Source organism: Lolium perenne, chromosome 6 (genome assembly GCF_019359855.2).
Source record: "Lolium perenne isolate Kyuss_39 chromosome 6, Kyuss_2.0, whole genome shotgun sequence".
NCBI classification, from domain to species: Eukaryota; Viridiplantae; Streptophyta; class Magnoliopsida; order Poales; family Poaceae; genus Lolium; species Lolium perenne.
The window spans coordinates 89,479,148-89,767,505 of record NC_067249.2 but is presented as its reverse complement, the minus strand read 5'-3'; positions in this window follow the sequence as shown (position 1 = coordinate 89,767,505).

Genomic DNA, 288,358 nt, shown 5'->3' with positions numbered 1-288,358 from the left:
GTACACATTATCAACGGGATCTGTGAAGCATGTACCATTTGATTATTATTCTTATATACCCAAAATATGACTCCGCGGAAAGTTTTGGTCTCCTCGCAATATTTGTCCCTACTGCTACATCCTCGATAATGGTGATTCTTACTCTCGGCTCCCAGCGACGTTGATCATCTTGTGGTTAATTTTTCATGGTATCATGGTGTTAGTACTCTTACCGATATTGATCAACTATTTTAATGGTAGCGCTCGTGCACCTAGCTTTGACATTGCGGCTGAAATTAAAATTATGGGAGAACCTCCGTTGGTATTCATAGCTAGGTCTACAGTTTGGTATCTATCTTTTGCTGCTTTTGGTATGTACAAGAATGTGTCATGAAGGAAGGAAGAATTTGAAAACCTCGAAGATTTAAGTTTTCTTTAGATTTTATTTTGTAATTATTGGATACACCTTGTGTATCTCTACCATGTACTCCTATTTATTGATATGAATATATGTTTTATTGATTGTTAAAAAAACAGCGGAAAATTGCTGAAACCCTGTACCAGATCTCGAACCAAAAGTGGCCCTACAGGAGATAAATAATCGGTCCAATTTCCCGTTTTGATGGAACCATGTAACAGATCTCGATCCAAAATTAGCCCTAAAGGAAATCAATAATTGATCAAAAAATCATTTTCTGGTAATACCATGTAACCCGATGAGAGCTCGACCCAAAATTAGCCCGACAGGAAATCAATAATGGATGGGGCCTTCCAGGCCAGGACCACTACGCTGTTGACGGGACCTCTCTTTCAACATGACAAGCCCATGCTCATCCATGATGGCGCGCAACTTGATCTTCCCGGCTCTCGCCTCGTGATCCCCGTTGGGATGGGGGGCGCTCCCGGACAAGCGACAATGTCAATGAGAGGGGGCAGCAGAGCATGCCGCGCCCAGCTCGGCCATGTGCGCTCTGCATGGATAGGGTTCCGACGCGTCATGCGTGTGAGTCTCGAGGGCAAATCGAGATCGACCGAGCATTGAGCAGTGCATGTGCGCATCCTGAGAGGATGGCTGGATAGCTAGTGGCCGCCGCGCTCATTGCATGTTTCTGGCTCGACGAAGGCGAGATGATTCTTTCCACCTCTTGGGAGCTCAAGCTGCTCAACGCAGGACTTTTTCACGAGAAACACGCATCACATTTAGTAATCTTAGAGTATCTTCACTAGCAACGCCGGCATCAGTGCCGGCACGCTGGTATGGGAGGCATCCGCGAGAAATCGGCGGTACCTCCTTTGATGGAGGGGAGGGGTTCTCCACACCAGCGGTCTCAGTAGACTATCCCAGTAAACGAATTGATTTAAAATAAAATAAAACTTAAAAATATGGAAAAAAAAGTCAAGTCTAGTTTTCAAACAGAAATTCAAAAGCATAGTACGGCCAACATTACTGGCCACTAAATCTCCATGATAGTCTAGTTACCAAAAAACAAATTGTGCTTCAAGGCCAAATAGCTCAAATGAAGGGTGTGAATGGTGCATGCACCTCCATCACATCCGGCTCGTCGATCATCGGTGGCTCCTCCATCACCCTTGGTGTTGTCTTCGCCATGTCTACTGATGCTGGTGCCGACACTAGTGGAAAACAGGACTTTCCTGGGAGCCTTTTGTCGCGGGCGCGACTGCACCCGCGACAAATGGCATGGCCACATCGCCCCGAAACCATTTGGAGCGAGCCGCGCCTTTTGTCGCGCCCTTTTATCGCGGGCGTATCACAACCCGCGACAAAAGGGGTCTGAGCTATGGCGCCTCTGATGGGATTCGTAGCATAGAAAACAAAAAATTTCCTACCGCGAGAACGCAATCCAAGCCAAGATGCAATCTAGAAGATGGTAGCAACGAGGGGATGAACGAGACTAACCCTTGAAGATTTCCAAATCCTACGAGATTAGATCTCGTTGTTGCAGAAGATGATCACTTGCCGCTTTCAAAAGCGCGTAGAAGATCTTGACAGTGCCACAATCAGGCAGCACCTCCGTACTCGGTCACACGTTCGGTGTTGATGAAGACGACGTCCTTCTCCCCGTTCCAGTGGGCAGCGGAAGTAGTAGATCCTCCTCGGAATCCCGGCAGCACGACGGCGTGGTGGCGGTGGTGGTGGAGAACTCCGGCAGGGCTTCGCCTATGCGCTGCGGGTGTGGAGGAGGGGCGCTAGGGTTTGGGGAGAGAGAGAGGGGTAGGGCGCCGGCCATTGGGGGCCCTAGGTGGTGCGGCCAAGAGTGGGCTGCCCCCTCCCTCTCCTCCTCATTATATAGGTGGAAATCCCCAAGAGTTGTAGTCCAAGTCTTCGAATAAGACCCCAACAACAAAACCTCCCATAGGTGGGAAACCTACTCAAGGGGGGAATCCCACTCAAGGTGGGACTCCCACCCCTTCCTTGGGGGGTTGGCCGGCCACCTATGGTGGAGCCCACCTAGGACTCCTCCCCTTAGGGTTTGGCCGGTCATGCAAGGTGGAGTCCCTCCGGGACTCCTCTTTCCATGGTGATTTCTTCCGGACTTTTCTAGAACTTTCTAGAACCTGCCATAAATGCACCGGATCATTTCCAAACTTGGAATATGACTTCTATATATGAATCTTTATTCTCCGGACCATTCCGGAACTCCTCGTGATGTCCTGGATCCCATCCGAGACTCCGAATAAAACTTTGAACTCCATTCCATATTCCATATCTACTTAAACGACATCAAACCTTAAGTGTGTCACCCTACGGTTCGCGAACTAAGCAGACATGGTTGAGACTTCTCTCCGACCAATAACCAATAGCGGGATCTGGAGATCCATAATGGTTCCCACATATTCAACGATGACTTAGTGATCGATTGAACCATTCACATACGATACCGATTCCCTTTGTCACGCGATATTTTACTTGTCCGAGGTTTGATCATCGGTATCTCTATACCTCGTTCAACCTCGTCTCCTGACAAGTACTCTTTACTCGTACCGTGGTATGTAGTCTCTTATGAACCATTCATATGCTTGCAAGCTAATTAGACGACATTCCACCGAGAGGGCCCAAAGTATATCTATCCGTCATCGGGATGGACAAATCCCACTGTTGATCCATATGCCTCAACTCATACTTTCCGGATACCTAATCCCACCTTTATAACCACCCATTTACGCAGTGGCGTTTGATGTAGTCAAAGTACCCTTCCGGCATAAGTGATTTACATGATCTCATGGTTGAAAGGACTAGGTAACTATGTATCGAAAGCTTATAGCAAATAGAACTAAATGACGTGATCATATGCTACGCTTAATTGGGTGTGTCCATTACATCATTCATATAATGGCATAACCTTGTTATTAATAACATCCAATGTTCATGATCATGAAACTATGATCATCTATTAATCAACAAGCTAGTTATACAAAAGGCTTACTAGGGACTCCTTGTTGTTTACATAACACACATGTATCAATGTTTCGGTTAATACAATTATAGCATGGTATGCAAACATTATCATAAACACAAAGATATATTATAATAACCATTTTATTATTGCCTCTTGGGCATATCTCCAACAGTCTCCCACTTGCAATAGAGTCAATAATCTAGTTTACATTTGTAAAGATATAACACCTTGGCCTTCCGGTGCTTTATCATGTTTTGTTTACGGGAGAGGTTTTAGTCAACGGATTTGACACACTCAGAAACGTATGTATTTTGCAATTCATTTGCGTCTGAACGCATCACTCATTTTCCAAATGAGTCGGCATAATCATATATGTTCAGTCCTCTGGTGGAACCTTGATTCCGCGGTCTGAAATATGTCACTAATATTGTCATACACAATATAGCTTCAAAGTTTTGAAACTATCGGAACTACACCAAGTTCTCAAAGAACTCTTTGAATTAAACATCCTCAGTCATTGTTTTGCCTTCGTTTGTAGAATCCATCACAATATTTAGAACTCTTCTAAATCTAGCATTGTGCTACCTTTTAAAAAACACTTAGCCTAATTGAGATTTGAAATTCATTTTTATATGTGACCAAACTAATATCGGTGCAACAGTTTACAGCGATTTGTTTGTCATTACACCATACAAAACTATATATATATATCCTTGGTTCTTCTAAAGCACTCAAGGATATTCTTACTGTCGTCCTGTGATCATCACATGAATCATTCTGGTACATGCCCATAACACTTTAGAGCACAGGTCATCTAATTTTGTACATATTATTCGTGATCTATAATCACTCATGTGTTTTTACTCATTGAGTGTCAGATACACTCAAGTCTGTCAAACCTTCACATGACAATAACATCTTCTTAATATTTCAATATTGAACTACTTCAATATCCATTCTATGTACTTTGACTTAAACTTATTATGTGTTTCAATCTATCTTCATAGATCTTGACACTAAATATGTTTCAGTCCATATCTTTTCATTGAAGTTAATTCTCAATGAAACTTTTTAATCAAGTATATAATTACATCATTTATAATCAACTATATGTCATCTACATAAAGTATTATAAATATGTCTCAGCGCTCCCACTTAATTTCTTGCAAATGCAAGCATCTTCATCATTTCTGATGAAATCAAAAACTCTTTGACTATTTCATCCGGTGAAGATTTCAACTCCGTGATACTTCCTTCATCCAATTGAAGTTCTATACCTATCTAGTATTCCATGGACTAGCAAAACTCTTGGTTTGTATCTTGTATACACCTTTAATACATACTTCTGTTAAGTAATATATTTTGCCATCCTACTAACATATCTCATAAAAGAAATATGTAGTGATTACTAGAATAATCCACATAGACTATAAGCATTGCTACGGAAGATCTAATCTTATCGTAGTCAACTCTTTGAACTTTGTCGTAAACAACTTTTCGATAAGTCAAGCTTCATCAAGGATATTGCATCCAAGTCCATCAATTTTATAGATCCATTTACTTTCAATAAGTATTCATCTATCTTGGATTTCAAGGCGTATAGCCATTTTAACGGACTCAGGGCCCATCATAACTTCTTTGTATGTAGTTGGTTTATCATTGTTCAAAATCAATCCTTTGTCCACAAATCATTTATTTGATCAGAAAGTAAACCATACCTACAAGGTTCAATATGTACTTCGATCTCCATGGCTAAAACAATTTGTAGTTATGGGAGCCATGATCGTCGTGACCGCTTCCTGAACCAATTCCGATGCTGCGCTACTCTGATCATTATGCTTAGGTTCATAAACCTTATCAAGTTCTATTGTCCTCCCACTCAAATACTTCGCTAAGAAACAATTTCTTGGAAATAAGTAAGAAACATCGACAAACACTTTTGTCTTTGTCTCCATAGTGGAAAGAATTCCCAATCAATTCTTTGGGGTAACCAACAAAGACATTCATCCGATTTTGGTTGTAAACTCTTAGAACAAAATTTAAAAAAATGACTATTAGGGTTTATACCCATGCCATAATTTGTATGGTGTCATTTCAACGGATCATGATGATGCTCTATTTAGTGTAAAAGCGATAGTCTCTAAAGCATAATCCACAAAAATATAATGGCTTCATTTTATCTCATCATTAATCCAACAAGGTTTGGATATGTCTTTCGGATACTTCATCATCACTATGATACTCCAAGAAACGTGAGTTGTAGAACAATTTCATATCTCTCTTAGATGTTCGCTAAAACTCGTAATTCAAATATTTCCACCATGATCCAATCATAGATATTTGACTTTTCTATTATGATGATTTCCACTTCATGCTAAAATTTATTTGAATCTATTCAAATGTTTCAAACTTCTTTCTTATTGAATATATCCACATATATATACTCAATTCATTGTTGGAAGTTTTCGAGAGGTGGAAGAATCTCCCGCACACAACTATGCCCTGTGAACCACATATATCATCGTGCATGTTTCCACTAAGTTAGTTGCCCGTTCAATTTTTGGCCTATGAACGGTATTTCAGTCATTCTCTTTTAGAAAAGATTTGCAAGCGTCAAATGATTCAAAAATCAAATGACTCCAAAAATCCATTTGCATCGAGTTCCTTCACGCGTTCCTCTCTAACATGACCTAAATGGCGGTTCCACAAATAAGTGGAATTCAAATCATTTTCCTTATGGCATTTTAGCGTCAGTGTTTATGTATGTGTGTTTCACCATTAAGATTTATAATAACTTATCCATCGTACATGGAGTAATGTCATAATTTGAACAACTCATTGTTTTCATTTGACCAGAGAAAAATAACAATTATTAAGTTCTTTATTATAAATTCTAAGGGCTAGGTAGAATGCCAATGACAAACATAATAACACTTTATTATGTTCCAGACGTGCATTATTACCATATTCCTTATCAGCCACTTAGGCCATTGTATTCTTGTATTGCGTTGTACTGTATGACATCTCATACCAACCAATCTGGTACGAATACCCAAGAATTTTATTATGTGACCAAAACAAAGAATATATCCAGAACATGTATATCATTTATATACACCTGAGCTAGACCTTCTAGTCTTTTCTTTCTTTCTGCTAAAATATCTTTTGTAGTTTCTCTTTTAGCTTTCCTCATTCTCAGAAAATACTTCACCTTCAATAAATTCTAGGTTTGTTGGTCAAATACCAATAATCTTGAGGTTCTTACTTTGAAGTTGATCATTGATGACCCACAAGTATAGGGGGTGTATCGTAGTATCTTCGATAAATAAGAGTGTCGAACCCAACGAGGAGCAGAAGGTGTTGACAAGTAGTTTCGATGAAGGATTCACTGTAAATGCTCACAGACAAGTATTCAGGGGGTTTTGATGTAACAGATGAATAAAGTACGAGTAAGTAAAGTGCGAGAGTAACAATTGCAGCGAGTGGCCCAATCCTTTTTAGCAAAAAGGACAAGCCGGTTTGTTTACTTATAATGACCAAACGTTCTCGAGGACACACGGGATTTTAGTCTAGTGCTTTCGCTACATACGGCTAATTAATCTTCATTGTTTTGATAAGTGTTGTGTGGGTGAACCTGTGCTAATGTACCGCCCTTCCTAGGACTAATACATACTTGTGATTATACCCCTTGCAAGCATCCGCAACTACAAGAAAGTAATTAAGATAAATCTAACCACAGCCTTAAACTCTGAGATCCTGCTATCCCTCCTGCATCGATATACCAACGGGGGCTTAGGTTTCTGTCACTCCGGCAACCCCGCAATTGGCAAATGAGTACAAGATGCATTCCCCTAGGCCCATAAAGGTGAAGTGTCGTGTAGTCGACGTTCACAAGACACCACTAGAAGAATAACACCACAACTTAAATATCATAACATTGAATATTACTCAACCATACTTCACTACTAACATTTAGACTTCACCCATGTCCTCAAGAACTAAACGAACTACTCACGAGACATCATATGGAACATGATCAGAGGTGATATGATGACAAATAACAATCTGAACATAAACCTTGGTTCAACGGTTTCACTCAATAGCATCAATAACAAGTAGAAATCAATACCGGGAGAGTTTTCCCTATCAAACAATCAAGATCAAACCCAAATTGCTACGGCGGTGACGATGTCCAGCGGTGGAGACGGCGGTGATGATGGTGGAGATGATGATGATGGTGATGGAGATGATGTCCAGCTCGATGACGGTGGCGATGGCGTCGATTTCCCCCTCCCGGAGGGAATTTCCCCGGCGGATGTCAGCCCGCCGGAGAGCTCTTTTCTCTCTGGTGTTCTCCGCCCCGTAGAGGCGGCTGTAACTCTTCGCGAGGTACCCTCTGTGGCTTAGGTCTTAGGGACGAAGGATTTCGCGAAGAAAAGGAGGCGAGAGGGGCTGTGGGCCCCCCTCCTCACTGGGCGGCGCGGCCAGGCCATGGGCCGCGCCGGCCTATGGTCTGGGCCCACCTCGGGTCCCCTCGGCTCCCCCTTCTTGCTTCCTTCGTCATCTGGAAAAATAGGATTTTTGGTATAATTTCCATCAGCTGTTGATCTTCCGAAATATTGCATTCTGACGGTGCTTTTTCCAGCAGAATCCTGGCTCCGGTGCTCGATCCTCCAATAATCATGAAACATGCAAAATAGATGAAATAACATAAGTATTATGTCCAAATATGAAATATATCAATGAATAACAGCAAATTATGATATAAAATAGTGATGCAAATTGGACGTATCAACCCCCCCAAGCTTAGACTTCGCTTGTCCCCAAGCGATACTGAACTCGGTAAACAGGACCACATGTTTATGGAGTGAAGAGTCGATCAATAAAATACGGACAAGAAGCATCATATTCATTCACACAAGACATTCTAGTAAACAACTACTTCATATAATTCAACTTGAAACAAGTATAAGGTAATCACAAATAAAGGTGCATAAGAAATCATAGTTGGTGATGGCAAACTTCGTTCTTGGTCCGAGAACAATTAACAGGTTATTCTTATCTATTGAGCAGCGCTCTCATGTTAAAGTTTATATTGCACAACTTGCATACTCAATCATAATAGTCTCCTCATGATCATTGATAACTTGCAAAGCTATATTCATTCAGATAAAACTTGTACTAAACAAGGAAGAATAAAGGACATGATGAAGCAAATCACAATATAATGGTTCGATCACAACCACTCAAATGCTTGCTTGAGATGGAGGGAAATAGGTTTACTGACTCAACATAAAGTAAAAGACAGGCCCTTCGCAGAGGGAAGCAGGGATTAAATCATGTGCTAGAGCTTTTTCAGTTTTGAAATCATATAAAGAGAATAAAAGTAATATTTTGAGAGGTGTTTGTTGTTGTCAACGACTGGTAGCGGGTACTCTAACCCCCTTGCCGGACAAACCTTCAAAGAGCGGCTCCCATTTTATTTTTATTTTGTATGGCACTCCTTCCAACCTTTCTTTCACAAACCATGGCTAACCGAATCCTCGGGTGCCTACCAACAATCTCATACCATGAAGGAGTGCCTTTTTATTTTAGTTTTATTATGATGACACTCCCCCCAACCTTTGCTTACACAAGCCATGGCTAACCGAATCCTTCGGGTGCCGTCCATCAATCACATACCATGGAGGAGTGTCTATTTAGGTTAATTAATTTGGGACTGGGAATCCCATTGCCAGCTCTTTTTGCAAAATTATTGGATAAGCGGATGAAGCCACTAGTCCATTGGTGAAAGTTGCCCAACAAGATTGAAAGATAAAACACCACATACTTCCTCATGAGCTATAAAACATTGACACAAATAAGAGATAGTAAATTTTGAATTGTTTAAAGGTAGCACACGAAGTATTTACTTGGAATGGCAGGAAATACCATGTAGTAGGTAGATATGGTGGACACAAATGACATAGGTTTGGGTTAAGGTTTGGATGCACGAGAAGTATTCCTTCTCAGTACAGGTCTTTGGCTAGCAAGGTTAATTAGCAAGCATAAGAGTTGAAGGAAACAAACAAATATACATGTGATAGAAACAATCATGCATCTTCCTTGTAAGCACAAACAATTTTAACTTCAGAATAATAAGCTATGAGCTAACAAGAAAGAAAGACAATGAAACAACTACATGTATTTCTCTTTTCTACTTAAACCTCAAAGTGTTGTTGCTATTGACCAATGCTAAGTGTGCCAAAACCAAATTGATTTATTCAATGCTCCCAAAGTGATACCAATACTAACAACAAGGTAAATCATATAGTAGAGATTGCAAACTCAAATAAGATGTGCAATATGTAAATGATAAGACTTCTCATTAATATTCCATAACGATAACTCACACCAAGGGATACATAGACAACCAACTAAAGGAGAGATACTTCCAAACTGCAACCCATCTTATATGATAACTTCCCTACTCATGATATGACACTACTTGACAGTAAAAAGTAAAAGGTAGTGATAATGTGATACCGCGGCACTCCCCCAAGCTTGGAACAAACCAAGGGGATGCCAATACCGATGACGAATTACTCCTTCGGCGATGGTGGTGATGAGCTCCTCCCGCGCTTCTTACAGATCTCCTTCAGCTTCAGTTTCTCAGCTTGGCAATTCTGCACTAAGACTCGAAGAGATTCATTGTTATCTGAAGTTGGCGATGATGACCTTGTGATGGGAATCGAGTAGTATTCCAGCATTCTACGGAGACGGTAATTCTCCTCCTGGAGTATCTCCACTTCTCTTCTTAGAGCCCGATATTGATCACAAAACTCATCGGTAGTCCGTAGAGCTTCTTCCAACACGGGGAAAGAATCGAGGCTAAGAGCAGGTGGTAAGGGTCCCTGCAAGTTATGAGAAAAGGAACGTCGAGTGTCAACAGATCCCACCAAGATTTGCTTGCTCCCAACGTCTTGCTGCTCTTGTTTTGATGGCACCCTCTTCATTTCTTCCTCCGAAAGCCCCTTGCCCTTGTTGTTGGAGGCCATGGTGCTTCTAGACCGAAAACAGATCCTGGCAGAAACAGCTCAAAACAAAACACGTCGAGAAAACGATATACGGACCTCCAGGGGTCCGGGGGATTATATAGCAAAAAATTTCACGACAAAAGGAAAGTACCAGGTCGAACCAGAGTCGGAAAGGGGCGACGAGGCGGCCAGCTCATAGGGCGGCGTGGGCCAAGGCCAGGCCGCGCCGGCCTATGGGGGCACGCCCTCGTGCGTCTCCTCCACTCCGTTTCGATCTCGTAATTTTTCATATTTTCCAAAAACAGCAAAAATATTGTTCGGAAAGTAAATTGCGAACTTTTCATTACCAGTATTGTTACCTATTCAAAGTCGAGTTCTGGCGGACTGTCAATTTGTTCTTTGATGAAAGCCTCCAGTGTTTCCACTCGAATAATATCAACATCAACATTATAAGAATCACCTGAGATATAATGCTTGAGTCTTTGTCCATTCACCACTTGTGTGGCATTGCCTTGGAGAGAGCTAATTTTAATTGCTCCTGAACGATACACCTCCTCAACAACATATGGTCCTTCCCATTTTGAGAGTAATTTCCCTGCAAAGAATCTTCTGAAGAGGGAAAAGGTCCCATGAAGTCAAATCCCCAACAATCGAACGGTTCAATAACAAGAGTATAATTCATAGGCATTTCATTGCGTCTAGAGATATTACCAACCCTTTGGCATTCATCACAAGATAAAATAAACTTTCTTGCATCTTTGAAGAGAGTTGGCCAATAAAAACCTGATTGTAGAACCTTTTGCGCGGTTCTTTCTCCGGCGTGATGTCCTCCATAAGCACTACCATGACATTTACTCAATATCTCTTGTTGTTCATATTCGGGAACACATCTTCGCAGAATACCATCCACTCCTTCTTTATATAAGTGTGGGTCATCCCAGAAATAATGCCTCAAGTCATAAAAGAATTTCCTCCTTTGCTGAGCTGAAAAGGTTGGAGGCAAGTACTTGGAAACAATAAAGTTAGCATAATCAGCATACCAAGGACTGTCTCGCGAGCTCACCTTTATTGCAGCCAATTGTTCATTTGGAAAACTATCATTAACAGGAACAGGATCATAAGCAATGTTTTCCAATCTAGACAAATTATCAGCAACAGGATTATCAGCACCTTTCCTATCTACAATATGTAAATCGAATTCTTGCAACAGAAGTACCCATCTAATAAGCCTTGGCTTAGCATCTTTCTTTTGCATAAGGTATCTGATTGCAGCATGATCAGTATGTATAGTAACTTTTGAATCAACAATATAAGATCTAAACTTATCACAAGCAAAGACTACAGCTAACAATTCTTTTTCAGTAGTAGCATAATTTCTTTGAGCAGCATCAAGAGTTTTACTAGCATAATGAATAACATTCAATTTTTTGTTTACCCGCTGTCCAAGAAAAGCGCCTACAGCAAAATCACTAGCATCACACATAATTTCAAATGGTAAATTCCAATCAGGGGGTTCAACTATAGGAGCAGTTGTTAAGGCTTTCTTTAGAGTTTCAAAAGCTGCCTTACAATCATCATCAAAAACAAAAGGTACATCTTTTTGAAGAAGATTAGTAAGAGGCTTTGAAATCTTGGAGAAGTCTTTAATAAACCTCCTATAAAACCCAGCATGACCAAGAACACTACGAATACCTTTAACATCCCTAGGATAGGGCATCTTCTCAATTGCTTCAACTTTAGCTCTATCAACTTCAATACCTCTCTCGGAAATTTTATGTCCCAATACAATTCCTTCATTAACCATAAAGTGGCATTTCTCCCAATTAAGAACAAGGTTAGTTTCTTCACATCTCTGCAAAACTTTATAAAGGTTCCACAAGCAATTATCAAAAGAATTCCCATAGACAGAAAAATCATCCATGAATACCTCTACAATACTCTCGCAAAAGCCATGAAAAATAGCAGACATGCATCTTTGAAAAGTAGCAGGAGCATTACATAAACCAAAAGGCATACGTCTATAAGCATAAGTTCCATAGGGACAAGTGAAAGTGGTTTTCTCTTGATCCTTAGTTTTAACAGCAATTTGTGAAAACCCAGAATAACCATCAAGAAAGCAAAAATGAGTATTTTTAGATAACCTTTCTAACATTTGATCAATAAAAGGCAAAGGGTAGTGATATTTCTTAGTAACCTTATTAACTTTTTGATAATCAATGCACATTCTATACCCTACAACTACTCTTTGAGGTATGAGCTCATCATTATCATTAGGCACAACAGTCATTCCTCCTTTCTTAGGAACACAATGCACAGGACTAACCCATCTACTATCAGCAATAGGATATATAATACCAGCTTCAAGAAGTCGTAATACCTCATTTCTTACCACATCCTTCATCTTAGGAATTAGACGACGCCGAGGTTCAACAACAGGCTTCGCATCATCTTCCATATTAATGGCGTGTTGGCAAATAGAGGGAGAAATCCCCTTCAAGTCATCAAGAGTGTAGCCAATAGCTCCTCGGTGCTTCTTCAATATTTCCAATAACCTTTCTTCTTCAAACTCTGTAAGCTTAGAACTAATAATAACAGGATATATTTTCTTATCATCAATATGAGCATATTTAAGATTATCAGGCAAAGGTTTTAAATCAAAGACAGGATCTTCCTTTGGTGGCGGTGTTGTACCCAGATCTTCCACCGGTAAATCATGCTTAAGAATAGGTTGGCGAAGAAAAATTTCATCAAGCTCATCTCTTTCTTTCCTAAAAACTTCACTCTCGCTATTCTCCAAATGTTGCTGCAAAGGATTATTAGGAACAAGAACAATAGATGCACACTGTTCCATTTTAAAATCATCATTAGGCAAATCAGTTTTATAAGGAGTTTTGGTAAATTTAGAGAAGTTAAACTCATAAGATTCACCAGCAAATTTAGTCAAAATTTTCTCTTTCTTGCAATCTATAATAGCTCCACAAGTATTTAGAAAAGGTCTGCCAAAAATGATAGGACAATATTCACTAGCAGCAGAACCAAGTACCAAAAAGTCGGCAGGATATTTAATCTTACCGCATAGAACTTCCACATCTCGAACAATACCAATTGGAGAAATAGTTTCTCTATTAGCCATCTGAATAACCACATCAATATCTTCAAGTTCACAAGAACCAATTTCGTGCATAATCTCCGTGTAAAGCTCATAAGGAATAGCACTAATACTTGCACCAATATCACATAAACCATAATAACAATGATCACCAATTCTAACAGATAGCATAGGAACACTAGCTTGTTTGGGTTTATTAGGATGTGAAACAATATTAGAAGCATCTTCACAGAAAATAATATGACCATCCTCCAAATTTTCAGTCACAAGATCTTTAACTATTGCAACAGCAGGTTCAACTTTTATTTGTTCTTCAGGTTCTATAGGTTTCTTTTCACTTTTATGAACCACACTATTTATAACAGAGTACTCCTTCATTTTATCAGGGAAGGGAGTTTTTTCAATATAAGCTTCAGGAATAACATGATCAACAGTTTCAACTACAACGCATTTATTAATAGATGAATCAATTTTATCTTTATACGGTTCATGATACTTATCAAAATTCTTATTAGGCAATTCATAATGAGAGGCAAAAGCTTTATAAATATTTGCAGCAACTTGAGAATCAAGACCATAAGTAGCACTCATATTACGAAATTTATCAGTATCCATAAAAGCTTCAATGCATTTATAATCATAATTTATACCTGATTCTCTATCTTTGTCGTTCTCCCATCCTTCAGTATTTTCCTGGATCCGATTAAGAAGGTCCCTTTTAAACTCTTCTTTGTTGCGAGTGAATGATCCAGAACAAGAAGTATCCAGCAAGGTCTTGTCTTCAAAAGAAAGTCTTGCATATAAATTATCAATAATAACATTACCAGGAAACTCATGAATGGGGCATTTGAGCATTAAAGACTTCAATCTCCCCCATGCTTGGGCAATACTCTCTCCATCATGAGGCCAAAAATTATATATGCGATTTCGATCCTTGTGAATTTCACTTGGAGGATAGAACTTAGAATAAAACCGGGGCACAATATCATTCCATTCAAGAGAATCCCCATTATCCAGTAATTTATACCAATGCGCCGCTTTACCAGACAGCGATATAGAGAATAGTTTCTTCCTTACTTCATCCATAGCAATACCTGCACACTTGAATAAACCGCATAATTCATGCAAGAACAAGAATGATCTCCAGGGTGGACAGTTCCATCCCCTGTATAACGGTTACCCACTACGCGTTCAATAATTTTCATAGGTATTTTGTATGGTATCTCTTCCTTACCTGGCGCCTCATCCACTACCTTTGCAGTAGTAGCAGATTTCCCAAATAAACATTCAAAAGGAGATCTCTCCATAATGAATTATGGCAGCAAAGTGTAAATAAAATCAGCACAAACAGTAGAAGTTTCCCTTACCAATTCCACTTACCAATAGCGCTTCACTCCCCGGCAACGGCGCCAGAAAATAGTCTTGATGACCCACAAGTATAGGGGGTGTATCGTAGTATCTTCGATAAATAAGAGTGTCGAACCCAACGAGGAGCAGAAGGTGTTGACAAGAAGTTTCGATGAAGGGTTCACTGTAAATGCTCACAGACAAGTATTCAGGGGGTTTTGATGTAACAGATGAATAAAGTACGAGTAAGTAAAGTGCGAGAGTAACAATTGCAGCGAGTGGCCCAATCCTTTTTAGCACAAAGGACAAGCCGGTTTGTTTACTTATAATGACCAAACGTTCTCGAGGACACACGGGATTTTAGTCTAGTGCTTTCGCTACATACGGCTAATTAATCTTCATTGTTTTGATAAGTGTTGTGTGGGTGAACCTGTGCTAATGTACCACCCTTCCTAGGACTAATACATACTTGTGATTATACCCCTTGCAAGCATCCGCAACTACAAGAAAGTAATTAAGATAAATCTAGCCACAGCCTTAAACTCTGAGATCCTGCTATCCCTCCTGCATCGATATACCAACGGGGGCTTAGGTTTCTGTCACTCCGGCAACCCCGCAATTGGCAAATGAGTACAAGATGCATTCCCCTAGGCCCATAGAGGTGAAGTGTCGTGTAGTCGACGTTCACACGACACCACTAGAAGAATAACACCACAACTTAAATATCATAACATTGAATATTACTCAACCATACTTCACTACTAACATTTAGACTTCACCCATGTCCTCAAGAACTAAACGAACTACTCACGAGACATCATATGGAACATGATCAGAGGTGATATGATGATAAATAACAATCTGAACATAAACCTTGGTTCAACGGTTTCACTCAATAGCATCAATAACAAGTAGAAATCAATACCGGGAGAGTTTCCCCTATCAAACAATCAAGATCAAACCCAAATTGCTACGGCGGTGACGATGTCCAGCGGTGGAGACGGCGGTGATGATGGTGGAGATGATGATGATGGTGATGGAGATGATGTCCAGCTCGATGACGGTGGCGATGGCGTCGATTTCCCCCTCCCGGAGGGAATTTCCCCGACGGATCTCAGCCCGCCGGAGAGCTCTTTTCTCTCTGGTGTTCTCCGCCCCGCAGAGGCGGCTGTAACTCTTCGCGAGGTACCCTCTGTGGCTTAGGTCTTTGGAATGAAGGATTTCGCGAAGAAAAGGAGGCGAGAGGGGCTGTGGGCCCCCCTCCTCACTGGGCGGCGCGGCCAGGCCATGGGCCGCGCCGGCCTATGGTCTGGGCCCACCTCGGGTCCCCTCGGCTCCCCCTTCTGGCTTCCTTCGTCATCTGGAAAAATAGGATTTTTGGTATAATTTCCATCAGCTGTTGATCTTCCGAAATATTGCATTCTGACGGTGCTTTTTCCAGCAGAATCCTGGCTCCGGTGCTCGATCCTCCAATAATCATGAAACATGCAAAATAGATGAAATAACATAAGTATTATGTCCAAATATGAAACATATCAATGAATAACAACAAATTATGATATAAAATAGTGATGCAAATTGGAAGTATCAATCATCATATGACAAGTTTTTCAGATTTCACTATTAGTAACTTTGTAATATGATGAACAATTTCACTCATAATTTTATCCATCATATCATGACGACTTTTCCGAGACCATGTCTGTACATGCTAGGCTAGTAAAGTTTAACCTCAGTATTCGCATGTGCAAATCTGGCTTGCACCCGTTGTATGCACACGTAGAATCTATACCTTAGTATTCGAAACGACGAGTCTTAGCAACGGTGCATACTAAGGACGATCACTTCATGGATATGCGAATATCGTTAGTGCCCCAATAGTCAGAGGATTGGGACGCGATGCGTCTTCAACCTTCGTACATTCCCATAAAACTTATGAGTTTATGTAGTCTCACCAAGTTATATTCTATCATCTTGCAATAATGTCTTAGATATCACATATATCTCATACCTTGATTATTTCTAAAAACTAAATTTTCAGCTCCTTACTTTTCAAACAGATTTGAACTTCAAGTTTCATGGAGACAAGATAACTTTAGGTACTAATTGAAACCATACTTCTTTGAATCAACAATGTGAGATTGTGAGGTTTACTAAAAGTTTGCAATAGGACTTAATCATTTCTTGATTCTTTAACAATACGGTACCAGTCCATAAAGTTTATTGTCAGACTTAACAATATTTCTATCTCAATAACAAGACTAGCGCTTGGTAGAAAACGGATGCCAATACTACAAATTAATTCAAAATACTACTCAGACTATGTTTATGATAATTAGTTCATGTTTTAATCTAATTACTAATGAACTCCCACTTAATACAACATCCCCCATAGTTGTTAAGTGGTACACGATCCACATCCACTACACCAAAACCGATCATCGCGTGAGATGATGTAGTTTCAATGGTGAACATAAACATGTTGATCATATCATCCATATGACTCGTGTTCAACCTTTCGGTTTCCGTTGTCCCGAGGCCATGTCTGTACATGCTAGGCTCGTCAAGCAAACCCAAGTATTCCGCGTGTGCAACATGGCTTACACCTGTTGTATGTGAATGTTGAGTCTATCACATCCGATCATCACGAGATGCTTCAAAACGACGAACTATATCAACGGTGCATACGAGGGAAGAACACTTTATTATCTTGATATTAATGTAGGGATCATCTTATAATGCTACCGTCGCGTTCTAAGCAAAATAAGATGCATAAAGGATTAACATCACATGCAATTCATATGTGATAGGATATGGCCCTTTAGTCTTTGCGCCTTCGATCTTCATCTCCAAAGCACGGACATGATCTCCATCATCAACGGGCATGATCTCCATCATCGTCGACGTAGCGTCAAGGTCCATGCCGCCGTCTTCATGGTTGTTCACTTCATGTAGCAACTATTACAACTACTTTGAAATACTACTCAACATGAAATTTAAAGACAACCATAAGGCTCCTGCCGGTTGCCACAATACAATAATGATCATATCATACATATTCATCATCACATCATGGCCATATCACATCACCAACCCTGCAAAAACAAGTTAGACGTCTCTAATTTGGTTTGCATATTTTACGTGGTTTAGGGTTTTCGAGTAAGATCCAATCTACATATGAACATGAACCACAACGGTGATACTAGTGTTGTCAATAGAAAGAGTAAATTGAATCTTCACTATGGTGGGAGAGACAAACACCTGCAAAGCCACTTATGCAATACAAGTTGCATGTCGAACGTGGAGCAAGTCTCATGAACGCGGTCATGTAAAGTTAGCCCGAGTTGCTTCATCCCACCATGCCACAAAGATGCAAAGTACTCTAACTAAAGACAACAAAGCATCAACACCCACAAAACAATTGTGTTCTACTCGTGCAACCAATCTATGCATAGACACGGCTCTGATACCACTGATGGGATTCGTAGCATAGAAAACAAAAATGTTCCTACCGCGAGAACGCAATCCAAGCCAAGATGCAATCTATAAGATGGTAGCAACGAGGGGATGAACGAGACTAACCCTTGAAGATTTCCAAAGCCTACGAGATTAGATCTCGTTGTTGCAGAAGATGATCACTTGCCGCTTTCAAAAGCGCGTAGAAGATCTTGACGGTGCCACAATCGGGCAGCACCTCCGTACTCGGTCACACGTTCGGTGTTGATGAAGACGACGTCCTTCTCCCCGTTCCAGCGGGCAGCGGAAGTAGTAGATCCTCCTCGGAATCCCGGTAGCACGACGGCGTGGCGGCGGTGGTGGTGGAGAACTCCGGCAGGGCTTCGCCTATGCGCTGCGGGAGTATTATGTGGAGGAGGGGCTTTAGGGTTTGGGGAGAGAGAGAGAGAGGGGTAGGGCACCGGCCATTGGGGGCCCTAGGTGGTGCGGCCAAGAGTGGGCTGCCCCCTCCCTCTCCTCCTCATTATATAGGTGGAAATCCCCAAGAGTTGTAGTCCAAGTCTTCGAATAAGACCCCAACAACAAAACCTCCCAAAGGTGGGAAACCTACTCAAGGGGGGAATCCCACTCAAGGTGGGACTTCCACCCCTTCCTTGGGGGGGGGGGGGTTGGCCGGCCACCTATGGTGGAGCCCACCTAGGACTCCTCCCCTTAGGGTTTGGCCGGCCATGCAAGGCGGAGTCCCTCCGGGACTCCTCTTTCCATGGTGATTTCTTCCGGACTTTTCTAGAACTTTCTAGAACCTGCCATAAATGTATCGGATCATTTCCAAACTTGGAATATGACTTCCTATATATGAATCTTATTCTCCGGACCATTCCGGAACTCCTCGTGATGTCCTGGATCCCATCCGAGACTCCGAACAAAATTTCGAACTCCATTCCATATTCCATATCTACTTAAACGACATCAAACCTTAAGTGTGTCACCCTACAGTTCGCGAACTATGCAGACATGGTTGAGACTTCTCTCCGACCAATAACCAATAGCGGGATCTGGAGATCCATAATGGTTCCCACATATTCAACGATGACTTAGTGATCGATTGAACCATTCACATACGATACCGATTCCCTTTGTCACGTGATATTTTACTTGTCCGAGGTTTGATCATCGGTATCTCTATACCTCGTTCAACCTCGTCTCCTGACAAGTACTCTTTACTCGTACCGTGGTATGTAGCCTCTTATGAACCATTCATATTCTTGTAAGCTAATTAGACGACATTCCACCGAGAGGGCCCAGAGTATATCTATCCGTCATCGGGATGGACAAATCCCACTGTTGATCCATATGCCTCAACTCATACTTTCCGGATACCTAATCCCACCTTTATAACCACCGATTTACGCAGTGGCGTTTGATGTAATCAAAGTACCCTTCCAGCATAAGTGATTTACATGATCTCATTGTTGAAAGGACTAGGTAACTATGTATCAAAAGCTTATAGCAAATAGAACTAAATGACGTGATCATATGCTACGCTTAATTGGGTGTGTCCATTACATTATTCATATAATGACATAACCTTGTTATTAATAACATCCAATGTCATGATCATGAAACTATGATCATCTATTAATCAACAAGCTAGTTATACAAAAGGCTTACTAGGGACTCCTTGTTGTTTACATAACACACATGTATCAATGTTTCGGTTAATACAATTATAGCATGGTATGCAAACATTATCATAAACACAAAGATATATTATAATAACCATTTTATTACTGCCTCTTGGGCATATCTCCAACAGACTCCTGCCGGCACCCCTTTTGTTGCGGGTCGTAATTACGGCCCGCGACAAAAGGGCCGTGCCTATATATACACGCAGCCAGCCCCCCCACCTCCCTACATTTTTTTCCTTGGTGGTGAAAGGTTGAGGTGTATCTAGCTCATTTTTTCTACATGTGCACAAGAGGTGTTTGATGGAATGCTTGTGAGGGATGCCACTTGATTTTATTTGATAAGATTTCTCCTCTTTTTGATCCTAAAAGGTTAGCAACTATTTTCTCGTATATACGTAGTCCGTACAATACTAATTTTAGCAAGGTGATTGCATCTGATACATAATTGTACTTATGATGCAGATGAGTGATGTCTACGCACGCTTCTATTCCTGTAGACAGTGTTGGGCCTCCAAGAGCAGAGGTTTGTAGAACAGCAGCAAGTTTTCCCTTAAGTGGATCACCCAAGGTTTATCGAACTCAGGGAGGAAGAGGTCAAAGATATCCCTCTCAAGCAACCCTGCAATCACGATACAAGAAGTCTCTTGTGTCCCCAACACACCTAATACACTTGTCAGATGTATAGGTGCACTAGTTCGGCGAAGAGATAGTGAAATACAAGTGGTATGGATAGATATGAGTGGTAATAGCAATCTGAAATAAATATGGCAACGAGTAAACATGCAGTAGAACAGTAAATAAACGGAGATTCGATGTTCGGAAACAAGGCCTAGGGATCATACTTTCACTAGTGGACACTCTCAACATTGCAATCATAAAGGAATATAAATAAGCACTTCACTATGCTATTTTGAATTACTCTCTGGCAAGATAACGAACTCTAATTCATCATGTAGGCAAACCTTAAAGATGTATTCCCAAGTACTAATAAACACCCCACGCTGTCACTGTGAGCATTCATAGGAGGTACTAACACACCACAATTTCATAGAGACATCCAACTCAAATCATAACTCAGTGCATAAGTATTCTGTGAAATATAGCCTAAGAGACCCACACGGTGCACACACTGTCACCTTTACACACGTGGGACAAGGAGTCTCCGGAGATCACATAAGTAAAATCCACTTGAATAGCATAACTACATCTAGATTACAAAGCTCATCATATGGATCTCAATCATGTAAAGCAGCTCATGAGATCATTGTATTGAAGTACATGGGAGAGAGAGATTAACCACATAGCTACCGGTACAGCCCTTAGCCTAGAGGGAGAACTACTCCCTCCTCATGGGAGACAGCAGCGGTGATGGAGATGGCGGTGATGTCGATGGAGATGCCTTCCGGGAAAAATAAGGTTCTGGGCGTTGATTTCATCCAATTCCGAGAATATTTCCTTACTAGGATTTCTGAAACCAAAAACAGCAGAAAACATCAACTGGCTCTTCGGCATCTTGTTAATAGGTTAGTGCCGGAAAATTCATAAATATGACATAAAGTATGTATAAAACATGTGAGTATCGTCAATAAAGTAGCATGGAACATAAGAAATTATAGATACGTTTGAGACGTATCAATGAGTCATGGTCAAGAATTCCTTAAGGAAAAAAGGCAAGCATTTCGATGGCGAGGTAGACCACCATCCGAAGCCTATCCCCCGTAGTGGTGATGATATATTTGACATGGTCAAGGATTTAAATGTTATCTTTGGAAAGGGTCCAGGTAGTCGACCTGTTCCGAAAGACGCTGACGGACACGCGCCCATGTGGAAGAAGAAATCTATTTTTTGGGAGCTAGAATATTGGAAAGTCCTGGAAGTCCGCTCTGCAATCGACGTGATGCACCTGACCAAGAACCTTCGTGTGAATATTCTAGGTTTCCTGGGCGTGTATGGGAAGAAAAAAGATACAACAGAAGCACGGGAGGACCAGGAACGTCATAAAGGACGAAACGGCAATCATCCAGGGAAGTTTGAAGGGCCTCCCAGCTATGCTCTTACCAAACAAGAGAAGGAGATCTTTTTTGAAGCCCTATTCAGTATCAAGGTTCCGTCTGGTTTCTCGTCGAATATAAAGGGAATAGTAAATATGAAGGAGAAAAAAATTCCAGAACCTAAAGTCCCATGACTACCACGTGCTTATGACACAATTTCTTCCGGTTGCATTGATGGGACTTCTACCAGAAAATGTTCGACTATCCATTGTGAAGATATGTGCATTCCTCAACGCAATTTCTCAGAAGGTAATGGATCTAGAAACTTTGTCAGGATTACAGGAAGATGTGGTCGAATGTCTTGTCAGCTTCGAGTTGTTGTTCCCACCATCCTTCTTCAATATTATGACGCACCTCCTCGTTCACCTAGTTGAAGAGATTAGAATTCTCGGTCCTGTATTTCTACACAATATGTTCCCCTTCGAGAGGTTCATGGGAGTTTTAAAGAATTATGTTCATAACCGAGCTAGGCCGGAAGGAACTGAGGAGGTCATTGAGTTTTGTGTTGACTTTATTCCTGACCTTAAGCTGATTGGTGTTCGTGAATCTCGGTATGAGGGGAGGCTGACTGGAAAATGCACACTAGGAAGGAAAGCAACGGTGTGCAGGGACAAGATTTCTTTTAATCAAGCACACTACACAGTTCTATACAATTCCAGCTTGGTGGCTCCGTACATCGAGAAACATAACAATGTTTTACGAGAAATAAACCCGGGCAAGCCTGATTCATTGATTACACGTGAACACATGAATACCTTCTGAAAGTGCATGGAGCCCCCATGTGTGGTTTTGGTAATTAATGACAATCCCTATGGACTAATGTTTGCATTGAGTTATATTTGTAGGTGTTGTCCATAGGCAATGCTTGAACCATATGTTGGCTTCAAGGTTGCAAGAAGAATAAATTGATGAAGGATATCAATTGTCAAGTATGTCTTGAAGATGAAGATGAAGTGAGCCCTCAAGTTACTTCAAGACATCAACATGATGAAGAATGAAGAAATGAAGTGCAAGTTCTAGATGAGCCATCTCGAAGAGATCCTTTGCTTGAGTCTTGCCATCCAAATGAAGAAGATCAAGTCTCAAGTATGTCCTGAAGATGAAGATGAAGTGAGCCCTCAAGTTACTTCAAGACATCAACATGATGAAGAATGAAGAAATGAAGTGCAAGTTCAAGATGAGCCATCTCGAAGAGATCCTTTGCTTGAGTCTTGCCATCCATATGGTGATCATGGATATGTGAAGATGCACCGAAGAAGAAGCTCTCCCATGGTGGATTATGGGGGAGTGATACGTCTCAAACGTATCTATAATTTCTGATGTTCCATGCTAGTTTTATGACAATACCTACATGTTTTGTTCACACTTTATATCGTTTTTGCGTTTTCCGGAACTAACTTATTGACGAGATGCCGAAGAGCCAGTTGCTGTTTTCTGCTGTTTTTGGTTTCAGAAATCCTACAAAGGAAATATTCTCGGAATTGGACGAAATCAACGCCCAGGGTCCTATTTTCCACGGAAGGTTCCAGAGCACCGAAGAGGGACCAGAGGGGAGCCAAGGGGGCCCCACCCCACATGGCGGCGCGGCCAAGGGGGGGGGGGGTGCCCCCTAGTGTGTGGGTCCCCCAGGACTCTTCCGACTCCGCCTCTTCGCCTATAAGTTCCCTCGTGACCTAAAACTTCGATACCGATTGACAAAACTCCAAGAAGACTCCAGGAACGCCGCCGCCATCGCGAAACTCCGTTTCGGGGGACAGAAGTCTCTGTTCCGGCACCCTGCCATGACGGGGAATTGCCCCTGGAGTCATCTCCATCGACACCACCGCCATCTTCATCGCCATCGCTGTCTCCCATGATGAGGAGGGAGTAGTTCTCCCCCGAGGCTGAGGGCTCTACCGGTAGCTATGTGGTTCATCCCTCTCCCATGTACTTCAATACAATGATCTCATGAGCTGCCTTACATGATTGAGATCCATATGATGAGCGTTGTATCACTATTAATATGTGTGCTACTCTAGTGATGTTATTAAAGTACTCTATTCCTCCTCCATGATGTCATGTTGACAGTGTGTGCATCATGTAGTACTTGGCATAGTTTATGATTGTAATCTCTTGTAGATTATGAAGTTAACTATTACTATGATAGTATTGATGCGATCTATTCCCCCTTTCATAGCTATTGTTGACAGTGTGTTTGCTATGTTAGTACTCGGTCTAAATTGCAACGGTCTATTATGCACTCTAGAGGTTACTTAAATATGAACTCCGGATATTGTGGAGCTTGTTTACTCCGGCTTGAGGTGTGCTTTTATAGCCCTACACAATGAATGGTGTTTGTTATCCAACAAGAGAGTGTAGAAAGTAGCATTTATTTATTCAGTTATGTGAGAGTGTCCACTAGTGAAAGTATGATCCCTAGGCCTTGTTTCTAAGCATTGAAACACCGTTTCCAACAAGTTCTGTTACATGTTTGCTTGCTGCCATCTTTATTTCAGATTGTTATTACCACTCATATTCATCCATATTACTTGTATTTCACTATCTCTTCGCCGAACTAGTGCACCTATACATCTGACAAGTGTATTAGGTGTGTTGGGGACACAAGAGACTTCTTGTATCTTAATTGCAGGGTTGCTTGAGAGGGATATCTTTGACCTCTACCTCCCTGAGTTCGATAAACCTTGGGTGATTCACTTAAGGGAAACTTGCTGCTGTTCTACAAACCTCTGCTCTTGGAGGCCCAACACTGTCCATAGGAATAGAAGCGTGCGTAGACATCAAGCTATTTTCTGGCGCCGTTGCCGGGGAGGTAAGGTAAAAGGTATTCACATCCTCCGACTACTAAGCTATTTCCTAGCACTGTTGCCGGTGTGTGAGTGCTCGAAGCTATTTCCTTTAGATCATGCAATTGCATCTTTTTGTTTCTTGTTTTTATTTCACTAGTTTGGCATAATGGAAAATAACAGTGAGCTTTTTAATCTATTTCTTGAGTTAAGACATAAATTGTGTGATGCAAAAATTAAAAAACCTATGGAACCTTATTTGCATGCTAGTAGCAATGTTATTAGTATGAACACCATTGTTGATAATGCTATGGAAGAATTTAAGCTTGGGGAAGCTGGTTTTGTTGAGCATGATATTTTTAGTCCCCCAAGCATGGAGGAGAAATTTTTCTTTGATAATACTTTACCTCCTATATATGATGATTACAATGATGACTATGATATTTTCAGTCCACCTACTATTGAGGAGAAAATTAATTATGATTACAATATGCCTCCTATATTTGATGATTATGGAGATTAGAATAATAATGATAGCTACTTCGTTGAATTTGCTCCCACTACAATTAATAAGAATGACTATGCTTATGTTGGGAGTAGTAATTATTTTATGCATGAGACTCATGATAATAATGCTTTATGTGATAGTTATATTGTTGAGTTTGTTCATGATGCTATTGGAAATTATTATGAGAGAGGGAAACATGGTTATATGCATCTTAATAATATTAAGTTTCCCCTTTTTATGTTGAGAATTTGAAGTTACTCGTGTTTTATCTTCCTATGCTCGTCACTTTGTTCTTCATGAATTTGTTTATTTACAAGATTCCTTTTCATAGGAAGTGGGTTAGGCTTAAATTTGTTTTGAATTTTCTTTTTGATGCTCTCTTTTGCTTCAACTTTTATTTCTTGCGAGTGCATCATTAAATTTATTGAGCCCATCTTAATGGCTATAAAGAAAGCACTTCTTGGGAGATAACCCATGTTTTTTTTTTACTACAACAATTTTGTTTTATATTTGAGTCTTGGAAGTTGTTACTACTGTATCAACCTCTCATTATCTTTTATTGCATTGTTGTGCCAAGTAAAGTCTTTGATAGTAAAGATGATACTAGATTTGGATTACTGCGCAGAAACATATTTCTTGCTGTCACGAATTTGAGTAGGATTCTCTGTAGGTAACTCAGAAAAATCTGCCAATTTACGTGCGTGATCCTCAGATATGTACGCAACTTTCATTCAATTTGAGAATTTTCATCTGAGCAAGTTAAGTGCCCCAGAAAAATTCGTCTTTATGGATTGTTCTGTTTCGACAGATTCTACCTTTTATTTCGCATTGCCTCTTTTGCTATGTTGGATGGATTTCTTTGTTCCATTAACTTTCAGTAGCTTTGTGCAATGTCCAGAAGTGTTAAGAATGATTGTGTCACCTCTGAATATGTGAATTTTTGATTATGCACTAACCCTCTAATGAGTTTGTTTTGAGTTTGGTGTGGAGGAAGTTTTCAAGGGTCAAGAGAGGAGGATGATACAATAGGATCAATAAGAGTGAAAACTCTAAGCTTGGGGATGCCCCCGTGGTTCATCCCTGCATATTTCAAGAAGACTCAAGCATCTAAGCTTGGGGATGCCCAAGGCATCCCCTTCTTCATCGACAACTTATCAGGTCACCTCTAGTGAAACTATATTTTTATTCCGTCACATCTTATGTGCTTTACTTGGAGCGTCTGTGTGCTTTTATTTTGTTATTTTCATTCTCTGAATAAATTCATGCTTATGTGGGAGAGAGACACGCTCCGCTTGTTGCATATGAACACATGTGTTCTTAGCTTTACTCTTAATGTTCATGGCGAAGGTTGAAACTGCTTCGTTCATTATTATTTGGTTGGAAACAGAAAATGCTTCATGTGGTAATTGGTATATGGTCTTGAATAATTTGATACTTGGCAATTGTTTTGCTCAATAGATCATGTTTAAGCTCTTGCATCATGTACTTTGCACCTATTAGTGGAGAACTACTATAGAGCTTGTTGAAATTTGGTTTGCACGATTGGTCTCTCTAAAGTCTAGATATTTTCTGGTGAGGTGTTTGAACAACAAGGAAGACAATGTAGAGTCTTATAATGCTTGCAATATGTTCTTATGTGAGTTTTGCTGTACCGGTTCATACTTGTGTTTGATTCAAACAACCTTGCTAGCCAAAGCCTTGTACTGAGAGGGAATGCTTCTCGTGCATCCAAAACCTTGAGCCAAAACCTATGCCATGTGTGTCCATGATACGTCTCCGACGTATCGATAATTTCTTATGTTCCATGCCACATTATTGATGTTATCTACATGTTTTATGCACACTTTATGTCATATTTGTGCATTTTCTGGAACTAACCTATTAACAAGATGCCGAAGTGCCAGTTCCTATTTTCTGCTGTTTTTGGTTTCAGAAATCCTAGTAACGAAATATTCTCGGAATTGGATGAAATCAACGCCCAGGTTCCTATTTTGCCCGGAAGCATCCAGAACACCCGAGAGCCACCAGGGAGGGGGCACAGGCCCACCAAACCCTAGGCCGGCGCGGCCAGGGGGGGGCCCGCGCCACCCTATGGTGTGGGCACCCCTTCGACCCTCTAGCGCCGCCTCTTCGCCTATTTAAAGCCTCCGTCGCGAAAACCCTGATACGTTCGACGAAACCCACAGAAACCTTCCAGAGCCGCCGCCATCGCGAGGCCAAGATCTGGGGGACAGGAGTCTCTGTTCCGGCACGCCGCCGGAACGGGGAAGTGCCCCCGGAAGGCTTCTCCATTGACACCGCTGCCATCTCCACCGCCATCTTCATCACCGCTGCTGCTCCCATGAGGAGGGAGTAGTTCTCCATCGAGGCTCGGGGCTGTACCGGTAGCTATGTGGTTCATCTCTCTCCTATGTACTTCAATACAATAATCTCATGAGCTGCCTTACATGATTGAGATTCATATGATGATGCTTGTAATCTAGATGTCGTTATGCTAGTCAAGTGAATTTTACTTATGTGATCTCCGGAGACTCCTTGTCCCACGTGTGTAAAGGTGACAGTGTGTGCACCGTGTGGGTCTCTTAGGCTATATTTCACAGAATACTTATTCACTGATGAATGGCATAGTGAGGTGCTTATTTATATCTCTTTATGATTGCAATGTATTTGTATCACAATTTATCTATGTGCTACTCTAGCAAAGTTATTAAAGTAGTTCTATTCCTCCTGCACGATGTAATGGTGACAGTGTGTGCATCCGTGTTAGAACTTGGTTTATGCTATGATCATGATCTCTTGTAGATTGCGAAGTTAACTATTGCTATGATAGTATTGATGTGATCTATTCCTCCTACATATGCATGAAGGTGACAGTGTGCATGCTATGTTAGTACTTGGTTTAGTCTTTTGATCTATCTTACACTCTAAGGTTACTTAAATATGAATATTGAATTGTGGAGCTTGTTAACTCCGGCATTGAGGGTTCGTGTAATCCTACGCAATGTGTTCATCATCCAACAAGAGTGTAGAGTATGCATTTATCTATTCTGTTATGTGATCAATGTTGAGAGTGTCCACTAGTGAAAGTCTAATCCCTAGGCCTTGTTCCTAAATACTGCTGCGTTACTATACCGCTTGTTTTTGTTTCACTGTGTTACTACTGCTGCAATACTACCACCATCAACTACACGCCAGCAAGCTATTTTCTGGCACCGTTGCTACTGCTCATATATATTCATACCACCTGTATTTCACTATCTCTTCGCCGAACTAGTACACCTATTAGGTGTGTTGGGGACACAAGAGAATTCTTGCTTTGTGGTTGCAGGGTTGCATGAGAGGGATATCTTTGACCTCTTCCTCCCTGAGTTCGATAAACCTTGGGTGATCCACTTAAGGGAAAACTTGCTGCTGTTCTACAAACCTCTGCTCTTGGAGGCCCAACACTGTCTACAGGAAAAGGAGGGGGAAGTAGACATCAAGCTATTTTCTGGCGCCGTTGCCGGGGAGGAAAGGTAAAAGGTACTCACACTCCGGACCTCGGCTACTAAGCTATTTTCCGGCGCCGTAAGTACTCGAAGCTATTTCCTTTAGATCCTGCAATTGCATCTTTTTGTTTCTTGTTTACACTAGTTTGGCATAATGGACAAGAATGAGCTTCTTATGCTATTTCCTGATTTAAAACATGGATTGTTTGATGCGAAAATTAAAAAACCTATGGAATCTTATTTGCATGCTGGTAGTAATATTAGTATGAACACTTTGAACACCATTGTTGATAATGATATAGAAAGTTCTAAGCTTGAGGAAGCTGGTTTTCATGATCTTTTTAGTCCCCCAAGCATTGAGGAGAAAATTTTCTTTGATGATACTTTACCTCCTATTTATGATGATTATAATGATAGTGGTCTTTTGGTGCCACCTACTATGGAGAGTAAATTTTGTTGTGATTATACTATGCCTCCTACACTTGATGAGAATAATAATGATAGCTACTTTGTTGAATTTGCTCCCACTACAACTAATAAAATTGATTATGCTTATGTGGAGAGTAATAATTTTATGCCTGAGACTCATGATAAGAATGCTTTATGTGATAGTTATATTGTTGAGTTTGCTCATGATGCTACTGAAAGTTATTATGAGAGAGGAAAATATGGTTGTAGAAATTTTCATGTTACTAAAATGCCTCTCTATGTGCTTAAATTTTTGAAGCTACACTTGTTTTATCTTCCTATGCTTGTTACTTTGCTCTTCATAAACTTGTTTATTTACAAGATTCCTATGCATAGGAAGCATGTTAGACTTAAATGTGTTTTGAATTTGCCTCTTGATGCTCTCTTTTGCTTCAAATATTATTTCTTGCGAGTGCATCATTAAAACTGCTGAGCCCATCTTAATGGCTATAAAGAAAGAACTTCTTGGGAGATAACCCATGTGTTATTTTGCTACAGTACTTTGTTTTATATTTGTGTCTTGGAAGTTGTTTACTACTGTAGCAACCTCTCCTTATCTTAGTTTTGTGTTTTGTTGTGCCAAGTGAAGCCTCTAATCGAAGGTTGATACTAGATTTGGATTTCTGCGCAGAAACAGATTTCTATCTGTCACGAATCTGGGCTGTTTTCTCTGCAGAAATATCATAAAAATATGCCAATTTACGTGCGTGTTCCTCAGATATGTACGCAACTTTCATTAGTTTTGAGTTTTCTGTTCTCAGCAACGGAAGTATTTATTAAAAATTCGTCTTTACGGACTGTTCTGTTTTGACAGATTCTGCCTTTTATTTCGCATTGCTTCTTTCGCTGTGTTGGGTGGATTTCTTTGTTCCATTACCTTCCAGTAGCTTTGAGCAATGTCCAGAAGTGTTAAGAATGATTGTGTCACCTCTGAACATGTGAGTTTTTGATTATGTACTAACCCCTCTAATGAAGTTTATGAGAAGTTTGGTGTGAAGGAAGTTTTCAAGGGTCAAGAGAGGAAGATGATATACTATGATCAAGAAGAGTGAAAGCTCTAAGCTTGGGGATGCCCCGGTGGTTCACCCCTGCATATATCAAGAAGACTCAAGCGTCTAAGCTTGGGGATGCCCAAGGCATCCCCTTCTTCATCGACAAATTATCAGGTTCCTTCTCTTGAAACTATATTTTTATTCGGTCACATCTTATGTGCTTTGCTTGGAGCGTCTGTATGTTTTTTATTTTTGTTTGTGTTTGAATAAATTGGATTACATCATGCTTGTGTGGGAGAGAGACACGCTCCGCTGGTTCGTATGAACACATGTGTTCTTAGCTTTTAATGTTCATGGCGAAGGTTGAAACTGCTTCGTTAATTGTTATATGGCTGGAATCGGGAAATGCTACATGTAGTAATTGCTATAATGTCTTGGATAATGTGATACTTGGCAATTGTTGTGCTCATGTTTAAGCTCTTGCATCATATGCTTTGCACCCATTAATGAAGAAATACATAGAGCATGCTAAAATTTGGTTTGCATATTTGGTCTCTCTAAGGTCTAGATAATTTCTAGTATTGAATTTGAACAACAAGGAAGACGGTGTAGAGTCTTATAATGTTTTCAATATGTCTTTTATGTGAGTTTTGCTGCACCGGTTCATCCTTGTGTTTGCTTCAAACAACCTTGCTAGCCTAAGCCTTGTATCGAGAGGGAATACTTCTCATGCATCCAAAATACTTGAGCCAACCACTATGTCATTTGTGTCCACCATACCTACCTACTACATGGTATTTTCCTGCCATTCCAAAGTAAATTGCTTGAGTGCTACCTTTAAACAAATTCAAAATTTATCACCTCTGATTTGTGTCAATGTTTTATAGCTCACGAGGAAGTATGTGGTGTTTATCTTTCAATCTTGTTGGGCAACTTTCACCAATGGACTAGTGGCTTCATCCACTTATCCAATAATTTTGCAAAAAGAGCTGGCAATGGGATTCCCAGTCCCAAATTAATTAACAAAAATAGACACTCCTCCATGGTATGTGATTGTTGGACGGCACCCGAAGGATTCGGTTAGCCATGGCTTGTGTAAGCAAAGGTTGGGGGGAGTGTCATCATCATAATAAAACTAAAATAAAAAGGCACTCCTTCATGGTATGAGATTGTTGGCAGGCACCCGAGGATTCGGTTAGCCATGGTTTGTGAAAGAAAGGTTGGAAGGAGTGCCATCCAAAAATAAAATAAAATGGGAGCCGCTCTTTGAAGGTTTGTCTGGCAAGGGGGTTAGAGTACCCGCTACCATTCGTTGACAACAACATACACCTCTCAAAACTTTATTTTTATGCTCTCTTTATGTTTTCAAAATAGAAGCTCTAGCACAAATATAGCAATCGATGCTTTCCTCTTTGAAGGACCATTCTTTTACTTTTTATGTTGAGTCAGTTCACCTATTTCTCTCCACCTCAAGAAGCAAACACTTGTGTTAACTGTGCATTGATTCCTACATATTTGCATATTGCATTTGTTATATTGCTTTGCATTGACAACTATCCATGAGATATACATGTTACAAGTTGAAAGCAACCGCTGAAACTTAATCTTCCTTTGTGTTGCTTCAATGCTTTTACTATGAATTATTGCTTTATGAGTTAACTCTTATGCAAGACTTATTGATGCTTGTCTTGAAGTGCTATTCATGAAAAGTCTTTGCTATATGATTCACTTGTTTACTCATGTCATATACATTGTTTTGATCGCTGCATTCACTACATATGCTTTACAAATAGTATGATCAAGGTTATGATGACATGTCACTCCAGAAATTATCTGTGTTATCGTTTTACCTGCTCGGGACGAGCAGAACTAAGCTTGGGGATGCTAATACGTCTCCGACGTATCGATAATTTCTTATGTTCCATGCCACATTATTGATGTTATCTACATGTTTTATGCACACTTTATGTCATATTTGTGCATTTTCTGGAACTAACCTATTAACAAGATGCCGAAGTGCCAGTTCCTGTTTTCTGCTGTTTTTGGTTTCAGAAATCCTAGTAACGAAATATTCTCGGAATTGGACGAAATCAACGCCCAGGTTCCTATTTTGCCCGGAAGCATCCAGAACACCCGAGAGCCACCAGGGAGGGGGCACAGGCCCACCAAACCCTAGGCCGGTGCGGCCAGGGGGCCCGCGCCACCCTATGGTGTGGGCACCCCTTCGACCCTCGGGCGCCGCCTCTTCGCCTATTTAAAGCCTCCATCGCGAAAACCCTGATACGTTCGACGAAACCCACAGAAACCTTCCAGAGCCGCCGCCATCGCGAGTGACAAGGTATCAACTTGTCAATGCCTATGGATTGTAGGCTAGGGTTTAGTTAGAAGTAGAGGGCAAGTAGATCTCGAAGGTTTCAGCCGAAAAGTACTCGACGATTATGAAAACTAGGGTTTGTAACAATGATTCGATTGCCTCTTCGTCCCTCGACTCCCCCTTTATATAGGAGGCGGAGCCGAGGGTTTCGTTTTGTACAAGTTACAGAGTCCGGGACGGTATCTAACTCATCCCGCCAGATTTACAAATAACACTTCCTATTACAACTCTAACTTTCCTTAACATATCTTGGGTTCCCGAATCTTCTTTATTCTTCGGGTATTGGGCCTTCAGTAAACCCCGGGTACTATCTTCGGCAGGCCCATTTGGGATGCCTATGTCAGTAGCCCCCGAGATTTTGCTTGAATCGTAGAGTCAGGGAAAATCTCCACTGTTTATTTTTACTCGAGAGCTTTAACTTTTTTTATATTTCTTCACATAAAATTCTATATTGTACAGGGATACTGGTAGTTGGGGCTAGTTCATCTGACGGATCAGGTACTAGTTAACTGCTCTAGTGGCAATCCGCAAAAACCTACTTCGAGATCACGTCCCTGGACATGATTCCGGGATACTGGTGTAAACTTCGACAGGTGCCGCTTAAGGTCTTACCATTCTGTCGAGTCCCAGTCAAATTTATCGAGTACCTAACGCGTCCGTTAGGATTTTTCTTCATATCTGTTGATACGGATAAAAGTAGCAGAGCGCAGTCTTCGGCGATGCCACGCCCAGCAGAACGGATCTGGGGTCTTACCTTCGCAAATTTGCGGCATTCAGAAATTGATCGCAACTTTGGCGTTCTGAGAATATATTGTCGAGTGCTTTTCCGGCTGTTGGAATGGCACATTTTATCGAGTCAAATATGACTTATATTGCTCTCCCGATGGGAGTATATGTAGAGTTAATTATAACTCGAAATATACTCTCTTGCTTTTCTATCTTTTCTTTGTTAATTTCATCGGGCACGCGAACAGCGTTCCCGATGGGAGTAGCCCCCGAGGCTACAACCAAAAACTTGTGCTTGGTTGTAGGCTCAACATTTTAATCCACCTTGTCGCTATATTGTCATTATTTCCCAATATGATCTCTCTTCTTCTTTTTTTTTATCTCTCGGGTGCGCGAACAGCGCTCCCGATGGGAGTAGCCCCCGAGGCTACAGCCAAGGACTTGTGCTTGGTTGTAGGCTCCCGCAATTTCTATATTGCCATACTCGAAATTTTACTTTTTATCGAAGTAGCCCCCGAGCATTTGGGCAAAAACTTGTATTTGATCAAAGGCTCCCGAAGTATTTAATAACTTCTCCTGTCGCCAATCTTCTTTTATTTTTCTTGTCGGCATGCTTCCCTTAACCAAATTTACTTCATCTCTGTTAATAGTCGTGATTTTTCTGCCTTGTGGGTCCATTGTTTCCACCACGTTGACACGTCGTGCAAGTGGGGGACACACGTCCTCCGCTTTTTCTGGCGCACGTACAGTAACGCCTATCTCAGTAGAAATACCTTTTAACCCTTTTAATTAGAAGATCTTTTTTCACCACACGATTTCTTCATCCAACGGTGCATTGATTCGCCTGATTCTTATATAAACCTTTCTTCAACCTCCGTTCACTCCTTTGCTTGCGCCGCACATCTGTTCCCCTTTGCAAAAACTTCCCCTGCGCCCAACTCTCTCTGATCTTCCGCACTCACGAACATTGCTTTTTCCATTGCCGTTGATGCCACCGCGCACGCGACTCACTCGCCACAGCACTCCAGAGTCCAAGATGGCCGCCGAAGATCTTGAGTGGGAGAGATCTAAAATCTCCAACCAGGACGTCAACACGCTGAAGAGGCTTGGCCCGATGAAGAAAGAAGACGCCATCCGCTTTCCCAGCGAAGAAAGCTACCCCAACCCTCCAATGGAGTACCGGGTTAGTTTCGTTGATCACCTCATCCGCGGCCTTTCGACCCCAATTCACGATTTCCTCCGCGGCCTTCTTTTTGTTTACGGGATTCAACTGCACCAGTTGACCCCTAATTCCATCCTCCACATTTCCATTTTTATCACACTGTGCGAATGCTTCCTTGGAATCCCTCCTACTTGGGCTCTGTGGAAACGCATTTTCTGCCTCCGCTGCAATGGCTCCCACAACGCCACCTATAACATAGGCGGCGTTGTTATCTGTGTCCGAACTGACGTTGATTATTTCGACGTCAAGTTTCCTGATTCTGTCCAAGGATGGCGCAAAAGATGGCTCTACATTCATGAAGAAAGTGCCAACTCTGTGGAACACAACATAATCCCTTTCGACGGAAGTGCCAAAATTCAGCGCCGCCGTTCCTGGGACACTGAAGCTTCCGAAGAAGAGAAAAAGGCGACAGAAGCACTTATGTCTCGTATTCATCAGCTTCAAAATACTCGAGGCAAAGAACTATCTGGTGTTCAAATCACTGCCTACTTCCTTAGGATTAGAGTGCAGCCTCTTCAGGCTCGCAAAAATCCCCTTTGGACGTATTCCGGAGAAAACGACGCCAATAGAGTCTCCAGTGATCTTTCTGCAAAGGACTTGGAGAAGTTGATTCGAAGAGTTTCCCGCTTGGCCAAGAAGGATCCTATTCCCTCCTCTTGTCGCGTGGAACCATACAGCTCCGCCAATCCTCTCCCCGAGGTATTTTGTCTTCTCGAGTTTCTGTCTTGTTCCGAACTTTCCTTGCATCTCATTGTATTGATATCTCTCTAATTTTTTCTTTTGTCGCTATTTTCTGGCAGAACCATCCTACTATGGCTTCCCTTCCTCCTCTTCCTGAGGATGGAGAAGTCGAAGAATAGGCTATCGTTGCCGAAGACACCCAAGGTTCTTCTATTCCTGAAAGTGAAGTCGCGGGTTCTCACAAATCTGCGGCTTCCCATGAAAAAGAAGTTGAATCTGAAGCCAGCGAGTCGACGCAATCCCTTCCTCCTGCTGTTTCCCCAAGGAACAAAAGGAAAAGGAATGATGCCGATGATTCTGGCACTTCTAAGGCTGAAAAAGTTGTTCCTTCTCATCCGAAGGCAGCTTATGATCCTTATATTGAATCCCTCGTCAGCTCGTAAGTCACCTTTATTTCTCCCTTTTTCTGTACTCGAGGTGTTTATCTTGTCTTACTTTTTATGCTGCCGATTTTTGATCAACAGTGATGACGAGGAAGAAGTACCAACTGTTGACGTGGCTCCTCGGACAAGCACGTCACATACTGTACTTGCCTCAGACACGCTAGTTGAAGGAGAAGAATCCTCGCCTCCTCAACAAAACGTCGTCACCACAACTCCGCCGTCAAGCCCCCTTGCTCCTTCACCAAAAAGGACAAGGATTGAAACAATTGTTGAACCTGCCCCTCAATTGGGCAGCTCGTCGACTCTGCTCTTAGATGATGTAAGTTTGTCGATATCTATATTTTTCCTATTTTGCTTTTTTACGGCTTCACTCTCTTTTTCATGCCGATGTTTCTCTTGCTTTGTTCTTCTTTAACAGCCCATGATCAAAGAGCTTCTCCGAATCGGATCCCTATTTATTGGGTACCGTGAGTATGCTAGCAGAGCCGAAGGTAACAACTTTTATACTTGCCGTTTTTTCTTGACTTTTTGCTCCTGTTGCTTGTCGCGATTTTTGATCTTTCTTCTCCCCTTTTTTTTATATCTCGATAGAGAAACTTGCAGAGGCCAACAAACGTGCCGACGCACTTGCTCAAAAACTTGAGCAAAGTGAGGCGGCTCGCAAGAAGGCCGAACTTGTTGCTAGCGAAGCCAAAGCCGAGGCTGATGAAGCCAAAGCAAAAGCTGCTAGTGTCGAGGAACTGCAGAAAAGACTTGAGGATGCTGAATCTGCCTTAAACGAGCATAAAGCTGCACAAGCTTCTCGTGAGCAGGGGATCCTCAAGCGCCTGAAATCACAAAGTCGACGCACTCACAGTAATATTATTGATCCCTTCTATTTTTTATGAGAACCGCTGTTTCTTGTTGTTGACCAACGTTTTGTTTCCTTGGCAGACCAAACAAACCAAGATTTTGATCTGGAGAATCCTGTCAATGACCCTCTCCTTGACGCACTTACTTATCTGGAGCTTCATGGGTCCAAAATTCGTGAAGGCGTGGCCAATGCGAATGCAGGATTGTCGGCGCTGTTCCCCTACTTCTTCCCGAAGAAAGAGGAGCCCCCGACTTTCCTTACCCTTGCCAAGACTTTCAATTCACCAGAAGATCTTGGACTAAAGATGCGTCAGGAGAACATGAAGATTGCTGTCGAAAGCACTGTTGCTCTAGTTGCTGACAGCCAACAGACTGTTGATTGGACGAAAGTTGGCGACACCGAGCAAATAGAGCAATCCAGATGGAGGTCCCTGATTAAGGCAGCCAAGCCCAACACGAAGAAAATCTTGGCTTATCTCGGGATCAGACCAGCTTCGACTCCTAGCTCATCAAGGCCGGAGGTCTAGTTGCATGCCTCTTTGTTTTTCTTTCTCTGTTTCTTTTGCTCTTGTCGCCAAAGTAGTTATTTGGCGACACGTACTTCGTTAGCTCCACTGTAAGGCCTTTGTAATTATTCCGAAAGATTAATGAAAACTCTATCTTTTGCTTGTTGATTGATGTTGTCTTTTAAATTTCAGTTGGTATTTGATAACTACACTCCATCTTCCACTCCTTCCAATGTTTCGCCTTCTTCTTCTCGCTCAAAGAGAACTCTTGCTGATGCTACACCTGTCGAAGATTCCTTGCCGCGAGAATTGGATGAACTTCGGCAGCAACTTCAGTATGCAAAGAAGCAAACACTTGTGATGATGGAAAAATCTCGCAAGTCATCTGAAGCCGAAAAAATTGCACTTCAGCAAGCTCGTGAGGCCGTGGCTGCCAAGGAAATCGCTGCTTCCGAGGCTGAAAAGGCGACTACTCGAGAAAATTTCATGCTCGAGTTGATGAATGAAGCTAGTGCGGATATGTCGGGTATGCTTGTTTCAACCTCAATATCTTCCGTCTTCATGCTACGTCTCTTAAAATTTTCTGCTCCGTTGTTTTAATAGGTTCCTTTACTGATGCTGTTGCCGAAGAAGAGAGGGTAAATACTAGGACGAACCTCCTCGTTAATCTTTCCCTTGATCATGGTTCTTTGTTTTGGGCTACCCCAGAGAGGACCCGCCAAATTGTCAGATTTCAGGATCGCGCTTCTCAAACTCGCGACTTCCTTGACTTCTGTACCAAGACCCTGTCCATGGTTTATAATTCCATGTTTCCTCGGAACGTTCAACCAAAGACTCTTCCCGAGTTAATGGAGAAATTCAAGGATGCCCACAGGATCCATGATTTTGTCAAAGCTCAACTGGTAGCTGGCGCCATATTTGCTCTTATCATGCTTCAGATCTGCCACTCAAATCTTGACCTGACCCAAGTTGTTGCGAAAGTTCATCAGAAAGTAAAGCGCCGAAGAGTTGGTGTCGACCGAATTAACACGAAGGTTTCGCCTGTAGCCGAAGAAATGATTGAAGACCTTCTTCGGATGGATGCCGACTTTTTTGCCGATGGTCATTATGCTGATTTTCTTGGCGCTGCTCCTGAAGAAAACAGAATTACCCTTGATGACATACTGAATCAAGACTAATTATCTTCCTTTGTAGATAACTCTTCTTTGTAACCCATGATTGTGATTATATTGTGAAGCAATCATTATATTTCTATATTTGTCTAGCTCCCGAGTGTTTCGGTGGCTATTTACTGTATTTGTATATTGCGAGGTTTTGAACCAAGGCATTTATTTAATATGTATTGATGGCGAATATCAGCCCCCGAGCTTCTTTATTGAGTACTATTTTGTATTTTCGTTGACTCACGAGGTATTTTAGTACCAAGGCAAGGCTTTTCTTTGTCGATGAACTATATTGAAATTCGTCGGGTCAAAGACTTTGAGCATGTCGATAAAGAAAAGTTATATCGACACTATCTTTATTATATTGCAGCGCCGCGAGCCCGCCTCATTAAAAACCTTTCTCGGCCCCACTCGGTGCCCCGAAAAAGGAAAAGAGTGCGTCTGAAAACTCGCGGGCGTTTCAGTATATTGAAGTTTTACAAGGACTATATTTCGACTCTAGGCGTAGAACCGCCTGAGTTGCGCCACGTTCCAGGGGTTTTGCTCCTCCACCCCTGTCTTCTTATCCTTTATCCTGTATGCTCCTCCTCCTATTACTTCCGTGACAATGTAAGGGCCAAGCCATGGTGACTCGAGTTTTTCATGACTTTTTTGCGTGAGCCGAAGAACTAGGTCTCCCACCTGAAAAGATCTTGGCCGCAAACGTCGACTGTGGTAATTCTTCAAGTCCTGTTGGTATTTGGTTACCCTTGATAGTACCTCGTCTCGAGCTTCGTCGAGTGCGTCGACGTCGTCTTCCAATGCTATCTTGGAAGTTTCTTCATTATACTCTGTGACTCTGGGGGAGTCGTGCTCTATTTCTATTGGTAGTACTGCCTCTGCTCCATGGACCAGGAAAAACGGTGTCTCCTGTGTCGCTGTATTTGGTGTTGTTCGGATGCTCCACAACACACTTGGTAGTTCTTCTGGCCAGGTATGTCGAGCTTTTTCCAGTGGTCCTAACAGGCGTTTCTTGATGCCATTGCAGATGATGCCATTGGCTTTCTCGACTTGCCCATTGGTTTGAGGATGTGCAACTGACGCGAAGTGCAACTTGATACCCACTTCTTCGCAATAATCTTTGAATTCGTCGGATGTGAAGTTACTGCCATTGTCTGTGACGATGCTGTGGGGCACTCCAAATCTGAAGACGAGTCCTTTTATGAATTTTACTGCGGATGCTCCATCTGGTGAATTTATCGGCTTCGCTTCTATCCACTTTGTAAATTTGTCGACAGCTACTAGCATGTACTCCTTTCCTCCTGGCCAGGATTTGTGTAACTTGCCCACCATATCAAGTCCCCATTGGGCAAAGGGCCATGACAATGGTATTGGTGTTAGTTCTGCTGCTGGAGAGTGGGGTTTTGCGGCAAACCTTTGACATGCGTCGCAAGTTCTTACTATTTCCTTAGCGTCCTCGATTGCTGTCAACCAGTAGAATCCTGCCCGAAAAACCTTGGCTGCAATAGCTCGACTACTTGCGTGGTGGCCACATATTCCTTCGTGTACATCCTTCAAAATTATTCTTCCTTCTTCGGGTGTGACACATCTCTGCAGGACGCCTGAAATACTTCGCTTGTACAATTCTCCTTTGACCACCGTGAAAGCTTTGGAGCGTCGAATTACTCGTCTTGCCTCAACTGGATCATCGGGTATTTCTTTCCTGAGGATGTACGATATGTACGTCTGCATCCATGGTATCTGTATCACCATGACCAGGTCCTGATCTTCTTCTTCTTCTTCCTCTTGCTTTTCCTTGGTAGCCCCCGAGGGTTTCTTCTCCTTCTTTTTTGATTTTGTCGATTTTGTAGATCTCTCTGTTATCTCTTCCCAAAATACACCTGGCGGAACTGCAAGGCATTGCGACCCGATGTTTGCAAGAACGTCGGCTTCGTCGTTGCTCAATCTGCTAATATGATTTACTTCGCATCCATCAAACAACTTTTCGAGCTCGTTGTACACCTCCTTGTATGCCATCATGCTATCATTGACTGCGTCACATTGGTTCATGACTTGCTGAGCCACCAATTGTGAGTCGCCAAATATTTTTAATCGAGTTGCACCGCAAGCTTTCGCCATCTTCATCCCGTGTATGAGGGCTTCATATTCTGCTTCATTGTTAGATGCGTTAGGGAACGTCATCCGAAGGATGTACTTCAACTTGTCGCCTTCAGGTGATATGAGTACTACTCCTGCGCCAGCTCCTTCTAGTCTTTTGGACCCATCAAAGTTCATGGTCCAGGTTCTCGACAAATCTGGAGGTCCTGTGTTTTGCAACTCCATCCATTCTGCGATGAAGTCCGGCAGAACTTGCGACTTGATTGCTTTTCTTTTTTCATACGTGATGTCCCGAGGGGAAAGTTCTATTCCCCAAAGGGAGACACGACCCGTAGCTTCTGGATTGTTTAGTATATTTGACAAGGGAGCTTCATTGACCACTATGATCGGGTGTGCCGAAAAATAGTGGCGCAATTTTCGTGCTGTTGTGAGCACTCCATATGCTAGCTTTTGGTACTGAGGGTACCTTTGTTTTGATGGCGATAAAACTTCGCCGATGAAGTATACGGCCTCTCGTACTCGTGGAGTTTTCCTTCTTCTTCTCTTTCGACAACTAGCACCGTGCTCACCACTTGGGGCGTGGCTGCAATATACAGCAGGAGAGGTTCCTTTTCCTTCGGCGCCACCAGAATTGGTGGTGTCGAGATTGTGCGCTTCAAATCCTCGAAGGCTCTATCGGCCTCTTCGTTCCACTGGAATTTATCTCCTTGCTTTATTAGAGCGTAAAATGGTAACGCTTTTTCTCCCAACCTGGCGACGAATCTGCTCAAAGCTGCGACTCGCCCAGTTAGCTGCTGTATTTCTTTCAACTTTGTTGGCTTCCTCATTGTTATGATAGCTTGTATTTTGTCGGGATTTGCTTCAATCCCTCTTGCTGAGACTAGAAATCCCGGAAGTTCTCCTGCTGGGACGCCAAAGGAACACTTCGTCGGGTTCAGCTTGAGGCAGAATTTGTTGAGGTTGTCGAAGGTTTCCTTGAGATCCTCGATCAGTGTTGCCCCCTCTTTTGACGTTATGACGACATCGTCGATGTACACTTGCACGTTTTTCCCGATCTGTGTCGCCAGACACTTCTGCATCATCCTCTGGTATGTTGCTCCCGCGTTTTTTAAACCGAAAGGCATTGTTCTGTAACAAAACACGCCGTAAGGTGTTATGAACGCTGTTTTGGCCTTGTCTTCTTCTTTCAATCTGATCTGGTTATAACCAGAGTATGCGTCCAGGAAGGAAAGACGTTCACATCCAGCCGTGGAGTCGATAATTTGATCGATCCTCGGGAGGGGAAAGTGATCCTTTGGACAATGTTTATTGAGACACGTAAAGTCGACGCACATGCGAAGGACTGTCGTGTGTTTCTTTGGTACCATCACTGGGTTAGCTACCCATGTGGCTTCTGTAGATATCTCTTTGATAAAACCAGCTTCCTCCAGTCGATTTACTTCTGATAACATAGCTTTGCGGTTTGGTTCCGAAAAACGCCGCAAAGGTTGTTTGATTGGTCTCGCTAATGGATCCAAGTTTAGGTGGTGCTCGGCAAGTTCCCTGGGTACTCCTGGCATGTCAGCTGGACACCATGCGAAGATTTTCTAGTGCTCATGGAGGAACTCGACGAGCGCGCTTTCCTATGCGATATCCATGTCGTTTGCGATAGATGTCGTCTTTTTCGGGTCTGTCGGGTGAATCTGCACCTCCTTAGAATTTTTCTTGGTATTGAAAGTTGATTCTTTATTTGGCCTTCCAACGTCTAGCAGTACGTCGTAATCGGTCATGCTTTTTGACGCCAAATACTCAGCTTGTATCCCGAAAGTTTCTGATAGCCGATGAAAATCCTTGTCGCATTTATCGGCTAAGGCAAAGCTTCCTTTAACTGTGATTGGTCCCTTTGGTCCAGGCAATCTCCACAACAGGTATGTATAGTGTGGCACCGCCATAAATCTAGCATATGCTGGTCGTCCCAACAAAGCGTGGTACTGCGACGGAAAATCCACGACTTCAAATTCCAGCCTCTCGATTCTGTAATTTTCTCGGGTCCCAAACTGAACGTCGAGATTGATCTTCCCCAATGGATAACTTGGTTTCTCCGGTGTGATGCCGTGGAACCTTGTGTCTGTTGGTTTCAAGTTTGCTAAGGATATGTTCATCTTCCTCAATGTATCTGCATACATAAGGTTTAGGCTGCTGCCGCCGTCTATGAACACTCGGGAGACATCAAATCCTGCGATAATCGGCAGAATAAGTGCCGATCTGCCCTGGTCGAGGGACTTGCTGCGGGTGATCTGCTATTGTGAAGCCAATATCTTGTCCCGACCAATTAAGGTACTCAACTGTTGGTGGAGGCATTTTTTCTGCCATAAACACCGTCGTGAGATTACTTTCTCGAGCTCTATTGGACGGCCTTCCCTTCTCGAATCATTGACACCGCTCCGTTGGAGTTAGGATCAACATAAGGTGGTGGTGGAGGTGCTGCCGCTATTCTGAGCTGATGCCGATTGTCGTCTGTAATCGCGGGAGGAGGCGGCAAGTGAATCTCGCTTCTGGGTTCTCGAGGATTTCTCTATGTTGCCCGCGCGTTAGCGTTCTCTGCATATCTTAGCATTGCCTGAAAATTTCGACGCCTTCTGCAGGTGTCCCGACTGTCTTTTACCGTTGTCGTCGAGGAAAAAGTGCATTTGACACGGCCCATTCATCATCTCTTCGGGGGACACGAAAGGCCTTGGGAACCTAGGCCCGCTATTTTGCCTCGTTGTTGCGAGAATCATCCCTGTTATCGCCTCGCTGTTCACCGCTTCTCCGATAATCATCTCTCGTTGCTTCCTCCTGTGTTTGCCCGAAAACCTGCCGAAATTTGCCCTGGAGCGTCATAGTTCTGCACGCCGAGGAAATCGTCGCCTCGGTTGATAATTTCGACCACGGTCCTCCTCTGGCGACCTGTGCCGTTTGTTGTGGACAGCGTCTTCTCCATCTGCCCATCTGTTTGCTATCTCCATTAACGCAGATACTGTCTTTGGATTGGTCCTTCCTAAGTCCTCGACAAAATCTCCACGCCTGATTCCTGCGACAAACGCATCTATTGCTCTCTCGTCAGATATATTTTCTGCCGAGTTTTTGATGATATTCCACCTTTGAATGTACTTTCTCATTGGCTCATCTGGCTTTTGTCGACACGCTCTCAACTCCTCTAACGACGCAGGTTTTTTGCACGTGGATCTGAAGTTCTTGATGAACACATCCTCGAAACTTTCCCAGCTGTCGATAGATCCTGGAGTGAGTTTCTTTATCCAAGATCGTGCGGCTCCACTCAAATGCACCTGGATGCTTTGCATAGCTGTTGCCCTGGTTCCTCCTGTGAGCTTCACTGTCTCGAGATAATCAACTAGCCAATCCTCTGGATCTTGAAGGCCGTCGAACTTCTTGAAGTTGTCGGGTAACTTGAATCCTGAGGGGACTCGAGTTTTTCGGACTCTCCTCGTGAAGCATGGCAGGCCGCACATATCTTCGTCATTAAGCTCCGGAGATTGCCGATGATCCCTTCTGCTTTGCCGCGCTCTATCGACCCTTGCTTGTGCTGCTGTGTCTCTTGCTCCACTTGGTCCTTCAAAGTCTTTGCCGCCGTTGCCGCTGCGGCAGTCGTGGACTATTTTGCCGTGCCGCTCCTTCGGGAGGCGTTGATACAAACGCTGTCCCCATAGCTCCAACTCCTGCTACCGCCATATTGTATAGTGTTTCCCTTGGATCACCTGGAGGTGGTTTAGATGCAAGGATAAAAGCATGTGTCGCCATATACCCAGCCTCTGGTGTCTTAGGGATGATATTTCCTCTTGTATCTATCGACATGAAGGACATGTCGAGGTTTTGGACCAAGTGCTCTCTTTCTGCCTTGGGTATATGTTGCAACCTTGATCTTGCTCTGTTCCGAGCCTCCCTGTGGCTATCACCCGAAGTTCTAGATTGTCGACTTAGATCTGCCCTTCTCCTGCTGGATGCAGAAGCTACCTCCTTTCTCCTGTTTAACTCGGCTGTCTGTTTTTCCAATTCTTCCGGCAGCTCGTGCGAGCCTATATTGATATGCTTGTAATTCCTCCGGTGTGGCCGTGGTAGCCATTGGTTCTGTACCGTTCATAGCTCTCGCGGCTCTGTCCCACGCTACTTGTGAAAGTTGAACTCTATCTCGCGGCTCGGCCCGACGTATTTGTTGCCCGTGCCTTGTCGCAGTTGGAGGGATCGACGTATGGATTTCCCAGATCGTCGAAAGCCTCAGATGTTTCCTCTTGATCCTCAATGGCATAAACCTGATGATATTTTGTATTCAGATCTATGTTGGGTTTGGTGACATCATCGTTGAGATTGATGAAGACCTTGCCCACTGTGATAGATTTGTCGATGAAGTCGTAACTGTCGACATCGCTTGAGCCATCGCTTATATATGAGTCCGCAGATGACTCAAACGATATGTCATTGAAGATCTTGGCGAGTTTCTCTCTTGCTCTGGTGCTGACGTAGCGTGTCGACGAAGTTTCTTCTTCTCCTGACTCGGTTGACGATGCATAGCTTGAAAAATCGGAATCGACCGCCGACGATCCCGACGAAATCGGAATCTCGACACGATACGATCCTTCCTTCTCGACGCGAAAGTGAAACCTTCCGAACGTCATCTCCATGGGCTCCGCCAGATACGCATATGCATCCAAACGGGAGGGTGGGTGAGGAACAAAATCGACAGGACCATCAGCGATCTGTTTACCTTGATCCATAGCGTTGCTTGCGGTTGATGATGTCGAAGATCTTGAACGTGCCATCGAGATCAGATCCTTACGCCTCTAGTCCCCACAGACGGCGCCAATTGACAAGGTATCAACTTGTCAATGCCTATGGATTGTAGGCTAGGGTTTAGTTAGAAGTAGAGGGCAAGTAGATCTCGAAGGTTTCAGCCAAAAAGTACTCGACGATTATGAAAACTAGGGTTTGTAACAATGATTCGATTGCCTCTTCGTCCCTCGACTCCCCCTTTATATAGGAGGCGGAGCCGAGGGTTTCGTTTTGTACAAGTTACAGAGTCCGGGACGGTATCTAACTCATCCCGCCAGATTTACAAATAACACTTCCTATTACAACTCTAACTTTCCTTAACATATCTTGGGCTCCCGAATCTTCTTTATTCTTCGGGTATTGGGCCTTCAGTAAACCCCGGGTACTATCTTCGGCAGGCCCATTTGGGATGCCTATGTCAGCGAGGCCAAGATCTGGGGGACAGGAGTCTCTGTTCCGGCACGCCGCCGAAACGGGGAAGTGCCCCCGGAAGGCTTCTCCATCGACACCGCTGCCATCTCCACCGCCATCTTCATCACCGCTGCTGCTCCCATGAGGAGGGAGTAGCTCTCCATCGAGGCTCGGGGCTGTACCGGTAGCTATGTGGTTCATCTCTCTCCTATGTACTTCAATACAATAATCTCATGAGCTGCCTTACATGATTGAGATTCATATGATGATGCTTGTAATCTAGATGTCGTTATGCTAGTCAAGTGAATTTTACTTATGTGATCTCCGGAGACTCCTTGTCCCACGTGTGTAAAGGTGACAGTGTGTGCACCGTGTGGGTCTCTTAGGCTATATTTCACAGAATACTTATTCACTGATGAATGGCATAGTGAGGTGCTTATTTATATCTCTTTATGATTGCAATGTATTTGTATCACAATTTATCTATGTGCTACTCTAGCAAAGTTATTAAAGTAGTTCTATTCCTCCTGCACGATGTAATGGTGACAGTGTGTGCATCCGTGTTAGTACTTGGTTTATGCTATGATCATGATCTCTTGTAGATTGCGAAGTTAACTATTGCTATGATAGTATTGATGTGATCTATTCCTCCTACATATGCATGAAGGTGACAGTGTGCATGCTATGTTAGTACTTGGTTTAGTCTTTTGATCTATCTTACACTCTAAGGTTACTTAAATATGAACATTGAATTGTGGAGCTTGTTAACTCCGGCATTGAGGGTTCGTGTAATCCTACGCAATGTGTTCATCATCCAACAAGAGTGTAGAGTATGCATTTATCTATTCTGTTATGTGATCAATGTTGAGAGTGTCCACTAGTGAAAGTCTAATCCCTAGGCCTTGTTCCTAAATACTGCTGCGTTACTACTGCTTGTTTACTGTTTCACTGTGCTACTACTGCTGCAATACTACCACCATCAACTACACGCCAGCAAGCTATTTTCTGGCACCGTTGCTACTGCTCATATATATTCATACCACCTGTATTTCACTATCTCTTCGCCGAACTAGTACACCTATTAGGTGTGTTGGGGACACAAGAGACTTCTTGCTTTGTGGTTGCAGGGTTGCATGAGAGGGATATCTTTGACCTCTTCCTCCCTGAGTTCGATAAACCTTGGGTGATCAACTTAAGGGAAAACTTGCTGCTGTTCTACAAACCTCTGCTCTTGGAGGCCCAACACTGTCTACAGGAAAAGGAGGGGGAAGTAGACATGAGTCCACCATACCTACCTACTATGTGGTATTTCTCTACCATTCCAAGTAAACACTTCATGTGCTACCTTTAAACAATTCAAAACTTTATTACTCCTTATTTGTGTCAATGTTTTATAGCTCATGAGGAAGTATGTGGTGTTTTATCTTTCAATCTTGTTGGGCAGATTTTCACCAATGGACTAGTGGCTTCATCCGCTTATCCAATAATTTTGCAAAAAGAGCTGGCAACGGGGTTCCCAGCCCCAATTAATTAACTTTCATTAATAATTCTCTTCACATGTTTTGCTCTGATTCATCAGTAAGCAACTTAATTTTGCAAATAGACACTCCTCCATGGTATGTGAAATGTTGGAAGGCACCCGAGGATTCGGTTAGCCATGGCTTGAGAAAGCAAAGGTTGGGAGGAGTGTCATCTCTAAATAAAACTAAAATAAATAGACACTCCTTCATGGTATGTGAATGTTGGAAGGCACCCGAGGATTCGGTTAGCCATGGCTTGTGAAAGCAAAAGGTTGGAAGGAGTGTCATCCATAAATAAATAAAACTAAACTAAAGTACATGTGGAAACAAAAGAGAAGAGGGATGATCTACCTTGCTGGTAGAGATAACGTCCTTCATGGGAGCCGCTCTTTGAAAGTCTGTTTGGCAAGGGGGTTAGAGTGCCCACTACCATTCGTTGACAACAACAAACACCTCTCAAAACTTTACTTTTATGCTCTCTATATGATTTCAAAACTTGAAAAGCTCTAGCACATGATTTTATCCCTGCTTCCCTCTGCGAAGGGCCTTTCTTTTACTTTTATGTTGAGTCAGTTTACCTACTTCTTTCTGTCTTAGAAGCAAACACTTGTGTCAACTGTGTGCATTGATTCCTACATACTTGCTTATTTGCATTCATCATACTACTTTGTGTTGACAATTATCCATGAGATAAACATGTTGAAGTTGAAAGCAACTGCTGAAACTTATATCTTTTTTTGTGTTGCTTCAATGCCTTTACTTTGAATTTATTGCTTTATGAGTTAACTCTTATGCAAGACTTTTGATGCTTGTCTTGAAAGTGCTATCCATGAAAAGTTTTGCTATATGTTATCTATTTGTTAGCAAATATAGATCGTTGCCTCGAGTCACTTCATTCATCTCATATGCTTTACAATAGTATGATCAAGATTATGTAAGTAGCATGTCACTTCAGAAATTACCCTTGTTATCGTTTACCTACTCGAGGGCGAGTAGGAACTAAGCTTGGGGATGCTTGATACGTCTCAAACGTATCTATAATTTCTGATGTTCCATGCTAGTTTTATGACAATATCTACATGTTTTGTTCACACTTTATATCGTTTTGATGCGTTTTCCGGAACTAACTTATTGACGAGATGCCGAAGAGCCAGTTGCTGTTTTCTGCTGTTTTTGGTTTCAAAAATCCTACAAAGGAAATATTCTCGGAATTGGACGAAATCAACGCCCAGGGTCCTATTTTCCACGGAAGGTTCCAGAGCACCGAAGAGGGACCAGAGGGGAGCCAAGGGGGCCCCACCCCACATGGCGGCGCGGCCAAGGCCCCCCCCCCTAGTGTGTGGGTCCCCCAGGACTCTTCCGACTCCGCCTCTTCGCATGTAAGATCCGTCGTGACCTAAAACTTCGATACCGTTTGACGAAACTCCAGAAAGACTCCAGGAACGCCGCCGCCATCGCGAAACTCCGTTTTGGGGGACATAAGTCTCTATTCCGGCACCCTGCCAGGACGGGGAATTGCCCCCGAAGTCATCTCCATCGACAGCACCGCCATCTTCATCGCCATCGATGTCTCCCATGATGAGGAGGGAGTAGTTCTCCCCCCGAGGCTGAGGGCTCTACCGGTAGCTATGTGGTTCATCTCTCTCCCATGTACTTCAATACAACGATCTCATGAGCTGCCTTACATGATTGAGATCCATATGATGAGCTTTGTATCACTATTAATCTATGTGCTACTCTAGTGATGTTATTAAAGTACTCTATTCCTCCTCCATGATGTAATGTTGACAGTGTGTGCATCATGTAGTACTTGGCATAGGTTATGATTGTAATCTCTTGTAGATTGTGAAGTTAACTATTACTATGATAGTATTGATGCGATCTATTCCCCCTTTCATAGCTACTGTTGACAGTGTGTATGCTATGTTAGTACTCGGTCTAAATTGCAACGGTCTATTATGCACTCTAGAGGTTACTTAAATATGAACTCCGGATGTTGTGGAGCTTGTTTACTCCGGCTTGAGGTGTGCATTTATAGCCCTACACAATGAATGGTGTTTGTTATCCAACAAGAGAGTGTAGAAAGTAGCATTTATTTATTCAGTTATGTGATCAATGTTGAGAGTGTCCACTAGTGAAAGTATGATCCCTAGGCCTTGTTTCTAAGCATTGAAACACCGTTTCCAACAAGGTGTGTTACTGTTGACTGCCAAAACCCACCGGCGGGCAGCGGCCTGTCAACACTAGTAGAGCCGGGAAGAGCCTAGAGCTGCGGCTGGCTGAGACCCCTCCGAGCGATGGCCCGCAATGCTCTTCTGGTCACACGCGGCGATGCGAAGTGCAAGGGCGTGCCACCTGACCTATACCTGGTCAGGAAGGTGATGGGGATGCCTCGCTTAGTTCCTGCATGGCATACACGTAAACATTAAATACGAGCCTCGATCGGCTCTCAGGTTATCCTGTGAATCGGCTCAAAGAGCCGATCCACCCATGATTCGTACGGGGTGCACGAATACTTGGTGATCCTGCTTGATCAAGATATAGCTAATGAGATCTACGACGATTTAGGGTTTTCACCGCATAATCGGATCATCCTACTCCAGGTTGGGCCTCGCGGCCACGCACGGTGCTCATAAGCCGATCCTAAACAAGGCCTAAAAACCAACATGACGTTGATCCTCGGAACATCCTGTTTAGGACTTGTGAACGCCACCCTACGTGCCGCTGGATCCTCCCCCCCTTTGTAAGGCCTAACTATTGCAGATATTAAACTAATCCTTGCAGAACAAGGAGCAATCGTAACGGATCAGATCTACTAGATGATGAACAAGCAGGGTGCCGCCCCCACACCTGAGACAGGCGTGAGGGCGGCTAGACATGCAAGGGTTGCACTACGTAAGCATGTTATACGAAGAACTATGCTAACCCTAACACATCTATGATAACTACGTTGTTCGCCATCAAAGACGCTTCAGTACGAGCAACGCGTGAACAACGTGGAGCTTGTGCTGCCTAGATCGCAAGATGCGATCTAGGCAGCATGTCGCTTACCTGATTGAAACCCTCGAGATGAAGGAGTTGGCGATGCGCCGAGATTGGTTTGTTTTGGGTTGAACGTGAGTTGTTGTTTATTCCATAAACCCTAGATACATATTTATAGTCCAGGGGACTTTCTAATTCGGACGTGCACCTAACCGTGCACGAGTAAAACTCTAACTTTCAATCTAAGATGCGATCTACTATATTACAGATACATGGGCAATTCAGCCCAACTTCGTGTATAAGGCCAATTCTTGTTCTTCCTTCCATGTATATCTTCAAGTCTATCTCAATCGTGGCCCACCTCTGACTCAGTCAAATTCTGGTGATAACACATGCCCCCCTGGTTTTGGAATTGGTAATTCCAAAATCATTACGCTTCTCTCTCGTCGGGTCATGTCGTGGCAGAGCAAAACCGTCGCAGCAGTTTTCATCATGACAATTTACCTTCCCAACTTCCCTGCACGATTTGACAGTTTTGGCACCACCTCCTCGAAAATCACCACAGCATTAAACTTCCCCGTCCCCTTTATTTTTAACCGCGTCGAGCGGTTTGCTTCTTCATCCTCCTGTTCCGCAGTAGCCTTCGGCAAACAAAAAACCCTTCTCGGCCCGCCATGGATTCCTCTTCCTCCTCCAGCCTGTCCTTCCAGTCCTCCTCCTCCAGCGAGCCCGAGCAGGAGGTCAATCTGATGGCCATCTACGAGGCCCGCGCCCGCAGTATTGGGACGCGCGGGATCGGGACTTCTTCCTCGAATCGGAAGACGACGAACTCCTCACCGAGGGGAGGAGGACCTCCGATTCCTCGTCGACGGGAGCTGGTACCGGCGGGCGACGACGACCTCTTCCCATGGGAGGCAGTCCTCTCCTCCGACGAGGAGGAAGAAGAGGCGGAGGAGTCGGAAGACGACTCCTCCTCCGCGGGATACCCGCCGGCCAAGCGCTTCCGTGGCTGGGCCTGGTCGGATGACGACGACGATGACGAGGAAGATGAAGCCCCTACCGGTGGCTTCATCAGCAGCGACGAGGAGCCCGCCGGCAGCCGCGCCGACGGCAGCCACGATGGCGACGACGAGGGCGACGACGGCCCTTAGATCGGGGAGTAGCATGGGGTTAGTAGTAGTAGTGCATTAGGCATCGGATGATCTTTTGAGAGCCATCGGCTCTTCCTTGTAAAAATCCCTCTTCAAATCAATGAAAATTGTTCTTTCAATGTGATTCTCCATTTGTTCAATATCAAATCCTCCGACTGCCAAAACAGGTCAATGCACCAAGAACCGATAGCAACGTATCGGCTTTTCACCCTCACACGCCCATAAGGCCGAACTTAAATCCCAAATCGGACAGATATCCAAGCAAACACTCCTCGATTCAGACTGCAACTCGATATCTGACCACAACATTCGCAACTCTAAAGTCGATGTCTGTGCAGCGGCTGTTTCAAAAACTTTTTTACTGGCCGATTTCGTGTACCGGCCTCCACATTTTACTATCCATCGATTCTTCACTGATGATCTTGAGATCTGGTGGGCAAAATAGAGTCTTCTGGACCGCCTTTGAATTCTTCCCACCAGACCAACTATTCTTCCTTGAACGCTCATCATTCTGTGAAGAAGGTCGCCACGAAGGTCTAGCCGATGGTATCCCCATCAGCTCCTGAATAGAGCATCCACCAAGCCTGCTGCCCCCCGAGCCTCACCTCTTCTGACTTCGTCGGCTGTCAACTCAAACAAAGCTTAATGACTGTTGGCAACGCATTGGTCCCTGATAAGCTTCAAAAGGACCCTGGGACTGTCGCTGAATCAGCTTGGACGGTGAGACTGGCACTCCTATAACAAAAGCACCATTCTTCAGGGTAACTGTGATGTAGAACCAACCGATCCCAACCAAATTGGGTCCCCAGGGCCAAGAACTTTCGGGGCGAGCTGCCACTGGCTTCTCAGTTAGAACATAGAATCAGCCGATTCTGACCAGATCGGCTTTTCAGGGCAAAGATCTTTCTAGGGTGAGCCGCCCCCCGGGCTTCTTCAGTCTACTTCGCGCCTTGCAGGTCAGATCGGCTCCTTCCCTGTAGTGGATCTGATGCATCCCATCCTTAACCTGATCTGCACATTACTCGTAAAAAAGAACCCAGAGGTTCTTGAAGAGAAAACCGAAGTCATCAAGCCACTCAACTGAGGAGCTCTTCCATTAGAATCTCTCTTCGTGACTCACTTCCTGCTCCATTGACCCTTTCTGCTCATAACAGCTGTTCCTCTTGAGTCGATGGCCACGTATCTGCATCGGCTAAACCTTTTTTTTTTTATTTGGCCGATTTTTTAGAATGAATCGGCCCCCAATATTCCACTGCACGCATGTCTGCACATGTTTATCTGACTATATGCCCCCCGAGCCGAATCTGCCAAATGACTGCAGATATCGGCTTTCATGGTTAGTCAGGGCACTGCACTTGCACATCGGCTTCGCAAAGATTCATGCTGACTTTCATCTGCCGACGTGGCCGCTGCCCAGTAGATCGTTGCTGACCACAAACAGAATATGTGCAGAAGATAACTTTGGCCGATTGCTGAAATCGGCCTCCACATTTCTTGTTCGATGAAGGTTTTGTAATGTCCCTCCATAAATTTTTTGGGGCCGATCACAAGGATCAGCCTCGCACGGTTCGCTCATTGGTTTAATCTTGCTACTCGGTTAGGCTGGATAAAACCAACCCAACCTCTGACTTGATGCGCCTGCTGTCGTCCACCTTGAGTGCATCGTATAATCGTGGAGCACTAAGCTCTGTCGGCAAGACGAGCACCATGTTTGTGCCAGCCGATGTTTCATCATCGGCTTTCTTTTGCTTGGGACGCCACTCCATTCTCCGTGGACGACCCTCTTCATCCAGGGCTCGCTGAACCTTTGCAGCCAGATCAGGTCGTGCCTTCCTTAGCGTGTGCAAGTATAACCTTTCGGCTTCCTCCAGGCCGCGCAACCGCTGAACCCTGCGTTTTTGTGAACGGCTGAGTCCGTCAGGGCACCACCTTGGACGGTGGTACCTGTCTTCTTCTTCTGGTTCCTCGTCTTCGGAATCCTCAAGATCTGCCCAACGAGTTGACTCAGCGCGTTTGCTCTGTGGCGGGAGAGGCCCTAAGCGCTCAAACACAGACACGTTGACTGCCTCCTTCTTCTTCTTGTTGCATTCTGGGCAATTGCCGATTGTGGGCAATTGGCTCATTCCTGAATCCCTGCAGTGTCTGGAGAAAGGGCAGTCCCAGTGTCTGGCGTTGTCATCTTGCTCCCTTGATTTTTCCGTGGCACGGCGCTCGTGCTCCTCCTCATCGCGATCCTGCCGACGATGTCTTCTGGCTTCTCTAGCCAGACGATCTCCTTCATCATCATAGTTGGACCGTCGGCGTTGGTCATACTGACTCACATATTTGTTGAGGAGGTGATCAGAGAGAGGTCGTTGATATCTTATGTTCTTCACTTCTCCCTCTGTGACGTAGCGCTTGCCATCATGATGGAGCCGATCGCGTGGAGCGGCCTCCTCTGTATCCTTGCTATGAGAGCAGCTGCCCTCATCTCCATCTTTGCCAGAGTGGTTCCCAGGTCCTACCATGTTGATGCTGAACGTGGGACCTGGCTGGCAGCCCTTGGGGTAGATGACTTCTACCATGTTAACGGCGGGGAAGGGTTGGGTGTCGACCTTCATGGCGTACTGGTTGAAAATTAGACGCCCCTTCTCTATCGCCGCTTGGATGTGCTGACGCCACACCCTGCAGTCGTTGGTGGCATGGGAAAGCGAGTTGTGGAATTTGCAGTACGGCTTTCCGTTTAGCTCTTGCGCCGTGGGGAACTTGAGACCTTCAGGAATCGTCAACTGTTTCTCCTTGAGCAGGAGGTCGAAGATTTGTTCAGTCTTGGTCACGTCAAAATCAAATCCCCTGGGCGGCCCTGGTGGCTTTACCCATTTGCAGGACACGGGGGTTCCTCCCCGAGTCCATTCCGCCACTGCCACTTCTTGGTCTCCCGCAGGCACTTCACCTTCCTCTGTATCGACCATGACTACTGCACGCTTGAACTTGTCTTGGTACAGGTCTGGGTGGCGCTGTTCATATGCTGATAGTTTCTGAACCATGTGCGCCAGCGAGGGATAATCTGCTTGGGAGGCCATGTCCTTGAGCTGTGTTGCAAGGCCAGCTACTGCCAACTCGACTGCTTCCTTTTCAGTTATACGAACCGAATAACATCGGTTCCTAAGATTCCTGAAGCGCTGGATGTACTCTGTCACCGTTTCTCCGCGCTTCTGACGTAGTTGTGCTAGATCGGCAATGCTAGACTCGGAAGCTTCTGAATGGTATTGCGTATGGAATTGTTCTTCCAATTGCTTCCAAGACTGGATGGAGTTTGCTGGCAAAGAGGTGTACCATCCAAAAGCCGATCCCGTGAGGGACTGTGAAAAGAGCCTCACGCGTAGCTGATCCGACACTGAAGCCAGTCCTAGTTGCGCCAAATATCGGCCGATGTGCTCGATGGAGCTGGAGCCATCTGATCCACTGAATTTGGAGAAGTCAGGGAGCCGATATTTAGGTGGTAGCGGGATCATCTCGTACTCGTCGGGGTACGGCTTGGAATAGCCGATTGCCCTTCTTTTCGGCACCATGCCGAACTGGTCTCTCAGTATGGTACTGATCTGATCCGTGTCTTTGGCTGCAGAAGTTGCACTCTGAAGATTCACCGGGGTGGCGTACTTAGCCAGCCATGCTTGCTTTTCCAGCTCTGAGCCAACTGCAGGAGCTGGGCTCGGGAGTTTCGTCGGGGTGGCGTACTTAGTTAGCCACGTCTGCTTTTCAAGCTCTGTCGCTGACGTCTCTCCTGTTTTCGCCGGAGTCCCTGATGTTGTGGCCTGGTTTGAGAGTGCCCAGTTGCCACAATCTGGCACATACGTGCACGCGTATCCTTGAGGGATCTCCTTAGGCGCCTCGGTCAAGAACTGGTAGTCACTAGGATCACCACCAATCTTGTAGACGACGAATGCCGGTGTAGCCGGCACTTCAGCTGGTGCTGCCAACGCATATGGCAGCGGTGGACGGGACTGGAGTGGCAACTCTCCTTGGTGCGTCCCGAGAGCTGGTCCTGACGGCGAGTACTGGTGGCTCATGATCTCCTGGATCACGCGCAGAGCGAGACGCTCCAACACGTTGACCAAGTTTTCAGAGTGGCGGTGTAGCGAGTGAGCCACCAAGTAGTTGATCTCCTGCCGCAGGCCCCTGGTGCGTTCCTCCGACGGGGCAGAGAGGTCTATCCCATCGAGTGCACCTTGTGGTGAGAATCCCTTCCATCTGATGCCATGGGAACGGGTTCTCTGAAAAGAGCCGATGAGGTCGGCTTCGAGGGTGACCTTGATCTCGTCATACCTCTTCTTGAGCTCGTCAGGCAGCTCCTCGTAGGTGACTGGCGTGCCGTCCGCCATCTCAGATGTAGATGGCGATGCGGTTGATGTAGACGATGGTCCCACCGGGCGTGCCAGAATGTGTTGACTGCCAAAACCCACCGGCGGGCAGCGGCCTGTCAACACTAGTAGAGCCGGGAAGAGCCTAGAGCTGCGGCTGGCTGAGACCCCTCCGAGCGACGGCCCGCAATGCTCTTCTGGTCACACGCGGCGATGCGAAGTGCAAGGGCGTGCCACCTGACCTATACCTGGTCAGGAAGGTGATGGGGATGCCTCGCTTAGTTCCTGCATGGCATACACGTAAACATTAAATACGAGCCTCGATCGGCTCTCAGGTTATCCTGTGAATCGGCTCAAAGAGCCGATCCACCCATGATTCGTACGGGGTGCACGAATACTTGGTGATCCTGCTTGATCAAGATATAGCTAATGAGATCTACGACGATTTAGGGTTTTCACCGCATAATCGGATCATCCTACTCCAGGTTGGGCCTCGCGGCCACGCACGGTGCTCATAAGCCGATCCTAAACAAGGCCTAAAAACCAACATGACGTTGATCCTCGGAACATCCTGTTTAGGACTTGCGAACGCCACCCTACGTGCCGCTGGATCCTCCCCCCCTTTGTAAGGCCTAACTATTGCAGATATTAAACTAATCCTTGCACAACAAGGAGCAATCGTAACGGATCAGATCTACTAGATGATGAACAAGCAGGGTGCCGCCCCCACACCTGAGACAGGCGTGAGGGCGGCTAGACATGCAAGGGTTGCACTACGTAAGCATGTTATACGAAGAACTATGCTAACCCTAACACATCTATGATAACTACGTTGCTCGCCATCAAAGACGCTTCAGTACGAGCAACGCGTGAACAACGTGGAGCTTGTGCTGCCTAGATCGCAAGATGCGATCTAGGCAGCATGTCGCTTACCTGATTGAAACCCTCGAGATGAAGGAGTTGGCGATGCGCCGAGATTGGTTTGTTTTGGGTTGAACGTGAGTTGTTGTTTATTCCATAAACCCTAGATACATATTTATAGTCCAGGGGACTTTCTAATTCGGACGTGCACCTAACCGTGCACGAGTAAAACTCTAACTTTCAATCTAAGATGCGATCTACTATATTACAGATACATGGGCAATTCAGCCCAACTTCGTGTATAAGGCCAATTCTTGTTCTTCCTTCCATGTATATCTTCAAGTCTATCTCAATCGTGGCCCACCTCTGACTCGGTCAAATTCTGGTGATAACAGTTACATGTTTGCTTGCTGCCATCTTTATTTCAGATTGATATTACCACTCATATTCATCCATATTACTTGTATTTCACTATCTCTTCGCCGAACTAGTGCACCTATACATCTGACAAGTGTATTAGGTGTGTTGGGGACACAAGAGACTTTTTGTATCTTAATTGCAGGGTTGCTTGAGAGGGATATCTTTGACCTCTACCTCCCTGAGTTCGATAAACCTTGGGTGATTCACTTAAGGGAAACTTGCTGCTGTTCTACAAACCTATGCTCTTGGAGGCCCAACACTGTCTACAGGAATAGAAGCGTGCGTAGACATCAGGGAGAAATCCACATGGTGGTCATGGATATGCGAAGATGCGCCGAAGAAGAAGCTCTCCCATGGTGGATTATGGGGGAGCAATCCTCAAGACTTCGTCAAGTAGGCACAATCAAGAAAGGCGTTCCATCTTATTGAGGTCAAGATCATCATCATCGAGCTCAAGTGTAATGCGCAAGTATAAGGTTTTCTCTTGATAGGGTTTCTTTCTCACCGGTCTCATAGTGTAGTTGGAGACCGGTTTATAGTTTAGTTGCTGTACTATCAAGAGGTCTCTGGAGTGAGTAACTCGATCGTATCATTCGGAGAGAGCTCAAACCTTTGCATCCTTGCATCATCTTTCTTGGTTGTTATTTGGACCTTATCCATGTGATGTTTTAGAGCTTGTCATGAGCTTATTCTCATGACAAGCTCTAGTTCATCGAAAACGGATTTTGCATAGATCACTTGTTGCGTTTTCGAGTTTGGTTCATCATCTTTCTTGGTTTTATTTGGATCTTATCCATGTGATGTGTTAGAGCTTGTGCTTATTCTCATGACAAGCTCTAGTTCATCGAGAATGGTTTTTGCATGGGCAACTTGTTGCATTTTCGAGATTGGAGGTTTTACCGGTATGTCTTTTTTAGATAGGTCAAACCTTTTATCATTTGTTTCTATCCTCCCTTGTTGGACTATGATGGTTTCCTGCATGATCTTGTAGAGCTTGTTCCTAGCTTCAAAACAAGCCCAAGATCATCAAAATCGGAGTCCGGATGCTAAAGTTATGCCCGTTTTAGTTTTGGTGTTTCTGCAGTTTTCTGGGGGGGGGGGGGGGGCGGATAATCCGGCCCGAATGGAAATTCCGGACAAATATCCGGCCAAATATCCGGCCCGAGTCCAGGGGCGATTTTTGGGGGCGGACAATCCGGCCCGGGGGCGGATTTTCCGGCCTGGGAGGTCCCAAACGGTCATATTTTGTTGAGAGGGGGTATATAAGACCCCCTTCTTCCTCCTTGGGCTGGTTGGTTCACTCTCTCTCCCCTCCATTGTTGTCCTTCAAAGCTTGCCCTAGTTCTTGATTCCTCCCATGATTCTTGCATATTCTTGAGGGAAAAGAGAGAGGAGATCTAGATCTACATCTTCACCAATCAAATCCCTCTCTTTGTGAGGGGAACCCACTAGATCATGATCTTGGAGGATTTTGTGTTCTCCTCTTTGTTCTTCCTCTCTTATTCCCCCAATAGCTTTTGTAGCTTTGTTGGATTTTGAGAGAGAAGGACTTGAGCATCTTTGTGGTGTTCTTGCCATTGCATTATTTGGTGCATCGGTTTGAGTTATCCACGGTGATTCGTGGAAGTGAAAGCAAGAAGCTTAGTGGCCTTTGTGGCATCTTTGTGGTGTTCTTGGGGATTCCAATTAAGTTGTGGAGAATCTTCAAGGGCAAGGCCTTTGTGGCATCTTTGTGGTGTTCTTGGGGACTCCAATTAAGTTGTGGAGAATCTTCAAGGGCAAGGCCTTTGTGGCATCTTAGTGGTGTTCTTGGGGACTCCAATTAAGTTATGGAGATTCTTCAAGGGCAAGGCCTTTGTGGCAATTTGTTGGGAGCCTCCAATTAAGTTATGGAGATAGCCCCAAGCTTTGTGCGGGTTCGGTAACCTCCCTAAGGTTACATAGTGGTTCGAGGACATCCCTTTTGGTGGGAATTCTCGAGGAGAATACGGTGGCCCTCGTGCATTTGGAGTGACTTGTCCTCCACACCGCTCCAACGGAGAGTAGCACTCGCAAAAGTGTGAACTTCGGGATACATTGTTGTCTCCGCGCCACTTCGGTTATTCCTATACCCGAGCTCTTTACTTATGCACTTTACTTTGTGATAGTCATTGTGCTTGAAGTTATATATCTTGCTATCACACAAGTTACTTGTATTGCTTAGCATAAGTTGTTGGTGCACATAGGTGAACCATAGTATATAGGCTTTGGGCTTGACAAAGTAAACGCTAGTTTTATTCCGCATTTGTTAAGCCCATCTCGTAAAAGTTTTAAATCGCCTATTCACCCCCCTCTAGGAGACATCCGTGTCCTTTCAATTGGTATCAGAGCAAGGTCTCTCATTCTTAGGCTTCACCGCCTTGAGAGTAAAGATGTCGGTTAGGGGATTAGTGCACAATAACTTGTTTATATTTGATGGCACAAATTATGATCTATGGAAAATTTATGTGCTTAATATTTTGCGGGGTAGTTCCCCGGACATGGAGCGATTTCTTGACATGGATTTTTCCTCTCCTAAGGATCCTCAAAATTTATCTCTTGAGGAGGAGAAAAACTCTTGCCTCCATGCTCTTGCTTCTCATGTGTTTTCCATTTTTGTGAGCAATGTAGTTACTTCTTCAATCATGCCTTTCGGGAGCTCTCATGAATTATGGACAAAGCTTCAAGATAAATATGATGTGTCCAATATTATTGAGGATGATTGTATTGCTTCCACTTCCGGCCGTGATGAGTTCTCATCTTCATCCACTTCACCAAAGTGTGTCAAGACACAAGGTAATGATATGGTTGTAAGGGCAAGATCCATATCCCGTGTTTTGTGTGTTTGATAACAACACTCGAACAATTCTAACCGTGCACAAAGTTTGTAATTGATAGGTTTGCAAGATGCACGGTACCCTCGCCGAACACATTATGATCAGAAGACCGAAGCATAGTTCTTAGGGTTTCTGGTTTTGTGTGTGTGTCGCGAGGTAACATGGTAGGAGAGGAAAAGAGGAAAAAGGTGTTTTAGCCATAGCGGTACTACCGGTACCAGGAGCGGTAGTACCGCTACCCCTACTGTTACCGCTCGAGATACCGCTCTGAGGTTTGCACGCGAAAATGTCCCACATAACACGTTACTGTACCTTTACGGTACCTTGAGCGGTAGTACCGCTTGAGAGCTGTAGTACCGCCCACGGTACCGCGCAAAGTACCGTAACGCGTTACGGTAGTACCGCTCTGGTACCGCTTTGGATCTAGTAAGGTCTGGACCCTAGTGCGGTACCTTAAGCGGTACCGCGAGCGGTAGTACAGCAATGTGTCCACGTGGACAAGTTCAGTGGGGATTCAAACTCAGAGCGGTAGTACCGCTTCCCGGAAGCGGTAGTACCGTTTAGGCAAAAACAGCAGGTAACGGTTGGATTTGGAGGGACCTATATAAAGGGCCCTTCTTCTCCAGCTCGCCCCAGCTCTTCTCTCTCTCCTCCATTGTTGCTGAGCTCAAAATTGAGGGGATCTCCTCATCCACCCAACCAATCTTGTTCATACTTTGAGAGGTGGTGGAGGAGACCCCGATCTATCATTCTACCGAGAGAAAGTTCATCAATTGGTGGTAGTCCTTAGTGGATCTTGGTGTTAAGGTTCCTTGGTGGAAGAGCTTCTTGGTGGAGCACTGGAAGAGCTTCTTGGTGGAGCACTAGAAGAGCTTCTTGGTGGAGCATTGGAAGGTTTCCTTTGGTGGAGCATTGGAGATGGGTTCCTATGGTGGAGCATTGGAGATGTGCAGCTATGGAGTCTAGCTTGGTGATGTACTAGCTCCATAGGGTGTTGGGAGCATCCTTGTGTGTGGAGCTCCCCCCAACCTTGTGAAGGAATCACCGCCTCGACCGGTGCCTTAGTGGAAGAGGGAGAGCACCTCCGTGGAGCTCTCTCGAGGAAGAAGGTGAGGCCTTCCTTTGTGGTGTGACCGTCTAGTCTCTTGTGTGAGACTAGCACCTCCTCAACGCAGACGTACTTCCTGTTGTGAAAGGAACTGCGGTAAACAAACCTCGCCTCGCCTCCGCGCCCTCCAGTTGTCTCGCTCCTCTTACTATCTTGTTGATTCCTTTACTTGTTGCACATGTCCTAGCATTATTGTAAGAACATCGCTATTGCTAAAGTTATCACCTTTACCTTCCGTTGCGCTAAAATTTAAAAAGGTTAAAACTTGCCGTAGCACCATTCACCCCCCCTCTTGTTCGCTACGATCCATTCAAGTGGTATCAGAGCAAGGTTTTCTTGCTCGGGCTTTACCGCCTAAGAAATGGCCGAACAAGAGGTGGTTGTGAATGGAGTCCTTCCCCGTGAGCAATCATCTCCATCATCAAGTGCCGATAATACTCCAGCTACTTTGCATGACCTCAAGAAATTGGAGTCATCCATTGTATCTCAATTGAAGGCTATGATGATGGAGTTGATTACTCCAAAATCTAACCCCATCATAGATACCAATAGAGGTGTCAATGTTTCTCCATCACAAGTCGACACTTTTCCTTGTGTTGAGATTGTTGAGCAATCAACAAATTCACATCGGGAAAAGGATCTTGAGGATGTTGACACCTCATCAAAGGCGAAGGATGCATCTCCATCAAGTGATTATGACTTAAATGTTCCAATGCCCATGCCTTGCATCTCGACTCATGGTCCACCAACATTACTTGAATCTAATAGCTTTTGTGATTGGAAACTCTTAATGTGTTCTCATGTGCGCAACACCTCTACCGAGCTTTGGCGTATCATCGAAGAAGGATATTCACCACAAGATCCAATGAACTTGACAAGAAGGGAAGTGGTGGACCACCAACTCAACGCCATCGCATTCGACATGATTCACTTGGCCATTACTCCCAAGGACCATGCTCATATCCACTCGCTCAAGACCGCCAAGGAAGCTTGGAACAAACTTGACAAGCTCTACTTCCTTGGAAATGGGAGTATCCAATGCTCTCATTTTAGTGAAGCGATGGCCAACGACTTTGTCATGATAGAGGGAGAATCGCCCGAAGAGATGTACCGACGCCTTATTGCTTTCGCCATCCAAATGCAAGACCTTGGAGCGACTTTTGTGGATGACCGTTGGATCGAGAAAAAGTTCTACAATGATCTACTTCCTTGGAGTGGAAACAAGAAACCAAACTCAAAATCAAGGGACTCTTGCTTCAATTGTCGCGACAAAAGTCACTTTGTTGCGGATTGTCTCTACAAGCCAAGGGACTTATATGGTGGATACCTCATTCGTAAGAGCAAGTTTAGACCCCTTCCCAAACGGCTCTCCAAGCTACTCCCCAACAACCACGTCACCAAGATTTCCTCCACCGAGAAGCCTAGAACTAACATGCTTGGAGATGAAGACCATATGGTGGAAAATGAAGGACTTGAAAAGAAGAAGGAATTGGAGCTTATCTCTCTCACCCAAGCTTATGAGGAAGAAGTGTGCATGCGTATGACTCTTGAAGCTAGTGCTCTTATTCTTGAAGACTTCAACAATTCTCTCATCCCCCAACTCATCAAGGAACGAGATTATGCTCTTGGTTGGTTGGACAAGCTCAAGAAGAAAGAAGATGAAGGTCCTAACTCATGTTGTGACGAGCTCCTTGACGAAGTATGCTTCTTGAGAAAACACAATGAAAAGCTCTTGGATGTCATCTCAACTCAAGAGGAGGCCTTAGATGAATACTATCGCTTGAGTAAATAGAAGGTGCAATGTTGTGATCATGAAGAAGAGATTGCCACTCTAAAGAAACACAAGGCCAAGCTAGTCGAAGTGAATGAGAGGCAAAATGAGTCCTTGTTGGAGTGGATCCGTTTGAGCAAAGAAAAGGTCACTTGTTGTAACCATGAGGATGAAATTGCTTATCTTAAGAGAAGCAACGACAAACTTATGGTGATCAAGCTTATGCAAGATGAAGCCATAGAAGAATACAAACGCTCAAGCAAGGAATACATTTGTCGTAATCATGAGGACGACATTGCCACTTTGGAGAGACACAAGCATTCACTCTTGAGAAGGAATTCTCTTCTTGAGGAAGCTCTATTGGATCGAGAAGATGAAGCTAACAACTTGAGGTCCGAGATTGAGAGTCTCCAAATTCAAATCCAATTCTTGGAAGGAGTCATTGAAGCCCACGAGGACTTATGCAATGAAGGAGAAGTGGCAATTATGCCAAAGAAGATTGAGAGAGGAAGAAGGATCAATGAAGCAAAGGATATGAAGATAGGGCCCATTGAAAAATGGGCTCCTATTTCCAACTCTTGATCCATGAAGGGCCTTGCTTTCGGAGATGCTTATTGGGTGGTTATCTTGAAGCCACAAGTCTTATGTCCGGAAGCAAGGAATTCGTTGTCGCCATCAAGTCCTTATATCCATCTTTCTCATGACGACGACACAAGCAAGCTTAAAGGTATTGGAGCCTTGACAAGGTGGTGATCAAGTCCTACCTTGTCAAGACTCTTACATATATACTCTTTGTTCATTGCTCTACACTCTTGGGTCTTTGTACCTACTATTATGAACTTGTGGTGGTCCTCTTGTGGAGCTAGTCTCTTCAAGAGGCCACGGCCTAGGACTAATGGAACTTGCTTCTTTGTGTAGAGATTGTGTTTTGTAGGAATTGTGTTGAAAGAAATGAACCATGATGAAGTCTCTCAAACAATTTCAATACAAATTCTATGACATAATCCTTGCAAGAAGAAGCAACAATGGAACGGAGTTTGTTCTCAAGATCTTGGATACCTTCATTGGCAAAGAAGGAATCCACCTTTTGCTCCTAGCCATACTCTTACCCTAACCTCATAGGGTTGCCGGAAGTGAGAGACAAACCTAAGAAGACACTCAAGCATGATGATAGAGTATGAGTCTATTCTGAAGTTTGTGGTATTGAGTGATGAGACATTTCGATGGATATAATAGTTCTTTGGAGGAGGCGAAGTGCTTCTTGTGAGAAAGGAGATGCAATTCCCCCGATTACCATACGAAGGATGACTGTTGGCACACGCCAATCTCAAAAGCTACCTTCTATGAGTACCGGGGAAGGACGAAGTTCCACCTATGTGGAGCCATCTACACCACAAGGCCAAGTCTTTTTCATTGTACAACCAAGTGCTAGGTCACCTATTCCACAACCTAAAGTTCGGCATCAACAATAATGAGGTCAAGGTGAGGACCCAAATCATGATGAAGATCAAGGAACTTCACAAGGACCTATCCTCTTGATCGATTCTCGCCGGGGTGCTAAAGCGTCAAGACTCTCTCATAATTCAAGCAAAGAACAAGACATACTCAAGAGCAAGATATGATGGGATTCAACGGTATAGCAATCCCAAGTATCAATTCTTCCCGAATGTGCCCAACAAGACAATGGACTCACTCTCTATCAATTATCGTCAAGGTTTGCCTCTCTACCTTTGTGCTTCTCATTCAGACATTGTGTCATAAGTGGATACCTATACCACTCTTGTGCCATATGTCTAGATGTAAAGCACGCATGAACAAAGGGGGAGTGCGGTTTAAATTATTGAGCTATCCCTCCCCCATTATGCACAAAGGAACCCAAAAGCATATGCCCTTCGTCAATCAAGTGACTATGAGCTTCATGTTGAGTTGTAGTTGTGAGTCCTAGGTCTCTACGCGACCTCACACTACCAAACTCTTACACGGTGGCTTCGGCCACCAAACCTCCTCCTCAAGGAGTTTTTGTTCTTTTTGTTTTCTTTTTTTTTCTCTTCTTGTTTTTGTTTGTCGGTTCTTTTTTTCTCTTTGTTTCTTCACGGGAGATTCACCCAAGCTTGGCTTTTCTTGCTTTGATTCTTGCAAGCTTGGTTGGGTAGTACCTTAACAGTTCCGTAATCCAATCCTAAGCCATCATCTATCTCTTGAGCCAACTCACTCTAAAAGCACAAGTCTACACCAAAATCTGAGTTTTTTTTTAATTTGGAGGATGGTACTACCGCTTCTTGGGGCGGTACTACCGCTCTGGGGCAGTTCTCTGACGAAACTGAACAATTATCCCCAGAACGGTACTACCGCTCTAAGTACCGGGCCAGTACCGGTAAGCGGTACTACCGCTTTTAGGAGCGGTACTACCGCTTGCATCTTTTGACAAGAGGTACCGGTTGGGGTCGGGTTTACCCCAAATCACCACAACTCCTCTTCCACCTCAAGTCAAAAGCTCCTCCAAGCTCAAGAACTCGAGGACATCGGCCCGATCTCCTTTTCCAGCTGCCGCCGGCCAAATCTCCTCCGTGGAGAGGCTTCCCCAACCCCTTCTCCGCCATGTCCTCCGGTATGAACCCTAATTTCTCTCTCTAGGGTGTGTTGAACTCCCTAGATGCATATGCTAGGGTTTGTTGGAGTTTTGTGGTGGAGAAGCATTCTTGGAAGCTATTCATGTGCAGGGATACTAGCTAGCAACAATGTGTGACTCTAGATCGATTTTTACCATTAACCCGATCTCGATTTGGCTGTGCAGAGCTTAAGCAGTAGTACCGCTCATCCTCGGGTGGTACTACCGGTCAAAGCGGCACTATCGGATTGGAATTGCGGTACTACCGCTCTGTCTAAGAGTCACCAATGTTGCTTGTTAGTGTCCACTTTGATCCTTAATTTCTCGGCTTGTGCACTTATCCCCTATTCCCTCCCAAACCTTTGCTATTCACAGGAGCACCTAAGACCCGTGGTGGCAAGGTCAAGCCATCCTCTCGTCGTCATCGCGATGAAGAGCAAGAGGAGATCATGACAACAAGGACCACCAAGCGACAGAGAGAAGCAGCAGCAGGGGCAAGGGGACCTCAAAGATCTATGCTTGATGTCAAGAAAGGCCAATTCTTGGAAGTGCGGGGGGCCAATCCTTATTTGCTCCCAAGAAATGCTCGTCAATGCCCCAATCCTTATTTTCATCATGTAAATCAAGAGAGGATCTACATTGAGGTCTATGGGGCCAAAGAGTTCAAGTGTTGCCCCCAATACTCCATAAGCATGGACAAGCTCAACTCCGACCCCGACTACTTTGGAGAAGCACTTGAGATATGTGATGAACAAGGACTTATTCCTATAATGACCTTTTCTCACGATTTCTCCCGGGAGGTGATTTTCCAGTTCTATGCCACGGTTGTCTTTCTTGAGGATGAAGGAGGCTATCACACCTTAAAGTGGATGACAAAGGAGCATGTGATGGAGGCCTCATGGCAAGACTTTGCTAGAAGCATTGGTTATGAGCTCCCCGAAGACGACTCCAACACCTTCCGCATTCATCTCCAAGCCAAGCCCATGGCCAAGGAGAAAATGGCCGATCTCTATATTCGAGGGAGGATGTTGTGTGGAAGCACCAAGGGCCTTCTACCTGTCTATGACATCATGAACCGCAGCACCATCAACCCCAAGCATACAAACCACGATGAGGTGCATGGGTTCCTTGTGAATCTCCTTGTGCGCACACATGAGTTGAGGGGCAGCGGCAAGCAACTGGACGTCATGGATTACATTTGGCATGAGATGCGTGATTGTGCTTTCCTCCGCAAGCTTCCTCAATACGCTCCCTATCTCATGAGGCTCATTTGTCTCAAGTGGGATCAAGAGGGCCGTGGAGATCTTCTTCAACAATGCCATCCCAACGTCACCATCCACAAGGAGAAGAGCCCGCTTGTTAAGGACCATGACCTTCCAAGGTTTGGCAAGGGAGCCCCCAAGGACAAGGATGAAGACGAGGCCGATAGCGAGGACTCCGACTATGTGCCCAACTCCGTCAAGACCAAGGGCCTCTTCGCCAAGCTCACCGCTCGCCTCAAGAAGTCCTTTTTCTTCAAGAGGGATCTCGAGGATAGGATGTATCAAGCTCATCATGACAACAAGAAGATCCGCCAACGCCAAAAGGCAATGATGAGGCACATGCAACTCCCGGTCTCCGAGGGTTCCGAGGACAACATCACTCCTCCCGGTGAGTGGAAGTCAAAGCTCGTTTGGTCAAGCTCCGAGGAATCCATCCCCGAGCCACCTCATGGCAAGGGCCTTGCTCAAGATGATGATGAAGATGATGACGAGGAGGAAGATGTTGAGGATGAGGGCAATGAGGATGAAGATGACGATGACGAGGAGGAGGAAGATGACGAGTGATCCCCTTGGGGCGCTAGTATGCTCCTTCTCCCTTTTTGGTGTCTCGATGCCAAAGGGGGAGAAGTTGATCTATTAGGACGGGAATTTGCATGGGGATGCCAAGGGCTTGGTGGCTTCGTTTTGGTTCTTTCGGCCTTGGCATCAAACCTTTACCCTAGTTATTCGGAACTTTATTCGTATGTGTGTTTGCTACTCTATTTGTGGATCTCCCGATCCCCCCGTTTGTATTAAGACTTAATCGTTCGTAGCTAAATGGTCTCCATTATTTATCCTTTGATTGGCTACATCATTCCTATGGAGGATCTTATTATTATGAGTTTGGGTTTTCTCAAGGCAAAGGTATGAAAAGGTTCACCCAAACTCCCCTATATGCTAATATGCTTGCCTCCATAGTGTACTTGTGCTACATGATCTTGACATATATTCTTCTTTAGCACTTGTGCTTGGTTTGTAGAATCTAGGGGGAGTTTCTCTCTAGGATGTGTGCATTTGTATACAAATGCATATTTTTAATATGCACACATCTAGGGGGAGCTTCGCCTATACTTGCAAACCATATACCTTATCATAATATCCTTTGTATTATCGCAAATTCGTGTGTTGTCATCAAACACCAAAAAGGGGGAGATTGTAAGAGCAAGATCCATATCCCATGTTTTGTGTGTTTGATAACTACACTCGAACAATTCTAACCGTGCACAAAGTTTGTCATTGATAGGTTTGCAAGATGCACGGTACCCTCGCCGAACACATTATGATCAGAAGACCGAAGCGTAGTTCTTAGGGTTTCTGGTTTTGTGTGTGTGTGTCGCGAGGTAACATGGTAGGAGAGGAAAAGAGGAAAAGCTATTTTAGCCATAGCGGTACTACCGGTACCAGGAGCGGTAGTACCGCTACCCCTACTGGTACCGCCCGAGATACCGCTCTGAGGTTTGCACGCGAAAATGTTCCACAGAACATGTTACGGTACCTTTACGGTACGTTGAGCGGTAGTACCGCTTGAGAGCGGTAGTACCGCCCACGGTACCGCGCAAAGTACCGTAACGCGTTACGGTAGTACCGCTCTGGTACCGCTCTGGTACCGCTTTGGATCCAGTAAGGTCTGGACCCTAGTGCAGTACCTCAAGCGGTACCGCGAGCGGTAGTACCGCAATGTGTCCACGTGGACAAGTTCAGTGGGGATTCGAACTCAGAGCGGTAGTACCGCTTCCCAGAAGCGGTAGTACCGCTTAGGCAAAAACAGCAGGTAACGGTTGGATTTGGAGGGACCTATATAAAGGGCCCTTCTTCTCCAGCTCGCCCCAGCTCTTCTCTCTCTCTCCTCCATTGTTGTTGAGCTCAAAATTGAGGGGATCTTCTCATCCACCCAACCAATCTTGTTCATACTTTGAGAGGTGGTGGAGGAGACCCCGATCTATCATTCTACCGAGAGAAAGTTCATCAATTGGTGGTAGTCCTTAGTGGATCTTGGTGTTATGGTTCCTTGGTGGAAGAGCTTCTTGGTGGAGCACTGGAAGAGCTTCTTCGTGGAGCATTGGAAGGGTTCCTTTGGTGGAGCATTGGAGATGGGTTCCTATGGTGGAGCATTGGAGATGTGCAGCTATGGAGTCTAGCTTGGTGATGTACTAGCTCCATAGGGTGTTGGGAGCATCCTTGTGTGTGGAGCTCGCCCCAACCTTGTGAAGGAATCACCGCCTCGACCGATGCCTTAGTGGAAGAGGGAGAGCACCTTCGTGGAGCTCTCTCGAGGAAGAAGGTGAGGCCTTCCTTCGTGGTGTGGCCGTCTAGTCTCTTGTGTGAGACTAGCACCTCCTCAACGCAGACGTACTTCCTGTTGTCGAAGGAACTGCGGTAAACAAACCTCGCCTCGCCTCCGCGCCCTCCGGTTGTATCGCTCCTTACTCTTACTATCTTGTTGATTCCTTTACTTGTTGCACATGTCCTAGCATCATTGTAGGAACATCGCTATTGCTAAAGTTATCACATTTACCTTCCGTTGCGCTAAAATTGAAAAAGGTTAAAACTTGCCGTAGCGCCATTCACCCCCCTCTTGTTCGCTACGATCCATTCAATGGTGAGTGGTGATGAAAATTGCAATGTTGATATTGAGCTTACTATTGATGATTCTTCATCTCTATCTCATTGCAATACTTCATCTACGGACTCAAACACATCTAGCACTAGAAATGATTTACATGCTTGTGTTGATAGTCATTGCATATCATGTGTAAGTTGCTTGAAAAAATCTAATGATGATATGCTTGCATTGTCTTGTGTCCATGATTAAATGCTTCTATTTTCTCTAGTTTTGTGTGTCTAACAATGTAGAGGAAACCAAAGATTCTATTGGTCAAGACAAGATCTTGAAAGGAGCCTCAAGTAACTCCTCATCTTTATCTCACGGTCCTCATATATGCCTTATGGCCAAGGGTTCCATGGTACCTCCTACCATGGAACCTAATATGTCTCGTGGTGATAAGGATGAGGATGAATATGAAGAAGAGGATTGGGTTGTCTCTCTACGCGATAAGGGTAAGAGTGTATTCAAGGTTCTTTGCCAAAAGTAAGAACACGCCTCGTTGGTTTTTGTTAGATTAGTACTAGGTAGCGTAGCTTGCCAAAAGGCTTCTTCTGCACTCTGCATGTTCCTCTCTCCGGCACGTACCCTTGAAGCATGCGACACTTCATTGCGATTCCATAGCGAGTTCATCGAGGATTAGGACTCCAGCGCTATGAGGTGTGTTTAAATTTGAACTATGTTATTATATATACACACACACATATATATATATATATATATATATGTATATATATATTTGTGTGTGTGTGTTTGTTGCTAAGATTTTTCATTTAGAACTTTTTCTTTGGATATACAAATAAAGTATAATTTTTCCTAGCACATACAAACCGTTATCACTACATAATTCAATAAATCATACTTTGCTATGAATTAATAAACATACACACATCACCTAAATTCTTTAAACCACACTCTCTAACACTTGACGATGTTGATAACGTCGAGGCAGATGCAGTCATCGCTCATTTCCAACTTGAAAAGTATGATAGTCCAAACAGTAATCTCGAGCTTTTTGCTGAAGTCTCCAAACCCCCACGAGATCCTGATTTAGGAAGAGTTGGTTATGTAGTAAGTGCCTAGATTCTTTTTTCGAGGAAGCCACCATTCTATCGCCTCTCGAGGTATGTACTAAGAGTACATATACAAAGATATATGTCATGAAACAGTAGACATGAAGGAAAACAAGGGAAGTAAAAAATAAAACTATGCGATGATTAAAGGGAAATGGGAGAACAATATGTCGAACTAGGGTTTATAATTCCATTTCCTCGCTAGTCTCTATGGGCATAGAAATGAACATCTGCGATAAGGGGTTTTCCGATCTTCTCAGTAAGCGATGGTGGATGTGATGAACACAGGATGAACACAACGGAGAAAACACGATGATGGAGTGGACGATAATTTCTATGACGCAACGAGTCTCTTGATTGGTCCCTGTCGCCAATGCACCAGCTCTCAACCCTGCAAGATATTCGCAACTCCACACACTTGCGCACGTAGCCGCTGACCACGAAGCGGTAAGTTGCAACTGTCTAATTTCCAATGGAATAGCAGATCACACAAGACTTTCAGTAGCAAAACACCAAATCGATGCAGATTAGTGTAGAGATTCAATAGAGTTGCAAAGCAATCAACTATGAACTAGGGTTTATCTTAAACATGGTCTAAACCTAATTTGGGGGCATCCTGGGCACTTATATAAGGGTTCAGGATGACCAGGGATCGCGAAAATACATTAAAAACCGACCCAGATCGGGATCTGGTTGAGACTGACTCGAACTCGGCCGGTCAGGGGGCTGGTCGACCGGGCCGGGAACCGGGTGGTCCGGTTTCAACCGGGTGGTCACCGGGAGTGGGACGGGTGGCTCAGTACACCCACCCGGTTGGCACCAGTGCTGGATCCGGCGGGCGCCGGGCCGTCCCGGCGTGGGAGCCGGTTGGACCGGGCGTGGCGCCGGGCTGGCCGGCGTGCCATCCGGTCTGACCAGGCTGTGCACCTACCTGGACTTGTTCTTCCTTCCTCGCGCATGCCTCCCTATCCCCACTCACGCGTCCATGGGATATCTTCATGTCCAACTCCATGTCCAGCTTCACGTCCAGCTGCTCCTCTTCTCCTCGTGCGATGCTTGCTCCCCCTTCGTACCTGATCATACATAAGTAAATGGACTTAGGTAGTATAAAGTTCTCATCGATCAAAGTATCATTTAGGAAAAAGTTCACCTATTGTCTGAGTAGCTTCGCACGAGCTCTTGTCATGGGTCCAATCCTAATTTCATTGGACTTGAAATTTACAGCAGCATCATCTTCATCTTGTAATGGCGGAGGTAATGGTTCGGTAGGGATGTCCTCATCATCTCCCCCCCTTCAAAAGGCGTCGACCTTGACACTCCAAGGTCTTCTCCGTCATATGGTGTCAAATCAGCCACATTGAAAGAATTACTGACATCAAACTCATGAGTTGGAAGATCTATAGAGTATGCATTATCATTGATCTTGGCAAACACTTTGTAAGGACCAGCACCACGAGGAAGCAACTTGGACTTCCTGAGCTTCGGGAACCTGTCCTTGCGAAAATGTACCCAAACCATATCACCAGGCTTGAACAACATCTCCTTGCGCTTTTTGTTTGCCCTTGCAGCATTGTTTTTGCCTTTCTTCTCTATCAACTCTTTAGTCTTCACATGTATCTTCCGTACTAAATCTGCCCTCTTTGGTGCCTCCATATTGACTCTCTCATGTATGGATAGAAGCAAAAAATCAAGTGGAGTAGTGGGTTTGAAACCATACACCACCTTGAAGGGACACAACTCTGTGGTAGAATGTACCGCCCTACGGCAAACAGTCTTCCCAATCCTTCAAGTTCTTCTTGATCATGGATCTCAACAGTTGTGACAATGTTCTATTCACCACCTCAGTTTGACCATCAGTTTGGGGATGACAAGTAGTGCTGAAAAGTAGATTCGTCCCCAGCTTTCCCCAAAGTGTCTTCTAGAAGTAGCTCATAAACTTCATGTCACGATCAGAAACAATAGTCTTCGGGCTCCATGTAGACGTACAATTTCCCCGAAAACAGGTTAGCAATATGCGACGCATCGTCGCTTTTGTGGGAGGCAATAAAGTGTGACATATTAGAGAATCTATCCACTACCACAAACATAGAATCATGGCCTCTCTTAGTACACGGAAAACCCAACACAAAATCCATATTAATATCTTCCCATGGTGTAGTAGGTGCCGGTAAAGGAGTATACAAACCGTGAGGCTTCAGCCTGGACTTGGATTTGTTGCAAGTAATGCACCTCTTCACATAACTGTCCACATCCCTCCTCATCTTTGGCCAATAAAAGTGATCAGCGAGCATGAGTGACGTCTTCTCACGCAAAAATGACCCATCAAACCTCCAGCGTGTGATTCCTGCAATAAGAGCAAACGCATAGACGATTCTGGAACACATAGTTTGTTAGCTCTAAACAAGTACCCATCATGTATGTGATATTTCTCTCATGCCGTACCAATAGCACACAAGCGATATGGTTAAGCAAAATCATGATCAGTATCATACAAATCACATAGTAGCTTGATACGTCTCAAACGTATCTATAATTTCTTATGTTCCATGCTACTTTTATGATGATACTCACATGTTTTATACACATTTTATGTCATATTTATGCATTTTCCGGCACTAAACTATTGACAAGATGCCGAAGAGCCAGTTGCTGTTTTCTGCTGTTTTTGGTATCAGAAATCCTACAAAGGAAATATTCTCGGAATTGGACGAAATCAACGCCCAGGGTCTTATTTTTCCACGAAGCTTCCAGAAGACCGAAAGGATTACGAAGTGGGGCGACGAGGCGCTGCCACGCCAGGGCCGCACGGCCAAGGGTGGGGCCGCGCCACCCTGTTATGTGGGGACCTCGTGCCGCCTCCAACCCTACCCTTCCGCCTACTTAAAGCCTTCGTCGCGAAAACCCCAGTACCGAGAGCCACGATACGGAAAACCTTCCAGAGACGCCGCCGCCGCCAATCCCATCTCGGGGGATTCAGGAGACCGCCTCCGGCACCCTGCCGGAGAGGGGAATCATCTCCCGGAGGACTCTTCATCACCGTGATCGCCTCCGGATTGATGTGTGAGTAGTTCACCCTTGGACTATTGGTCCATAGCAGTAGATAGATGGTTGTCTTCTCCTCATGTGCTATCATTGTTCGATCTTGTGAGCTGCCTAACATGATCAAGATCATCTATTTGTAATGCTACATGTTGTGTTTGTTGGGATCCGATGAATATGGAATACTATGTTATGGTGACTATCAATCTATCATATATGTGTTGTTTATGATCTTGCATGCTCTCCGTTGCTAGTAGAGGCTCTGGCCAAGTTGATACTTGTAACTCCAAGAGGGAGGATTTATGCTCGATAGTGGGTTCATGCCTCCATTTAATCTGGGACAGTGACATAAAGTTCTAAGATTGTGGATGTGCTGTTGCCACTAGGGATAAAACATCAATGCTTTGTCTAAGGATACTTGTGTTGATTACATTACGCACCATACTTAATGCAATTGTCTGTTGTTTGCAACTTAATACTGGAAGGGGTGCGGATGCTAACCTGAAGGTGGACTTTTTAGGCATAGATGCATGCTGGATAGCGGTCTATGTACTTTGTCGTAATGCCCAATTGAATTTCACACTACTCATCATGATATGTATGTGCATTGTTATGCCCTCTTTATTTGTCAATTGCCCAACTGTAATTTGTTCACCCAACATGCTATTTCTTATTGGAGAGACACCACTAGTGAACTGTGGACCCCGGTCCATTCTTTTACATCGAATACAATCTACTGCAAATATTGTTCTTTACTGTTCTTCGCATACAAACATCATTTTCCACACCATACATTTAATCCTTTGTTACAGCAAGCCGGTGAGATTGACAACCTCACTGTTAAGTTGGGGCAAAGTATTTGGATTGTGTTGTGCAGGTTCCACGTTGGCGCCGGAATCCCTGGTGTTGCGCCGCACTACACTCCGTCACCAACAACCTTCACGTGCTCCTTGACTCCTACTGATTCGATAAACCTTGGTTTCTTACTGAGGGAAACTTGCAGCTGTACGCATCACACCTTCCACTTGGGGTTCCCAACGGGCGTGTGCTTTACGCGTCAACATAGCTCTAATCCAAGAATTTTAACATCAAGTTGAGTTAATAGTATATTTTTCCTAGATAGAGCATCAGCAATTATATTATCTTTTCCCTTCTTATGCTTAATAATGTATGGGAAAGACTCAATGAACGCAACCCACTTAGCAAGACGCCTATGCAATGTAGATTGAGCTTTCAAATATTTCAAAGCTTCATGATCAGAATGTATGATAAATTCCTTTGGCCACAAATAATGTTGCCAAACCTCAAGAAATCTAATGAAAGCACACAATTCTTTATCATGGATAGGATAGTTCAACTTAGCACCCGCAAGTTTCTCAGAAAAATATGCAATTGGATGACCCTCTTTCATCAACACACCACAAATTCCAATACCACTGGCATCACATTCAATCTCAAATTGCTTATTGAAATAAGGAAGTGCAAGCAACGGTAGTGAAGTTAAAAATCTTTTTAGTTCATCAAAAGCATGAACTTGGGTGACGCCCCACTCAAATGCAAAACCCTTTTTACTCAAATCATTCAAAGGTGCAACAATAGCACTAAAATTGGGCACAAAACATCGATAAAATCCAGCAAGACCATGAAAACTTCTTACTTGACTCACATTCATGGGAGTAGGCCAATTTTGAATTGCTTCAATTTTAGACACATCTACTTCTAATCCATGCTTATAGATAACATAACCCAGAAATATGACTTTATCTTTGCAAAATGTGCACTTCTCAAGATTAACATAGAGTTTATTATCACGCAACACTTGAAAAACATGTCGAATATGTATGGTATGATCAGATTCATTGCGGCTGTAGATTAATATATCATCAAAGTACACAACCACAAACTTGCCAATAAAATCACGCAAAACATGGTTCATGAGTCTCATGAAAATTCTAGGTGCATTAGTCAAACCAAAAGGCATTACTAACCACTCATATAAACCAAATTTTGTTTTAAAGGCTGTTTTCCATTCATCCCCCTCTTTCATCCTAATTTGATGATAACCACTACGCAAATCAATTTTTGAGAAAACAGCAGCACCACTCAATTAATCTAGCATATCCTCTGAGCGGGGAATAGGATGACGATATCAAATAGTAATGTTGTTTATCGCTCTACAATCTACACACATGCGCCAAGAAACAACATCCTTGTATATAATAAGAATCTATTGACCATATGGCGGCTTTTGCATCACCCTATCAAAATCATGTGCCTTCAAACACGAGAGCAGAATGTCGACACATGCTTCAACATGTTCCAAGATCCTCTTGATGATCTCATGGACATCTGCATCAGCTGAATTGGAATCAAAGTTGTCATCCACTAGCTTCTGCTGAAAAAGAAACATCAGTGTTGAAGGTGTCGATCTTAGGAGTCCCCACATTTCATTACTTGCAAGAGCAAGATGATCAAATTCCCTTTACTTCATAAGAATGTCTGGATCGCTGGCACGATCGAAATCTTTGCTAGTGCCCTCCTTTAGCCGAATTCAAATTTGCATCAGATCTTGGTGCCCATGCCTTTGGTACATGCGGGTAATTTTTGCCAATATGTCATGCATTGTACATAGCGTCCTACTGTGCAGGGGTAGTTCTACATATTCTCTTCCAAATATAATTTAATTTATTTTGGTTTGGATTCAATTTATTTCAAAATTGTCTGATATTCCATTCGTATTGGTAGGAGATGCAGCTTTGAATTTTAATCATTGTTTCTAGGTGCCACACTTGCAGGTACAGTCAATGATTTTATCCAATGTTTCATGTCTTGACACATCCTTTTCGTAATGGAGGTTGAGACCCCCAGCCTCTGCATCAAAATGATGCACATGGATTTTTTTAGTATGGTATTCAACAAAATCTGATAAGATGCAAAAATCAAACCTTGGACAAATATGACACGTGCTCACTTGGGTAGAAAGCCCATCAAACTGATACAAATTACATTGCAGAGTCCTTGTATGTTAAATTATATATTGCCAAACACCATATATATTAAGGGATACATATTAATTTCGATACTACAACTTTTATGATACAAGATTTGTAACTATAAACGTTGTGGGCTGTGGCTGCCTTCCTCAATCTACTCACTTGTCTCATCGGCAACCGTCTCCACCTCTCTACATGCACATATGGCTACACCTTCTTCACACCCGAAGAAGATTACTGGAGTTTCATGTCATGCTCCGCCACTTGTAGTAGGCGTGCTCCTTTTTCAGAGATGAATTCTCTTTTAGGATGGAGATGTTCTCCTTTTTCAGGGATCAGTTCTCTTTTAGGATGGAGATGTTCTCCTTCGTTAGAGACCCGTTCTGATTTACCATGGAGAGGTTCTCCTTCGATAGAGATGAGTTCTCCTTTCATAGAGATGAGTGCCCATTCAAGAGTATGGCATACTCATTCCATAGCTTTACAGCATGGTTTACCAGATGTGCATTCACATCTCGGAGCTTGGACGCATGGTCAATCAACTCGCGCGACTCATCCAGGAGCGACCGCCGGATTACTTGCAGAGACGCTTCATGTTGTCGTCCTTCATTAGATGGTAGATTCACAGAGCGACCCTGTGTGACACATGATATTATACTAATAAAGTGCAAGAGTGTAACTTCAATAGTAATATAGTACTCCGAAAGTTTGCAGGACTTAAACTTCAATACTCATAGTAATATGTACAAGACTAACTTCAATAATAATAGTAATATGCATAAATTTCAATTGCAATACTGTAGTAATATGAGTACTCCGGAGCTTGGAGTAATAAAGTTTCAAACTAAGAACGAAACAAGAACTAATAAAGTTTGACCTATGCATCAATCGATGGAGAGGCTGGATCTCCAGTTCGAAAGGGGGGAAAAGACTGCGGTGAAGTTTGAAGTTTGCATTGAAGTTCGAAAGTGGTAATGCAGCTAGTATTAGTGCAGTAGAAATCCTTTGGGCCTTGTTTGGTTCACGTGTTTTCACATGGTTCAGTGAGTAATATATGGGTCTTTCTTAATAAGAACACATTTTATCTCTTTGGCTGGAGAGTATTGGACAGGATCAGAGTCGCGGGGATCCTCAGGAAACACTTCCGCGCACGTCGGGTGGACGTGGAACCGCAACACCTCTCTGCTCTCGTGTTTCTGGTCGTTGCACATACGTGCTCTGATTGCTGCTTCTCCTTCCAGGCCTCCACCCCGTTCTAGCATGGGTCAGGCTGAGGGATTGATTCCAATGCAAAATTACAAGTCCTGAGGCCTGCTAGCATGGATTACGTGAATAGAAATTGGACGCTTCACTAATAAGGCCCGAGGAACCCCTAAAAAAACTAATAATGTCCCATGCCAGGCTATCTCTCAGGTTATCCCGATCTGCCGCATATACTCACGCCAAAACACAGTGAATGAAGTATTTTGCACCAAATCCCCTCTGAATAATACTCAGTAGGGGGCAAACTAGTTTTAAACCAATGATTAAACTACATGAACCACTGACCTTGAAGCTCTCCTCCTTGGAGAGGATCGACTCCCCGGCGACGGCGAGGTTGTCTTGCAGCTGCAGCAGGACTGTCACGTCTGAGCCCACGGAGAGGTCGTTGATCCGCTGCTTCTTGGTGGGCATGTCAAACTCAATGGCGAGGCCGCCATGCGCCTTTTGCAGCTGCTGTGGGGGGGGGGGCGTGCGAGTTGGCGGCGAGGTCCTGTAGTTGATGCTGGGGGATTACGACGGTGGGCAGCACACCTAGCAGCCCCCCTAGTCCACTCGTGAGATTCATCGCCGGAAGATGGAGGTGCGGGGAGGCGCTAATACAGCGGTTGTGGATGGTACAGCCGCCGACGAGCACTGTACATGTTGGGGCTATAGGATTTTTAAGATGAATGGGGAAAGACGGCATGGGCCTATAAATCGAGAGGAGTTAGGTAGCGAGAACTCCCACCACGGGATTCTAATTTACCCCATCTGCAATTCATACAAGGGGTTGAAATTTTCAAGTTATTTTAACTAGGGATCACACCGAAGGAGACGAAGGGAGAGCAGTCACGGAGCCCCTCTTATTTATGGTGTCTTCCCTTTTTAGGGTGATGTTGACTGTTGTGCAGGGTTTGTTAATGCGCAGGAGGTGCGAGCGAGCGAGGCCGACAATGAGAGAGAGATTTTTTTTCGAGAGAGGGACAACCGAAGGATCCTGAAGGACGTAGAATTCCAATACGCATCAGAGCACAGTTTATAACAGGACACAAAATAAATAGGAAATTACATCTAACTCCCTAACTTGGAGAGAGAGTGTGTGTTTTTTTTGCGAAAGAGAGAGAGAAAGTATTGAGGCATCTTCTCTTGACAAAGAAGATGGCTGGCATTTTGCCTACCTACCGCAGGTGACTTGTGCTCACTGAAGTGTGGGACCTCACGCATGGGAACCACACGTAAGTGACAGACCTGTTGGTGTCATAACTCGGGTGCTTATTATACTGTATTAGTACAAAGTTTCCTCTGGTTCCAAAGGTAGGAAAGCCAAGTTAACTCATTTACATGATAGTATTTTTTCCATGAAGCCAAGTTAACTCATCTATCAATTGGTACATTTTGGTTATATTCAAAATTTTACTTGAAACTTGTTGGTCATCCCATCCTACTACTTGGCTAGCACAATTTTTCAGCTCGGGAAGGGAGGGGAGGGGAGGGGGGCATGATGCATCCAAAACATTGCAAATACGAGCGATGCATCCAAAAGAAACACTTGTCCCCTCCCCGCATGATTTTGCCCTACCTAAATTTGAAGTCAAGCCAAAGGTGGTTCAAAAAAGGCAATCAAAAGGCATGGATTGCTGCCATACCAGTGTTTTAGAAAATAGCCCTTCAAATAGTTTGGCAACATGTTGGACTTCGTCCAGCTTAATTTCTTCCGACATGTGAGCTTGGTACTACTACACAAGAACCATGTAAAACTTTTGAATTATGGCCCAAGTTCATGTATATATTTGCAACTTTTTAGTCACGCATCATAACTTGGCAAAACATGTGCATTTTGGGTTGTCGCACATATAAATGTGCCTTGACTTGTCTACCACCAATCCAATTTTCATTTGTGGGGAAACATGTGACAGGATACATCATGTCGTAGTTTTGTACTAGGACATGGACATGCTCAAACTAAACACGGTAATAGGCGAAACAACATCGCACACATCATGTATAGAATCATACATTTTTTGAACAAAGAAAAGTCCCAAAGGACCTGGCGGCACCGCTTTTATATTATACGGTGGGATTATAGATTGCAAGGAGAACTCTCTAAGTAAAAGGAAACTACAGAAAAGACATCCAAAATTACAAAAAGAACCCTAGATCTAGAAAAGGAAACTCCATCTGGTCCTTCTCCAACGAGCTCAGATCTTAGCCTCGAAGTGCGATCATCTTCTCCATCGAGACCGGCAAGACCAACCACCTACCATCTCGTTGGCGCATGCTGGCACGTCCGCTCGTGTTGCAAGTATTCGAGCAAGTCGCCGCTCAAGTCGCAACCATCGTTGCTACAATCTACCTTAAACATGGAGGGATATCTATTAATCGAACTGCTTCCTCCTACGTCTTCGAGGATGTCGTCGCATCTCGGGCACGCGAGACTAGGTATGTTCCTTACGCAGCTTCCGCATGCAAGGAAACCTCGCGCATACCTGCGAACGCACTGCTTAATACAAGAAAATTAACATGACTGTTGGCCCAAAGAAAAATACAGCTGGGTGGAACCTAGTGAAGAAAGTACTAACCTGGTATAGTGGACGTTGTGATATTTGAAAGTACAAACCACATGTGAACGATATTATCGCCCCATTCGGTTGGAGAAAACATTCACTGGTAAACTCAATGACTTCAGACGAGAGACTTTTACCTTGCAAGACGCCCTGGCATCCCGGGCACGCGCGACCGAACATGATCCTAAAGCAGCTGGCGCATACCAACTTCTTGCACCCACGACACTGCTTAATACAAGGAAATTAACAAGACTGTTGGCCCAAATTAAAATACATCTGGATGAACCTAGTGAAGAATGTACTAACCGACGATACTGGAGGTTGTATGGGCTGAGAGAACAATCTGTAGCTGAGCAGTCTTCTCAATTTAGCATAGTCGACAGAAACTCTAATGCTACCACGGGGCACCTCCATGCCCAACGATTCTAAATAGAATATGAATTTAGAGAATGGTAAGGAGATAGGGATAGAGGGTTGTAGTCTTCAACTTGTATATTATATATAGGCGGGGGAATTGCAGATTCCACCACCTCCTACTTCGTACTTACCTCATTGGAGGTGAAAAGAATTAAAGAGGAGATATGCATGTTCCCAATGCATTTTTACTCCACTTCATAATTTATCTTGGAAAACCCGCATGTACACTTATTTGTGGACGGAGGGAGTATGTTGCACAAAAAACCATTTGGACGGATATTTTGTTGTTTCCACCATGTACTGCTCCAATCTGTTGTCATTCCACCACTTAATCATCTAATAAACCAATTATACTAGTAAATATTCTCTTACTTTGCCTCTCTAACATTTCCCAGACATTGAGTCCCTGAAATGCGGGGCCCACAAGTTGGGGGATCTGGCTGTCAATGACCCAAAGTCATGAAAGGCCAAGCCAGAGAATCCCCTTCGGGTAAAGCAGATTGCGGCTCTTCTCGTTGACCGTGAACCTTTGATAGAGTGCAGTATGAACGCGTGCTAGTACACTCAATAAAGAGAGAGAGATGCTGAAGAGGACATGGCTAGCACGACGCCTGCACGCATCCTTGTCTTCCCGATGAAATTGTCAGTCCAAAAAATTTGTTTTGTTTTCTACATGTCAGTATAGCCGCAGCTAGCACCATCGAGCATGCCCCAATGTGTGCTGTCCCTGAGTCTACAACACATTTATGTGCGAGACAATCCAAAATGCACATATTTTGCAAAGTTTTCATGTGATGCATGAAAAGTTGCAAATATCTACATAAAATGGGGCCATGATTCAAAAGTTTGAAATGGTTCTTGTGTAAGTGGTAGTACCAAACTATTTGAAGGGCGCTTCTATAAAACAATGTTATGTCATGTCCCGTATTTTCCGTGGCTACTCTCTCCGTCCTCAAATAAGTGGACATCTAGCCTCAAAGTTTGTCCATGAAAGAGTGTACTTCTATGTTTCCAATTTACTTTAAATTAGCAAAAGGTGTTTCTATCTCACTGCACAGAAATCAAACCCAATTATATTCAGCACATGTTATCTTAATTTTGTACATGCACATAGCCTATTGGAGGTGAAATAATTAAAGAGGAGAGAGATGTTGGTTGCATCTTCCAATGCAATTTTCTCTCCTTTTACTAATGTACCTTGAAAATCCCGCATGTCCAATTATTTGTGGACGGAGGGAGTAGGTAGAAAATGATGAACAATCCATGTTTCTCGATTGCCTTGTTTTTTAACCACCTTTGGCCTGATTCAAATTTAGGTCAAAATTACGTGGGAGGGGGAGGGGGCGTTTGTCTGTGTTTTGGATGCATCACTCGTATTCTTTTTTACGTTCCACAAATTCAGGGTATAGCATCATACATGTGAAACATTCAGCGTCTCAGCCAAACTGGTGGGACGGTGAGGCCTGACTTAATAAAGCCACCACCCCTATGCTTTTTCTCCCCTCCCCATTCATATCATTCAAAGCATATCAAGAGGATGGAGTGCCCCCACGATTGTTGCGGGAGCGTGGCCGTCTACAATGAGCTCCACGACCACGCGACCGCGTGCCCGCATGGCCCGTGCGACTGCACAGAGGCCGGCTGCGACTTCGCCGCATCGCCAGCAGCGCTCGTCGCCCACCTCAGAGAAATCCATTCGATTCGTGTGGACATGATCCCGTACAGCACCGTGATGGCGTTCATTATCCCGGTGCTGGCGCCAGCAGAGCCAAGACAACCGGTCATCTTCTACGGGAATGATGGTACCATGTTCGTCTCGCACACATATGCGTATGCCTCTCCGGAGAGGGGAAGGGTGGTGGGCATTATATCCGTTGAGTGCGTTAGGTCGGCGGCGTGCGTCACTACTAGGAAAAGGCCTATAGATGGAAATAGCACTACCGGCGCACCAGCAAATCCATGCGCCGGTGGCAAATAGTGTCGGCGCATTTACATGTCGCCGCGTCGGCGATGGTGTCTTACTGCCGGCGCACAAGCAAAAAATATGGACCGGCGATAAAGTTCGAAGGGGACCAGACCAGATCAAAATAAATCGAGCCCTTACCACCAGCGCACAACCATGTTGGTGCGCCGGTGGTAAGTTTCTTACCACCGGCGCTGCAGCATGATGGTGCGCCGGCGGTAAGGGCTGCCATGATTTTCCCTCCCCACACGTGGACCGCCTTTTCTGTTTAAAAATAAAAATAAAAGAAAATGATAGAAAATTCAAAAAATAAAATCCTTTGAACTGCCCATGTATTATGTAATCTAGCTTTATTGAAAATTCAAAAAAAATGAATTTCGATATATTATGCAAAATGGCGTCATCTTTCGGTAAAACTGGATTTCTTGTTGCATACGACCTCCGATGAAAAACTTTTTTATATCAAAATCTATCTACGCGAAATTTTCTATCCGAATTCAACAGCCTACGACCATTTGGAGAAAAAATGGATTCGTCAATTGGAAAACAGAAACAGGAGTTTTTTCAAATTTTCCCCGGTGCACCACCATACTAGGTGCGCCAGCGGTAAGCTGTACTATATATTCAAGCCGACCCTCCTCCCTCTTCTCCTTCCTCACTTCTCCCCCTTCTTATCTTTCCGTCCTGCTCTTCTCCTTGCAATACTCACCAATGGCCTCCTCGTCCTACTACTCCGGTGACCTCCTCCTACTCCACCAATCCAATTTTTTCACGTGGTTTATATGGTTGGATGGACATTTCCAAGATTTCATGAATTATTTCGGTTTGTGACCATATATTAAATTAGTTTTGGGCTAAGTTCCTTTCAATTAGAAATTTCAATGCGAAGTACATAAATTACAATTTAAAAAGGGGAAATTATATATACGTGATGTGCCCTAAAGGTGTGGTACCCCAAAACAATGACCAAACAAATGCGTTGCATCCAAGTACACGTAGCACCCATATGGCGGGTGCCAATAATCTGACCTAAATTTAAAATTAACCTAAAGGTGGTTGAAAAATCATAATATGGCAAAGAAAAGCATTGAGTAGTTGTTTGTGATGTAAGTAATACTTACTTTATGACATAATTAAGAAGCCTATGTGCATTGGTTTTTCATTTTTATAATTTTCTTTTGAAATTTTATGCCCATTTGAATCTTGGTCAAATCCTAGGTTGACCAAGTTTTAAAGAAGTTAAAAACATGAAATTGAAAAGGTAAGCCTAGATTTTTCTTAGTCACTCTAAAATGAAGCTTTTGGGAGGTTTTTCAAATTTCCATGTTTGAAACCCAAAACCACTTCTTCTCTTCGTGCTTGCCTTCATAAGAAAGAGTTTAGGGTTCGGGGGTAGAGATACATGATTTTTCTGGTTTGAATATGTCTAGATGTTGTTTATCAACTTGAATGCTTACTATATGACATCAGAAGGCTATGTGCTTTGGTTTTTCATTTTTTTTGAATTTCTATGCCCATTTGAATCTTGGTAAAATCCTAGGTTGACCAAGTTTTAAACAAGTTAAAAACATGAAATAGAAAATGTAATCTTGGATCCTTCTTAGTCACTATAAAATGAAGGTCTTGGGAGGTTTTTAAAATTTCCATGTTTGAAACCCAAAACCACTCCTCTTCATGCTTGACTTCATAAGACAGAGTTTAGGGTTAGGGGTAGATACATGCTTTTCTGGTTTGATTATATGTCTAGACCTTGTTTATCAACATTAATGCTTATATTGCATTAGAAGACTATGTTCTTTGTTTTTTCATTTTTTTTAAAATTTATGCCCATTTGAATCTTTGTCAAATCCTAGGTTGACCAAGTTTTAAACAAGTTTAAAACATGAAAATGAAAAAGTAAGCATGGATCCTTCTTAGTCCCTCAAAAATGAAGCTTTTGGGAGGTTTTTGAAATTTCCATGTTTGAATCCCAAAAACACTTCTCTTCATGTTTGACTTCATACGATAGAGTTTTGGGTTATGGGGGTATATACATGATTTGTCTGGTATGAATATGTCTATACCTTGTTTATCAACTTGAATGCTTACTATATGACATAAGAATACCATGTGCTTTGGTATTTCATTTTTCTGATTTTTTTTGAATTGTTATACCCATTTGAATCTTGGTCAAATCCTAGGTTTGAGCAAGATTTAACCAAGTTTAAATCATGAAAATGAAAAGGTAAGCATGGATCCTTCTTAGTCACTCTAAAATGAAGCTTTTAGGAGGTTCATGAAATTTTTATGTTTGAAACACAAAACCACTTCTCCTTCATGCTTGACTTCATAAGACATAGTTTAGTGTTAGGGATAGATACATAATTTTTCTGGTTTGAATATGTCTAGACCTTGTTTATCAACTTGAATGCTTACTATATGACATAAGAAGGCTATGTGCTTTGGTTTTTCATTTTTTTGATTTTCTTCTGAATTTTATGCCCGTTTGAATCTTGGTCAAATCCTAGGTTTGACCGAGATTTAAACAAGTTAAAAACATGAAAACGAAAAGGTAAGCATGGATCCTTCTTAGTCACTCTAAAATTAAGCTTTTGGGAGGTTTTTAAAATTTCCATGTTTGAAACCCAAAACCAGTTCTCTTCATGCTTGACTTCATAAGAAAGAGTTTAGGGTTAAGGGGTAGAGATACATGATTTTCCTAGTTTGAATATGTCTAGACCTTGTTTATCAACTTTAATGCTTACTATATGAAATAAGAAGACTAGGTGCTGTGGTTTTTCATTTTTTTTATTTTCTTCTGAATTTTTATGCCCATTTGAATCTTGTTCAAATCCTAGGTGGTTTGACCAAGATTTAAACAAGTTAAAAACATGAAAATGAAAAGTTAAGCATGGATCCGGCTTAGTCACTCTAAAATGAAGCTTTTGGGAGGTTTTTACAATTTCCATGTTTGAAACCCAAAACCACTTCTCTTCATGCTTGACTTCATAAGAAAGGGTTTAGGGTTAGGGGGTAGAGATACATGATTTTTCTGGTTTGAATATGTCTAGACCTTGTTTATCGACTTGGATGCTTACTATATGACATAAGAAGACTATGTGCTTTGGTTTTTCATTTTTTTATTTTCTTCTGAATTTTTATGCCCATTTGAATCTTGGTCAAATCCAAGGTTTGGACAAGATTTAAACAAGTTTAAAACATGAAAATGAAAAGGTAAGCATGGATCCTTCTTAGTCAATCTAAAATGAAGCTTTTGGGAGGTTTTTAAAATTTCCTTGTTTGAAACCAAAAACCACTTCTCCTCAAGCTTGACTTCATCAGAAAGAGTTTAGGGTTAGGGGGTAGAGAGACATGATTTTTCTGGTTTGAATATGTCTAGACCTTGTTTATCAACTTAAATTCTTACTATATAACATAAGAAGACTATGTGCTTTGGTTTTTTCATTTATTTTGTTTTTCTTCTGAATTTTTATGCCCATTTGAATCTTGGTCAAATCCTAGGTTTGACCAAGATTTAAACAAGTTTAAAACATGAAAATGAAAAGGTAAGCATGGATCCTTCTTAGTCACTCTAAAATGAAGCTTTTGGGAGGTTTTTGAAATTTCCATGTTTGAAACCCAAAACCACTTCTCTTTATGGTTGACTTCATAAGAAAGAGTTTAGGGTTAGGGGTAGAGATACATGATTTTTTTGTTTGAATATGTCTAGACCTTGTTTATCAACTTGAATGCTTACTATATGACATAACAAGACTATGTGCTTTGGTTTTTCACTTTTCTGATTTTTTGAATTGTTATACCCATTGGAATCTTGGTCAAATCCTATGTTTGAGCAAGATTTAACCAAGTTTAAATCATGAAAATGAAAAGGTAAGCATGGATCCTTCTTATTCACTCTAAAATGAAGTTTTTAGGAGGTTCTTGAAATTTTGATGTTTGAAACCCAAAACCACTTCTCTTCATGCTTGACTTCATAAGACAGAGTTTAGGGTTAGGGATAGATACATGATTTTTCTTGTTTGAATATGTCTAGGCCCTGTTTATCAACTTGAATGCTTACTATATGACATAAGAAGACTATGTGCTTTGGTTTTTCATTTTTTTGATTTTTTTGAATTATTATACCCATTTGAATCTTGGTCAAATCCTAGGTTTGAGCAAGATTTAAACAAGTTTAAATCATGAAAATGAAAAGTTAAGCATGGATGCTTCTTAGTCACTCTAAAATGAAGCTTTTGGGAGGTACTGGAAATTTTTATGTTTGACACCCAAAACCACTTCTCTTCATGCTTGACTTCATAAGACAAAGATTAGCGTTAGGGATAGATACATGATTTTCTTGTTTGAATATGTCTAGACCTTGTTTATCGACTTAAATGCTTACTATATGACATAAGAAGACTATGTGCTTTTTTTATTTTTTTATTTTTCTTCTGAATTTTTATGCCCATTTGATTCTGGGTCAAATCCTAAGGTTTGACTAAGATTTAAACAAGTTAAAAACATGAAAATGAAAAGGTAAGCATGGATCCTTCTTAGTCACTCTAAAATGATGATTTTGGGAGGTTTTTGAAATTTCCATGTTTCAAACTCAAAACCACTTCTCCTCATGCTTGACTTCATAAGAAAGAGTTTAGGGTTAGGGGGTAGATCAGATACATGATTTTTCTGGTTTGAATATATGTCTAGACCTTGTTTATCAACTTGAATGCTTACTATACGACATAAGAAGGCTATGTGCTTTGGTTTTTAATTTTTTTGATTTTTATGAATTTTTATGCCCATTTGAATCTTTGTCAAATCCTAGGTTGACCAAGTTTTAAACAATTTAAAAACATAAAATTGAAAAGGTAAGCCTGGATCCTTCTTAGTCACTCTAAAATGAAGCTTTTGGGAGGTTTTTGAAATTTTCATGTTTGAAACCCTAAAACAATCCTTTTCATGCATGGTTGACTTCATAAGAAAGAGTTTAGGGTTAGGGGTAGAGATACATGATTTTTCTGGTTTGAATATGTCTGGACCTTGTTTATCAACTTGAATGCTTACTATATGACATAAGAAGACTATGTGCTTTGGTTTTTCATTTTTTTATTTTCTTTTGAATTTTTATGCCCATTTGAATCTTGGTCAAATCATAGGTTTGACCAAGATTTTAAAAAATTTAAAACTTGAAAATGAAAAGGTAAGCATGGATCCTTCTTAGTCACTCTAAAATGAAGCTTTTGGGTGGTTTTTAAAATTTCCATGTTTGAAACCCAAAACCACTTCTCTTCATGCTTGACATCATAAGAAAGAGTTTAGGGTTAGGGGTAGAGATACATGATTTTTCTTGTTTGAATATGTCTATACCTTGTTTATCAACTTCAGTGCTTACTATATGACATAAGAAGACTAAGTGCTTTGGTTTTTCATTTTTTTGATTTTCTTTTGAATTTTTATGCCCATTTGAATCTTGGTCAAATCCTAGGTTTGACCAAGATTTAAACAAGTTTAAAACATGAAAATGAAAAGGTATTTATGGATCCTTCTTAGTCACTCCAAATTGAAGCTTTTGGGAGGTTTTTAAAATTTCCATGTTTGAAACCCAAAACCACTTCTCTTCATGCTTGACTTCATAAGAAAGAGTTTAGGGTTTGGGGTAGAGATACATGATTTTTCTGGTTTGAATATGTCTAGACCTTTTTTATCAACTTGAATGCTTACTATATGACATAAGAAACCTATGTGCTTTGGTTTTTAATTTTTTTGATTTTCTTCTGAATTTTTATGCCCATTTGAATCTTGGTAAAATCCTAGGTTTGGCCAAGATTTAAACAAGTTTAAAACATGAGAATGAAAAGGTATGCATGGATCCTTCTTAGTCTCTCCAAAATAAAGCTTTTGGGAGGTTTTTAAAATTTCCATGTTTGAAACCCAAAACCACTTCTGTTAATGCTTGACTTCATAAGTAAGAGTTTAGGGTTAGGGGTAGATATACATGATTTTTCTGGTTTGAATATGTCTATACCTTGTTTATCAACTTGAATGCTTACTATATGTCATAAGAAGGCTATGTGCTTTGGTGTTTGATTTTTTTTTGAAATTTTACGCCCAATTGAATCTTTGTCAAATCCTAGGTTGACCAAGTTATAAAAAATTTAAAAACATGAAATTCAAAAGGTAAGCCTGGATCCTTCTTAGTCACTCTAAAATGTAGCTTTTGGGAGGTTTTTGAAATTTCCATGTTGAAACCCCAAACCACTTCTGCTAATGCTTGACTTCATTAGAAAGAGTTTAGGGTTAGGGGGTAGAGATACATGATTTTTCCGGTTTGAATATATATATGTCTAGATCTTGTTTATCAACTTTAATGCTTAATATATGGCATTAGAGGACTATGTGCTATGGTTTTTCATTTTTTTGTTGTTTTGAATTTTATGCCCATTTGAATCTCGGTCAAATCCTAGGTGGTCTGACCAAGATTTAAACAAGTTAAAAACATGAAAATGAAAAGGTATGCCCGGATCCTTCTTAGTCACTCTAAAATGAAGTTTTTGGGAGGGTTTTGGAAATTTCCATGTTTGAAACCCAAAACCACTTATGTTAATGCTTGACTTCATAAGAAAGAGTTTAGGGTTAGGGGTAGATATACATGATTTTTCTGGTTTGAATATGTCTAGACCTTGTTTATCAACTTGAATGCTTACTATATGACATAAGAAGGCTATGTGCTTTGGTTTTTGGTTTTTTTTTGAAATTTTATGCCCATTTTAATCTTTGTCAAATCCTAGGTTGACCAAATTTTAAAAAATTTAAAAACATGAAATTGAAACGGTAAGCTTGGATCCTTCTTAGTCACTCTAAAATGAACTTTTTGGAAGGTTTTTGAAATTTCCATGTTTGAAACCCAAAACCACTTCTCTCTTCATGCTTGACTTCATAAGACGTGTTTAGGGTTAGGGGTAGATACATGATTTGTCTGGTTTGAATATATGTCTAGACCTTGTTTATCAACTTGAATGCTTACTATATGACATAACAAGACTATGTGCTTTGGTTTTTCATTCTTTTGATTTTCTTCTGAATTTTTATGCCCATTTGAATCTTGGTCAAATCCTAGGTTTAACCAAGATTTAAAAAAGTTTAAAACATGAAAATGAAAAAGGTAAGCATGGATCCTTCTTAGTCACTCTAAAATGAAAAAGGTAAGCATGGAAATTTCCATGTTTGAAACCCAAAACCACTTCTGTTAATGCTTGACGTCATAAGAAAGAGTTTAGGGTTAGGGGTAGATATACATGAGTTTTCTGGTTTGAATATGCGTAGACCTTGTTTATCAATTAACTTGAATGCTTACTATATGACATAAGAAGCCTATGTGCTTTGGTTTTTTTTTCGAATTTTTATGCCCATTTGAATCTTCGTCAAATCCTAGGTTTCAGCAAGATTTTAAAAAGATTAAAACACGAAAGTGAAAAGGTAAGCATGGATCCTTCTTCGTCACTCTAAATGAAACGTTTGGGAGGTTTTTGAAATTTCCATGTTTGAAACCCAAAACCACTTCTCTTCATGCTTTACTTCATAAGAAAGAGTTTAGGGTTCGGGGTAGAGATACATGAGTTTTCTGGTTTGAATATGCGTAGACTTATTATCAATTAACTTGAATGCTTACTATCTGACATAAGAAGGCTATGTGCTTTGTTTTTTCAAATTTTTGCTTTTTCAAATTTTTATGCCCATTTGAATCTTGGTCAAATCCTAGGTGGTTTGACCAAGATTTAAACAAGTTTAAAACATGAAAATAAAAATTAACATGGATCCTTCTTAGTCACTCCAAATCCTAGGTTGACCAAATTTTAAACAAGTTAAAAACATGAAACTGAAAAGTTAAGCCTAGATCCTTCTTAGTCACTAAAAAGTAAATCTTTTGGGAGGTTTTTGAAATTTCCATGTTTGAAACCCAAAACCACTTCTCTTCATGCTTGACTTCATAAGACAAAGTTTAGGGTTAGGGGGTAGATACATGATTTTTCTGGTTTGACTATATGTCTAGAAATTGTTTATCAACTTGAATGCTTACTATATGACATAAGAAGACTATGTGCTTTGGTTTTTCATATTTTTTTATTTTGTTTTGAATTTCTATGCCCATCTGAATCTTGGTCAAATCCAAGGTTTGACCAAGATTTTAAGAAGTTAAAAACAAGAAAATGAAAAGGTAAGCTTGGTACCTTCTTAGTTACTCTAAATTAACTAAATCTTTTGGGACGTTTTTGAAATTTCCATGTTTGAAACCCGAAACCACTTTTCTCCATGCGTGACTTCATAAGACAGATTTTAGGGTTAGGGGGGTAGCTAGATACCTTATTTTTCTGGTTTGAATATGTCCAAACCTTGTTTATCAACTTGAATGCTTACTAAATGACATAACAAGACTACGTGTTTTGGTTTTTCACTTTTTTAAATTTTTTTGAAGTTTTATGCCCATTTGAATCTTGGTCAAATCCTAGGTTTGAGCAAGATTTAAACAAGTTTAACACATGAAAATGTAAAGGTAAGCCTGAATCCTTCTTAAGTCACTCCAAAATGAAGCTTTTGTTAGGGTATTTGAAATATCCTTGTTTGAAACCCAAAACCAGTTCTCTTCGTGCTTGACTGCATAAGACATAGTTTAGGTTTAGGGGGTAGATACATGATTTTTCTTGTTTGAATGTGTTTAGACATTGTTTATCAACTTGAATACTTACTGTATTACATAAGAAGACTATGTGCTTTGGTTTTTCATTTTTTTGAATTTTGTATGCCCATTTAAATTTGGTCAAATCCTAGGTTTGACCAAGATTTAAACAAGTTTAAAACATGAAAATGAAAAGGTAAGCATGGATCCTTCTTAGTTTTAAAGGCCGGTTTACCACTCATAAATATGTTTTTTTCTTTTGGTTATTGCTCAATGGAGCAAAATTAAATTAAATGTGTGTTTTCTATCAAGGGGCTACCGCATGGAGTGCATGTGGACACTACCACCAATCCAATTTTCACATGTTGACATAGGATATATTGTAGCTACGATGTGAATTTCCAATGATGCATGAATTATCTTTGTGTGCAACCATATACAGAATTATTTTTGGGCTATCAGTTTTATTATTCCAAATCTAATTGTCAGGAAGGGTGCATGACTTACAATTCAAAAAAGGTAAATACGTGGACATGCCCCTATCGAAGATGCGTGGAAGCCCAAAACAATTAATGGACAAACATGTGTGTGTTGCATCCAAGTAGAATAAATAACAGACGCCAATAGTTTGACCTAAAATTGAAATCAAGCCAAAGGTAGGTACAATTCATAATAAATCTTCATACAATGTAATTTTCGATGTTGTCTAGCTTGACTAGATTCTCATATATGCCGATATAGTGGCGATTAACGATAAATTAAGTTGCAATGGACTTTGCAAACAACCTAGTCAACTAGGTAGAAAAGCCTATCTAAACTCAACATACATGATATCACTTTCGTGTGATGCTTTCATTACCCTTCAAATTCAGAACGAGGGTTTGAGCTGCAAAGTACTAGTTGTGAGGTGTTTTGCAACTCAATGTTCATGCATGGTGCTGATTCAGTCGGCCATAACATCGACGTGATCATCTTCATTTCATTTGAGAGAGGGACTCATTTGTATTTTCTTATTTGTATTTAGGGCCCTTAGAGGAAATTGCACAAACCACCACACATAGATGTCATTGTTGGGTAAAACACTTACTTTACCTGTTTTTTGCACAAAAGTAATATGTTGCGTGGAGGTTCAAACATAGGACTAAACTATGTAAGAGAAAATCAGATGATCGGGGATCACCAACTACTAGTTTTTAGGGATTTCTATTTTCGTGCCCTCGGTTCCTTAGTTGTGCTCAGTTTTCCCCAGCTCCTTAGTTTTTCCTCAATTTTCCCCAAGTGCTTGTTTGAAACCCGCAGAAGCAGCTCAGACGGCAGGATTCCCGTTAAGTTGACCGTTCTGTGCTGACGTGTGGGGCCGCGTCGTGTGGGCCCGCGTCACATGGGGCTGGTAGAAAGGGACCGCGTGGGACAGGACGAGATAGCGTTTGGTTGCACGTGAGCAGGAGCTGGGTTTTGTCTCTCTCGGCCATTGGCATTTCCCTTTTAAGAGTACCTTTTCTGCCTCCTTCTATCTGCCTTTTTTCACCTAATTAGTATCAAATCTAGAGAAGCTTGCATTTCTGTCTTTCTTCAATTATTATTTGTGCCTTTTGGCCCTCGTTGTTTGCCCAATATGGCAGCAAATCTAGTAGGGAGCCCAATCTAGTACTCCATCTGGTCCATATGTATGTAGTTAAATCTAGAAGCAAATCTACAGGGAATGTACGGTAAATTCACAAGGTCATATAGTAGAATAGGGATAGATAATAGGGATCCCTCCCTAGATAATAAGCTGCATTCAGCAGCCAAACATAGTAGGGTTCGAGGTTCTTCACATCACCATCATACTAACAACATAACAACGAGGGATCCCTAGCTAACAACAAAGGGATCCCAACAACAAAATCGAGGAGGCAGCATCAGCACACGTCCAGGACTCCGCCTACCCCATCTGCCTCTGCCTCCACTTGCTGCTCCCCTTGGGAGCCTTGGGCTTGAGCGGAGGCATGCGCCCGGAGGAGATCTCCACCCGCTGGATGCTGCGGAGGTGCATGCCGAGCGCCAAGTGCTTGGCGCGGAAGGAGTGGGGGTTCACCGACGCGCCGACCTTGGGGTTGGTGTTGCCGATGTTCTCGGCATGCGTGAGGAGGCAGTTGAAGTCAGTGCCGCCGAGCCTCCTAGTGCAGAAGGGGCACCTGTAGACACCCTTGGCGATGGCGAGGTAGGAGACATACTGGCCGACCTGCAGCCTCCGCAGCACCTGGCGAGTCTTGATGTCATGGTGCTCGTCGACGCTGCCGACGTCGCTGCCAGACAGCTGATCCATATCAAACGGGAACTATTAGTGAATGAGTTGCAACGATGACTAACGTGCATGATAACAAAGTTAGGAAAAACAGAGGCAGCCTCAGTTAGAGTGGACACGATTATATGTCTACAGGGACGGTGTAAGCGAACCAAAGCTCATGCACAACAGATTTGTACACAGAAATGGTTCGCTGAACCCTCCCTGTAAAAATCTGTGCCCACCGATTCATCATAGGCAAAGAAACAGATTCCAGATCTGAACTTGAACACATTCCAGATTATTTGCAAAATTAAACGGTTGATATCTTTTGATTCGTGCATAAAATAACTGATTGAGATCCTATGATTACTTGCATAAATTAACTGATTGAGATCCCATTATTACTTGCATAAATTAACCGAACGGCCGAACCCCAAATCTTAAATGAAATCAAGGAGGGATCAAAGCAAAATGGAATAAAATCGGCGCAAATATTAGCCCAATACTCATCCATCCACATATCCATCTACACCAGCAAAAATAGGGTTCAAAAAGGAATGGGGAACAAAAAAGGAAGCAAACCGTAGTTACCTCGTTCCATGGGTCCTCCATGGAGGTGTCGTAGGGGTTCGGGGGCGGGACGTATGGCACCTCCTCGTAGGGGTCCCATCCCGGCGGGATCTGAGCGCCACCGGCGGCAGCAGCCTCCGATGCACCGGCGGAGGAGGCGGCGACGTCCGTTGAGGGGACGACGGTGACGTCCGTTGAGGGGACGGCGTCGAAGTGGGAGGCGTCGCGCTTGGAGCCGACGGCGCCGTGGACGATGGGATTGGCATTCTCCTTGTCAATCTCGTCGACAGAGGAGAGGGAGAGGGAGAGGGTTTTTTGCTTTGGAGAAGATGATGGGACGTGAGAGAGGCGGCGTTGCGTAGGCGAGTGAGAGTGACAGAGATAGTGGGAGGAGGCGTCTATAAAGGCAAGAGGTGGTTAATGCGACCCGCGTCCTACGCGTCCACCGCTGCACGTCTTGGACTTCTGCAATGCGACACGCGTCCACGATTGCACGTCTTCGACTTCTGCACCGCGACCGGCATCTACGCGTCAACAATTGCACGTCTTCCATTTCTGCACCACAACACGCGTCCTCGAGTCTAACCCTGGAAATTTAGATATACTCAGGTATAACCTCGAGTATTATACTAGCATTTTTGTGTGCTCAGTTTTCCCCTTGAGTGCTAATACTGGCTAGTGCAATATGCTCAGTTTTACCCTCAAGTAGCTGGTCAACAGACAGTCAACAAATGGGATTAACTAGTTAAATGAGTCATTTAATGTGCAAAAAATTCCGAAAAATAGTGGCACATACTCATGGAGTCTTTACCACAAATTGCAAGTTCTCAAAACATAGATAAGTCATAGATAAATCAAGTTTTACCACAAATTGCCACTTCTCAAAGGCCTTCTCAAATCACCTAGTAGCTATGAAGGTGCATGGTTTTCCACAATAAGCCCTTCCCAAAACAGCTTTCCCCAAAACATACTTTGTCTAAATGAGGCCACAATTCTCACACTCATGTATATTTGTATTGCAAACAATTTGAGATAGGCCAAGATGGGTTTTATTGTACAAAACACGCATTTTCCATTTTTTAAATCTCATATTTGAATCCCATAGTCTGTTTATTACATAGGTGCCCTTGGTTTCATGATACTACTCAGTTTTGCCCTCTCCCTCCACAAATTGTCTCACACGTGCAACATTGCCCTGATTGGTCTAGCCCATGTCACGCGGATCGTGCCCACCGACCGTTGATCATATGATGTAACGGGCAGGATAACCCCTCTCTCTCTATCGGCGGTTACCTTCCACTCTCTAAGTATGCTAAATGGCGGTTTTCTGTATTCATTTTCACGCGCTAAAAATTATAAACTCTTTTAGGCATTACTTTTCACACAAAAAATGATAAACCATCACCGATTTGTTGTGGCCATTAATTTTCACGCAAAAAATGATAAACCATCACCGATTTGTTGTAGCCATTAATTTTCACGAAAAAATGATAAACCATCACCGATTTGTTGTAGCCATTAATTTTCACGCAAAAAATGATAAACCATCACCGATTTGTTGTAGCCATTAATTTTCACGAAAAAAATGATAAACCATCACCGATTTGTTGTATCCATTACTTTTCACGCAAAAAATGATAAACCATCACCGATTTCTTGTAGCCATTACTATTCACGGTAAAAATGATAAACGAACCAATCTATCTATCTCTGTATTTGAAGTTTGGAAGGGTTCACCATCTAGTTATGTTAACTTTCGAGGTTTTGACCTGAAAACAAATGGGTATTATAAAGGGAAATAAAAGTTCAAAAAATGTAAAAACGAAACAATCTACCTATCTTTGTATAGAAGATCGTCTGTATGATTTTTGAGGTCATTTAGAGAAGGTAGAAAAAAATCCCTTTTGAGAAGGTCGAAAAAACCTAACTTGTTACAAAAGCTGGTTTCAGTGAGACCTAACCAAATTTGGCATAAATTATGCCATATCTATAACAACAAGGAATATCTAAAAGGGAAAGTTTCACAAAATTTGAAATTTATGGCGAAAATGATGCCATACATGATGTTGTTTCTCGAGGTTTTGACATGAAAATCAATTGGTTATTATAAAGGGAAATAAAAAGTTCGAAAAATATAAAAACGAAACAATCTATCTATCTATGTATAGAAGATCAGCTGTATGAAATTTGAGGTCATTTAGAGAAGGTAGAATAAATCACCTTGTTAGAAAAGCTGGTTTCAGTGAGACGAAACGGCATGCGTTTAAGCAAAGTGATTTTTTCGAACATCTCCAAATGACCCCAAATTTGCCATACATGATGCCATACGTGTAACAACAAGGAACCCTATCTAAGAAGTGTCAAAAAAGTTTGCCCAACCGTATAGCTCTATCAAAAAGAACCTCACCATGGCGCTAGTATAATTTTGGGCTTAGTTACGAACTTTCGTTACCTAACCTTCAACACGAAACTTGTTGCAAATCACTTTTGGCGTACAAGAAACAAATCCCTCCTTGATTCGAGCACCACAACCTCCAAACTTTGCCGATGCCGATATCGGCATGGTCAGAACGGCTATGCTCGCCGCCACTGCTAGGTCACCGTCGGGATGCACCCTCAATCCCGTCCCCTCATTCGATCACTGACACACCAGAGATACCGCCGAGGCCAATGCCGAACGTACATGCTGATGCCAATGCCGAACATGCATCCACGCCGATGTGGGCACGGCCACGCCGCCCCGCTATGCTGGACGCCACAGACCACCGCGAGGTCTTTCCCTTCACCACCACACTCTTCTAGCACCCATCTATACACGCCAGAAAGGAGAGACACTAGTTTTCTCTACATTGCTCGCGTTCGTGTCGGACACGGTCAGTCAAAGTTTTGAGGTAGTCGTCGATGTCGTCGACCATTTCTTCTCTTCTTTGCATGGTTAAACGCGTCTAGTTCATATCTATCTAATGCATCTGGTCTCGCCTCATGCAGTTCTTTGTGGACATCGATCTCATCTCGGCACCCCGCAGGCCACCTCCTCCGTGCCATCGCTGTAGAGCTCCGTTTAAAAATCTATTCCTACCCGTGTATTGCCCCTTGTATCAGCGCCATGGCCCACTTGTCATTCGATATACCGAAGCCCCACTCATGCGCGTTTTGGTCAGGGATACAGCGATGCTTACGGTCAAACAAAGATGGATGTTCTGACGTGTCTTTGCGGGCTCTACGTGGCCCCGCTAGTCAGAAGATAACGGTCAACCGTCGGGCAACCGGCAGTTACAGCATCTGTGATGGTTTCAGACAAGGTCTTGGGGAAAACTGAGGAAAAACTAAGGAGCTGGGGAAAACTGAGCACAACTAAGGAACCGAGGGCACGGAAATAGAAATCCCTAGTTTTTATTCCAAATTGTATCCATAGTTAGTGATGTATATGTACAAAAAAAAAATTAAAGTGTGAGTTTTGTGCAACAATCATTGCAATAAGTGGTGTGTCGTGCAATTTCCTCGGGCCCTTACTGATGGCCTGGTTTGCTTTTTATGTTTTTATATCTTGAGATACTCTGAGCACTCCCTCCATCCCAAAATTACTATTCAGTACATAGTACTCCCTCTATAGGAATCTGATTCCACGGAACTTTTTCAGTACATAAGTCTCCTCCTTAATTCCCATGCTGACTTAACTCCCCCAGCGAGAAAAATCTCCTCTTCGCTCTCTACCAAGCCGGCCGCCTTGCTACTTCCCTAGCTTCCTCCCTACAGCACACCTCGCCCCCATACGCGAGCTAGGTCCAGCCGGAGATGGGGCACAGCCGCCCCCGCTGGAAGAATTCTAAGAGGAAGTACGGGCAGGAGGAAAAGGGTGACGCCATCCCGGATGAACTTCTCGGGCTGGTGTTCCTGCGCCTCACCTCGCCTCTGGATCTCGTCTGCACCGCATTCACCTGAAGGACCTGGCGCAAGGTCATCGCGGCGGAGGACTTCCGTGTCGTCTCCGCTCGCCACGGCGCGCCATCCTCCATAGTCGTTGGCCACTACCACATTAGCTTCTCCCATTGTCACTATCGTCTGTCTGGCTTGCTGCCCCACTTCGTTCCATCTTCCTCGTCATGTTGGGCCGGGGTCGCCGCAAATAATCTCGCGCTCGACTTCCTCCCACGGGCGCCAAACGGCGACCTCAACTTGGAGGTCGCCGACTCTCGGGGCGGCCTCCTACTCCTTGCGGACTTCGACCACACCGAACACGGAAAGCCTTTCGAGCAGCCTTCACGTATCGTCGTATGCTATCCCCTGGTAGGTCATTACGTGACGGTCCCTCCACCCCCTGCTGTTTCACACACAACATTCGTAAGCTTGTTCTTGGGCGCCGCCCTCCCTGGTGAGGACGCTGCGGCGCGCATCAGTCTGTCAAATTATAGGGTGACGTGCCTGATCTATCATGACGACATCTGCAAGACATGTGTGTTCTCGCCTGGCCCTGGTGGCCACGCTTGGACCTCCTCCGGCGCCACCGTGCCTCTCGACGCCACGCACAAAGGCCTATCGGATATCCTCTTTGAGGGGTGCAACGCCCGTTTATCCCAGTGGTTCGTGTTCGGTGCGTTCAGAAACTTCATTCTTGATCCGGCGAGCTCTCACGCTTCGAGAGAGGAAGAGACGAGGACGGCTTCACACCGTGCCAATTGAGATGCTGGGCGGGCCCTTGCGCGTGCTGAATTGGTACATGCTAGAGCTGTCGTGGCCACCTACCTTTTGAGCTTGCTTATCCTAGGATTCTGGCTTCCTGGGTTGGATTAGTGTCAGCCATGGTGCTGTCGACACAGTCTGGAGGTTGAAGACGAAGGGCATCTCAAAGATTTTGTTGTAATTTCGTTTTTGTTGAGGTGTTTTGTACTATTTGATGTTTCTCTTAATGCCAGAGGGTTTATTTGCACTAGTCAAACTTGACATAGCTATATGTTTTGAAGATTACATTTAACTTGTTCATCATGATCCGAACTTTTAACATAATATGGTCCCTACGGTCCTATTTAATTGACTCAGATTTAGTACAAAGTTGTACTCAATCCGAGTCAATTAAAAGAGACCAGAGAGAGTACTAGAATAGGAGGAATAACACTTTTTGCATTTGGGCCAAATATAAAGTAAAGGCGTATCTTTTGGTTAGATTACCATGACCATTGAATTGACAAGACAATACACACAACATTGGGGCGTGCTCGATGGTGCTAGCTGTGGCTATACAGACATGTGATAGGCATCGTGGAAGCATCGCAAATAGAAAACAAATCATATTTTTTGGGGGGGGGGGAGTGATGTTTTGGCTTCTGGGTGCGTATGCTCCCCCTAGTTTTAACTGCAACATCCATATATTTTGAAATGTCAAAAAATTCGAAACAAAAAATGAATATTTTCATCTTCACATGCTAAGAACGCATAAAGTATTTCCATAAAAAATTAAATGTTCGTTTGGGCTGTGTAAAAAAGATAAATTTATTGCTAAAAATAAAGCTTTTTGTAATACTTGCTTTTGTCTTTTTACATCATCCACAAAACATATCGGCTTTTCACGAAACTACACGAACACACATAGCTTATCGAGAAGTACATGCGAAATTTTTTGCTAGAATTTTTTGAAAATGAAAAATATGTTTTTTGGGTCGAGGTGGCATATGTGCCCAAGAGCCGAATTAAATTTCCAATTTTTTTGGACTGACAAATTCATCGGGAAGACATGGATGCGCGCAGGCGGCATGCAAGGCAAGGCATAGATTTGACCGGACGTACCTAGGGCAGGTCAGGATGTCAGCGTACTTATTTCTGGCAGGTGAGGTACAAGAACTCAAAGTCCTCTTCAGCGTCTCTCTCTCTCTCTGCCCGCTCTACCCGAAGGGGATTCTCTGGCTTGGCCTTTCCTGACTTTGGGTCATTAACAGCCAGGTCCCCCAACTTGTGGGACCTGCATTTCAGGGACTCAAAGTCAGAGAAATGTTTGAGATGCAAAGTAATAGAATATTTACCAGTATAATTGAGAAGACTGGAGTAGTACATGGTGGAAACCGCAAAGTATCCGTCCAAATGGTTTTTTGTGCAACATACAAAGTATGAGGTGGTGGAACTTGAGGCCAGTGACTTTACTTACTCCAAAATGCAACTTTACGTACATGAGCCATTGGATCAAGATCCAACGGGCACAGTTGATCCAGAATTTAAAGTCACAATTTAAGTTGCTCAGAAAAAACCAAAAACATTACAGTAAGATATATATCCTTCCTTAAGTATTATGGTAATGTTTTACTTCATTTGAAAATTGAGTTTAATTTTAAGTTCAAAATTTGGATCAACCATGTGCGTTGGATCTTGATCGAATGACTCACGTACAAGTCGCATGGTGACTTCTCTTTATAAGTCATTTTGAAGCCACGCTTTTATTTTATTTGTAGAATTTTGAAATGAATACATTTACATTGTAATTCCAGAAATAGATACTTGTTTGGTTGCCACAGGAATTGCAAATGACAGTAGAATTCAATATTGAATTTGTAAATGGCTTCCATAGAAAAATGCTAATGACATGTCTCAGCTCGGAATCGTGTTTACCCATGGCATCATTTTGGTGGATTTAATAAATGAAATGACGGTCCAATTCTGTGGCAACCAAACATCCCACCTATGGAATTTCAAAATGAATACCAGGATTCCAAGCCCAAATGATGGATACCAAATGACTTCTTAAGTGAAGTCACTAGATCTCAGTCCGTGGTGGAATCTGCAATTCCCTCGCCTATATATATATATATATACAAGCCAAAGACTAGAACCTCTATCCCTATCTCCTTCCCATCCTCTAAATTCATATTCCCATTTAGAAACGTTGGGCATGGAGGTTCCCCCTGGTAGTTTTAGAACTTTTGTCGATGATGCTAAATTGAGAAGGCTGCTCACCTGCGGTTTGTGCTCTCAATCCGCACAACCTCCATTTTGGTGGGTTAGTACTTTCTTCACCAGGTTCATCCAGATGTATTTTAATTTGGGCTAACAGTCGTGTTAATTTCCTTGTATTAAGCAGTGTTGTTCGTGCAAGAAGGTTGGATGCCACAGCTGCGCTAGGAACCTGCCCGGTGGCGCATGCCCGGGATGCCAGGGCGTCTTCCAAGGTGAAAGTCCTCCATCTGAAAGCATGGACTTTTCCCGTGAATGTGTTATGTAAAAGAATGTGGTGAGAAGAACGTTCATCTGCGGTTTGAGCTCTCCAATCGCACGACTTCCACTATACCGGGTTAGTAGTTCCTTCACTAGGTTGCACCCAGCTATATTTTTCTTTGTGCCAACCGTCATGTTAATTTCCTTATATTAAGCAGTGCATTCGCATGGGGAGGGAGGGAACATTGCACGCGGAAGCTGCTTAAGAAACCTGCCCAGTCTCGTGTGCCCAAACTGCGACGACACCTACGAAGAGGAAGAGGATTTAAGTAGATTTGCCTCCTTGTTTAAGGTGGATTGCAGCAACGATGGTTGCGCCATGAGCGGCGACTTGGTCGAATACTTTCAACATGAGGACGTGCCCGCATGCGCCAACGAGACGGTAGGTGGTTGATCTTGCCGGTCTCGATGGTGAAGATGATCGCGCTTTGATGCTAATCTGAGCTCGGTGGAGAAGGACCGGATGGAGTTTCCTTTTCTAGAACTAGGGTTCTTTTTGTACTTTTGGATGTCTTGTCTGTATTTTCCTTTTACTTGGAGGGTCCTCCTTGCAGTTTGTAATCCCACCGTCATCATAATATAAAAACAGTGTCGCCAGGTCCTTCGGGACTTTTCTGTGTTAAAAAATGTATGATTTTAGACATATCGTCTAGTTATGTGTGCGATGTTGTATCGTCTATTACCGTGATTAGTTTGAGCGTGTCCATGTCCTAGAACAAAACTTTGGCATGATGTACTTGTATGTTTAATTGAATTCGACCAACTATAATGTGGAACCGGTAATTGCGAGCATATGGATATTGTGAACCGGTAATTGACAGGTGGTACATGCTCCTATCTTAATCTTGTTTATCTAATGGTAATTACGATTTATTTGTACTGAATTAATTAGTTTTAGTTATAAACAGGGACTCTTCGGGCAGGGGCTCCTTTTCGAACTAGATCGGGGAGATTTATGAAGTGCTAGAAGGGAACAAATAACTACATGAGTGTTTTCCGTGAAATGGTTAAAAATTGGAGTGGCAGATTTCCGCCAATGCAATTTTTCACATGGTTGATATGGTAGGATGGACATTTCCAAGATTTCACGAATTATTTCGGTTTGTGACCATATATTAAAATAGTTTTGGGCTCATTTCCATTTAATTTGAAATTTCAACGAGAAGTACACGAAGTACAATTAAAAAAGGTGAAACTATATATACGTGATGTGCACTAAAGGTGTGGTACCCCAAAAAATGACCAAACATATGTGTTGCATCCAAGTACGTAACACCCATATGGCGGGTGCCAATAATTTGACCTAAATTTGAAATTAACCTAAAGGTGGTTGAAAAATCATAATATGGCAAACAAAAGCATTGAGTAGTTGTTTGTGATGTAATTAATCTACATATATATAAAAAATACAAAACATGGCACACCAAACTAATTTTTAAAAGAACTTACCAGATTTTGGCACCATGCATGTTTGAGTTTTTTTTTGATACAATCCATCTTGGAGTTCGCGTGGCTCTCTTCCGAAGTGAGAGGTGAGTTGGTTAATGCTAGAACCATGGAAAACTTCCAAATGTTAGTAATTTAGCATGGACTCATCATTTGTGATGAACTACCTAGGAACAATGCCAACATGACATACCTATGTTCTTGAGAAGATTCCATTTCACCGATTTTGGCATCATGTGTGTTTTTAAGTACGTTTGCATGCCTTCTTGCTTGGTTATTGAAATACCATGTCAAACTGTCGATACATGGAAAATTCCTTTGCTACAATCAAATAAACTTTGGGCTCCTTTGATTCAAAGGAATATGGAGGGTGTAGGAATATGAAAGGTGCATGATTGGAATGTTATGCCAAGTTGAATCCTATAGGAACATGATGTGTCTTTGATTGTGGAAAATGAACTTTTCCATGAGGTATGAGCTAATGTTTTTTTCCTATAAGATTTTCACTACAAGATTCCTATAGGAATAGTTCCTATGAATAAAATGACTTGTATAGGAAATTTTCCCATGAGAACCAAATCCAACATAATTCCTATGTCAATCCTATGAATCAAAGGAGCCCGATTCCCATAGGATTCAAGTAGACATGACATCCCAATTCTATGATTTTCCTTTTCCTATACTTTTCCATTTACTATGAACCAAAGGAGGCCTAACTACTTGGCCATACTGAAACAATTGCCAAATAAATGCCCTGAATCCTATGGCCCCCGTGAGTTTGACCTAAATTTGAAATCATGTTAAAAGGTGCTTAAAATAGGCAAATAAAAGCATGGAGTCAACTTTTTCTTGATGTACTACCTAGGGAAAGTACCAAACATGCCATAATGCAAACTGTGTTTTAGAGAGAAGCCCTTCAAAAAAGTTGGAATCCACTTGTTGATTTTGCTATCGATGTGACAAAATAACTGATTAGATGATCAAGTGGTCAAATTTGCAACATATTAGACCACCACATGGTGGAAACTGCTAAAAATCATGAAAACTGCAAAGAAAAAGTTAAAGTGGTGGTTTGTGCAGCATATGGAGGATTGAGTAGTACAAGTTGGATGTGCACATCCGTGGGCCCATGGTATTGTTCGCCTATTATGATGATGGCAAGAAAAAATGATATTTTCTCTGCTGAAACGGTCCCGAGCTGATTTGACGAGACAAAATAGAGCTACACGGCGTGCAAGGGACAGCTATACAGTACATTAGCTTCTTCTCGGGTCACACGCCTGCACCATAGGTGCAGTAAGTGCAACAGAGACCAGAGAGAGAAGGAACGCCCGTAGTATATTTGATTTCAATTCACCTTGTTTTTTTCCTTGCCTCTCCGTCTTCTTCACCTCTATCTTCTCGGTGTTTTCAAGAGTGATTATCAAGTGGAGAGACAATTGCATTGGAAAAGTCTTTCCACTTGATAATCTCTATTGAAAAACTCGCACGTCTTGTGAAGACTGCACGTGTGGGGAAGGGAGACGGAAACGCTGCACCGCATCATTAGTAGTAGTATACCTTTCTCTCCTCACCACGGCTGGCCGCCCGCCGCAAACGTTCCTTCCATAGCGCTTGCCGTCTCCTCCAAAACCCCCTAGTGCACTTGCATCCGCCATCCACCTAAATCCACTGTCGAGTACCTTTCTGTCCTCACCACCGCTGCTGCGCCTATTCCCGTGTCCAGCAGATCCGCTACCTACTACACACTTCGAGCAGACGACTGTGGTGTTGCGTGTATCGCCGCCGTGTCAGATGGAGGCGGAGCCGCTCAACTCCCGGAGGCGGGTCGAGCCAAATTGGGAAGAGCTTCCGTCGAGCCTCGACCTCATCAGCCGCCTCCCCGACGAGATGATGCACATCATCATCTCCCTCCTGCCCATGATATCCGCTGTAAGGACAACCTTGCTCTCCAAATGGTTGCGCCACCTCTGGCGCTCCATCCCACTTAACCTCCTTGTCGATGACAATGACCTCATCAGCCGCCTCCCCAGCCAGATTCTCCACATCATCATCTCCCACCTGCCCACTATATCCGCTGTAAGCACAACCTTGGTCTCCAAATGGTGGCGCCACCTATGGCACTCCGTCCCACTTAACCTCGAGATCGACAACCAACTCGCCAAGCAAAACCACAAATGCATCGCCGCGGTCTCCAGTATCCTCGCTGCTCACCCTGGCCCCGCCAGAAGCGTATCCATCAACCGCTTCCGAAGCCCTTGCAAGGTCGACACCACGCTCGACAGATGGTTCCATTCCAGCACCCTATCTTGCGTCGAGAACCTCAGATTCGAAGGTGGAACAGTGATGCGCTCGTTCCCGCTGTTCGCGCTCCGCTGCGCGCTCACGCTGCGCATTGTCAGCATTTTTACTTGCTATTTTCCCGAGATTTATGCCAACTCCATGCTTCTTTTCCCCCAACTCAAGAAGCTCATGCTCTATGACGTCTACATCTATAAGGCGGCGAACATCGACCGCCTGTTCACCCGCTGTATTGTGCTCAAGGCACTTCACCTTGAGGGGGTCCACGGGTTCACCCACCTCAACATTCACATGCCAAATCTTTGTACAATTAGTGTGGCTAGCTATTGGAAAGGCAACACCACCGAACATTCAGTTAGACACGCTGCAAATTATGGATGCATCTTGCCTCGAGAGATTGGTCATATGTGTTCATGATGTTCCACTACTAATCTAGGTCGGCAACGCACCAAAGTTGACGGTGTTGGGCTTTGCGTCGTACCCTGGCTGCCAACTTCTTATTGGACGCATAACCTTTTTGTAGAACAACCTTCTTCTTGTTGAATTAACTCACATTTTTGTTATTTTTTTGACATATGTACCATTGTCCTGTAGAGGATGATGCCCATAAGCTTGGAACATTCTCTGTGCACAGTGAAGAAATTGGTTCTAAAATCTGACGGCCCTCGTCTGGATCAACTACTTGCATTTCTTATATGCTTGCCCTGCACGGAGAAGCTATATATCGAGGTAAATTCATTGTTGTTAACTGTTTGCCACTATGAGCAAAAAGTGTAGAGTTACATGGAGTTAACCTATTATTAGCCTAGATCAGTTGAACAATATTTTGTACTAGAAGAACATCCACAATGGAGTTATATTACGTTGGTTCAAAACTAAAATTCTTGTCATACAATGTGTTGTATCTTGTGCATCTGTGAAGTTTCATATAAACACATGATAATATGTGATCTGTGTAAAAAAGAGAAGACATATGTAAATAGTGTGACTTACTATTTACACATCATTTGTTCTTTTTTTGTGTAGATCACATATTATCATATTTTTGGATGAAACTTCACAGACGCACATGATAGAAGAAAATGTATGTCCAGACTTATAGTTTACATTTTTTTGGAAAATTGGAAGTGTCAAAAGAAAATGGGGTGAACCCGCAACTAGTTGCGGATTGGAGTTTCCCATGTTGGTAACCTTTTCCCAACTTTACAATGACAATAACAGATGTAAAAAAGTGCATCTATCAAATTGGAACGTGTTAGGGGATTCTGTTGTTCCACGGTCCTTAATTAACACATGATTCAACTCACCTGAGATATTCATTAGTTCACAGCTATGAAGTACTTTGTTATTGTAGTGACTACTTAATTTGACTTCTTTGCAGTTTTATAGAACCGGCGATAAGGTTCATGTGCTACATAATGTGCCAGCCTCTCCCATTGAATGTCTTGATCTCCACATCAAAGAAATTTCGATTTCTGACTACCGAAGAAGGAGAAATGATGTTATTGTCTCCATGTTCTTTATGCAGAACACTAGAATACTCAAAGTAATGAATTTTGGTGTAACAAATTATCACAACATGATCTGGTGGGATACCCAGTTTAAGAGCCTAGACCTGAAGAACACCGCTTCTAGAGATGTTGTTTTCAGTTTGGATATTTACCAATCTTAGATAAGTTCAGCCCGGACGATGTTCGTAGTTGGTTGATTCATAACTTGTCAGTGGCTGATCCCTTTGCTAGAGAGATATATGCAAGAGATGATATGCCAATTTCTGCATAGTGTTACGTTAACTCCGTATATTTTGTATTGTTCTGAACAATATACTTTATCACTCGGTTAATGTACTTCAGACTTGATGTTATTCTTGTGAACATGGTCTAATATTCTAATGCTTTCGGGATGTAATTAGTATCATTGGATTCGTATTGAAAAGCACTTTCTAATGATGTTAATTTTATATAAACAATCTTTATATATTTGAAGTAATACTTAGTCAAACGAAAAGCACGTAAAACGAGGGCGCCTTATTCCTTGAATCGGAGGTAGTATATAGAAGCTAGCGATTGGTTGACAGAATCTACTAAAAAAGCCAATAACGGATGTTCACATTCAGTTTATCAATGCTATATCATGTATGCTGGATGAAGGCAATAATAGAACCACTGCAGAACACCGAGTGAACAAAACCAACGATGAACAATGCTTCTGTTTAAATATGTTTGCTAGTAACACCCTATTTGTCCATTTCTAATGTTGCAGCAAACCTGAAGCTGCTGTTTGTAATCCCGCCACCGGTGGTGGATTATCAGCCTTACGAGTGGTTCCTCACTCGATCTGCTGACGGAAAGCGCTTGATGATCATCCTTACAGTAAATCACATTGTGATTGCCCATGGTGAAGTACCTCCTGACATTCCCTATGCTGCTAATGGCAGGGCTTCAGCTACGGCAGTATCCTCCTATTACCACCTACGTCTTTGAGCGGGATGCCATATATACTGTACCTCCAGGGGACTTAGTTTCACGCAGCTTAACAGCCTTGGTGACCACTCTCTGTTCCTCGGTCTCAATTACCCTATCATGGACAACCTGAAGAAACGTGAAGTCAATGCTCCTAATGGCACATTGGTTCCATTCACGAGGACAAACTGCGCATACACAACATACAAGAGGTTTCTTTGTAATCAATGATGTCTACTCACACTTCTTTTCCTGTAAACAGTGTTGGGCCTCCAAGAGCAGAGGTTTGTAGAACAGCAGCAAGTTTTCCCTTAAGTGGATCACCCAAGGTTTATCGAACTCAGGGAGGAAGAGGTCAAAGCTATCCCTCTCAAGCAACCCTGCGATCACAATGCAAGAAGTCTCTTGTGTCCCCAACACACCTAATACACTTGTCAGATGTATAGGTCCACTAGTTCGGCGAAGAGATAATGAGATGCAAGTAATATGGATGTATATGAGTGGTAATAGCAATCTGAATAAAATATGGCAGCAAGTAAACATGCAACAAAACAGTAAACAAACGAAGATTCGATGTGTGGAAACAAGGCCTAGGGATCCTGCTTTCACTAGTGGACACTCTCAACATTGATCACATAATAGAACTACTCTACACTCTCTTGTTGGATGATGAACACCATTAATTGTGTAGGGCTACAAGAGCACCTCGATGCCGGAGTTAACAAGCTCCACAACATTCGATGTTCATATTTAAATAACCTTAGAGTGCATGATAGACCAACGCAATTATACCGAGTACTAACATAGCATGCACACTGTCACCGACAAGCTATGAAAGGGGGAATAGATCACATCAATACCATCATAGTAATAGTTAACTTCATAATATACAAGAGATCACAATCATAGCATATACCAAGTACTTCATGATGCACACACTGTCACAATTACATCATGGAGGAGGAATAGACTAGTTTAATAACATCACTAGAGTAGCACATAGATGATATTCAACTAGATCACAAAGAGAGAGAGATGAACCACATAGCTACAGCGGAGCCCTCAGCCCCGGGGGTGAATTACTCCCTCCTCATCATGGAGACAACGATGGCGGTGGAGATGACTCCGGGGGCAATTCCCCGTCCCGGCAGGGTGCCGGAACAGAGACTTCTGTCCCCCGAATTGGAGTTTCGCGATGGCGGCGGCTCTGGAAGGTTTTCTCGGGTTTCGTCAATCGGTGTCGAAGATTTAGGTCAGGAGGCAACTTATAGGCGAAGAGGCGGAGTCGGAGGGGCCACGGGGCCTCCTCACACTAGGGGGGCGCGCCCCCCTGGGCCGCGCCGCCCACACGTGTGGGGCCCCCAGGGCTCGCCTCTGGTCCCCCTTTGACTTTCTGGAAGGTTCCGGGAAAAATAAGATGTTGGGCATTGATTTCGTCCGATTCCGAGAATATTTCCTTTGTAGGATTTCTGAAACCAAAAACAGCAGAAAACAGCAACTGGCACTTCGGCATCTCGTCAATAGGTTAGTTCCGGGAAACGCATCAAAACGATATAAAGTGTGAATAAAACATGTAGGTATTGTCATAAAACAAGCATGGAACATCAGAAATTATAGATACGTTGGAGACATATCAGCATCCCCAAGCTTAGTTCCTACTCGTCCTCGAGTAGGTAAACGATAACAAAGATAATTTCTGAAGTGACATGCTACTTACATAATCTTGATCATACTATTGTAAAGCATATGAGATGAATGCAGCGATTCAGAGAAATGGTAAGATAATGACTAGACAACTGAATCATATAGCAAAGACTTTTCATGAATAGTAATTTCAAGACAAGCATCAATAAGTCTTTCATAAGAATTAACTCATAAAGCAATAAATTCAAAGTAAAGGTATTGAAACAACACAAAGGAAGATTTAAGTTTCAGCGGTTGCTTTCAACTTTCAACATGTATATCTCATGGATAGTTGTCAATGCAAAGTAATATGATGAATGCAAATTTGCAAGTATGTAAGAATCAATGCACAGTTAACACAAGTGTTTGCTTATAAGGTGGAAGGAAGTGGGTAAACTGACTCAACATAAAAGTAGAAGAATGGCCCTTCGAAGAGGGAAGCATGGATTGCTATATTTGTGCTAGAGCTTTTATTTTGAAAACAAGAAACGATTTTGTCAACGGTAGTAATAAAGCATATGTATTATGTAAATTATATCCTACAAGTTGCAAGCCTCATGCATAGATTATCAATAGTGCCCGCACCTTGTCCTAATTAGCTCGGATTACCTAGATTATCACTACAATACATATGTTTTAACAAAGTATCACAAAGGGGTACCTCTATGCCGCCTGTACAAAGGTCTAAGGAGAAAGCTCGCATTGGATTTCTCGCTTTTGATTATTCTCAACTTAGACATCCATACCGGGACAACATAGACAACAGATAATGGACTCCTCTTTAATGCATAAGCATTCAACAACAAATAATATTCTCATAAGAGATTGAGGATTGTTGTCCAAAACTGAAACTTCCACCATGGATCATGGCTTTAGTTAGCGGCCCAATGTTCTTCTCTAACAATATGCATGCTCAAACCATTCAACTCATGGTAAATCGCCCTTACTTCAGATAAGACGAACATGCATAGCAACTCACATGATATTCAACAAAGGGTAGTTGATGGCGTCCCCAAGAACATGGTTATCACACAACAAGCAACTTAATAAGAAATAAGATACATAAGTACATATTCAATACCACAATAGTTTTTAGGCTATTTGTCCCATGAGCTATATATTGCAAAGACAAAGGATAGAAATTTTAAAGGTAGCACTCAAGCAATACTTTGGAATGGCAGAAAATACCATGTAGTAGGTAGGTATGGTGGACACAAATGGCATAGTTATAGGCTCAAGGATTTTGGATGCATGAGAAGTAATCCCTCTCAATACAAGGCTTAAGCTAGCAAGGTTGTTTGAAGCAAACACAAGTATGAACCGGTACAGCAAAACTCCCATAAGAACATATTGCAAGCATTATAAAACTCTACACTGTCTTCCTTGTTGCTCAAACCCTTACTAGAAAATATCTATACCTTAGAGAGACCAATACTGCAAACCAAATTTTAGCAAGCTCTATGTATTTCTTCACTAATAGGTGCAAAGTATATGATGCAAGAGCTTAATCATGAGCACAACAATTGCCAAGTATCAAATTATTCAAGACATTATACCATTTACCACATGTAGCATTTTCTGTTTCCAACCATATAACAATTAACGAAGCAGTTTCAACCTTCGCCATGAACATTAAAAGCTAAGAACTCATTTGTTCATATGAACCAGCGGAGCGTGTCTCTCTCCCACACAAGCATTTATTCAGAGAATGAAAATAACAAAAACGAAAATAAAAGCACACAGACGCTCCAAGTAAAGTACATAAGATGTGACCGAATAAAAATATAGTTTCAAGAGAAATGACCTGATAAGTTGTCGATGAAGAAGGGGATGCCTTGGGCATCCCCAAGCTTAGACTTTTCACTCTTCTTAATCATATATCATCCTCCTCTCTTGACCCTTGAAAACTTCCTCCACACCAAACTCAAAACAAACTCATTAGAGGGATAGTGCATAATAAAAAATTCACATGTTCAGAGGTGACACAATCATTCTTAACACTTTTGGACATTGCACAAAGCTACTGAAAGTTAGTGGAACAAAGAAATCCATCCAACACAGCAAAAGAGGCAATGCGAAATAAAAGGCAGAATCTGTCAAAACAGAATAGGCCGTAAAGACGAATTTTTTAGAGGCACTGTACTTGCTCAGATGAAAATGCTCAAATTGAATGAAAGTTGCGTACATATCTGAGGATCACGCACGTAAATTGGAAGATTTTTCTGAGTTACCTACAGAGAACACTGCCCAAATTCGTGACAGACAGAAATCTGTTTCTGCGCAGTAATCCAAATCTAGTATCAACCTTTCTATCAAAGACTTTACTTGGCACAACAATGCAATAAAGTAAGATAAGGAGAGGTTGCTACAGTAGTAAAAACTTCCAAGACACAAATATAAAACAAAAGTACTGTAGCAAAATAAATACATGGGTTATCTCTCAAGAAGTGCTTTCTTTATAGCCATTAAGATGGGCTCAGTAATTTTAATGATGCACTCGCAAGAAATAAGAGTTGAAGCAAAAGAGAGCATCAAGAAGCAAATTCAAAACACATTTAAGTCTAACCCACTTCCTATGCAAAGGAATCTTGTACACAAATGAATTCATGAAGAACAAAGTGACAAGCATAGGAAGATAAAACACAAGTAACTTCAAGATTCTCAACATAAAGAGGGGAAACTTAATATTATTAAGATTCATATAACCATGTTTCCCTCTCTCATAATAACTTTCAGTAGCATCATTGATGAAATCCACAATATACCCATCACTTAAATCATTCTTATCATGGTTCATATGCATAGAAGTATCATTAATTTTGGCATAAGAAGAGTTCTTCTCATTAATAGTGATTGGAGCAAGATTATTATCAAGAATTTGAACATGGTAAACAAGTTGCATATTAAGGGAATTGTTTTTGGCAATCCAATCATAACTATGACAAGTTTCATAAGGATAGTTATAACCTATATCATAGCATTGTTTATAATAATAAGCAAAGGTCGGAGGCATAGTGTCATCATAAGAAATAGAATAGTTATCTTTCACAGTAGGTTCATCTGCGACCATACCATCATTGTTACTAGAAGGAGATGTATCAAACATATAATGATCAGTAGCAAAAGGATTTTCAAACACCTCATCCCCAAGCTTAGAGCTTTCTATATCATTATGGGAGGAAGCATGGATAGTACTGATACTATGGCAATTATTAACATCATCATTTTCAGAATTAGTTTCCCAAAGATTTGCAATATCAAAAGTAGTGTGCTCTTCCAAATCATGATCACTAATGTATGTAAAGGGCATAGGAAGATCATTGTATTCAGATTCATTATCATAATAATCATTAGGAGCAACATACTTACGGTTACCTATCGTTATCTCTTTCTCCTTATTCTCCTTCTACTTCTTCTTCTTCTTCTTCGTTCCCTTCTTCTTCTTCTTCTCTTCCTTCTCCTTGTTCCCTTATTTAGGAGGAAGAGGCTTGAAGGGAGGCTTCTCCACATAACCTGATTTATTTCCAGAAGCAATAGAAGAAACTTGGGAGGATTCCTCCTTTTCATTAATAAGTTCAAAACACACAGCGGTCCTATCATATTTCGGCAAAATGTCATCTTCTAAAATATTTTGTATGTAAGTATTTGTATGTCAATTATCAATGCAATAAGAAAAACACCCATGCAGGACATCATCAATATCAAGATCACTCATATGTAACAAAGATATTTTTCTTGATAACTCTTCACACCACAAAAATAAAGTAAGTTCATCATGCTGATTAGGAGTAATTTCATCATCACAATACAAATTTGCAGCACTCATGGGGTTCAAATTATCATTGGAGGAGCATTGAAAATTAAAATGACCCACTCTATGGCAAAGTTCACAAATAAAAGGATAGAGGGCACAAACTTTTTTACCAAGATCATCTAGAGCCCTAAACCACTTTCTAGTTTTTTCATTAATATAATGGATACAATATTCATCTTTGATTTGATTAATTCCACAAGGTCTATGCATTCCACAAAAATTAACATGCTTATAAGAAATAGCATTCTTAGGAGTTTGAGCATGTTTATTGCAATCATTAATAACAATTTCATCCTTCATGCAAGCATCTTTAAAAGGGTCATGATACTTATCAAAATTCTTCTTAGGCAATTCAAAATGAGAGGCAAAAGCTTTATAAAGGTTTGCAACAACTTGAGAGTCAAGACCATAGGTAGCACTCATATTTCGAAATTTACAAGTATCCATAAAAGTTTCAATGCATTCATAATCATAATTTATACCTGACTCTCTATCTTTGTCGTTCTCCCAATCTTCAGCGTTCTCCTCAATCCGATCAAGAAAGTCCCACCTAGCTTCAACCTCCTTGCTTGTGAAGGATCCCTCCAAACAGGCATCTAGATAGTCCTTGTGATGTCCTGAAAGCCTTGCATAAAAATTATTAAGAATAACATTACGGGGGAGCTCATGAATGGGACATTTGAGCATTAGTGACTTCAATCTCCCCCATGCTTGAGAAATACTCTCTCCATCACGAGGATAAAAGTTATAAATGTAATTCCTATCAATATGCACTTCATGAAAAGGATAAAATTTAGAATAAAAGAGAGATACAATTTCCTCCCAACCAAGAGAATGACTATTCTTCAGCAATTTATACCAATGCGCCGCTTGACCAGACAGCGAAATAGAGAATAGTTTCTTCCTCACTTCATCCATAGAGATACCTGCACACTTGAATAACCCGCATAATTCATGCAAAAACAGTAAATGATCTCCAGGATGGACAGTTCCATCCCCTTCGTAACGGTTATCCATAACACGTTCAATAATTTTCATGGGTATCTCGAAAGCAGTACTTGCAGTAGGTGGATTTAAAATACCACAAGCATCATTAGAGTTATCGCATATGGGAGATAAAGTATTATCAGAGCAAATTTTCTCCCCTAAAGATGGGAAGCTAAAAATACCATAAAAACTAGCTTCCCCAAGCTTAGACTTCTCCATAGCATTAGCAGTGATTGCGTTCATACTAATAACATTGCTACTAGCATGCAAATAAGGCTCCATAGGTTTTTTAATTTTCGCATCACACAATTCATGTCTTAACTTAGGAAATAAATTAAAAAGCTCTACAGTTGTTTTCCATTATGCCTTACTAGTGTAAAACAAGAAACAAAAAGATGCAATTGCAGGATCTAAAGGAAATAGCTTCGAACACTTAAAACGGCACCAGAAAATAACTTAGTTACCTGGGACCAGCGTGTGAGTGCCTTTTACCTTTCCTCCCCGGCAACGGCGCCAGAAAATACTTGACTGTCTACAACTGGCGCGTGGTTGACATGGGAGGAAATCTCTGTGGTGTAGCTTTTCGTTCCCCGGCAACGGCGCCAAAAAAATAGCTTGATGTCTACTCACACTTCTTTTCCTGTAAACAGTATTGGGCCTCCAAGAGCAGAGGTTTGTAGAACAGCAGCAAGTTTTCCCTTAAGTGGATCACCCAAGGTTTATCGAACTCAGGGAGGAAGAGGTCAAAGATATCCCTCTCAAGCAACCCTGCGATCACAATGCAACAAGTCTCTTGTGTCCCCAACACATCTAATACACTTGTCAGATGTATAGGTGCACTAGTTCGGCGAAGAGATAATGAGATGCAAGTAATATGGATGTATATGAGTGGTAATAGCAATCTGAATAAAATATGGCAGCGAGTAAACATGCAACAAAACAGTAAACAAACGGTGATTCGATGTGTGGAAACAAGGCCTAGGGATCCTGCTTTCACTAGTGGACACTCTCAACATTGATCACATAATAGAACTACTCTACACTCTCTTGTTGGATGATGAACACCATTAATTGTGTAGGGCTACAAGAGCACCTCGATGCCGGAGTTAACAAGCTCCACAACATTCGATGTTCATATTTTAATAACCTTAGAGTGCATGATAGACCAATGCAATTATACCAAGTACTAACATAGCATGCACACTGTCACCGACAAGCTATGAAAGGGGGAATAGATCACATCAATACCATCATAGTAATAGTTAACTTCATAATCTACAAGAGATCACAATCATAGCATATACCAAGTACTTCATGATGCACACACTGTCACAATTACATCATGGAGGAGGAATAGACTACTTTAATAACATCACTAGAGTAGCACATAGATGATATTCAACTAGATCACAAAGAGAGAGAGATGAACCACATAGCTACAGCGGAGCCCTCATCCCCGGGGGTGAATTACTCCCTCCTCATCATGGAGACAGCGATGGCGGTGAAGATGGGGGTTGAGACGGCGGTGGAGATGACTCCGGGGGCAATTCCCCGTCCTGGCAGGGTGCCGGAACAGAGACTTCTGTCCCCCGAATTGGAGTTTCGCGATGGCGGCGGCTCTGGAAGGTTTTCTCGGGTTTCGTCAATCGGTGTCGAAGATTTAGGTCAGGAGGCAACTTATAGGCGAAGAGGCGGAGTCGGAGGGGGCACGGGGCCTCCTCACACTAGGGGGGCGCGCCCCCCCCCTGGGCCGCACCGCCCACACGTGTGGGGCCCCCATGGCTCCCCTCTGGTCCCCCTTTGACTTTCTGGAAGGTTTCGGGAAAAATAAGATGTTGGGCATTGATTTCGTCCGATTCCGAGAATATTTCCTTTGTAGGATTTCTGAAACCAAAAACAGCAGAAAACAGCAACTTTCACATCAGCATCTCGTCAATAGGTTAGTTCCGGAAAATGCATCAAAACGATATAAAGTGTGAACAAAACATGTAGGTATTGTCATAAAACAAGCATGGAACATCAGAAATTATAGATACGTTGGAGACGTATCAATCAATACCCTAACATTTTGCGCTGCAACCGGTAGCCAGATGGAGGTGAAACTGTGGGAGTCATCAGCCTTCCCGGAGATGGTTGGGCTTGTGTCCCACAAGCGTCTATGTGGTTTAAGCCTGGTTTAGACTTTGTCCATTCTGTGTTACCTTGAAAAAAGACTGATACACATTTTTCTTGTGCTTCTTGAAGTGTTGAGAAGTAGTACACAGTTTTTAGTATGTACTATATTGAATCAGTTTATTTGAACACTGCCCTGCTTTTGTATTTCATGTTGCCTTTAGATTATAACCCATGTATGGTTGTTTAATGTTTGACTTTATTTCAGCACTATAATTACAATGTGTGTGCATCCTTTATAATATAGCCATCTCCTGTTGATCATACTGTGAGAGGACCATTCCTATTCTTTGCTTAGATAAGAGAACGTACATCACTTCGGGCAGCTGTTCTTGTTGCACGCCAAGAAATGTGCGTCAACTGGTCCTGATTGATCGAGGTCTGTACCCCAAACCGGGCCGAGTCGGGGCAAGGAAGTAGATGTGCAACCTAGGTGACTGTGCGGACCCCACATGTGAACCATACACTACAAGAAAAGTTCTGATAGACAACGTCCCAAAATCGTCCGCTAAGGGGTATTTTTCGTCGCCTATGGGCCTAACCCGACGATATGGGTTCTGTTGTCGAAACTGCGTCAGGCAAAGTCCTACGACGATTTTTTCGGTCCATCGCGCTTGGGCGCCCTTCCGCCACGGAAAATGGGACCGTTGCAGAAGTGTTTCCGGGAGCCCGTTGACTGCTGACGTCATGCAAACTGACACATGGTAGACACCGTTAACTGGCAGTTAACTGCGTTAACCGGCTGAAACCCCGTGGTAGATGGAAGGCCCACACGAGGCCTGCCACGTTTTAAGCGGGCCGGCCCATTAACTTTGCGGGCCGGGCCAGCTGACTTAGTTTGACCGGTCAACTATATAGCTGGGCTGGACCATTAGTTACATGGGCCGGGCCTAACCTCTAAGGTTGACTGGTCAAAACTTTAATTGGTCGGCACACTAAGCATGTAGGCCGGACCGAATGCACTCGTTTGACCGGTCAACAGGCAAAAAGGCCGGCCACAAGACATGTGGGACCCACTTTCCTGTTATCGGGCCGGCCCATTTACCAAGTGGGGTCCACCTAAAAGCAAGTGGGCCGGCCCAATTAGCATGTGGGTCCCACTTTCCTGCTATCGGGCCGGCCCATTTAGTACGTGGGATCCACAATAGATCGAATGGGCTAGTCCAACCAGCCAGTGGGCCGGGCCAAAAACACATGTGGGTCCCACTTTCCTGTTAAAGGGCTGGCCCATTTAGTATGTGGGGTCCACCATATAGCAAGTGGGCCGGCCCAACAAGGTAGTGGGCCGGGCCAAAAACAAAGGTGGGTCCCACATTCCTGTTAAAGGGCCGGCCCATTTAGTATGTGGGGTCCACCATATAGCAAGTGGGCTGGCCCAACAACAAAGTGGGCCGGGCCAAAAAAACACAGGTGGGTCCCACATTCCTGTTAAAAGGCCGGCCCATTTAGTATGTGGGGTCCACCATTTAGCAAGTGGGCCGGCCCACCAAGATAGTGGGCCGGCCCAAAAACACAGGTGGGTCCCACTTTCCTATTAAATGGCTAGCCCATTTAGTACGTGGGGTCCACCATATATCAAGTGGGCCGGCCCAACAAGATAGTGGGCCGGGCCAAAAACACAGGTGGGTCCCACTTTCCTGTTAAAGGGCCGGCCCATTTAGTATGTGGGGTCCACCACAAAAGCAATTGGGCTGGCCCAACAAGTTAGTGGGCCGGCCCAATAAGCTTGTGGGGCCACTATCATGCTAACGGGCCGGCCCAATAAGCTTGTGGGGCCCACTTTTCTGTTACTGGGCCGGCCCAGTAGTGGGTGGGGTCCACCTTAATGCAAGTGGGCTGGCCCAATAAGTAAGTGGGCCAGCCCGTTTAGTTGGTGTTTATATGCCGGCATAATAGGCGCTTTAGGATTTTGCGGGCCGGCACATATGTGATTTCGCTTAATTGGGCCGTTTAAGGGATGGGAATTTGTGATTTAGATACTGAGAATATTTACGCAACACATGATTTCTGTCGGATAGCCTTACTTACCACAAGCACCATAGAAAAAATGCGCGAAAGAACTATAAAACTAACTAAATATTACATCAGCTGCAAGGCTTTGAAAAAATATTACAGAACCCAGAGAAATTGAATGGTAATTAAACCTAGCAATACAATGAAGCGATTCGACAATCTTTTAAGTTGTCCATGTAGCACCTATATCTGAAACAAAGACATTACAAGTTAAGACAACAACAATGGAAAGGCAAAGACACTACAATATTGTTTGCCAAAGAATTTGGAACTCTTCATTTCTTCATTATAACAAGATCATTGTAATGCGCACAATAAGCAAACAAAGTGTGCATGCCGCATACCAACAGCCAATATAACAGAGCACGTTAGAATGAAACAACAGACTTACTACTGTCGAGTCCCATGCAAACCAACATGTTCAGGGAGCACAAAATTGGCATGAACAACATAGTAGCAGGCTATAAATTTTGTAACAACGACTGAGCAAGATGAAGTTATGATGGCTACATCTACAGAGCAGGGAATGTAAACCAAAAATAGAAGTTACGATGGCAAAAGCTAAAGAGGAGGGAATGTGACCCAACAAGTGCCAAGTGCAATTACTTCAAATTGACCGTGAACTAAATAATACTCCTGAACTTATAGTGAAGGGGATGCAAATCAAGATGTTTCGGGATATAAACTTGTAATGAGCAACACATAGAGGATAGTTAATGCTGGAGCTTAGGATGGACCAGATACAGAATATAGTGGGATCACCTGTGAACTTGTATAAGAGGGAATGCAAACCAATAAGTTCAGCATTCCATTGGTGAGTGTCATGCCAAGTCAGAGAAACAAGTCAATAATGCAGCTTTTGAAGAACAAGATGGCTCACAAAATTATTATCTAGTAGTATGACAAGTATATTTGTACTACAGGCTAGATAGCAGAGTGATAGCATGCCAAACTAAATACTTACTTTGTTAGCTTACAATGAACTAGATACAAAACAATGGCATCACCTGTAGTACAGGGAATGCAAGCCAACATGTTCATGGAGTAAAAAATTGGCACAAACAACATAGTAGCAGTCCATAATTTTTGTAACAACGACTGAGCAAGATAAAGTTATGATGGCTAGATCTACACAGCAGGGAATGTAAACAAAATATAAAAGTTACGATGCCAAAAGCTATAGAGCAGGGAATGCGAACCAACATGTGCAATTACTTAAAATTGGCCATGAAATAAATAATAGCAGGATGTTACTATAATATCTAGGAATAAAACAGATAGGAGTTATAATGGCATCACTCATAAACTTGTAGATGAGGGAAACAAATTAGTTTGTTTCGGGATATAAAGTTGTAATGAGCAACACATAGAGGATAGTTAATGCTACTGCTTAGGATGGACCAGAAACGGAATATAGTGGGATCACCTGTGAACTTGTAGAAGAGGGAATGCACACCAATATGTTCACCATTCTATATGTGAGCGCCATGCCAATTAAGAGAAACAAGTTAATATTGCGGCTTTTGAAGAATCAGATGGCAAACAAAATTATGATGGAAGTAGCTGCTGTGACGAGTTCAAATAAATTTGTACTGCAGGATGGCAGAGCGATAGCATGCAGGAACTAATAGTAGGCAGTTACTTTGTTAGCTTACGACGAAGTAGATAGAAATAACAATGGCATCATCTGTAGTACAGAGAATGCAAACCAACATGTTCAGGGAGAACAAGATTGGCATGAACAAAATAGTACTAGCAGCATATAATTTTTTTAACAACGACTGAGCAAGATAGAAGTTATGATGACTACATCTAATGAGCAGGGAATGCAAACCAAAATGTTCAATCGCTTAAAGTTAGAAATGAACTAGAAAACAGAAAGGTGTTACGGTCATAGCTAGGAATGAACGAAAAGAGCTTCAGACAAAGAAGCATCTGAACCCAGAACATGGCGCTAAAACAAGGGACTTACATTAGGAGAAGCACTCTGTGGGAGTCACAACAGATCTTCCTGGGGTTGATAGATCCGGTGATGAAGTACGCTACATGTGCTACTTGGGGTTGGAGAGACGGCCATTACACTCATGGTTACTCATCTCATCTGCAAAAACGTAACGGCGCGTCGTTAGCACAAACAGGTTCCCCCAAGATTAAACAAGAACTTGCAGGCAAGCAATAGAAAAGCGACAGTAGAAGAGTTTAGATCATGCACGGCGCTGGTGAAGCAGATCGGGTTCATGCACAGCGGTGTCGGTCAGCAAGATCCGATGCGGTGGGCGACGGATCCGGCAAAGCGGCTCCGGTGGGGTGGACGATACCACAGCTGAAGCGACTGCGGTAGACTGCTGGACGAGCATATGGTTTCGAGGTTCGGCGGGGATGATCCGGTCCGGTTGATGACAGCGTCGATGAAGCGGCTCCGGCAGATAGCCAAATGACGAGGATCGCGAGGCCTCAGGTAGGCCAGGGAAGTCCGGCGGGGATGTTCCGGTGCGGTGGTCGTGGAGGTGGGAGAGAGAGGGACTTGGGAAGTTCCGGTGGGTGTGGTCTCAGAGGAGAGACTGAGGGAAATGAATTTTTTTTCGGTTAGTTCCCGGGGATAGGGAGGTGGTGATCGAAAAAATGACGAGTAGACCCCCCACCAACCGACTTATACATGGACATTGTTGTCATCTTTACGAGGGTAGAATGGGAAGTTAGAAGCGTGTGAAATATTTGTATTTTTCAGGCTGGAAGTTTTGCCGCTGGAATGAGATTTCGAATTTGGCTACAGTCCAAGTAATACAAACATATGAGACCGTACTAGTACGGCCAAGTGTCACATCAAGTCATCATCACGTTGAAAATCGGTTACCACGATCATAATCATGATGTATCTTGAAAATCAATTTCGAAAAGCCCTTCCGAAATATTTCGGGATTTGTAGGAGATTTTGCAGCTTGACTGAGAATTGATTTTGAATAAGGCTATGGTCTAAGTAATTTTTTTTTCTTCCAAAAGGGGATATGACCCCAGCCTCTGCATCGTGGTGATGCACACGGCCTTTATTAGTAATACAGTCGCAACAAAAGTATATTGTACAGATGGTCTAAGTAATATACTCGTGATTGTAATATAGAGATGACAAGTCAGGTAAGCACAATGCTTAAGTAGTGCAAAACGTAGAAGAAAATTCAGGAAATTGTAACAAATACTGTACGTGTTTACTGTAGCAATCACTGTATATTTTTACTGTACAAAAATAGTATAAATATTAAAAAAAGATAGTCATAATTTTGATTGTTACTAATTATTGTAAATGCATATGGCTTACATATATTATGGAAGTTAATTTAGATCAAATTAGACTTAATCATGTAGATGTGGAGAAGGAAAATTAGAGAGGTGTAGCTTACCTAACTTGTCTGTTGCACGTTAGAGGATCTGCTTCCGGGGTAGACCATGCTACTTAGACTACTCATAATGGGAGTAACTAAGGAGTATTAACATAGAGCTACATGCATTGCCAACCTACGCAGCACTGATACGGATACGTGTATCCGTATCGGACCGATACGGATACGTAAATATGACATTTTGAAAATGTGCAGATACGAGGATACGTTTTAATAGCTTTCTAAATTAGAAATAAATTTACACCAATACATTGATACAACGACATTTGGTATTGCTCCACAACCCTTGATTTATCTAAAATTGTAACATAAATAACTTCACAGTAGAATGTTAGGATTTGTAGCTTGCTCAAGGCTTACTGGTTGCTGCCTGGCATCGGCTGCTTGCTGCAGCCGCCAGTCAAACTTCTTGGCTCCTGCGCTGAGACGGAAAAGTTGTCGGGTCTCCGCCAGCTAGGTCGCCACCTACTACTGGGTGCATATCTAGTAGTGCCACCACAAGAGGAATGAGGCAGCTGTGTCGGGGTCTCGGGGGAGGGTGGGAATTGGCAAGGGAGGGTTAAAAAAGAGGTTAGGATTTTTCATCTGGGCTGGACCGTATCGTATCTGTGTCCAAACCGTATCGGAATAGGCATCTGAATTATTATCAGTTATTTTTAATTCATTAATTTAGCGATACGTCAAAAACCGTAGGGATACGGTATCCGAGCCGTATCCATATCGGATACCGTATCCGACACGGACACGACCTCTCTGCCCCGTATCCGTGCAGCGAAGTTGCCAACTAGGAAAATTGATGACATGGCATGATATTAAATGAAGAAAGAGATGGTTGTGGTAAGTGGTAACTAGCTATGTTACCATAACACTTTTCAAGATAGAATGAGTCTACATGCTAACTAATACACTCATGCATGATAGTACTGCATCTAAGTTACTATGCATTATGAAGGTAGTAACATAGAGTAGTGTCATATGCATGCGGAAATTCAATTTGGCTCCCGGGTGCATATGCTCCCTCTACCAAAAAAATCATATTTTAAAATGTCGAAAAAATTAGCAAAAAAATTTACATGTACATATTCATAATATATGTTCTTTCGTCAAGTTTCACGGAAAACCAATATTTTTTGTGGTCTATGTAAAAAAGAGAAAACTTATCTTGTGAAAAGCATTATTTTTTAGTACTGAGTTTTATCTTTTTACACACGACACATGACTAGTCGATTTTTTATGAAACAACTTTGTAAGCGCGTAGCACGAGAAGATGTACATGCGAATTTTTTGTTTCAATTTTTGAAATTCAAAATATGTGTAAGATGCATTTCAAAATAGAGGGAGCATATGCACCCATGTTTCAAAACACCACTCCCGCATGCGCATGACACTACTATATGTTACTCCCCACTATGACCAGAAAGAAAGTCTTAGTAGCTATGTTCAGCAATTTAAGGCCAGGGGTCCCATCAAGTCATCATTATAAAATCATTTACACCCAAGTTCTCCAAAGTCCAATTCAAAAACGCGTCTGATATATTTCAGATTCATTTTGTAGGGGGGTGCCTCTTGACTGACATTTTGAACTTTGCTACAGTAGACGCAATATAAGTACTAGAAAAATTGTAGACCGGCGTAGTGCCTCTGTTCAAGAATCCAAGGCGTACGGTCACATTTAGTCATAATCACAAAATCAGTTCCCATGTACTATCTCCTAAAAAATCTTAAATTTAAAAACGCGTAGCGAATATTTTGGATTTTATTGGCAGGAGATTGTAGCGCTTGATAGATATTTTCAATTTAGCTGGCGCTAAAAAAATATTGTACTAGAAAATTTGGTAGCTTACTGTAGTAGTACCTCCTTTCAGGGATACAAGGACAAGGACCCATCAACTAAAATAATGTATGAAAATGGTCACCAATGGGCCAACTAATACTTATGCTTTTCCCATGCAGCGCAATATAAAAATACTACAAATAAATTAAACCTTGATTAAATATTGGTGCATCCAATCCATTCAGTTTTCATTAAATCTACATCACCAAGGAAACAACCACCAGGTACATAACAAGTGCAGAAAGAAGCACCAACAAAATAGTTCGGCATCACAAACCCTTTCACACAACCAAGGGACACCTTTGACTGTCAGTGTTCACTGTGGTATTCAGCATCTCCCACACTTTCTCGGGATGTTGCCCAGGTGGGCTTGACTTGGTTCTAATCCTGCAGTTATATGGTGGATGACTACTCTTTGTGCAGCCACTATTGCTCGTTCCTCTTTGAGTTGTTCCTCGAGAACATAAAAAGACAATGACTTGGACCTCAACCTGCGCTTGGGCTTTGACTTGGACTTGGACCTCGACAAATTAGTTGTGAACCCAACATTACGCAGGAATGTGTTGTTGGCTATACCATGACATTGTAGTACCTTGGAAAATGAATTCAGACATTCTTCATGGGTTTTTTCTATACCATCTTTCTTTGGTTTTGCCAGCTCCACTAATAATCCTACAAACTGGCATGGCTGATTACCGCATATACATTTTAGTAAGAGCATGTTACATCATATTGACATGTCTTCTATTGCTAACACGTAATAGCAGGACTATAAAATTATGCATGGAACCATGTGTAGAATTCGTAATGTGCATGATATTGCCGAGAAGTATATAAGTGAATTGTACTAGCCCTTTCCACCAGTTCGGACATTTGGTTGTGTTGGCTAGTGCATGAAGCTTGATATTTCTGCATACAATAGAAAACCATAACTGACATTAGTAGAGAATACTTACAATAACACTCTGTGCAAAATGTCCAGTCAAACCATTTTTGCTCATCTAGCACACCTTGAATTGCTCAAGTAGACTCATCTCTCTATCTGTACTCTCACAGTATTCTTGCCTTGCATTCTGATATTTTCATAAGAGAAAATATAAATTAGTTTCACAACCACGTCACATGCTGACATGCGACAACTAAAAGTTTTCAAAAAAAATATTATAAATAAAACAGAGACATCAATTTACGATGTATATTGTGCATCTATAAATTCTAAATAATTTACTAATTTAAATATAGCTGTACAGATAACATTCCTTACCATACAGTAGAGGTGTCCAATAAAGCTACGAGATCCTGTACGCTGATGTAAACGTACATTATTACGAGCACGCATGTTACTTCGAGCGATGAACTACAAATGAAGACTTGTGAGACACATGCTTAAAAAGGAATCAGTAATGTGATCTTGTCTCACTGTCTTCACAGAACATACCAAATTCTTTTGAGCAGACCAATACTCAACAAGATCACACCATTGATCATCAGTCATCTGTAGTATAGGAGAGGTTGTTGGAATGTCGCTAGGAGTCATCCCAGCAAAGTATCTCATCTTTAGCCTATGGCGCTCCTGGCGCAACGCTGAAGAGAATATGCTCCTGATAACAGTGATTACATTCTTCATGTCATCATCAAACTCAAGACATGTCTGTTTACAACAATGGGAACCGTTCATGTGTTAGATAGCTAGCCAACATCAAGCTAGAGGGCATGTGAACGAGCAACATGGTATTGTTTACGAAAATGACTTACATGTAACATGTGAAGTAAACCTTCAAAATGGGAAGGGGTGTTTACGTGTTGTTTCCATGATGGAAAGATAGGAATTTGAGTCCTGACAAAAACACCTGTGATCGACGCTATATTAGATGATTCTTGTGGATCCAGTGGCCTTCTGATACCTGCTATAACTGATGTGATGGGAAATCTTGTTCCCATTTGGGCAATCTTAGTTTTAAGTGATTTCAAAGTCGTTGGCCCCCTTCGTTTTCTTGGTCGTGGTGGAACTGCAAATTTAAGCATTACATCAAGCTATCAAGGTATTTATGTAAAGGAGCATGTAAGGGAATATGTACCTAATTTGGCCCCACCATCATCTTTAAGGAAGAAGTTGTCTCTGGCAGGACCAAAGATCGGCGGGCGATCGTGATTAGTTAGGTGTTGAGAACCTGTTGTTGAAACTGGGTCTGCTGTGAATTGTTGTTGAAACTGGGTCTGCTGTGAATTGTTCTTGGTTAACTGGATTGGCAACAGGTGCCTAGGGAACATGTGGTTTGGTATTTGCTCCGTCTACAGCTTTTGGACTAACCGATGTGGGGTTAGGTCGAAGCTTTTTATGTTGGTGTTTCGCATTATAATATTTTTTTGCCTGGTCATCATTTTCAACTAGATTAGAGTTACTCTGAGTCTGAGACCTTGTTTTTACTCTGTTCACTGCATTTGTTTGTGATCTGACATGACCAGCTTGAACCCTTTTTATTTTTAGGTGGGCTGTCAGCCATTGAGCTTCCTGTTGAACTATGTTCTTCACCTTGTTGTTATTTGAAATGTCCTTACGTGAAGTCCCTGATGCCTGCCAGAGATAAACGGTACAATCAACAAAATCATATACATGGTTGATACGAATATGAAACATAAGAACAGCAAGCCAAGACATGATGAAACATATGTTATTATTATGTGTTAACTGAGCAGATGATAATGCTATAACTTGGGCTGGGTTGGACGGATACATCACAGTCATTGAAGATGCAACAATAATACCAATGAAAAGAGCGAGCAATCACCTTGGGGGTGGAGTAGGGTGCTTGACAAGGGCATCCTCTTTACTCAGGTCTCCCTCAGACTCTTGTTCAGTAGGATCAAGTTCTGAATAAGAAAATATATTGTTATCAATGGAGACAGGAGAGGGGTTTGATTGTTCACTGGTGATGCCTATATTTTCTCTACGGCCCTCTTTGTACTCTAGTACAATATCTTTAGCATGCATTAGAAAAAAATACTAACGAGATTTATCATGGAACTTTGAGTAGAGCAATAGAAGGGCAAATTAGTAGTAGCAAGTAGATGATAGCTCAAAAAGGAATAAAGCGTAGATCAAAAATAAATGATTTCCCTATGCATGCCAATTGGTAAGCAGATGGCACACATTTATTTACAAGATTTATAAACATGCAGTTTAATAATGTCGACTAATCACTCTGCAGGCTTGACTTCTACTACAGTCATACCAGATAGCACCAAACAGATTGTAGGAAAAGTAAACTTGGAACCCCTAAAACAGATCGCACCAAACTGATGTTCAGAAATGAAATGCATAACGGAAGCGGCTACACACCAACCTTCGCATGGGGAGTGGACGGGTTTACGCTTTGGTTTCGCGCGGTGGACCGGTTGGGCGCGGGGTCTACCCATTTCACCGTGTGGTAGACCAGGGATTCGGGAAGCAGATCCGACGCAGCGGCGGAGGTGGACGGCATCCCTGAGCAGGATCCGGCGCGGTGGGCGTCGGCTACGGTGGAGCACAAATGGTGCGGTGTGCGCCTTCGTCGGGGGAGCGGCTCCGGGTTGCTTGACAACGTCTTCTCGGACACTACAGCGGCTGGTCAGGAGGCTGTGGTGGCGAGCGGTGGTGCACTACCGTCGTCGGGTGAGATGCTCCGATTCGGTGGGTGACGCGTGAGAGATGTGGGATTCAGCGCCTGTGCCGGTGGTATGTTTTAATGGCTGGGGTGAGATTGGCCTTGGCCCGAATAAGAGAAGAACCGCTGGGGACGTTTTTGATGAAAGGATAAGATGGGAAATTCGAACATTTGAAAATTGGAGGCGGCAACCCGAGCTATTTTCACCGGTGTTTTGGGGCTTCGACGAAAATGGTTTGGTGGATGCGCGAAAAAAAAAATGGACGCGGTCCGACCCCATCAAGGTCTCATTTGTAAGCATGGGCGGTACGGCAGCCATCCTACCTTGATTTTTAGTGAATATCCATTCATATATATGTGTTTTTAGTGAACACTACGTGGAGCCAATTTCGAAAAGAAAACATGGACTAGGTAAAAAAAAACATATATAGACTCGTTCTCCGCATTAAAAAGGTTGATGTATCATGGATCTTAGTATATGTAAAATAACCTTGAGCTATTCATTATCATACACGGAGAATTGAAGACTTCAGATATTTCTTTATATTTGAAAGAAATGCCATGTTTCATCCGACAACATTTATCATCTCATTGAGTTGGCGTTGATTTTATATGTGGTGATGAAAACAACTGAGGCTCCTTTGATTTATAGGATTTAGATCCTACGGGAATTATTCTACACTATTGGTTATATTCATAGGGAACATATCCTATATGAATCTTGTACTGTACTACAAATCCTATATGAACAAAACATTAGGTCATCCCTCATGGAAAAATCCCTTTGGTACAATCAAAGAAACTCATATTCCCATAGGATTCAAATAGACAAGATGTACATATGTTTTTCCTATCCTATGACTTAAAGGACTCCTGAAATGGCTCGACAACAAAAGATCATAAATTCCGAGTTGTGCATCGTGCAAAAGATATTGAAAATTCTTGATCGATCGAATTACAAAATGATTTTCAAAAGAACTAAAGTTTTACCATTGATCACATAATTGCTAGGTATATAGGCTGTACTTATAATAAAATATGTTTTTGTTTATTGGGATTGCGTTAGAATTATATGCACCACAATGTCTCGGGACTATTTCAGTTTTTACCTCTTCTTTTATAGTTCGCCCTATCTAAGATTATTTTCGACATTCACCAATGTTTGCAAGGAATGGCATGCAGATGTTTCCCACCCTGTTTCGGAAAAAAATGAAGAAAAAAACTGAACTTGTGGCTATAAAATGATAAAGTTGAATTTTGATAAGTTTTTTTTTTTAAATCTAGCTTCAAAATATGGCCTACCATTTTATATAAACAACCATGGGTCTTAATGAAAATGCCCAAGGTAAAATGTGCATTACCATTTTGGGGAAAGGTGCAATAAGATTTCATTTTTTGTGGGAAACAAATTGTTGTTGTTTTTTTGCCTTTTCTGAATAGCTAAAAAGGTGTCATCTTTTTTCCATATAGCAACAATTCAGTATAAGACAATACTAACATAGTTTCCATAATGTACTGCTATCACATAAGAAAACAAAAGATCTAGATGATGACCCAAGAAACAACTTCCATGTATAAAATAACAATCTATTGACCATATGGCGGCTTTTGCATCACCCTATCAAAATCATCTGCCTTCAAACATGAGATCAGAATGTCGACACGTGCTTCAACATGTTCCAAGATCTTCTTGATGATCTCATGGACATTTGCATCAGCCGAATTGGAATCAAAGTTGTCAGCCACTAGCTTCTGCTGAAAAAGAAACATCAGTGTTCAAGGCGTCGATCTTAGGAGTCCCCACATTTCATTACTTGCAAGACCAAGATGATCAAATTCCCTTTACTTCACAAGAATGTCTGGATCGCTGGCACGATCGAAATCATTGCTAGTACCCTCCTTTGGCCGAATTCAAATTTGCATCAGATCTTGGTGCCCATACCTTTGGTATATGCAGGTAATTTTTTGCCAATATGTCGTGCATTGCACATTGCGTCCTACTGTACATGGGTACTTGCAGGGTACAGTCGATTTTATCCAATGTTTCATGTCTTGACATATCCTTTTCGTAATGGAGGTTGAGACCCCCATCCCTTGCATCAAAATGATGCACATGGATTTTTTTAGTATGGTATTCAACAAAATCTGATAAGATGCAAAAATCAAACCTTGGACAAATATGACACATGCTCATTTGGGTAGAAAGCCAATCAAACTGATACAAATTAGATTGCAGAGTCCTTGCATGTTAAGCTATATATTGCCAAACACCACATATATTAAGGGATACATATTAATTTCGATACTACAACTTTTATGATAGAAGATTTGTAACAACAAACGTTGTGGGCTGTGGCTGCCCTCCTCAATCTACTCACTTGTCTCATCGGCAACAGTCTCCACCTCTCTACATGCACATATGGGTACAACTTCTTCACACCCGAAGAAGATTACTGGAGTTTCATGTCATGCTCCGCCACTTGTAGTAGGTGTGCTCCTTTTTCAGAGATGAATTCTCTTTTAGGATGGAGATGTTCTCCTTTTTCAGAGATGAGTTCTCTTTTAGGATAGAGATGTTCTCCTTCGATAGAGATGAGTTCTCCTTTGATAGAGATGAGTGCTCATTCAAGAGTACGGCATACTCATTCCATAGCTTCACAACACGGTTTACCAGATGTGCGTTCACATCTCGGAGCTTGGACACATGGTCAATCAACTCGCGCGACTCATCCAGGAGCGACCGCCGGATTACTTGCATAGACGCTTCATGTTGTCTTCCTTCATTAGATGGTAGATTCACAGAGCGACCCTGTGTGACACATGATATTATACTAATAAAGTGCAAGAGTGTAACTTCAATAGTAATATAGTACTCCGAATGTTTGCAGGACTTAAACTTCAATACTCATAGTAATATGTACAAGACTAACTTCAATAGTAATTGTAATATGTATAAATTTCAATTGCAATACTATAGTAATATGAGTACTCCGGAGCTTGGAGCAATAAAGTTTCAAACTAAGAACGAAACATGAACTTATAAAGTTTGCCCTATGCATAAATCGATGGAGAGGCTGGATCTCCAGTTCGAAAGGGGGGAAAAAGACTGCAGTGAAGTTTGAAGTTTGCATTGAAGTTCGAAAGTGGTAATGCAGCTAGTATTAGTGCAGTAGAAATCCTTTGTGCCTTGTTTGGTTGACGTGTTTTCACATGGTTCATTGAGTAATATCTGGGTCTTTCTTAATAAGAACACATTTTACCTGTTTGGCAGGAGAGTATTGGACAGGATCAGAGTCGCGGGGATCCTCAGGAAAAACTTCCACGCACATCGGGTGGACGTGGAACCGCAACACCTCTCTGCTCTCGCATTTCTGGTCATTGCACATACGTGCTCCGATTGCTGCTTCTCCTTCCAGGCCTCCAACCCTTTCTAGCATGAATCAGGCTGAGGGATTGATTCCAGTGCAAAATTACAAGTCCTGAGGCCTGCTGGCATGGATTACGTGAATAGAATTTGGACACTTCACTAATAAGGCCGGAGGAACCCCTCAAAAAGTAAAACTAATAATGCCCCAGGCCAGGCTATCTCTCAGGTTGTCCTGATCTGCCGCAAATACTCACGCCAAAACATGGTGAATGAAGTATTTTGCACCAAATCCCCTCCAAATAATACTCAGTAGGGGGCTAAATAGTTTTAAACCAATGATTAAACTACATGAACCACTGACCTCGAAGCTCTTATCCTTGGAGAGGACCGACTCCCCGGTGACGGCGAGGTTGTCTTGCAGCTGCAGCAGGACTGTCACGTCTGAGCCCACGAAGAGTCCGTTGATCCGCTGCCGCATGGTGGGCACATCAGACTCAACGGCGAGGCCGCCATGCGCCTGCTGCAGCTGCTGTGGGGGGGCGTGCGAGTTGGCGGCGAGGTCCTGTAATTGCTGCTGGGGGATTACGATGGTGGGCCGCACACCTTACAGGCCCCCTAGTCCACTCGTGGGATTCATCGCCAAAAGATGGGGGTGCAGAGGGGAGGCGCTAATACAGAGGTTGTGGATGGTACAGCCACCGACGAGCACTGTACAGGTTGGGGATATAGGATTTTGAAGATGAATGGGGAGAGGCGGAAGGGGCCTATAAATCGAGAGGAGTGAGGTAGCGAGAATTCCCACCACGGGATTCAAATTTACCCCAACTGCAATTCATACAAGGGGTTGAAATTTTCAAGTTATTTTAACTAGGGAGTAGGGATCACACCGAAGGAGACGAAGCGAGAGCAGTCACGGGGCCCCTCTTATTTATGGTGTCTTACCTTTTTAGGGTGATGTTGACTGTTGTGCAGGGTTTGCCAATGCGCAGGAGGTGCGAGCGAGCGAGGCCGACAATGAGAGAGAGATTTTTTTTTCAAGAGAGAGGGACAACCGAAGGATCCTGAAGGACCTAGAATTCCACTATGCATCAGAGCATGGTTTATAACAGGACAAAAAATAAACAGGAAATTACATCTACCTCCCTAACTTGGTGAGAGAGTGTGTTTTTTTTGCGAAAGAGAGAGAGAGAGTCTTGAGGCGTCTTCTCTTGACAAAGAAGATGGCTAGCATTTTGCCTACCTACCGCAGGTGACTTGTGCTCACTGAAGTGTGGGACCTCACGCATGGGAACCACACGTAAGTGACAGACCTGTCGGTGTCATAACTCAGGTGCTTATTATACTGCATTAGTACAAAGTTTCCTATGGTTCAAAAAAGGCAAACAAAAGGCATGGATTGTTCATCATTTTCTACATAGCTAGGGAAAATACCATACTGCCATACCAGTGTTTTAGAAAATAGCCTTTAAAATAGTTTGGCAACATGTTGGACTTCGTCCAGCTTAATTTCTACCCACATGTGAGCTTGGTACTACTACACAAGAACCAGGTCAAACTTTTGAATTAGGGCCCAAGTTTATGTATATATTTGCAACTTTTCACTCACGCATCAAAACTTTGCAAAATATGTGCATTTTGGGTTGTCGCACATATAAATGTGCCTTGACTTGTCTACCACCAATCCAATTTTCATTTGTGGGGAAACATGTGACAAGATACATCATGCCGAAGTTTTGTACTAGGACATTGACACGCTCAAACTAAACACGGTAATAGGCGATACAACATCGCACTCATTTTTTGAACACAGAAAAGTCCCAAAGGACCTGGCGGCACTGCTTTTATATTATGACGGTGGGATTACAGATTGCAAGGAGAAATCTCTAAGTAAAAGGAAACTACAGAAAAGACATCCAAAAGTACAAAAAGAACCCTAGATCTAGAAAAGGAAACTCCATCTGATCCTTCTCCAATGAGCTCAGATTTTAGCCTCGAAGCGCGATCATCTTCTCCATCGAGACCGGCAAGACCATCCAACTGCCGTCTTGTTGGCTTATGCTTGCACGTCCGCTCGTGTTGCAAGTATTCGAGCAAGTCGCCGCTCATGTCGCAACCATCGTTGCTACAATCTACCTTAAACAGGGAGGGATATCTATTAATCAAACTGCTTCCTCCTATGTCTTCGAGGATGCCGTCGCATCTCGGGCACGCGAGACTGGGCAGGTTTCTTACGCAGCTTCCGCATGTAAGGTGCCCTCGCCCATCCCTGCGAACGCACTGCTTAATACAAGGAAATTAACATGACTGTTGGCCAAAAGAAAAATACAGTTGGGTGGAACCTAATGAAGAAAGTACTAACCTGGTATAGTGGACGCCGTGCTATTTGAAAGAACAAACCGCAGGTGAATGATATTCTCGCCCCATTCGGTTGGAGAAAACATCCACTGGTAAACTCCATGACTTCAGACGAGAGACTTTCTCCTTGCAAGACGCTCTGGCATCCCGGGCACGCGCGACCGGACAGTATCCTAGAGCAGCTGCCGCATACCAACTTCTGGCACCCACGGCACTGCTTAATACAAGGAAATTAACACGAATGTTGGGCCAAATTAAAATACATCTGGACGAACCTAGTGAAGAAAGTACTAACCGACGATATTGCGGGAGGTTGTATGGGTTGAGAGCACACTCTGCAGCTGAACAGTTTTCTCAATTTAGCAAAGTCGACAGAAACTCTAATGCTACCAGGGGGAACCTCCATGCCCAACGATTCTAAATGGAATATGAATTTAGAGGATAGGAAGGAGATAGGGATGGAGGGTTGTAGTCTTCGACTTGTATATAATATATAGGCGAGGGAATTGCAGATTCCACCACCTCCTACTTCGTACTTAGCTCATAGGAGGTGAAAAAATTAAAGAGGAGATATGCATGTTCCCAATGCGTTTTTTACTCCACTTCATTATTTATCTTGGAAAACCCGCATGTACACTTATTTGTGGACGGAGGGAGTATGTTGCACAAAAAACATTGTTTATCAACTTGAATATGCTTACTATATGACATAAGAAGACTATGTACTTTGGTTTTTCATTTTTCTGATTTTTTTTAGTTTTCTGCCCATTTGAATCTTGGTCAAATCCTAGGTTTGACCATTATTTAAATAGGTTTATAACATGAAATGAAAAGGTAAGCATGGATCCTTCTTAGTCACTCTAAAATGAAGCTTTTGGGATGTTCTTGAAATTTCCATGTTTGAAACCCAAAACGACTTCTCTTCATGCTAGACTTCATAAGATCGATCGAGTTTAGGGTTAGGGGTAGATACATGATTTGTATGGTTTGAATACGTCCAAACCTTGTTAATTTATCAACTTTAATGCTTACTATATGACATAAGAAGACTATATGCTTTTGTTTTTCATTTTTCTGATTTTTTATGAATTTTATACCATTTGAATCTTTTGGTCAAATCCTAGGTTTGACAAAGATTTAAACAAGTTTAAAATATGAAAATGAAAAGGTAAGCATGGATCCTTCTTAGTCACTCTAAAATAAAGCTTTTGGGAGGTTCTTGAAATTTTCATGTTTGAAACCCAAAACCACTTCTCTTCATGATTGACTTCATAAGACAAAGTTTAGGGTTAGGGGTAGATATATACATGAGTTGTCTGGTTTTAATATGTCTAGACCTTGTTTATCAACTTTAATGCTTACTATATATATGACATAAGAATGCTATGTGCTTTGGTTTTTCATTCTTTTGATTTTTTTTCTGAATTTGTATGCCCATTTGAATCTTGGTCAAATCCTAGGCGGTTTGACCAAGATTTAAACAAGTTTAAAACATGAAAATTCAAAGGGAAGTCTGTATCCTTCTTAGTCACCCTAAAATGAAGCTTTTGGGATGTTCTTGAAATTTCCAAGTTTGAAACCCAAAACGACTTCTCTTCATGCTAGACTTCATAAGATCGACCGAGTTTAGGGTTAGGGGTAGATACATGATTTGTATAGTTTTAATATGTCCAAACCTTGTTTATCAACTTGAATATGCTTACTATATGACATAAGAAGACTATCTACTTTGGTTTTTCATTTTTCTGATTTTTTTAATTTTCTGCCCATTTGAATCTTGGTCAAATCCTAGGGTTGAACATGATTTAAACAAGTTTATAACATGAAATGAAAAGTTAAGGATGGATCCTTCTTAGTCACTCTAAAATGAAGCTGTTGGGATGTATTCTTGAAATTTCCATGTTTGAAACCCAAAACGACTTCTCTTCATGCTAGACTTCATAAGATCGACCGAGTTTAGGGTTAGGGGTAGATACATGATTTGTATGGTTTGAATATGTCCAAACCTTGTTAATTTATCAACTTGAATGCTTATTATATATGACATAAGAAGACTATATGCTTTTGTTTTCATTTTTCAGATTTTTTATGAATTTATGCCCATTTGAATCTTTTGGTCAAATCCTAGGTTTGACAAAGATTTAAACAAGTTTAAAATATGAAAATGAAAAGGTAAGCATGGATCCTTCTTAGTCACTCTAAAATAAAGCTTTTGGGAGGTTCTTAAAATTTCCATGTTTGAAACCCAAAACCACTTCTCTTCATGATTGACTTCATAAGACAGAGTTTAGGGTTAGGGGTAGATATATAGATGAGTTGTATGGTTTTAATATGTCTAGACCTTGTGTATCAACTTTAATGCTTACTATATATATGACATAAGAATGCTATGTGCTTTGGTTTTTCATTCTTTTGATTTTCTTTCTGAATTTGTATGCCCATTTGAATCTTGGTCAAATCCTAGGCGGTTTGACCAAGATTTAAACAAGTTTAAAACATGAAAATGAAAAGGGAAGTTTGTATCCTTCTTAGTCACTCTAAAATGAAGCTTTTGGGATGTTCTTGAAATTTCCATGTTTGAAACCCAACACGACTTCTCTTCATGCTAGACTTCATAAGATCGACCGAGTTTAGGGTTAGGGGGTAGATAAATGATTTGTATGGTTTTAATATGTCCAAACCTTGTTTATCAACTTGAATATGCTTACTATATGACATAAGAAGAATATGTACTATGGTTTTTCATTTTTCTGATTTTTTTAATTTTCTGCCCATTTAAATCTTGGTCAACAAATCCTATGATTGAACATGATTTAAATAAGTTTATAACATGAAATGAAAAGGTAAGGATGGATCCTTCTTAGTCACTCTAAAATGAAGCTTTTGGGATGTGTTCTTGAAATTTCCATGTTTGAAACCCAAAACGACTTCTCTTCATGCTAGACTTCATAAGATCGACCAAGTTTAGGGTGAGGGGTAGATACATGATTTGTATGGTTTGAATATGTCCAAACCTTGTTAATTTATCAACTTGAATGCTTACTATATATGACATAAGAAGACTATATGCTTTTGTTTTTCATTTTTCTGATTTTTTATGAATTTTATGCCCACTTGAATCTTTTGGTCAAATCCTAGGTTTGACAAAGATTTAAACAAGTTTAAAATATGAAAATGAAACGGTAAGCAGGGATCCTTCTTAGTCACTCTAAAATAAAGCTTTTGGGAGGTTCTTGAAATTTCCATGTTTGAAACCCAAAACCACTTCTCTTCATGATTGACTTCATAAGACAGAGTTTAGGGTTAGGGGTAGATATATACATGAGTTGTCTGGTTTTAATATATCTAGACCTTGTTTATCAACTTTAATGCTTACTATATATATGACATAAGAATGCTATGTGCTTTGGTTTTTCATTCTTTTGATTTTTTTTCTGAATATGTATGCCCATCTGAATCTTGGTCAAATCCTAGGCGGTTTGACCAAGATTTAAACAAGTTTAAAACATGAAAATGAAAAGGGAAGTCTGTATCCTTCTTAGTCACTCTAAAATGAAGCTTTTGGGATGTTCTTGAAATTTCCATGTATGAAACCCAAAACGACTTCTCTTCATGCTAGACTTCATAAGATCGACAGGGGTAGATACATGATTTGTCTGGTTTGGATATATCTAGACCTTGTTTATCAACTTTAATGCTTACGATATGACATAAGGAGACTATGTGATTTGGTCTTTCATTTTTTCTGATTTTTTTGAATTTTGTGCCCACCCATTTGTATCTTTGTCAAATCCTAGGTTTGATAATGATTTAAACAAGTTTAAAATATGAAATGCAAAGGTAAGCATGGATCCTTCTTAGTCACTCTAAAATGAAGCTTTTGGGAGGTTTTTGAAATTTCCATGTTTGAAACCCAAAACCACTTCTCTTCACATGCTTGACTTCATAAGATAGAGTTTAGGGGTTAGGGGGTATAGATACATGATTTGTCTGGTTTGAATATGTCTAGACCTTGTTTATCAACTTTAATGCTTAGTATATGACATAAGAAAACTATTTTCTATGTTTTTTATTTTTTTTATTTTTTTTATTTTGGTAACCATTTGAATCTTGTCAAATCCTAGGTTTGACCAAGATAATTTAAACAAGTTTAAAACATGAAAATGAAAAGGGAAGCATGTATCGTTCTTAGTCACTCTAAAATGAAGCTTTTGGGAGGTTTTTGAAATTTCCATGTTGGAAACCCAAAACCACTTCTCTTCACATGCTTGAGTTCATAAGACGGAGTTTAGGGGTTAGGGGGTATAGATACATGATTTGTATGGTTTCATATGTCTAGACCTTGTTTATCAACTTTAATGCTTACTATATGACATAAGAAGACTATGTGATTTGGTTTTTCATTTTTCTATTTTATTTTTATTTTTCTGCCCATTTGAATCTTGTTAGTCAAATTCTAGGTTTGACCAAGATTTAGACAAGTTTAACACGTGAAAACGAATAAATAAGCCTGGATCCTTCTTAGTCACTCCAAAATGTACCAATTGATAGATGTGTTAACTTTGCTTCATGGAAAAAATAATGTCATGTAAATGAGTTAACTTGGATTTCCTACCCTTGAATCCATAGGAAACTTTGTTCTAATGCACTATAATAATCAACCGAGTTTTTACACCAACAGGTCTGTCACTTACGTGTGGTGCCCACGCGTGAGGTCCCACACTTCAGTGAGCACAAGTCACGTGCAATAGGTACGCAAACTCCCAGCCATCTTCTTTGTCAAGAGAAGACGCATCAGGATGCGTATTGGAAGTCTCTGGGTCCTTCAGGATCCTTCGGTTGTCCCTCTCACACAAAAAAACAAATCTCTCTCATTCTCGTCCTCGCTCGACTCGCTCGCTCGCACCTCCTGCTCACTAACAAACCCTGCACAATAGTCAACATCGTCACCCGAAAAAGGGGAGACACCATAATGCTCTCCCTTCTTATGTCCTTCCAAGTGATCCCTCTTCCTCCGAGTTTCACTAGCTAGACGGGCAAACACACGTGTGCTGCATAGTAATAATAAAAAGGTAGAAAAATCGATATACGAATCTATAATTAAATAGGTTAAACTAGGGTTTTGCCCAGTACTACAGATCACGGTTCAAAAAAATCCAACTACGGGGTTCGAACAACACGATTCTAATCCAAGAATTTTTTCTACCTCATCCAAATGGCCTCAAACTATAGGGTTAGCATATATCTAGTGCAGTATGTGTGAAAATGTATGCACTATGTGTGCTATAACTTGTATGTCTTTCAAATTTGAACCAAATTTGAATAAGTTTTAAATATTTGAAAAAGGGGTTTTGGCTTAAACGTTCGAAACCCAAAACGACTTCTCTTCATGCTAGACTTCATAAGAACGAGTTTAGGGTTAGGGGGTAGATACATGATTTGTCTGGTTTGAATATGTCTAAACCTTGTTTATCAACTTTAATGCTAACTATATGACATAAGAAGACTATGTGCTTTGGTTTTTCATTTTTCTATTTTTTTGAATTGTATGCCCATATATTTGAATCTTGGTCAAATCCTATGTTTGACAAAGATTTAAACAAGTTTAAAACATGAAATGAAAAGGGAAGCCTGTATCCTTCTTAATTAGTCACTCTAATATGAAGTTTTGGGAGGTTTTTGAAATTTCCATGTTTGAAACCCAAAAGCACTTCTCTTCATGCTTGACTTCATAAGACAGAGTTTAGGGTTAGGGGGTAGATACATGATTTGTATGGTTTGAATATGTCCAAACCTTGTTTATCAACTTGAATATGCTTACTATATGACGTACATAAGAAGACTATGTACTTTGGTTTTTCATTTTTCTGATTTTTTTTAATTTTCTGCCCATTTGAATCTTGGTCATATCCTAGGGTTGACCTTGATTTAAAAAAGTTTATAACATGAAATTAAAAGGTAAGCATGGATCCTTCTTAGTCACTCTAAAATTAAGCTTTTGGGATGTGTTCTTGAAATTTCCATGTTTGAAACCCAAAACGACTTCTCTTCATGCTAGTCTTCATAAGATCGACCGAGTTTAGAGTTAGGGGTAGATACATGATTTGTATGGTTTGAATATGTCCAAACCTTGTTAATTTATCAACTTGAATTCTTACTATTTTACATAAGAAGACTATATGCTTACTATCTTTTGGTCAAATCCTAGCTAGGTTTGACAAAGATTTAAACAAGTTTAAAATATGAAAAATGAAAAGGTCAGCATGGATCCTTCTTAGTCACTCTAAAATAAAGCTTTTGGGAGGTTCTTGAAATTTCCTTGTTTGAAACCCAAAACTACTTATCTTCATGATTGACTTCATAAGACAGAGTTTAGGGTTAGGGGTAGATATATACATGAGTTGTCTGGTTTAAATATGTCTCTAGACCTTGTTTATCAACTTTAATGCTTACTATGTATATGACATAAGAATGCTATGTGCATTGGTTTTTCATTCTTTTGATTTTTTTCTGAATTTGTATGCCCATTTGAATCTTGGTCAAATCCTAGGAGGTTTGACCAAGATTTAAACAAGTTTAAAACATGAAAATGAAAAGGGAAGTTTGTATCCTTCTTAGTCACTCTAAAATGAAGCTTTTCGGATGTTATTGAAATTTCCATGTTTGAAACCCAAAACGACTTCTCTTCATGCTAGACTTCATAAGATCGACAGGGGGTAGATACATGATTTGTATGGTTTAGATATATCTAGACCTTGTTTATCAACTTGAATGCTTAGGATATGACATAAGAAGACTATGTGATTTGGTTTTTCATTTTTTTGTTTTTTTTTAATATTTTGTGCCCACCCATTTGTATCTTGGTCATATCCTAGGTTTGATAATGATTTAAACAAGTTTAAAATATGAAATGCAAAGCTAAGCATGGATCCTTCTTAGTCACTCTAAAATGAAGCTTTTGGGAGGTTTTTGAAATTTCCATGTTTGAAACCCAAAACCACTTCTCTTCATGCTTGACTTCATAAGACAGAGTTTAAGGTTAGTGGGTAGATACATGATTTATATGGTTTGAATATGTCCAAACCTTGTTTATTAACTTGAATATGCTTACTATATGACATAAGAAGACTATGTACTTTGGTTTTTCATTTTTCAGATTTTTTTAATTTTTTGCCCATTTGAATCTTGGTCAAATCCTAGGGTTGACCATGATTTAAACAAGTTTATAACATGAAATGAAAAGGTAAGCATGGATCCTTCTTAGTCACTCTAAAATGAAACTTTTGGGATGTGTTCTTGAAATTTCCATGTTTGAAACCCAAAACAACTTATCTTCATGCTAGACTTCATAAGATCGACCGAGTTGAGGGTTAGGGGTAGATACATGATTTGTATGGTTTGAATATGTCCAAACCTTGTTAATTTATCAACTTGAATGCTTACTATATATGACATAAGAAGACTATATGCTTTTGTTTTTCATTTTTCTGATTTTTTATGAATTTTATGCCCATTTGAATCTTTTGGTCATATCCAAGGTTTGACAAAGATTTAAACAAGTTTAAAATATGAAAATGAAAAGCTAAGCATGGATCCTTCTTAGTCACTCTAAAATAAAGCTTTTGGGAGGTTCTTGAAATTTCCATGTTTGAAACCAAAAACCACTTCTCTTCATAATTGACTTTATAAGACAGAGTTTAGGGTTAGGGGTAGATATATACATGAGTTGTCTGGTTTTAATATGTCTAGACCTTGTTTATCAAATTTAATGCTTACTATATATATGACATAAGAATGCTATGTGCTTTGGTTTTTCATTCTTTTGATTTTTTTTCTGAATTTGTATGCCCATTTGTATCTTGGTCAAATCCTAGGTTTGATAATGATTTAAACAAGTTTAAAATTTGAAATGCAAAGGTAAGCATGGATCCTTCTTAGTCACTCTAAAATGAAGCTTTTAGGAGGTTTTTGAAATTTCCATGTTTGAAACCCAAAACCACTTCTCTTCACATGCTTGACTTCATAAGATAGAGTTTAGGGGTTAGGGGGTATAGATACATGATTTGTCTGGTTTGAATATGTCTAGACCTTGTTTATCAACTTCAATGCTTACTATATGACATAAGAAAACTATTTGCTTTGTATTTCTTTTTTCTGTTTTTTTTTTATTTTGGTAACCATTTGAATCTTGTCAAATCCTAGGTTCGACCAAGATAATTTAACAAATTTAAAACATGAAAATGAAAAGGGAAGCATGTATCATTCTTAGTCACTCTAAAATGAAGCTTTTGGGAGGTTTTTGAAATTTCCATGTTTGAAACCCAAAACCACTTCTCTTAACATGCTTGACTTCATAAGACAGAGTTTAGGGGTTAGGGGGTATAGATACATGATTTGTATGGTTTGATATGTCTAGACCTTGTTTATCAACTTTAATGCTTACTATATGACATAAGAAGACTATGTGATTTGGTTTTTCATTTTTCTGTTTTTATTTCATTTTTCTGCCCATTTGAATCTTGTTGGTCAAATCCTAGGTTTGACCAAGATTTAGACAAGTTTAACATGTGAAAACGAATAAGTAAGACTGGATCCTTCTTAGTCACTCCAAAATGTACCAATTGATAGATGTGTTAACTTCGCTTCATGGAAAAAATAATGTCATGTAAATGAGTTAACTTGGATTTCCTACCCTTGAATCCATAGGAAACTTTGTTCTAACGCACTATAATAATCAACCGAGTTTTTACACCAACAGGTTTGTCACTTACGTGTGGTACCCACGTGTGAGGTCCCACACTTCAGTGAGCACAAGTCACGTGTAATAGGTACGCAAACTCCCAGCCATCTTCTTTGTCAAGAGAAGACGCATCAGGATGCGTATTGGAAGTCTCTGGGTCCTTCAGGATCCTTCGGTTGTCCCTCTCACACAAAAAAGCAAATCTCTCTCATTCTCGGCCTCGCTCGACTCGCTCGCTCGCTCGCACCTCCTGCTCACTGACAAACCCTGCACAATAGTCAACATCATCACCCGAAAAAGGGGAGACACCATAATGCTCTCCCTTCTTCTGTCCTTCCGAGTGATCCCTCTTCCTCCGAGTTTCACTAGCTAGACGGGCAAACACACATGTACTGCATAGTAATAATAAAAGGTAGAAAAATCGATATACGAATCTATAAGTAAATAGGTTAAACTAGGGTTTTGCCTAGTACTACAGATCAAGGTTCAAAAAAATCCAACTACGGGGTTCGAACAACACGATTCTAATCCAAGATTTTTTTTCTACCTCATCCAAATGGCCTCAAACTATAGGGTTAGCATCTATCTAGTGCAGTATGTGTGAAAATGTATGCACTATGTGTGCTATAACTTGTATGTCTTTCAAATTTGAACCAAATTTGAATAAGTTTGAAATATTTGAAAAAGGGGCTTTTGGCTTAAACGTTTGAAACCCAAAACGACTTCTCTTCATGCTAGACTTCATAAGACCGAGTTTAGGGTTAGGGGTTAGATACATGATTTGTTTGGTTTGAATATGTCTAAACCTTGTTTATCAACTTTAATGCTAACTATATGACATAAGAAGACTATGTGCTTTGGTTTTTCATTTTTCTATTTTTTTGAATTGTATGCCCATATATTTGAATCTTGGTCAAATCCTATGTTTGACAAAGATTTAAACAAGTTTAAAACATGAAATGAAAAGGGAAGCATGTATCCTTCTTAATTAGTCACTCTAATATGAAGTTTTGGGAGGTTTTTGAAATTTCCATGTTTGAAACCCAAAACCACTTCTCTTCATGCTTGACTTCATAAGACAGAGTTTAGGGTTAGGGGTTAGATACATGATTTGTATGGTTTGAATATGTCCAAACCTTGTTTATCAACTTGAATATGCTTACTATATGATGTACATAAGAAGACTATGTACTTTGGTTTTTCATTTTTCTAATTTTATTTTATTTTATGCCCATTTGAATCTTGGTCAAATCCTAGGGTTGACCATGATTTAAACAAGTTTATAACATGAAATTAAAAGGTAAGCATGGATCCTTCTTAGTCACTCTAAAATGAAGCGTTTGGGATGTGTTCTTGTAATTTCCATGTTTGAAACCCAAGACGACTTCTCTTCATGCTAGACTTCATAAGATCGATCGAGTTTAGAGTTAGGGGTAGATACATGATTTGTATGGTTTGAATATGTCCAAACCTTGTTAATTTATCTACTTGAATGCTTACTATATGACATAAGAAGACTATATGCTTTGGTTTTTCATTTTTTTTGATTTTTAATGAATTTTATGCCCATTTGAATCTTTTGGTCAAATCCTAGCTAGGTTTGACAAAGATTTAAAGAAGTTTAAAATATGAAAATGAAAAGGTAAGCATGGATCCTTCTTAGTCACTCTAAAATAAAACTTTTGGGAGGTTCTTGAAATTTCCATGTTTGAAACCCAAAACCACTTCTCTTCATGATGGACTTCATAAGACAGAGTTTAGGGTTAGGGGTAGATATATACATGAGTTTTCTGGTTTGAATATGTCTCTAGACCTTGTTTATCAACTTTAATACTTACTATGTATATGATATAACAATGCTATGTGCATTGGTTTTTCATTCTTTTGATTTTTTTCTGAATTTGTATGCCCATCTGAATCTTGGTCAAATCCTAGGCGGTTTCACCAAGATTTAAACAAGTTTAAAACATGAAAATGAAAAGGCAAGTTTGTATCCTTCTTAGTCACTCTAAAATGAAGTTTTTGGGATGTTATTGAAATTTCCATGTTTGAAACCCAACACGACTTCTCTTCATGCTAGACTTCTTAAGATCGACAGGGGGTAGATACATGATTTGTATGGTTTGGATATATCTAGACCTTGTTAATTTATCAACTTGAATGCTTACGATATGACATAATAAGACTATGTGATTTGGTTTTTCATTTTTTGTTTTTTTTTGAATTTTGTGCCCACCCATTTGTATCTTGGTCAAATCCTAGGTTTGATAATGATTTAAACAGGTTTAAAATATGAAATGCAAAGCTAAGCATGGATCCTTCTTAGTCACTCTAAAATGAAGCTTTTGAGAGGTTTTTGAAATTTCCATGTTTGAAACCCAAAACCACTTCTCTTCATGCTTGACTTCATAAGACAGGGTTTAAGGTTAGTGGGTAGATACATGAATTGTATGGTTTGAATATGTCCAAACCTTGTTTATTAACTTGAATATGCTTACTATATGACATAAGAAGACTATGTACTTTGGTTTTTCATTTTCTGATTTTTTAAATTTTCTGCCCGTTTGAATCTTGGTCAAATCCTAGGGTTGACCGTGATTTAAACAAGTTTATAACATGAAATGAAAAGGTAAGCATGGATCCTTCTTAGTCACTCTAAAATGAAGATTTTGGGATGTGTTCTTGAAATTTCCATGTTTGAAACCCAAAACGACTTGTCTTCATGCTAGACTTCATAAGATCGACCGAGTTTAGGGTTAGGGGTAGATACATGATTTGTATGGTTTGAATATGTCCAAACCTTGTTAGTTTATCAACTTGAAAGCTTACTATATATGACATAAGAAGACTATATGCTTTTTTTTTCATTTTTCTGATTTTTTATGAATTTTATGCCCATTTGAATCTTTTGGTCAAATCCTAGGTTTGACAAAGATTTAAACAAGTTTAAAATATGAAAATGAAAAGCTAAGCATGGATCCTTCTTAGTCACTCTAAAATAAAGCTTTTGGGAGGTTCTTGAAATTTCCATGTTTGAAACCCAAAACCACTTCTCTTCATGATTGACTTCATAAGACAGAGTTTAGGGTTAGGGGTAGATATATATATGAGTTGTCTGGTTTTAATATGTCTAGACCTTGTTTATCAACTTTAATGCTTACTATATATATGACATAAGAATGCTATGTGTTTTGGTTTTTCATTCTTTTGATTTTTTTTCTGAATTTGTATGCCCATTTGTATCTTGGTCAAATCCTAGGTTTGATAATGATTTAAACAAGTTTAAAATTTGAAATGCAAAGGTAAGCATGGATCCTTCTTAGTCACTCTAAAATGAAGCTTTTGGGAGGTTTTTGAAATTTCCATGTTTGAAACCCAAAACCACTTCTCTTCACATGCTTGACTTCATAAGACAGAGTTTAGGGGTTAGGGTGTATAGATACATGATTTGTTTGGTTTGAATATGTCTAGACCTTGTTTATCAACTTTAATGCTTACTATATGACATAAGAAAACTATTTGCTTTCTTTTTTTTTCTTTTTTCTGTTTTTTTTAAATTTTGGTAACCATTTGAATCTTGTCAAATCCTAGGTTTGACCAAGATAATTTAAACAAGTTTAAAACATGAAAATTAAAAGGGAAGCATGTATCGTTCTTAGTCACTCTAAAATGAAGCTTTTGGGAGGTTTTTGAAATTTCCATGTTTGAAACCCAAAACCACTTCTCTTCACATGCTTGACTTCATAAGACAGAGTTTAGGGGTTAGGGGGTATAGATACATGATTTGTATGGTTTGATATGTCTAGACCTTGTTTATCAACTTTAATGCTTACTATATGGCATAAGAAGACTATGTGATTTGGTTTTTCATTTTTCTGTTTTTATTTTATTTTTCTGCCCATTTGAATCTTGTTGGTCAAATCCTAGGTTTGACCAAGATTTAGACAAGTTTAACACGTGAAAACGAATAAGTAAGCCTGGATCCTTCTTAGTCACTCCAAAATGTACCAATTGATAGATGTGTTAACTTTGCTTCATGGAAAAAATAATGTCATGTTAATGAGTTAACTTGGATTTCCTACCCTTGAATCCATAGGAAACTTTGTTCTAATGCACTATAATCATCAACCGAGTTTTAACACCAACAGGTCTGTCACTTACGTGTGGTGCCCACGCGTGAGGTCCCACACTTCAGTGAGCACAAGTCACGTGCAATAGGTACGCAAACTCCCATCCATCTTCTTTGTCAAGAGAAGACGCATCAGGATGTGTATTGGGAAGTCTCTGGGTCCTTCAGGATCCTTCGGTTGTCCCTCTCACACAAAAAAACAAATCTCTCTCATTCTCGGCCTCGCTCGACTCGCTCGCACGTCCTGCTCACTGATAAACCCTGCACAATAGTCAACATCGTCACCTGTCATAGGCATCCCCAATGGGCCTGCCGAAGATAGTACCCGGGGTTTACTGAAGGCCCACTACCCGAAGAATAAGAAGATTCAGAAGCCCAAGATGTTGTTAAGGAAAGCTAGAGTTGTAATAGGAAGCTTTGTTTGTAATCTTGCGGGATGAGTTAGAAACCTTCCCGGACTCTGTAACTTGTACAACACGAATCCCTCGGCTCCGCCTCCTATATAAGGGGGAGTCGAGGGACAAAGAAAGCATCGAATCATTGTCTCTCAAGCCCTAGTTTTCATAATCGTCGAGTACTTTTCGGCTGAAACCTTCGAGATCTACTTGCCCTCTACTTCCAACTAACCCTATTCTACAACCCGTAGGCATTGACAAGTTAATACCTTGTCAATTGGCGCCGTCTGTGGGAACTAGAGGCGTCAAGGATACGATTTCGATGGCACGCTCAAGATCGTCGACTTCGTCAACCGCAAGCAACGCAATGGATCGAGGTAAACAGATCGCAACTTGTCTTGTCGATTTTGTTCCTCACCCGCCCTCCCGTTTGGATGCATATGCGTATCTGGAGGAGCCTATGGAGATGACGTTCGGAAGATTTTACTTTCGCGTCGAGAAAGAGGGATCGTATCGTGTCGACATTCCGATTTCGTCGGGATCGTCGGCGATCGATTCCGATTTTTCAAGCTATACATCGTCAATGGAATCAGGAGAGGAAGAAACTTCGTCGTCACGCTTCATCAGCACCAGGGCAAGAGAAAAACTTGCCAAGATCTTCAGCGACATGTCGTTTGAGTCATCTGTGGACTCCTATATAAGCGATGGCTCAAACAGTGTCGACAGCTACGACTTCATCGACAAATCTACTACAGTGGGCATGGTCTTCGCCAATCTTCATGATGGTGTCACTGCTTCTGGCGCAAAGTTGACGTGGGAGTTAGAGATCTCTGTGGTGTAGCTTTTCTTCAGGTCCCCGGCAACGGCGCCAGAAATTTGCTTGATGCGTGTGGTTGACACGTCCGTTGGGAACCCCAAGAGGAAGGTGTGATGCGCACAGCGGCAAGTTTCCCTCAGTAAGAAACCAAGGTTTAATCGAACCAGTAGGAGTCAAGAAGCACGTTGAAGGTTGATGGCGGCGGGATGTAGTGCGGCACAACACCAGAGATTCCGGCGCCAACGTGGAACCTGCACAACACAACCAAAGTACTTTGCCCCAACGAAACAGTGAGGTTGTCAATCTCACCGGCTTGCTGTAACAAAGGATTAACCGTATTGTGTAGAAGATGATTGTTTGCGTAAAACAGAGAACAGATGTTGCAGTAGATTGTATTTCAGTATAGAGAATTGGACCGGGGTCCACAGTTCACTAGAGGTGTCTCTCCCATAAGATAAACAGCATGTTGGGTGAACAAATCTACAGTTGGGCAATTGACAAATAAAGAGGGCATGACCATGCACATACATATTATGATGAGTATAGTGAGATTTAGTTGGGCATTACGACAAAGTACATAGACCGCTATCCAGCATGCATCTATGCCTAAAAAGTCCACCTTCAGGTTATCATCCGAACCCCCTCCAGTATTAAGTTGCTAACAACAGACAATTGCATTATGTATTGCGCGTAATGTAATCAGTAACTACATCCTTGAACATAGCACCAATGTTTTATCCCTAGTGGCAACAGCACATCCATAATCTTAGAGATTTCTGTCACTTCCCCAGATTCACGGAGACATGAACCCACTATCGAGCATAAATACTCCCTCTTGGAGTTACAGGCATCTACTTGGCCAGAGCATCTACTAGTAACGGAGAGCATGCAAGATCATAAACAACACATAGACATAACTTTGATAATCAACATAACAAGTATTCTCTATTCATCGGATCCCAACAAACGCAACATATAGAATTACAGATAGATGATCTTGATCATGTTAGGCAGCTCACAAGATCCGACAATGAAGCACAATGGGGAGAAGACAACCATCTAGCTACTGCTATGGACCCATAGTCCAGGGGTAGACTACTCACACATCACTCCGGAGGCGACCATGGCGGCGTAGAGTCCTCCGGGAGATGATTCCCCTCTCCGGCAGGGTGCCGGAGGCGATCTCCTGAATCCCCCGAGATGGGATTGGCGGCGGCGGCGTCTCTGGAAGGTTTTCCGTATCGTGGCTCTCGGTACTGGGCGTTTCGCGACGGAGGCTTTAAGTAGGCGGAAGGGCAGGTCAGGAGGCGGCACGAGGGGCCCACACCACAGGGCCGCGCGGCCAAGGGGGGGGCCGCGCCGCCCTAGGGTGTGGCCACCTCGTGGCCCCACTTCGTCTCCTCTTTGGTCTTCTGGAAGCTTCGTGGCAAAATAGGACCCTGGGCGTTGATTTCGTCCAATTCCGAGAATATTTCCTTACTAGGATTTCTGAAACCAAAAACAGCAAAACAAGAATCGGCACTTCGGCATCTTGTTAATAGGTTAGTTCCAGAAAATGCACGAATATGACATAAAGTGTGCATAAAACATGTAGATATCATCAATAATGTGGCATGGAACACAAGAAATTATCGATACGTCGGAGACGTATCAGCATCCCCAAGCTTAGTTCTGCTCGTCCCGAGCAGGTAAAACGATAACAATGATAATTTCTGGAGTGACATGCCATCATAACCTTGATCATACTATTTGTAAAGCATATGTAGTGAATGCAGCGATCAAAACAATGTATATGACATGAGTAAACAAGTGAATCATATAGCAAAGACTTTTCATGAATAGTACTTCAAGACAAGCATCAATAAGTCTTGCATAAGAGTTAACTCATAAAGCAATAATTTAAAGTAAAGGCATTGAAGCAACACAAAGGAAGATTAAGTTTCATCGGTTGCTTTCAACTTGTAACATGTATATCTCATGGATATTGTCAACATAGAGTAATATAATAAGTGCAATATGCAAGTATGTAGGAATCAATGCACAGTTCACACAAGTGTTTGCTTCTTGAGGTGGAAAGAAATAGGTGAACTGACTCAACAATAAAAGTAAAAGAATGGTCCTCCATAGAGGAAAAGCATCGATTGCTATATTTGTGCTAGAGCTTTGATTTTGAAAACATGAAACAATTTTGTCAACGGTAGTAATAAAGCATATGTATCATGTAAATTATATCTTACAAGTTGCAAGCCTCATGCATAGTATACTAATAGTGCCCGCACCCTGTCCTAATTAGCTTGGATTACCGGATCATCGCAATGCACATGTTTTAACCAAGTGTCACAAAGGGGTACCTCTATGCCGCCTGTACAAAGGTCTAAGGAGAAAGCTCGCATTGGATTTCTCGCTATTGATTATTCTCAACTTAGACATCCATACCGGGACAACATAGACAACAGATAATGGACTCCTCTTTTATGCATAAGCATGTAACAACAATTAATAATTTTCTCATATGAGATTGAGGATATATGTCCAAAACTGAAACTTCCACCATGGATCATGGCTTTAGTTAGCGGCCCAATGTTCTTCTCTAACAATATGCATGCTTAACCATAAGGTGGTAGATCTCTCTTACTTCAGACAAGACGAACATGCATAGCAACTCACATGAAATTCAACAAAGAGTAGTTGATGGCGTCCCCAGTGAACATGGTTGTCGCACAACAAGCAACTTAATAAGAGATAAAGTGCATAAGTACATATTCAATACCACAATAGTTTTTAAGCTATTTGTCCCATGAGCTATATATTGCAAAGGTGAATGATGGAATTTTAAAGGTAGCACTCAAGCAATTTACTTTGGAATGGCGGAGAAATACCATGTAGTAGGTAGGTATGGTGGACACAAATGGCATAGTGGTTGGCTCAAGGATTTTGGATGCATGAGAAGTAATCCCTCTCGATACAAGGTTTAGGCTAGCAAGGCTTATTTGAAACAAACACAAGGATGAACCAGTGCAGCAAAACTCACATAAAAGACATATCGTAAACATTATAAGACTCTACACCGTCTTCCTTGTTGTTCAAACTCAATACTAGAAATTATCTAGACCTTAGAGAGACCAAATATGCAAACCAAATTTTAGCATGCTCTATGTATTTCTTCATTAATGGGTGCAAAGTATATGATGCAAGAGCTTAAACATGAGCACAACAATTGCCAAGTATCACATTACCCAAGACATTTATAGCAATTACTACATGTATCATTTTCCAATTCCAACCATATAACAATTTAACGAAGAAGAAACTTCGCCATGAATACTATGAGTAAAGCCTAAGGACATACTTGTCCATATGCTACAGCGGAGCGTGTCTCTCTCCCATAAAGTGAATGCTAGGATCCATTTTATTCAAACAAAACAAAAAAAAACAAAAACAAACCGACGCTCCAAGAAAAGCACATAAGATGTGATGGAATAAAAATATAGTTTCAGGGGAGGAACCTGATAATGTTGTCGATGAAGAAGGGGATGCCTTGGGCATCCCCAAGCTTAGACGCTTGAGTCTTCTTAGAATATGCAGGGGTGAACCACCGGGGCATCCCCAAGCTTAGAGCTTTCACTCTCCTTGATCATCTTGCATCATACTCCTCTCTTGATCCTTGAAAACTTCCTCCACACCAAACTTAGAACAACTCATTAGAGGGTTAGTGGACAATAAAAATTAACATGTTCAGAGGTGACATAATCATTCTTAACACTTCTGGACATTGCATAAAGCTACTGGACATTAATGGATCAAAGAAATTCATCCAACATAGCAAAAGAGGCAATGCGAAATAAAAGGCAGAATCTGTCAAAACAGAAGAGTTCGTATTGATGAATTTTATCGAGGCACCAGACTTGCTCAAATGAAAATGCTCAAATTGAATGAAAGTTGCGTACATATCTGAGGATCACTCACGTAAATTGGCATAATTTTCTGAGTTAACTACAGAGAAAACAGCCCAGATTCGTGACAGCAAAGAAATCTGTTTCTGCGCAGTAATCCAAATCTAGTATGAACTTTTCTATCAACGACTTTACTTGGCACAATAAAACACTAAACTAAGATAAGGAGAGGTTGCTACAGTAGTAAACAACTTCCAAGACACAAAATAAAAACAAAGTACTGTAGTAAAAACCATGGGTTGTCTCCCATAAGCGCTTTTCTTTAACGCCTTTCAGCTAGGCGCAGAAAGTGTGTATCAAGTATTATCAAGAGATGGTGCATCTTCAGCGGGGTGTGGAGTTTTCTCAACCAGGCATAGTATATTAGATACATAAGTTTTAGCATCTCCCTTTTCATTAGTCTTAGGCTTGCTACTCTCATCAAACAAATTTTCAGGAACAAGCCAAGCATAGTTATTTTCTAGTGCATCATTCATTGCTAGGAGCTTACATGGTATTGGTGCTTTGATCTCCCCACCATCATTAATATTATTAGTGTACTTTATTCTATCCATATCCATCTTTTCAAGGAGACTAACAAAATTGGTATAAGAACCAAGCATATCATATTTAGCAAAGACCTTTCTAGCCTCTCTTGCTAGACCACCAAATTCTCTAAGAAGGGTTTCTAAAATAAAATCTTTCTTTTCCCCCTCTTCCATATCACCAAGTGTAAGGAACATGTGTTGGATTATAGGATTGAGATTAACAAATTTAGTTTCCAACAGGCGAACTAAATGCGCAGCAGCAATTTCATAAGTGGGAGCAAGGTCTACCAAGTGTCTATCTTCAAAATCTTCAATGGTACTAACATGATTGAAAAATTCTTCTATATTATTTCTCCCAACTATAGACCCACATCCTACCGGTATGTCTTTTGTGGTAAAATTAAAAGGAAACATGATGAATCAAGTAAAGTAAATGCAAGTAACTAATTTTTGTGTGTTTTTGATATAGCAAACAAGATAGCAAATAAAGTAAAACTAGCAACTAATTTTTTTGTATTTTGATTTAGTGCAGCAAACAAAGTAGTAAATAAAACTAAGCAAGACAAAAACAAAGTAAAGAGATTGGGAAGTGGAGACTCCCCTTGCAGCGTGTCTTGATCTCCTCGGCAACGGCGCCAGAAATTTGCTTCTGGCGCAAAGTTGACGTGGGAGTTAGAGATCTCTGTGGTGTAGCTTTTCTTCAGGTCCCCGGCAACGGCGCCAGAAATTTGCTTGATGCGTGTGGTTGACACGTCCGTTGGGAACCCCAAGAGGAAGGTGTGATGCGCACAGCGGCAAGTTTCCCTCAGTAAGAAACCAAGGTTTAATCGAACCAGTAGGAGTCAAGAAGCACATTGAAGGTTGATGGCGGCGGGATGTAGTGCGGCGCAACACCAGAGATTCCGGCGCCAACGTGGAACCTGCACAACACAACCAAAGTACTTTGCCCCAACGAAACAGTGAGGTTGTCAATCTCACCGGCTTGCTGTAACAAAGGATTAACCGTATTGTGTGGAAGATGATTGTTTGCAGAAAACAGTAGAACAGTATTGCATTAGATTGTATTTCAGTATAGAGAATTGGACCGGGGTCCACAGTTCACTAGAGGTGTCTCTCCCATAAGATAAACAGCATGTTGGGTGAACAAATTACAGTTTGGCAATTGACAAATAAAGAGGGCATGACCATGCACATACATATTATGATGAGTATAGTGAGATTTAGTTGGGCATTACGACAAAGTACATAGACCGCTATCCAGCATGCATCTATGCCTAAAAAGTCCACCTTCAGGTTATCATCCGAACCCCCTCTAGTATTAAGTTGCTAACAACAGACAATTGCATTAAGTATTACGCGTAATGTAATCAGTAACTACATCCTTGAACATAGCACCAATGTTTTATCCCTAGTGGCAACAGCACATCCATAATCTTAGAGATTTCTGTCACTTCCCCAGATTCACGGAGACATGAACCCACTATCGAGCATAAATACTCCCTCTTGGAGTTACAAGCATCTACTTGGCCAGAGCATCTACTAGTAACGGAGAGCATGCAAGATCATAAACAACACATAGACATAACTTTGATAATCAACATAACAAGTATTCTCTATTCATCGGATCCCAACAAACGCAACATATAGAATTACAGATAGATGATCTTGATCATGTTAGGCAGCTCACAAGATCCGACAATGAAGCACAATGGGGAGAAGACAACCATCTAGCTACTGCTATGGACCCATAGTCCAGGGGTAGACTACTCACACATCACTCTGGAGGCGACCATGGCGGCGTAGAGTCCTCCGGGAGATGATTCCCCTCTCCGGCAGGGTGCCGGAGGCGATCTCCTGAATCCCCCGAGATGGGATTTGCGGCGGCGGCGTCTCTGGAAGGTTTTTCATATCGTGGCTCTCGGTACTGGGGGTTTCGCGACGGAGGCTTTAAGTAGGCGGAAGGGCAGGTCAGGAGGCGGCATGAGGGGCCCACACCACAGGGCCGCGCGGCCAAGGGGGGGGCCGCGCCGCCCTAGGGTGTGGCCACCTCGTGGCCCCACTTCGTCTCTTCTTCGGTCTTCTGGAAGCTTCGTGGCAAAATAGGACCCTGGGCGTTGATTTCGTCCAATTCCGAGAATATTTCCTTACTAGGATTTCTGAAACCAAAAACAGCAGAAAACAAAGAATCGGCACTTCGGCATCTTGTTAATAGGTTAGTTCCAGAAAATGCACGAATATGACATAAAGTGTGCATAAAACATGTAGATATCATCAATAATGTGGCATGGAACACAAGAAATTATCGATACGTCGGAGACGTATCAGTCACCAAACCCAACATAGATCTGAAAACAAAGTATCATCAGATTTATGTCATCGGAGAGCCAAGTCGTGATCAGGAGGAAACATCTGAGGCTTTCGATGATTTGGGAAATCCATACGTCGATCCCTCTGATTTGCGACGAGGCCTAGGCAATAAATATATCGGGTCACAGCCGCGAGACAGAGTCCAACTCCCGCAAACAGCATGGGATAGAGCCGCAAGGGCTATGGATGGCTCAGAACCAATGGCCACCACAGCCACGCCAGAAGAATTACAAGCATATCAATATAGGCTCGCACGAGCTGCAAGGGAATTGGAAAAACAGACAGCTGAGCTAAACAGAAGAAAGGAGGCAGCCTCTGCATCAAGTAGGCGAAGGGCAGAGCTGAGTCGACAATCTAGAACTTCGGGTGATAGCCACGGAGAAGCTCGGAACAGAGCAAGATCAAGGTTGCAAAACGTACCTGAAGGAGAAAGAGAGCACGTGGTTCAAAACCTCGACATGTCTTTTATGTCGATAGACACGAGAGGGAACATCATCCCCAAGACACCAGAAGCTGGGTATATGGCGACACAAGATTTCATCCTTGCATCCAGGCCACCCCCAGGAGATCCAAGGGAAGCACTGTACAACATGGCGATGGCAGGAGTTGGAGCCATGGGGACGGCGTTTGTATCAACACCTCCCGAAGGAACGGCAAGGCAAAATAGTCCACGACCTGCGGCAGCAACAGCTGCAGCTCCCGAAGGACCAAGTGGAGCAAGGGACACGGCAGCACAAGCAAGGGTCGACAGAGCGCGGCAAAGCAGAAGGGAACATCGATAGTCCCTAGAGCTAAACGACGAGGATATGTGTGGTTTGCCATGCTTCACAAGGAGAGTTCGAAAAACTCGAGTCCCTTCAGGATTCAAGTTACCCGATAACTTCAAGAAATTCGACGGCCTTCAAGATCCAGAGGATTGGCTAGTTGATTATCTCGAGACAGTGAAGCTCACAGGAGGAACCAGAGCAACAGCTATGCAAAGCATACAGGTACATTTGAGTGGAGCCGCACGATCTTGGATAAAGAAACTTCCTCCAGGATCTATCGACAGCTGGGAAACCTTCGAGGACGTGTTCGTCAAGAACTTCCGGTCCACATGTAAAAAACCTGCGTCATTAGAGGAGCTGAGAGCGTGCCGACAAAAGCCAGACGAGCCAATGAGAAAATATATCCAAAGGTGGAATATCATCAAAAACTCGGCAGAAAATATATCTGACGAGAGAGCAATAGATGCGTTTGTCGCAGGGATCAGACGTGGAGATTTTGTCGAGGATTTGGCGAGGACCAATCCAAAAACAGTATCCGCGTTAATGGAAATAGCAAATAGATGGGCAGATGGAGAAGATGTTGTTCACAACAAACGGCATAGGTCGCCAGAGGAAGAACGCGGTAGAAATTATCAACCAAGGTGACGATTTCCTCGGTAGTACTCGAGCTATGATGCTCCAGGACAAATTTCGGCTGGTTTCCGAGCGAGCGCAGGAGGAAACAACAGAGATGAGTACCAGAGAAGCAACGAGCAACGAGGCGACAATAGAGATGACTCTCAAAACAATAGGCAAAATAGCGGGCCAAGGTTCCAGAGGCCTTTCGTGTCTCCCGAAGAGATGATGAACGGGCCGTGCCAGATGCATTTTTTCCTCGACAGCAACGGAAAAAGACAGTCAGGACATCTGCAGAAGGATTGTCGCAATTTCCAGGCAATGCTAAGGTATGCAGGGCATGCTAATGCTCCGGCAGCACAGAGAAATCCTCGAGAACCAAGGAGTGAGATTCACTTGCCACCTCCTCCCGCGATTACGGACGACAATCGACATCAGCTCAGAATAGCGGCAGCACCTCCACCACCGCCTTACGTTGATCCTAACTCTAACGGAGCGGTCTCGATGATTCAGAGGGGAAGGCCATCCAATAGAGCTCAGAAAGTAATCTCGCGACAGGTGTTCATGGCAGAGAAAATGCCTCCACCAACAGTCGAGTATCTTAATTGGTCAGGGCAAGATATTGGCTTCACCATAGCAGATCATCCACAACAAGTTCCTCGACCAGGGCAGTCAGCACTCATACTACCAGCGGTCATCGCAGGATTTGACGTATCTCGCGTGTTTATAGATGGCGGCAGCAGCTTAAACCTTATGTACGCAGATACATTAAGGAAGATGAACATATCCCTAGCAAACCTGAAGCCAACAAACACGAGATTCCACGGTATCACACCAGAGAAGCCAAGCTATCCGCTGGGGAAGATTAATCTCGACGTTCAATTTGGGACCCGAGAAAATTACAGAATCGAGAAGCTGGAGTTCGAAGTCGTCGATTTTCCGTCACAGTACCACGCTCTGTTGGGTCGACCAGCATATGCTAGATTTATGGCGGTACCACATTACACGTACCTGTTGTGGAGGATGCCTGGACCTAAGGGACCAATCACAGTCAAAGGAAGCTTCGCCCTAGCCGATAAATGTGATAAGGATTTTCATCGAATATCAGAAACTTTCGGGATGCAAGCTGCGTATTTGGTGTCAAGGCTCATGACTGACTACGACGTGCTGCCAGACGTTGGTAGGCCAAATAAAGAATCAACTTTCAACACTGAGAAAAATTCTAAGGAGGTGCAGATTCACCCGACAGACCCGAAAAAGACGACATCCATCGCAAACGACATGGACCTCGCATAGGAAAGTGCGCTTGTCGAGTTCCTCCGTGAGAACTAGAAAATCTTCGCATGGTGTCCAGCTGACATGCCAGGAGTACCCAGGGAACTTGCCGAGCACCACCTAAACTTGGATCCACTAGCGAGACCAATCAAACAACCTTTGCGACGTTTTTCGGAACCAAACCGCAAGGCTATGCTGTCAGAAATTGATCGACTAAGAGAAGCTGGTTTTATCAAGGAGCTGCACACAGAGGCCACATGGGTAGCAAATCCAGTGTTGGTGCCGAAGAAAAACACTAAGGTCCTTCGCATGTGCGTCGACTTTACGTGTCTCAATAAACATTGTCCAAAGGATCACTTTCCCCTCCCGAGGATCGACCAAATTATCGACTCCACGGCAGGATGTGAACGTCTTTCCTTTTTGGATGCATACTCTGGTTATAACCAGATCAGATTAAAAGAAGAAGAAGAAGTAAAAACAGCGTTCATCACACCTTACGGCGTGTTTTGCTATAGAACAATACCCTTTGGTTTGAAAAACGCGGGAGCAACATATCAGAGGATGATGGAGAAGTGTTTGGCGACACAGATTGGGAAAAATGTGCAAGTGTACATCGACGACGTCGTCATAACGTCAAAAAAGGGGGCGACGCTGATCGAGGATCTCAAGGAAACCTTTGACAACCTCGACAAATTCTGCCTCAAGCTGAACCCGACAAAGTGCTCCTTCGGCGTCCCAGCAGGAGAACTTCTTGGGTTTCTAGTATCAGCAAGAGGGATTGAAGCTAATCCCGACAAAATACAAGCTATCGTAATAATGAGGAAGCCAACAAAGTTGAAAGAAATACAGCAGTTAACTGGGCGAGTCACAGCTTTAAGCAGATTTGTCGCCAGGCTGGGAGAAAAAGCATTACCGTTCTACGCTTTAATAAAGCAAGGGGAGAAATTCCAGTGGAACGAAGAAGCCGATAGAGCTTTCGAGGATTTGAAACGCACAATCTCGACACCACCAATCTTGGTGGCGCCGAAGGAAAAGGAACCTCTCCTGCTGTACATTGCAGCCACACCCCAGGTGGTTAGCACGGTGTTAGTCGTTGAAAGAGAGGAAGAAGGAAAACTCCATGGAGTGCAAAGGCCGGTATATTTCATAAGTGAAGTTTTATCGCCTTCTAAACAGCGGTACCCGCAGTACCAGAAGCTAGCATATGGAGTGATTACAACGGCAAGAAAGTTGCGCCACTATTTTTCGGCACACCCGATAATAGTAGTCAATGAAGCACCTCTTTCAAATATACTGAACAATCCAGAAGCTACGGGGCGTGTCTCCCTTTGGGGAATTGAACTTTCCCCTCGGGACATCACGTATGAAAAAAGAAAGGCAATCAAGTCGCAAGTTTTGCCAGATTTCATTGCAGAGTGGATGGAGCAGCAAAACACGGGACCCCCAGATTTGTCGAGAACTTGGACGATGAACTTTGATGGATCCAAGAGAGTAGAAGGAGCTGGCGCAGGAGTGATACTTATATCACCTGAAGGCGACAAATTAAAATATGTCCTACGGATGACGTTCCCAAACGCATCCAACAATGAAGCAGAATACGAGGCCCTCATACACGGGATGAAGATGGTGAAAGCTTGCGGCGCAACTCGACTAAAAATCTTTGGCAACTCACAATTGGTGGCTCAGCAAGTTATGAACCAATGTGATGCAATCAATGATAGCATGATAGCATACAAGGAGGTGTACAATGAGCTTGAGAAGCTGTTTGATGGATGCGAGGTAAATCACATCAGTAGGCTGAGCAATGATGAAGCCGACGTTCTCGCAAACATCGGGTCACAGTGCCTCCCAATCCCGCCAGGTGTATTTTGGGAAGAAATAGCGGAGAGATCCACAAAGCCGAAGAAAGCGCAGAAAAAAGCAAAGGAAGAAAAAACTTCGGCGCCCCTCAAAGAAGTTGTGGAGGACGAAGAAGACCAAGAGCTTGTGATGATGGTAGAAGTTCCTTGGATGCAAGCCTACATATCATATATCCTTCGGAAAGAAATACCCGACGATCCAGTTGTGGCAAGGCGAATTATTCGACGGTCCAAAGCTTTCACAGTGGTCAAAGGGGAGTTATACAAGCGAAGTATTTCAGTCGTCCTGCAAAGGTGCGTCACACCCGAAGAAGGAAGGATAATCCTAAAAGATGTGCACGAAGGAATATGTGGTCACCACGCGAGCAGCCGAGCTATTGCAGCCAAGGTTTTTCGGGCAGGATTTTACTGGTTGACAGCAATCGAGGATGCAAAAGATATAGTAAGAACCTGCGACGCATGCCAGAGATTCGCCGCAAAACCTCACTCTCCGGCGGCAGAGCTGATGCCAATACCATTGTCGTGGGCCTTTGCCCAATGGGGACTCGATATGGTGGGCAAGTTGCACAAAGCTTCGCCAGGAGGATATGAGTACCTGTTGGTTGCTGTCGACAAGTTCACCAAGTGGATAGAAGCAAAGCCGATAAATTCACCAGATGGAGAATCAGCAGTCAAATTCATAAAGGGCATCGTTTTCCGGTTTGGGGTACCTCACAGCATCATCACAGACAATGGCAGTAACTTTACGTCCAAAGAATTCAAGGATTTCTGCGCAGAAGTAGGCATTAAATTGCACTTTGCGTCAGTTGGGCACCCGCAAACCAATGGCCAAGTCGAGAAAGCCAATGGCATCATCTGCAATGGTATCAAAAAGCGCTTGCTAGGACCGCTTGAAAAAGCTCGACATACCTGGCCAGAAGAACTGCCGAGTGTTTTGTGGAGCATCCAAACAACACCAAATACGGCGACACAAGAAACTCCGTTTTTCCTCGTCCACGGAGCCGAAGCAGTATTACTAATTGAGATAGAGCATGACTCTCCAAGAGTGACAGAGTATGACGAGGAAACTTCAAGAAAGGCTTTGGAGGACGACGTAGATGCACTCGATGAAGCTCGAGATGAAGTACTTTCACAAGTCACCAAATACCAGCAGGACCTCAAAAACTACCACAGTCGACGGTTGAGGCCAAGATCTTTCCAGGTCGGATATTTGGTCTTACGGTTAAATCAAAAAAGTACTGAAAAGCTCGAGTCGCCATGGCTAGACCCTTACATCGTCACAGAAGTAATCGAAGGAGGTGCATAAAGGATCAAGGACAAGAAGACTGGGGTTCCCGAGAAAAACCCCTGGAACGTGGCGCAGCTCAGGCGGTTCTACGCCTAGAAGTCGAAATATAGTCCTCCCCTGTAAAAATACAATGTACTGAAACGCCCGCGAGTTTTCAGACGCACTCTTTTCCTTTTCGGGGCACCGAGTGGGGCCGGAAAGGTTTTTAATGAGGCGGGCTCGCGGTGCTGCAATATAATAAAGATAGTGGAGATATACTTCTTATTCTTCGACACGCTCGGGGGCTCAACGCCTTCAAGTTACAAAATATACACAATATAGATAAACTAGACTTACCGAAATATTTCGCCATGGTACAAGAATACCACGCCAAATAGAACATCGGAAGATAATATTTATAAATATAGTGTACTCGTCAAAATTTTACTGCTTTGGTCTGAAAACCTCACAACAAAAATATAGAACTTCGCCACCAAGACACTCGGGGGCTCGTAACCCATCGATGGAAAAATAAACATAAGTTCTTGCAGCAAGAAGAAGAATCTTTGAGATAGCAAAACTGTATAAACTCCAGTCAGAGGCTCGGGGGCTCCAACAATATAAGTTGTTGTACAATATAAACAAGTTCTTCGGAACAAAAGAGAGCGACAAGATATAGACATAATTTCTCGCAATATAGTACAGCTCAGTTTAGGCCTAATATACTATCTATGGATAAACCTCTGGTTGTCTTGTGCTCAGCATAGGTCCCATTGACGAAGAATTCTGAATCCAACCGAAGAAGTTCATCCATCATTGCCTCAGCCACAGGAGTAACCATCTCATTGATTGAGTCAATGTTATTTTTTTGCCGCGATTTCTTGGCCAAGCAATCAGCAACAATCTTCGTCAGGTCCAACTTGGGATGGCAAATGTGTATCATAATCATGGCAAACCTTGCGCCAGCAGTCAATTGAGCTCGCACAAAGTTATGAATGCGAGGAGCATCTCTAAATTTTTCCATCAGTCCAAGAAGAGTTTCGGGAGCCTCATCTCGAGGAAATAAAGTCTTGTAAACAAGGGTTAAGGTTCTCGTGCAGAAATTGAGAAATTCACGCACCTAACAAGCGCGATCTTGGAACCTGACAATTTGCTGGGTTCGCTCAGGGGTGGCCCAGAACAGACAGCCATGGTTAAGAGAAAGATTTATGAGGAGATTTGTCCTGACATTCACTCTTTCGTCTTCAGCGGCAGCATCGAGAACCGAGCCTATTAAGCGACAAAGCAAGAAATCTAAGGGGAGGCACAGTGAAACAAGAAAGAAGTAGTGTGAGGTTGAAAAAACATACCCATCATATCCGCGCTAGCTTCAATCATTAGCTCGAGCATACTATTTTCTCGAGTAGTGGCTTTCTCAGCTTCCGACACGGCAGCATCCTTGGCAGCTATGGCCTCTTTGGCTTGTTGAAGAGCAATTTTCTCATTCTCGGATGCTTTTTGAGATTGTTCCATCATCGCAAGAGTTTGTTTCTTCATGGATTGGAGTTGTTGGCGCAATTCTTGCAAATCTTGCGACAAGTGTTGTCTTGAAGAACCTTCGATGAGGTTATCGTTGACTAGTGTTTTCTTCGAGAAGGAGGAAGCAGGGGAAGTATCGGAAGAATGAGGATTGGCAGAGTAGTTATCAAATATCAACTGGAAAAGAAAATTCAAATATCAAAGGATTGCACAAGACAGAATTCCATTGATCTTCAAGAAATTTACATGGATATTATAGAAGGAGTTCTTCAAAAGGACTACTAAGATAATTGTCGCCAAAGGTAATATGGCGACAATAGCTAAAGAAACAGAAAAAATAAAAAGAAGGGGCATTCAACTAGACCTCCGGCTTTGATGAGCTAGGAGTTGAAGATGGCTTGATCCCGAGATAGGCCAGGATTTTCTTCGTGTTGGGCTTTGTTGCCTTGATCAACGACCGCCATTTTGTTTGCTCTATCTGTTCTGTGTCGCCTACTTTCGCCCAGTTGATAGTTTGTTGGCTCTCGGCAACCAAGGCGACAGTATTTTCGACAGCAATCTTCATGTTTTCTTGACGCATCTTCAGTCCAAGATCCTCTGGTGGGTTGAAGTCCTTGGCAAGAGCAAGGAAAGTCTTGGGTTCCTCTTTCTTCGGGAAGAAGTAGGGGAACAGCCTCAACAATCCTGAGTCAGCATGTCCAATGCCTTCGCGAGTTTCGGTTCCATGAAACTCAAGGATAGAGAGTGCGTCAAGAAGAGGATCGTTGTCGGGATCTTCAAGCTCAATTTCTTGGTTTGTTTTACCTGTCGCAGAAAGTATATGTTGGTCGACAGCAAGTAAAGAAAAGCAAGTCTAAGAAAAATATAGTGGATCGACAAACTTACCGACAAAGCGCTGATTTTGCGTGTTCAAGCGCTTGATGATCGCCTTTTCACAAGTAGCCTGTGCGGCTTTGTGTTCGTTCAAAGCAGTTTCAGCATCATCAAGTCTTTTCTGCAGATCTTCGACACCAGCAGCTTCTGCCTTGGCCTTATCAGCCTCCGCTTTAGCTTGGCTAGCATCAAGTTCAGCCTTCTTGCGAGCCACTTCACTTTGCTCCAATTTCTGAGCAAGCGTGTCGACAAGCTTGTTGGCTTCCGCAAGTTTTTCTGCCAAAATAGTTAAGAATCGTCAAAATTGCGACAAAACAGAAGCAAGAAGTTATAAACAAGGGTCAGCAAAGAATTATTACCTTCAGTCTTGCTGGCATATTCACGGTACCCAATGAATTGGGCACCGATGCGCACAAGCTCTTTGATCATAGGCTGACAAAGAAGGACAAAGAAAGAAAATGTCGGTATGGGAAAAATATGATAGCATAAAGAAGCAAACAGAGGAAATATAGACAGTGACAAGAAAATTAAGAACTTACATCATCCAAGAGAGGGCTAGAGGAGCTACCCAATTGGAGGGTAGGTTCCGGGATTGTTTCAACCCTTGTCCTTTTTGGTGAAGGGACAAGAGGGCTTGAAGGAGGAGTAGGAGCGCCGACGTTTTGTTGAGGAGGCGAGGATTCCTCTCCTTCGACTGGCATCTCCGAAACAACCAGAGTATGTGACGTACTCGTTCGAGCAGCCACATCAACAGCTGGTACTTCTTCCTCATCATCACTGCGATTAAATGTCGGCAGCATAAAAAGCAAGATAGACAAAATCTTCGGGTACAAAATAAAGTGAAATAAAAGGTAACTTACGAGCTGATGAGGGACTCAAGGTATGGATCATAAGTTGCCTTCTGACGTGAAGGAACAACTTCTTCGGCTTTGGAGGTGCCGGAATCTTCGACCTCGTCCCTTTTCTTTTTGTTCCTTGGAAAAACAGCAGGAGGAGGAGATTGTGCCGATGCAGTAGCTTCAGTAGATCCGGCAGATTTTTGAGAATATACGGGTTCATTCACAAAAGAGGGGGCATCTTGGTTGTCATCGGTGACAACGGCCCTTTCCTCGACTTCTCCACCTTCAGGAAGGGGAGGAAGCGAGACAAGATTTGGATGGTTCTATATAAAAATAGGAGAAGATGTCAAGAAAGGAGTTACAAAAACAAAAGATAGCAAGGCAATAACAAATCAATCGACAAACTTTACCTTGGGAAGTGCATTGGTGGCGCTGTACGGTTTTACACGACAAGAAGAAGGGACAGGATCTTTTTTGCTGAGGGAGGAGATTTTTCGGACAAGCTTTTCTAAGTCCTTGACCTCTAAATCCGCCAACAACCGATCTACGTCCTTGTCGCCAGCGTACTTTCAGAGAGGGTATTTGCGAGCTTGAAGAGGCTGCACCCTGGTTCTAAGAAAATACGCTGTGATCTGAATACCTGACAGCTCCTTGCCGCGAGTATTTTGCAACTCATGGATACGAGTCATCAGGGCCTCTGTCGACGCTTTTTATTCTTCGGTAGCCTCTGCATCCCAGGAGCGGCGGCGAAGGATTTTCTCGGCACCATCGAAGGGAGGGATGTTGTCTTCAGCACATCCATGGTTCTCTTCCTGAATGTACAACCACTTCTTGCGCCACCCTTGAACTGAGTCAGGGAGTTTGATGTCGAAGTAGTCGACCGTGGGGCAAACAGAAATAACAACGCCGCCTATATTATAGGCGACATTGGGAGAGCCATTACGGCGACAAAAGAAAATGCGCTTCCATAGCGCCCAGTTAGGCTGGACGCCAAGGAAGGCCTCGCAGAGGGTGATGAAAATGGAGATATGGAGGATAGAATTGGGCGTGAGGTGGTGAAGTTGCAGACCATAAACAAAAAGCAGTCCGCGGAGGAAAGGATGAATGGGGGCGGAAAGGCCGCGGATGAGATGGTCGATGAAACTTACCCGATACCCCATTGGAGGGGTTGGGTAGCTTTCTTCACTAGGGAAGCACAGCGCCTTCGGCTTCTTGCTGATCCCCAGCTTCTTCAAGAGATTGATGTCCTGGGTGGAAATTTTGGACCTTTCCAACTCCGCGCTTCCCAGATCCACGGCAGCCATTGATGATTCAGGCGTGCTGTGCTTGATCAACCGACGAGGTGGCATCAACAATGGCGCAGGAATGCAGCTTGGAGAAGATGAGCTTAGGAAGTTGTGGGGCGCAAGAGGAAGTTTTGCAGAGGAAAGCAGGGGAACGGCGCGAGCGGAAGTGCTCGAGGAAGAAGAAGGGGATCTTATATAGAGGTGCGGTGAAGCGGTGGACCGTTGGATGAAAAATGTGTGCGGCAGATGATAACCACGTGGAAACAGGGGTAAAAAAGTATTTTAACATTGGAGAAGTTACGCTACGTGCGCCAGGAAAAGCGGAGGACGTGTGTCCCCCACCTGCACGACGTGTCAAGATAATGGTTACTTTGGGCCCGCAAGGCAGCGGGAGAAAACTTCTCGCGATTTTCGGACTCGAAATCGTGGCTATCGTCAGCAATAACGTCACCTTGGCAGGAAGAAATTCGCCTCAACAGCTTCATAAAAAAAAGGGCGACATGGAAAAATATTGCCGAGCCTTTGATCAAATACAAGTTTTTGATCAAATGCTCGGGGGCTACTTTGAAAAAATGAAAAGATCAAGAAAGACAAAATAGAAATGGCGTGAGCCTATGATCAAATACAAATATTTGCTCATAGCCTCGGGGGCTACTCCCATCGGGAGCGCTGTTCGCGCACCCGAGAAATTGTAAAACTTTGGGAGAGAAAGAAAATATAGCGGCATAAGGCGTGGAGCCTACAACCAAGCACAAGTCCTTGGCTGTAGCCTCGGGGGCTACTCCCATCGGGAACGCTGCTCGCGTGCCTGATGAAATTATAAAAAAGAAAGAAAGAACGGGAAGAAGAAAGATCAAAGAGTAAAAAAGTATATTTCGAGTTATAAATAACTCTGCATATACTCCCATCGGGAGAGCAATATAAGTCATCTTTGACTCAATAAAATGTGCCATTCCAACAGCCGAATAAGCACTCGACAATATATTCTCAGAACGCCAAACTTGCGATCAATTTCTGAATGCCGCAAATTTGCGAAGGTAAGACCCCAGATCCGTTCTGTGTGGCGTGGCGCCGTCTCTGACGTCGGTGTGCTACTTTTATCCGTATCAACAGATATGAAGAAAAATCCTAATGGACGCGTTAGGTACCCGATAAATTTAACTGGGACTCGACAGAATGGTAAGACCTTAAGCGGCACCTGTCGAAGTAGACACCAGTATCCCGAGATCATGTCCAGGGACGTGATCTTGAAGTAGGTTTTTGCGGATTGCCACTAGAGCAGTTAACTAGTACCTGATCCGTCAGATGAACTAGCCCCAACTACCATTATCCCTGTACAATATAGAAATTTATGTGAAGAAATATAGAGAAGTTTTAAGTTGTCGAGTAAAAATAAACAGTGGAGATTTTCCCTGACTCTACGATTCAAGCAAAATCTCGGGGGCTACTGACATAGGCATCCCCAATGGGCCTGCCGAAGATAGTACCCGGGGTTTACTGAAGGCCCACTACCCGAAGAATAAGAAGATTCGGAAGCCCAAGATGTTGTTAAGGAAAGCTAGAGTTGTAATAGGAAGCATTGTTTGTAATCTTGCGGGATGAGTTAGAAACCTTCCCGGACTCTGTAACTTGTACAACACGAATCCCTCGGCTCCGCCTCCTATATAAGGGGGAATTGAGGGACAAAGAAAGCATAGAATCATTGTCTCTCAAGCCCTAGTTTTCATAATCGTCGAGTACTTTTCGGCTGAAACCTTCGAGATCTACTTGCTCTCTACTTCCAACTAAACCCTAGTCTACAACCCGTAGGCATTGACAAGTTAATACCTTGTCATCACCCGAAAAAGGGGAGATACCATAATGCTCTCCCTTCTTCTGTCCTTCCGAGTGATCCCTCTTCCTCTGAGTTTCACTAGCTAGACGGGCAAACACACATGCGCTACATAGTAATAATAAAAAGGTAAAAAAATCGATATACGAATCTATAATTAAATAGGTTAACCTAGGGTTTTGCCCATTACTTTAAATCAAGGTTCAAAAAAATCCAACTACGGGGTTCGAACAACACGATTCTAATCCAAGAATTTTTTCTACCTCATCCAAATGGCCTCAAACTATAGGGTTAGCATCTATCTAGTGCAGTATGTGTGAAAATGTATGCACTATGTGTGCTATAACTTGTATGTCTTTCAAATTTGAGCCAAATTTGAATAAGTTTAAAATATTTGAAAAAGGGGCTTTTGGCTTAAACGTTTGAAACCCAAAATGACTTCTCTTCATGCTAGACTTCATAAGACCGAGTTTAGGGTTAGGGGGTAGATACATGATTTGTCTGGTTTGAATATGTATAAACCTTGTTTATCAACTTTAATACTAACTATATGACATAAGAAGACCACTTCTCTTCATTTTTCATTTTTCTATTTTTTTGAATTTTATGCCCATATATTTGAATCTTGGTCAAATCCTATGTTTGACAAAGATTTAAACAAGTTTAAAACATGAAATGAAAAGGGAATCCTGTATCCTTCTTAATTAGTCACTCTAATATGAAGTTTTGGGAGGTTTTTGAAATTTCCATGTTTGAAACCCAAAAGCACTTCTCTTCATGCTTGACTTCATAAGACAGAGTTTAGGGTTAGGGGTAGATACATGATTTGTATGGTTTGAATATGTCCAAACCTTGTTTATCAACTTGAATATGCTTACTATATGACGTACATAAGAATACTATGTACTTTGGTTTTTCATTTTTCAGATTTTTTTAATTTTCTACCCATTTGAATCTTGGTCAAATCCTAGGGTTGACTAAACAAGTTTATAACATGAAATGAAAAGGTAAGCATGGATCCTTCTTAGTCACTCTAAAATGAAGCTTTTGGGATGTGTTCTTGAAATTTCCATGTTTGAAACCCAAAACAAGTTCTCTTCATGCTAGACTTCATAAGATCGACCGAGTTTAGGGTTAGTGGTAGATACATGATTTGTATGGTTTGAATATGTCCAAACCTTGTTAATTTATCAACTTGAATGCATGCTATATGACATACGTAGAATATATGCTTTGGTTTTCATTTTTCTGATTTTTCATGAATTTTATGCCCATTTGAATCTTTTGGTCAAATCCTAGGTTTGACAAAGATTTAAACAAGTTTAAAATATGAAAATGAAAAGGTAAGCATGGATCCTTCTTAGTCACTCTAAAATAAAGCTTTTGCGAGGTTCTTGAAATTTCCATCTTTGAAGCCTGATACGTCTCCGACGTATCGATAATTTCTTATGTTCCATGCCACATTATTGATGATATCTACATGTTTTATGCATACTTTATGTCATATTTATGCATTTTCTGGAACTAACCTATTGACGAGATGCCGAAGAGCCGATTCTTTTTTTCTGCTGTTTTTGGTTTCAGAAATCCTAGTAAGGAAATATTCTCGGAATTGGATGAAATCAACGCCCAGGGGCCTATTTTCACACGAAGCTTCCAGAAGACCGAAGAGTCAACGAAGTGGGGCCACGAGCTGGCCAGATGGTAGGGCGGCGCGGCCCAAGCCTTGGCCGCGCCGACCTGTCATCTAGGCCCCTCGTGTGGCCCCCTGACCTGCCCTTCCGCCTACAAATAGCCTTCGTCGCGAAACCCCCAGTACCGAGAGCCACGATACGGAAAACCTTCCAGAAACGCCGCCGCCGCCAATCCCATCTCGGGGGATTCAGGAGATCGCCTCCGGCACCCTGCCAGAGAGGGGATTCATCTCCCGGAGGACTCTACACCGCCATGGTCGCCTCCGGAGTGATGAGTGAGTAGTCTACCCCTGGACTATGGGTCCATAGCAGTAGCTAGATGGTTGTCTTCTCCTTATGTGCTTCATTGTCGGATCTTGTGAGCTGCCGAACATGATCAAGATCATCTATCTGTAATGCTATATGTTGTGTTCGTTGGGATCCGATAAATAGAGAATACTATGTTATGTTGATTATCAATTTATATCTATGTGTTGTTTATGATCTTGCATGCTCTCCGTTATTAGTAGAGGCTCTGGCCAAGTTGATGCTAGTAACTCCATGATACGTCTCCGACGTATCGATAATTTCTTATGTTCCATGCCACATTATTGATGATATCTACATGTTTTATGCACACTTTATGTCATATTCGTGCATTTTCTGGAACTAACCTATTAACAAGATGCCGAAGTGCCGATTCTTTGTTTTCTGCTGTTTTTGGTTTCAGAAATCCTAGTAACGAAATATTCTCGGAATTGGACGAAATCAACGCCCGTGTTCCTATTTTGCCCTAAGCATCCAGAACACACGAGAAGGACCAGAGGGGGGGCACTGGGCCCCCAGACCATAGGCCGGCGCGGCCCAGGCCCTGGCCGCGCCGCCCTATGGTGTCGTCGCCCCTTCGACCCTCCTGCGCCGCCTCTTCGCCTATATAAAGCCCCTGGATCGAAAACCCTGACACGTTGGACGAAACCCACAGAAACCTTCCAGAGCCGCCGCCATCGCGAAGCCAAGATATGGGGGATAGAAGTCTCTGTTCCGGCACGCCGCCGGGACGGGGAAGTGCCCCCGGAAGGCTTCTCCATCGACACCGTTGCCATCTCCATCGCCATCTTCATCACCGCTGCTGCTCCCATGAGGAGGGAGTAGTTCTCCATCGAGGCTCGGGGCTGTACCGGTAGCTATGTGGTTAATCTCTCTCCTATGTACTTCAATACAATGATCTCATGAGCTGCTTTACATGATTGGGATTCATATGAGTTTTGTATCACAATTCATCTATGTGCTCCTCTAGTGATGTTATTAAAGTATTCTATTCCTCCTGCATGGTGTAAAGGTGACTAGTGTGTGCACCATGTGGTTCTTGTCGTAGGCTATGATCATGATCTCTTGTGGATTGTGAAGTTAACTATTACTATGATGGTATTGATGTGATCTATTTGGTTATGTTGATCTATCTTACACTATAAGGTTACTTAAATATGAACAAATTGTGGAGCTTGTTAACTCCGGCATTGAGGGTTCGTGTAATCCTACGCAATGCGTTCATCATCCAACAAGAGTGTAGAGTATGCATTTATCTATTCTGTTATGTGATCAATGTTGAGAGTGTCCACTAGTGAAAGTGTAATCCCTAGGCCTTGTTCCTAAATACTGCTGAGTTACTACTGCTTGTTTACTGTTTTACTGTGTTACTACTGCTGCAATACTACCACCATCAACTACACGCCGGCAAGCTATTTTTTGGCATCGTTGCTACTGCTCATATATATTCATACCACCTGTATTTCACTATCTCTTCGCCGAACTAGTGCACCTATTTGGTGTGTTGGGGACACAAGAGACTTCTTGCTTTGTGGTTGCAGGGTTGCATGAGAGGGATATCTTTGACCTCTTCCTCCCTGAGTTCGATAAACCTTGGGAGATCCACTTAAGGGAAAACTTGCTGCTGTTCTACAAACCTCTGCTCTTGGAGGCCCAACACTGTCTACAGGAAAAGGAGGGGGAAGTAGACATCAAGCTATTTTCTGGCGCCGTTGCCGGGGAGGAAAGGTAAAAGGTACTCACACTCCGGATCTCGGCTACTAAGCTATTTTCGCCGTTGTAAGTACTCGAAGCTATTTCCTTTAGATCCCGCAATTGCAACTTTTTGTTTCTTGTTTACACTAGTTTGGCATAATGGACAAGAATGAGCTTTTATTTCTATTTCCTGATTTAAAACATGGATTGTTTGATGCGAAAATTAAAAAACCTATGGAATCTTATTTGCATGCTGGTAGTAATATTAGTATGAACGCTTTGAACACCATTGTTGATAATATAGAAAGTTCTAAGCTTGGGGAAGCTGGTTTTCATGATCTTTTTAGTCCCCCAAGCATTGAGGAGACAATTTTCTTTGATGATACTTTGCCTCCTATTTATGATGATTATAATGATAGTGGTCTTTTGGTGCCACCTACTATGGAGAGTAAAATTTGTTGTGATTATACTATGCCTCCTACACTTGATGAGAATAATAATGATAGCTACTTTGTTGAATTTGCTCCCACTAGTACTAATAAAATTGATTATGCTTATGTGGAGAGTAATAATTTTATGCATGAGACTCATGATAAGAATGCTTTATGTGATACTTATATTGTTGAGTTTGCTCATGACACTACTGAAAGTTATTATGAGAGAGGAAAATATGGTTGCAAAAAATTTCATGTTACAAAATCACCTCTCTATGTGCTGAAATTTTTGAAGCTACACTTGTTTTATCTTCCTATGCTTGTTACTTTGCTCTTCATGAACTTGTTTATTTACAAGATTCTTTTGCATAGGAAGCATGTTAGACTTAAATGTGTTTTGAATTTGCCTCTTGATGCTCTCTTTTGCTTCAACTACTATTTCTTGCGAGTGCATCATTAAAACTGCTGAGCCCATCTTAACGGCTATAAAGAAAGAACTTCTTGGGAGATAACCCATGTGTTTATTTTTCTACAGTACTTTGTTTTATATTTGTGTCTTGGAAGTTGTTTACTACTGTAGCAACCTCTCCTTATCTTAGTTTTGTGTTTTGTTGTGCCAAGTGAAGCCTCTAATCGAAGGTTGATACTAGATTTGGATTTCTGCGCAGAAACAGATTTCTATATGTCACGAATCTGGGCTGTTTTCTCTGTAGAAAAATCAGAAAAATATGCCAATTTACATGCGTGTTCCTCAGATGTGTACGCAACTTTCATTAGTTTTGAGTTTTCTGATCTGAGCAACGGAAGTATTTATTAAAAATTCATCTTTACGGACTGTTCTGTTTTGACAGATTCTGCCTTTTATTTCGCATTGCTTCTTTCGCTGTGTTGGGTGGATTTCTTTGTTCCATTACCTTCCAGTAGCTTTGAGCAATGTCCAGAAGTGTTAAGAATGATTGTGTCACCTCTGAACATGTGAGTTTTTGATTATGTACTAACCCCTCTAATGAAGTTTATGAGAAGTTTGGTGTGAAGGAAGTTTTCAAAGGTCAAGAGAGGAGGATGATATACTATGATCAAGAAGAGTGAAAGCTCTAAGCTTGGGGATGCCCCGGTGGTTCACCCCTGCATATTTCAAGAAAACTCAAGCATCTAAGCTTGGGGATGCCCAAGGCATCCCCTTCTTCATCGACAAATTATCAGGTTCCTTCTCTTGAAACTATATTTTTATTCGGTCACATCTTATGTGCTTTACTTGGAGCGTCTGTGTGCTTTTGTTTTTGTTTTTGTTTGAATAAATGCTTGTGTGGGAGAGAGACACGCTCCGCTGGTTCATATGAACACATGTGTTCTTAGCTTTTAGTATTCATGGCGAAGTTTCTTCTTCGTTAAATTGTTATATGGTTGGAATTGGAAAATGATACATGTAGTAATTTGCTATAATGTCTTGGGTAATGTGATACTTGGCAATTGTTGTGCTCATGTTTAAGCTCTTGCATCATATGCTTTGCAGCCATTAATGAAGAAATACATAGAGCATGCTAAAATTTGGTTTGCATATTTGGTCTCTCTAAGGTCTAGATAATTTCTAGTATTGAGTTTGAACAACAAGGAAGACGGTGTAGAGTCTTATAATGTTTTCAATATGTCTTTTATGTGAGTTTTGCTGCACTGGTTCATCCTTGTGTTTGTTTCAAATAACCCTGCTAGCCTAAACCTTGTATCGAGAGGGAATACCTCTCATGCATCCAAAATACTTGAGCCAACCACTATGCCATTTGTGTCCACCATACCTACCTACTACATGGTATTTCTCCGCCATTCCAAAGTAAATTGCTTGAGTGCTACCTTTAAAATTCCATCATTCACCTTTGCAATATATAGCTCATGGGACAAATAGCTTAAAAACTATTGTGGTATTGAATATGTACTTATGCACTTTATCTCTTACTAAGTTGCTTGTTGTGCGATAACCATGTTTCTGGGGACGCCATCAACTATTCTTTGTTGAATTTCATGTGAGTTGCTATGCATGTTCGTCTTGTCTGAAGTAAGAGCGATCTACCACCTTATGGTTAAGCATGCATATTGTTAGAGAAGAACATTGGGCCGCTAACTAAAGCCATGATCCATGGTGGAAGTTTCAGTTTTGGACAATATCCTCAATCTCATATGAGAAAATTATTAATTGTTGTTACATGCTTATGCATAAAAGAGGAGTCCATTATCTGTTGTCTATGTTGTCCCGGTATGGATGTCTAAGTTGAGAATAATCAATAGCGAGAAATCCAATGCGAGCTTTCTCCTTAGACCTTTGTACAGGCGGCATAGAGGTACCCCTTTGTGACACTTGGTTAAAACATGTGCATTGCGATGATCCGGTAGTCCAAGCTAATTAGGACAAGGTGCGGGCACTATTAGTATACTATGCATGAGGCTTGCAACTTGTAAGATATAATTTACATGATACATATGCTTTATTACTACCGTTGACAAAATTGTTTCATGTTTTCAAAATCAAAGCTCTAGCACAAATATAGCAATCGATGCTTTTCCTCTATGGAGGACCATTCTTTTACTTTTATTGTTGAGTCAGTTCACCTATTTCTCTCCACCTCAAGAAGCAAACACTTGTGTGAACTGTGCATTGATTCCTACATACTTGCATATTGCACTTATTATATTACTCTATGTTGACAATATCCATGAGATATACATGTTATAAGTTGAAAGCAACCGCTGAAACTTAATCTTCCTTTGTGTTGCTTCAATACCTTTACTTTGAATTATTGCTTTATGAGTTAACTCTTATGCAAGACTTATTGATGCTTGTCTTGAAGTACTATTCATGAAAAGTCTTTGTTATATGATTCACTTGTTTACTCATGTCATATACATTGTTTTGATCGCTGCATTCACTACATATGCTTTACAAATAGTATGATCAAGGTTATGATGGCATGTCACTCCAGAAATTATCTTTGTTATCGTTTTACCTGCTCGGGACGAGCAGAACTAAGCTTGGGGATGCTGATACGTCTCCGACGTATCGATAATTTCTTATGTTCCATGCCACATTATTGATGATATCTACATGTTTTATGCACACTTTATGTCATATTCGTGCATTTTCTGGAACTAACCTATTAACAAGATGCCGAAGTGCCGATTCTTTGTTTTCTGCTGTTTTTGGTTTCAGAAATCCTAGTAACGAAATATTCTCGGAATTGGACGAAATCAACGCCCAGGTTCCTATTTTGCCCGGAAGCATCCAGAACACACGAGAAGGACCAGAGGGGGGGCACTGGGCCCCCAGACCATAGGCCGGCGTGGCCCAGGCCCTGGCCGCGCCGCCCTATGGTGTCGTCGCCCCTTCGACCCTCCTGCGCCGCCTCTTCGCCTATATAAAGCCCCTGGATCGAAAACCCTGACACGTTGGACGAAACCCACAGAAACCTTCCAGAGCCGCCGCCATCGCGAAGCCAAGATCTGGGGGACAGAAGTCTCTGTTCCGGCACGCCGCCGGGACGGGGAAGTGCCCCCGGAAGGCTTCTCCATCGACACCGCTGCCATCTCCATCGCCATCTTCATCACCGCTGCTGCTCCCATGAGGAGGGAGTAGTTCTCCATCGAGGCTCGGGGCTGTACCGGTAGCTATGTGGTTAATCTCTCTCCTATGTACTTCAATACAATGATCTCATGAGCTGCTTTACATGATTGGGATTCATATGAGTTTTGTATCACAATTCATCTATGTGCTACTCTAGTGATGTTATTAAAGTATTCTATTCCTCCTGCATGGTGTAAAGGTGACTAGTGTGTGCACCATGTGGTTCTTGTCGTAGGCTATGATCATGATCCCTTGTGGATTGTGAAGTTAACTATTACTATGATGGTATTGATGTGATCTATTTGGTTATGTTGATCTATCTTACACTATAAGGTTACTTAAATATGAACAAATTGTGGAGCTTGTTAACTCCGGCATTGAGGGTTCGTGTAATCCTACGCAATGCGTTCATCATCCAACAAGAGTGTAGAGTATGCATTTATCTATTCTGTTATGTGATCAATGTTGAGAGTGTCCACTAGTGAAAGTGTAATCCCTAGGCCTTGTTCCTAAATACTGCTGAGTTACTACTGCTTGTTTACTATTTTACTGTGTTACTACTGCTGCAATACTACCACCATCAACTACACGCCGGCAAGCTATTTTTTGGCATCGTTGCTACTGCTCATATCTATTCATACCACCTGTATTTCACTATCTCTTCGCCGAACTAGTGCACCTATTTGGTGTGTTGGGGACACAAGAGACTTCTTGCTTTGTGGTTGCAGGGTTGCATGAGAGGGATATCTTTGACCTCTTCCTCCCTGAGTTCGATAAACCTTGGGAGATCCACTTAAGGGAAAACTTGCTGCTGTTCTACAAACCTCTGCTCTTGGAGGCCCAACACTGTCTACAGGAAAAGGAGGGGGAAGTAGACATCACTCCAAGAGGGAGTATTTATGCTCGATAGTGGGTTCATGTCTCCGTGAATCTGGGGGAGTGAGAGAAACCTCTAAGATTATGGATGTGCTGTTGCCACTAGGGATAAAACATTGATGCTATGTCCGAGGATGTAGTTATTGATTACATTACGCACCATACTTAATGCAATTGTCTGTTGTTAGCAACTTAATACTGGAAGGGGTTCGGATGATAACCTGAAGGTGGACTTTTTAGGCATAGATGCATGCTGGATAGCGGTCTATGTACTTTGTCGTAATGCCCAATTAAATCTCACAATACTCATCATATCATGTATGTGCATGGTCATGCCCTCTCTATTTGTCAATTGCCCAACTGTAATTTGTTCACCCAACATGCTATTTATCTTATGGGAGAGACACCTCTAGTGAACTGTGGACCCCGGTCCATTCTTTACATCTGAAATACAATCTACTGCAATTGTTCTACTGTTCTCTGCAAACAATCATCATCCACACTTTACATCTAATCCTTTGTTACAGCAAGCCGGTGAGATTGACAACCTCACTGTTTCGTTGGGGCAAAGTACTTTGGTTGTGTTGTGCAGGTTCCACTTTGGCGCCGGAATCCCTGGTGTTGCGCCGCACTACATCTCGTCGCCATCAACCTTCAACGTGCTTCTTGGCTCCTACTGGTTCGATTAAACCTTGGTTTCATACTGAGGGAAAACTTGCCGCTGTACGCATCACACCTCCTCTTGGGGTTCCCAACGGACACGTGCTGTACGCGTATCAAGCTCTTTTTCTGGCGCCGTTGCCGGGGAGATCAAGACATGCTGCAAGGGGAGTCTCCACATCGCAATCTCTTTACTTTGTTTTTGTCTTGCTTTACTTTATTTACTATTTTGTTTGCTGCATTATATCAAAATACAAAAAAATTAGTTGCTAGCTTTAGTTTATTTGCTATCTTGTTTGCCATATCAAAAACACAAAAAAATTAGTTACTGTTGCGGTCAGAAACCCACCGGCGAGCAACGACGGGCAACACAGGAGAGCCGGGAGCAACTTAGGGCTGCGGCTGGCCCTGGTCCCTCCGAGCGACGGCCCGCACAGAACTCCGGCACGCACGTCCGATGCTGATGCAAGGGCGTGCCACCTGACCTATACCTGGTCAGGAAGGTGATGGAGATGCCTCGCTTAGTTTCCTGCATGGCATACACGTAAACATTAAATACGAGCCTCGATCGGCTCTCAGGTTGTCCTGTGAATCGGCTCAAGGAGCCGATCCACCCATGATTCGCACGAGGTGTACGAATATATGGTGGTCCTGCTTGATCAAGATAAAGCTAAAACGATCTACGACGATTTGGGGTTTTCACCGCATAATCGGATCATCCTACTCGTGATTGGGCCTCGTGGTCACGCACGGTGATCGTAAGCCGATCCTAGACAGGGCCTAAAAACCAACACGAGGTTGATCCCCGGAACATCCTGTCTAGGGCTAGCAAACTACACCCTACGCGTCGCTGGATCCTCCAACCCTTTGTAAGGCCTAACTATGCAGATATCAAACTAATCCTTGAAGAACAAGGAGCAACCATAACGGATCGGATCTACTAAATAATGATTAAGCGGGGTGCCGCCCCTACACCTAAGATAGGTGTAAGGGCGGCTAGATGTCTAAGGGTTGCACTACGACAGCATATGATACGAAGAACAATGCTAACCCTAACACATCTAAGATAACTACGTTGCTCGCCATCAAAAAGGCTTCAGTACGAGCAACGCATGAACGACGAATAAACTTGTACTACCTAGATCGCAAGATGCGATCTAGGCAGCATGATGCTTACCCGGAAGAAACCCTCGAGACAGGGGAGTTGGCGATGCGCCTAGATTGATTTGTGGTGAACGTGATTGTTGTTTATTCCATAAACCCTAGATACATATTTATAGTCCGTAGACTTTCTAACGTGGGAATAATCCCCACCGTGCACGAGACAAACTCTAACTAACCAACACGTATCCTACTATATTACAGATACACGGGCAAACTAGCCCAAACTTTGCATAACAGGCCGATTCACGTATTTCTTCCATGTATATTCTTCAAATCCATCTTGATCGCGGCCCACCTCTGACTCGGTCAAATTCTGGTGATAACACATGCCCCCCTGGTTTTGGAATTGATAATTCCAAAATCACTCTGCTTTTTCTTCGTCGGGTCATGTCGTGGCAGAACCGTCGCAGTATCCTTCATCATGATGCCCTGCCTTCTCAACTTCTCCGCGTGACCTGGCAGTTTTTTTTTTTTTAGGCACCACTTCCTCGGAAACTGCTGGGGCATTGAATTTCCACTATATCCCCTTTTATTTAACCGCTCCAAACAGTTTACTTCCGCATCCCCTTCGCATTAGCACTCCAAAAGCCCTCCTGCGCCACCATGTCTTCTTCCTCCTCTGCTTCATCGGATCTTTCTTCCCAGTCTTCTTCTTCCCGCGAGCCGACGCTGGAGCAGAACCCGGAGGAGGTCCATGCGGCCAACACCCGCCGTGCCATCGAGGCCGGGGAGGAATCGAGCCATGATTTCTCCGTCTGGTCTGAGGACGACAAGTCCTTGACCGACGGGGAAAGTGACCTCCGCTTCCTCGCCGACGGGGAAACGGAGGAGGAGAGCGATGACGATCGCTTCTCCTGCGACGACTTCACCTCCCCCGAGGAGGAGGAGGAGGAGAAGGAGGAGGAGGAGGAGGACGACACCTCCTCCGACGAGCCGCCGGCCAAATGGTTCTGCCCTTGGCCGGGGAACCTCAGCGACTTCGACAGCGACGATGACGACGCTGACGAGGAGGATGAGGACAATGAGGGCCTGGCCGGCGGCCGCTGGAGCAGCGACGACGAGCCCGCTGGGAGTAGCGCCGACAGCGGCGACGACGGCGACGACGAGGGCAGCGACGGCCCGTAGATAGGACTTTTAGCATAGGATCAGTAGTAGTAGATGGGGCAATGTATCCCCTAGTACTTCCTTTTGAGAGCAATCAGCTCTTTATGTAAGAAATCTTGCTTATCAATGAAGAACTTCTCCCAATTTGATTTTGCCGATTTCCCTTGAGCTTAATTTAGCCGATTTCCCCTCATACTGATTTTGCCGATTTGTCCCCTTAGCCAATGCTTAATGAGCCGATAGCAACACATCGGTCCTTCATAAACCATCCTTCGATTCTTCAGCTGATGTCCTTGAGATCTGGTGGATACTATAGAGTTTTCAAGAGAGCCCTTAAATTTCTCGTACCAGCTCCAACGATCCTCTTCTGCGAGCACTCATCATTTCGTGAAGAAGGTTGCGACGAAGGACCAGCCGATGACACTCCAATCGGCTTCTAAAAAACAGAGCATCTACCAGGCTAGCTGCCCCCCGAGCCTCGGCCAAGGCGAGAATACTGGTGAGGATGCACAGATCAGACAAGAAAGCTTTGAACTCAGGTAATTCTGAGACAGCCACCCTGCCGATTCAGCCGCACTTGATCCCATCGATCGCCTCTTCTTCCGTTGCAAGCCGATGTTGTAGACGAAACACCAACGGCTTAAAGAGCAGAAGGCTACCTTGTACGCCAAACTGATGCTTCTGACAGTACCGCTGACCTGGCGCAACGGGTTGGAAGTCCTTGACGAGAAGGTTCAGGCACCAACATCGGCTCCTCGCAGCCGAGGAGGCTCTCATTGTTCACTCCTTCGAGGACGCATAAGGTCTCACAGCTGAACTGGACTTGGTGAAGATCTACGTCTTGAACAAGCAACAAGTAGATCCTGTGTAATTGTACTAGAGTCGATGGCTGTGCATCGGCTTTGTTTCTTAGTTCTAAAGTCGATGTCCTTGCATCGGTTGTATATCGCGATGCAGATTTTTTTTTTACTGGCCGATTTTTTCTAATCGGCCCCCAACACTTTACTGCACACATGTTCATCTGCACATGTACATCTGATTAGGTGCCCCCCGAGCCGAATCTGTCAGGTAACTGCAGATATCGGCTCTGTAGTTAGCCAAGGCACTTAATTTGCACGTCGGCTCCGGTAGGACCAAATGTTGATTTTTCCTAACTCATCAGCCGACGTAAAACCGCTGCCCAGAAGATCGATGTTGAACACAAGCAGAACATGTGGTGAGGATAATTTTGGCCGATTGCTGGAATCGGCCTCCATATTTGAATCACTCAATGAAGGTTTTGTAATGTTCCTTCATAGATCTTTGGGGCCGATCCCAAGGATCGGCCTCGCCACGTTTGCTCATCAGTTTGTTCTTGCTACACGGTCAGGCCGGTGGATAAGACCAGCCTAACCCTGCCCTTCGTCACGTCGATGCGCTCGCAGTCGTCCAAATTGATACCTGAGAGTGGCTCTTGGCCTGCTGTTTCCCAAGCGTTCATGCCAGCCGTTGAAATCTCGGCTGAGTCATCGGCCTGGACGACCTCTACTTCATCTCCATCCCACTGTATTACGCATTGGTGCATCGTGGATGGGATGCAACAATTGGCGTGGATCCAATCTCTTCCTAGCAGAACAGCATAGGTGCTCTTGCTATCGACGATGAAGAACGTCGTAGGGATGGTTTTCCTTCCTACGGTCAGATCCACGTTCAGAACACCTTGTGCGTCAGACGCTTGGCCGTTGAAATCGCTCAATGTTACGTTGGTCTTGATCAGATCCGAGCTAGAGCGTCCCAAACGACGTAGCATGGAGTATGGCATAATGTTGACTGCCGCTCCGGTGTCCACCAGCATCTTGTTGACAGGCCTCCCATCGATATAACCTCGCAAGTACAGGGCCTTCAGATGTCTGTAGCTTCTTTCTCGTGGCTTCTCAAAGATAACCGGCCGTGGGCCGCAGTCAAGTTGTGCCACAGGTGCCTCGTCTAATCCTGGAGCACTGAACTCCGTAGGAAGGATGAACACCATGTTTGTGCCAGCCGATGTTTCATCATCGACTTTCCTTTGCTTGGGGCGCCATTCCATTTTTTGTGGTCGGCCCTCTTCATCCAGGGTTCGCTGGACCTTCGCGGCCAGATCAGGCCGCGCTTTCCTTAGCGTGTGTAGGTATAACCTTTCGGCTTCCTCCAAGCCGCGCAGTCGCTGAACCCTACGCTTTTGGGAACGGCTGAGTCCATCAGGGCACCACCTTGGCCGGTGGTACCTGTCTTCTTCTTCTCCTTCATCGTCTTCCAAATCCTCGAGATCTTCCACCCGAGGGGACTCAGCGTGCTTGTTCCGAAGTGGGAGGGGCCCTAGACGTTTGAACACGGACACGTTAGCTGCATCCTTCCTCTTTTGCTTACATTCTGGGCAGTTGCCGATTGTAGGCAATCGGCTCATTCCTGAATCCCAGCAGTGTCTGAAGAAGGGGCAGTCCCAGTGCATATCCTCGTCGTCTTGCTCCCTCGATTTTTCCTTGGCACGGCGCTCGTACTCCTCCTCATCGCGATCATGCCGACGATGTCTCCTGGCGTCCCTAGCCAGTCGGTCTCTATCATCATCGTCGCTGGATCGTCGGCGTTGGCTATATTGACTCACGTACTTGTTGAGGAGGTGATCGGAGAGAGGTCGCTGATATCTTACATTCTTCACTTCTCCCTCTGTGATGTAGCGCTTGCCATCGTGACGGAGCCGATCGCGTGGAGCGGCCTCCTCCGTGTCCTTGCTACGAGAGCAGCTGCCCTCATCTCCATCTTTGCCAGAGTGGTGTCCAGGTCCTACCATGTTGATGCTAAACGAGAATCCTGGCTGGCAACCTTCAGGGTAAGTGCACTCCACCATGTTAACGGCGGGGAAGGGGTGGGTGTCGACTTTCATGGCGTACTGGTTGAAAATCAGACGTCCTTGTTCTATCGCCATTTGGATCTGCTGACGCCACACCCTGCAGTCGTTGGTGGCATGGGAGAACGAGTTATGCCATTTGCAGTATGGCTTTCCGTTCAGCTCCTGTACCGTGGGGATTTTGAGGCCTTCGGGTAACTTCAACTGCTTCTCCTTGAGTAGGAGGTCGAAGATTTGCTCAGTTTTAGTCACGTCAAAATCAAACCCTCTGGGTGGACCTGGTGGCTTAACCCATTTGCAGGACACGGGGGTTGCCCCCCCGAGTCCATTCAGCCACTGCTACCTCTTGATCTCCCGCAGAACCTTCGTCTTCATCTGCCTCAACCAGGACTACCGCACGCTTGAATTTGTCCTGGTGCAAGTCCGGGTGGCGCTGTTCATATGTCGACAGCTTTCGAACCATGTGCGCCAGTGAAGGGTAGTCTGCTTGGGAGGCCATGTCCTTGATTGGTGATGCAAGGCCCACCACTGCCAACTCGACTGCTTCCTTTTCAGTCACACGAGCCGAATAACATCGGTTCCTATGATTTCTGAAGCGCTGGATGTACTCTGCCACAGTTTCTCCACGCTTCTGACGTATTTGAGCTAGATCGGCAAGGCCAGACTCGGAAGCTTCTGAGTGATACTGCATGTGGAACTGTTCTTCCAACTGCTTCCAAGTCCGGATCGAGTCTGGTGGCAACGAAGTGTACCACCCGAAAGCCGATCCGGTGAGGGACTGTGCGAAGAACCTCACACGTAGCTCATCTGCTGCTGAGATCGTGCCAAGCTGTGCCAAATATCGGCTCACATGCTCGATGGAGCTGGAACCATCTGATCCATTGAACTTGGAGAAATCAGGGAGCCGATATTTGGGTGGTAGCGGGATCAACTCGTACTCGTTGGGGTACGGCTTGGAATAGCCGATTGTCCTCCTTTTCGGCACCATGCCGAACTGGTCTCTCAGTATAGTACTGATTTGATCCGCGGTGCTGGCTGCAAGAGTCGAACTCTGAAGATTCGCCGGGGTGGCATACTTAGCCAGCCATGCTTGCTTTTCCAGCTCTGAGCCAACTGCAGGAGCTGCGCTCTGGAGGTTTGTTGGAGTGGCGTACTTAGCTAGCCACGTCTGCTTCTCAAGATCTGTCGCTGAAGTTCCTCCTGCTTTTCCAGAAGTCCCTGCTGTTGCGGCCTGGTTTGTGAGTGCCCAGTTACCGCAGTCTGGCACGTATGTGCACGTGTATCCGTGAGGGATCTCCTTAGGCGCCTCGTACAAGAACTGGTAGTCACTAGGGTCACCACCGATCTTGTAGACGATGAATGCCGGTGAATTCGGCACTTCTGGTGCTGCCAACGCGAATGGCAGCGGTGGACGGGACTGGAGTGGCATCTCTCCTTGGTGTGTCCCGAGAGCTGGTCCTGACGGAGAGTACTGGTGCCTCATGATCTCCTGGATCACCCGAAGAGGAACACGCTCCAAAGTGTTCACCAGGTTCTCAGAGTGGCGGTGCAGCGAGTGAGCCACCATGAAGTTAACCTCCTGACGCAGGGACCTGGTGCGTTCTTCTGATGGGGCGGATAGGTCTATTCCATCGAGCGCACCTTCAGGCGAGAACCCTTTCCACCTGATGCCATGCGAGCGGGTTTTGTGAAAAGAGCCGATGAGGTCGGCTTCGAGGATCGCTTTGACCTCGTCATACTTCTTCTTGAGCTCCTCGGTCAGATCCTCGTACGTGACTGGAGTGCCGTCCGCCATCTCAGATGTAGACGGCGATGTGGTTGATGTCGAAGATTGTCCCACCGGGCGTGCCAGAATGTGTTGCGGTCAGAAACCCACCGGCGAGCAACGACGGGCAACACAGGAGAGCCGGGAGCAACTTAGGGCTGCGGCTGGCCCTGGTCCCTCCGAGCGACGGCCCGCACAGAACTCCGGCACGCACGTCCGATGCTGATGCAAGGGCGTGCCACCTGACCTATACCTGGTCAGGAAGGTGATGGAGATGCCTCGCTTAGTTTCCTGCATGGCATACACGTAAACATTAAATACGAGCCTCGATCGGCTCTCAGGTTGTCCTGTGAATCGGCTCAAGGAGCCGATCCACCCATGATTCGCACGAGGTGTACGAATATATGGTGGTCCTGCTTGATCAAGATAAAGCTAAAACGATCTACGATGATTTGGGGTTTTCACCGCATAATCGGATCATCCTACTCGTGATTGGGCCTCACGGTCACGCACGGTGATCGTAAGCCGATCCTAGACAGGGCCTAAAAACCAACACAAGGTTGATCCCCGGAACATCCTGTCTAGGGCTAGCAAACTACACCCTACGCGTCGCTGGATCCTCCGACCCTTTGTAAGGCCTAACTATGCAGATATCAAACTAATCCTTGAAGAACAAGGAGCAACCATAACAGATCGGATCTACTAAATAATGATTAAGCGGGGTGCCGCCCCTACACCTAAGATAGGTGTAAGGGCGGCTAGATGTCTAAGGGTTGCACTACGACAGCATATGATACGAAGAACAATGCTAACCCTAACACATCTAAGATAACTACGTTGCTCGCCATCAAAAAGGCTTCAGTACGAGCAACGCATGAACGACGAATAAACTTGTACTGCCTAGATCGCAAGATGCTTACCCGGAAGAAACCCTCGAGACAAGGGAGTTGGCGATGCGCCTAGATTGATTTGTGGTGAACGTGATTGTTGTTTATTCCATAAACCCTAGATACATATTTATAGTCCGTAGACTTTCTAACGTGGGAATAATCCCCACCGTGCACGAGACAAACTCTAACTAACCAACACGTATCCTACTATATTACAGATACACGGGCAAACTAGCCCAAACTTTGCATAACAGGCCGATTCACGTATTTCTTCCATGTATATTCTTCAAATCCATCTTGATCGCGGCCCACCTCTGACTCGGTCAAATTCTGGTGATAACAGTTACTTATATTTGCTTTACTTATTTCAATATGTTTCCTTTTAATTTTACCGTAAAATACATACCGGTAGGACGTGGGTCTATAATTGGGAGAAATAATATAGAAGACTTTTTCAATCATGTTAGTACCGTTGAAGATTTTGAAGATAGACACTTGGTAGAACTTGCTCCTACTTATGAAATTGCTGCTGCTTCTTTAGTTCGCATGTTGGAAACTAAATTTGTTAATCTCAATCCTATAATCCAACACATGTTTCTTACACTCGGTGATATGGAAGAAGGGGAAAAGAAATATTTTGTTTTAGAAACCCTTCTTAGAGAATTTGGTGGTATAGCAAGAGAGGCTAGAAAGGTCTTTATTAAATATAAGATGCTTGGTTCTTATACCAATTTTGTTAGTATCCTTGAAAAGATGGATATGGATAGAATTAAGTATACTAATAATGTTAATAATGGTGGGGAGATTAAAGCACCAATACCATGTAAGCTCCTAGCAATGCATGAAGCACTAGAAAATAACTATGCTTGGCTTGTTCCTGAAAATTTGTTTGATGAAAGTAGCAAGCCCAAGACTAATGAAAAGGGAGCCGCTAGAACTTATGTATCCAATATACTATGCATGGTTGAGAAAACTCCACACCCCGCTGTAGATGCACCACCTTTTGATAATACTTGATACACACTTTCTGCGCCTAGCTGAAAGGCGTTAAAGAAAAGCGCTTATGGGAGACAACCCATGTTTTTACTACAGTAACTTTATTTTTATTTTGTGTCTTGGAAGTTGTTTACTACTGTAGCAACCTCTCCTTATCATAGTTTTGTGCTTTGTTGTGCTAAGTAAAGTCGTTGATAGTAAGGTTCATACTAGATTTGGATTACTGCGCAGAAACAGATTTCTTTGCTGTCACAAATCTGGGCCAAATTCTCTGTAGGTAACTCAGAAAATTAGGCCAATTTACGTGAGTGATCCTCAGATATGTACGCAACTTTCATTCAATTTGAGTATTTTCATTTGAGCAAGTCTGGTGCCTCAATAAAATTCGTCTTTACGAACTGTTCTGTTTTGACAGATTCTGCCTTTTATTTCGCATTGCCCGTTTTGATATGTTCGATGGATATTTCGATTCCATTGACTTTCAGTAGCTTTGTGCAATGTCCAGAAGTGTTAATAATGATTATGTCACCTCTGAACATGTATATTTTGATTGTGCACTAACTCTCTAATGAGTTGTTTTGAGTTTGGTGTGGAGGAAGTTTTCAAGGATCAAGAGAGGGAGATGATACAACATGATCAAGGAGAGTGAAAGCTCTAAGCTTGGGGATGCCCCGGTGGTTCACCCCTGCATATATCAAGAAGACTCAAGCGTCTAAGCTTGGGGATGCCCAAGGCATCCCCTTCTTCATCGACAACATTATCAGGTTCCTCCCCTGAAACTATATTTTTATTCCGTCACATCTTATGTGCTTTGCTTGGAGCGTCGGTTTGTTCTTGTTTTTTTTTTGTTTGAATAAAATGGATCCTAGCATTCATTGTGTGGGAGAGAGACACGCTCCGCTGTTGCATATGGACAAGTATGTCCTTAGGCTTTACTCATAGTATTCATGGCGAAGTATCTTCTTCGTTAAATTGTTATATGGTTGGAATTGGAAAATGATACATGTAGTAATTGCTATAATGTCTTGGATAATGTGATACTTGGAAATTGTTGTGCTCATGATTAAGCTCTTGCATCATATACTTTGCACCTATTAATGAAGAAATACATAGAGCTTGCTAAAATTTGGTTTGCATATTTGGTCTCTCTAAAGTCTAGATAATTTCTAGTATTGAGTTTGAACAACAAGGAAGAAGGTGTAGAGTCTTATAATGTTCATAATATGTCTTTTATGTGAGTTTTGATGCACCGGTTCATCCTTGTGTTTGTTTCAAATAGCCTTGCTAGCCTAAACCTTGTATCGAGAGGGAATACTTCTCATGCATCCAAAATACTTGAGCCAACCACTATGCCATTCGTGTCCACCATACCTACCTACTACATGGTATTTCTCCGCCATTCCAAAGTAAATTGCTTGAGTGCTACCTTTAAATTTCTATTCTTCATCCTTACAATATATAGCTCATGGGACAAATAGCCTAAAAACTATTGTGGTATTGAATATGTACTTATGCACTTTATTTCTTATAGCAAAAGTGCCCGTGCGTTGCACCGGGTAATATTTTATTTCGAATATTTGAAGGAAAAATTATCTACTCTATATCACTTATCTCATGCACAATTACAACTTGACAATGACGATGTGTATTCACCAGCAATAGCGGCCTTGGCTGTGATCATATGAGTAGCTCCCTCCAAGCCACGGAAAGAGCACGGAGGCTAGCACATTGGTGGTTGCTCTGCTCACATGTTCTTGACATTAAATTTTCTTTTCTTTGCATTTTGACTCACATGTCAATTAAATATTTATCTCATCCAATTGTGAAAATTATTTGACTTGTGAGGAAGTATTTTAATGGTGTTTTCTTCTAAATCATTTACTAAGGGAAAGGAATCATTATATAATTCATGAAAATATTGTGAAAAATCCATTGATCTTCTGAAACTTGAAATAGCTCCCTTGAATCGGTGAGTGGTAATAAATTCACCAAGGAGGATCACATCTAGTATGTAAAATTTAGCCTATCGTGAATAACCATCTGTCAGTCTGTGTCTTATTTTCTCTTAAAATTTCTCTTAAATCTGCCGAAGCAATAGAACAATAGCAAGAGTCTCTTCTTCCTCCCCAAATTTCTCCCCCAAATCGCCACCAACAGAGGCATCCATCCCCGGCCGGTGACCTTTCACTCATCTCTAGACAGCTAGAACCTAGAAAATACATACCCCTCCTCTTTGCCTTGCCTTGCGACACGCCCACCTCTCTCCACTACCAAGCCGATAGCTGCCCCCTCTCTCCCTCTCCTGGACAGGGGCACTTGAACGCCACATCGAGGGAGGAGATGATAGGGGCAAAAATTCGTCGAGCAGAAGCCGGCGCCTGGTGCAGCAGTTGGTGGACGGGAGCCGCGACACGGGTCGGACCGTCGGACGCACGTCGGCTGGGAGGCGGCCCTCCTCAGTCGAGGATACGGGGTGGAGAATTCCCGCGAGAAGAAAAAAAGGGGTAAGACCGTAGGTGAGCAGACCGGGCTCGTTTTCCCCTACAGGCCGGAGGACCAAGACCTGCCGTCCCTTCCTCCGCGGCTTAACGGTAGCATCCCTGCAGCGGAAGCCGCCCGTTCCGAGCAGACGCAGCTTGCCCTCCATTGCCGCAGGCCATGGTCGCGGATGGCCAAACCTGATTTGAAGGAGAAGATACGCGAACCATTATTTACCGATAATAAAGCAGCTCTAGTGTCAAATCCATCAGAGTTGAGGACATGGCGACAGACTATGTTGCTCCAGGAGATTTCCGCTTGGTTGCAAGTTCGATCGATTAGCGTGGTGCAGTCCATGTGGTCTGCGGCTCAAGGCCAACTGTGATGCAATTCCCATTGTGATGCAGTTTTCTTTTAAAGCAAATCTTGCATGGTGGGCTAGATCTTTCAGGAGCAAGAACTCTGGAACGAATTCAGCCGTTTGCACCAACATTAACTTCCGGCCAATAAGTATCTCAACCGATTCAGGAGCCGAGCGCAAGCCGATAGCCTTCATGAACTGCTACCTGTGGGTCCACTCTGATTCTATAACTTCTTTGGACTGGCACGCAGACTGTCCTTCTCTCTCCTCCGATGAACATCACCTCCGGCGGCAAATTCCGGCGAGCTGCCGCCGCTCCGAAACGATTCCTCGCGGCCAGGCCCTCTCTACCTTGCCCGTTTCGATTCCCTGCCATGACCCACCGGATTCCGACCAAGAACGCCAAACGGAGCATCCCTGGAACATGCACACGGCGCCGGCCGATCTCCACCGTTGGACAACTCCATCACCACGCCTCGACAGCTTCCAATCGGCATACTTGGATCGAGCTCTATCGTACCCGATGCTTGAACGCCTGGATCTTGAAGGTGAAGGAAGAACGGAAGAAGTGGAACGGAGGGATAGATCGATCGATGGGAGTTGAATATTAGTAGAGGATGGATGGCGTGCGTCAGAGGGGAGGACTCTGGGTCGGACTGGAGTCCATGAGGATCACGACATAACCGAGCGCCGTCGGCCGCGCAGGGCGGCAGGGGAAAGCAGCGGCCGAAAATATAACAAACCGGTACGGTGGCATGTGTGTATTATGCGTTTTGGTGGGAGGACAAAACGGTACAAAAAAAGCGTTGACGAAACTTTTTAGCAGAAACCTTAGATCATACGGACCAAACCGAGGAAACCTTAGCTTCTTTATTATTAGGTATAGATTAAGTTGCTTGTTGTGAGATAACCATGTTCCTGGGGACGCCATCAACTACTCTTTGTTGAATATCATGTGAGTTGCTATGCATGTCCGTCTTGTCTGAACTAAGGGCGATTTACCACCTAATGGTTAGAGCATGCATATTGTTAGAGAAGAACATTGGGCCGCTAACTAAAGCCATGATCCATGGTGGAAGTTTCAGTTTTGGACAAATATCCTCAATCTCATATGAGAAAATTAATTGTTGCTACATGCTTATGCATTAAAGAGGAGTCCATTATCTGTTGTCTATGTTGTCCCGGTATGGATGTATAAGTTGAGAATAATCAATAGCGAGAAATCCAATGCGAGCTTTCTCCTTAGACCTTTGTACAGGCGACATAGAGGTACCCCTTTGTGACACTTGGTTAAAACATGTGCATTGCGATAATCCCGGTAATCCAAGCTAATTAGGACAAGGTGCGGGCACTATTAGTATACTATGCATGAGGCTTGCAACTTGTGAGATATAATTTACATAACACATATGCTTTATTACTACCATTGACAAAATTGTTTCTTGTTTTCAAAACCAAAGCTCTAGCACAAATATAGCAATCGATGCTTTCCTCTCTGAAGGACCTTTCTTTTACTTTTATTGTTGAGTCAGTTCACTTATTTCTCTCCATCTCAAGAAGCAAACACTTGTGTGAACTGTGCATTGATTCCTACATACTTGCATATTGCACTTGTTATATTACTTTACATTGACAATATCCATGAGATATACATGTTATAAGTTGAAAGCAACCGCTGAAACTTCATCTTCCTTTGTGTTGCTTCAATACCTCTACTTTGAATTATTGCTTTATGAGTTAACTTTTATGCAAGACTTATTGATGCTTGTCTTGAAGTACTATTCATGAAAAGTCTTTGCTATATGATTCAGTTGTTTACTCATGTCATTTACATTGTTTTGATCGTTGCATTCATTACATATGCTTACAATAGTATGATCAAGGTTATGATGGCATGTCACTCCAGAAATTATCTTTGTTATCGTTTACCTGCTCGGGACGAGTAGAAACTAAGCTTGGGGATGCTGATACGTCTCCGACGTATCGATAATTTCTTATGTTCCATGCCACATTATTGATGATATCTACATGTTTTATGCATACTTTATGTCATATTTATGCATTTTCTGGAACTAACCTATTGACGAGATGCCGAAGAGCCAGTTGCTGTTTTCTGCTGTTTTTGGTTTCAGAAATCCTAGTAAGGAAATATTCTCGGAATTGGACGAAATCAACGCCCAGGGGCCTATTTTCACACGAAGCTTCCAGAAGACCAAAGAGTCAACGAAGTGGGGCCACGAGGCGGCCAGATGGTAGGGCGGCGCGGCCCAAGCCTTGGCCGCGCCGACCTGTCATCTGGGCCCCTCGTGTGGCCCCCTGACCTGCCCTTCCGCCTACAAATAGCCTTCGTCGCGAAACCCCCAGTACCGAGAGCCACGATACGGAAAACCTTCCAGAGACGCCGCCGCCGCCAATCCCATCTCGGGGGATTCAGGAGATCGCCTCCGGCACCCTGCCGGAGAGGGGATTCATCTCCCGGAGGACTCTACACCGCCATGGTCGCCTCCGGAGTGATGAGTGAGTAGTCTACCCCTGGACTATGGCTCCATAGCAGTAGCTAGATGGTTGTCTTCTCATTATGTGCTTCATTGTCGGATCTTGTGAGCTGCCGAACATGATCAAGATCATCTATCTGTAATGCTATATGTTGTGTTTGTTGGGATCCGATGAATAGAGAATACTATGTTATGTTGATTATCAATTTATATCTATGTGTTGTTTATGATCTTGCATGCTCTCCGTTATTAGTAGAGGCTCTGGCCAAGTTGATGCTAGTAACTCCAAGAGGGAGTATTTATGCTCGATAGTGGGTTCATGTCTCCGTGAATCTGGGGGAGTGAGAGAAACCTCTAAGATTATGGATGTGTTGTTGCCACTAGGGATAAAACATTGATGCTATGTCCGAGGATGTAGTTATTGATTACATTACGCACCATACTTAATGCAATTGTCTGTTGTTAGCAACTTAATACTGGAAGGGATTCAGATGATAACCTGAAGGTGGACTTTTTAGGCATAGATGCATGCTGGATAGCGGTCTATGTACTTTGTCATAATGCCCAATTAAATCTCACAATACTCATCATATCATGTATGTGCATGGTCATGCCCTCTCTATTTGTCAATTGCCCAACTGTAATTTGTTCACCCAACATGCTATTAATCTTATGGGAGAGACACCTCTAGTGAACTGTGGACCCCGGTCCATTCTTTACATCTGAAATACAATCTACTGCAATTGTTCTACTGTTCTCTGCAAACAATCATCATCCACACTATACATCTAATCCTTTGTTACAGCAAGCCGGTGAGATTGACAACCTTACTGTTTCGTTGGGGCAAAGTACTTTGGTTGTGTTGTGCAGGTTCCACGTTGGTGCCGGAATCCCTGGTGTTGCGCCGCACTACATCTCGCCGCCATCAACCTTCAACGTGCTTCTTGGCTCCTACTGGTTCGATTAAACCTTGGTTTCATACTGAGGGAAAACTTGCCGCTGTACGCATCACACCTTCCTCTTGGGGTTCCCAACGGACGCGTGCTGTACGCGTATCAAAGCCCAAAACCACTTCTCTTCATGATTGACTTCATATATAAGACATAGTTGCGTGGAGGTTCAAACGTAGGACTAAACTATGTAAGATAAAATCGGATGATCGGGGATCGCCAACTACTAGTTTTTATTCCAAATTGTATCCATAGTTAGTGATGTATATGTGCAAAAAAAAAGTAAAGTGTGCGTTTTTTGCAACAATCACAGCAATAAGTGGCGTGTCGTGCAATTTCCTCGGGCCCTTACTAAGGGCCTGGTTTGCTTTTTCTTTTTTTATATCTTGAGATACTCTGAGCACTCCCTCCATCCCAAAATTACTACTCAGTACTGTACATAGTACTCCCTCTATAGGAATTTGATTCCACGGAACTTTTTTAGTACATAAGTCCCCTCCTTAACTCCCCCAGCGAGAAAAATCTCCTCTTCGCTCTCTAGTCTCTACCAAGTCGGCCGCCTCGCTACTGCCCTAGCTTCCTCCCAACAGCACACCTTGCCCCCGTACGTGAGCTAGGTCCAGCTGGAGATGGGGCACATCCGCCCCCGCTGGAAGAATGCTCAGAGGAAGTCCGGGCAGGAGGACAAGGGTGATGCCATCCCGGATGAACTTCTCGGGCTGGTGTTCCTACGCCTCACCTCACCTCTAGATCTCGTCCGGGCCGCGTTCACCTGCAGGAGCTGGCGCAAGGTCATCGTGTCGGAGAACTTCCGTGTCGTCTCCGCTCTCCACGGCGCGCCATCCTCCATAGTCGCCGGCCACTTCCACATCAGCTTCTCCCATTGTCACTATCGTCCGTCTGGCTTGCTGCCCCACTTCGTTCCCTCTTCCTCGTCATGTTGGGCCGGGGTCGCAGCAAATAATCTCGCGCTCGACTTCCTCCCACGGGCGCCAAACAGCGACCTCAGCTTGGAGCTCGCCGACTCTCGGGGCGGCCTCCTACTCCCTGCGGACTTCGACCACACCGAACACGGGAAGCCTTTCGATCTGCCTTCACGTCTCGTCGTCTGCGATCCCCTGGCAGGTCAGTACGTGACGGTCCCTCCACCCCCTGCTGTTTCGAACACAACATTCGTAAGCTTGTTCCTGGGCGCCGCCCTCCATGGCGAGGACGCTGCGGCACGCATCATTCTGTCAAATTACAGGGTAACGTGCCTGATCTATCATGACAGCATCTGCAAGACCTGCGTGTTCTCGCCTGGCCCTGGTGGCCACGCTTGGACCTCCTCCGGCGCCACCGTGCCTCTCGACGCCACGCACACAGGCCTGTCGGATATCCTCTTTGTGGGGTGCAACGCCCGTTTCTTCCAGTGGTACGTGTTCGGTGCGCTCGGAAACTTCATTCTTGCTCTCGACAGAGAATCCGGCGAGCTCTCACGCTTCTAGAGAGCTCGAGACGAGGACTGGCTTCACACCGTGCCGATTGAGATGCTGGGCGGGCCCTCGCACGTGCTGAATTGGTACGTGCTAGAGCTGTTGTGGCCACCTACCTTTCGAGCTTGCTTATCATAGGATTCTGGCTTCCTGGGTTGGATTAGTGTCGGCCATGGTGCTGTCGACACGGTCTGGAGGTTGAAGACGAAGGGCATCTCAAGGATTTTGTTGTAATTTCGTTTTTTAAGGTGTTTTGTACTATTTGATGTTTCTCTTAATACCAGAGGGTTTATTTGTACTAGTCAAACTTGACATAGCTGTACGTTTTGAAGATTACATTTAACTTGTTCATCATGATCCCAACTTCTAACATAATATGGTATAGTACTAGAATAGGAGGAGTAACACTTTTCGCATTTGGGCCAAATATAAAGTACTATTGTACGTCCATTTCAAGGAATAAGGCGCACGCGTACTCCAAGACGTATCTTTTGGCCAGATTACCATGACCATTGAATTGACAAGACAATACACACATCATTGGGGGCTTTGGGGCGTGCTCGATGGTGCTAGCTGCGGCTATACAGACATGTGATAGGCATCGCGGAAGCGTCGCAAATAGAAAACAAATCATATTTTGTGGGGGAGTGATGTTTTGGCTCCTGGGTGCGTATGTTCCCTTTAGTTTGAACTTCAACATCTATATATTTTGAAATGTCAAAAACTTCCAAACAAAAAATTAATCTTTTCATCTTCACATGCTAAGAGCGCATAAAGTCTTTCCATAAAAAACTAAATTGTCGTTTGGGCTGTGTAAAAAAGATAAAATTTATTGCTAAAAATAAAGCTGTTTGTAATACTTGCTTTTGTCTTCTTACATCAACCACAGAAAGTATCGGCTTTTCATGAAACTACATGAACAAACATAGATTATCGAGGAGTACATGCGAATTTTTTTGTTAGATTTTTTCGAAAATTAAAACCAGATGTTTTTTTGGGTCGAGGTAGCATATCCGCCCAAGAGCCGAATTAAATTTCCGAATTTTTTGGACTGACAATTTCATCGGGAAGACATGGATGCGTGCAGGCGGCGTGCAAGGCAAGGCATCGATTTGACCGGACGTACTTAGGGCAGGTCAGGCTGCCAGCGTACTTTTTCCGGGCAAGTGAGGTACCAGAACTCAAAGTCCTCTTCAACGTCTCTCTCTCAGTCTTTTTTGAGTGTACTAGCGCGCGTTCATACTGCACTCTATCAAATGTTCACGGTCAGCGAGAAGAGCCGCAACCCGCTCTACCCAAAGGGGATTCTCTGGCTTGGCCTTTCCTGACTTTGGGTCATTGATAGCCGGGTCCACCAAATGGTGGGATCTGCATTTCAGGGACTCAAAGTTAGGGAAATGTTTGAGATACAAAGTAAGAGAATATTTACCAGTATAATTGGTTGATTAGATGATTAAATGGTGGAATCACAACAGATGGGAGCAGTACATGGCGGAAACCGCAGAATATCCGTCCAAATGGTTTTTTTGTGCAACATACGATGTATGAGGTGGTGGAACTTGAGGCCAGTGACTTTACTTACTCCAAAATGCAACTTTACGTACATGAGCCATCGGATCAAGATCCAACGGACACCGTTGATCCAGAATTTGAAGTCACAATTTAAGTTGCTCGGAAAAAATCGAAAACATTACAGTAAGATATATATCTTTCCTTAAGTATTCTGGTAAAGTTTTACTTCATTTCAAAATTGAGTTTAATTTTAAGTTGAAAATTTGGATCAACAATGTGCGTTAGATCTTGATCGAATGACTCACGTACAAGTCGCAAGTGAAGTCACTGGATCTCTGTCCATGGTGGAATCTGCAATTCCCTCGCCTATATATATACAAGTCGAAGACTACGACCCTCTATCCCCCTCTCCTTCCCATCCTCTAAATTCATATTCCATTTAGAATCGTTGGGCATGGAGGTTCCCCCTGGTAGCTTTAGAGCTTTTTTTTACGATGCTAAATTGAGAAGACTGCTCACCTGCGGTTTGTGCTCTCAATCCGCACAACCTCCATTTTGGCAGGTTAGTACTTTCTTCACTAGGTTCATCCAGTTGTATTTTAATTTGGGTCAACAGTCGTGTTAATTTCCTTGTATTAAGCAGTGCTGTTCGTGCAAGAAGTTTGCATGCGACAACTGCGCTAGGAACCTGCCCGGTGGCGCGTGCCCGGGATGCCAGGGCGTCTTCCAAGGTGAAAGTCCTCCATCTGAAAGTATGGAATTTTCCCGTGAATGTGTTATGGAAAATAATGGGGTGAGAAGAACATTCATCTGCGGTTTGTGCTCTCAGATCGCACGACGTCCACTATACCGGGTTAGTACTTTCTTCACTAGGTTGCACCCAGCTATATTTTTCTTTGGGCCAACAGTCATGTTAATTTTCTTGTATTAAGCAGTGCATTCGCATGGGGGAGCGAGGGCATATTGCATGCGGAAGCTGCTTAAGAAACCTGCCCAGTCTCGTGTGCCCGAACTGCGACGGCATCTACGAAGAGGAAGTATATTTAATTAGATTTGTCTCCTTGTTTAAGGTGGATTGCAGCAACGATGGTTGCGACATGAGCGGCGACTTGCTCGAATACTTGCAACACGAGGCGACGTGCCTGCATGCGCCAACGAGACGGTAGGTGGTTGATCTTGCCGGTCTCGATGGAGAAGATGATCATGCTTCGAGGCTAAGATCTGAGCTCTGTGGAGAATGACCGGATGGAGTTTCCTTTTCTAGATCTAGAGTTCTTTTTGTACTTTTAGATGTCTTGTCCGTAGTTTCCTTTTACTTGGAGGGTCCTCCTTGCAGTATGTAATCCCACCGTCATCACAATATAAAAGCAGTGTCGTCGGGTCCTTCGGGACTTTTCTGTGTTCAAAAATGTACTGATTTTAGACATGTCGTCTATTTATGTGTGTGATGTTGTATCGTCTATTACCGTGATTAGTTTGAGCGTGTCCATGTCCTAGAACAAAACTTCGGCATGATGTACTTGTATGTTTAATTGAATTCGACCAAGTATAATGTGGAACCGGTCATTGCGAGCATATGGAGATTGCGAACCGGTAATTGACAGGTGGTACATGCTCCTATATTAATCTTGTTTATCTAATGGTAATTGCGATTTATGCGGTACTGAATTAATTAGTTTTTGTTATAAACAGAGACTCTTTGGACGGGGGCTCCTTTTCGAACTAGATCGGGGAGATTTATGAAGTGCTAGAAGGGAACAAATTAGTACATGAGTGTTTTCCGTGAAATGGTAAAAATTTGTAGTGGCAGATTGCCTCCAATGCAATCTTTTCACGTGGTTGATATGGTAGGATGGACATTTCCAAGATTTCATGAATTATTTTGGTTTGTGACCATATATTAAATTAGTTTTGGGCTCATTTCCATTTAATCTAAAATTTCAACCGAAGTACACCAAGTACAATTAAAAAAGGGGAAACTATATATACATGATGTGCACTAAAGGTGTGGTACCCCTAGAAAAATGACCAAACATATGCGTTGCATCCAAGTACGTAACACCCATATGGCAAACAAAAGCATTGAGTAGTTGTTTGTGATGTATGTAATCTACATGTATATAAAAAAATACCATACATGGCACACCAAAATATTTTTTAGAGTGACTAAGAAGGATCCAAGTACGCTTGCAACCGGGTGCAGACTCGAGCTGAGCATTCCATCCTTTTCTTCAAACGATTCTTCTCAGGAATATCTTCGAGTATTCATTTTATCGGGTGCGCGTCCAGCGCTCCCGATGGGAGTAGCCCCTGAGTCTAGGTGCGGATGCTCGCACTCCGTACGTAGACTCAAGCCCACCATCCGATATCTTTTATATTCCTTCGAATGCTTCGAGCGATTTTTACGACGTCACTGATGACGTTATTGACACCCTGATTTTGACTGACAGGACACGACCCATTGGGCCCATCCTACCTCTGCCTTGTTCTGTTTTTAAGTAATATCCTCCCTTTTCGCACGGTTACCAAGGCGCCTCCTCGATTTCCGTGATCAACAACGGAAAAAGGGTCCTCTTAAAGAATTGGAAACAACAACAAGTGTCCACGCAATCCTCAAGTTCTCCCTTACTTAAAATCTCACAGGACAAAATCCTTAGAATTCCCTTCTTATTCACCGTAGCATCTTCTTGTTCTTCTTCTACCTCTCTCTTTCACAACCGCTGCGCCGCCGCCATCATTTTTTTAGATCTTCTCCAGATCTTGCAATGGTAAAGAAGAAGAACCTTGCTGCCGCTGTTAGCTGCACGAGCGGTGGCGCCGCTGCCAAGGCCTCCTCGAATCTTCCGAAGAGGAGCGCTCCAGATGCTCCTCCCCCAGCTCCGGCACCGCCAGCGCCGCCAAGCTCGATAGCCAAACCTGGAGACTGGCTAGCGTCCTCCATCACAAAGCGTGACGAGAAGAGGGCCCGAAGCCTCGGGCTAATTTCCTCCGATGAGGGGAATGTGATTCTCCCATGTGCGATCTCTCAGCCAAATCCTCCTACTGGTTTTACCGTGATGTTCCTGTCGTTCTTGTATCGGGGTCTCTCGCTTCCTGCTCACGAATTCCTTCATCGTCTTCTACGGACTTACGAAATCCAACTGTGGCAACTCACTTCTAACTCAATCCTCCACGTTGCTGTGTTCATCACCCTTTGCGAGGCATTCTTGGGCGTCGAGCCCCACTTTGGGTTGTGGAAGAAAATTTTCTTTGTAAAGAGATACAGCAGTAGCAATGGATCTTTCGTCATTGGGGGAGTGGGGTTCGTTTTCCGTTCAGAGGTCAACTACTTCAGTTTCCCAACGAGAGATTCCATGCAAGGATGGAGACTGAAATGGTTTTATGTTAAGGATTCCTCAACACCCGAGTCCCAGCTTCCTTGCTTTGCCGACGTCCTTGAAGCCAAGCCTAAGAATTCTTGGAAGAACATCCTTTCTCCCGATGAAAGGACAGCAGTCGACAAATTATTTGCCAAATTCCTTGGGATCAAAGAGGCCGATGGCCAAACCATGATTGGCACAGAGGTGGCCGCAGTGTTCTTGAAACGTCGAATCCAGCCAGTCATGACCAGGGTTCGTCCGATGTGGTTGTATTCGGGTCCAAAGGGTGAAACCATGATAAACATCGCTGAACTATCGGAAAAGGAGCTGCTTGATGAAGTTCGTCACCTCACTCTCTTTAGTCAGGAAGATTTGATCCCGTTGTTATCTTCTTATTCTCCTCTTGATGTCGATCATCCGCCGTTAGAGGTAAATTTTCCTTCTTGTACTCTTATTATCCTCTTCCACTTTGTCGACACAACTGCTATTGTTCTTATTTGTTCTTTTCTTCAACAGATCCCCGTAACTTCTGATAACTTGCATGATTTACCAAATGACACTTCCGAGGGAAGAGGTTCCTCAGACCCTGTTGATTTTCATACTGCCGAGTACACGAGCCCAAAGAACGAACACGATGATCCGATAGATTCTGAGGCTGTCTATACCGATCTTCCTCCCTCAGCCAATGATGCTTGCGACACAGCGGGATCAGTGCGTGATGACGACGCTGATCGTGATGCCTTTGTTAATGCAGCTGTGGAGGAGGCCAGAGCTTCACCCGCGAAGAGATCAACCGGCGGCTTTGCCGATGAACATGATCTCTTCGACATGTAAGCCCCTTCTTCCTAGGATTTGTACTCTGCTTCCATCATTCACTTTTCTTTTTTAACTTGTGCCAACCATCCCCTTTCGTAGTGACGAAGGTTTTATTGAGCCTCCGTCTAAGAAGGCCAAGTCTGACGCTGTTCCGCCGGATGTCGCGGCTTCCGAAGCTTCAGCTCCTACGGCAGCCCCCGCGGCTCAAGTGTCGACTGCCTCCTCCCTTTATAGGGGGAAGGATATTCCTTCGACTGCTGCCGCCACGACCCTTCCTTGAGGGAAACCTGTAAGCCTTTCTCGATCATAACACAAACCTTCATGAATATGCCTTGATTAACGATTCTTTATTAACATTTAATTCCCCTTTCCCTAAGGATCTGCATGGCGTTATATCTTCTTTGGAGGCCTTCGCCTTCCAATTTACTTCCCTAGAAGCAGACAAGGTTTGGCTGCAAAAGGAAGTCTTCTTCTTCAAAATTGGAAGGCGCAATCAAAATAGCCGCCGAAGCTTGTCAAGAAGTAGATTCCCTGAAGGAGGAACTTGGCAAGCTAAAGGAAAAGCTGAAGGAGGAGGAGGCGTCCAGGCTGGTTGCTGAAGCTTGGGCGATCGAAAAAGATGATCTTATTCGCCATTCTTCCTTGGCTTTGCTTGGTAATTCCTGTTTATGCTTCTTTGTCGATTATTACTTTATGAATTCGATTTTTTGTCAGTAATCTTTTCTATTTCATTCTCTTGCAGAGGCCGCCGACATCCCTGCCAATGCCTTGGACAAGATTCCAAACAACTCTCCGGCAAACGGTGTGTCGATGACTCTCGCCTCCCACCAGCTTACACGGGAGCTTCTTGAAAAGGGAAAAGGTGCCATGGCGTGGATTCACTCGATGATCTTCCTCAATATCAGTCAAGACAAGACTCTGGGGCAGCTGATCGATGCCTTCGCAATCGACACCAAGGAGGTTATCGAGGTATTCAAACGCACTTCGCGTACCTATGGTGCCCTCCTAGCCTTCCAACTTATGATGGGTCATGGCTTCAAGGCCGATATCGAAGAGATGTCTAGGGAGCTGCCGAAAGAGCAAGATGGGCCGTTCATTGATTTAAGCATCTTCAAAACGTCAGCCCTTAAGTGTGCACGCCAGCTCCTTGAGCTGGTTTCATCAAGGAAAACATCGGCTGGCCCCAGTTTATCGACCCAGACCCAAGCCCCTTGATTTTTGTAACAAACTTCTCTTTGAGTTGATGTGAAACAATGTTCTGTCGCAAAACTTGTGGTTGTAATAAACACCTTGCTAGCAATGTTGCTAGTACATCCTTGCTATGCCATTTTTACTTGTACTCTCCTGATGGGAGTAACTTCCGATGCTAAAACGATGTGATTCGTCATGCTTTTGACGCTGTTCCTTGCAGGTTTTCCCAGTGCATGCGTTTGTTGATGATTCTTCGGGTGCTCTTTCTGAAGATGATCGAATCCAGCGTATGAAGGATCGGATCGCGCAGCTGGAAAAGGACTTGCGCAATACCTATGCCTTGGCTGCCATTATCAAGAAGAAGGGCGAGATTGCAACCGACGTAGAGCGCTATGCTCTTACTGAGCTGCATAAGGCCACCGAAAGCATGAACTGTAAGTTCTCTGGTCCTTTGTGCTTATTATTCTTTGTCAGAAATGCATTGTCTGATCTTCCGTTGATTCCTTTGCTAGTCATAGCTCTGAACCGTACTGAAGAGAACAAGCGAATTCATGAGCGCGTTAACGCATTAACCCAGCTGTCATCAGCCGTGGAGATTTCCTGGAGGGAGCACTCGAAAGCTTCGGCTGTCGCGCAGTTCCAAGATCGGGTCCAGCAGGTCCACCATTTCTTCGACAAGTGCTATAAAGTCCTAAGGGTAATTTGGAGGACGATGTTCCCCTTGAACGCGGTCCCTCCTACGCTGTTGACTCTGATGTCTGAATTTGAGAATACCAAGAAAATTCGAGACTTGGTGCGAGCTCAGGTTTTTGCAGGGGCCAGATTTACACTTGCCCTCGTCCTTGCACGCTATCCTTCGGCAAATCTGCTGACTATTGCCAACGCGGTTGGTGATTTGGAGACGCTGTACCCGAAGGTAGTGTTGCCCGCCAATATAGTTGTGGACAAGCTTGAAAAGGATTCGAAGGTACCTGAAGAAAGAGAAACTCCGCAAGAGTAATTCAGGGTTAAGTTCTTATTGTAAGTAGGTAATTTGGCTACTTCATCCAAGCATTTTGATTGCGTAGTTGAAACTTTTTTGTTCGGTAGATACATGTATATGTACTTTTACCGTGTTAATGCCGTTGTCAAATTTTGAAGGGGCAAATCGTAATTTCCCGTTTAAACGCATGTGTATTCGTTGGTCAGCAAATTGTTTGAGTGATCAGCTCGTGTTGCAGGTCTTGCTAAACCCGTTGTATGTGCAACTTTGCTTTCAACCGATGTATGTTCTGACAGCAGCTCCCGAATATATCGGGAGCAATAACTCTGCCGATGAGCCCGTTGTTCTTTGATATTTCCATAAGTAAAATATCGAACGTGGGTTGTGTTATATGTATTTCCAAACTCTTGCTATTTACGGCGCTTGTAGAGGCATCTATAGCAGAGGGAAGGGTTAGCGTCCTTGTTTATTTTGCATCCTGTAGCACTCGTAGAGGCTTTTCGGAGCACGATTTTGCCGCGTACTACGTTGCACTGTCGTTCGCCAAGGGGCGTAAGCAAGGTTTACGATGATGCGGTTTAGGTGCTCCGAATTACTGCAATGCTTTTCAAGGAGTCAAAACTTAAGTTCTCATTAATAAAAGAAACAGGGGACTAAGGGGCGAAAAAAGGAGAGCCCTGTTTAAAAGAAAGGGAAAACTAAACACTAGTGAACCGCTTAAGCAAGGAAAGGGTTCTTCTTATCTTCCGGCTTGTTCACCACGTTAATGGTTATCGAACCGTCGTTGATTTCACCAGCGGTCTCGACAGCGATTGCCAGTGTCTTGCTGTCTTCTATGACTTCTGTGCCGTCAACTGGCGAAGCTTTTGCTGCCGAAGCTTCTGGAGCAAGGTCGGCTGGCTTCTTCTTCGTCTCCCTGACGTGTTTTTCTTCCTTATTATCGCGTGACGATGACTTGGAAGGGAGATCGGTGATTTCCTGTTTTTGCCCAAACTTTGCAGCAATCCTCTGAAAGTCGCGATCACAATTGTCCGAGCGTGAGAAACTGCCATAGACTGTGATGTTTGTCCCGTTGCTCCCAGGCATTTTCAGCTTGAGGTATGCGTAGTGCGATACAGCCATGAACTTGGCATAAGCTGGTCTTCCGAGTATAGCGTGATACTGCGATTCCCAGTTCACGACTTCGAACTCGATCTTTTCCTTCCTGAAGTTGTTGGGTTTGCCAAAGACGACATTCAGGTAAACTTTACCAAGAGAGTACGCCGGTGAAGTGGGGAGAATCCCATGAAAACAGGTGTCTGTTTCTTCTAGCATTCTCATGGTGATCCCCATACTCTTGATTGTGTCGACGAATATCAGGTTTAGTCCACTTCCACCATCCATGAAGACTTTGCTCATCTTGAACCCCCCGATCTGTGCCTCGACTACTAAGGAAATGTGTCCTGGTTTTGGTATGGTCATCGGGTGATCTGCTCGGCTGAACGTAATGTTCTGAGACGACCACTCGACATACTCAGGGATGATCGCCATGATACTTTCTTCCAGATTGATTTCTCGGGTGAGCTTCTTCATTTCTCTTCTTGAAACACCTGTCCTGTGGATCATACTCATCTGGCCACGTGGTGGTTGAAACGCCTCATTGGGTTGGTGAGGTTGAGCCTGCTGGACCTGATGCTGTGGTGGAGGTGGTGGTGGTGGTGGTTGACAAGGTATTAACTTGTCAATGCCTACGGGTTGTAGACTAGGGTTTAGTTGGAAGTAGAGGGCAAGTAGATCTCGAAGGTTTCAGCCGAAAAGTACTCGACGATTATGAAAACTAGGGTTTGAGAGACAATGATTCGATGCTTTCTTTGTCCCTCGACTCCCCCTTATATAGGAGGCGGAGCCGAGGGATTCGTGTTGTACAAGTTACAGAGTCCGGGAAGGTTTCTAACTCATCCCGCAAGATTACAAACAATGCTTCCTATTACAACTCTAGCTTTCCTTAACAACATCTTGGGCTTCCGAATCTTCTTATTCTTCGGGTAGTGGGCCTTCAGTAAACCCCGGGTACTATCTTCGGCAGGCCCATTGGGGATTCCTATGTCAGTAGCCCCCGAGATTTTGCTTGAATCGTAGAGTCAGGGAAAATCTCCACTGTTTATTTTTACTCGACAACTTAAAACTTCTCTATATTTCTTCACATAAATTTCTATATTGTACAGGGATAATGGTAGTTGGGGCTAGTTCATCTGACGGATCAGGTACTAGTTAACTGCTCTAGTGGCAATCCGCAAAAACCTACTTCAAGATCACGTCCCTGGACATGATCTCGGGATACTGGTGTCTACTTCGACATGTACCGCTTAAGGTCTTACCATTCTGTCGAGTCCCAGTTAAATTTATCGGGTACCTAACGCGTCCATTAGGATTTTTCTTCGTATCTGTTGATACGGATAAAAGTAGCACACCGACGTCAGAGACGGCGCCACGCCACACAGAACGGATCTGGGGTCTTACCTTCGCAAATTTGCGGCATTCAGAAATTGATCGCAACTTTGGCGTTCTAAGAATATATTGTCGAGTGCTTATTCGGCTGTTGGAATGGCACATTTTATTGAGTCAAAGATGACTTATATTGCTCTCCCGATGGGAGTATATGTAGAGTTATTTATAACTCGAAATATACCTTTTTACTCTTTGATCTTTCTTCTTCTCGTTCTTTCTTTCTTTTTTATAATTTCATCGGGCACGCGAGCAGCGTTCCCGATGGGAGTAGCCCCCGAGGCTACAGCCAAGGACTTGTGATTGGTTGTAGGCTCCACGCCTTATGCCGCTATATTTTCTTTCTCTCCCGAAGTTTTACAATTTCTCGGGTGCGCGAACAGCGCTCCCGATGGGAGTAGCCCCCGAGGCTATGAGCAAATATTTGTATTTGATCATAGGCTCACGCCATTTCTATTTTGTCTTTCTTGATCTTTTCATTTTTTCAAAGTAGCCCCCGAGCATTTGATCAAAAACTTGTATTTGATCAAAGGCTCGGCAATATTTTTCCATGTCGCCCTTTTTTTTATGAAGCTGTTGAGGCGAATTTCTTCCTGCCAAGGTGACGTTATTGCTGACGATAGCCACGATTTCGAGTCCGAAAATCGCGAGAAGTTTTCTCCCGCTGCCTTGCGGGCCCAAAGTAACCATTATCTTGACACGTCGTGCAGGTGGGGGACACACGTCCTCCGCTTTTCCTGGCGCACGTAGCGTAACTTCTCCAATGTTAAAATACTTTTTTACCCCTGTTTCCACGTGGTTATCATCTGCCGCACACATTTTTCATCCAACGGTCCGCCGCTTCACCGCACCTCTATATAAGATCCCCTTCTTCTTCTTCCTCGAGCACTTCCGCTCGCGCCGTTCCCCTGCTTTCCTCTGCAAAACTTCCTCTTGCGCCCCACAACTTCCTAAGCTCATCTTCTCCAAGCTGCATTCCTGCGCCATTGTTGATGCCACCTCGTCGGTTGATCAAGCACAGCACGCCTGAATCATCAACGGCTGCCGTGGATCTGGGAAGCGCGGAGTGGGAAAGGTCCAAAATTTCCACCCAGGACATCAATCTCTTGAAGAAGCTGGGGATCAGCAAGAAGCCGAAGGTGGTGTGCTTCCCTAGTGAAGAAAGCTACCCAACCCCTCCAATGTGGTATCGGGTAAGTTTCATCGACCATCTCATCTGCGGCCTTTCCGCCCCCATTCATCCTTTCCTCCGCGGACTGCTTTTTGTTTATGGTCTGCAACTTCACCACCTCACGCCCAATTCTGTCCTCCATATCTCCATTTTCATCACCCTCTGCGAGGCCTTCCTTGGCGTCCAGCCTAACTGGGCGCTATGGAAGCGCATTTTCTTTTGTCGCCGTAATGGCTCTCCCAATGTTGCCTATAATATAGGCGGCGTTGTTATCTCTGTTCGCCCCACGGTCGACTACTTCGACATCAAACTCCCTGACTCAGTTCAAGGGTGGCGCAAGAAGTGGTTGTACATTCAGGAAGAGAACCATGGATGTGCTGAAGACAACATCCCTCCCTTCGATGGTGCCGAGAAAATCCTTCGCCGCCGCTCCTGGGATGCAGAGGCTACCGAAGAAGAAAAAACGTTGACAGAGGCCCTGATGACTCGTATCCATGAGTTGCAAAATACTCGCGGCAAGGAGCTGTCAAAGCTTCGCCAGGAGGATATGAGTACCTGTTGGTTGCTGTCGACAAGTTCACCAAGTGGATAAAAGCAAAGTCGATAAATTCACCAGACGGAGAATCAGCAGTCAAATTCATAAAGGGCATCGTTTTCCGGTTCGGGGTACCTCACAGCATCGTCACAGACAATGGCAGTAACTTTACGTCCAAAGAATTCAAGGAGTACTGCGCAGAAGTAGGCATTAAATTGCACTTTGCGTCAGTTGGGCACCCGCAAACCAATGGCCAAGTCGAGAAAGCCAATGGCATCATCTGCAACGGTATCAAAAAGCGCTTGCTAGGACCGCTTGAAAAAGCTCGACATACCTGGCCAGAAGAACTGCCGAGTGTTTTGTGGAGCATCCGAACAACACCAAATACGGCGACACAAGAAACTCCGTTTTTCCTCGTCCACGGAGCCGAAGCAGTATTACCAATTGAGATAGAGCATGACTCTCCAAGAGTGACAGAGTATGACGAGGAAACTTCAAGAAAGGCTTTGGAGGACGACGTAGATGCACTCGATGAAGCTCGAGATGAAGTACTTTCACAAGTCACCAAATACCAGCAGGACCTCAAAAACTACCACAGTCGACGGTTGAGGCCAAGATCTTTCCAGGTTGCACAAAGCTTCGCCAGGAGGATATGCCACAGTCGACGGTTGAAGCCAACCTGGAAAGATCTTGGCCTCAACCGTCGACTGTGGTAGTTTTTGAGGTCCTGCTGGTATTTGGTGACTTGTGAAAGTACTTCATCTCGACCTTCATTGAGTGCATCTACGTCGTCCTCCAAAGCCTTTCTTGAAGTTTCCTCGTCATACTCTGTCACTCTTGGAGAGTCATGCTCTATCTCAATTGGTAATACTGCTTCGGCTCCGTGGACGAGGAAAAACAGAGTTTCTTGTGTCGCCGTATTTGGTGTTGTTCGGATGCTCCACAAAACACTCGGCAGTTCTTCTGGCCAGGTATGTCGAGCTTTTTCAAGCGGTCCTAGCAAGCGCTTTTTGATACCGTTGCAGATGATGCCATTGGCTTTCTCGACTTGGCCATTGGTTTGCGGGTGCCCAACTGACGCAAAGTGCAATTTAATGCCTACTTCTGCGCAGTACTCCTTGAATTCTTTGGACGTAAAGTTACTGCCATTGTCTGTCACAATGCTGTGAGGTACCCCAAACCGGAAAACGATGCCCTTTATGAATTTGACTGCTGATTCTCCGTCTGGTGAATTTATCGGCTTTGCTTCTATCCACTTGGTGAACTTGTCGACAGCAACCAACAGGTTCTTAATTTTCTTGTCACTGTCTATATTTCCTCTGTTTGCTTCTTTATGCTATCATATTTTTCCCATACCGACATTTTCTTTTTTGTCCTTCTTTGACAGCCTATGATCAAAGAGCTTGTGCGCATCGGTGCCCAATTCATTGGGTACCGTGAATATGCCAGCAAGACTGAAGGTAATAATTCTTTGCTGACCCTTGTTTATAACTTCTTGCTTCTGTTTTGTCGCAATTTTGACGATTCTTAACTATTTTGGCAGAAAAACTTGCGGAAGCCAACAAGCTTGTGGACACACTTGCTCAGAAATTGGAGCAAAGTGAAGTGGCTCGCAAGTAGGCTGAACTTGATGCTAGCCAAGCTAAAGAGGAGGCTGATAAGGCCCAGGCAGAAGCTGCTGGTGTCGAAGATCTGCAGAAAAGACTTGATGATGCCAAAACTGCTTTGAACGAACACAAAGCCGCACAGGCTACTCGTGAAAAGGCGATCATCAAGCGCTTGAACACGCAAAATCAGCGCTTTGTCGGTAAGTTTGTCGATCCACTATATTTTTCTTAGACTTGCTTTTCTTTACTTGCTATCGACCAACATATACTTTCTGCGACAGGTAAAACAAACCAAGAATTTGAGCTTGAAGATCCCGACAATGATCCTCTTCCTGACGCACTCTCTATCCTTGAGTTTCATGGAACCGAAACTCGCGAAGGCATTGGACATGCTGACTCAGGATTGTTGCGGCTATTCCCCTACTTCTTCCCGAAGAAAGAGGAATCCAAGACTTTCATTGCTCTTGCCAAGGACTTCAACCCACCAGAGGATCTTGGACTGAAGATGCGTCAAGAAAACATGAAGATTGCTGTCGAAAATACTGTCGATTTGGTTGCCGAGAGCCAACAAACTATCAACTGGGCGAAAGTAGGTGACACAGAACAGATAGAGCAAACAAAATGGCGGTCGTTGATCAAGGCAGCAAAGCCCAACACGAAGAAAATCCTGGCCTATCTCGGGATCAAGCCATCTTCAACTCCTAGCTCATCAAAGCCGGAGGTCTAGTTGAATGCCCCTTCTTTTTATTTTTTCTGTTTCTTTAGCTATTGTCGCCATATTAGCTTTGGCGACAATTATCTTAGTAGTCCTTTTGAAGAACTCCTTCTGTAATATCCATGTAAATTTCTTGAAGATCAATGGAATTCTGTCTTGTGCAATCCTTTGATATTTGAATTTTCTTTTCCAGTTGATATTTGATAACTACTCTGCCAATCCTCATTCTGCCGATACTTCTCCTGCTTCCTCCTTCTCGAAGAAAACACTAGTCAACGATAACCTCATCGAAGGTTCTTCAAGACAACACTTGTCGCAAGATTTGCAAGAATTGCGCCAACAACTCCAATCCATGAAGAAAAAACTCTTGCGATGATGGAACAATCTCGAAAAGCATCCGAGAATGAGAAAATTGCTCTTCAACAAGCCAAAGAGGCCATAGCTGCCAAGGATGCTGCCGTGTCGGAAGCTGAGAAAGCCACTACTCGAGAAAATAGTATGCTCGAGCTAATGATTGAAGCTAGCGCGGATATCCTGGGTATGTTTTTTCAACCTCACACTACTTCTTTCTTGTTTCACTGTGCCTCCCCTTAGATTTCTTGCTTTGTCGCTTAATAGGCTCGGTTCTCAATGCTGCCGCTGAAGACGAAAGAGTGAATGTCAGGACGAATCTCCTCGTCAATATTTCTCTTAACCATGGCTGTCTGTTCTGGGCCACCCCTGAGCGAACCCAGCAAATTGTCAGGTTCCAAGATCGCGCTTGTCAGGTGCGCGAATTTCTCAATTTCTGCACGAGAACCTTAACCCTTGTTTACAAGACTTTATTTCCTCGAGATGAGGCTCCCAAAACTCTTCTTGGACTGATGGAAAAATTTAGAGATGCTCCTCGCATTCATAACTTTGTGCGAGCTCAATTGACTGCTGGCGCAAGGTTTGCCATGATTATGATACACATTTGCCATCCCAAGTTGGACCTGACGAAGATTGTTGCTGATTGCTTGGCCAAGAAATCGCGGCGAAAAAATAACATTGACTCAATCAATGAGATGGTTACTCCTGTGGCTGAGGCAATGATGGATGAACTTTTTCGGATGGATTCAGAATTCTTCATCAAGGGGACCTATGCTGAGCACAAGACAACCAGAGGTTTATCCATAGATAGTATATTAGGCCTAAACTGAGTTGTACTATATTGCGAGAAATTATGTCTATATCTTGTCGCTCTCTTTTGTTCCGAAGAACTTGTTTATATTGTACAGCAACTTATATTGTTGGAGCCCCCGAGCCTCTGACTGGAGTTTATACTGTTTTGCTATCTCAAAGATTCTTCTTTTTGCTGCAAGAACTTATATTTATTTTTCCATCGATGGGTTACGAGCCCCCGAGTGTCTTGGTGGCGAAGTTCTATATTTTTGTTGCGAGGTTTTCAGACCAAAGCAGTAAAATTTTGACGAGTACACTATATTTATAATTATTATCTTCCGATGTTCTATTTGGCGAGGTATTCTTGTACCATGGCGAAATATTTCGGTAAGTCTAGTTTATCTATATTGTGTATATTTTGTAACTTGAAGGCGTTGAGCCCCCGAGCGTGTCGAAGAATAAGAAGTATATCTCCACTATCTTTATTATATTGCAGCACCGCGAGCCCGCCTCATTAAAAACCTTTCCGGCCCCACTCGGTGCCCCGAAAAGGAAAAGAGTGCGTCTGAAAACTCGCGGACGTTTCAGTACATTGTATTTTTACAGGGGAGGACTATATTTCGACTTCTAGGCGTAGAACCGCCTGAGCTGCGCCACGTTCCACGGGTTTTTCTCGGGAACCCCTGTCTTCTTCTCCTTGATCCTGTATCCACCTCCTTCGATTACTTCTGTGACGATGTAAGGGCCTAGCCATGGCGACTCGAGCTTTTCAGTACTTTTTTTATTTAACCGTAAGACCAAATCTCCGACCTGGAAAGATCTTGGCCTCAACCGTCGACTGTGGTAGTTTTTGAGGTCCTGCTAGTATTTGATGACTTGTGAAAGTACTTCATCTCGAGCTTCATTGAGTGCATCTACGTCGTCCTCCAAAGCCTTTCTTGAAGTTTCCTCGTCATACTCTGTCACTCTTGGAGAGTCATGCTCTATCTCAATTGGTAATACTGCTTCGGCTCCGTGGACGAGGAAAAACGGAGTTTCTTGTGTCGCCGTATTTGGTGTTGTTCGGATGCTCGACAAAACACTCGGCAGTTCTTCTGGCCAGGTATGTCGAGCTTTTTCAAGCAGTCCTAGCAAGCGCTTTTTGATACCGTTGCAGATGATGCCATTGGCTTTCTCGACTTGGCCATTGGTTTGCGGGTGCCCAACTGACGCAAAGTGCAATTTAATGCCTACTTCTGCGCAGTACTCCTTGAATTCTTTGGAAGTAAAGTTACTGCCATTGTCTGTGACGATGCTGTGAGGTACCCCAAACCGGAAAACGATGCCCTTTATGAATTTGACTGCTGATTCTCCGTCTGGTGAATTTATCGGCTTTGCTTCTATCCACTTGGTGAACTTGTCGACAACAACCAACAGGTACTGATATCCTCCTGACGAAGCTTTGTGCAACTTGTGGCCTGGATGCAAGGATGAAAGCTTGTGTCGCCATATACCCAGCTTCTGGTATCTTGGGGATGATGTTCCCTCTCGTGTCTATCGACATAAAAGACATGTCGAGGTTTTGAACCAAGTGCTCTCTTTCTCCTTCAGGTACGTTTTGCAACCTTGATCTTGCTCTGTTCCGAGCTTCTCTGTGGCTATCACCCGAAGTTCTAGATTGTCGACTCAGCTCTGCCCTTTGCCTACTTGATGCAGAGGCTGCCTCCTTTCTTCTGTTTAGCTCAGCTGTCTGTTTTTCCAATTCCCTTGCAGCTCGTGCGAGCCTATCTTACCTATTAAATTGCAATCGGTGGTGTGGTCGTACATGATAAAACCATCGTACATCAAAAAAGACCATAATCGCTAAAAAAACTAGCATCAACCTGTTATCGTACGTCAAAGGATGTGTGCCCGTGTTGGAGTCCAGCACGTTAATCTATTCTTACCAAGTCGTGCTAGCTGTGGGCTTCAGGCGATCCTGGCAAACGCTCCCATGAAAGTCGGATCGATCGTGGCCCAGCTGTCCGTGTAGTACAAGGACTGGATCGAATCTCGGCATCGCTGTTATCAGAGAAAGTTAGTTTCAACCGTGTAGAACCCAGCGCCGGAACCCACGATGATCATTCTTGTGCCCTTGCAACGGCCGGAAGGGTTCGTGAGATCAACCCCTCAGCAGCCTTTGAGTTTTGCAAATTACGGCATGTATTTAGGTAAGTGTTCAGCATGGTTTTAATTGCTTTATTGATTTGACCTTTGGCGAAACCTTCACCAAGTTCACAACTTAGCAGCGTCTCCTGATCGGAGTATCATCAGGCAGTAAAATTCTTGTTTGTCTTTTTTCGCGGGCACGCGAAAAGCGTGCCAAATCTTTATAGAAGGGAGCAAAAATATACAAGAGACCAACGGGGGATGCGAGCATCTACCCGCGGTCGACCCACACACACACACCACCCTAGCCTAGAAGCCTACTCTCGCGGCATGATTCTCCACTCCCCTCCTCTCGCAGCCCTCCAAAGGGCGAACTCCTCTAACACTGAGTCTATGGTCTGTTCGGTGGACAGCTGCCTCTCAAGGTTGCCAAAAACCCTGGCATTCCTTTGCTTCCAGAGCGTCCAGGCGATCAACAGGACTAGGGTGTCGAACTCTCTCCTATCCTCCCTACGAAGTCTCTTCCTCGCCTCCGTCCACCAGCGCTCCAGATTGATGTTCTCCTGTGGCACCTGGAGCTGTGATCCCAACCTTGTCAAGCATCCAAACCAAACCATTCTGGCGTACGGACAATGCGATAGAATATGATCAACAGTGTCCTCCTCCTGCAAACAGGTAGCGCAGGGGTCCGGATTGTCCTGCAGACCATGCCGAGCCCTCCTATCCGAAGTCCAGAGCCTGTATCTAAGAGCCAGCCAACCAAAGATTTTGCACTTAAGTGGTGCAAACGACCTCCAAACCGGCTTTGCCATGGCCCAAGATATCCTCCCTTGGCATAGCATGTGGTATGTCTCTCTGGTGGTGTACTTGCCAGACGCCGATCCCCGCCATGCAAACTGGTCCGGCCTACCGTCATCCTTGGGAACTCCCTCAATCGCCTCCCAAAGGAGGGTGCACTGCATCCAACCATCAATGGACAGATCTCCCACAATATCTGATAGCCAAGCTTCATCCTGCAAAGCCTGTTTGACCTTTCTAGAGTTCCTCCTCCTAGTGGGGACTAAGGCCGTCACCTCCGGGGCAATGTCCCCCGCGCTTCTCCCATCTATCCATCTGTCTGTCCAAAATAGAGTGCTCTCTCCATCTCCCACTCTAAAAATTGCCAAGCTCTGGAACACCTCATTAGCTTCCGTGTCGTTGAGCGCAGGCAGCCCTTGCCATGGCCTGAAAGGGTCCGTACGACGCAGCCAACACCATCTCACTCTAAGGGCCAGCCCCTGAAGCCTCAAGTCTTTCACTCCCAGGCCTCCAAGCCTAGTCGGCTTGCAGATAGTGTCCCAGGCAACCATACATTCACCTCCGTTAACATCTTTCTTCCCAGCCCAGAAGAAGGCTCTCATCCATTTGACCAGCTCCTCAAGCACCCAAGCTGGCGCCTCAGCAACCATCAGCTGATGAATAGGTCGCGCACTAATCACTGATTTAAGGAGTATAAGTCTCCCAGATTTCTGAATCATTCCCCTCTGCCAGGCAGGAACACAGTTTATGACTTGATCGTGTTATCACCAGATTTTGGACAAATCCAGAGGTGGGCCGTAAGAGAGATGGGCTTGGAAGACTACACGTGGAAGATCTCTGAAGCGGCCTTGCACGGAGAATTTGGGCTAGTTTGCCCGTGTATCTTTAATTATAGTAGATTATATCTTAGATCAAGATTTAGAGTTTGTATCGCACACGGTGGGATATCCCCACGTTAGAAAGTCCCCTGGACTATAAATATGTATCTAGGGTTTATGGAATAAACAACAACTCACGTTCAACCCAAAACAAACCAATCTCGGCGCATCGCCAACTCCTTCATCTCGAGGGTTTCAATCAGATAAGCGACATGCTGCCTAGATCGCAAGTGCGATCTAGGCAGCACAAGCTCCATGTTGTTCATGCGTTGCTCGTACTGAAGCGTCTTTGATGGCGAGCAACGTAGTTATCATAGATGTGTTAGGGTTAGCATAGTTCTTCGTATAACATGCTTACGTAGTGCAACCCTTGCATGTCTAGCCGCCCTCACGCCTATCTCAGGTGTGGGGGCGGCACCCTGCTTGTTCATCATCTAGTAGATCTGATCCGTTACGATTGCTCCTTGTTCTGCAAGGATTAGTTTAATATCTGCAATAGTTAGGCCTTACAAAGGGGGGGAGGATCCAGCGGCACGTAGGGTGGCGTTCGCAAGTCCTAAACAGGATGTTCCGAGGATCAACGTCATGTTGGTTTTTAGAGGATCGGCTTATGAGCACCGTGCGTGGCCGCGAGGCCCAACCTGGAGTAGGATGATCCGATTATGCGGTGAAAACCCTAAATCGTCGTAGATCTCATTAGCTATATCTTGATCAAGCAGGATCACCAAGTATTCGTGCACCCCGTACGAATCATGGGTGGATCGGCTCTTTGAGCCGATTCACAGGATAACCTGAGAGCCGATCGAGGCTCGTATTTAATGTTTACGTGTATGCCATGCAGGAACTAAGCGAGGCATCCCCATCACCTTCCTGACCAGGTATAGGTCAGGTGGCACGCCCTTGCACTTCGCATCGCCGCGTGTGACCAGAAGAGCATTGCGGGCCGTCGCTCGGAGGGGTCTCAGCCAGCCGCAGCTCTAGGCTCTTCCCGGCTCTACTAGTGTTGACAGGCCGCTGCCCGCCGGTGGGTTTTGGCAGTCAACACATTCTGGCACGCCCAGTGGGACCATCGTCTACATCAACCGCATCGCCATCTACATCTGAGATGGCGGACGGCACGCCAGTCACCTACGAGGAGCTGCCTGACGAGCTCAAGAAGAGGTATGACGAGATCAAGGTCACCCTCGAAGCCGACCTCATCGGCTCTTTTCAGAGAACCCGTTCCCATGGCATCAGATGGAAGGGATTCTCACCACAAGGTGCACTCGATGGGATAGACCTCTCTGCCCCGTCGGAGGAACGCACCAGGGGCCTGCGGCAGGAGATCAACTACTTGGTGGCTCACTCGCTACACCGCCACTCTGAAAACTTGGTCAACGTGTTGGAGCGTCTCGCTCTGCGCGTGATCCAGGAGATTATGAGCCACCAGTACTCGCCGTCAGGACCAGCCCTCGAGACGCATCAAGGAGAGTTGCCACTCCAGTCCCGTCCACCGCTGCCATATGCGTTGGCAGCACCAGCTGAGGTGCCGGCTACACCGGCATTCGTCGTCTACAAGATTGGTGGTGATCCTAGTGACTACCAGTTCTTGACCGAGGCGCCTAAGGAGATCCCTCAAGGATACGCGTGCACGTATGTGCCAGATTGTGCAACAGCTGGGCACTCTCAAACCAGGCCACAACATCAGGGACTCCGGCGAAAACAGGAGAGACGTCAGCGACAGAGCTTGAAAAGCAGACGTGGCTAACTAAGTACGCCACCCCGACGAAACTCCCGAGCCCAGCTCCTGCAGTTGGCTCAGAGCTGGAAAAGCAAGCATGGCTGGCTAAGTACGCCACCCCGGTGAATCTTCAGAGTGCAACACGCAGCCGGCACGACGGATCAGATCAGTACCATGCGAGAGACCGATTCGGCATGGTGCCGAAAAGAAGGGCAATCGGCTATTCCAAGCCGTACCCCGACGAGTACGAGATGATCCCGCTACCACCTAAATATCGGCTCCCTGACTTCTCCAAATTCAGTGGATCAGATGGCTCCAGCTCCATCGAGCACATCGGCCGATATTTGGCGCAACTAGGACCGGCTTCAGTGTCGGATCAGCTACGCGTGAGGCTCTTTTCACAGTCCCTCACGGGATCGGCTTTTGGATGGTACACCTCTTTGCCAGCAAACTCCATCCAGTCTTGGAAGCAATTGGAAGAACAATTCCATACGCAATACCATTCAGAAGCTTCCGAGTCTAGCATTGCCGATCTAGCACAACTACGTCGAAGCGGAGAAACGGTGACGAGTACATCCGGCGCTTCAGGAATCTTAGGAACCGATGTTATTCGGTTCGTATAACTGAAAAGGAAGCAGTCGAGTTGGCAGTAGCTGGCCTTGCAACGCAGCTCAAGGACATGGCCTCCCAAGCAGATTATCCCTCGCTGGCGCACATGGTTCAGAAACTATCAGCATATGAACAGCGCCACCCAGACCTGTACCAAGACAAGTTCAAGCGTGCAGTAGTCATGGTTGATACAGAGGAAGGTGAAGTGCCTGCGGGAGACCAAGAAGTTGTTGGAGATATGCCCTAGAGGCAATAATAAAGTGGTTATTATTTATATCTTTATGTTTATGATAAAAGTTTATATATCATGCTATAATTGTATTAACCGAAACATTAGTACAAGTGTGATATGTAGACAAACAAAGAGTCCCTAGTATGCCTCTTAACTAGCTTGTTGATTAATGGATGATTAGTTTCATAATCATGAACATTGGATGTTATTAATAACAAGGTTATGTCATTGTATGAATGATGTAATGGACACACCCAATTAAGCGTAGCATAAGATCTCGTCATTAAGTTATTTGCTATAAGCTTTCGATACATAGTTACCTAAGTCCTTATGACCATGAGATCATATAAATCACTTATACCGGAAAGGTACTTTGATTACACCAAACGCCACTGCGTAAATGGGTGGCTATAAAGGTGGGATTAAGTATCCGGAAAGTATGAGTTGAGGCATATGGATCAACAGTGGGATTTGTCCATCCCGATGACGGATAGATATACTCTGGGCCCTCTCGGTGGAATGTCGTCTAATGTCTTGCAAGCATATGAATGAGTTCATAAGAGACCACATACCACGGTACGAGTAAAGAGTACTTGTCAGGAGACGAGGTTGAACAAGGTATAGAGTGATACCGAAGATCAAATCTCGGACAAGTAAAATATCGCGAGACAAAGGGAATTGGTAATATATGTGAATGGTTCATTCGATCACTAAAGTCATCGTTGAATATGTGGGAGCCATTATGGATCTCCAGATCCCGCTATTGGTTATTGGTCGGAGAGAGTACTCAACCATGTCCGCATAGTTCTCGAACCGTAGGGTGACACACTTAAAGTTGGATGTTGAAATGGTAGCACTTGAAATATGAAATGGAGTTCGAATATTTGTTCGGAGTACCGGATGAGATCCCGGACATCACGAGGAGTTCCGGAATGGTCCGGAGAATAAGATTCATATATAGGATGTCATTTTATGTGAAATAAAATGTCGCGGAAGGTTCTATGGAAGGTTCTAGAAGGTTCTAGAAAAGTCCGGAAGAAACCACCAAGGAAGGTGGAGTTCACATGGGACTCCACCACCATGGCCGGCCAGCCCTAGATGGGGTGGAGTCCCAAGTGGACTCCACCATAGGGGGCCGGCCACCCCCCCACATGGGAGGTGGAAATCCCACCCTTTGGGTGGGAGTCCCTAGTTGGGCTAGGTTTCACCTCTTATGGAAGGTTTTGGTTTCGGGTCTTATTCGAAGACTTGGACACCAACACTTGGGATCCACCTATATAATGAGGGGCCAAGGGAGGGGGCCGGCCACCCCAAGACCATAAGCTGGCCGCCCCCCTTGAGTGGCCGGCCACCCCCTCCCAAACCCTAGCTTTGCTCCTCCACTCCATATTGCCCGCGTAGCTTAGCGAAGCTCCGCCGGACTTCTACACCGCCACCGACACCACGCCGTCGTGCTGTCGGATTCAAGAGGAGCTACTACTTCCGCTGCCCGCTGGAACGGGGAGGTGGACGTCGTCTTCATCAACAACCGAACGTGTGACCGAGTACGGAGGTGCTGCCCGTTCGTGGCGCCGGAACCGATCGTGATCAAGATCTTCTACGCGCTTTTGCAAGCGGCAAGTGATCGTCTACCGCAGCAACAAGAGCCTCCTCTTGTAGGCTTTGGAATCTCTTCAAGGGTGAGACTCGATACCCCCTCGTTGCTACCGTCTTCTAGATTGCATCTTGGCTTGGATTGCGTGTTCGCGGTAGGAAATTTTTTGTTTTCTATGCAACGTTATCCTACAGTGGTATCAGAGCCGTGTCTATGCATAGATGGTTGCACGAGTAGAACACAATGGTTTGTGGGCGTTGATGCTCTTGTTATCTTTAGTTTGAGTACTTTGCATCTTTATGGCATAGTGGGATGAAGCGGCTCGGACTAACTTTACATGACCGCGTTCATGAGACTTGTTCCTCGTTCGACATGCAACTTGTATTGCATAAGAGGCTTTGCGGGTGTCTTGTCTCTCCTACTATAGTAAAGATTCAATTTACTCTTCTATTGACAACATTAGTATCAACGTTGTGGTTCATGTTCGTAGGTAGATTAGATCTATAACGAAAACCCTAAACCACGTAAAATATGCAAACCAAATTAGAGAGCGTCTAACTTGTTTTTGCAGGGTTTGGTGATGTGATATGGCCATGATATGATGATGAATATGTATGAGATGATCATTATTGTATTGTGGCAACCGGCAGGAGCCTTATGGTTGTCTTTAATTTTCATGTTGAGTAGTTTTTCAAAGTAGTTGTAATAGTTGCTACATGAGGTGAACAACCATGAAGACGGCGCCATGAACCTTGACGCTACGCCGACGATGATGGAGATCATGCCCGTTGATGATGGAGATCATGTCCGTGCTTTAGAGATGAAGATCGAAGGCGCAAAGACAAAAGGGCCATATCATATCACATATGAACTGCATGTGATGTTAATCCTTTTATGCATCTTATTTTGCTTAGATCGCGACGGTAGCATTATAAGATGATCCCTCACATTAATATCAAGATAATAAAGTGTTCTTCCCTCGTATGCACCGTTGCATTGTTCGACGTTTTGAAGCATCTCGTGATGATCGGGTGTGATAAACTCGACATACAACGGGTGTAAGCCATGTTGCACACGCGGAATACTTGGGTTTGCTTGACGAGCCTAGCATGTACGGACATGGCCTCGGGACAACGGAAACCGAAAGGTTGAACACGAGTCATATGGATGATATGATCAACATGTTGATGTTCACCATTGAAGCTACATCATCTCACGTGATGATCGGTTTTGGTGTAGTGGATGTGGATCGTGTACCACTTAACAACTATGAGGGATGTTGTATTAAGTGGGAGTTCATTAGTAATTAGATTAAAACATGAACTAATTATCATAAACATAGTCGGAGTAGGATTGTGAATTAAGTTTGGAGTGTTGGCCTCCGTTTTCTACTATGTGCTAGTCTTGTTATTGAGATAGAAATCTGTTAAAATCTGATAAGAAACTTTACGGATTGGTACCGTATTGTTAATGAATCAAGAAATGATTAAGTCCTATTGCAAACTTTTAGTAAACCTCACATTGTTGATTCAAATAGCTATGGTTTCAATTAGTACCTAAAGTTATCTTGTCTCCATGAAACTTGAAGTTCAAATCTGTTTGAAAAGTAAGGAGCTGAAAATTTAGTTTTCAGAAATAATCAAGGTACGAGATATATGTGATATCTAAGACCTTATTGCAAGATGATAGAATATAAATTTGGTGAGACTACATAAACTCATAAGTTTTATGGGAATGTACGAAGGTTGAAGACGCAAGGCGTCCCAATCCTCCAACTATTGGGGCACTAACGATATTCGCATATCCATGAAGTGATTGTCCTTAGTATGCACCGTTGCTAAGACTCGTCGTTTCGAAGCATCACGTGATGATCGGGTGTTATAGATTCTACGTGTGCTTCCAACGGGTGCAAGCCAGATTTGCATATGCGAATACTAAGGTTTAAACTTTATGAGCCTAGCATGTCTGAGACATGGTCTCGAGAAAGTTATCATGAATTGATGGATAAAATTATGAGTGAAATTGTTCATCGTATTACAAATTTACTAATAGTGAAATCTGAAACACTTGTCATATGATGATCAACTTCAAAGTAAGAACCTCAAGGTTATTGGTATTTGACCAACAAACCTAGAAGTTATTGATGTTGAAATGTTTTTCTGAATAATGAGGAAAGCTAAAAGAGAAACTGCAAAAGATATTTTGGCAAAAGAAAAGAAAAGACTAGAAAGTCTAGCTCAGGTGTATATAAATGATATACATGTTATGGTTGTATTCCTAGTTAAGTCACACAATGAAATTCTTGGGTATTAGTACCATATTGGTTGGTATGAAGTGCCATACAAAACAACGCAATACAAGAATACAATGGCCTAAGTGACTGACAAGGAATATGATAGAAATGCACGTCTGGAACAAAATAAAGTGTTATTATGTTCGTCGTTGGCATTCTATCTAGCCCTTAGAATTTATAATAAAGAACTTAATAATTGTTATTTTGCTCTAGTCAAATGAAAACAATGAGTTGTTCAAATTATGACATTACTCCATGTACGATGGATAAGTTATTATAAATCTTAATGGTGAAACACACATACATAACACTGACGCTAAAAATGCCATAAGGCAAATGATTTGAATTCCACTTATTTGTGGAACCGCAATTTAGGTCATGTTAGAAAAGATCGCATGAAGGAACTCCATGCAAATGGATTTTTGGAGTCATTCGATTTGTTGAATCGTTTGGCACTTGCAAAATCTTTTCTAAAAGGTAATGACTGAAATACCGTTCATAGGCCGAAGAGTTGAATGGGCAACTAACTTAGTGAAAACATACATAATGATATATGTGGTTCACTGGGCATAGTTGTGTGCGGAAGATTCTTCTACTTCATGAAAACTTTCAAACAATGAATTGAGTAAATATGTGGATATATTCAATAAGGAAAAGTTTGAAACATTTGAATAGGATTCAAATAAATTTCAGCATGAAGTGGAAATCATCGTAATAGAAAAATCAAATATCTATGATTGGATCATGGTGGAAATATTTGAATTACGAGTTTTAGCGAACATCTAAGAGAGTTATGAAATTGTTCTACAACTCACATTTCTTGGAGTATCATAATGATGATATAGTATCCGAGATATGTATCCAAACCTTGTTGGATTAATGATGTGATAAAATATTATGACGCCATTATATTTTTGTGGATTATGCTTTAGTGACTACCGCTTTTACACTAAATAGAGCATCATCATGATCCGTTGAAATGACACCATACAAGTTATGGTATGGGTATAAACCCTAATAGTCTTTTCTTTAAATTTTGGTCTAAGAGTTTACAACCAAAATCGGATGAATGTCTTTGTTGGTTATCCCAGAGATTTAATTGGGAATTCTTCCCACAAGACAAAGACAAAAGTGTTTGTCAATGTTTCTTATTTCCGAGAAATTGTTTCTAATGAAGTATTTAAGTGGGAGGACAATATAATTTGATAAGGTTTATGAACCTAAGCATAATGATCGAGTAGCGCAGCATCGGAATTGGTTTCGGAAGCGGCCACGACGATCATGGCTCTCATGACTACAAAGTGTTTTAGCCATGGAGATCGAAGTACATATTGAACCTTGTAGGTATGGTTTACTTTGTGATCAAATAAATGATTTGTGGACAAAGGATTGATTTTGAACAATGATAAACCAACTACAAACAAAGAAGTTATGATGGGCCACGACTTCGTTAAAATGGCTATACGCCATAAAATCCAATATAGATGAATACTTTTTGAAAGTAAATGGATCTATGAAATTGATGGACTTGGATGAAATATCTTTGAAGAAGCTCAACTTATTGAAAAGTTGTTTACGACAAAGTTCAAAGAGTTGACTACGATAAGATTAGATCTTCCGTAGCAATGCTTATAGTCTATGTGGATTATTCTAGTAATCACTACATATTTCTTTTATGAGATATGCTAGTAGGATGGCAAAATACACTACTTAACAGAAGTGTATATTAAAGGTGTATACTAGATACAAACCAAGAGTTTTGCTGGTCCGTGAAATACTAGATAGGTATACGAACTTCAATTGGATGAAGTAAGTATCGCGGAGTTTGAATCTTCACTTTGGATGAAATAGTCAAAGAGTTTTTGATTTCATCGAGACGATGAAGAGGCTTGCATTTGCAAGAAATTAAGTGGGAGCGCTGAGACATATTTATAATACTTATGTAGAAGACATATAGTTGGTTATAAATAATGTAATTACATACTTGATTAAAAGGTTTCATTGAAAATTAACTTCAATGAAAGGATATGGACTAAAACATATTTAGTGTCAAGATCTATGAAGATAGATTGAAACACATAATAAGTTTAAGTCAAAGTACATAGAATGGATATTGAAATAGTTCAATATAGAAATATTAAGAAAATGTTCTTGTCATGTGAAGGTTTAACAAGACTTGAGTGTATACGACACTCGATGAGTAAAAATACATGAGTGATTTTAGATCACAAATAAAATGTACGAAATCAGATATCTTGTGCTCTAAAAATGTTATGAGCATATACCGGAATGATTCATAAGATGATCATAGGACGACAGTAAAAATATCCTTGAGTACTTTAGAAGAACTAAGGATATACATATATATTTTTGTATGAAGAAATGACAAACAAATCGCTGTAAGGTGTTACACCGATATTTATTTTGTCACATATCAAAATAGAATTTCAATCTCAAATTAGACTAAGTGTTGTTTTAAAAGGTAGCACAATGAACTAGAAGTTGTCTATGTTAGATTTAGAAGAGTTCTAAATATTGTGATGGATTCTACAAAACGAAGGCGAGTATGTCATTTGTTTTGACAAATGGCGAGGATGTTGAGTCAAGAAGTTCTTTGAGAACTTGGTGTAGTTCCGATAGTGTCGAACTTTGAAGCTATATTGTATGTGACAATATTAGTGACTTATTTCAGATCATGGAATTAAGGTTCCACCATAAGATCAAACATATTTAATGCCAACTCATTTGGAAATGAGTGATGCGTTGAGACGCAAATGAATTACAAAATACATACGTTTCTGAGCGTGTCAGATCCGTTGACTAAAAACCTCTCCCGTGAGCAATACATGATAAAGCACCATAAGGCCAAGGTGTTATATCTTTACAAATGTAAACTAGATTATTGACTCTAGTGCAAGTGGGAGACTGTTGGAGATATGCCCTAGAGGCAATAATAAAGTGGTTATTATTTATATCTTTATGTTTATGATAAAAGTTTATATATCATGCTATAATTGTATTAAGAAACATTAGTACAAGTGTGATATGTAGACAAACAAAGAGTCCCTAGTATGCCTCTTAACTAGCTTGTTGATTAATGGATGATTAGTTTCATAATCATGAACATTGGATGTTATTAATAACAAGGTTATGTCATTGTATGAATGATGTAATGGACACACCCAATTAAGCGTAGCATAAGATCTCGTCATTAAGTTATTTGCTATAAGCTTTCGATACATAGTTACCTAAGTCCTTATGACCATGAGATCATATAAATCACTTATACCGGAAAGGTACTTTGATTACACCAAACGCCACTGCGTAAATGGGTGGCTATAAAGGTGGGATTAAGTATCCGGAAAGTATGAGTTGAGGCATATGGATCAACAGTGGGATTTGTCCATCCCGATGACGGATAGATATACTCTGGGCCCTCTCGGTGGAATGTCGTCTAATGTCTTGCAAGCATATGAATGAGTTCATAAGAGACCACATACCACGGTACGAGTAAAGAGTACTTGTCAGGAGACGAGGTTGAACAAGGTATAGAGTGATACCGAAGATCAAATCTCGGACAAGTAAAATATCGCGAGACAAAGGGAATTGGTAATATATGTGAATGGTTCATTCGATCACTAAAGTCATCGTTGAATATGTGGGAGCCATTATGGATCTCCAGATCCCGCTATTGGTTATTGGTCGGAGAGAGTACTCAACCATGTCCGCATAGTTCTCGAACCGTAGGGTGACACACTTAAAGTTGGATGTTGAAATGGTAGCACTTGAAATATGAAATGGAGTTCGAATATTTGTTCGGAGTCCGGATGAGATCCGGACATCACGAGGAGTTCCGGAATGGTCCGGAGAATAAGATTCATATATAGGATGTCATTTTATGTGAAATAAAATGTCGCGGAAGGTTCTATGGAAGGTTCTAGAAGGTTCTAGAAAAGTCCGGAAGAAACCACCAAGGAAGGTGGAGTTCACATGGGACTCCACCACCATGGCCGGCCAGCCCTAGATGGGGTGGAGTCCCAAGTGGACTCCACCATAGGGGGCCGGCCACCCCCCCACATGGGAGGTGGAAATCCCACCCTTTGGGTGGGAGTCCTAGTTGGGCTAGGTTTCACCTCTTATGGAAGGTTTTGGTTTCGGGTCTTATTCGAAGACTTGGACACCAACACTTGGGATCCACCTATATAATGAGGGGCCAAGGGAGGGGGCCGGCCACCCCAAGACCATAAGCTGGCCGCCCCCCTTGAGTGGCCGGCCACCCCCTCCCAAACCCTAGCTTTGCTCCTCCACTCCATATTGCCCGCGTAGCTTAGCGAAGCTCCGCCGGACTTCTACACCGCCACCGACACCACGCCGTCGTGCTGTCGGATTCAAGAGGAGCTACTACTTCCGCTGCCCGCTGGAACGGGGAGGTGGACGTCGTCTTCATCAACAACCGAACGTGTGACCGAGTACGGAGGTGCTGCCCGTTCGTGGCGCCGGAACCGATCGTGATCAAGATCTTCTACGCGCTTTTGCAAGCGGCAAGTGATCGTCTACCGCAGCAACAAGAGCCTCCTCTTGTAGGCTTTGGAATCTCTTCAAGGGTGAGACTCGATACCCCCTCGTTGCTACCGTCTTCTAGATTGCATCTTGGCTTGGATTGCGTGTTCGCGGTAGGAAATTTTTTGTTTTCTATGCAACGTTATCCTACAGAAGTAGCAGTGGCGGAGTGGACTCGGGGAGGAACCCCCGTGTCCTGCAAATGGGTAAAGCCACCAGGGCCGCCCAGGGGATTTGATTTTGACGTGACCAAGACTGAACAAATCTTCGACCTCCTGCTCAAGGAGAAACAGTTGACGATTCCTGAAGGTCTCAAGTTCCCCACGGCGCAAGAGCTAAACGGAAAGCCATACTGCAAATTCCACAACTCGCTTTCCCATGCCACCAACGACTGCAGGGTGTGGCGTCAGCACATCCAAGCGGTGATAGAGAAGGGGCGTCTAATTTTCAACCAGCACGCCATGAAGGTCGACACCCAACCCTTCCCCGCCGTTAACATGGTAGAAGTCATCTACCCCGAGGGCTGCCAGCCAGGTCCCACGTTCAGCATCAACATGGTAGGACCTGGGAACCACTCTGGCAAAGATGGAGATGAGGGCAGCTGCTCTCATAGCAAGGATACAGAGGAGGCCGCTCCACGCGATCGGCTCCATCATGATGGCAAGCGCTACGTCACAGAGGGAGAAGTGAAGAACATAAGATATCAACGACCTCTCTCTGATCACCTCCTCAACAAATATGTGAGTCAGTATGACCAACGCTGACGGTCCAACTATGATGATGAAGGAGATCGTCTGGCTAGAGAAGCCAGAAGACATCGTCGGCAGGATCGCGATGAGGAGGAGCACGAGCGCCGTGCCACGGAAACATCAAGGGAGCAAGATGACAACGCCAGACACTGGGACTGCCCTTTCTTCAGACACTGCTGGGATTCAGGAATGAGCCGATTGCCCACAATCGACAATTGCCCAGAATGCAACAAGAAGAAGAAGGAGGCAGTCAACGTGTCTGTGTTTGAGCGCTTAGGGCCTCTCCCGCCACAGAGCAAACGCGCTGAGTCAACTCGTTGGGCAGATCTTGAGGATTCCGAAGACGAGGGACCAGAAGAAGAAGACAGGTACCACCGTCCAAGGTGGTGCCCTGACGGACTCAGCCGTTCACAAAAACGCAGGGTTCAGCGGTTGCGCGGCCTGGAGGAAGCCGAAAGGTTATACTTGCACACGCTAAGGAAGGCACGACCTGATCTGGCTGCAAAGGTTCAGCGAGCCCTGGATGAAGAGGGTCGTCCACGGAGAATGGAGTGGCGTCCCAAGCAAAAGAAAGCCGATGATGAAACATCGGCTGGCACAAACATGGTGCTCGTCTTGCCGACAGAGCTTAGTGCTCCACGATTATACGATGCACTCAAGGTGGACGACAGCAGGCGCATCAAGTCAGAGGTTGGGTTGGTTTTATCCAGCCTAACCGAGTAGCAAGATTAAACCAATGAGCGAACCGTGCGAGGCTGATCCTTGTGATCGGCCCCAAAAAATTTATGGAGGGACATTACAAAACCTTCATCGAACAAGAAATGTGGAGGCCGATTTCAGCAATCGGCCAAAGTTATCTTCTGCACATATTCTGTTTGTGGTCAGCAACGATCTACTGGGCAGCGGCCACGTCGGCAGATGAAAGTCAGCATGAATCTTTGCGAAGCCGATGTGCAAGTGCAGTGCCCTGACTAACCATGAAAGCCGATATCTGCAGTCATTTGGCAGATTCGGCTCGGGGGGCATATAGTCAGATGGACATATGCAGATAAACATGTGCAGACATGCGTGCAGTGGAATATTGGGGGCCGATTCATTCTAAAAAATCGGCCAAATAAAAAAAAAAAAACAACAAAAGGTTTAGCCGATGCAGATACGTGGCCATCGACTCAAGAGGAACAGCTGTTATGAGCAGAAAGGGTCAATGGAGCAGGAAGTGAGTCACGAAGAGAGATTCTAATGGAAGAGCTCCTCAGATCCACTACAGGGAAGGAGCCGATCTGACCTGCAAGGCGCGAAAAGTAGACTGAAGAAGCTCGGGGAGCAGCTCACCCTGAAGGTTCTCTGCTCTGGAGAGCCGATTTTGCTGAAATCGGCTGGTTCCGCATCATGACTTGGGAGCCGATAGCGACACATTTGGTTAGTCGACTGATATGCTCGCCTTGATAGAGGCTCGGGGGGCAACTGATGGCGCAGAACTTCCGTTCTTAAGAAGCCGATTGAAATTTCATCGGGCTGAAAACTCAGTGGTATCGACTTCAGGAGCAAGTCGTGTCGGCAGTGGTTCTGGGGCTCTCGTGAGAACGTCGATCTGCCTAGTTGTCCGCCAGAGCTCAAAGGGATGGGACATTGAGATACCGGTGCGTTGTCATCGGCTCGTTGGGCATTGGCTAAGTAACGATCGGCGGGGTCAGCAGAAGAGGGAATCGGCTCAATTAAACTCCGAAGAAATCGGCGAAATCAAATTGGGGAAAAGTTCTTCATTGATAAACCAGATTTCTTACATAGAAGAGCTGATTGCTCTCAAAAGAGAGTACTAAGGGGATACATTGCCCCGTCTACTGTTGCTGATCCTATTCTAGAGGTCCTATTCTACGGGCCGTCACTGCCCTCGTCGTCACCGTCGTCAGCGCTGTCGGCGCTGCTCCCGACGGGCTCGTCGTCACTGCTGTAGCGGCCGCCGGCAGGACCTTCGTTGTCCTCGTCCTCCACGTCGTCATCATCGTCGTCGCTATCATAATCACTGAGATTCCCTGGCCAGGGGCAATGGCGCTTGGCCGGCGGCTCGTCGGAGGGGCTGTCGTCGTCATCCTCCTCCTCCTCTTCCTCCTCCTTCACCTCGGAGGAGGTAAAGTCATCCCAGGAGAAGCGATCGTCATCGCTCTCCTCCTCCGATTCCCCGTTGGCGAGGAAGCGGAGGTCGCTCTCCCCGTCCGTTGAGGACTGGTCGTCCTCGGTCCAGATGGAGAAGTCATGGTCTGACTCCTCCCCGGCCTCAATGGCGCGGCGGATGTTGGCCGCATGGACCTCTTGTGGGCTCGGTGCTGGCATCGGCTCGGGAGAAGAGGACTCGAAGGAAAGTCCCGACGAGGCAGAGGAAGAAGAAGACATGGTGCGCAGAAGGGTTTTTTGGGTGCCGATGGCTGGAACAGAGGAAGGGGATGAAGAAAGCTAGTTGATCGGCACAGTTAAATGATGAGAAGCCTGGTGGAAATTTAATGTCATTACAGTTTCCAAGGAGATGACGCCGGAGCTATCGAATTTTGCAGAGAAGCTGAGAAGACAGGGCATAATGATAACGGATACTGCAACAACTCTGCTCTGCCACGACATGACCCGACGAAGGAAAGCATAATGATTTTGGAAAAATTATTTCCAAAACCAGGGGGGCATGTGTTATCACCAGATTTTGGACAAATCCAGAGGTGGGCCGTAAGAGAGATGGGCTTGGAAGACTACACGTGGAAGATCTCTGAAGCGGCCTTGCACGGAGAATTTGGGCTAGTTTGCCCGTGTATCTTTAATTATAGTAGATTATATCTTAGATCAAGATTTAGAGTTTGTATCGCACACGGTGGGATATCCCCACGTTAGAAAGTCCCCTGGACTATAAATATGTATCTAGGGTTTATGGAATAAACAACAACTCACGTTCAACCCAAAACAAACCAATCTCGGCGCATCGCCAACTCCTTCATCTCGAGGGTTTCAATCAGGTAAGCGACATGCTGCCTAGATCGCATCTTGCGATCTAGGCAGCACAAGCTCCACGTTGTTCATGCGTTGCTCGTACTGAAGCGTCTTTGATGGCGAGCAACGTAGTTATCATAGATGTGTTAGGGTTAGCATAGTTCTTCGTATAACATGCTTACGTAGTGCAACCCTTGCATGTCTAGCCGCCCTCACGCCTATCTCAGGTGTGGGGGCGGCACCCTGCTTGTTCATCATCTAGTAGATCTGATCCGTTACGATTGCTCCTTGTTCTGCAAGGATTAGTTTAATATCTGCAATAGTTAGGCCTTACAAAGGGGGGGAGGATCCAGCGGCACGTAGGGTGGCGTTCGCAAGTCCTAAACAGGATGTTCCGAGGATCAACGTCATGTTGGTTTTTAGGCCTTGTTTAGGATCGGCTTATGAGCACCGTGCGTGGCCGCGAGGCCCAACCTGGAGTAGGATGATCCGATTATGCGGTGAAAACCCTAAATCGTCGTAGATCTCATTAGCTATATCTTGATCAAGCAGGATCACCAAGTATTCGTGCACCCCGTACGAATCATGGGTGGATCGGCTCTTTGAGCCGATTCACAGGATAACCTGAGAGCCGATCGAGGCTCGTATTTAATGTTTACGTGTATGCCATGCAGGAACTAAGCGAGGCATCCCCATCACCTTCCTGACCAGGTATAGGTCAGGTGGCACGCCCTTGCACTTCGCATCGCCGCGTGTGACCAGAAGAGCATTGCGGGCCATCGCTCGGAGGGGTCTCAGCCAGCCGCAGCTCTAGGCTCTTCCCGGCTCTACTAGTGTTGACAGGCCGCTGCCCGCCGGTGGGTTTTGGCAGTCAACAGATCGATCAGCGGCTGCCACTCCGCTTTCGTCAAAGGTCTCAGCGCCAATTGCATACCCAGGTATTTTATGGGGAAACCCACCACCTCACACCCCAATGTCTCTGCAACTCTGTCGGCGTCTCCGTCCTGACCACGAATCAGCGTGGCCGATGTCTTTCTGTAGTGCACACATAACCCAGAGGCCTCTCGAAGACACGGAGAATGGCCTTAATGCCTTCCAACTCAAAGTGCAGAGGTTTACAGAAGATTATGACATCATCCGCATATACTGATATCCTCTGTAGCTCTGTGATCCCCGCAAGCCTAGAGAAGAGTTGAATCTCCGTGGCTTTCTTGATAGCCGCCGTCAACACCTCCATAGCCGCGACGAACAGCATAGGTGAAGTGGGATCACCTTGTCTCAACCCTCTGACATGCACAAATCTGCGCCCTGGCACTCCATTTACCAACACTCTGGTGTTTGCCGTATATAGCAAAACAGACACCCACTTGAGGAAACGCACTCCAAACCCCATGCGCCGTAACACCTCGAAAAGAAAACTCCATGATATCGAATCAAAAGCTCTAGTGAGGTCAAGTTTTAGCAGCACTCCTGGCTGCCTCTGCAGGTTGATCTTCCTAGCCACCTGTCTCACTAATATGAAGTTGTCGTGTAGGGACCTTCCACGTATGAACGCCGATTGGTTGGTACTCACCACCTCGCCCAACCTTCTCCTCAGCCTGTGTTGCCATTAGCTTGGAGAAAAGCTTGGCAAAGCTATGCACCAGACTGATGGGGCGGTAGTCCTTGACCTCCGTGGCATCAGGTTTTTTTGGAATCAGCGTGATCAGGGCTCTGTTAAGTCGGGCAAATCCGCGACCGTCTCCAACGCTGAGTTTGAGGAGCCCAGCAATAATGTCCCCCTTGATCACCGGCCACGCACGCTGATAAAAAGCTCCAGTGAACCCATCCGGCCCCGGTGCCCTGTCTGGATGTAGGTCCTTGACCACACCCCAGATCTCCTCCTCAGTGAACATAGCATCAAGGTCCTGTAGCTCCGCCGTCGGTATGTCAAGCGCTTCCAGATCCAGCGTGTGCTCTCTGGGCTGCACCCTCCCTAGCAACTGGAAGAAGGCCTCCGTGAATGTCTCCACTTTTCTCTCCTGATCCGTGATCAACTCCTCACCGACCCTGACCGAGGCAATATAATTTTTCACACTTCTACCATTTGCCACAGCATGAAAAAACGCCGTGTTGGCGTCCCCCTCTCTCAACCAGCGAATCCTCGACCTCTGTCTCGCTATAGTTCGCTCCAGCGAAGCCAGTCCAAGCACTGACTGCTTGAGCATCCTCCTGAGCCAAAGCTCCATGTGGGTAAGCGTGCGTCTCTCCTGGGCCACGTCTAGGCGAAGGATGAGGGTATTAGCAATCACGATATTCAGCTTGATCTTCCCAACTCTCTTTTGTCCCCAAATCTGCAGATACTCAGCAGCGTTCCTGAATAACGTGTCCAGCCTCCGAAAGGGGTCTACAATTGCAGGGTCACAAACACATGCCTCCTTTACAGCCTCATCAAACCCCTCCAGCTTTAACCAACATGTCTCGAACCTGAACCTCCGCTTCGGCCTGAAAGCCGCATTGAGAGCCAAGTGTAATGGCGCATGGTCCGGAACCGATGAAGATAGACCCTGCAACACTGCGTCAAAGTGCTGCAGGTCCCAATCTACCGATGAAGATAGACCCTGTAATGACCCTATCAATGCGTGTAAGGGTAGCTCTATCTCTCTCATTACTCCAAGTGTATAGCCTCCCATGCATATAAAGGTCCTTGAGCTCGTGCTCGTGGACAAAAGCCCTGAAGCGCTGCATCATGCATCTGTCAAGATTCTCATTATTTTTCTCGGATGCATTCAGAATCATATTGAAATCTCCGGCCACCATCCATGGACCCGGGCAAAGAGTCCTTCTCTCCGTCAACTCCTCCAGAAACGTGATCTTCTCCTCCACCGTCTGGGGTCCATACACCGTGGTAAGCCGCCATTTGGCACCCTCCCTAGACGTAACCTCGCCGGTAATAGCATAAGTGTCATAACTCACGTGGTCAAATTGGACTACCGAGGAGTCCCACGCCAACACCACACCTCCTCTCGTCTCATCCGCCGGCAGAAACACAAAGCCGTCAAAGGCCGGGCCCAAACATTGTGAAACATAAAACTCGTCGACCTCAGAAACTTTAGACTCCGAAATACATACAATGCTCACATGCAAACTTTGAAGAAACTCTCTAATAGCACTCCTTTTGGCTGGATCGTTTGTGCCACGAACGTTCCAGAACAGCATCTCTAGATTACACTCCATAAACGAAGGATACAACTCCACTCCACTGGACGCCTAGTGCGCCGCTAGCGCTACTCTACAGCCCACCTGCTGCTCAAAGCTCTGGGGTACCATCTTGCCAAAGATGGACGCCATGACTCTCACGTGCCTGTCTCCAAGTGGCGAGTCAAAGATCTCGTGGAAGCTGGCCAGGTGCTCCTCGTTCACTGACAACTCCTCGGGGCAAATGCCCAGCGCCTTGAGAAGGACTGTCTCAGCAGCAGAGGCCTTAGCCGCCTTCTTGCCCTTAGCCTCCTCAGCAATCGCGGCACTCCTCGTCAAACGTCTGGGGGTAAAAGGCTGCGCATCCGCTCTCAGACCAGAGGAGCTCTCCACTTCTCGGAGCAGCGGGGGCACTAGCTTCTTGAGAATGGAGGCGCAGAACGTCTTGATGCGCCCTAGCGCTAACCTCTCATGCTACAGCTCTCTCTCAGCTGTGTCGTCACCCTCAGAAACCCTAGGTGCAACCTCCTCCAGCTCTGGGCTCCCATGAACTCTACGTGGAACCATCTGCATGGCACTGTTGGGTCCAGTATATGACATGCATGCGAATCCTACCAACTCAGAGCCGACACTCTCCAAGCTGGACAGTGGGTCCATAATCGCTCTACCAACAGGGCTTCCACCATCACCCGTCGGTCTAGCAAGATCCTCTCCCGAAAGAGACACTCTGAAGTACTTCTCCTTCTTGCCCCAAGCAAGATTCTCCGTGCTTAGCTCTGGAGCCTCCGAGAAGCTGGAATCCGAGAACGAATCCGTGTCTGGAGACGCAATCTCATGCAGGGGCGTGTCCGAACGAGTCACGGTCACCGCAGTGCCCAGAAAAGTATCTGCGACGGCCACGGCCCCTGCCGAAATCACCAGCACCTCCGGCCCAGGACCCTCCAACGTCTTGATTGCATCTAGTTCCAGGGCCGGCCCCACAGCATCCGCGGCCCCCACCATGGGCCCCAAAAACTCAGGCCCAGCCTTCTCCACACCTTTGCACATCACTGGCTCCAACACTGGCCCCAGCTGGGTCTCACCAATAGCAACGGTTGGGTCAAAAGGCGTGTCCAATGGATCAGCCTTGGGGGCCGCAGCTTCCAGATCGGCCTCGGGATCTGTGTCTGTCGGGAGCGAAAAAGGGGGCACAGGCCCGCCCGCCGATCCTTTCTCAGCATCCGTCGCCGTCTCTGGCCCAACCACCGAGCCCTCCTTTGGAATATTCGGAGAATCTCCTCCACTGGCCAAGCCGCCGCTCCCATCCACACCCTCCACTCGCGCAGCAACACAAGATCGGACGGCAGCATGCACACCCTCCTGGTCCACCGGTCTTTCTCTTTCCACGCTGTCCCTGATGGGCTGCACCGCAGGGACCTGACGAACTCCTGTAGCCGCGGACAGCGAATCTGTCGGCTTGACCGAGAAAGGCGCAGGTGAGTCCAGAGACGGTAGACCCCACGAGGCTTCCTCCACCATCAGCGCAGCGCCACCTGTCCCACTTTGGCGAGTTTGGGCAAGGCCACCAGGCCCACTCCGAAGGTCAGGGGCGCCCCTCTTCCACGCGTAAGTTCTTCTCCGGCGACGGCCGGCCTCGCCGCCGCCGCCGCCAGAACCGTCTTGAGGGCCCTCACCCAGACGCTCCGCGCCAGCTCCTCCCTCCAGCCATGGTTCCTCTACTGCCGTAACGTGGATCAGAACGGGGTACTGCAAGGTTTGGATGGCCGGATCCTCCTTAGACTCCGATGAACTCGACGCTGCCACCGGGAGCTCCCTCGCCGGTGACAGAACACGCATCTCCTCACTCAGAGGCTCGGGCACGGCCAGCATACGCGCGACGGGGATCGCACTCAGCTCCGACGTCCAAGCAGAGAGCTTGAACAGGGAGAGGTCTGCCCTCGACCTCGTCTCCGGCGCAACCTCCGCAACGGCAGAACTCTTGCCAAGCAGATCTTCCACGACGCCCACGTCCCACGCATGCGGGGGTATGCCTTCGATCACCAGCGAGACCTTGGCCCTCAGCGGCACGTGTTTCGCCTGAGATTGGCGGATCCAAGGCCGGAGCACGAGCGGTGCACCCGCCACCAGAACGGACGGCAAGGCCGCGACATGTCTCCGAAGCTCCTTAGATTCCAGCACGATGAGGAAGTCTTCCGGCGCAAAAGCATGAACAGAGAAAGACGTCGCCGGGATCCCTCTCCATCTCAGTGCCGCCGCCACCTGCTCCGCAGAAACCTCCGTCCTCCGTCCTCCGACGGAAGCCACCATCGCGAAACGCAGCCGGCGCTCCAGATTGCACATCGCCTCCGTCCTCCGCACGACGCACAGCCCAGGAGCCGCGTGCACCGGTGCTCCCACCGTGACGGGCTCTGGCTGTACCGACAGCGGCGGCCAAGCCGCCATGGGCGGGAGGGTCAGGGGAAGAGGGGCCACCGTGGCCGCCCTCGGCGGCGGAGGTGGAGGCGGCAGGGGAGGCGATGGGGGTGGGGGAGCAGATACCGGCGGTGCAGGCCTAGACGGCGGCGGTGGGGGTGAAGGTGCGCGCGCGGAATCCCAGCCAGGCCCCCTCCGGACCCCAACCTGCGCGCCCCGAACCGGCGAGCGGCGGCGCGCGAGCTTGGCCAGCGCCAGATTCCTCAGCTCCTCCTCCGAAGCGGGGCTGCGGGGCCTTTTGCACTCCCTGGCCGGGTGCCCGCGAACCCAGCACCTGACGCAAAGCTCTTCGTTGGTGCAGTCTTTTTTCCGGTGGCCGGGCTCATAGCAGCGGAAGCAGAGCCCGTCCATCTCCGGCGCGATGGCGCCGCGCCCCGCCGTAGCCTCGTTGCGCGCCTCGACGCGCCTCCTCCACATGGTTTTCTTCGACGGCCTGGGCTGCTCCCAGCGCAGGCGGTCTTGGACACGTCCCCGCTCCGCCGCCGTGGCCAACGGCGCAACTTCCACGCGCGGAGCGTCCACACCGATCTCCGATGAGGCGGAGGACAGCCCCATGCCAGAGACGTGCGCGTTCCTTGCCGAGGACACCGACTCGGCGCTCCCCTCCCGCCGCCAGCGGGGCTGCGAGAAGCCAGGTGGGTGCTGCGCGGAGGACGCCATGGCAGAACAGGGAAGAAGAGGGAAGGGGGAGAAGGCCCGACGACCAGGCAGCCGCCGGCGGCGGTCGCCGCGGTGGCGAGCGGAACCCTACCTGCGGGAGACGCACCTACCTACCTGCGGGAGCGGAGCTAGATCATGAAAGGAGATCTTGAAGTGAGACGTCCCTTTCACCGGAGGGATCCAAATTCTTGTTTGTCACTTATTGTTAGTACCAATGTGTGCGGCGTCGTGTTTTTCAGTTCTGGCGTAGCTGAACCTTATTCCTCAACCAGAATTTGCAATTGCGTATGTTAGGATGGGCATCAATTGGGAGCTACCATTCGTCAAGGAAGAAACTAGGCATTCTAGCGGGCAACAAGCTGCATGTACATGCTTTAGTTCATTTCTTAAAAAAGTTATCAATTTATTAAAATCAACGGTGACGGAAACACACACACCCATGCGTCTCATGCATGCATACACACACGCATGAGTGTTTTTGACACCGTTCATTTTTCGTTGAGATTTGAATAAAACGAGAAAAGAGAAAGCTATTTTCCATCAACCAAGGCGAGCGTGAATCTCCATAAAAATCAACGGTGGCGGAAACACACATGGTGTGGGTGTGCAAAATTCATTCTCAATGTATTGTTCAGTTTATATAACATATCTATATCTTTGAATTTAATTATTCTAATCTTACAGTTAATGGTATTTGTGTATATTTATGCCATAGCAAAGCACGGGCATTAAAATATTTCTCATAATGCAGTGACTTATATTTTATTTAAAAGCGCTATATATGGGTTTTTTATGCATAGTCAGCCATGCACTTTTTTTTGTTTCTTTCATTGTACAGGCATCATGCAAAGTCGGTCATTTTCAACATTGCTATAATTTTAAATATACCAATTTACAGTATTATGAGTAGACAAATTTCAACACCAAATTTAAATGTTCTTATGTGAGAAGGTTTAGAAGCCTTTTAAATATGCCAACTTACAATATTACGTGTAAACAAATTTCCACATGAAATTTACATGTTCTTTTGTGAGCAGGTTCAGAACCATTTGATGTGCGCGAGATGAAGTTCTATTTAGGTCAGCCGTAGCATCTGGCGTGGCTGTGGTGGCCATTGGTTCTGAGCCATCCATAGCCCTTGCGGCTCTATCCCATGTTGTTTGCGGGAGTTGGACTCTGTCTCGCGGCTGTGACCCGATATATTTATTGCCTAGGCCTCGTCGCAAATCAGAGGGATCGACGTATGGATTTCCCAAATCATCGAAAGCCTCAGATGTTTCCTCCTGATCACGACTTGGCTCTCCGATGACATAAATCTGATGATACTTTGTTTTCAGATCTATGTTGGGTTTGGTGACACCATCATGAAGATTGGCGAAGACCTTGCCCACTGTAGTAGATTTGTCGATGAAGTCGTAGCTGTCGACACTGTTTGAACCATCGCTTATATAGGAGTCCGCAGATGACTCAAACGACATGTCGCTGAAGATCTTGGCAAGTTTTTCTCTTGCCCTGGTGCTGATGAAGCGTGACGACGAAGTTTCTTCCTCTCCTGATTCCGTTGACGATGTATAGCTTGAAAAATCGGAATCGATCGCCGACGATCCCGACGAAATCGGAATTTCGACACGATACGATCCCTCTTTCTCGACGCGAAAGTGAAATCTTCCGAACGTCATCTCCATAGGCTCCTCCAGATACGCATATGCATCCAAACGGGAGGGCGGGTGAGGAACAAAATCGACAAGACCAGTTGCGATCTGTTTACCTCGATCCATTGCGTTGCTTGCGGTTGATGAAGTCGACGATCTTGAGCGTGCCATCGAAATCGTATCCTTGACGCCTCTAGTTCCCACAGACGGCGCCAATTGAGAAGGTATTAACTTGTCAATGCCTACGGGTTGTAGACTAGGGTTTAGTTGGAAGTAGAGGGCAAGTAGATCTCGAAGGTTTCAGCCGAAAAGTACTCGACGATTATGAAAACTAGGGTTTGAGAGACAATGATTCGATGCTTTCTTTGTCCCTCGACTCCCCCTTATATAGGAGGCGGAGCCGACGGATTCGTGTTGTACAAGTTACAGAGTCCGAGAAGGTTTCTAACTCATCCCGCAAGATTACAAACAATGCTTCCTATTACAACTCTAGCTTTCCTTAACAACATCTTGGGCTTCCGAATCTTCTTATTCTTCGGGTAGTGGGCCTTCAGTAAACGCCGGGTACTATCTTCGGCAGGCCCATTGGGGATGCCTATGTCAGTGGTGGCTGTTGCTGCTGCTGGATGCGTTTCTGCATGTCAATGAACTGCCTACAATCTCTGAGCAAGTGGCTTGACTTCGTTTTGTTGTCTTTAGAATCAACGTACGAGTGCAAGTAGCAGGGAGCGTTGATCTGCTCGGCGAAGGGTAGCTCGGGAGTCCTCTGTGGTCGTGGTTTGTAGTTGCCACGGTTTCCAGAGTTGTTCCGATTGCCGTCCTACCGATCGTCTCGTTTGTCGTCATACTGATCGTCCTGCCGATCAGAGTATCCTGCAGCTACTAGGTTACTATCGTCGTAACTGCGGTTTTTCCTTTTCTTGTGGCGATCCCTTCGTCCACCCGAGTCATGCTTCGGCTGGTCGTCGTCTTCGTCGTCACTGCGCTGTCGCGGCTTTCGTACATTGTCCTCACCATCTGCCCAGCTTTTGGCGATTTCCATTAACTTGGTTATGGTTTTTAGCTTTTTGCGTCTGAGTTCCTCTATGTAGCTTTCACGTCGGATGCCATCGCTGAAGGCATCGATCGCTCTGTCGACAGAAACATCTTCGGCAGCGTTTAGGAGATTGGTGAATCTCTCGATGTATGCACGCATCGATTCCTTCTGCTTTTGCTGGCAATGCCGTAATTCCTCAATCCCGACGGGCCTTTTGTATGTTGCTTGGAAATTGGCAACGAAAGCGTCTAATAGGTCGTCCCATGATTTGATGGAACCCTTCGGCAGGCCTCTTAACCAAGCTCGTGCTGAATCCTTCAGGTAAAGCTGCAAGCATTGCATTGCTGCTATCTGATTTCCTTTGTGCAGAATCACAGTCTGCAAGTAGTCGTCTATCCAGGACCTCGGCTCCTGTTTCCCATCGTATTTGGCGGCATCAGTAGGGGTAGGTTTGAACATTCTGGGTGGCATCGCCTCGCGGAATTTGTAGCTTAAACAATCGGCCCCCCTTAGCTCGCCGTCGTTCTCCTGGCTCTCGTCCGAAGAATCACTGTCATATTCCCCCCTAGCGGCGCGTCGTCGCATTGCTTTGTCGATTCTGCTCTGGGAGATTTCATCTCGAGTATCTCTCGCGTGATGCTTTGAGCCGCTGGCCTGTAACGTGGTCTTTTCCTTCCGCGGGACCAGATTGTCTCCTAATATTGCGAGACTTTCTAGGGCACCTCGATGGGCTTGGGCCATAGAACCTTCAGGGCGCTGATTGATGAGATATGCTGCGAGATTGGCAGTCGCTCCCGCGACGGTTTTTGGCCATGGCATGCCCGCGGTGTCCGTGGTCATAAAGGACTTGGTCATATTCGACGTTATTTCTCTGGCGTCATCTTCCAAGAGCCTGGATAATCTTGATCGGTGCTTGGCTGCCCCTTGAGTGCATCGAGAGGCGCTTCCTCGCCAGCCTCTCCGTCGTTCACTAGACTGGTCTGCCGCGGATAGGCGTCTCTCGAGGGTGGCTTGCTCTTTCGATAGTCGCTCCCGGTTTTTCTCCAATATGGAGCGATAAGCGTTGAGGGTTCCAACCGAGGTTCCTGCAGGGAGCGGTGTGTTGTTAAGCACGGCTGCCTTGGATGCTGCCCACTCCTCCTCAGCGATGGTGTAATCGCTGTTGTTGTTACTGCCGCTGTTCCCAAAACTTGCTCGTCTGCTGGAGCGGGGGGTGTGATCTCCGTCCCCTCTGTTCCTTGTATTTCCCGTGTTATTGGAGACATAAACCTGGTGGTGTGCCGCTCTCCGAGTGGCACCTTGGACGATGCTGTCGACACTGTCCTCTCCCAATGAGTACTGGGCATTGCAGATGAACGGTGTGTCGCTTGATCCTAGCCCGTGCCTGGTATCGCAGTTCAAGCAGTAGTATGAGGTCATCACCGAAGAGGCGGGATTGTCAGATCCAACTGACATGGAAGACGTCGAACGAGGAGTCGATGGCGCTGGCGAGTTCGTTGAGCCTGTCAGACCAGCCGAAAGGTCGATTGATGACGACGTGCTTGGACCTGACGATCTGGAGGCGAGTGGTTCCAGCAACCGAAGGACTCCTTCCGAGTTGACGTTGTAGTGGACGCTGCCGAAGGTCATCTCCATGTTTCCTTGTAGATCAGAAAAGGTCGAGCGAGACGAGTCGCTTTGCGGGGTGAATTCATAGGAGCCGAAGCGAATCGGGCTTCCCAGACTTGGCGATGACGGTGCCGATGAAGCTACCGATGACATGACTGGATCTACCGATGACCGATCTTGTGCTGACAGGGTCCCCACGGATGGCGCCAATTGTCGAGGGTACTCCTCGGCAATGCCCTTCGATTGGGGCTTAGGGTTGATGGAATCCTGTAGGCTGACACGAGACATTGGTTCATAGACAAGCGGGGAGAGCGATTTACCCAGGTTTGGGGCCCTCGATGAGGTAAAACCCTTACGTCATGCCTGTCTGATCTTGATTATGAAAATATTGGGTTACAATGGGGTGCCGAAGGTTTCGGCTGAGATCTCGTCGAGAAGCTAAGTGCTGCGGCGACCTAGCTCTAGACTTTTGGTGGCTAAGATTGCTAAGATTGATCGTGTCCCTCGGCAGCCCCTCTCATAGCCTTTATATAGGAGGCCAGGTCTCAAGAGTTCTAACCGAGTACGTCTAGGTTTACAGTAGTCCTAGCTCCAAACTTTCCTTGTTCGGCTCCTTTCTTGTCTTGTCCGCCAAGGAATCTTCTGTTGCGCCATCAAGTGGCCCGCCTTGCCATTGAGTGCCTTCTTGGGCCTCCAATTAGATTGTACAGGTTAGGGCAATGTCGGTTACACGAAGGGTAATGCCCACGTCATCTACAGATGTTACTGATGCTGTTGATTTTTCTGATAATTCTCATGATGAACAACAGAGGATTAACGTGCAGGTGGAGCACGTGGAGGAGAAAGAAAATGATGTTGCTGAAAATGATAACACTGTTGTTCAGCACTCACCACCTGTTTTGCAGCAAACAGATAGTTCCATTGCTGCTGATAGACCGAGGCGTAACAAAGGTCCACGTCCTCGTTTAATTTAAGAATGTAATCTTGTTCATCATGCTTTGAGTTGTGTTGAACAGTTGGAGCATCATACTGAACCTGCTACATATACTGAGGTTGTTGCATCCGTTGACCGCATGAAGTGGATTTCTGCTATGCAAGAGGATATGCAATCGCTTGACAAAAATGGCACATGGGATGTTGTTCCCTTGCCTAAACAAAAGAAGGTTGTAAGCTGTAAGTGGATATTTAAAAGAAAGGAAGGTTTGTCTCCTAATGAGCCTCCGAGGTTTAAGGCAAGGTTAGTAGAAAAGGTTTCAGCCAAATTCCAGTTATTGATTATAATGATGTATTCTCTCCGGTTGTGAAGCATAGTTCCATTCGTGCATTCTTTGGTATCGTGGCTATGCATTATCTTGAGCTTGAGCAGCTAGATGTAAAGACTGCTTTTCTGCATGGTGAGCTTGAGGAGGAGATATATGTGGACCAACCTGAAGGTTTTGTTGTGCCTAGTAAGGATGATCTTGTTTTCAAGCTAAGGAGGTCCCTTTGTGGTTTGAAACAGTCTCCAAGACAGGGGTATAAAAGGTTTGATTCGTTTATGATTGCACATTAGTTTAAGAGATCTCAGTATATTAGTTGTGTTTATATCAAGTTTGTTAATGGATCACCAATATACTTGCTGTTATATGTTGATGATATGTTGATTGCTACCAAGAGCAAGAAAGTGATCACTACTTTAAAGTCACAATTAAGTAGTGAGTTTGAGATGAAGGATCTTGGTGCTGCTAAGATAATACTAGGTATGGAAATTACAAGAGACTGAAAATATAGTGTCTTATTTCTTAGTCAGCAAAATTACATTCAGAAAGTTCTTCATCGTTTTAATATGCATGATACAAAGTCTGTTAGTACACCTATTGATCCTCACTTTAAATTCTCAGCATTGCAATGTCCGAGTACCGATGGAGATATTTAGTACATGTCACGAGTTCCATATTCTAGTGCTGTTGGTTCCTTGATGTATGCCATGGTCTGTTCTCGCCCTGATTTGTCATATGATATGAATTTGGTCAGTCGATATATGGCTAATCCTGGTAAAGAACATTGGAAAGCTGTTCAGTGGATTTTCAGGTACCTTCGTGGCACATCCAAAGCTTGCTTGAAGTTTGGCAAAACCGGTGAGGGACTCGTAGGCTATGTGGATTCAGATTTTGCTGCCGATTTGGATAAGGTAAGATCCCTCATAGGTTATGTGTTCACTGTTGGGGGATTTGCTATGAGTTGGAAGGCAACGTTACAACCTGTTATTGCCCAATCTACGACCGAAGCAGAATATATAGCAATTAATGAAGCTTGCAAAGAGTCTGCTTGGTTGAAATGTTCGTACGCTGAGCTTTATGGAGATGATTCTTGCATTAACTTGTTTTCTTACAGTCAAAGTGAAATATACCTTACTAAAGATCAAATGTTACATGAGAGGACAAAGCACATTGATATCGAGTACCATTATGTGCGCGGCATTGTTGCTCAAGGTAAACTGAAGGTATGCAACATAAGTACTCATGATAATCCTGTTGATATGATGATAAAGCCAGTTCCTGTTTCCAAGTTTGAGCTTGGTTAGTATAACTATTTAGACCAAGTGGCTATTGGCGGTAGCAAGTGTTTTTTCTTTGTTGTTCAGGAGATTGTTGAAGTTCATGCTACAAGATGGAATTTGTCCCAAAGTGAAGTTTTTTATATTGTGATCCAAGTTCATATACTAAACGGAGACTAACTTCAGACGAGCGAAGCGAGGCCCGTCGCCTGTAGGCTTGGGGCGAATGGGGGTGTGGGGGGCGGCAGGCCCCCGCGGTACGGTACGGATCGTTGGCACCCCCTATATATACATCTTGTAAACCGCCGGCTAGGGTTTATCGGATTATAAGATAACCCACGGCGTTTGTAAACACTCCCCGATATAGTGAAGTTTTGCTGGCTGGCATCCGTGGTTTTTTTCCCTTTCTGTATTGGAAGAGGTTTTCCACGTTAAATCTTGTGTCTCCGCTGCGTTTACCTTAATCGTTCTTCGTTATTTGCTTGTCGTTTTTATAACACTTACCGTTCTTTTTATTTGAATCCCATTGGTTTGCTAAATATGCTCCATCCATTCGCAATTTATTCACGTTATGGGTTTAGTCAAAGTCAAACTTTATAAAGTTTAACTAATTGTTGAGAAATAAATATCAACATCTACAAAAGTTATAGTATTAGAATGTCCATATAGACTATATTTTTTCCTAAATTTTTAGTCAAAATTCATGAACTTTAACTTTAGAAAAGCCCATAATGCAAAGCGCACCGAGGAGTATGTACACAAGTCCACGTAGGCCTGGAGCGCAGTGTCATCACAAAGCCATGATCCCATTGGATTTGCACAGATTTTTGCAAGTTGTATTTTTATTGTGAGCAGGCATGCATATCATTGATCTGGTCATCTTGAATTGCATCTTGTGACAGCGAGTGACTTAGTCTCTCGCACTACCGGAAAACAGGCACTTTCCGTGTAGCCGTTCTTTGCCGAAATTACTGCCGTGCAGGTCTAGGAAAATGCACGGAAAAGGTTCGGCTAAACGCACGGTGAAGAATATGTGCATGGCGATATCGGAAACCAGCGCACGACAAAGATTCGCTACACGGCAACGACACAGGGTATTGCCGTGCCCTGCCCTTTGCCATGCGCATGGCTGGGACGCACGGCAACGTCGCCTTTACCGTGCATTCTGCCCTTTGCCTTGCCATGCACCATATGGCATTTTCATTTCTTTTCCTTTCTATTTTATTTTATTTAATACTTATATTTATTTTTTCAATTAGTTTTACTTTTTGTTGACTATTATTAGTGTTACTTTAGACAATGTGTATATATCCATATTTTTTGCAATACAACAACCACTCTTCATCTTCATCCCCCAGATATATGAGGGTTTAGGAGCAATCCACGCTTTGGAAAATCTGGTAAGTCTTATCGCCTGACTGTGAGGAAGGTCACACCGGGGAGCTATTTTTTCACCATTACACCTTCCACCACACTTTCACATATATCATAGGTCCACATGCAAGATTTGGTTGGATTCTGGTGCTCCGGCGGTCATTCTCCCCCACTCCCTCCCCAAAAAAGAGCATTATGTGTGTCCCGGTGGCTAACCCCCCTAGATTTCTCCACCCGAGGTTCCACCAATGTAGTTTTTCATTAGTTTAGGTTTGTTTAGGACTAATACACATGGAAAACCAGGCTTGGGACCCTTTGGCACATGCTATCCTCCGGTATACCCGCATCCATTATCCCATCATCCATCGCGTTGTCTTCAACAAGGTAGTCCACATGCGCTGACGGTACTTAGGCACATTATTCCAAGAAGAATTGCCTTGATCTACTAGTTATGGTTAGGGTTAGAGTTTAGGGTTTAGGGTTAGGTTTTAGGATTAGGGCCATTATCCCATGAGCCACCCTTCTTGGTAACTTATTCTCCAAGATAATCTTCAAAAGTGGGCATACCAGATTCCCATCCAATTCTGGTGATAAGTAGATATCATCCATCGCGTTGTCTTTAACAACGCACTACTAGAAAACAGCTTATCAGTGGCGCACCACTTTTTGCCATCAGTGACGTACTAGTGGTGCGCCACTACTATCACGCCACTGCTAACAAATTAGTAGTGGCGCACTAGTGATAGTAGTCCACATAGCAATGATGCACTGCTATTTGAGGTACGAGTGCGCCACAGCAGGTCATGCGATGTGCGCCACAGCGAGCTTAGCATGTGCGCCATAGGTTGGAGTAAGAGGTGCGCCAAAGCTACCATATGTGTGCGCCGCAGCTTGTCGTACGAAAAGAACTAGAAGGTACACGTGGTGGTACTCTGGTCCTGTGCCCATTTTCTTACCTTTTTATTATTTTTATTTTTAAGATTGAACAAAATGAACATTTATTATATATATAAACCAGATCTATTTAAAAAAATACAACCAGTTTCTCAACTTTGCAACTAACCCTAAAAATAAAGTGAAAAACAATCAGATCCTTCCATCCACAGGGACTGATCACGCCGTCTTCCTGCACGCCGCCAGTCGACGCCGGCTTCCTACCACCCGACGAACGACGCAGGCACAGGTAGGAGGGGCTTGGCCTCGCTAGACGTCCCGGTGCGCGACCTCGCGGCGGTGGCAGGCCATGAGCGCGTAGCCCGATAATCTGCGAGCGCGGAGGTCGTGGAGGCGGGCGGGAGGTCTGGCCGACGGACCACGAGCCGTTGTCGAGGTAGTACGCCACGAGCGCGTCGGACTCGCAGTAGACATAGGTGTCGCCGCAGACGGCGAGCACGCCAAGCCGACGTCGATGGGGAACCCGGAGATCTCGACCCACTTGTGGGTCAAGGGGTCAGATCTCGCCGCCCACCTCGACCCCGAACAGCAAAGACGTCGTGCGAGGCCCCTCGCCGCGCTGGCGCAGGAGCTGCACCTGGTGGTGGTGGTGTCCGCCGTGAGGGCGTGGCACCGCGGGCGGATGCGCACGACCGGCCGGGCGCGGCTGACGGCCACCTGGTCCCATCCCCCTAGCGCCGAGCAGAGGTCGATCACAGCAGGCGCGCGAGATCGGGAGGAACCGGAAGCGCGCGTCGAGCTACTACAAGCTTGAAGGTCGCGCGGCTCCGGTACCCCTGCTCCTCGACGAGGTCCTGCCGCTAGTTTCATGGTCTGATTCCTTGTGCTGCGAGAGAGAGATAAGATTCGGTGGCTTGATTTGGTCTGAGCGAGAGAAAGAGATACTCCCTCCGTCCATAAATAAGTGGACATCTAGCCTTTAAAAAATCCACAAATAAGTGTACATCTAGACTTCTTGGTATATTTTTTTTACGTTTATGCCCTTAGTGCATGCCTTGATCTCAGCTCTCATTAATCATTTTTGGTTTCTCAATGTTGTTTTATTAGTTACTAGCATGCACAACATTTATTAGCGCTTAATCAAAGTATTTTCTTGATTAATGAGAAGATTTATTGAAAGAATGAGGCTTTTTTTACAAAAAGTTTAAGGTCTCTTGAAAACCGCGCGTGTCCACTTATTTGTGGACGGGGGAGTAAGAGATAAGGTGGCCTTCTCGTGGGTTTGTGGCAGGCATGTGTGGTGCGTGCGTGGCAGACGTGGGGTCGTGTGCGGTGGGTGCGTGTGTGGGTCTGAAATTTTGGGCAGAGTGGCGCACCACATATAGGTGCGTTATTGCTATTGAAAGTAGCAGTCGCGTACCTATGTGTGGTGCTCCACTAGTAACCTCAGTTTTATCTATAAATCTGCCTAACAATTAGTAGTGGCGCACCATGTACCTAGTGCGTCATTGCTATTTGAAGTAGGAGTGGCGCACCTATATGTGGTGCGTCACTGGTAACACCAATCTCATCTATAAATCAGCCCAAAAATTAGTAGTGGCGCACCACTTACCTTAGTGCGCCACTGGTATTTTGCTATCATTGGAGCACCACTTTTCGGTGCAACTAGCAGTGGCGCACCAAAATAGGTGTGCGTCCCTAACACCATTATTACGGCTAGGCTTTTTTCTAGTAGTGACGTAGTCTTTGTGATGTGTTTGATGTATTTGTGGTTGAAATGAATATATATGTATATCTCAAATTTTGAAATGCAGGGAATAATAAAAAAACAAAAATAACACATGGCAAATGGGCCACGTGGTGCTAGCCTGTGATCCTGGCAAGGCTGTGGTGATCCTGTCGATTTCTTTGTCATGAGGTTGGACCATCGACGCACGGCAAAGACTGTGTCTTGCCGTGCGGGGCGACGCACGGGAGATAAATAGGCACGGCAGTGGTAAGGCGCACAACAAAGGCTTTGCCGCATTGAAAAGCGGTTGGGCTCACGGCAAAGGATGCTCGCACGGCAGAGGATTTCAGCGCACGTCAAAGCAATCGACGTACGGCAAAGCCTTTGCCGTGCAGCATAGGTGAGGCCCCAAGGCAACGACAGCGTTGCCATCGAAGGCATTGCCATGCGGCCTCATACGGCAAAGCCTTTGCCGTGTGTACATGCCCGTTTTCCGTACAAATCGTTTCACGGTAAAGCCTGATTATGCGGTAGTGTCAGGCGCGAAGGCACAGACCTTCCTTCTCTTTGCACGAGTGATTCAAAAACCATGTATGTATACATCTTAATGATCATACAACCAGGGGTATGTGGATCGATACACATAGACAATAGCCCGCTCCATGAAGGCATGAATATGGTCTCACCAGAAATTTGCTCGCGTGCTTTTGTATAATTCGTTTATTTATATCTATGTGTGTATATATAGCATGAATGTGGTCAAGTTCTTATATACTAGTCATCAACCCGTGCATCCTCACGTGCTAACGTTATTTTGTTTGATGCGCCAAATGTAGCTTCTATCATATGTCAGTAACAATCTCAATTTGTTTCGTTAATTGTGCCAATGATCTGTAAATTAATGAGAATTCAATAGGGAGAGATACTTTTTGTATGTTGTGGGGCTTGATGTTTAGAAAACACCTAGTAACATAGAAGAATATGGTTGTGAAGAATCCAATCACATATTAGGGTGCTTTATATGCAACATCGAAAAAATTGAATAAAGAAGCAATCCTAGATTAAACATATTAGAATTTGTAAGGACACCAATTCAAAAGCAGATACTCTCTCTCTCTCACAATTTATTAGGCATGTGCGTACCCCTAGATCGCAAATTTGATCAAGTTAGCATTAGTTATATGTTATAAAAATTATATCATTAAAAAGTTAAGATGTTTTAAAGAACTTTCGGCACGAGAACAAATCGAATGCATCTGCAGCAAGCTGTTTAATATGCATCTTCAGAAAATCAACAAGGAGAAATTATCAAGTTTAAGAAACTCCCATCGGGAGCAATCAAAAGCTTTTCATTCAAAGAAAGGCTATGTTAAAAGTTGAGTGCTGGCAACAGAGCCAGCATAATTCGTTACAGTGCGAAAGGACGAGATAAATGCGTTCAAGTTACAACTAAGCAAACTAATAGACTAAAGGCGCCTGAGTTTACGCAGACGATCTTGGAGCAGTTTCAGATGCAGATTTCTTCTTTCATCGTCAACTAGCTTGAGGAGTCTGCATATGCATGCTGATTCATTGAAGGGGCCAAGATCAACAAGAGAGCCATCCGCATCTGTTGGTAACGATTTGGATAGTTGCTCCAATTCAGACTTAAGGCCATGCCCCATCAAGAGCACAAGAACCGCTCCGTAAAGGCGAGAGCGATGCTTCAATACCTCAATGGCGCTGCTCGAATCAACGAAGAAGGTGTTTGCAAGCTCTCCAATAGTCTTGTTCTAGTCCAGCTTGGGGAACATCAGCAAGAACAACTTCGACAAAGCTCCCTTGGCCTTTTTCAGAAGCTCTTGGATCTGCTCACTGGATTCCACAGCAAAGGAAATGGCATCCGACATGGAATCCAACCTAAGCTTGTTGGTATGTTTGACAGGCATGTCGGCAGTACCTAAAAGTATTACGGAAAGCATTTCATTACACCAACAAAATGCCACAGGGAAAAGAAGAAATAAACGAGGCAAAGAAGTCTTATCTAGCAAGCTCTCGACAGATTTGCGAAGAGCACCCTCTTTCTTGTCTGCTTGGGCAAAAGCTTAAGCTTCGACTCCACCTCCTCCTTCATCTTTTTCTTCACCTTCCTCAGCTCCTTCTTCAGGCTTGATGTCTACGCACGCTTTTTTTTCCTGTAGACAGTGTTGGGCCTCCAAGAGCAGAGGTTTGTAGAACAGCAGCAAGTTTTCCCTTAAGTGGATCACCCAAGGTTTATCGAACTCAGGGAGGAAGAGGTCAAAGATATCCATCTCAAGCAACCCTCAATCACGATACAAGAAGTCTCTTGTGTCCCCAACACACCCAATACACTTGTCAGATGTATAGGTGCACTAGTTCGGCGAAGAGATAGTGAAATACAAGTGGTATGAATGAATATGAGCAGTAGTAACGGCGCCAGAAAATAGCTTGCTGGCGTGCAGTTGATGGTGGTAATATTGCAGGAAGTAAAGATGCAGTAGAATAGTAAATAAGCGATGATTGCAGTATTTGGAAACAAGGCCTAGGGATCATACTTTCACTAGTGGACACTCTCAACATTGATCATATAATAAAACCACTCTACACTCTCTTGTTGGATGACAAACACCATTAATTGTGTAGGGCTACAAGAGCACTTCAATGCCGGAGTTAACAAGCTCCACAACATTCGATGTTCATATTTAAATAACCTTAGAGTGCATGATAGACCAATGCAATTATACCGAGTACTAACATAGCATGCACACTGTCACCGACAGACTATGAAAGGAGGAATAGATCACATCAATACCATCATAGTAATAGTTAACTTCATAATCTACAAGAGATCACAATCATAAACTACGCCAAGTACGACATGATGCACACACTGTCATCATTACATCATGGAGGAGGAATAGAGTACTTTAATAACATCACTAGAGTAGCACATAGATTAATAGTGATACAAAGCTCATCATATGAATCTCAATCATGTAAGGCAGCTCATGAGATCATTGTATTGAAGTACATGGGAGAGAGATTAACCACATAGCTACCGGTACAGCCCTTAGCCTCGACGGAGAACTACTCCCTCCTCATGGGAGACAGCTGCGGTGATGAAGATGGCGGTGGTGTCGATGGAGATGTCTTCCGGGGGCAATTCCCCGTCCCGGCGGCGTGCCGAAACTGAGACTTCTGTCCCCCAGATCTTGGCTTCGCGATGGCGGCGGCTCTGGAAGGTTTCTCGTACCGTGGCTTATTCTCCCGAAGTTTTTAGGTCAGGAGGCTTAAATAGGCGGAGAGGCAGAGTCGGAGGGCTGACGAGGCGGCCAGACAACAGGGGGCGGCCCCCCTGGGCCGCGCCGCCCACACGTGTGGGGCCCACAGGGCTCCCCTCTGGTGCCTCTCCGGTGTTCTGGAAGCTTCGTGGAATTATAAGATGCTGGGCGTTGATTTCGTCCAATTCCGAGAATATTTCCTTACTAGGATTTCTGAAACCAAAAACAGCAGAAAATAGGAACTGGCACTTCGGCATCTCGTCAATAGGTTAGTTCCGGAAAATGCATCAAAACGATATAAAGTGTGAACGAAACATGTAGGTATTGTCATAAAACTAGCATGGAACATCAGAAATTATAGATACGTTGGAGACGTATCGTTGGAGACGTATCAGCATCCCCAAGCTTAGTTCCTACTCGTCCTCGAGTAGGTAAACGATAAAAGAATAATTTCTGAAGTGACATGCTACCAACATAATCTTGATCATACTATTGTAAAGCATATGAGATGAATGAAGTGATTCAAAGCAATGGTAAAGACAATGATTAAACAACTGAATCATATAGCAAAGACTTTTCATAAATAGTACTTTCAAGACAAGCATCAATAAGTCTTGCATAAGAGTTAACTCATAAAGCAATAGATTCTAAATAAAGTCATTGAAGCAACACAAAGGAAGATTAAGTTTCAGCGGTTGCTTTCAACTTTCAACATGCATATCTCATGGATAATTGTCAACATAAAGTAAAATAATAACTGCAATAAGTAAGCATGTAAGAATCAATGCACAGTTGACACAAGTGTTTGCTTCTAAGATGGAAGGAAGTGGGTAAACTGACTCAACATAAAAGTAGAAGAAAGGCCCTTCGAAGAGGGAAGCATGGATTGCTATATTTGTGCTAGAGCTTTTATTTTGAAAACATAGAAACAATTTTGTCAACGGTAGTAATAAAGCATATGTGTTATGTATAAGATATCCTATAAGTTGCAAGCCTCATGCATAGATTACCAATAGTGCCCGCACCTTGTCCTAATTAGTTTGGATTTACATGGATTATCATTGCATAACATATGTTTTAACCAAGTATCACAAAGGGGTACCTCTATGCCGCCTGTACAAAGGTCTAAGGAGAAAGCTCGCATTGGATTTCTCGCTTTTGATTATTCTCAACTTAGACATTCATACCGGGACAACATAGACAACAGATAATGGACTCCTCTTTAATGCATAAGCATTCAACAACAAATAATATTCTCATAAGAGATTGAGGATTACTGTCCAAAACTGAAACTTCCACCATGGATCATGGCTTTAGTTAGCGGCCCAATGTTCTTCTCTAACAATATGCATGCTCAAACCATTCAACTCATGATAAATCACCCTTACTTCAGACAAGACGAACATGCATAGCAACTCACATGATATTCAACAAAGGTAATAGTTGATGGCGTCCCCAGGAACATGGTTATCGCGCAACAAGCAACTTAATAAGAAATAAGATACATAAGTACATATTCAATACCACAATAGTTTTTAAGCTATTTTTCCCATGAGCTATATATTGCAAAGACAAACAATGGAATTTTAAAGGTAGCACTCAAGCAATTTACTTTGGAATGGCAGAGAAATACCATGTAGTAGGTAGGTATGGTGGAAACAAATGGCATAGTTTTTGGCTGAAGGATTTTGGATGCATGAGAAGTAATCCCTCTCAATACAAGGCTTAGGCTAGCAAGGTTGTTTGAAGCAAACACAAGTATGAACCGGTACAGCAAAACTTACATAAGAACATATTGCAAGCATTATAAGACTCTACATTGTCTTCCTTGTTGTTCAAACACCTCACTAGAAAATATCTAGACTCTAGAGAGACCAATCATGCAAACCAAATTTTAGCAAGCTCTATGTATTTCTTCACTAATAGGTGCAAAGTATATGATGCAAGAGCTTAAACATGATCTATATGAGCACAACAATTGCCAAGTATCAAATTATTCAAGACATTATACCAATTACCACATGTAGCATTTTCTGTTTCCAACCATATAACAATTAACGAAGAAGTTTCAACATTCGCCATGAACATTAAAAGCTAAGAACACATGTGTTCATATGAACCAGCGGAGCGTGTCTCTCTCCCACACAAGCATGGATTTATTCAAACAAAACAAAAATAAAAACAAACAGACGCTCCAAGTAAAGTACATAAGATGTGACGGAATAAAAATATAGTTTCACTGGAGGTGACCTGATAAGTTGTCGATGAAGAAGGGGATGCCTTGGGCATCCACAAGCTTAGATGCTTGAGTCTTCTTGAAATATGCAGGGATGAACCACGGGGGCATCCCCAAGCTTAGAGTTTTCACTCTTCTTGATCATATATCATCCTCCTCTCTTGACCCTTGAAAACTTCCTCCACACCAAACTCAAAACAAACTCATTAGAGGGATAGTGCATAATCAAAAATTCACATATTCAGAGGTGACGCAATCATTATTAACACTTCTGGACATTGCACAAAGCTACTGGAAGTTAATGGAATAAAGAAATCCATCAAACATAGCAAAACAGGCAATGCGAAATAAAAGGCAGAATCTATCAAAACAGAACAGTCCGTAAAGAAGAATTTTTTAGAGGCACTGGACTTGCTCAGATGAAAAAGCTCAAATTGAATGAAAGTTGCGTACATATCTGAGGATCACTCACATAAATTGGTAGATTTTTCTGAGTTACCTACAGAGAACCCTGCCCAAATTCGTGACAGCAAGAAATTGTTTCTGCGCAGTAATCCAAATCTAGTATCAACCTTACTATCAAAGACTTTACTTGGCACAAAAATACAATAAAATAAAGATAAGGAGAGGTTGCTACAGTAGTAACAACTTCCAAGACTCCAATATAAAACAAAAGTGCTGTAGTAAAATAAAAACATGGGTTATCTCCCAAGAAGTGTTTTCTTTATAGCCATTAAGATGGGCTCAGTGATTTCAATGATGCACTCACAAGAAATAAGAGTTGAAGCAAAAGAGAGCATCAAAAAGCAAATTCAAAACACATTTAAGTCTAACCCACTTCCTATGCATAGGAACATTCAAAACACATTTTCCGGCACTAACCTATTGACAAGATGCCGAAGAGTCAGTTGTCGTTTTCTGCTGTTTTTGGTTTCAGAAATCCTACAAAGGAAATATTCTCGGAATTGGACGAAATCAACGCCCAGGGTCTTATTTTTCCACGAAGCTTCCAGAAGACCGAAAGGATTACGAAGTGGGGCGACGAGGCGCCACCACAACAGGGCCGCGCGGCCAAGAGTGGGGCCGCGCCATCCTAGCGTGTGGGGCCCTCGTGTCGCCCCTAAACCTACCCTTCCGCCTACTTAAAGCCTTCGTCGCGAATACCCCAGTACCGAGAGCCACGATACGGAAAACCTTCCAGAGACGCCGCCGCCGCCAATCCCATCTCGGGGGATTCAGGAGATCACCTCCGGCACCCTGCCGGAGAGGGGAATCATCTCCCGGAGGAATATTCATCACCATGATCGCCTCAGGATTGATGTGTGAGTAGTTCACCCCTGGACTATGGGTCCATAGCAGTAGCTAGATGGTTGTCTTCTCCTCATTGTGCTATAATTGTTGGATCTTGTGAGCTGCCTATCATGATAAATATCATCTATTTGTAATGCTACATGTTGTGTTTGTTGGGATCCGATGAATATGGAATACTATGTTATGTTGATTATCAATCTATCATATATGTGTTGTTTAAGATCTTGCATGCTCTCCGTTGCTAGTAGAGGCTCTGGCCAAGTTGATACTTGTAACTCCAAGAGGGAGTATTTATGCTCGATAGTGAGTTCATGCCTCCATTTAATCTGGGATAGTGACAGAAAGTTCTAAGGTTGTGGATGTGCTGTTGCCACTAGGGATAAAACATCAATGCTTTGTCTAAGGATATTTGTGTTGATTACATTACGCACCATACTTAAGGCAATTGTCTGTTGTTTGCAACTTAATACTGGAAGGGGTGCGGATGCTAACCTGAAGGTGGACTTTTTAGGCATAGATGCATGCTGGATAGCGGTCTATGTACTTTGTCGTAATGCCCAATTGAATTTCACACTACTCATCATGATATGTATGTGCATTGTCATGCCCTCTTTATTTGTCAATTGCCCAATTGTAATTTGTTCATCCAACATGCTTTATCTTATTGGAGAGACACCACTAGTGAACTGTGGACCCCAGTCCATTCTTTTACATCGAATACAATCTACTGCAATACTTGTTCTTTACTGTTCTTCGCAAACAAACATCATCTTCCACACTATACATTTAATCCTTTGTTACAGCAAGCCGGTGAGATTGACAACCTCACTATTACGTTGGGGCAAAGTACTTTGATTGTGTTGTGCAGGTTCCACGTTGGCGCCGGAATCCCTGGTGTTGCGCCGCACTACACTCCGCCACCATCAACCTTCACACACTTCTTTACTCCTACTGGTTCGATAACCTTGATTTCTTACTGAGGGAAAACTTGCTCCTGTACGCATCACACCTTCCTCTTGGGGTTCCCAACGGACGCGTGCTGTACGCGTATCAAAAAGTAATGGCTACGAGAAATCGGTGATGGTTTATCATTTTTTGCGTGCAAAATAATGGATACAACAAATCGGTGATGGTTTATCATTTTTTGCGTGAAAAGTAATGGATACAACAAATCGATGATGGTTTATCATTTTTTGCGTGAAAAGTAATGCCTAAAAGAGTTTATAATTTTTAGCGCGTGAAAAATAATACAAAAAACCGCCCTTTAGCATACTTAGAGAGTGGAAGCTATCCTGCCCGTTAAATCATACGATCAACAGTCGATGGGCACGATCCGCGTGACATGGGCTAGACCAATCAGGGCAATGTTGCACGTCTACGAGAATTTGTGGAGGGAGAGGGCAAAACTGAGTAGTATCAACAAACCAAGGGCACCTGAGAATAAACAGACTAAGGGATTCAAATATGAGATTTAAAAAATGGAAAATTCATATTTTGTATAATGAACCACATCTTGGCCTACCTCAAACTATTTGCAATGCAAATATTCATGAGTGTGAGAATTATGGCCTCATTTAGACAAAGTATGTTTTGGGGAAAGCTGTTTTGGGAAGGGCTTATTGTGGTTTTATCTTTTACTTATCTATGATTTGAAAAGTGGCAATTTGTGGTAAAGACTCCATGAGTAAGTGCCACTATTGTTCGGAATTTTTTGCACATTAAATGACTCATTTAACTAGTTAATACCATTTGTTGACTCTCTGTTGACCAGCCACTTGAGGGTAAAACTGAGCATATTGCACTACGCAGTATTACCACTCAAGGGGAAAACTGAGCACAGAAAAAATGCTAGTATAAGACTCGAGGGTATACCTGAGTATCTAAATTTCCAGGGTTAGACTCGAGGACGCGTGTTGCGGTGTTGTTGACGCGTAGACGCGGGTCGGAGTGCAGATGTCAAAGACGTGCAATCGTGGACACGTGTCGCATTGCAGAAGTCCAAGACGTGCAGACGTGCAACGGTGGACGCGTAGGACGCGGGTCGCATTAAACACCCCTCGCCTTTATAGACGCCTCCTCCTACTATCTCTCTCACTCTCACTCGCTCACGCAACGCCGCCTCTCTCACGTCCCATCATCTTCTCCAAAGGAAAAAAACCTCTCCCTCTCCCTCTTCGGACATCCCTCCCTCTCCTCTGCCGGCGAGATGGACAAGGAGAATGCCAATCCCATCGTCCACGATGCCGTCAGCTCCAAGCGCGATGCCTCCCTCTTCGACGCCGTCCCCTCAACGGACATCGCTGCCTCCTCCACCGGTGCATTGGAGGCCGCTGCCGCCGGTGGTGGTCAGATCCCGCCGGGATATGACCCCTACGAGGTGGTGCCGTACGTCCCGCCCCCGAACCCCTATGACACATCCATTGAGGACGCATGGAGCGAGGTAACTACGGTTTGCTTACTTTTTTGTTCCCCATTCCTTTTTGAACCCTATTTTTGCTGGTGTAGATGGATATGTAAATGGATGAGGATTGGGCTAATATTTGCGCCAATTTTATTCCATTTTGTTTTGATCCCTTCTTGATTTCGTTTAAGATTTGGGGTTCAGCCATTCAGTTTATTTATGCAAGTAATCATGGGATCTCAATCAGTTATTTTATGCACGAATCAAAAGATATCAACCGTTTAATTTTGCAAATAATTTGGAATGTGTTCAAGTTCAAATCTGGAATCTGTTTCTTTGCCTATGATGAATCAGTGGGCACATTTTTTTACAGGGAGGGTTCAGCGAACCATTGCTGTGTACAAATCTATTGTGCATGAGCTTTGGTTCGCTAACCCCTTCCCTGTAGACATATAATCGTGTCCACTCTAACTGAGGCTGCCTCTATTTTTCCTAACTTTGTTATGATACACGTTAGTCATCGTTGCAACTCATTCACTCATAGTTCCCTTTTGATATGGATCAGCTGTCTGGCAGCGACGTCGGCAGCGACGACGAGCACCATGACACCAAGACTCGCCAAGTGCTGCGGAGGCTGCAGGTCGGCCAGTACGTCTCCTACTTCGCCAAGGGTGTCTACAGGTGCCCCTTCTGCACTAGGAGACTCGGCGGCACTGACTTCAACTGCCTCCTCACGCATGTCGAGAACATCGGCAACACCTTCCCCAAGGTCGGCACGACAGTGAACCCCCACCCCTTCCGCACAAAGCACATGGCGCTCGGCATGCACCTCCGCAGCTTCCAGCGGGTGGAGATCTCCGCCGGGCGCATGCCTCCGCTCAAGCCCAAGGCTCCCAAGGGTAGCAACAAGTGGAGGCAGAGGCAGATGGGGTAGGCGGAATCCTGGACGTGTGCTGCTGCTGCCTCCTATTTTGTTGTTAGCTACGGATCCCTTGTTGTTATGTTGTTAGTATGATGGTGCTGTGAAGAACTTGGAACCTGTTACTATGTTTGGCTGCTGTATGCAGCTTATTATCTAGGGAGGGATCCCTATTATCTATCCCTATTCTACTATATGACTGTGTGAATTTATCGTACATTCCCTATTGATTTGCTTCTAGATTTAACTACATACATATGGACCAGATGGAGTACTAGATTTGCTGCCATATTGGGCAAACAACGAGGGCCAAAAGGCACAAATAATTGAAGAAAGACACAAATTCAAGCTTCTCTAGATTTGATACTAATTAGGTGAAAAAAGGCAGAGCCAAAAGGCATAAATAATTGAAGAAAGACAGAAATGCAAGTTTCTCTAGATTTGATACTAATTAGGTGAAAAAAGACAAAGGGAAGGAGGCGGAAAAGGTACTCTTAAAAGGGAAAATGCCAATTTGGGTCGAGAGAGACAAAACCCAGCTCTTGCTCACGTGCAACCAAACGCTATCTCGTCCTGTCCCACGCGGTCCCTTTCTACCAGCCCCACGCGACGTGGCCCCACACGACGCGGCTCCACACGTCAACACGGAACGGTCAACTAAACGGGAATCCTGCCATCTGAGCTCCTTTTGCGGGTTTCAAACAAGGACTTGGGGAAAACTGAGGAAAAACTAAGAAGCTGGGGAAAACTGAGTACAACTAACGACCCGAGGGCACGGAAATAGAAATCCCTATATAAAAATACATTGGATGATGAATTCAATTCAGAAAGCATCGGCATCAGAATCTTTGAGTAGTAAAACTTGAGTCTACGCACGGTTGCAAGTATCCGTCCCTAGACTCGGGGGCTACTCCCATTGGGAGAGCTGGACGCACACCTGATATCAAGCAGTTTCGACTTCAAAATGATGAAGAAGGATCAAGTCTTTCCAACAGCTATGGACATTCGGATGAAGCCAATTATAGTCCCTGCCCGAAGCTTTACTTCGGACAGTCGCTCGGGGGCTACTGATGTGGGCATTACCCTTCAGGTAACCATCATTAGACTACATCCTCCAGCTCAACTAGGGGCCCATGAAGATTGCCCAACAACCAAGGTGGGCCTATACGTCGGTTCCAGCAAAGGAGACCTACCCGAAGAAGGATTCTTGACGAACAAGGCAAGAAGACATTATACAAGTAAAGACTAGAATAGATTTTATTGTAACCTAGTCGAGTCCGGACATGACTCTCGGGACCTGTCTTGCTACATAAAGGCCAAGAGAGGGTCTTCCGAGAAACAACTTCAACATGTAGATCCAACGCAAGACAGAGCTAGAAACTTAGATCCCTTGCCTCTCGGCGAGACAACTACCATAGCCTATCGACTACCCCATTGTAACCCGATATATTCGATATTAAAGATCAGACAAGAAGGAAGTAAGGGTTTTACCTCATCGAGGACCCTGGGTAAATCTCTCTCCCCGTTTGTTTGGTATCCGATGTCTCGTGTCAGTCTGCAGGATTCCGTCAACCCTAAGCCCCTCATGGTGCCCATTGTCGGGAAGCACCCTCGTCAACAATCGACCAAAAGAAGAAGGTGGAAGGTGAGATCGAGCTAGCTCATGAGAAGATGCGGAAGATGGATGAGTCCACAAATATTTTGAAGAGGCTAAGAATAAAATAGGAGATAAAAATATGCAATTGGAGTTGCACATCACCGACATTGATGATGACAACAAAAAAAAGGCGAACGAAAAAAAATTGAAGATGAGGACTAAAAAAGATATGCCTAGAGAAAGAAATTTTCCTTCAGTATGTGCATTTGGTGTAATTGTGACCTTAGTCGCTATTGTAATGACAATGATAGGTTTATTTCGTACTTTGAAGTACTTCTGTATTGTACTCGAGTTTCTATCCAAACCAAAAGTATCTCAAGAAATGTATGAGCCAATTGTGAGTTTTAGGGAGTTAAATTTAGGGATCGGCTAGGAACAAAGAAAATATACACCTCTACAGAATAGGGAGACCTTTACTACTTTTAAGTTATAAGGGGTCGGTTAGTCCCACATTGCCAATTGAAAGATAGTTGGAGCGGCTTATAAGAGCAGTTGTTTCAGCTTCAGTAAGTGAGTGGGAAGAGAAGGAGTTCACGCACTCATCCTCCTCTTTTGTTGCCTGCCCTGCCAGGTATCGCACGCATGCTCATGGCGCTTGGTGAATCGAGTCCGAGTTAGAAACCCGTTTTGTGGAAGATTAATTTTTTCTTGGTGCACAAACTGAGTAGGGTACATGTCAATGTGTCTATGTGCATGCTCGCCTCGTGCCTCTGTCTTCGAACGTGTGACGGTATTGGTCGGCGGCTCCCCTCCCATGATGTACCAGCAGATGGGAGACAAAATAGATCTAGACTTCTCCACTCCCTTATGTATCTTTCTCATGGCCGGTTCATTTTGTTGTGTTGCTCTCTAGTCTTCCCCATCCATCAACTGCGCGCATGGTTGTCGAGATCATGCACCGTGAGATGGGCTACATGGTTATTGGGGATTTTCTCGGCGCGACTGCTCGCTGTTGATCGCGTTCTTCCTCGTCGGTTCATCTGGTTCCTCTATAAGTCGACAACTTCAACGACACCTTGGGTGACATCAACAACAACCATGGTGATGCAGCTGCTGGCCAATCATGATGTGCGTGCTTTCTCATCGCGTATCTTGCAGTGCTACTTGTTTCATATTCTGATCTGCTAGATGTGCTTAGTCATATTTGTATGATTTAATGGTTTTGCTAGTACATATGTAATGTTTTTGGTAATTAAACACATCAAAACTATCTAATAATCTAACATAAACAAGCCCCATCATGTGTTCATACGGTGGTGGATTTGTGTGTCACTTTCCTATGGCCGAACTCGTATCACAGACTGTTCGTAACATGCTATATTTCGGTTTTTCCACTATGCGAATCCTAGGGCGGAGCCAGAAACAGTCCAAGTCCGGTGCTAGTACTAGCTTAGTGGTGAAGTTTTTCATATTTGTAACGCAGAACTTTAGCATTTGCGCGTTGAAACGTAGCAGCTGGGCCGGTCCTACAGCACCAGGCCTAGCTCAGGCCCGTGTGAGGCAGCAGCCCAGTCCGGCTTCTAGAGAGAGGGCTCCAGCATTAGCAAAATAAAAAAATAAAAAGTGTGGGGTCTAGCATTAGCAAAACTAAAAAACGTATGGGGTCAAGCAAACCTAGTCCTTGTCTTTTTTGCTGATCATCGAGTTGTGCAAAATGTATGGCTAAACAGGTAGGGGATTCCCCTACGGTAATGTTGTTAAAAAAACAAAATGTATGGCTAAGTTTTGTTGTGCGGTGCATGGTCCCTTTTGCTGGTGACTTGTCTCATGCATGGACTATAAATCTTGTTTGTCCCATTTGGGCGTGTCACTTTCCGATGGATTCTTTTGCTTTTGTTTTATAAAAAGACTATACCCATATTTGTATTGCAGAATGTCTAAACATGCTCCTTTTTTGTGGATAAACAAAGATTTCATTAATCACATAGAGTTACAATACGCTTTAATTTCAATTCCCGAAATATAATATTAGGATCAGTCATGTATCGGTTTGGCGTTCTCACTAGTAAAAAAAGAGCAACCGTCTGTAAAGGTAGCATTAGTACCGGTTCCACTGTTCAGGGCGCTGACAACTTTTAGTACCGGTTCGAACTTCATCTTTAATACCGGTTCGTGATACAAACCGGTACTAAAGGGTCGCGCACTCTTTAGTACCGGTTCGTATCACGAACCGGTACTAAATGTTTTTCTCTGTTTTTTTACTCACTCACCGTTTTGAGCATAACTTTTGCAATGGAACTCGGATTTCGATGTTCTTTAGCTCGTTTCGAAGAGAAGAAGTAGATCCACATCATCATACACATTGTTCAAACTATATTCTTCAAAAAAAATTCATGAGCAAGGACAAAAAAATTCATGTTGAGATGAGGGTTTCACCGAAGAGGGGCTCCGGAGCGTCGGAATCCAACCAAAAGTTATATGGTACCATGTTCAAGCTCGTTTCTTTGAAAATATTTTCAACAGAACTTTGGTATTTCAAATATATTATTTGTTGTGGATACTAGGGCATATATAGTGCCACCACGCGAAGGTTGATACGGGGCGACCTTCGGTCTTCACCGCATCATCTGCTTCATGGCCAAGACGGCACGCTAAGGTGAATCGTCTCCTTTACGCGTGCCTCGAATCGCCTATTTGGGACGATATACTACTTCATACCCCGTCATATCTTGATGATAGGAACCCGACGACAAGTACGTGGAGAAGAGAGGATGCCATGGAGACCCGAGGACGCAAGGCCGATGTCACGGAAGCATGGAAGAGAAGGAGAAAGAGGAGCTAGACGCTCCAGGCCGGAACTTCCACCCGACACAGCCGGAACTTCCGCCCAGATTCCATCCAAGACTGAAGATGCTCATGCTGAAGAGCTGCGGCCGGAACTTCTGCCCCTGATGGCCGGAACTTCCGCCCCACCGGAACTTCCGCCCAAGTTCCGCCCTTGTTCCGAAAACATGCCAAAACACCCATGGATGATACTGCAAGGAAATCGGCCGTTTTCGGAACTAGGCCGGAAGTTGCTCGGAACTTCCGGGCCGACCGGAACTTCCGCCCCTGATGGCCGGAACTTCCGCCCCCAGGAGCCGGAACTTCCGCCCCATCGAACCTCAGCCAGATCTCAGCCCCCTTTGGCTTGTAACTTACCCCTTCGTCCTCTTACCTATAAATAGGAACCTACCCCCACCTCATGGGAGAGAGATGATGTTTAGATTAATTGGCTTATGCCTCTATTATCCCTTTGTGGATTTGGAAAACCCCCACCTTAGATTACCCATCTATTGTATCCCTCCTTATCCGGATCTTTTTCCATTCTAGTAATTCTATCAATTGAGAATCTCTTGCTTTGCAACTCTATTCTTAGTTGGTCTTTTACTCTTTGGTAATTCTATTTGGATTTGTCGATCTTTTGCAAGAGATTGTACCTTTGGTCTTTCTCTCGCACTTCTATCGAGTTGGTGGTTCGGGCCAACGAGGATAACCGATTGTGTGTGTGCGTGTGTTTGTATCGTTTTCTTCGCGTTCATCCACTTCCCCGCGAATCCCCCTCCGCAATCACACTCACCCGGGTCAATTCGTGAGTTCGGGCAACCCACACGGGCTCAGCCCACATCATATGGTATCAGAGCAAAGGTTGCCACGGATTTGACCCTCCGATTCCACCAATTTCGCCCAAAAATTTCCCCAAAAATAGCTCTAATTTGGATCTCTGGATTTGTTGGGTTGTTTGTTGTTTTGGTCCACAGATCGTTTGTTATTGGTGTTGATCTATCATCCCTCTAATTTTCATCATCAAATTCCACCGTTTACCCCTCGAATCCGACGATTTTCGCCTCATTTTTCCGCCCGAGTTCGTGTTGTTCTTCGCCCAGATTCAGATCCAGATCCAGAAATTTTGGTATTTCCGGAACATCTGGTCCCAACCACCGGAACTTCCGGTCCCAACCTCCGGAACTTCCGGCCGTAACCACCGGAACTTCCGGTCCAGCGGAACTTCCGCCCAACTTCCGCCCAACTTTCAGAAACAGCAGTTTGGCTCGCAGTAACCCCTGAATACACGCTGTTTATTTCCGGAACTTGGCCGGAACTTGACTGAAACTTCTGCCCGGACCACTTTTTGACCCAAATTTCAGCAACTTTTGACCCCCAACTTTTGACAACTTTCCGGAGCCCGTTTGACTTCAAATTTTGACCATACTTCCACCTATCTTGACTCCAATTTTGACACTTTTCCCGAGCCCATTTGACTCCAAAATTTTGACAACTTCGATTGCTCGTTTTGACCCAACTTTTCGGGCATTGAATTTTGTGTTTGGTTTCCGATTTGGAGTGCATTGGTTGTCCATTCAGCTTCTGCGCCTACACCAACACCACGACGACACCTTTGGCACCCCGGATTCCGATGCAACTTCGACTCCATCATCAACACCACTTCGATCATCGCAAGTTCGTGTGCTTGACACCGCCTAACATCAATAGGTATAACTTGCCCCACCCCTTGTAGCCCCTTTCTTCCTTTGCGTACCTATCCCATTGAGAGTGGCTTTCCGAGTGTTGCGAAGCATTGCACAAGTGTCACGACCGTGAGAGGGTGTGTGTGTGCGTTGTGTTGAGCAAAGCTCTGAAGCAAGCTCGGTGAGAAAGATACACAAAAGAAGAAAAAGTGTGACATATATATAGAGAAAAAGAAAGCTTCTAAGCATAGAAAAAAAAGTGAAAAAAAGAGAAAAAGAAAAAGAAATAGAAAAAGAGTGTGTGTCCACCGATACAAAGGAGTGCAAAGCTTGTAAGCACTAAGAGAGAAAAGAGAAGAGTGGCATTTGTGCAAATCTTGTTGCTTCTCGAATGTGCAACCAAGCTACGGTCTCTCTTGTGTTGGCGTGACACCGAGCTTATAGTCTTCGTTAGGACCATCCTTGTTACTTGCTCACTTCCTTGGTCGTGCTAACCCCATTGTTCTTCCTTGTGTGTGTTTCCGTGTTTCCTTGACATAGATCACCCCTTTTGACATTTGACTTTGGATCTTACCCACATTTGACAATAGACATTTTCTTTGGTTCTTTTCGTTTGCTATCCACTTCCTCACCTACCACCATATAGAGTTCTTAGCCTTCTGCGTGTGCTTTGAGTGTGTGTGTGAGTACATATCGGTTATTCTCTAACTTGAACCATTTTCTCGATTTTGTTGCTAGTTTTGACCTTTTGGTAGTTCTCTTTCCACCATATATACACCAATCCTAGAGACTAACATGTATAGTGAGGATGAGCCTACGGAGGACGACATGGAGTACTATGAGGGTGATAGCTCCGCAAACACCGAGGATATGGAGGACCATGTGGAGATCGACACCGACAATAACTCCCCAAGCATCATCGACATGACCGACATCGAGCATCTCTACACCGACCATGGCTCGCCAAGCACGGACGACAACATGGAGGACCACCACTCCGAGCTCGACTACAACATCGACGACATGGTGGAGCACAACCTCGACTACGACTACGACTACGACGACATGGTGGAGCACTACCTCGACTACGACTACGACACCATGATGGAGCACCGAACCGAGCACTACCTCGAGCACGACATCGACACCATGGTGGAGCCTAGCTTCAACCCCACCTTGAACAAGACCAGTGCCTACAAGTTCCCCATCTTGGCCAATGGAACTACATATGAAGATAGAGGACCTTCAAGACGGCGCAACCATGAGAGTGATTATGCACATGATCATCTACACCGAGCTCATCCTATGTAACACCAAGAGCGCCAACACCATGATCGCCATCGACACTCTCCTCCGAGCTCAAGAAGGTGCCACAAGCAAAGTGCCAAGCCACATGAACCATCATCTAGGCATGCCGAGGATCGTCATCGACACACGTCGCCTCATGATCGTCGTCGACCATCACCACCTCATGACCACCATCTACATGCATCACCACATGACCATCGCCGACACAAGTCTCCTCATGTTCGCCATCGAAAAACACATCCCAAGGATCTTCGATGACACCCCCAAGACATGGTGATGACGCAAGAAGACGAGAGCCTTGACATGAAGCGGCCAAGGCTACAAATATCAACAACACCAACCATGCATATGGTGTCTACAAAGCCTAGCGCCACCACCAAAATGGCATCTCCAAGACCGCCTACACATGAGAAGATCTCCAATGGTGCGAGACAAGGCACTACACCAACAAGCAAGATGGTGCCAAGTGCAAAGAAAGAGGAACCACATATCATGGTGCTTCCCCCTCCTACCGCCACCACCACAATGGCGCCTACAAGAAGCTCAAGCCCCAAGATGAAGACCATGGAGTCTACACTTCAAGATGAAGGACGATCTACCCATCTTTATGCCAACATGACAATGTTTCGTCCTCCAAGACCACGTAGCTCCCAATGCTTTCGTTGCACAGAAGACGGTAATCATCTTTGGGAATGCCCCAATCTCCATTGTGATGTGTGCACATCCAACAAACACATGATATGGGAGTGCAACACACCACAAGCCCAAAAGCTCTACTTCGCCCAATTGGATGCCCAATTCGCCAACAAGACACTTCAAGATACCATCGTGTTCAAAGAATGGTGCAAGGAAATGGACATGATGACGACTATCAAGACCACACTTCAAGATGGAGCACAACAAGGCCAAGACAAGAGTGACGTTGATTTGTTGGGGGGATGACCCCCGTATACCAAAGGCATGCCAAACCAGATGGTTTGGGCCATCAAGATACCGGTTTAATGTTTATACCGGAGCACGAAGATAAGAGTTTGGTTAAGTAAAGCCAGGCCGGTATCCCCAAGAGGGGTATACCGGAACCGGATGAAGAAGACACCGGTCTACCGATAAGAAGAGCATGTCGGCAAGACTGGTCAAAGATTCTCTTCAGAGCTAGAGGACAAGGATGAGCTAAGCAAAGTGACTTTAAACGAAGCCCTGGCGCCAAAGAGAGGGATGACGCTGAAAGAAGCCGGAGGACGTCACCCTTCCTGATTAAAGAAGACCCCGGTGTCATATATGATTAAAGTAGCTTTGTAAAGTAGTTTGTCCAGTCAAAGATGCCATTAGGGTTTCTTGCCCTGTAAGCCACCCTCTCCCCTATATAAGGAGAGGGGGCATAGCCCTTACGGGCATGGTAGCTCAGACGATGTACTAGTAGAGGAATAGAGGAACCTTGTAACCAGAAATCTGTACCATGTTGAGATGAATGAAGATCGTGATCTAGAGCAGAGTTCTTCCTTGTGTGTTTCTTCTTGTATCACTGCCTTTGGCTGAGTTCTTGAGGAAAGCATCCGGAAGTTCATCCCATCTAATCACAAACCCTCCCCCGAATCCTCTTGTGTCCATTCGACCCCAACTTAAGCCATCCCATGGCATCTGCTCGTTCGCCACGACGACAGTTGGCGCCCACCGTGGGGCATGAAGTGGCGCTTGCTGGAGTTCACATTCGGGCGGGCATCCTCGACGTCGCTGGCCAGCGTACGGTGTCCGCGCTAGTGCAGCGCTTCTATGACATGGACTTCATCAACGACAACGCGGGCTGCTTCGCCAACGGCGGCATCTTCCCCAAGAACGGCCGCATCATCGAGTTCGGCAGCCACCGCATCTACTTCGGCACCGTTCCTGTGCGCCAGCGCTCCTCGCCGGTGCTGGTGGCGCCGGATCCGACAAGGTGGCTACATGCTGGCCGCGCACCCGACAGCGTGGAGGTGATGATGGCAGGCGTGGTTGGCGCCGGCAAAGAAGCTGTGGAAGAAGGTGTTGGGCGTGCGGCTTCAACCCGTGCGGCCAAGCCACCGCTCGAGCGCGACGCAGGCGCTGCGGGAGCATCGTCCGCACTACCGGAGACACCACTCCAGGCAGCGATGAGCATCCTCGCCACGCCCATCGCACAGAACATCGACCCGGCAGCGGCTCAGGCGGAGCTGGAGGCGCGGCGCTAGAAGATGCTCGAGAGCGGCAAGGACGTCGTCAGCGCGCAGCGCGAGCTGAACCTAACCATATGTGAGTATAACGATGCCCATGGCTTTGCTTCTGTTAGCGCTCATGCTGCTAGGATACCGGAGAACCGGCTTAAGGCTCGCAATCTAGATCAGGATATGCGTAAGGAAATTCATGCCGGCAAAAGCACCTCTGCATCTGTGAGCATTGTAGAGAAGCCTAAGTACAGTAGCCCGGATAAAACTATAAAAGCTGCTAAAGCTGTTGTACAGCTATGTGAATCGCTTTCCGGGGACGCTCTAGCAAAACAACAAGAGCGTGTCCGGGAGCTACTTGAAACTATCGAGCAGCAAAACGCTGAGCAGCTTGATAAGCTGAACAAGGCTGTGGCTTCAAAATCCGCGCGTTCAACAAGGAATGCCGGTAGCAAATCCCATGGGAAGGCCTCGTCCCCCCATCCGGACAGAAGAAGAGAAAAAGAGATGAATGCGCAGCAGATGACTATGTACGATCCGGTTCTTGCCGGAAAACAACAAGCCGGGCAACACGATGCCGGTAGAAAAAGCCAAGGGGCAAACAGAGGCTACGCCAAAGAAGGCTATGCCGGAAACAATCATGCCGGTAGACACGAAACCGGGCAAAATTATCAAGCTGCAAGGGCAGCGTATGATGAGGAGGAAACACTTCCCCCAAGGTACCGCCAGGCAAGGGCCGCGGCACCGGATTGTTATGATGAGGCTGATTCCACAAGACCGGCAGCATACCGGAACCCATTGGGAGAACGCTTGGGAGAAAGATACCTGCCAGAGCGGGATGCGAGGCACCGTCTGGATAGAGTATATTTGTCGGAAATGATCGAGGCAGAAGGTCCTCTGGGCCCAAAGTGTTTTGGTCCAAGGATCATGAAAGAAGGGCCACCGGTTCGCAACTTCCAGTTGCCCCGTGACACAAAAACATACGATGGCACCACGAAGCCGGAAGACTGGCTTGCGGATTACGTGACCGCGGTATACGTCGCTGGCTGCGGAGGAACCGTTGCTGGAGGAGGAAACCGGCGTTGGGCCGTGAGAATCATACCATCATTCTTGGTGGGACCGGCACGAATCTGGCTGAACAACTTGCCGGCTGGAAGCATAAACGGTTGGTTGGATTTTGAGGAAGCCTTTGTGAGCAACTTCAGCAGCACATACCGGAGGCCAAACAGGCCGCATCAGCTCGCCTTGTGCGTGCAGCGCACAAATGAAACAGACCGGGATTACCTGGCCCGGTGGAACAACACAAGGAACTCCTATGAAGGGGTGATAGAGGCGCAAGTCATTGCTTGGTTTAGCAGTGGGTGCAGAAGAGGTTCACCGTTGTGGCAAAAGCTGCAGCGGAACATGCAGGCAACGCTGGCGGAAATGATACATATGGCGGATAACTATGCGTTGGGAGACCCAATGCAACCGGCGGTACAAGCTGAGCCGGAACAATCGAACCCGCCTCAGCAGTGCCAAGAGCAACACCGGGATAACCGGAACAACAAAAGAAGGGAAGATTTTCCGGATCGAAGGTATGGTCCGCAGCAAGTTGCTGCTGTACAAGAGAACTCTGATGCCAGCGGCAGTCAGAGGCAGAGAACCGGATCGCAGCCGTGGGCGGGTCCTAAGAAACAGTGGGTCGAAAAGAAACCCTGGGGCCAGAAAAAGAATTGGCAGGAGCCAGCGAAATATACAATGGAAGCTGCCATGGATCAACCTTGCCGATGGCACACACCGAATCCGGCTCACCCGTCAAATCATTTGACGAAGGATTGTACCTGGACCAAGTACTTGATGCTCAAGGGAGCAGCAAAGGATGCACAAGCGCAAGGGTGCTCCACAATGCAACCACCACCTCAAGACATGCTGCGACAGCATCAGGTACCACCACCACCACCGCTCACCGGGGCAAATGCTTTACCGGTACAGCCTGAGCCAAACCGGCAGCAGTACCAGCAAGTTAACCAGGTGGGAGAAGGAAATGGCCAACCACCTCCACCGGCACCTCTGGGCCGGAACGTTTACCATGAACCAGATATGTGCTGCGTTGTGTTTGTCATTGAGCCAACCGACAGACAGAGCCTGCATCGCCGTTCCATGGAGGTGAACGCTGTGATGCCGGCAGTGCCAAAATACATGTTGTGGTCAGATCAAGAGATCTCCTGGTCATTCAAGGATCACCCCAAGATAATGCCTAACCCGGGTGGCTATGCTCTTGTCTTGGACCCAATCATGCAAGGGCCAAACGCTCGAGTCAAGTTCAGCAAGGTGCTGATAGACAATGGGAGCAGCATAAACATCATGTACCGGCACACCATGAACATGCTGGGCATAACAGAAAACATGCTTCAGCCAACTCGTACAACTTTCCACGGAATCGTTCCGGGCCTCTCCTGCGCACCGGTTGGAAAAGTCCGGGTGGATGTGTCGTTTGGAGGAAGCGACAATTGCCGGGTTGAAAACCTTGAGTTCGAGGTGGTGGACCTAAAAAGTCTTTACCACGCGTTGCTGGGGAGACCGGCATTGGCTGCTTTCATGGCCTCAACTCATACGGCCTATCTCAAGATGAAGATGTCGGCACCTCGTGGACCCTTAACTATGGTGGGAAACTACAAAGTCTCACTGGAAACAACTTCCGCTGGATCAAACCTGGCAGAGTCGCTGGTGATCGCAGAGGAAAAGAAGAGGATGCAAACTGCGGTTGCACTGGCTCAGTCCTCACAGCTGAGTTTGGCGGCAATGAGTGTAAACTTGGGCACACCGGCATTCAAGCCGACAAAAGAAACAAAGGACATCGTGCTGGACCCGGCTTACCCTGAGCGCACCGTTCGTATCGGTGCCGGTATGAATGAAGCATAGGAAAGCGCGCTCGTCAGCTTCCTCCGTGAGAATCGGAATATCTTTGCCTGGTCTACAGATGACTTGGTAGGTGTTCCGAGGGAGCTGGCTGAGCACTCTTTAAATGTCTGGAAAGATGCGAAGCCGGTAAGGCAGCCGCTGCGCCGGTTTGCTGAAGACAGGAGAAAGATCATTGGAGAAGAGGTGACAAAGTTGCTGGTTGCCGGTTTCATCATAGAAGTACTGCACACTGAGTGGCTAGCCAATCCGGTGCTGGTCGAGAAGAAGAAAGAAGAGAACATGGAAGCAAAAGCTCCGAAGGTGTGGCGCATGTGCATCGACTACACCAACCTGAACAAAGCTTGCCCAAAAGACCCTTTCCCTTTACCTCGGATCGATCAAGTGATTGATTCCACTGCAGGGTGTGAGCTGTTGTCTTTCCTGGATGCTTATTCCGGTTTCCATCAAATTCCCTTGAAAAAGGAAGATCAAATAAAAACTGCGTTCATTACCCCGCACGGGGCTTATTGCTATGTCACTATGCCTTTTGGTTTGCGCAATGCTGGTGCAACGTACCAGCGCTGTATGCAAAAATGCTTGTTTGATCAGATCGGAAAGAATGTGCAAGTCTATGTGGACGATGTCGTAGTAAAAACTAAGGTAAAAGAAACCTTAATCGATGACATCCGGCAAACATTTGATAACTTGAGAAGATTCCGGATGAAACTCAATCCGGCAAAATGCACCTTCGGTGTCCCAGCCGGCAAACTGCTTGGCTTTCTCGTATCAAGCCGGGGCATTGAGGTCAATCCGGTAAAAATCCGGGCAATCGAAAGAATGACTATACCGCGCGATCTCAAGGACGTGCAAAAGTTTACCGGAAGCTTGGCATCGCTAAGCCGGTTCATAAGCAGGTTGGGAGAAAAGGCTCTGCCACTCTATGCTCTCATGAAAAAATCCGATACGTTCGTCTGGACCCCTCAGGCAGACGCGGCGTTTAAAGAGCTAAAAACTATGTTGGCCACAGCACCTATACTGGCTTCACCTCTAGAAAGAGAGCCTATGCTATTATACATAGCAGCAACAAACCGGGTTGTGAGCGTAGTGGTTGTGGTTGAAAGAGAAGAGGAAGGAAAAACCGTCCAGAGGCCGGTATACTACCTGAGCGAGGTGCTCTCCCTCTCAAAACAAAATTACCCTCACTTCCAAAAGATGACTTATGGCGTGTTCATGGCCGCCACAAAGCTTAAGCATTAATTTGAGGAACACCCCATGAAAGTGGTGAGTGAGGCACCCATTTCCGATATCATGTGTAACAAAGATGCTAGCGGAAGGATTGCAAAGTGGGCAATTCAGATATCACCATATGTACCGGTATACGAAAGGAGAGATGCCATAAAATCGCAAGCTTTGGCAGATTTCCTTGTTGATTGGGCGGAAATGCAATACAAGCCGCCGGATCAAAAAATAGAGTACTGGAAGATGCACTTTGACGGATCCAAACTCAAAGAGGGTCTAGGTGCTGGTGTGGTGCTTACCTCACCCAAGGGAGATCATCTCCGGTATGTTTTGCAAGTACATTTCAGGGCATCAAACAATGTCGCTGAGTACGAAGCTCTGATCCATGGACTTAAGGTCGCAAAAGAAATCGGTGTGCACCGGATCATTTGCTACGGGGATTCAGATCTCGTGGTGCAACAATGTTCCGGAGATTGGGACGCAAAAGATGCAAACATGGCTTCATACCGGTTTCACGTGCAAAAGATTGCCGGCTTCTTTGAGGGCTGTGAGTTTCACCATGTGCCGCGAGCGGAAAATGAAGCCGCGGATGCTTTGTCCAAGCTGGGCTCATCTAGGCAAGAAATTCCTCCCGGAATAGCCTTGGCACACTTAAGAATACCGTCGATCAAACCAAGCCCGGAATCGGAATCAATTTTCGTACCAGAATCACATGTAGTACCCATGGATATCGATGAAGGGAACCCGGGGACTGTTCCGACAAGCTCGGGGACTGCTCCGACAAACTCGGGGACGGTTTCGGTAAGCTCGGGGACTGCTGCGTCCATACCGGGAGAAACAATGCTAGTGGATAACATGGAGATAGACGTACCGGTATTTCTGGTTCGAGAGGCACCATCTTGGGTTAAACCTATTAAGGAATTCCTGATCAACGACACCCTGCCGGTTGACGAAAATGAGTCCAGAAGGATCCAGATGAGGTCCAAAGCATACACCATCATCAATGGCGAGGTGTACAAGAGAAGTGTTACCGGTGTCCTTCAAAGATGTGTGGAACCGGAAGAGGGAAAAGAAATGCTTGAAGAGATTCACCAGGGAGAATGTGGGCACCACGCTTCATCAAGGGCGCTGGTAGCAAAGGTGTTCCGGCATGGGTTCTATTGGCCCACAGCTTTGGAAAATGCTGAGGATTTGGTAAGAAAATGCAACGGGTGCCAGAGGTACGCCAAGCAAAATCATACCCCAGCATCTGGTTTAAAAACCATACCACTAACTTGGCCGTTTGCTATTTGGTGCCTTGACATGGTTGGCCCATTCAAAACTGCAAGAGGAAATATGACCCACATCTTGGTCATGGTGGACAAATTCACCAAATGGCTAGAAGTGAAACCTATCGCAAAGTGTGATGGGCGCACAGCGGTGAAGTTCTTAAACGATGTTATCCTGCGGTATGGATACCCGCATAGCATTATCACTGACAATAGAACCAACTTTGCTCAAGGTGAGTTCAAAAGATTTTGTGAGGATAACAACATCCGGTTGGATTTGTGCTCGGTAGCACACCCACAAGGCAATGGCCAGGTGGAAAGAACGAATGCCCTGGTGCTTTCCAGTATCAAACCAAGACTCATCGAGGCGGTGGAAAAGTCACCGGGGTGCTGGCTCGATGAGCTACCATCAGTGCTGTGGAGCATAAGAACAACTCCAAACCGGTCCACCGGATACACTCCATTCTTCATGGTTTACGGAGCAGAAGCGGTCATACCAACCGACATTATCCATGACTCACCAAGAGTGCAGTTCTATACCGAGCACGAAGTAAAAGAGGCCAGAGAAAATGATGTGGACTTGCTAGAAGAAGCAAGAGAGTTGGCATTGGCAAGAACATCCATTTACCAGCAAAACCTCAGACGCTATCATAGCCGGAAGGTTAACCCGAGAGTATTCCGGGAAGGAGATCTGGTGCTACGCCTAGTGCAGCGCACTGAAGGCCGGCACAAGCTTTCACCTCCATGGGAAGGTCCCTTCATTGTGAGCAAAGCTCTCCACAATGATGCCTATTACTTGATCGATGCACAGGAATGGAAAAAAGGAAAGGCGGACAGGTCCGGAGAGGAGAGCAAGCGTCCATGGAACGTAGCTCTGTTGCGTCCCTTCTACTCTTGAAGTTGTGGTGTAAGAAGTTCCTTTTTTGTACCTTATATGCTATGAATAAAAGATGTCGGAACCTCGAGTGAATCTCGGGGACTACCTCTAGCTAAATTGCATGCAATATGTTTATTTTTTCAGTTCACCGGTTGCTTAGTAAACATTTTTTCTTTCCAGTTTAGTAGTGTGCTAAACCTACCGGAGTCTTCGACTCTGCTGCTGTCCGCAACCCGGCTTCATGGCAAGCAAGATAAACCGGTAGCAATTAAGCACGCGAACGGCGGAAAGAGATAGTGGGAACGAACAATCCGAAAAAGTTTAACTAACCCCGGTTAAACCGGTATTTTGCAAAAAATTCGAGTTATTTCTAAGTTCAAGAAAATGCTTGCTTGGTAAAAGAACTTTGTGCTCACACGCCAAAGAACGCCCAGAGAAGGCAGGCAGAGCCAAGGTAAAAGAGCCAAGTGTGCATCGAATTGGATGCAGAAACAATCCCGAAATCTTTGCAGTGCAAGAAAAAAGCAACACGATAAGCAAATATGCTAAGACAAACATAAGTTAATTAATTACCGGTATAGCATACCGGCATAAACTGTTGTACCACAACCAAAAGAGCGATTAAGTTTTATCTTATATCATAGACCCCGGCATACCGGGGTAGAATTTAACGGATATTGTTTCGAAGTTAGACAGGGCAGACAGGCACAAAACAGGCAGTACTTAAGCAACAGGGGCTTCAGGAGGAGCGTCGTCGGCGTCGGGACCTTCCAGAGGCGCATCACCAGCTCCGGCGTCCTCATCGTCTTCACCTTCCTCCTCGTCGCTCAGATAGTCCTTGACGTCTAGAGGAGGGGGGATGAAGTTGCGCATCTCGGCGTACTCCGCGATGTGGTACGCTCGATCCTGCCGCTTCGCGGTGAGGACCGGGTCCAGGTCAGTGGGAGCTTCCTCGCGCACGCCGATGAGGGCGTCCAAGTCCAGGTCCGGATACCAGGAGCAGGCAACGCGAAGCGCTGAGTCCGCTCCGGCACGGGCAGCTGAGCACTGCCACTCCCGGATCCTTCGACCGGCACCCTTCAGGCGGTCGCTGATGAGCGAGAAGGTGTCGGGCACCTCTTCTCCAGGCAAGAGAGTCCGAAAGAGCTGGGTGGCCACCTGCGGGATGTCGGAGAGGTTCCGGTCCACGGCGCGCATGTGGGAAACCCGTGCATTCAGCGCGACCAAGTGGTCATAGGGGTGATGTCTACGCCCCCCTCCTTTTCCTGTAGACAGTGTTGGGCCTCCAAGAGCAGAGGTTTGTAGAACAGCAGCAAGTTTTCCCTTAAGTGGATCACCCAAGGTTTATCGAACTCAGGGAGGAAGATGTCAAAGATATCCCTCTCATGCAACCCTGCAACCACAAAGCAAGAAGTCTCTTGTGTCCCCAACACACCAAATAGGTGCACTAGTTCGGCGAAGAGATAGTGAAATACAGGTGGTATGAATAAGTAGCAACGACACCAGAAAAGTGCTTTGCCCAGGACAGTAAACAAGCAGTAGTAACGCAGCAGTAGTAACACAGTGAAACAGTAAACAAGCAGTAGTAACGCAGCAGTAGTAACGCAGTAAAACAGTAAACAAGCAGCGATAGCAGTATTTAGGAACAAGGCCTAGGGATCAGACTTTCACTAGATTTACACTCTCAACATTGATCACATAAAACAGAATAGATAAATGCATACTCTACACTCTTGTTGGATGATGAACACATTGCGTAGGATTACACGAACCCTCAATGCCGGAGTTAACAAGCTCCACAATTCAATGTTCATATTTAAATAACCTTAGAGTGCATGAAAGATCAATACGACTAAACCAAGTACTAACATAGCATGCACACTGTCACCTTCACACTATGTAGGAGGAATAGATCACATCAATACCATCATAGCAATAGTTAACTTCATAATCTACAAGAGATCATACTCATAGCATACGCCAAGTACTAACACGGATGCACACACTGTCACCATTACACCGTGCAGGAGGAATAAAACTACTTTAATAACATCACTAGAGTAGCACATAGATAAATTGTGATACAAAACATATTGCAATCATAAAGAGATATAAATAAGCACTTCACTATGCCATTCATAACAGTGAATAAGTATTCTGTGAAATATAGCCTAAGAGACCCACACGGTGCACACACTGTCACCTTTACACACGTGGGACAAGGAGTCTCCGGAGATCACATAAGTAAAATTCACTTGACTAGCATAACGACATCTAGATTACAAGCATCATCATATGAATCTCAATCATGTAAGGCAGCTCATGAGATTATTGTATTGAAGTACATAGGAGAGAGATGAACCACATAGCTACCGGTACAGCCCCAAGCCTCGGGGGTGGATTACTCCCTCCTCATCATGGAGGCAGCGATGGCGGTGAAGATGGCGGTGAAGACGGCGGTGGAGATGGCTCCGGGGGCAATTCCCCGTCCCGGCAGGGTGCCGGAACAGCGACTTCTGTCCCCCGAATTGGACTTTCGCGATGGCGGTGGCTCTGGATGGTTTTCTTTGTTTCTGTCGAACTGGTCGATGTTTTTAGGTCAGTGACGAATATATAGGCGGAGAGGCAGCGCAAGGAGGCGGCTGGGGCCCCCACACCATAGGCTGGCGCGGCCAGGGGGCCACCCGCGCCGCCTTATGGTGTGGGCCCCGTGCTGCCCGCCTCCGACTCTCCTTCGGTGTTCCGGAAGCTTCCGGGAATTCTAAGACTTTCGGTGTTGATTTCGTCCGATTCCGAAAATATTTCCTTACTAGGATTTCTGAAACCAAAAACAGCAGAAAACAGAAACTGGCCTTTCGGCATCTCGTCAATAGGTTAGTTCCGGAAAACGCATAAATATGACATAAAATGTGAACAAAACATGTCGGTATCATCAATAATGTGGCATGGAACATAAGAAATTATCGATACGTCGGAGACGTATCAGCATCCCCAAGCTTAGTTCTGCTCGTCCCGAGCAGGTAAAACGATAACAAAGATAATTTCTGGAGTGACATGCCATCATAACCTTGATCATACTATTTGTAATCATATGTAATGAATGCAGCAATCCAAGACAATGGTAATGACATGAGTAAACAACTGAATCATAAAACAAAGACTTTTCATGAATAGTTCTTCAAGACAAGCATCAATAAGTCTTGCATAAGAGTTAACTCATAAAGCAATAATTCAAAGTAAAGGCATTGAAGCAACACAATGGAAGATTAAGTTTCAGCGGTTGATTTCAACTTGTAACATGTATATCTCATGGATAGTTGTCAATGCAAAGCAATATAACAAGTGCAATATGCAAATATGTAGGAATCAATGCACAGTTCACACAAGTGTTTGCTTCTTGAGATGGAGAGAAATAGGTGAACTGACTCAACATAAAAGTAAAAGAATGGTCCTTCAAAGAGGAAAGCATCGATTGCTATATTTGTGCTAGAGCTTTGATTTTGAAAACAAGAAACAATTTTATCAACGGTAGTAATAAAGCATATGTATCATGTAAATTATATCTTATAAGTTGCAATCCTCATGCATAGTATACTAATAGTGCCCGCACCTTGTCCTAATTAGCTTGGACTACTGGGATCATCGCAATGCACATGTTTTAACCAAGTGTCACAAAAGGGGTACCTCTATGCCGCCTGTACAAAGGTCTAAGGAGAAAGCTCGCATCGGATTTCTCGCTATTGATTATTCTCAACTTAGACATCCATACCGGGACAACATAGACAACAGATAATGGACTCCTCTTTTATGCATAAGCATGTAACAACAATTAATTTTCTCATATGAGATTGAGGATATTTGTCCAAAACTGAAACTTCCACCATGAATCATGTCTTTAGTTAGCGGCCCAATGTTCTTCTCTAACAATATGCATGCTTAACCATAAGGTGGTAGATCGCTCTTACTTCAGACAAGACGAACATGCATAGCAACTCACATGAAATTCAACAAAGAATAGTTGATGACGTCCCCAGTGAACATGGTTATCGCACAACAAGCAACTTAATAAGAGATAAAGTGCATAAGTACATATTCAATACCACAATAGTTTTTAAGCTATTTGTCCCATGAGCTATATATTGTAAAGGTGAAGAGTGGAAATTTAAAGGTAGCACTCAAGCAATTTACTTTCGAATGGCGGAGAAATACCATGTAGTAGGTAGGTATGGTGGACACAAATGGCATAGTGGTTGGCTCAAGTATTTTGGATGCATGAGAAGTATTCCCTCTCGATACAAGGCTTAGGCTAGCAAGGTTATTTGAAACAAACACAAGGATGAACCGGTGCAGCAAAACTCACATAAAAGACATATTGAAAACATTATAAGACTCTACACCGTCTTCCTTGTTGTTCAAACTCAATACTAGAAATTATCTAGACCTTAGAGAGACCAAATATGCAAACCAAATTTTAGCATGCTCTATGTATTTCTTCATTAATGGGTGCAAAGTATATGATGCAAGAGCTTAAACATGAGCACAACAATTGCCAAGTATCACATTATCCAAGACATTATAGCAATTTACTACATGTATCATTTTCCAATTCCAACCATATAACAATTTAACGAAGAAGAAACTTCGCCATGAATATTAAAAGCTAAGAACACATGTGTTCATATGCAACAGCGGAGCGTGTCTCTCTCCCACACAAGCATGATGTAATCCAATTTATTCAAACACAAACAAAAATAAAAGCATATAGACGCTCCAAGTAAAGCACATAAGATGTGACCGAATAAAAATATAGTTTCAAGAGAAGGAACCTGATAATTTGTTGATGAAGAAGGGGATGCCTTGGGCATCCCCAAGCTTAGACGCTTGAGTCTTCTTGATATATGCAGGGGTGAACCACCGGGGCATCCCCAAGCTTAGAGCTTTCACTCTTCTTGATCATAGTATATCATCCTCCTCTCTTGACCCTTGAAAACTTCCTTCACACCAAACTTCTCATAAACTTCATTAGAGGGGTTAGTACATAATCAAAAACTCACATGTTCAGAGGTGACACAATCATTCTTAACACTTCTGGACATTGCTCAAAGCTACTGGAAGGTAATGGAACAAAGAAATCCACCCAACACAGCGAAAGAAGCAATGCGAAATAAAAGGCAGAATCTGTCAAAACAGAACAGTCCGTAAAGACGAATTTTTAATAAATACTTCCGTTGCTCAGATCAGAAAACTCAAAACTAATGAAAGTTGCGTACATATCTGAGGAACACGCACGTAAATTGGCATATTTTTCTGAGGTACCTACAGAGAAAACAGCCCAGATTCGTGACAGATAGAAATCTGTTTCTGCGCAGAAATCCAAATCTAGTATCAACCTTCGATTAGAGGCTTCACTTGGCACAACAAAACACAAAACTAAGATAAGGAGCGGTTGCTACAGTAGTAAACAACTTCCAAGACACAAATATAAAACAAAGTACTGTAGCAAAATAACACATGGGTTATCTCCCAAGAAGTTCTTTCTTTTTAGCCATTAAGATGGGCTCAGCAGTTTTAATGATGCACTCGCAAGAAATAGTATTGGAAGCAAAAGAGAGCATCAAGAGGCAAATTCAAAACACATTTAAGTCTAACATGCTTCCTATGCATAGGAATCTTGTAAATAAACAAGTTCATGAAGAGCAAAGTGACAAGCATAGGAAGATAAAACAAGTATAGCTTTAAAAATTTCAGCACATAGAGAGGTGTTTTAGTAACATGAAAATTTCTACAACCATATTTTCCTCTCTCATAATAAATTTCAGTAGCATCATGAGCAAACTCAACAATATAACTATCACATAAAGCATTCTTATCATGAGTCTCATGCATAAAATTATTACTCTCCACATAAGCATAATCAATTTTATTAGTAATAGTGGGAGCAAATTCAACAAAGTAGCTATCATTATTATTCTCATCATCAAATATAGGAGGCATATTGTAATCATAATCAAATTTATCCTCCATAACAGGTGGTAACATAAGACTACTATCATTATAATCATCATATATAGGAGGCAAAGTATCATCAAAGTAAATTTCCTCCTCAATGCCCGGTGGACTAAAAAGATCATGCTCATCAAAACCAGCTTCACCAAGCTTAGAATTTTCCATAGCATTAGCAACAATAGTGTTCAAAGCATTCATGCTAACATGTTCCATGGGTTTTTTAATTTTCGGATCAAACCATCCATGTCTTAAATCAGGAAATAGAGTAAGAAGCTCATTGTTGTCCATTATGCCAAACTAGTGTAAACAAGAAACAAAAAGATGCAATTGCAGGATCTAAAGGAAATAGCTTCGAGTACTTACAACGGCGCCGGAAAATAGCTTAATAGCCGAGATCCGGAGTATGAGTACGTTTTACCTTTCCTCCCCGGCAACGGCGCCAGAAAATAGCTTGATGTCTACGCCCCCCTCCTTTTTCTGTAGATAGTGTTGGGCCTCCAAGAGCAGAGGTTTGTAGAACAGCAGCAAGTTTTCCCTTAAGTGGATCACCCAAGGTTTATCGAACTCAGGGAGGAAGAGGTCAAAGATATCCCTCTCATGCAACCCTGCAACCACAAAGCAAGAAGTCTCTTGTGTCCCCAACACACCAAATAGGTGCACTAGTTCGGCGAAGAGATAGTGAAATACAGGTGGTATGAATAAGTAGCAACGGCACCAGAAAAGTGCTTTGCCCAGGACAGTAAACAAGCAGTAGTAACGCAGCAGTAGTAACACAGTGAAACAGTAAACAAGCAGTAGTAACGCAGCAGTAGTAACGCAAGAAACAAAGAAACAAGCAGCGATAGCAGTATTTAGGAACAAGGCCTAGGGATCAGACTTTCACTAGTGGACACTCTCAACATTGATCACATAACAGAATAGATAAATGCATACTCTACACTCTTGTTGGATGATGAACACATTGCGTAGGATTACACGAACCCTCAATGCCGGAGTTAACAAGCTCCATAATGCAATGTTCATATTTAAATAACCTTAGAGTGCATGAAAGATCAATACGACTAAACCAAGTACTAACATAGCATGCACACTGTCACCTTCACACTATGTAGGAGGAATAGATCACATCAATACCATCATAGCAATAGTTAACTTCATAATCTACAAGAGATCATAATCATAGCATACGCCAAGTACTAACACGGATGCACACACTGTCACCATTACACCGTGCAGGAGGAATAAAACTACTTTAATAACATCACTAGAGTAGCACATAGATAAATTGTGATACAAAACATATTGCAATCATAAAGAGATATAAATAAGCACTTCACTATGCCATTCATAACAGTGAATAAGTATTCTGTGAAATATAGCCTAAGAGACCCACACGGTGCACACACTGTCACCTTTACACACGTGGGACAAGGAGTCTCCGGAGATCACATAAGTAAAATTCACTTGACTAGCATAACGACATCTAGATTACAAGCATCATCATATGAATCTCAATCATGTAAGGCAGCTCATGAGATTATTGTATTGAAGTACATAGGAGAGAGATGAACCACATAGCTACCGGTACAGCCCCAAGCCTCGGGGGTGGATTACTCCCTCCTCATCATGGAGGCAGCGATGGCGGTGAAGATGGCAGGGTGCCGGAACAGCGACTTCTGTCCCCCGAATTGGACTTTCGCGATGGCGGCGGCTCTGGATGGTTTTCTCTGTTTCCGTCGAACTGGTCGATGTTTTTAGGTCAGGGACGAATATAAAGGCGGAGAGGCGGCGCAAGGAGGCGGCTGGGGCCCCCACACCATAGGCTAGCGCGGCCAGGGGGCCACCCGCGCCGCCTTATGGTGTGGGCCCCCTGCTGCCCGCCTCCGACTCTCCTTCGGTGTTCCGGAAGCTTCCGGGAATTCTAAGACTTTCGGTGTTGATTTCGTCCGATTCCGAAAATATTTCCTTACTAGGATTTCTGAAACCAAAAACAGCAGAAAACGAGCGCGCTTTCGGCATCTCGTCAATAGGTTAGTTCCGGAAAACGCATAAATATGACATAAAATGTGAACAAAACATGTCGGTATCATCAATAATGTGGCATGGAACATAAGAAATTATCGATACGTCGGAGACGTATCAAGGGGTCCTAGGGCGCATCCAGGTTCTGGCATGCCTGGGCAGCCCGGCGCTCTCCAACCTTCTTCAGGGCATACGCCTGGGAGTCCGGGAAGAGCCCTACAAGACAAAGGAAAGAAGCTAAGCAAACGCTACCGGAAGAGATAAGCTTATAAGTAGAAACCGGAAAAGAAAAAAGAGAAACTTACGGAAGGCAAGCGCGTCGGTTTGCGTGAACAGAAGGTCATACTCCTTCTTCTCCGCCTCCAGCCGCGCGGCCTTGTCCTCGGCTGTTTTCCGCGCCTTGGCGGCCTCCTCCAGCTCAGCCTGCAACAACACGTTGGAGTTGCTGGCGTCCTCCAGCGTCTCATTCAGTTTGGCCTCAGCAGCGGCTTGGGCAGCCTTCATCTCCTCGTTGTGCTTGAGCCCAAGCTGGATGAGCTGGTCCTTCAGCTCCCTGGAGATGGCCTTCTGAGCGCTCAGATCCTCCTGGTGCTGCCGGATGACCTGGTCCTTTTCCTCTGGAGCCCGGAAAGAAAACGTTAGCAAAGTTGTACTGATAAAATGAAGAGAAAACAAGTCAACCGGAAAAGAGGAAGCAGTACCTTGGGCGACGGCAAGCTGAGTCCTGAGGGCCTCAATAGAAGCTTCCGGGATAGCTGTTAAAGCAGAAAATCATAAGTACTAAGAAAGAGAAAGCCTTCTGGTAAGAAGATGCCAGAGGCGCAGAAGTTTACCTTGGAACTTGCTGTGTGCCTCAGCCAGATCTCGGTGCTCCCAAAGAAGCTCCTCAAAGAGGATCTTTCGAGCGTCAGCCGTGGTCTGTTCAAGAGAAAAAATGTTAGCTAAGTTTCGCGCTAACAGCAAAGTTCTTAAACCGAAACTCGGGGACTGGCTATGCCGGTTTCGCGCATTTCTAGCTAAAGTTTCGCGCTAAGAGCAAAGTTCTTAACCCGAAACTCGGGGACTGGCTATGCCGGTTTCGCGCGTTTCTAGCTAAAGTTTCGCGCTAAGAGCAAAGTTCTTAACCCAAAACTCGAGACTGGCTACGCCGGTTTCGCGCGTCTATACTTAAGTTTCGCGCTAAGAGCTACGCTCTCAACACGAAACTCGGGGACTGGGAAGATAGACAAGATTCAGCAAAAAAGAGAAACCGGCATAAGTTTGAAAGATGAAGAGAAGATAGACAAGATCCGGAAGAAAAGAAACCGGTGTGAATCGGAAAACGGAAAAGGTTTGGCGAGACTTACCATCATATTGTTCGTGGCATCGAACCACGCGCTGTCCAGCTCCTTGACAGCCCGACGCAGCCGCATAAAGTGCTCCTCTGAGCACCGAGGACCAGCAGGGTCAGGCGCTGGTAGCCGGTCCTTGCCTAGGCCGCGGGTCGCCTCAGACACGTCCGCGGCGTTCCACTTTTCGGCGTAGGGCAGCAGGTGCCCCAGCTCTCGGCCTTCGCGCTGGAACTCCGTAATCCGGCCAAGCAGGCCGGTGGCCTTCTCGCCGGCAGCGATAGCAGCGCGGGCGGCGTACAGCACCAAGGGCTGCTGGCCGCCAGAGGAGGTACCGGAGGCTGTCGCCTTCCCCTTGACGGTCTTCAAGGTTTTGGGCGGCGGCGTTGGCATGGCCCCGGCAGGCTCGGCGCGAGGAGCTTCCGGTGGTGACGTTGGCGTGGTCCTGGGAGAAGGGGGAGCGTCAGGCGCGTCACCCGGGTTGGAGCTTGCCGGCGCGGCTCTGGAGGGGGAAGATTCCTTGGTCTTCTTCTTTTTTCTTTTCTGGACGGGAGGAACCAAAGGTTCCGCCCGCCCGGCAGCTTCTTCTTCGGCGCCGATGTTGCTGGCGCTGGTGTCTTCTTTTTCTGGAGGGGAGATAAGTTCCTCCTCTGCGTGGTGATCTGGCGGTGTAGGGGCCGCGCGCCCCGCACTTGTGGTGCCTCCCAGAGGGGAGGCAGAAGCGTTGCCGGCACCAGTTGGTGTCGGGCTTGTATGAGGAGGAGGGGTTGAGGTCCTTGCGGATCCAACAGAGCCCTCAGGCCTAGGGCCGAGCTTGAGCACAGGGCTGAACGAGAGAAAAAGAAAGAGTTGGAAAAAAGCAACCGGAAAAGAACTTGGTAAATACAAAACAAGCAGAGAAACGGGGGCTTACCCAGAAGAGGTCGGCATCTGTTTGCCCTAGTAGCGCCTCACGCCTGCGACCTTCCCCGCAAAGGGTTCAGTTCGGAAGCGCTTGGAAGGAGGGGCCTGGCTCGAACCGGCGTCAGATGCCGGAGCTTTGTTCTTCTGGCCTTGGGCCATGAGCTTCTCCACAAACTCTTGGGCTACCTCGGCCCGCAGGGGAGGAACATGCTCGTGGACCTGCGGGTTGGTGTTGGCTGAGGGAACATCTACAGAGGAACAATAACAGAAGAATATAAGAGATCGAAAAGAAGAGCTACCTCAAGCAAGGTCAGGTCGTCGGACGAACCGGATGCTCCAGGTGGAGATTTACCGAGGCGCGAGGCTGGCGTCCGGCCCATCTTCAGATCTTGCCAATGGATGTAGGGGTCCGGGTCGACCTTGTCCAGAGGATGCTTCCGGCAAGGGCCTCGCCGATCTGCGTCGATACGGGGGAAGCGGTCCTTGGCCTGAAAACAATGAAAAGAAGATTAGTCATAGTGTAAAAGCTACCGGTAAACCGACCTGAGTTGCGTGAACTCTTACTTCTTGGGTCGGAGGGTTAGTGGAACTGAGAGGCCGGAAGCCCCATTCCCAATCATCCGGCATGGCAGTCTGGCATATCTGCCTAGCCTTGAGGACAATGTCCTTCTTGCTGAGAGGAAGGCCAGTGATCTTGGTAGGATCACCGGGACCGTACATCTCGCTCATCTTGTGAGCCCGGCGCTTGAGAGGAAGCACCCGACGTGAGATAAAGGCGCGGATGATATCGTCGGAGCAGATGTTAGTCTCCTTCATCAGCTGCTCCATGAAGTGTGTCACCCGGTTTGTTTCGACATGATTTGTCTTCGGGTTGAAGCCCCAGTTGGTTTTTCTGGGCGGCGCCGGATTGAAAGGTGGCAGATTGATGAGATCCGCGGCGCCGTCGTTCTTCACGTAGAAGAAGGTCCCTTGCCATAACCGGCACGACTCGAGACCAGAAAACTTGAAGAAAGGGCTCCCTTGGCGGGAGTCGATGATGCAAGACCCGCATTGCACGGGGGGTTTGGGTTTAGGAATTTCCTTGCCCTAAACGGAATTGATCCGAATAGCAAAGAAGTGGGCAAAAGTCTCGCGAGTGGGACGAATGCCGATATAAGCCTCCATAAAGGTGGCGTAACAAGAGAGATAGAAAACGGCGTTGCCGGGAAGATGGTGAGGTTGAAGTTGGTAGAAGTCAAGAAAACTCCGGAAAAAGTCGGAGGCGGGGAGGCCGAAGCCGCGCTCGAAGTGAGCGAGAAAAACGACGTGTTCACCGGGCCGAGGCACCGGTTTGATCTCGTCGCCAGGAAGCCGGCAGGATACTCCCTCCGGAATCCTTCAGGACCGGTAAAGCCAGTCAATCTCGTATTGGCTAGTGTTAGAGCCCATCCAGGCTCCGCGTGTGATACCGGTAAGATCTACGCCGGAAGCTTGGCTAGAGCTGCCGGCCTCTTGGTCGCTACCAGCATCGACGTCCATCTGGACAAGATCGGCGGTTAAACCGTCGGAAGATTGGCTATGGTGGCTACTGGAAGATGAAGTGGAGGAGGACTCTTCGCTAGACATGAGAACCGACGTGGAAAAACACAATCCCCAAGATTTACCCCCGCGCGAAGATCTACGAGTAAGAGAAAAAGCAAAAGAAAAGAGGAAGTAAATATACTACCGACCCAAGATCTAGAAAGTAAGCAAAAGAGGGGCAAAAGCAGATTGAGCCTAACCTGAGGCAGCGGCGTCGTTGAGGAGGAAGTTCGCCGGTGGAGTGGCGAACTAGCGGTTGACGAGGAGCTTCAGCGACGGCGAGGTGGAGAAGAGCTTGAGGAGGCACTAATGCCGCGGCCGCGAGAGGAGCACCACGAAGATTCTCCGCGCGGTGAAGTTCGGCGAGGTCCGGCGGAGCGGCAGCGGAGGTTCGCCGGGCGGCGAAGTGCGAGCGATGAACGGGAGCGACGGAGGCGCAGAGGGCAAAGAACTCTGTGCGCGAGGAAGTGGGGAATGCGAAGAAGGAACAAGAAGGGGCGGTTTTCTCCTTATAAAGGAAGAGGAAGAAGTGGGCCGAAAACCACTGGGCCGCGACGGTTCGCGCCGCGGGCCGCCACGTGGCACGGCGATACACGCGCAGAAAACAGAAAGCCACAGGGAGGCCACACGGATCCGGAACGGCAGCCAGGATCCGGTGTGCAGCAGTTAATGCGGGCGCAGAAGCCGAAGGGAAGTGACCCCTGACACTGGCGCGTCAGTTACAGTGCGCATGTCACTGACAGGCGCGGGACCCGAGAAATTCTCGACTTCGCCGAGGAGATGTTTAATGACTAAGATACCGGAGGATAAGATACCGGAAAATGCCTTGCAAAGAGAGAGAACGTGAGTCCGGGCAAAGATGCCGGATCCAAGCTAACCGCCGGATAGATTAAACCGGTATCCTAGGATGTGAGAACCTGGCATGGTCTGTTGGATAGAATCCACCAGACTATACCAGCTTCGGGGACTAATGTTGGGGGGATGACCCCCGGTATGCCAAAGGCATGCCAAACCAGATGGTTAGGGCCATCAAGATACCGGTTTAATGTTTATACCGGAGCACGAAGATAAGAGTTTGGTTAAGTAAAGCCAGGCCGGTATCCCCAAGAGGGGTATACCGGAACCGGATGAAGAAGACACCGGTCTACCGGTAAGAAGAGCATGTCGGCAAGACTGGTCAAAGATTCTCTTCAAAGCTAGAGGACAAGGATGAGCTAAGCAAAGTGACTTTAAACGAAGCCCTGGCGCCAAAGAGAGGGATGACGCTGAAAGAAGCCGGAGGACGTCACCCTTCCTGATTAAAGAAGACCCCGGCGTCATATATGATTAAAGTAGCTTTGTAAAGTAGTTTGTCCAGTCAAAGATGCCATTAGGGTTTCTTGCCCTGTAAGCCACCCTCTCCCCTATATAAGGAGAGGGGGCATAGCCCTTACGGGCACGGTAGCTCAGACGATGAACTAGTAGAGGAATAGAGGAACCTTGTAACCAGAAATCTGTACCATGATGAGATGAATGAAGATCGTGATCTAGAGCAGAGTTCTTCCTTGTGTGTTTCTTCTTGTATCACTGCCTTTGGCTGAGTTCCTGAGGAAAGCATCCGGAAGTTCATCCCATCTAATCACAAACCCTCCCCCGAATCCTCTTGCGTCCATTCGGCCCCAACTTAAGCCATCCCATGGCATCTGCTCATTCGCCACGACGACATGATTCGAGCCTAGCTCTCAAAAACACCATAGCGCCATCAAATGGTGTCAACATGGGAGGCGATGGAGTTGAGAAGGTTGAGCATGGGATTTTCCCTTCAACCAAGGAGGCGAATGGAGTTGAGAATGGTGAGCATGGGATGATCCGTTCACCAATGGAGGCGCATGGAGATGAGAAAATCGAGCCTACTCCTATATGCTTGAATGATGAGATGGTACCAATCCCATGTGAGCATGAGAGCCACTTAGCCCACTTGAGTGAGAGTGATAGTGAGTTGAGTGACTCCCACCCCATATGTGAGTTTGAGTGCTTCCATTTGGAGGACATGAGTGATACACCGAGTGAGTTGAGAGAGGTAGTTATAGGTCCATGGAGGCCATTTCACATTCTAACAACTTAACCTCTACCTCTAGTGTGTTTTATCATGATGCAATAGGTTCCATGGAGGACGAGTCCCCGGTCATGGAGAAGATGTACATGGTGCATGAAGATGGTGATATCACACCATGCTTACAAGAAGTCAAAGATGTCGACCACATGGCTCCTACTACTTCCACAACACCTACCTCAAATGAGTAAGACTACAAAGGTACCTATATGGGTGTTGATGATGCCATGATCCCACTAGTGGACATGATGATTTGTGAGTGCATGCGTGATGATGATGATACAAGTGCTATGTCATATGCTTTGTCCATTCCCCCATGTGATGCTTTGCTTGATAACATTGTTGATCATGTGGAATTACTTGCTTGTGACAATATGACCATGCCATGCTATGAGTGTTTCAATATATCTCCCATTGCATGCAATATGTCGAACAATTGCTCTTTCCCATGTATTGCTTGCAATGAAAATGATGATGCTAATGCTTGCGTTGTGACAACCTTGATGAACAATTGCTCTTTCTCTAGGTTTGTTGACAACCATGATGAACATGTTTTGTGCTAGATGCTTGCAATACTCTCCCATTAATGCAACCAAAATGTTGAACAATTGTTCTTTCCAATGCTTGGTTTGCAATGATGTTAATATGATTGTAAATGAGATTGCCCCCATAGCTCTCTCGAATTTTGGAGACTGTGCCAATGTACATGATGAGCATGTTCATGTGTTTACCCCGCATATTCACCATATCTATTGTGATGCTTTGCTTAACGCTAATGGTGATGTGCAAGAGAAATGGACCATCATGATGGATGATGTGTTCATATACCATGCACACACGTTCTTTGCTTTTCCTATTGTGTGTGTAGGTACAAGAATGTCAATGTCAACCTCGATTTAGCACGAGTTGACAAAGAGAGCTCTTGAGAGCATAATACACGTGAGTACAAGATCGAACCCGGCTCTAATACCTTTCCCATGCTTTGCATTGAACATGCCAAACAATTTCTCTTTCTTATGGTTCTTTTGCAAGCATGATGATGTGATTCTTACCGTTGGTGTTGCCTCCAACAAGTTGACCAATTTCTCTTTCATTTGGTTTTTTGGCACGCACGGTTGTGCAAATGTTTCCTTGATGAACTTTTTGGATGATATGTCGTGTGTTGCACCAAATATGAGGACCAATTTCTCTTTCCAATGGTTTGTGTGCACACATGTCGATGATATTTTCAACACTCTACCTCATGCGTTTTGTACAAATTCTCCACTTGTTGCTTCAAGGATGTTGAACAATTTCTCTTTCCGATGCCTTGAGAGCAACAATGAAACTGAATTTCTACATGAGATGGACAACATAGTCGTCTCACATTTTGGAGTTTTTGTGTTCCCACATTTGGAAGATGTTCATATGGAGTTCTTACACATTAACCTTGCACATGCATTATTCTTGATAAATTTTTGTTGTGCTAACGGTGTTGTGAACATGAAAGGACATGTCATCGATGATGTGCTCCAATATCACACACAAACATACTTTGCTTGGTCTTTGTTGTGTGAAGGTACATGTGACCTGTGGATGAGCATCAATGAGTGGTTCCGCCCACATACTCCGACAACCCAAGATCTATCGATGAGAGCACACCGGCATGTTGCTAAGGTGACCTCCTTCTACTTACGCTCTCTTACTAAACCCGTGGAACATTGGCTATGCTTTGAGTGTTGTTTGGCTTTTGTTGTGCTATTGATAGGGCTCTTGACAAGTGAAGCGACATTCAAGCGTGGTTGTCATCTACCCCCTATACACGCTGATACGTCTCAAACGTATCTATAATTTCTTATGTTCCATGCTAATTTTATGACAATACTCACATGTTTTATATACACTTTATATCATTATTATGCATTTTCCAGCACTAACCTATTAATAAGATGCCGAAGCGCCAGTCCCTGTTTTCTGCTGTTTTAGGTTTCAGAAATCCTACACAGGAAATATTCTCGGAACTGGACGAAACAAAAGCCCACGGTCTTATTTTCCATGGAGCCTTCCAGAAGTCCAAAGAGGAGACGAAGAGGAGCCGAGGTGGCCCCACACCACCTGGCGGCGCGGCCAAAAGGGGGGGCACGCCTCCCTAGGGTGTGGGCCCCTCGAGCGCCTCCCGACTCTGCGCCTTCGCCTATTTATTCTCTCCATCGCTAAAACCCTATTACCGAGAGCCACGATACGTAAAAAGTTCCAGAGACGCCGCCACCGCCAATCCCATCTTGGGGGATTCAGGAGATCGCCTCCGCCACCCTGCCGGAGAGGGGAATCATCACCCGGAGGACTCTACATCACCATTATCGCCTCCGGACTGATGCATGAGTAGTTCATCCTTGGACTATGGGTCCATAGCAGTAGCTAGATGGTTGTCTTCTCCTCTTGTGCTATCATGTTTAGATCTTGTGAGCTGCCTATCATGATCAAGATCATCTATTTGTAATGCTACATGTTGTGTTTGTTGGGATCCGATGAATATGGAATACTATGTCAAGTTGATTATCGGTCTATCATATATGTGTTGTTTATGATCTTGCATGCTCTCCGCTGCTAGTAGAGGCTCTGGCCAAGTTGATACTTGTGACTCCAAGAGGGAGTATTTATGCTCGATAGTTGGTTCATGACTCCGTTGAATCTGGGACAGTGACAGAAAGTTCTAAGGTTATGGATGTGTTGTTGCCACTAGGGATAAAACAACAATGCTTTGTCTAAGGATATTTGTATTGTTTACATTACGCACAGTACTTAATGCAATTGTCTGTTGTTTGCAACTTAATACTGGAAGGGGTGCGGATGCTAACCCGAAGGTGGACTTTTTAGGCATAGATGAATGTTGGATAGCGGTCTATGTTATTTGTCGTAATGCCCTAAGTAAATCTCATATTAGTCATCATGATATGTATGTGCATTGTTATGCCCTCTCTATTTGTCAATTGCCCAAATGTAATTTGTTCACCCAACATGCTATTTCTTATTGGAGAGACACCACTAGTGAACTGTGGACCCCGGTCCATTCTTTTACATCTGAATACAATCTACTGCAATCATTGTTCTCTGTTGTTCTTTGCAAACAAACATCATTCTCCACACCGTACGTTTAATCCTTTGTTTACAGCAAGCCGGTGAGATTGCCAACCTCATTATTAAGTTGGGGCAAAGTATTTTGATTGTGTTGTGCAGGTTCCACGTTGGCGCCGGAATCCCTGGTGTTGCGCCGCACTACACTCCTTCACCAACAACCTTCACGTGGCCTTCATCTCCTACTGGTTCGATAAACCTTGGTTTCTTACTGAGGGAAACTTGCTGCTGTACGCATCACACCTTCCACTTGGGGTTCCCAACGAACGTGTGCTTCACGCATCATCAAGCTAAATTTCTGGCGCCGTTGCCGGGGACGTGAAGGAAAATTACACCACAGAGATTTCTAACTCCCACGTCAACTACACGCTAGCAAATAAATTTCTGGCGCCGTTGCCGGGGAGATCAAGACACGCTACAAGGGGAGTCTCTCACATCCAATCTCTTTACTTTGTTTATTGTCTTGCTTTACTTTATTTTATTTTATTTTCTGTTTTGTTTGCTTTCTTTATATCAAAAATACAAAAAAATTAGTTACTTGTTTTACTTTACTTAATTCGGTTTTGCTTAGTTTATTTTTACTGCTAAAATGGGTACTCCTGAGAACACTAAGTTGTGTGACTTCACTAGCACAAATAATAATGATTTCATTTGCACACCTATTGCTCCAGCTGCTGCTACAGCAGAATTTTATGAAATTAAACCTGCTTTACTGAATCTTGTTATGAGAGAGCAATTTTCTGGTGTTAGTTCTGACGATGCTGCTGCCCATCTTAATAATTTTGTTGAACTTTGTGAAATGCAAAAGTATAAGGATGTAGATGGGGACATTATAAAACTTAAATTGTTTCCTTTCTCCTTAAGAGGAAGAGCTAAAGATTTGTTGCTATCTTTTCCTAAGAACAGTATTGATTCATGGACTAAATGTAAAGATGCTTTCATTGGAAGATATTATCCTCCTGCTAAAATTATATCTTTGAGAAGTAGCATAATGAATTTTAAGCAATTGGATAATGAACATGTTTCCCAAGCATGGGAAAGAATGAAATCTTTGGAAAAGAATTGCCCTACCCATGGACTGACTACTTGGATGATCATCCAAACCTTTTATGCAGGATTGAATTTTTCTTCAAGGAACCTATTGGATTCAGATGCTGGAGGTACTTTTATGTCCATCACTTTGGGTGCCGCGACAAAGCTTCTTGATGATATGATGATAAATTACTCTGAATGGCACACTGAAAGGACTCCACAAGGTAAGAAGGTAAATTCTGTTGAAGAAACCTCCTCCTTGAGTGATAAGATTGATGTTATTATGTCTATGCTTGTTAATGGTAGATCTAATGTTGATCCTAATAATGTTACTTTAGCTTCATTGGTTGTTCAAGAAGAGCATGTTGATGTGAACTTCATTAAAAATAATAATTTCAACAACAATGCTTATAGGAATAATTTTGGTAACGACTATAGGCCATATCCTTCTAATAATATTAACGATTATGGTAATTCTTATGGTAATTCTTACAACAATAGTAGGAGTGTACCCTCTGGTCTTGAAGTCATGCTTAAAGAATTTATTAGTACAGAAACTGCTTTTAACAAATCTGTTGAAGAAAAGCTTGGTAAAATTGATATTCTTGCTTCTAAGGTTGATAGTCTTGCTGCTGATGTTGATCTTTTAAAATTGAAAGTTATGCCTAATGAAACTAAAGATATTAAGTCATTTGCTACAGAAAACGCTATCCAAGTTCGAATTAATGAAAATATTAGATTGATGGCTGAATTGCATGCTAGGTGGGAAAGAGAAGAAAAACTTGCTAAAGAGAATAATGTAGCTAAAGTTTGGACTATTACCACCACTAGTAATGTTGATGCTTCACATGTTGCTAAACCTCCTACTATCAATGGTAAAATAATTGGTGTTGGCAAAGTTTCTACTCCCAATACAAAGCATGCAAAACTGACTGAAACTGCTGAAACTGTTTGTGATAAAAGTGCTGAAATTTTTCAGAATATTGGGGACAATGATCCCATTGCTTTAGATCATAATGGTTTAGATTTTGATAATTGTCATATCTCTAAAGTTATTAAGTTCTTGCAAAAACTTGCTAGAAGTCCTAAAGCTAGTGCTACAAACTTGGCCTTTACAAAACATATTACAAATGTTCTCATTAAAGCTAGAGAAGAGAAATTAAAACTTGAAACTTCTATTCCTAGGAAGTTGGAAGATGGTTGGGAGCCCATCATTAAAATGAAGGTCAATGATTTTGATTGTAATTCTTTATGTGATCTTGGTTCAATTATTTATGTTATGCCTAAGAAACTCAATGATATGCTTGACTTGCCACCATTGAAAAATTGTTATTTGGATGTTAATCTTGCTGATAATTCTATAAAGAAACCTTTGGAGAGGATTGATAATGTTCACATTACGGTTAACAATAACCTTGTCCCCGTTGATTTTGTTGTCTTGGATATTGAATGCAATGCATCTTGTCCTATTATTTTGGGTAGACCCTTTATTCGAACTGTTGGTGCTATTATTGATATGAAGGAAGGGAATATTAAGTATCAATTCCCTCTTAAGAAAGGTATGGAACACTTCCCTATAAAGATAATGAAGTTGCCTTTTGATTCTATTATTAGATCAAATTATGATGTTGATGCTTCATCTCTTGATAATACTTGATTTACACTTTCTGCGCCTAGCT